The sequence below is a fragment of the Dermochelys coriacea genome, chromosome 2, assembly GCF_009764565.3.
Source record: "Dermochelys coriacea isolate rDerCor1 chromosome 2, rDerCor1.pri.v4, whole genome shotgun sequence".
Lineage (NCBI taxonomy): Eukaryota > Metazoa > Chordata > Testudines > Dermochelyidae > Dermochelys > Dermochelys coriacea.
The window spans coordinates 238,504,149-238,715,428 of record NC_050069.1 but is presented as its reverse complement, the minus strand read 5'-3'; the positions used below and the strand labels follow the sequence as shown (position 1 = coordinate 238,715,428).

Below are 211,280 nucleotides of genomic sequence, written 5' to 3'. Positions count from 1 at the left end.
CTTTTCTAGACCTTTTGCAGACGGCTCTTTCAATTATCACTGATTAACTAAACAATTTTTCACCTACTGTGTCTACACTGTAAATTCAAGTTATAGTGTGAAGTTTATTTCTTTTTGTCGTTGACTATCTATGAGATACCATATTTAGAAAGGTTTCAGAGTAGCAGCCTTGTTAGTCTGTATTCGCAAAAAGAAAAGGCGTACTTGTGGCACCTTAGAGACTAACAAATTTATTAGAGCATAAGCTTTCGTGAGCTACAGCTCACTTAGCTGTAGCTCACGAAAGCTTATGCTCTAATAAATCTGTTAATCTCTAAGGTGCCACAAGTACTCCTTTTCTTTTTTCATATTTAGAAAAAGATTTATATTAAAAACAAGATAACATACAGTGAAAGTAAAGAAATGAAAGCTGTCAGCATTATTAGAGGATCATCTGTCTGTCCCTTGATTAAGTTCATGGGCTAAATTTTCATTTAATACTTAACATATGCAATAGCAAATACATTGTCTTTCTTAAACTTCCTTTTTTTAATGTATGTCAAAACCTTCCTCAACAACCTTACACATTCATGTTTCACCTGTAAAACTAATATCTGTAGTCTATCCTAATACATGTGGAAGAAAAAAAGTGAAAACATACAGCTGTTTACACTACAGTTCCTGAGATTTAAAAAATAGGTTCCAAAAAGATTCTCCTACTTCATAAGCCAAGTCCCTATCACTCCATAAGCCAAGTCATTATTAATTCTTTGCTTCCCATTCTTTGCTCCAATAAACGATTAATTCATTTTTGATTAACTGTGGGTAGGCATTATACCTGTATTTGTTAAAAATCCAGCTACTAGTACATAGTTGTACCTAATACTAAGTAAAAAGGTCTAGACAACTACAATACATTTACTGCTTATTAACAGGCCCATCCTCTGTCTAAACTACTTTTTAAAAATACATTACAGGTTCACTGAGTTCCGTTCACTGAGTTCTATTCCCTGGATACCTCAAAATAAATACACACACTCTGGTTCTGAGTTAAGAATCTCCAAACACAGCTTTACTAGTTAACAAACAGATTTTCAACCAGCAAACCCAAACTGTTAACTTAAAACCCAAACTGTCAGACCTAACAGAAAGCTCTGTGTAGCTCAAAAGTTTGTTTCTGTCAACAACAGAAGTTGGTCCAATAAAAGATATTACCTCATGCACCGGGTCTCTATAATATCCTGGGACTGATATAGCTACAACAACACAATATATAAATATGGTTACTACTGTGCGTGACTTTGGGTGTGTGAAAGGGATCAGAAAGCTAGGAGAAAAGAAGTAGACAGAGGGAGAAGCCAAGACAGAAAAATTCCTTTGATCACAGTACGTTCTGAAAAGGAAGACTTTGATTTCTGAACGAGAAAACTGCCTCTTGTTTGTTTCTACTTTGTACAGGGAAACACAACTTTGAGTATAAATAAACAGACTTGCACCAAAGAAATACCTAGCCCTTATCAATTTCTACTCCTAATGGAACCAACGCACCAGCACCCTGAATACCGGCTATTTGGACTAAAAGGGACAACAATACATACGTATAGCATTCCTACAAGCACCTCCATGCCCTTAATACTGATAAGAGATACTGATAATTGTCTTTTTCTGTCTTATGCATCACCAACAATAATATAGATTCTACAGATAAAATTCTGCTTTTATTGACTCCTTCTCAAACCTTTGCATTGTTTGCAAATTCTATCAATGGTTCCACCTGTGCCACCCCCACTGTCTTTAACGAGGTTGCAATCATGTAACAACCAGTAAAATTTCGCCTGTTTATTGCATTTTGTTTTAGTTATTCTATTAACAATGAATTGGCTACAAAAGAAGAGAATCCAGATCTCTCTCACACACCTGTGTTGATTCTGTAGTATTAGGAGGAGTAAAAGCTCTTCTGTCACTGAAGTAAGCGGATATGACTGAACACACACAGAGTAGCAGAGGTCATTTTTACACAACCACTTTTCAAACTGTTTCAAGTATGTATGCCTGGACCCCCAGAGGGTATTTAGGCCTCTAGAAAATTACTGGAACAACCATACAAACCACAAAGCCTAAGTTAAGTGCCTATATTCCCTATACAATGCATAGGGAGAGTTACACACCTAAGTATCAGAGTAGCAGCTGTGTTAGTCTGTATTCGCAAAAAGAAAAGGAGTACTTGTGGCATCTTAGAGACTAACAAATTTATTTGAGCATAAGCTTTCGTGAGCTACAGCTCACTTCATCGGATGCATTTGGTGGAAAATGGAAAATTCCACCAAATGCATCCGATGAAGTGAGCTGTAGCTCACGAAAGCTTATGCTCAAATAAATTTGTTAGTCTCTAAGGTGCCACAAGTACTCCTTTTCTTTTTACACCTAAGTATGCAATCCATAAAAGCCTGCATTCTAGGTGGCTCCCTCATAAGTTAGCCAATATGAGATACAGAGAGTGGTGTACCTAAGCCCTATCCCTCTCATAGAGATAGGTACCTAAATCTGGACTGTAGGGAAGCGTCTATAATCCACAGCTGGGAACCCCTTTGTGGAGTTGGGCAACTAAGTTGTTTCTTATGTGAATGAGTTAGGCACTTGACTCACTCCACACAAAACAGCAGAAGGAAGAGGAGTTGGTGGTGCCATCCACCTTATAACATTTAGCTCAGTGGTTGGAGCACTCACTTGGGATGTGAGAAAGACACATTAAATTTCCCTTCTGCCTGATGGGGAATAAGTACTTGAACAGGGGACTCCACATCTCTCAGGAAAGTGCTCCAACCACTGAGCTATGGGATATACCAATGTGGGGAGGAGGGGGACTCCTTCCACCTCTCCTACAGATGCTATTCCACTTTCAAAGAGTCATTGGAGCCCATGGGTCTCCCACCTTCCGTGTGAGTGCCCTAGCCACCAGGCTATAGAGTCATTCTCAGTCTCTGTTGTAGGGATTCTAATTTCTACTCAGTGGAACAGCTTCAACAGGAGAGACTGCAGGAGCTTCTCATTAGAATATCACATAGCTTACTGGTTAGAGCACTCTCCTGAGAAGTGCAGAAGACCCCTCTTCAAATCCTTTCTCCTCTTCTGGCAGAGGGGGCAATAGAACCTCGGTCTCCTACATCCCAGGTGAATGCTTGAACCACTGGGCTAAAATTTATAAGGTAGGCAGCACCACTTCCATCCACCATTTGAATGGGACCTGGTCTAGTATGCAGTCTCTGAGTACACTTACTGGATCAGGCCCCACATGCGAGATAGGCAGAGGGTGTGACACTAGCAGACCAGGTGCCAGCTCCTGACAGAGCCCCAGACCAATTCACTTGTGTATTAGTATAGATCAAAGTGATTATTAAAGGTGTAAGAATGTATTTGGTGTTTAAACTTCATAAAAAGTTGGGATGTTACTTGCATTGTTTCCACTTATCTGTATCCCGTTATAATGTAGTAGCAAACATTTATATTGTGTATATGTAACTAAATAATGCATCAAATGAGAAAGAAGCCTTTTGGAATGCGAATGAAGGATTTTAACAGAAAAGTGCTAATTTCAAAAAAGTGGTCATTGTGTGCGATGATTGGCAGTCAAAGACTCAAAATGCATTATTCACTCTTCATCATCAAAGTAAAAGCCCACGTGGGTAGTAACACTGTCATCTTGCTTTGTGTGAGAAGAAGCTATAAGCATAGGTGCCGACTTTCCCTCTGCCCCATGGGTGCTCAACACCCTCCCTGCCCCTGCACCACCCTTGCTCCACCCCCTTTCCCCAAGTCCCCGCCTCTTTACCGCCTCCTCCCCCAAGCGCGCCACATCCCCACTCCTACCACTCCCTCCCAGAGAGTCCTAATTGCCGCCAAACACTGTTAAGCGGTGGGCGGGAAGTGCTGGGAGAGGAAGGAATGGGGATACTGCCTTTGGGGGAGGAGAAGGGGTGGGGGCAGGGACGGGGGGAACTTGGCTGCCGGTGGGTGTGGAGCACCAGCTATTTTTTCCCCTGTGGGTGCTCCAGCCCCGCAGCAGCCACAGAGTTGGCGCCTATGGCTATAACTATGAATTTAAGGAAAGATCCTGCATCTCTAGACTGTTTGAACACTTACAGGAAAGTGTACCAGATGCAAAGCAGAGATCCCCAGAGACAATCCAGGTACCCTGAAAAGACTTTTGGGAAACTGGCAGTTTACTACATCATTGCCACCATTTGGAATTCCAAATGGTGATATAACTGTGCATATATTTTTCCTGCTTTAACCTCTCAATAACTCGCATTTCCTTTTCTTAGCTAATAAACCTTTAGTTAGTTTATTATAGAACTGGCTGCAGCGTTGTCTTTGGTGTAAGATCTAGGATACCAGTTGATTTGGGGTAAGTGACTGGTCTTTTGGGACTGGAATGTAAATGTAACCTAAATGTAATGTGATTTTTGGTGCACGTGACCTTTTATCTTTAAGTCCAGTTTGTCTGGGTGGCAAGATAGACTAGAGAGCCCAAGGGGACTGTCTGTGACTCCATGGTAAGACTGATATAGTGATCCAAGAGTTCACATTTGTTACTGGCTTGGTGAAATCTAATTGTAGAACAAAGCATCAGTTTGGGGTGTCTGCCTTGTTTTCTGACCAGTTTGGGATGTCTGATCCGTGTTTTTGAGGTAAGCACTCACAGTCGTGAGCCACTCCAGACAGAATGCCTATCTTTCCACAGTTCATGGGTTGCTCTGAGGCTTCGGTGGGAGATAGGCATCCAGACACCTTGGGTATGTCTATGCTGCAATCAGACACTCATGGCTGGCTCATGCAGGTCTCGGGCTATGGGACTGTTTTGCAATGCTGGAGCACCCACGGGAAAAAATTGGTGGGTGCTCTGCACCCACTGGCAGCCAAGCGCCCCGCCCTGCCTCAGCTCACCTCTGCCTCCTCCCCTGAGCGCAACACATCCCTGCTTCTCCTCCCAGGCTTGCCACCACGAAACAGCTGTTTTGCAGTGTAACAAGCTCTGGGAAGGAGGGGCAGGAGTGGGAACGTGGCATGCTCAGGGTAAGAGGCGGGGCTGGGGTGGGAATTTGGGGAAGGGGTCCAATAGGGGCAGGGATGGGGCAGAGTTGGGGTGGGGACTTTGGGGAAGGGATTGGAATGGGGGTGGGACGGGTGGAGTCGGGGCGTGGGGGTATGAGTACCACCGGCGCCAGGAGAAGTTGGCGCCTATGGCTTGGCCTGCAGCCTGAACTTTGGGACTCTCCCACCTCGCAGGATCCTACAGCCTGGGCTCCAGCCTGAGCCCAAACATTTCCAGTGCAATTAAACAGCTCCTTAGTCCAAGCCCTATGAGTCCAAGTCAGCCAGCAGCAGGTTTTTAACTGCAGTGTAGACATACCTTAGAGCAGTGGTTTTCAACTATATACCATTGTGGGCTGCATATGTGGCCCACAATATGTTATGTGGGCAGCATCCAATAATACCTGTATGTCCTGAGGATGTCACATGGGCTGCAGCTGTGTGCTGATTGGGCTGCAAGTGGGCCACGGGTTGAGAACCAGTGCCCTAGAATGAGGCAGCAGTGAGATGCTCAGAGGCAGAATCTTAGGCACATAGGCAACTTTCACCCTGAATATATAGGCACTGAGTGAATTTAGGTCTATAGGGTTAGATGGAAGCTGAGTGGGGGTTTTGTAGATCACAGGGGAGCCCGAACTGATATTTAGGTGCCTAAGTATCTTTGTGAAGCTGGCTGTGATGACTAGAGGACCACATTATACCATCAGTTTTTAAGCAGAAATTCCCCCTGCTGTTATTGACAAATATGGCTTAAAACTCAAGGCACAATCTGGCTGAGAATGAAGGCAGTAATGAACAAGACTTTTGTGGTCCAAACAGAAACTCTGCTAAACTGCTCTTCACTCTTAAAATGTAACAGTTTTAATGCAAACGTGGATTTTCTTTTAAACTATTTATCATCATAATGTATGTAATCCACATCATAGCTCAAAAAAACTAGCAGAATATAAAGATGTCCCTAAGATCTTCTGAGTGGCCAATGGTTAGATATTGAAAAGTATATTAGAACATAAACGTTTTGGAATGTATTTTAATATGGAGAAATTAATACTTCATCTTTGTTGAAGGTGATAACCTGCTATTTCCCAGTATTCTTTAGAAACCAAATGAGTGACTGAAAGAGTTACTATATCTATTGGCAAAAAGAAAAGGAGTACTTGTGGCACCTTAGAGACTAACAAATTTATTAGAGCATAAGCTTTCGTGAGCTACAGCTCACTTCATCGGATGCATTTGGTGGAAAAATGCATCCGATGAAGTGAGCTGTAGCTCACGAAAGCTTATACTCTAATAAATTTGTTAGTCTCTAAGGTGCCACAAGTACTCCTTTTCTTTTTGCGAATACAGACTAACACGGCTGCTACTCTGAAATATATCTATTGGGTATCAGAGGGGTAGCCGTGTTAGTCTGTAGCCACAAAAACAACGAGGAGTCCAGTGGCACCTTAAAGACTAACAGTGCCCAAATAAATCTTTTAGACTTTAAGGTGCCACTGGACTCCTCGTTGTTTTTATATCTATTAGATTATTTGATTGTGTTGTTTATTTGTTAATAGTTTAATGCAACTATTCTGAATCTAAATGAAGGACTTTAATCACCAAGATTTGTCAATCTCCACCTCTTCTCACAAGCACTAATTTCACGATAGCTTTTTAAAAAAAGAAAAACATTTAAATATAAAATAAAAGTCTAATTGATAGTTATTTCAGTTTTAATAAGTCAACTTGATTAAAGATTAGTGTGACCAGACAGCAAAAGTGAAAAATCAGGACAGGGGCTGTGGGGTAATAGGAGCCTATATCAGAAAAAGACCCAAAAATCAGGACTGTCCCTATAAAACTGGGACATCTTGTCACCCTGTTAAAGATATTTTCTTATAGCAACCTCAAACTAGTGAATTACCACAGGCTAAAGTCCTCCAGGATATAAATGTCAGGTTTCAGAGTAGCAGCCGTGTTAGTCTGTATTCGCAAAAGGAAAAGGAGGACTTGTGGCATCCGATGAAGTGAGCTGTAGCTCACGAAAGCTTATGCTCTAATAAATTTGTTAGTCTCTAAGGTGCCACAAGTCCTCCTTTTCTTTTTTAGGAAATAAAGGTGGGGCTCCTCGTTCCGTCTGCAGGGGGCAGTACTTCAAATCAACGAACTGCTTAGTTTTTGGTGTGGGATTAAATAAAGGGTGAAGGTGGCCAAATACCTTTTCCTCTAACTCAAACCGTAGAAAGCACGGACAGAGGGCACTGGGTCATTCATTCATCACCCCCCCCACACACACACACACACACACTAAACGCCTCAATTACACCATATCAACTTCACCCACTTCGACTGCCCCCCCCCCCCCCGCAAACTTCCCACTATCCGCAGCCAGCACCCTCGTCAGGCTCCTCGGCACCCACAAAGCCCAACCTCCCCGTTCCCTGGCCCTCACACCAAGCACTCTCCTCACGCCCCATAGCCGCCCTCTCAGCCTTTCCATCGCCCCAGCCCCCCCAGTCACCGCAGCACCCACGGCAGCTAGCCGCCCCCCTGCCGCCCCCCCCGCGGGGCCGCAGCGCCTTGCCTTGCGGAGACGGCTGCGTTCCCGCCGCCGGGGCCGGGGCGCTGTGCGGAGGGCTGGGGAGAAAGCCTGGCGGCAGCGGCAGGGAGGGGCGGGACAGGGGCCGCGCTGGGTTTACCCGCCTCTCCTAGGAACCGGCGGCGGCGGGCCCGTCCCCATAGCAACTGCCGCCGGCCGAGCGGGCGGCCCCAGAGAGGCGAGAGAGCCGGAGCCGGGGCAAGGTACCGGGGCGGAAAGCGGGTGGAGGGGACGCGTGTGGGGTCCTGCCGCTGCCGCTGCTGCTGCTGCGAGCGGTGTGCAGGGGCTCAGCCCCCACGGGAGTGAGGGGGCCCGGCCAGGCTGGGTCTGACCCTGCCCCACAATGAGGGAGCCTCCCGCAACGAGTGAGAGGCCCAGGGAGGTCTGATCCCTGCCCCACACTAATGGAGCCTCCCACTAGTAAGTGAGGGTCTGATCCTCTGTCCCACAGTGAGGGACCCTCCCTCTAGTGAATGATGGGGGCCGGGGCGGGTCTGACCCCCGAATCCACAGTGCGGGTGGGGTCTCTCACCCAGCGAATGAGAGATCTTGGAAAGAAGCTTCTTCTCCATGCCCCAAAGCCTAGGAGCCTCCCTCTGCATCTCCCCAGAGAGTGAGGACACTTAGGCCTCTCTTTACTTATATGGCTCCCATCCCCCTGGTCCCCAGAGGGGGCTTGTGGCGCAGCAGCCACAGGCTTACATTGTCCTCTTATTTCTACACTTAAATTAAATGAAGAGTTGGCCATGTTTCCCTGTCCTCTGCGATCCTCCAGTTCTCATAAAGTTTCCTAGCATTAGCTGTAAGTAGCGTTGTCTCCTGCCTACATTTTCCCAGCATGGCTGTCCTGGGAAATTTCTGAGGGTTTTCAGTACACACTGCCAGCTGTCCAGTTTTATGGGCTCAGGATCATCCTGGATGTTCTGGGTTTTTATACCTGAGATGTGGCAACCCAAGTTGTAAAATGCCCCTGCATTTTCAGTTTAAACTGATTTTTACTGAAAAAAATCCAGGGTTTACAAAAAATAATTTTTTTTTCCGATTTTCACCCTACTTTTGTATCATTCAGATAGACAGAAAATAGTTTTATTAGGAAAATACAATATATTGCGTGAGATATGTGTTACAATAATACATGTTTGTTTTATACGCAAAGTTGCCAGTTGAAGTAAGGCTATGTATTAGTCTAGAACGGGGTGGACAAACTTTTTGGCCTGAGGGCCACATCGGGGTTCGAAAACTGTATGGAGGGCCGGGTAGGGAAGGCTGTGCCTCCCCAAACCCTAACTGCCCCCTCCCACTTCCCTCCCCCTGACTGCCCCCCTCAGAACCCCCAACCCATCCAATCCCCCCTACTTCTTGTCCCCTGACCGTCTCCTCCTGGGACCTCCTGCCCCTAACCATCCCCCCGGGACCTCACCCCCTATCCAACCCCCCCGCTCCCTGACTGTCCCACCCCCGACAGGCCCCCCGGACCCCACCTCCTATCCAACCCCCCCTCTAAAGCCCCTTTCAGAATGCAGCCCTGCAAACATGGGCAGAGGATGCAGGAGGAGCAGAGGCAGCCGCACAGCTGGAGAGAAGCATCTGTTTCCCCTTCAAAGCGCCGCTTCTGTCCAGCTGGCTACGCGGCCGCCTGGTGCTCCTCCTGAGTCCTCCGCCTGCGTTCGCTGTGCTCCAGCCACCTGCACCACCCGCCTGCTCCCCTGAGGCTGCAGGTGAGTCTCCCTTCCTGCTCTCCCCTGCCCCCACAGTGCAGCCCCCTCCTGCGCTGGCGGCACGGCGCACTGAGGCTGCGGGGGAGAGGGGACAGCGGGGGAGAGGCCGGGGACTAGCTTCCCCAACCGGGAGCTCAGGGGCTGGGCAAGATGGTCCTGTGGGCTGGATGTGGCCCGCGGGCTGTAGTTTGCCCACCTCTGGTCTGGAAGATACACACAATAAACAAATAGGCCCACACGCAAGCTCTGAAGTGCGTGCACATCTGAACTTAATGATGATAATCACGCCCACCATGTAGACATTTCAAGCTGTTAGCAGATAATGATTTAAAGATTTGACACACTAAAATGGGAAGAAAATGAAAATCTGTATCAGAATACATTTCAGAACAAAAAGTATTCAAAAGTTTAAAAAAAAAACAGGAGAAAAGGATGAAGTTGAGTTTATGCGCTGTACATAGTGTGGTAGCTAACAGTTCTAAGTCTACAACAGTAACCTGTTTATTCAAATGAAAAGTTTTATATGGGGATTAGACCTATATTGTTTTCTTGAACTCAGAGGTGGCGTGGTGTTTTGAGTTCTGTTTTAGTTCTGCAGCAAACCACATTGAATTCCAATCATCAAAGCATTAATCTACTGAATACTTTTTTCTACTGAATACTCTGTCCTTCCGTCCACCAAAATAAACCCTGATATTTACCGAGCAAAATTATTAATAGTTTTTTGCACTGATTTTCACCTGTTTTTGTTTTTGTAGTAATATCAACCAATAAATTCCCAGGCAAAATTAAAATAAAAACCGAAAACGAAGGACCCTAAAGATGACAAAAAAACATCTCTTAAGCCCATTGCAAACAGAACAGAACCTATTTGCTTTGCACTTTTTGAAATGTTATTAGTATGGGTAATTAACAGAAGTATAAATTGAATTTTCCCCAAGCAGCCTCATTCTTTTTAATATAACATTAGCAAGCCTATGCCCCGCATTGCTGGTGTAACTCCACTGAAATAAGTGAATCAGACCCAAAGATGCGTATTGCTAAATATTAAGTCTACAAATGTATTCTTTTAATAGTTTGGGATCTTAATCATATTTAAAGAATAAACTATTTATTTGCTAAGGCACACATCGTTGATATTAGCTGAAATCATGGGAGTGGCACTGACAAGAGCAGCTCAATGGACCTCGGCCGGTTCTGGAACTGGCACACTAGAAATCACCCCTTTGAATGAATCTCTTCTAAATGACATAATTAAGTTTGCAGAGAGCTTCAGCTCGAGACATCCTCAAGAAGCAGCATTTGTCTTCAGAGAACCACTTGAATGGAAAACACAATTGGATTATTCAGGATTTGAATTAGGTTATGAGATCAGGTAGGTCTGAATGGCAGTGGTTTATAAACATATTAAAGACAAACTGCAAAGAAAAAAAATTGTGCTCATTTTGTATAAGGAATGTTTGCTCTTTTCATTGTATTTGTTTTCTCCTAGTTTGTTACGTTGGACATTTTGTGTTCTGATTTATAACTTTTCCCCCAAAGGACTCTGAAAATATTTGTAGCACCTAGATTGTAACTTCACAGCTGTGTGTTGAAACCTATTCTCTTGTTTCTTACTGAAGTGGGGCAAATATATTTGCCTTTGTCTATTCTAGGAATTTTCACACCCTATGTCTAGTGCTGGTGCAGACCTGCCAGTGCCAGCAATAAAGGAGGCACTAGTGTAGACCAGGCACTGGTATTTTACCACTGTGGGTATGTCTACATAGCAACTAGACACCTGCAACTGGTCTAGGCCAGCTGACTTGGGCTTGCGGGGCTTGGGCTGCAGGGCTGTTTCATTGCTGTGTAGACTTCTGGGTTCAGGCTGGAGCCCGGGCTCTAACACGCTGTGATGTGGGAGGGCCCCAAAGCCCAAGCCCCATGAGTCTGAGTTGGAATCGCACAGGTCAGCCGCGGGTGTCTAATTGCTGTGTAGAAATACCCTCAGTCACCTTACGTTGAGGTGAGATGCAAAAAACAATTCAAAAAAGTCCTACGTAGTTGTACCCATAAGGTCCTGTCCGCACTATAATTATAGCTGTATTGGTGCACCCAGTTACAAGATAGTTGAGCCAAGCCATGTTAAAGGAACTGTGCTACAGCTTTGAAAAGAGAAGGGCAGTTACACTTTTTTAGATAAATTGATAAATTAAACAGTAATAAGTCACCATGACCAGATCTTATTCACCCAAGATTTCTGAAGGGACTCGGATATGAAATTGCAGCACTACTAGCTAATATGTAACCTACTGCTTAAATCAGCCTGTGTACCAGATAACTGAAGGTTAGCTAATGTAACGCCTATTTTTTAAAAAGGCTTCAGAGGCAATCCTGGCAATTACAGGCTGTTATACCTAACTTCAGCATGAGGCAAATTGGTTGAAACTATAGTAAAGAACAGAATTATCAGACACATAGATAAACATTCCTTGTATAAAGGAAAATCATGCCTCATCAATCTATGAGAATTCTCTGAGGGGGTCCACAAGCATGTGGACAAAGGTGATCTGGTGGATATAGTGTACTTGGACTTTCCGAAAGCTTTTGACAAGGTCCCTCACCAAAGGTTATTAAGCAAAGTAAGCAGTCATGGGATAAGAGGGAAGGTCCTCTCATGGATTGGTAACTGGTTAAAAGAGAGGAAACAAAGGGTAGGAATAAGTGGTCAGTTTACACAATTGAGAGAGGTAAATAGTGGGATCCCCCAAGGAGCAGTATTGAGACTTGTGCTGTTCAACATATTCATAAACAATCTTGAAAAGGGGGTGAACAATGAGGTGGCAAAGTTTGCAGATGTTACCCAAAATTACCCGAGATAGTTAAGTCCAAAGCTGACTGGAAAGAGTTACAAAGGAATTTCACAGAACTTAGTGAGTGGACAACAAAATGGCAGATGAAATTCAGTGTTGCTAAGTGCAAAGTTGTGCACATTGGAAAAAATAACCTCAACTATACATACAAAATGATGGGTCTAAATTAGCTGTTACCACTTGAGAAAGAGAGCTAGGAGTCACTGTGGATATTTTTTTTGAAAACATCCATTCAATGTCCAGTGGCAGACAGAATGTTAGGAACTATTAGGAAAGGGATAGATAATAAAGCAGAAATATCATAATACCACTATATAAATCCGTGGTATGCCCACACCTTGAATACTGCATGCAATTCAGGTTACCCCATCTGAAAAAAGGTATAGTAGAATTGGAAAAGGTGCCGAGAAGGGCAGTGAAAATGATGAGGGGCATGGAACAGCTTCCATGAGATGAGATTTTAAAAAGACTAGGACTCTTCAGGGTATAAAAGAGACTAGGGGGAATATGATAGTGGTCTATGAAATCATGAATGGTATGGAAAAAGTGAATAGGGAAGTGTTACTTACCCCTTCACATAACACCAAGGACTAGAGGTCACCTGATGAAATTAATGGGCAGAAGGTTTAAAATGAACAAAAGGAAATATTCACACAATACGCAATCAGCCTGTGGAACTCATTGCCAAAGGATGTTCTGAGGCCAAAAGTATAACTGGGTTCAAAAAAGAAATATGTACGTTCATGGAAGATAGAGGGACACAACACTATGCTCTGGGTGCCTGTCAACCTCCAACTGCCTGAAGATGGGACTTGATGACAGTTGTAATGACCCTATTCTGTTCATTCCCTCTGAAGCATCTGGCACTGGCCACTGTTGGAAGACTGGATATTAGGCTAGATGAACCATTGGTCTGACCCAGTATGGCCATTCTTATATTCTTATGGATATTTCTGTTGTCAGCTGTAATATATTAATATATATTTCATCGATAGACCTTAGTTTGGTAAGTAAGGTACAGCAGCCAAACATTTGTTTCTGTGAACTCTTTTGAGTTTGCAAGTCAACATGGTCTATTAGTAACTAGAAAGGGGGATGTAAATTAGGAGACAAGGTCTATTTTTTATTAAGAGCTTTGAGCAGCATTCTCAGAGTTGGACTCTACCTAAAATTTTCCTTTAATAAAAGTTCTTTCTTTATGAAGTATCATTTTATTCTTCTAGTGGAACAACCGTTCAGTCAGAAGAAAGAGACAAAGATGATCAACCATTGCTTCTCCTCAGTGCCTCAACTATCAGAGTACGCAGTTTTGGCCAACTCTCTCGTTTGCTACATGTAGCTATGGAAAAAAAGTTAAAGGAAGCACAGGCATGCCTTGAAGGTTGTTTTTTTTTCTCTCTTTTCCTTGAATTTTAATGTTTAAAAAAATAAGAGAAAGAAAGAAACACATACGTTACATTTTATTTAGTACAAATTTTGACTTATGAGGGATTGGTTGAAAACAGTGATGTGATGAACGAGGAAACTTCTATTTTTATTTTTTTTATCTTCGCTGAAGTCAGTAATATAGAGCTCTGGAATAATGTTAACATTGAATTATATATAAAGATACATGTATACTGACTGGTACCTCAAAAATTATAGCAGATCATATATTCAAATCTTGGCATACTAAATGTGTCCTCAGAAGCTAATAATAGTTTTTTTCTGTACTTTTAAGGTAATCTCCCTTTTATAATGTTAATTTATTAAAATAACCAACAAAAATATGTTATGCTTAGGAAGTTCATGGCTGTGAACATTTTCAGATCTTTCTGATCAGCACTTTTAGAAAATATGTAACAGTATAGTTATTGGGTCATATCCAGTTCCTTGTATACAAACTGAATAAAAAGCACCTAAGTGTGCTAAATTAGACACCTATGGGAGTGCAAAATCTGAGTAACATTTGTTTGTGAAATTGGTAGAAAACAAGTTAGCTATAATTCTGATGCAGTCACAGATGGATTGCGCCTGATTTGTAAAATGCCCACACAGCAAAGGCATACACGGGATCATGCTTCAGTATGAGCCAGCAACTGCTATGCATCTGTGTAAGAACACTGTCACTTATTGGGCCACTGAGAACAAGAGGAGTTTATAAAACCAGCTAACACACAGTTATGTCAGTGGTCACTGTATAGGACAGCTGGCAATCCTGAGCAAGTGATAGCTGGGCCTTTTATGAAATAATTGGGAGTGTTGCCAACAAATCTTTTAAGACATTGTTTTATACTAAATCAAACTTCTGTAATGATGGCTTTTCTGTGAATTGAGCCCATTGACTTGATGTTTGGGTCATCATCCAATTTATTATCCCTGAAGGTAAATACTGACCCAAAAGAGAGTTTGATATTTAGCTCTTGATTCAATAAATCTAAATGTTTATTCACCAGAAGACAGCTCCTGTTTGTTATTTGTTTGTTTTACCTGAATTTTGTTTTCATATTGTTAAAAACTGATATATTAATGTATTTCAAATCACAATAAAGTGATGTGAAATCATTTACTCCTACAAGATAAAACAGTAACATTTTAAACATGTTAAGGAACCTATTATCTATCTTTTAAAATTAAATATGTGTTTATATTATAAGTTACTATTGTTAAAAAGCTTTGGCAGTGAAGGATTTTAAAAATCCTTTAAGATCGGTTTTAAAGTACCATTATTTTTATATTGATAATGTTTCTCATTTACAGCCAATAGAGATCCTATAGTGAAAATTCTTGGCCCAGGATATGGGACCATTGAAGGAGAAGATATGTCTATGCTGCGCTTGCTGGACAGAATGAAAAAAGATGATGATCCTGATACAGAAATTAAAATGAAGATATCTCTTCTTCTTCAACAGCTGGATATGCAACTACTTAACAGTTCTTTAAAACGTATTTCACAGTAAGTACATTGCAAATGAAACTGTCCATTTTCAGCCAGTAATTTTTTTTGTTTTGTTTTTAAATTAAATTAATTTTAACCCAAAACATGTGCTTTTGGTGTGATATGAAGAAATCACTCAAAAAGGTATGAAAGTAATTATCTTTATTGATTTATGAAAACCAGGAAAACTTGCTGAAATGAAAGATGTTTTCTGGAGGTTTAACAATATGAGTATAAATGTGTGTGTGTGTCTATATGTGTGTGTGTGTGTGCGTATACATTTATATGCATGAAGGACATATGTGCTGTATTTGAAAGCAACTCAATATAATTTGTATAAATAAATAATACACTAGCAATTAAAACTTTTTAATAGAGTTGTTCATTTAGTTACGAAAGCACACAAAAGATACTGAATTTGTCGAAGAATTATACTAGTTTCATTTTAGTTGTGAAGCTAAAATTCCACTAAATAGCTATTTGCATATTTTTAGTTGTTTTTCCTACTACTCTGAAACTAGTGAAAGGAAAGGGCAAAATCCCTTTATACAATGTCTTGATTATTTTTTGAAAATTTATTTTTTATTATTAGATTTTAGACCATTTTCTATTAATTACAGAGAGGTGAGATTAACTCCAGCTGCTGTAAAAAATGAAGTGGATCTGCTCAAACATTTCTCTGGAAAAGGAGAAGATACTGTGCTGGAATCTCTTGAATATACATCAGGTTAAAATTCCACCTTTTATGTTTTTGTTTGATCATGTTTGACATTTACACTTATACATTAAATATAATAAATTTTATTTTTAATGTAGATATTAAAATAAATTTATTATCTCTTACTGATTTAAAATGTGTATTTCTATTTTTAAGTAATAATATAGAACAACATGTACCTACAGATGTGGAGCTGAATTCTTCAACCTTGATTTACATAAATAATCCCTATTCATGTCTCATTGAATTCAGTTGGACTAATTAAGGGCTTGATCCTGATAAGTGCTGCACATGTGTTTAAGTGGTTTGTTGGATCAGGCCGGAATGCTCACCACTTTGCAGGATCAAGTCCTAAATGAGTTTGGATTGTTGACATAAGTAAGAGTTGCAGGACTGGGACCTTAAATTTGTATGAATTTTATAATTAAAAATCCATTCAGGTCTTTTTATTAGAAATAGCAATATATTTTTAAAAATAACAAAAACACTATTGTTGCAGATTATGAATTCTCCAATGGATGTCGAGCCCCACCTTGGAGACAAGTCCATGGGGAAATTTGTTATTTGATTGTTAAACCACATGACACTGATCCTTTGTACATCACTTGCAGCACAGCAGGAGTGTTTTTAAATGGAGTAAGTAACAATAAAAACTCAAATCTGGGATAACAGAAACTTGAGTAGGTAAAAATGGGTGAGTCCTACTTGAGGATTTAGGGCAGTTGCATTCAACCAAGAGCTGAAGAGTTACTTTAGTGGCACTGCAGAAAGAGAGAAAATAATCATAGCATGATGCCATATATTTTTTATGTTTTGACTATAGGTCATTATTTCTTTTTCTTCTGTTGCCTGAACAGTGAATTCTAGTGGTTTACACTTCACTTGTAAATTTACTTTACCACATGTGTAAAGCAGCACATAAAATGCTTGTTTTGCACATTCTTTTCACTATATCTAGCTATTAGAGTAGTTGAGTATGAAACAGATCTGTTAATGAATCCTGAAGAATGGCAAGATGCATACCATTACATTCTTTCTGAATTATTTCATATTGTCCGTAATCTACATTTTCACTTTTAAAAAAACCTTTGTGTTAGCTAGGAAAGGCATCGTAATACAATCTGATGCATTGTTGTAATCATTCCAATAATAATCTTATCAAAAACATTAATCTAACTACCTGACAATATGGTTGGGGTGTTATCCTACTTGGGTTCATAATAATAATAATTAGAAGTGAAAGACCCAGTATAATGTCAACTTTTGGCTTTCCTCAAATTTTGTGTCTTCTCTGTCTTTTAGACCCAACCCTGCAAAAACACACATTTGTAATTTCATGCAAGTAGTCCCGTTGGGTTCAGTTCAATGATATTACTTTCATATGTAAACATCATCAATTAGCCATAAATAAACATCAGTCAAAATTAGCTCAGGATCTCTGTATGACTCATTCTGATGTTACTATTTTAAATTGTTAATAACCTTTAAAATTAGAGTCTAATAACTTAAACTTGAAAAATTACTCTTATGCACAATTCAGCAAACACTTATGAATGTGCTTATCTTTAAGCATGCGAGCACTTCCATTGAAGTGACTGGGGGCAAAGTGTCTACACGGTAGCAAAAAAAAGTTCGCTAACTCTTTGGACTCTGAGGAGCAGTGTTATATTTAAGGTGTCAGAATTCAGGAATTCCTTGTACAAACTTATTTATATCAGCCACAAACCCAACTCACTACTTTTGATTCTGATATTCCTTTGTTTGTGGATTTTAGAGGGGTGGGAAAAGTCAGACTTTTAACACTCGTAACACTCGTAAGTGTCTTGCCCAAATTCACATAGGAAGTCCATGAGAGAGCAGGGGTAGACCCACATTTCTTCTTCAAGTACTGTCCCTATGAGCGATCCACTTTGGGTGTGTGTTTTCCCCACACCTTCAATTGGAGATTTTCATTAGTAGTGTCCATTTGGCCCACGCATGTGCCCTGCAAGTCCTCATGCTCTGCACCAGGGCTATATAGTGCTACATGGGCGAACTGCCCTCAGTTCCTTCTCAGCTGCCTCAGCCTGAGATTGAGCTTTAGCATATCTGCCTTGAGCTTGCCTCTGCTAAAATTTTTTCCTAGTTGTTAGTTGAGTTTAGTTTAGTCCAGGGGTGGGCAAACTTTGTGGCCCAAGGACCACATCTGGGTATGGAGATTGTATGGTGGGCCATGAATGCTCAAAAAATTTGGGGCTGGGGTGAGGGCTTTGACTGGGGTTGTGGGCTTTGTGGTGGAGCCAGAAATGAGGAGTTCAAGGTGCAGGAGGGGGCTCAGGACTAGGGCACGGGGTTGGAGTGTGGGGAGGGGAGGGAAGGGGCTGGAGGTGGAGGGGCTGGGGATGAGGGATTTGGGGTGCAGGAGGGTGCTCCAGGCTGGGACCGAGGAATTCGGAGCGTGGGAGGGGGATTAGGGGTAGGGCAGGGGGTTGGGGTGTGGCAGGAGGTCAGGGGTGCAGGCTCCAGGTGGTGCTTACCTCAAGCAGCTTCCGGAAGCAGCGGCATGTCCCCCTTCTGGCTCCTACCCAGAGGCGCAGCTAAGCAGCTCTGCGCACTGTCTCATCTGCAGGCGCCACCCCTGCAGCTTCCATTGGCAGCGGTTCCCGGCTAATGGGAGCTGCGGGGGTGGCGCCTGGGGCATGGGCAGGATGTGGAGTCCCCTGGCTGCTCCTATGAGTAGGAGCCAGAGGCGGGACTTGCTGCTGCTTCTGGGAGCCGTGCAGAGCCACGGCACATGCGGAGCAGGGCAAGCCCCTGATCCTGCTCCCAAGCTGGAGCACTGGAGCGGGGCAAGCCCCAGACCCTGCTCCCTGGCAGGAAGTCAAGGGCCAGATAAAAACGTCTGACAGGCTGGATGCAGCCCATGGGCCGTAGTTTACCCACCCCGATCTATTCTGTTAGTTTTTTAGTTTAGCTTATTTTAGTAGTTGAGAGGTTTGTTTCATTCTCTTCCTTCCCTTTGGGAAGGCATGCTTTCCTGGCTCACCAGGGTTTAAATGCTGCCTTGCCAAGTGGCCATCCCAATTAGAGATGGCCACTCCAAGTGCTTTTAGTGCCTAGGAGAGTAACACACCCCACAGAAGTGTAACTTCTGTCTGGCCTTTAAGTCCAGGGCATGGAAGAATCAGGAGATGAAGCTGATGTTGTGAATGATCGAGGGTTCCCTTCATCCCAGTTGAGAGCCTGGTCAGGAGCATGCCCCTATGCAGTCTCCGGGTAGATCCAGTGCCCCATTGACCTTGGCTCAGCACTCCCCTACAAAGGGGAAAACTCCAGAGACTTCCTCAGAGGGTCCCAGGAAAAGGAGCTCTAATGTCCTTCATAAGGAATCTACTCCAAAAAGACCTCGATTTACCAGTAGATAGACCAACTCAGAAACTTTGACCTCTCAACCTGGTGCCTTAGAGGCGAAGGGCTATCCCCATACTGGCAGGACTGGAAAACCCCAAAGCTCTTCTAAGAGCAAACATGGCTCCGAGAGATCTTAGGTAGTATCTGGACGTGATAAAGATGGCAAGGAAAGACATTCCTCCAGTCTGGTACCATTGAATATGGCTCTACTTCCCAGTGCCTCCCCTAACAAGTTCCTTGGTACCATACAAGCCTAAGTATTTGATTTCCTCAGTGCCCACCATAACAGATCATGCAAGGTTATGCCTTTGTTGCTTCCAGAGATGCCTCAGAACAGTCTACTCACAAACAAAGCTCAGACAAACAGGTTTCATTTCCACTTTAGGTGACAGATTCCCTAGGCCAATGGAAAGATCATCAAACATTGGTGCAGGTATTCCTTTTCTCCAGCTGAATTTGACAGTCACCATACCAATGGATGCATCCCTGTTGAGAGAGAGGGCATGTTTCAATGCTCATACAATCCAGGAAGATGATCGCCTCATGAAAGCCGTCTTCACATCAACCTGTTGGAACTCAGGGCAATCAGAAATGCTTGCCTTAATTTTTTTATCTCTTGTCAAGGACCAGTCAATGAGGGTTATAATAGATAAATTCATGGAGCAGGTCCTCAAGGAATCAATTCTGAAGCACTTAGAGGAGAGGAAAGTGATCAGGAACAGTCAGCATGGATTCACCAAGGGCAAATCATGCTGACTAATCTAATTGCCTTCTAAGACGAGATAACTGGCTCTGTGGATGAGGGGAAAGCAGTGGACATGTTGTTCCTTGACTTTAGCAAAGCTTTTGACATGGTCTCCCACAGTATTGTTGCTAATAAATTAAAGAAGTATGGGCTGGATGAATGGATGATAAGGTGGACAGAAAGCTGGCTAGATTGTTGGGCTCAACAGGTAGTGATCAATGGCTCTATGTCTAGTTGGCAGCTGGTATCAAGTGGAGTGCCTCAAGGGTCGGTCCTCGGGCTGGTTTTGTTCAATATCTTTATTAATGATGTGGAGGATGGTGTGGATTGCACCCTCAGCAAGTTTGCAGATGACACTAAACTGGGAGGAGATGTAGATACACTGAAGGGTAGGGATAGGATACAGAGGGCCCTAGACAAATTAGAGGATTGGGCCAAAAGAAATCTGATGAGGTTCAACAAGGACAAGTGCAGAGTCCTGCACTTAGGACGGAAGAATCCCATGCACCGCTACAGATGAGGGACCGAATGGCTCAGCAGCAGTTCTGCAGAAAGGGACCTAGGGGTTACAGTGGACGAGAAGCTGGATATGAGTCAACAGTGTGCCGTTGTTGCCAAGAAGGCCAATGGAATTTTGGGATGTATAAGTAGGGGCATTGCCAGCAGATCAAGAGACGTGATCATTCCCCTCTATTCGACATTGATGAGGCCTCATCTAGAGTATTGTGTCCAGTTCTTGGTCCCACACTACAAGAAGGATGTGAAAAAATTGGAAAACGTCCAGCAGAGGGCAACAAAAATTATTAGGGGACTGGAACACATGACTTACGAGAAAAGGCTGAGGGAACTGGGATTGTTTAGTCTGCGGAAGAGAAGAATGAGGTGGGATTTGATAGCTACTTTCAACTACCTGAAAGGGGTTCCAAAGAGGATGGATCTAGACTGTTCTCAGTGGTAGCAGATGACAGAACGAGGAGTAATGGTCTCAAGTTGCAGTGGGGGAGGTTTAGGTTGGATATTAGGAAAAACTTTTTCACTAGAAGGATGGTGAAACACTGGAATGCGTTACCTAGGGAGGTGGTGGAATCTCCTTCCTTAGAAGTTTTTAAGGTCAGGCTTGACAAAGCCCTGGCTGGGATGATTTAGTTGGGGATTGGTCCTGCTTTCAGCAGGGGGTTGGACTAGATGACCTCCTGAGGTCCCTTCCAACCCTGATGTTCTATGATTCTATGATAATGTGGCCTGTAGGTTTTATATCAACCAGCAACAAGGAGCAAGGTCTCCCTCTCTGGTGCATAATCCATTGTATACACATTTCAGCAATGTACCTACCTGGCACTCAAAACACCCTGTCTGTTGCTCTCAGCGGGCATTCCTCCCATGACTACAAATGGGAGTTGGACTTTTAGACCCTCCATGGCATATTTCAAATTTGGGGATTTCCAGCAGTGGACCACTTCACCACTTTCACAAACTGGAAGTGTCATCTGTTCTGGTCAAGAGGGGATCTAGGATGCCATTCTCTGGGAGATGCCTTCCTCCTACCTTGGACAAAGAGACTATTCTACATATTTCCCTCAGTGCCTCTGATATTAAGGGTGCTGAACAAAATCAGACAGGACAAAGCTAGGGTTATTCTAGTACTTGCAACATGATTGAGACAAGCATAGTATCCTTACCTATTTCACCTGTCCCTCTGTCCAGCAATAAAGCTTCAGCTTACCCCTCATCTTCTTTCCCAAGACAGATAGATTGTTTCATCTGAACCTAGGAGTTCTCTGCCAGAAGACATGGCTCCTTGATAGTTCATGGGGCTAGAACAGTGGTGGGCAACTTGCGGCCCGTGGGCCGCATGTGGCCTGTCAGGGTAATCTGATGGCGGATTGTGAGACAGTTTGTTTACATTGACCGTCTGCAGGCACAGCCACCCGAATCTTCCAGTGGCTGCGGTTCCCCGTTCCCAGCCAATGGGAGCTGGAGGAAGTGGTGGCCAGCATGTCCCTGCAGCCCGTGCTGCTTCCCACAGCTCCCATTTGCCGGGAATGGCAAACTGTGGCCATTGGGAGCTGCAGGTGGCCGTGCCTGCCGATGGTCAATGTAAGCCAGGCCGCGTGTGGCCCATGGGCTGCAGGTTCCCCACCACTGGGCTAGAGTCTGCTTTTTCTGTGGAGGTAGTACAAGTGTTATTAAACAGTAGGAAAGAATCTACCCAAAATACTTACCTTCAATAGTGGAAGAAATTTAGCCATTGATGTGAACGTCCATGACTCGCATCCAAATCTTCCCCACTCTTGGTTATCCTGGATTGCCTGTTTTCTTCAGTTGCAGGAGGATTATCAACCAACTCTGTCAAGGTTTACTTGGCCGCCATAACAACCTTTCATTTTCCAGTGGAAGTGTTCTCTGTATTTGCTCACCCAGCAACTTGAAAAGTTCATCAAAGGATTGGGGAATGTTTTCCCTCAAGTGAAAGACCCCACTCCATCTTGGGATCTTAGTTGAGTTCTCAGATGTCTTAAAAGTTCTCTCTGTGAACCAATGGTGACCTGCTCCTTACTGAACCAGTGTGTGATGACAGGCCCTTTTGGTAGCCCTCACATCAACCCAAAAAGTCTGAGACATTTGGGCCTTAATGGCAGACCCTCCTTTCATGATTTTGTTCAAGGACAAACTATTCTTATGTCCACCCCCTAAATTCATACCAAGGTGTCATCTGAGTTTCATCTTAATCAAACCATTCTTTTACCCTTTTTTCTGCAAAACCACATAACTCCTAACAGCAGACTTCCTTCCATCCCTCAGGTGTCAGAAGAGCAATGGCCTTCTATATAGACAGGACCAAACCATTTCAGAGGTCTCCTAGATTATTTGTTTCCATTGCAGACAGATCTAAAGGATCCACACTCTCCTCCCAGAAGCAATCAAGGTGGATCTTTGGGTGTATTAATGCATGTTATATGTTGTCAGCTTTCAACCTCCTTTCGTGGTGTTAGCATTCTTTATTAGGTTGCAATCAACATCTGTGGCATTACTTAAAGATGTTCCAATATCTGCAGAGCCACTACATGGTCTTCAGTACATACTTTCTCCAAGCACTATGCCTTGGTCCATGCCTCTAGATTCGGTGTGGCAGTTGGCTATGCAACTCCGTCTTCATTTCTGGACCTGTTTCTGTAGCTCCCTCCTTCCTGTGGGTATATTGCTCTCGGGAGTCATCTGCAGTGGAGCAACCATAGGGACACTATTCAAAGAAGGAGAGCCTTGTGCAGTAACTGTAGTTCTTTGAGATGTATGTCCCTATGGGTGCTCCACTACCTGCCCTCCTTCCCCTGTACTTCAGAGTTTCCTTGTAGAACTTTGTGGTAGACTTTGTGGTAGAGGGTGGTTTGCCTGTGCAGTCCCATATAGCCCTGGTGTGGAACACAAGGACATGTAGGACACATGTGCAGGCTGAATGGACACTGCTAATGAAAAATCTCTGAATGAAGGCATACGGGGTGCATGTCCCCTAAAGTGGAGCCCCCATAGGGACACACATATTGAAGAACTACACTTACTGCACAAGGTTACTGCACCTTTTCCTTCCTGAGTCCCAGTCCCAAACTATTTTTCTCTCTTCTTATGATGATTGCTTGTATAAAAATGTAAAAGTTTGGGACAAGTATAATAAAGAATAAAACCTACACAAAATTTCACAGTTTTTTAAGGGAAAAAACCCATACATTTTTTACCCCAGCTATAAAAAAGGACATGATCATCTAAACACATTCTACTGGATGAAGTGCTTACTACTATGAATCCCATTGAAATAACAGATTAATAGATTTTGTGGGCCAAAAGGGGCCATTACCACCATCTAATCTGACCTGCATAACACAAACCATAAAATGTCACTCAGTAATTCCTTTATCAAGTCCATAACTTCTGATTGAGCTACAGCATATCTTTTAGAAAGACATCCATTCTTGATTTCAAAACTTCAAGTGATGAAGACTCAATCACATCCCTAATTAAGTTCTTCCAATGGTTAATTATCCTTACTATCAAAAATGTGTGCTTTATTTCTAGTTTGAAATTGTCTAGTTTTAGCTTCCAGCCATTAGTGCTTGTTATGCTTTTGACTGCTAAATTAAAGAGCACTCTACTGTCAGAAATCTTCTCCCCATGTAGGAAGTTATAGAACATTGTTAAGTCACCTCTTAATCTTCTTTATGATCAACTATAAACAGACTGAGCTTCTGTATTCTCTCACTGTAAGGCAGGCTTTCCAGATCTCAAATCAGTATTGTAGCTCTTTTCTATATCCTTTCCAATTTGTCACCATCCGTTTTAAAGTATGAACACCAGAACTGGACACAATATTCCAATAATGGTCTTGCTAATGCCATATACAGTGGTAATATCCCCTCCATAGTTCTACTTGCTATTTCCCTGATTATACATCTTAGCTTTCTTAGCCACTGCATCTGATGAAGTGAGCTGTAGCTCACGAAAGTTTATGCTCAAATAAATGTGTTAGTCTCTAAGGTGCCACAAATACTCCTTTTCTTTTTGTGAATACAGACTAACACGGCTGCTACTCTGAAACCTGCATCATACTAGAGGCTTATGTTTATTTGGTTTTCCCCCATGGTTCCTAAGTCCCTTTCCATGGGACTACTCACAAAGCACCACATGCAGTAGTAACTACTTGCAGGACTGGGTCTAAGATGCTGATCCTGCACTGAGCTCCATGTGAGTGAACCCTGGGGCCCCTGCTAATCCCCACTGGCATTCATTGGGGCTCTATGCTGGCACAGTGGTCAGTTGTGTGAAGATCATTGCAAGCTTGGGACCTATGTTTCTTAACAGTATTTACCTTACAGATGGAAATCTATTATGAAAGAGAATAATAATAATTTAAAATTGTGTTCTTTTTTAAGGGTAGAGAAAAGGAGAAAGATGATATTGACTATAAGAGAAAAAGTGACATATATAAAGATCTTATAACATTATTAAGGGAAAGATCACCAAAATTTGTAGAGAATATGGCTAAACAGGTATGTATATTCTGATATTATTTTACATACTGTACTGTGACATAGTCTACTCCCAGATCGGTAGTGGTGCCTAGCAGTGAGCTCACCCCGGTTATGTGGCATGGCCCTTTAAGATTTTGGGAGGCTTTGATGTATGCAAAAGATCTAGGAAATGAGATATTGGTGGAGAGGAAGCAGTCCCCAGAATATGTAATGATTTGGAGAAAGTCAGTTACTGTTTAAGGGGCTGGGACCAAAAGTCTTGCAGAGTGTGTGGAGCAAGTCTCTCCTCTCTTCCAATCAATTGGGAATGAGCTGGAAGTAGACGGCTGTGTATATTCAGAGAGACACCACCAGGAGAAGGTTATTAGTTGAATCCTCTGAATCTGGGGACTATTTGGAGAAAGGGGCCAGCTGAATGAGAAGCTGGTTGAAAGCCACAGCTGGCCTGAGGTAATGAGCACAGCTCAAAAAGGGGAGCAGCGGGCCTTCTGTACCAAGGAGGGAGTAGCTTGACTAAAACTCCCTATCTCTAAGAAACAGGGCTTTTAAGACTTGTGAACCTAAAGGAAGCTGTATGAACTAAATAAATTGAATCCTAGGAGAAGGGGAGTATTGTTTAAAGACTCTGGAGGCAAGTGGTTTATTTCTGAACACTAGTAGAGCAAGCTGAAGGCAGTGTGCATGCAGGGCCTTGCTTGGCCAACAGGGGGCATGTCCTTTGAGTCACTGTTACAAATAACTGCATTTGTAAGAATTACATGGGTTCTGATCAACTTGGTCTAAAACACAAACATTGCTATATAATGGACTTGCAAAGTTGCTAGATTTCTGCAGCAACGTTTCTAAAGAAAGTTAGTAAAAATCTACTGCATATTTCATGTTTTCTGTTGTAGCTACAATGTATATCCGTGATTAGATGTAGAATTTCCAAGAACTTGCAATGCCTTAATTTCTTTTGTATTTATGTAATACCCTATAGTAAATATATTCATATGCTATAACATCAAATCATGACAATGGGAGACTATTTTTATCTTCACTCGTCCATGAGTGACCTAGTAAGTGTAAAAAATATCTTTGTGATTACTGTATTTGTACTACCTTATTTTTCAGTGACACCTTTCTAATATTTCTACTTAAAATATTTTTAAAAGTTGAAATGTCAAGTTTTTAATTTATTTGTTTTTTCTTCCAAATATATGTTTCTTTTGATAAAACTTATCTAGAGAAAATTCTGTCAAGTATCATTATTGAAACAGTAATTGCTACAATTTTATGGATTAAACTACCAGTTTTATCAGTTATCTGCGGCTATAAGCCTCCTCCCAGAATAGCTGTGGTATGATACAGTGTTATAACATACAATGTATAGTTTTTATTACTATATATGCAAGATACAGCCCAAAGAGAAAATGAATAATGAAAATGGGTAAATGAATAAAAACACAATCAGATTTATATAATAGATTCCTAGGGACAATGGAAACCACAAGATGAAAAAAATTGGAATGGTATTGACAGTACAACTCACCAGACCGTTAGTATGTAATATAAAAACACAGCCTTATAATACATACCATTTACATTTAATTAATAATTTGGTATCATCATCAATTTCTTTTTCTAAAGTTGTGTTTCTAAAGATAAATAATGTATCTGAGTATTTCAAGAAATAATTTTGTTGTAATTTGGTATCCCATCTTGTATTCAAGATACAATTAACTTAGGCTTGAATAGAGACTGGGAATGGATAGGTCATTACATAAAGTAAAACTATTTCCCCATGTTATTTCTCCCCCCACCCCACCCCCCCACTGTTCCTCAGATGTTCTTGTTAACTGCTGGAAAGGGCCCACCTTGATTATCACCACAAAAGGTTTTCCTCCTTCCCCCCCTCCTTCCTGCTGGTAATAGCTCATCTTAAGTGATCACTCTCCTTACAGTGTGTATGATAAAACCCATTGTTTCATGTTCTGTGTGTGTGTGTGTGTGTGTGTGTGTGTGTGTAAATCTCCCCACTGTATTTTCCACCGAATGCATCCGATGAAGTGAGCTGTAGCTCACGAAAGCTTATGCTCAAATAAATTGGTTAGTCTCTCAGGTGCCACAAGTACTCCTTTTCTTTTTTATGTTTAGCTTATTGAGATATGGCTCCATATGAGAAAATCCTGCACCATAAGTATCATCCTTTCCTAGCTTTTCTCAGCAGAGATCTAGGATTTGAACTGATATAGAGATTGATCTACACACTCCTAATAACAAAAGGAGTACTTATTAGAGCATAAGACATTTGTTATTCTCTAAGGTGCCACAAGTACTCCTTTTCTTTTTACGGATACAGACTAACACGGCTGCTACTCTGAAACTCCTAATAACAGTTTCTCCATCTCATGGTTGAAATCATTTATGGAATAACATAGAGAAGCTTGCATTGCTACTGCCTTTGCTGTATCTGTTCTTTGGTTAATAGCTACAATTTCCTGTACAGTCAATCTGGCATATTTCACAAGCACTAAAAAACTTAAAAAGCATATTGCATATGCTGGGGGAGAGTTGTTAGAAAAGAAAATATTCTTGCTGCAGTGAGTAACTGTTCTTTTTTGTAACTGTGATTTTAAGTGGTTAGAAAGAAATACATGGCATTTATCAATACAGAAACAGAATGTACAGTATGTGAGGTCTGGAACAAGTTTGCTTTGTGACATACTGTGAGAGAACTTCCTCCAAACAGTCTCCTGCTAATGTTCCTTAGGAGAAAGAGGAAGAAGAGAGAACTTCTTTCAGCCTAAAATCTCACCCTCTTCTGTTGTTGATACTTCACACTCAGGGTATGGGTCAAGGATCTGAGTCTTCATGTTTGTTTGCATGCCAAGATGAGGAATACTGTACCTTCATCAAGGCCCTGGGCCTCAACTGCGATCCTTTCGAAAGTTCAACAGGACTCCTTTCAGAACTCATCAGCACTAATTTGTGATTGACTTGGAGAGCACAGTCCATTATTGAGCAGTGTTAAGCAGGGCCTGGGATTCCTTTCATTGACCTTTTAATGCTATTATACAGGAGAGTTGCACCGTACCTTGTTGAAGCTGATGGGTATAACAGCTGCCCTTCATTTGGGATAAATGTCAGAAGAGGTTAAGCTCCTTTTTGAATAAGGTAACTGAAACAATAGGAGCCACCACCCAAAATGAAGGCCACATGCAAGGCTGATCAGGAGCTGACCTCATAAGCACGGGAACTAAGGGTGTGGGGGGGTGTTGTAGCATCCCCGACCTGTGCCTAGGGTCCGGCTGCCAGCCCCATGCCTGAGGCTCCGCTCCTGGCCCATGCCTAGGGTCCTGGCTGCCGGTCCCATGCCTGCCACCGACTGTGGCCCCAGCCTCGGCCCCCTTACCCCTGTCTGTGTCTCTCCCACTCCCAAAGCCAAGGCCCTGGGGGGCAGGGGGCATGGACAGGGATAAGGGGGGTACGAGTTTGGGGACCACTGCTTTACGGTTTCCTTAACTGGCTTTCAGCACCCTCACTATGAAGTATTCCAGGGCCACTGGCTGAGCTATGTGGGTAGAGAGGTTTATTTGAGGCTGAATGCAAAGGCAGAGGGCTCGGTATTTTTTTGCTGGGCAGAGAGGGAGCAGAAAGCCAAGGACAGCTAGAGAAGCACAAGTATAATGTCACTTCGAGAAAAATCAAAGAGAGACAGATCAAGTGCTGGCTGGAAAAAAGGCTTGGAATATTGAGCAAGGAAACTGTCTCCCGTTGGATTCCTACTGTGTTCTGGGAAACAGGACTTTGTGTACATTCTTTGTAAATGAATAGGCTTTCACAAAAAACCCCAACAACTATCATTTTCTCCTCCTAACAGGTATTGCAATACCCTGAATGTTGGCTCACAAGGCAACAATACAGTATATATTTCCCCTACATGGAAGAGCTAAATTATTTATCAAAAAAATGTAATTAGCTCGAAGAAAATTCTTAGAGCTCATTCTCATGTTTATGGGACTCCATTTTATTTGGTGAAATGAGCAAATAATTAGGAGCCAAATTTTCAAGAATAGACACTGCTTTTGAGTACTTCATTTTTGTGTGTCCAACTTTGAGACACCTTGGGCCTGATTTTCAGAGGTGCTGAGCTCAGGTTTACTTTAACTGAAGTAGCACATTTTTGAAAGTCAGACCTAAGGTATTTCAAGTCGGGCACATAAAACCAGTGGCTAGTTTTGACAATTTTGGAATTAACCTTTAATATTTTGTTCTGTCTAAAAATAATACACTGTTTTAATAATACATTGCTTTAAAATTCATTCTACATCCTTGCTTAGACAAAAATAATTCTTCATAACTATATATAAATGTGAATTTACAGTTTAAGTATTGTGATGTATGAACATTTTTAGACATAATTATTGCAGTAAAGGTTTTAAAAAGGTTTGACTTCACTTGATCACCAAAGATAGAAAATGCTAGATTATTATAAATTATCCCCCATTGAAAATGGCACATATTTGAAGGTACTGTTTGTTAGATAACACATTTGCTTTTCTTAGTTTAATCATTTTTTGCTAGGGTAATAAATGTAGCTACTTAACAAATGTAAATATTGATTTCTTCAATTTTGTCAGATAAAATCACTTCTAACTCTGTATTCCCTACTGGTATAGAGTTACTGTTATACTGAACAATATAAAGTATATCAGCTTAGTGGCAGTAGCAAAATATTTTATTACCCCATGGAAGATCTAGGTTAGTAGATTCAATATTTAGAACATATAATGTAATAAAGGTTGGTATTGTCAAGGTGTAGTGTTCTTCGTTTTAGTGGCAAGTAAGCTAACTGTCTCTGCTTTAGAACTCTTGAAGGTAGAGTTAATATAGAATTTAAAAATACAGTAAGTGTTCCTGTTAGTATGGCAAAAATTCCCCAGAGATGTATATTTTTGAAAATATACAGTTTTTGAATTCATTATAAATTTTGTGTATAAAATATTAAATGTACTATTATTTCTGCCGATCTGGAATAAATGGGTATTCCCTTCCTCATAGCAAACTTCTAGGTAGCAACAACTAACAAAAAAGCTCCAAAGATGTTGGTGTCTCTTGACAGCTGCTGCATTTCTGACTCTGTCTAAATGTAATTAAGTTGCAGCTCAGTGGTTATGATTGTTTCTCTGAGATAAAATAATTGGTTCTTTAGAGGAAATGATAGTTCTTCTTCAAGTGATTGCTCATGTGTATTCCAATAGGGTGTGTGTGTGCATGCACGTGCGCTGCGTGCACAATCGTTGGAAGGTTTTTCCCCTAGTGGTACCTGTTGGGTCGACTGTGGAGCCCCCTGGAGTGGCGCCTTCATGGCGGTATATATGGGTCCCTGCCGACCTGCCACCTGTTCAGTTCCTCCTTACCGCCGGTGAAAGTCGTTGGAGCAGCTCAGTCCCTTGCATTTGCAGGTGGCTACCTAGTGGTTCCCTTTTTCTTATTTGTAAATAGATTAATTGAGTTGTAGTTATAATAGTTAGTTAAAGCTTACTTTGCCCCCCAGCCCCCCCCCCGGTTTTCCCCAGGGACCATGGCATGCCTCGGTTGCAGGGGTTTAAGGTGTGCGAGAGGTGTACGAAACCTATGCCCAGAGGCGATCTGCACACTGCTTAAGTGCCTAGGAAAAGATTTGTCAGACAAACAAATGCTCAGTTTGCAGGAGCTTTAGACCCAGGACTAAAAGAGAGTGGGACTATCGTTTAAAGCTCCTTCTGATGGTGCTGGCCCTTAGCCAGTACTGGAAACAGCACCAGCATCATCAGTGCACAGTGCCCTGGCCTCGGTGTGGGATACCCCGGCACCAAGAAAGGACTCCTCCAAGGAGCATCGGCACCACTCCCTGGCTTGTAAAGCCAGCTCTAGCGGGCGGCACCGCTCACAGTCCCTGGTGCTGCATAAGAAAAAGAAGACTGACAGGGATCGTTACCCTGTCAAGAAGCCCCAAGGGGATTCAAGCGGGGTGTGTCCTGTGGCGAGACACCCATGGCCTGGACTTCAAGACCCGGCACCGTTGCCTCCGGCCCCAACCGGAGCTCCCTTGAGTCCAGTGCCAGTGGATTCCCCAACTCGGGGGGAATTGGAAGAAGATCTCAATCTTCCCTCCACGCTGGATACCACGAGGCAGCGCAGGACCTTATTGCCATGATGGCACAGTCCCTGGCCCCAAAGACGCGAGCACCGGCACTGCTCCAGATGATGGCCCAAGTTCAGGCACCATCAGCGGCACTGATGATGGCACCATCTACGGCATCTATGGCAACATTTATGTGGCACCATCTCCAGCACTCTTCATGGCACCGATGGCAGCACTGCCCCCTGTTCACCATTGGGGCAAGCTCATGATGTTTTGGCGCCGCTCCCCATCACCTCAGTACCGCTCCCTGGCACCATTGGGCTCCGCCCCCCCATGGTCGGGCTCAGAGTACTCTTCTGACTCGGAGGTTGAGTCCTCTGTCTCCCAATACAGCTGGTACCATTCATGATCCCGGCACTGGTGCCGGCACCATAGAGTCATGGACTCGTCAGCACTGGCAGTATACTGGCCACCCCAGTGGCAGGGCCCAGTACAGTGGCCCTTTTGGACTCCTTGGGCCTATCATCAGACTCAGGGTCAGGGCTCCAGGGCCAAATTGGAGGCATCTGCACCCTGTGCTTCTCCCTCAGTGACATCGGTGTCACACTACACCGCCAGGGCTCCGGAGGACCCCACATGGGACAAGGATTCTGAGCCTTCACACTAGGGTGCAGCATCCGAGCCAGCGCCACCAGCGGTACTGGAGCCACCTCCAGTTGGGGGGGGGACTGATGCACCCGACTGAGCCTCTAGGGAGCCGGAAGGTCAGGAAGACCCGGTCCCACAGCCCTCCTCCTCGCCGGACAAGGTGGTGGCAGGCACCACCACCACTCTACCAGCAATGGACACCATGGGACACCAGGACCTTCTTAGGAGGGTGGCCCTAAACCTAAAGCTTCAGGTGGAGGAGGTCACAGAGGAGTTGGACCCAATGGTGGACATCCTTGCTCCAGAGGGTCCATCTAAGGTGGCCTTGCCCCTGATAAGAACTATCCAGAACACTACTAGGGTGCTCTGGCAAACCCCGGCCTCGATATCACCCACCACTAAAGGGGTGGAGTGACGGTATTTTGTGCCGCAGAAAGGGTATGAACACCTTTTCACCCACTCCCAACCAGGGACTCTAGTGGTCGACGCGGAAAATCATAAGAAGCAGCAGGGGCAGCCGGGTCCTGCTTCAAAGTCATGGGACACTAAGAAGCTGGACCTTTTCAGCCGGAAGGTCGACTCGACCGGGAGATTCCAGCTTCATGTTGCCAACCAGCAAGCGGTACTCAGCCACTATGCTTTCAATTCCTGGAGTGCATTAGCAGAGTTTCAGGAGTTGTTCCCAGCTGAATCACGTAAGGAGTTGAATGCGCTTCTAGAGGAGGGCAGGGTGGTCTCAAGAACCTCCCTCCAGACTGTGTTAGACGCGGCAGACGAGGCGGCTTGCACTATGACCATCTCCATTACAATGAGATGCAGCACGTGGCTGCAGGTGTCGGGTATACCACCAGAGGTCCAGAACACTATCCAGGACCTGCCCTTCGACTATGCAGGCTTGTTTGCCCAAAATACTGAATCTCACTTGCACAGTCTTAAGGACTCATGGGTGACTCGAAAGTCTTTGGTGATCCACACTTCTGCACCCCAAAGAAATTCATTCAAGCCTCAGCCCCCGTCCCACTTCTATTCAGGGCCCCCGAGGTGAGACTCGTCCAGGAGACGGGGCAGGAATAGTTGGAGGTGCTCAGACCAAGGCCAGGGTTCTTCGAAACAGCCTCCTGGCCCAATGCCAAACTTTTGAAGATGTGCTCAAGGACGGAGCAACAGTACCGAGCTCAGATCCTTACCCCTTCTGTGTGAATCAACTGTCCCACTTCTACCATGCTTGGTCCCAGATCACATCAGATGGCTGGGTTCTGAGCGCGGTTGACGTGGGATATTGTATCCAATTCTGTTCCCTCCTACCCCCCTTCCACGTCCCTCTTCAGGAACCCTTCTCACAAACAACTCCCTTCTGCAGGAGGTGCAATTGCTCCTCATTCTAGGGGCAATAGAGGAGGTTCCTCAGGAGTTCAGGGCAAGTTCAGGGTGCTCCCATTTGGGTTTTCGGCGGCCCCCCAGGTATTCACGAAATGTATGGCGGTCCTGGCAGCCTTCCTCCGCTAATGTCAGGTGCAAGTTTTTCCTGGAAATCAAGGCCATATCACAAGCACAGGCGGAGGAGCATGTGTTTGTGGCTCAGGCCACCTTCCTCAGGCTGGACCAAATCCACACTAGCTCCGACGCAGAGAATAGAATTCATAGGAGCTCTCTTGGACTCCATGTAAGCCAGGGCTTTCCTGCCCAAGCTGCATTTCCAAGCACTCGGACATAATCAAGAACCTTTGCCAGTCCCCACAACGATAGCCAGAAATTGCATGAAACTACTGGGTCATATGGCAGTTTCCTTATTGTGGTCCAGCACACCTGATTGCGCCTTTGGTCCCTCCAGGCGTGGTTGGCGCAGGTGCACAGGCCCAGCAGGGACCCACTGGACAGAATAGTTACCCTCCTTCCTTGCATTCTCGCGTCTATCTGCTGGTGGCTACAGCCACAAGTGGTCTGTGGGGAGTACCCTTTGCCAAACCCCAACCTATGTTATCGCTGGTCATGGATGCCTTGGCGCTCAGTTGGGGAGTGCACCTGGGCAATATCAGAACCCAAGTCCTACAGTCTCATGCAGAACTATCAATTTAAGGGAGCTGCACATCAATTTAAGGGAGCTGAGGGCAATTTGTCTGGCATGCCAAGTGTTCCAGGCCCACCTTCAGGGCACGCGTGTGTCGGTGATGGCGGACAACACCACAGCGATGTTCTATATAAACAAACAGGGTGGTGCTCGCTCCTCTCCCATGTGCCAGGAAGCCCTCAGGCTGTGGGACTTTTGCATCGTCCACTTGATACACCTAGAGGCGTCATACCTTCTGGGAGCACAAAATGAGCTAGCCGATAGCCTCAGCCGCTCGTTTCACAGTCAAGAATGGTCCCTCCAAGTGGACATCATGCTCTCGATTTCCCAGAGGTGGGGTTTTCCCCACATAGACCTGTTTGCAATGCAGAGCAACAGAAAGTGCCAGCGGTTCTGCTCCTTTCTGAACCACAGCCCAGGCTCCGTTGCAGAAGCCTTTCACCTTTCATGGACGAATCATCAGCTGTATGCATTCCCACCCTTCCCTCTCATACACAAAGTCCTCCTCAAGGCTCGCCGGGACAGGGCTTCCTTGATCCTCATAGCGCCAGTGTGGCCCCGCCAGCACTGGTTCACCATGCTGTTGAACCTTTCAGTGGACAGACCAGTAGCCCTTCCCATGTGCCCAGCCCTCATCACACAGGACCACGGCTGTCTATAACACCCCAACCTGGAGTCTCTCCTCCTTATTGCCTGGAAACTCCATGGTTGAACTTGCTAGATCTTCAGTGTTCTGACTCAGTTAGGGAAGTTCTGCTGGGAAGTAGGAAACCCTCCACTTGTGCCACGTATCTGGCAAAGTGGAAGCGATTTTCCGTCTGGTCTCTGCAGATGGGCAACCCTCGCAGCAAGCATCAATTCCCCTTATTTTGGAATACCTACTGTACCTCAAGCAGCAGGGGTTGGCAATATCTTCTCTCAAAGTACACCTGGCTGTCATTTCAGCCTTCCACCCAGGGGCAGCAGGTAGGTCAGTCTTCGGGGAATCCCATGGTGGATTCTCAAGGGCTTGGACAGGCTTTATCCCCAGGTGCGGCAGCTCATTCCCCAGTGGAACCTCAAGCTGGTCATAGAATCATAGAATATCAGGATTGGAAGGGACCTCAGGAGGTCATCTAGTCCAACCCCCTGCTCAAAGCAGGGCCAATCCCCAACTAAATCATCCCAGCCAGGGCTTTGTCAAGCCTGACCTTAAAAACCTCAAAGGAAGGAGATTCCACCACCTCCCCAGGTAACCCGTTCCAGTGCTTCACCACCCTCCTAGTAAAGTTTTTCCTAATATCCAACCTCCCCCACTGCAACTTGAAACCATTACTCCTTGTTCTGTCATCTGGTACCACTGAGAACAGTCTAGATCCATCCTCTTTGGAACCCCCTTTCAAGTAGTTGAAAGCAGCTATCAAATCCCCCCTCATTCTTCTTTTCTGTAGACTAAACAATCCCAGTTCCCTCAGCCTCTCCTCATAAGTCATGTGTTCCAGTCCCCTAATCATTTTTGTTGCCCTCCACTGGACGTTTTCCAATTTTTCCACATCCTTCTTGTAGTGTGGGGCCCAAAACTGTACACAGTTCTCCAGATGAGGCCTCACCAATGCCAAAGAGTCCCTCGATCTGCTGGCAATGATCCTACTTATACAGCCCAAAATGCCGTTAGCCTTCTTGGCAACAAGGGCACACTGTTGACTCATATCCAGCTTCTTGTCCACTGTAACCCCCTAGGTTCTTTTCTGCAGAACTGCTGCCTAGCCGCTTAGTCCCTAGTCTCTAGCAGTGCATGGGATTCTTCCGTCCTAAGTGCAGGACTCTGCACTTGTCCTTGTTGAAACTCATCAGATTTCTTTGGGCCCAATCCTCTAATTTGTCTAGGGCCCTCTGTATCCTATCCCTACCCTCCAGTGTATCTACATCTCCTCCCAGTTTAGTGTCATCTGCAAACTTGCTGAGGGTGCAATCCATGCCATTCTCCAGACCATTAATGAAGATATTGAACAAAACCGGCTCCAAGACCGACCGTTGGGGCACTCCACTTAATACCGGCTGCCAACCACACATGGAGCCATTGATCACTACTCTTTGAGCCCGATGATCTAGCCAGCTTTCCATCCACCTTATAGTCCATTCATCCAGCCCATACTTCTTTAACTTGTTGGCAAGAATACTGTGGGAGACCATATCAAAAGCTTTGCTAAAGTCAAGGAATACCATATCTACTGCTTTCCCCTCATCCACAGAGCCAGTTATCTCATCATAGAAGGTAATTAGGTTAGTCAGGCATGACTTGCCCTTGGTGAATCCATGCTGACTATTCCTGATCACTTTCCACTCCTCTAAGTTCTTCAGAATTGATTCCTTTTGAGAACCTGCTCCATGATTTTTCCAGGGACTGAGGTGAGGGTGACTGGCCTGCAGTTCCCCAGATCCTCCTCCTTCCCTTTTTTAAAAGATGGGCACTACATTAGCCTTTTTCCAGTCATCTGGGACCTCCTCTGATCGCCATGAGTTTTCAAAGATAATAACCAATTGCTCTGAAATCACATCCGCCAACTCCTTTAGCACCCTCAGATGCAGTGCATCTGGCCCCATGGAAAAGCTCGTCCTGCTTTTCTAAATAGTCCTGAACCACTTCTTTTTCCAGAGGGCTGGTCACCTCCTCCCCATGCTGTGCTGCCCAGTGCAGTAGTCTGGGAGCTGACCTTGTTCGTGAAGACAGAGGCAAAAAAAGTATTGAGTACTTTAGCTTTTTCCACATCCTTTGTCAGTAGGCTGGCTCATTCAGTAAGGAGCCCACACTTTCCTTGACCTTCTTCTTGTTGCTAACATACCTGAAGAAACCCTTCTTCTTCCTCTTAACATCCCTTGCTAGCTGTAACTCCATGTGTGGTTTGGCCTTCCTGATTTCACTCCTGCATGCCTGAGCAATATTTTTATATGCCTCCCTGGTCATTTGTCCAATTTTCCACTTCTTATAAGCTTCTTTTTTGTGTTTAAGATCAGCAAGGATTTTGCTGTTAAGCCAAGCTGATCAGCTGCCATATCTACTATTTTTTCTACACATCGGGATGGTTTGTTCCTGCAACCTCAATAAGGATTCTTTAAAATACAGCCAGCTTTCTTGGACTCCTTTTCCCCTCATGTTATTCTCCCAGGGATCCTGCCCATCAGTTCCCTGAGGGAGTCAGATCTGCTTTTCTGAAGTCCAGGGTTTGTATTCTGCTGCTCTCCTTTCTTCCTTGTGTCAGGATTCTGAACTCGATCATCTCATGGTCACTGCCTCCCAGGTTCCCATTTACTTTCGCTTCCCCTACTAATTCTTCCCTGTTTGTGAGCAGCAGGTCAAGAAGAGCTCTGCCCCTAGTTGGTTCCTCCAGCACTTTCACCAGGAAATTGTCCCCTACACTTTCCAAAAACTTCCTGGATTGACAGGATGGTCTTGTCCACGCTCATGAGGCCCCCTTTTGAGCCCAGGGCAACCTACTCTCTGGACTTCAGAAAAGCAGACTCTGACTCCCTCAGGGAAGTTTCCTGGAAGGTGGCCTTTCTGGTGGCCATAACCTCAGCCTGAAGGGTCTCTGAGCTCAGAGCGCTGACTTCCGAGCCCCCTTGTACAGTCATTTCTACCAAAGGTAGTGTTCCAGTTTCATGTGAACCGGGACATATTTTTACCTGTGTTCTTCCCTAAGCCACATGCCAGTAACAGAGTGAATGCTCCATTCCTGGGATGTCAGGCATGCCCTAGCCTTCTACATCAAGCGCACAAAGCCGTTTTGTAAGTCACCACAGCTCTTTATTCAATAGCAGAGAGAATGAAGGGGCTTCCCATTTCGTCCCAGCACATTTCATTGTGGATCATGTCCTGCATCAGAATGTGCTATGACCTAGCTAAGATTCCAGCTCCTCCGCTGACGGAGCACTCCACAAGAATGCAGGCTTTGTCTGCAGCATTCTTTGTGCAGGTCGCTATCCAGGACATATGCAAGATAGCAACATGGTCTTCCATCCACACCTTCACGTTGCACTATGCCATCACCCAATAGGCGAGGGACGATACAGCCTTTGGCAGGGCAGTCCTGCATTCAGCAACCAGGTGAACTCCGACCCCTCCTCCGGGGAAACTGCTTGGGAGTCACTTATTGGAATTCACATGAGCAATCACTCGAAGAAAAAACAGTTACCTACCTCTCATAACTGTTGTTCTTCGAGATGTGTTGCTCATATCCATTACAAATCCCACCTGCCTCCCCTCTGTCGGAGTATTCCGGCAAGAAGGAACTGAGCAGGCAGCGGGTTGGCAGGGACCTATATACTCCACCATGAAGGCACCACTCTAGGGGCTCCACAGCTGACCCGATGGGTACCGCTAAGGGAAAAACCTTCCAACAATCATGCATGCGGCACGCGCACACACAAACCTATCGGAATGGACATAAGCAACGCATCTCGAAGAACAACAGTTACGAGAGGAAGGTAACTTTTTTTTTAATGCATTTTCGACATTCGACATAGCTTCAAAGAGTTCATTACCTCACATATACTGCAAAGCTAATCAGCTTTTGTATTGCCTTATTGGCCTTGTCTAGACTAACATTTAAAGGTGTGATGTTAGAGTCAATGTTAGAGATGTTAGCACAGGGTAGCTGTAAGAAGCATACTGCCTTTAACATGTGCTAAAATGGTTAAGTTATGGCCTGACTAGGATTCCCCCCAGGCTTTAACTTGACCATTTTAGCATGTGTTAAAGGCAATCTACTTTGTCTAGATTACACTTTTAAAATGTGTTAGTTAACATGAGTTAGCTAAGTGTTAGACATTTGGGTCAGCATGCATGGGACAGTTAATTCCGATCACAGACTAATAGGAGGCAGGCCACACTTTGACAGTCTCTTTAAAACTGCCTTGGACCAGGTACATAAAATAATGTCACTGCTTGGATACATGCTAGTGACAGCTGGAATAATAATAATGGAAGATCATAAGTTATCTTTCCTGTCAAAGCTGAATAGTCCAGTAGGAAATAAGAGTTCACAAGAGGCAGGAGGTGTTCTGTTGTTGATGCTTAGAAAAACCCTGGTACTAGACAGAGCCAATTGTTGGTTTTGTAAGGCCATGCAGCTCCCTACATGAGATTGTACCGAAATACACTTCAAAGGCAAAACAGAAAAAATATAAAGAGAAAAAATTTATATTAATTTTACTTTAAAAAAATTAACATACTAACTTGAAACTAATCAGCATATTAATTAACTTATTTGTAACAATTTTTTGGGGGGTAGCATATTTTATAATGGCAACAAACACTCCACACCATGTGGTAGAGTTGGATGTATTCTTGAGATATGAGCCAGTGTTTCAAGCCTCACTGTCCAAGTAGGGAATGTGTTGATCAGCACTCATTCAAAGAGTGGATTATTTTATTTCTAATTAAAGATTAAAAACTAAGGACCTGATCCTGCAAATGCTTTACTCATGAAAATAGCCCTTATACAAGTAGTCTGTTGAAAGCAGAGTGAGAGAGTTTGCAAAATTGGACCATTACAACTGGTTTGAAATTGGATTCTGTAGTACTGCTCGTGTCACAGATTAGCAATGGGAAAAAATGCACCTTTAGAGTAAATTCAAGAATTTCTAAATTTAGCTAATAACTTTGTTTTTAAATACATTTCAGTTTGTATATGGTGGCAAATGTTTTCACCCTAGGAATTTTCAAATTAATATGGATACTGCATTCTTTGAAAGGCAATTTAAATGTACACAATGGAATGCATTCGAAGTTCTGCATATGCCATATATAATTGTTAAAGTAATGTATCCTGGGATTTCTTCTTATAACTTATTTTAATGTGTATTATTCATGTGGCAATATGATTGACAAACCATTTCTCCATTTTTTATAGGATTATACTTTTTCTGAAGAACCAACGTATGAAAAGCATTATCACCATATGGAAATAGTTGATGCTGAGGATTCAGGCCAATCCCAGAAGTTTTACGATTATTCCGAAAAGAATGTGTTTGAGAAAACCAAGAGTCCTCTTGTAAAAAGCAAACCCATTGACAAGAAATTAGAACCATCTCTGAAGTGGAAGAACGTTGGGCTCGCTGGTTCTCCGGAGTATGTAGTTATTTGAAAAACTGAGTTTTACAGTAGACTTTGCTAATTCAGACTAATGATTTGGAAACACAGTGTATGTCTGATTTTTTTTAAATTGAAAATAAACTAAACAAATACAAAATAAAATTCAGGGACCTGCTCCTATAAAACATTTTAAGGGAAGATTGCTCACTTGTAATCCAGTTTCTTATAGTCCTTTTCTGCCATCTTATCTGACAACAGCCTGGAATGTCATCATGATGGCGCTCCACCTGTCAGGAAGGAGGCAGCAAGATTTTGCAGTCATCTGCAGTACTTGAGCCTCAGTTCAACCATTTCCCTCAATTACAAGTTCCTTCTAAGGCAGGAAGGAATAGACAACCTATTCCAAGCAACACTTTCTGAGGAGAGAAGAGGACTATAACAAACCAGATTACCAGTAAGTAAGCTTCCCTTGTCCAACACACTTCTCCTAACCTGGCAATAATCTTGGCTAACAGTGGACATAGCAAGAGGTAGAAAACCCAGAAGAGAGTTTACTTACAGTAGAGATGCTGGGACTATGAAAAGTAGAAGAGGAATGGTGTTCCTTGATGCTTCTCTTTTCTTTATGAACTCTTTATTCTTTTTCCCCCACTTTTGTCTCTTTCATTCTTCCTTCAGTCTTTTTCTTCTTCTACATGGAAAGAAGAAAGGGAAAGGGCTAGTGGAACAGGAAGAAGAGGTAATTAGTGTTCCATGGTTCCAGCATGCAGGAAGCAAACCAATGAAAAAGTGGCTGGATGGGGCCTAAGTACAGCAACTGACAGATCTTGCTTTCTGCTTCCTGATTGGTTGAGCTGTAATGCTGATAGTCAAGGCTTTTGCTAGTTGGGATGGGACAAGGACAACACACAACAATCAGTTTTAACAGCTGTTTAGTTTTAATTATTTATTCTGCTACTGCATAGTATGAGAGTGATCCTGTAAAGAGGTCCACACTGGCAGACCCTAGCAACCTTTCAGGTATCTTTGCAGGATAGGGGCCTATTAGTATATATATACACATTTACCTTACTATATTTTATATAACTACTGAAGTCTTAATAATATGAGACTTCACTATAGCCCTCTGCTATTAAGGAGTTTTAAAAGAGCTAGTTGAGGAGGTCTCTGCACCGTTAATGTTACTTTTCAATAAGTTTTGGAATGCTGGGAAAGTTACAAAGACTGTAAGAAAGCTGATATTGTGCCAATATTTTAAAATATTTATGGACCTGTCAATCTGATATGGATCCTGGGCAAGACAATGGACTAGCTGATATAGGATTCAATTAATGAAGAATTAAAGGCAGAAATACACTTAATACCAATCTATATGGGTTTATGGAAAATAGAACCTATCAAACTAACTCAGGTTTGGTCGATAATAGTGTTGCTGTAATATACTTAAACTTCTATAAGGCATTTGACTTGGTACTGCATGATATTTTGATTAAAAACCTAGAACAATATACAATTAACAGGGTACACATTGACTGAATTAAAAGATGACTAACTGATAGGGCTCCAAATGTAACTGTAAATGGGGAATCATCATTGAGCATGTGTGTTTCTAGTGGGGTCCCACAGGGATCTGCTATTGGGGCTATGCTATTTAATATTTTTATCAAAGACCTGGAAGAAAACATAAAACCATGACTGATAAAATTTGCAGATCACACAAAAATTGTGGGAGTGGTAAATAATGAAGAGAACAGGTCACTGATATAGACTGATCTGGATGGCTTGGGAAATTGCGTGCAAGCAAACAATATGCCTTTAATATGGCTAAATGCAAATATATACATCCATGAATGAACAACATAGCCCATACTGATAGGATGGGGGTGTCTATCCTGGGAAGCAGTGAGTAAAAGAGATTTGGGAGTCATAGTTGATAATCAGCTGAACATGAGCTCCTAGTGCGACACTGTGGCCAAGAGAGCTAATGTGATCCTGGGATGCATAAAGAGGGGTATATCAAGTAGGAGTGGAGAGGTTATTTTACCTCTATATTTGGCACTAATGCAACTACTACTGGAACATTGTGTCCAGTTCTGGTGCGCACAACTCAAGAAGTATGTTGATAAATTGGAGAGGGTTCAGAGAAGAGCCATGAGAAGAATTATAAGATTAGAAAACATGTTTTATAGTGATGGACTCAAAGAGTTCAATCTATTTAGTTTAACAAAGAGAAGGTTAAGAGGTGACTTGATTACAGCCCGTAAGTGCCTATATGGGGAACAAATATTTAATAATGAGTTCTTTAGAGTAGTGGAGAAAGGTATCATAGAATATCAGGGTTGGAGAGGACCTCAGGAGGTCATCTAGTCCAACCCCTGCTCAAAGCAGGACCAATCCCCAACTAAATCATCCCAGCCAGGGCTTTGTCAAGCCTGACCTTAAAAACTTCTAAGGAAGGAGATTCCACCACCTCCCTAGGTAACGCATTCCAGTGTTCCATCACCCTCCTAGTAAAAAAGTTTTTCCTAATATCCACCCTAAACCTCCCCCACTGCACCTTGAGACTATTACTCCTTGTTCTGTCATCTGCTACCACTGAGAACAGTCTAGATCCATCCTCTTTGGAACCCTCTTTCAGGTAGTTGAAAGCAGCTATCAAATCCCCCCATTCTTCTCTTCTGCAGACTAAACAATCCCAGTTCCTTCAGCCTCTCCTCATAAGTTGTGTGTTCCAGTCCCCTAATAATTTTTGTTGCCCTCTGCTGGACTCTTTCCAATTTTTCCACGTCCTTCTTGTAGCGTGGGGCCCAAAACTGGACATAGTACTCCAGATGAGGCCTCACCACTGTCGAATAGAGGGGAACGATTGGTATAATGAGATCCAATGGCTGGAAGTTGAAGCTAGACAAATTCAGACTGGAAATAAGGTGTACATTTTTAACAGTGAGGGTAATTAACCATTGGAACAATTTACTAAGGGTTGTGGTGAATTTTCCATCACTGGCAATTTTTAAATCAAAATTTGATATTTTTTTAAAAAATATGTTCTAGTTCAAATGGAATGATTTTGGGGGAGTTGTGTGGCCTGTGTTATACAGCGGATCAGAATAAAGTATCAGAATGATCCCTTCTGGCCTTGGAACCTATGAATCTATAAAAAGGATAATCAGTGAGATCTTATTAACTTTGTTGAGAAAAAGAATGCTATGTTTTGTTTGGTTTTTGTCTTGATGAGATTATTGAACTACAGATTAGGAAACTGAGAAGGCTCCTACCCTCTTCTCATTCAAGTCTTCCTAAAGGACAACTTCTGTTGCAATACCTACACGCTGATTTACATAGGTGATTTATATATCTCACAAAATGAAAAAAAAAAGTGGTTTTAGAATTTTATTTGGCCAATTAAAACATTGACCGTTTTACTTATGTTGTCGCCAACATTTTCAACTCTGGATGCCTGAATTTAGGCACCTAAATCTTGATTTGCACACTTAAGTGTAAGTTGCCTGATTTTTTGGAAGTGTTGAGCACCCACAAATTCTCTCTGAATCAATGAAAACTGCAGGTCCACTGTACCTTGAAAATTAGGCCATTTTATTTAGATGCCTAAATTTGGATTTAGAAGCCTAACTTTAGGAAACCAGGTTTGAAAATGTTGATCCATACCTCCTTCCCTACTGATTGTCTTTTTTTCTGTTTTTTATGAGGTAAACTTTTTGGGGGCAAGGACTGAGCCTTGTGTGAGGAATCAGCAAGTATAAACTCGGCTCTACTAAAAACAAACAAATAATAATCAGTGAAGTTGTACTGTATCTTGTTTAGACAATTCTTGGTATGCTATGAATCCTCAAAACTGCCTGAATAGAAATTTAGGCACCTAAATAAAATCTTTACATTTCAAATCCAACAACTTCTGCTGCTAATTTTTATAATGCTCTCTTTCTATTTATTCCCACTAAAAACATACTGTGGAAAAAAATACTCCAATTATCATACTGTGCAGCAAAGTTGATCAATTTAAACAGAGTGTAACTTCTTAATGAAGATCATTACACAGATTAATTTACACACATTTGTATACTGATATTGTTGTGCAGATATTGAAGACCAGGTACAATATTTATAGAACTGTAAAATAAGATGTTTAACAAAAACAAATATTTTCAGTGACAAAGCTGCAAAAAAAGTTATCAAAGAAGAAAAAGAAAACAGAGCTATTGTTCCAGAAAGCAAGAAAAAAGCCAATATCCTTTCCCCTGGATCTATTAAAGGACAATCAGTTTCAAAATGGTATAGCATATTTATTTTTCTCCCTTTAATTCCATTCTTGTATTATTTTTTATTACGTACAGTAATTGTAACGTTGTTCAATAGCTGGTAAATCAAATTTGAGTGTTTTTTTTCTAATGAAGTTTAAAATGAGAAATCTTGTCCAATTTGTTATACCTGTGTCTGTTTACATTAGTCAATAAATACTTAAAGTAAGTGATTGTCTTTTTGTTGCTAGTAAAGTGTCAGAAAAATCTGATGAAATTAGTCAAAGTTCCTCTGAGAGTGAGGAAGATGAAGAACAGCCTGAACGTCACCAGGAAGGACACACTGATTTGCCATCCGAATACTGGCAAATTCAGAAACTAGTAAAATACATAAAGGTAAGAAAATCAATTTTAACAGTTCTTTTATTATAAAAAATGCTGAAGACTCAGGTATTGAAATTTAGCTAATTAACTCATATACTGAGATTCTGAAACTCTGGACATTCCTATCTCCCTCCCCTTTCTCAGACTTTTTAATTTGCTCTTTTTGGAGTATAAGTCCCCTGAATTAGTCTATCTATTTGATGTTGTTTAAAACTTAAATGATTTCTTTTTTATGAATTATTGTTGTTTGTTTTGAATTTGAGTTGCAGTATTCCAAGATATTTCTTTATGTGGATAACAACTTTCAAGAATTTTTATTAAATTAGAATACTTCGCCTAAAGTTTATCAACTGTGATTAATGCATTACTGAAGTAACCCTAATGTTGTCCTGTTTCATGTCAAATGTTTTTTAGCTAAAAAGAAATTGTCTGACAAATAGGAGTCTCCCAAAGCAAAAAAAAGATTATGACTGTTGTTGAAAATATATAGTAGCATATACATATTTATAATGCTGTTGATGTTTTACATAATAAAAATAACACCATTCAATGGCACTTTTAAGCCAATTATGTGTTTCCCTCAGGGAGAATTCCTTTAGAAGTTCATCATAGAATTTAAATAATATAATTTACTAATAATTGGCAGCCTCCCAGCCCCCTGCCCAGAGCAGCTCACATCAGGGGGCTGGAGGGGATATGCCCTGATTCCTGCCCCCTTCCCCAAGGCCCCGTCCCACCTCTTCTCCGCCTCCTCCCAGAGCAGCGAGCGCGGTGTGGCTCCGCTTCTCCTCCTCCCTCGCAAGGGCCATCAGCTGATCGGTGGCAGGAAGGGAGAGGAGGAGGGACAGGAACCCAGCATGATGGGGGTGGGGGGGAACCTTGCCTGCAGCAGCTGCCGGCAGGAACAAGCTTCTTCACCCTGCCCCTGCGGTTAGCGGGCGGTGGGGGTGTGGAGGAGAAGAGCAGGCCGGGGCGGGCAGGATTTTTAATGGCACGCTGCTGACTGCTGGGGTCCCGGCCTGGGTTCAGCAGTGGGCTGAGCGGGGCTGGCAACTGGGACCCAGCAGTCAGCAGCGTGCCATTAAAAATTGGCTCGCATGCCATCTTTGGCATGCATGCCATAGGTTGCCAACCTCTGCTATAAAAGTATACAACATTATCCACACTAGAAAATCATTGGACAGAATTCCCACTGGTGCCATCAGTTGTCAGCAACAGTGATACCACTAACGTAGTGTAATCAAAGCTTCAGCAGTTTCCAGTGTTTTAACCACTATCCTCAGCACGTTTCAGAGTAGCAGCCGTGTTAGTCTGTATTCACAAAAAGAAAAGAAGTACTTGTGGCACCTTAGAGACTAACAAATTTATTTGAGCATAAGCTTTCGTGAGCTACAGCTCACTTCATCGGATGCATTCGGTGGAAAATACAGTGGGGAGATTTATATACACACACAGAGAACATGAAACAATGGGTTTTATCATACACACTGTAAGGAGAGTGATCACTTAAGATGAGCTATTACCAGCAGGAAGGGGGTGGGGGAGGAGGAAAACCTTTTATGGTGATAATCAAGGTGGGCCATTTCCAGCAGTTAACAAGAACGTCTGAGGAACAGTGGGGAGTGGGAGAAATAACATGGGGAAATAGTTTTACTTTGTGTAATGACCCATCCACTCCCAGTCTCTATTCAAGCCTAAGTTCATTGTATCCAGTTTGCAAATTAATTCCAATTCAGCAGTGTCTCTTTGGAGTCTGTTTTTGAAGTTTTTTTTGTTGAAGGATAGCCACTCTCAGGTCTGTAATTGAGTGACCGGAGAGATTGAAGTGTTCTCCGACTGGTTTTTGAATGTTATAATTCTTGACGTCTGATTTGTGTCCATTCATTCTTTTACGTAGAGACTGTCCAGTTTGACCAATGTACATGGCAGAGGGGCATTGCTGGCACATGATGGCATATATCACATTGGTAGATGCGCAGGTAAACGAGCCTCTGATAGTGTGGCTGATGTGATTAGGCCCTATGATGGTGTCCCCTGAATAGATATGTGGACAGAGTTGGCAACGGGCTTTGTTGCAAGGATAGGTTCCTGGGTTAGTGGTTCTGTTGTGTGGTGTGTGTGCTGGTGAGTATTTGTTTCAGGTTGGGGGGCTGTCTGTGAGCAAGGACTGGCCTGTCTCCCAAGATCTGTGAGAGTGATGGGTCGTCCTTCAGGATAGGTTGCAGATCCTTGATGATGCGTTGGAGAGGTTTTAGTTGGGGCTGAAGGCGATGGCTAGTGGCGTTCTATTATTTTCTTTGTTGGGCCTGTCCTGTAGTAGGTGACTTCTGGGTACTCTTCTGGCTCTGTCAATCTGTTTCTTCGCTTCAGCAGGTGGGTACTGTAGTTGTAAGAATGCATGATAGAGATCTTGTAGGTGTTGGTCTCTGTCTGAGGGGTTGGAGCAAATGCGGTTATATCGTAGAGGTTAGCTGTAGACAATGGATCGTGTGGTGTGATCTGGATGAAAGCTAGAGGCATGTAGGTAGGAATAGCGGTCAGTAGGTTTCCGATATAGGGTGGTGTTTAAGTGACCATTGCTTATTAGCACAGTAGTGTCCAGGAAGTGGATCTCTTGTGTGGACTGGTCCAGGCTGAGGTTGATGGTTGGATGGAAATTGTTGAAATCATGGTGGAATTCCTCAAGGGCTTCTTTTCCATGGGTCCAGATGATGAAGATGTCATCAATGTAGCGCAAGTAGAGTAGGGGCATTAGAGGATGAAAGCTGAGGAAGCGTTGTTCTAAGTCAGCCATAAAAATGTTGGCATACTGTGGGGCCATGCGGGTATCCATCGCAGTGCCGCTGATTTGAAGGTATATATTGTCCCCAAATGTGAAATAGTTATGATTGAGGACAAAGTCAAAGTTCAGCCACCAGGTTTGACATGACATTATCGGGGATACTGTTCCTGATGGCTTGTAGTCCATCTTTGTGTGGAATGTTGGTGTAGAGGGCTTCTACATCCATAGTGGCTAGGATGGTGTTTTCAGGAAGATCACTGATGGACTGTAGTTTCCTCAGGAAGTCAGTGGTGTCTTGAAGATAGCTGGGAGTGCTGGTAGCGTAGGGCCTGAGGAGGGAGTCTACATAGCCGGACAATCCTGCTGTCAGGGTGCCAATGTCTGAGATGATGGGGCATCCAGGATTTCCAGGTTTATGAATCTTGGGTAGCAGATAGAATACCCCAGGTCGGGGTTCCAGGGGTGTGTCTGTGCGGATTTGTTCTTGTGCTTTTTCAGGGAGTTTCTTGAGCAAATGGTGTAGTTTCTTTTGGTAACCCTCAGTGGGATCAGAGGGTAATGGTTTGTAGAAAGTGATGTTGGAGAACTGCTTAGTAGCCTCTTGTTCATATTCCAATCTATTCATGATGACGACAGCACCTCCTTTGTCAGCCTTTTTGATTATGATGTCAGAGTTGTTTCTGAGGCTGTGGATGGCACTGTGTTCTACACGGCTGAGGTTATGAGGCAAGTGATGCTGCTTTTCCACAATTTCAGCACGTGCACGTCAGCGGAAGCATTCTGTGTAGAAGTCCAGTCTGTTGTTTCAACCTTCAGGAGGAGTCCACCCAGAATCCGTCTTTTTGTAGTGTTGGTAGGAAGGTCTGTGGGTTAATATGTTGGTCAGAGGTGTGTTGGAAATATTCCTTGAGTCGGAGACGTCGAAAATAGGATTCTAGTTCACCACAGAACTGTATCATGTTCGTGGGGGTGAAGGGGCAAAAAGAGAGGCCCCGAGATAGGACAGATTGTTCTGCTGGGCTAAGAGTATAGTTGGATAGATTAACAATATTGCTGGGTGGGTTAAGGGAACTACTGTTGTGGCCCCTTGTGGCATGTAGTAGTTTAGATAGTTTAGTGTCCTTTTTCTTTTGTAGAGAAGTAAAGTGTGTGTTGTAGATGGCTTGTCTAGTTTTTGTAAAGTCCAGCCACGAGGAAGTTTGTGTGGAAAGTTGGTTCTTTATGAGAGTATCCAGTTTTGAAAGCTCATTCTTAATCTTTCCGTTTGCTGTAGAGGATGTTGATCAGGTGGTTCCACAGTTTCTTTGAGAGTGTGTGGCACAAGCTGTCAGCATAGTTTGTGCGGTATGTAGATTGTAATGGATTTTTTACCTTCAGTCCTTTTGGTATGATGTCCATCTGTTTGCATTTGGAGAGGAAGATGATGTCTGTCTGTATCTGTACAAGTTTTTTCATGAAGATGATAGATTTCCACTCCGTACGGCTAAATTCAGTGCCTTGCATAGTGACAGGTTTCAGAGTAGCAGCCGTGTTAGTCTGTATTCACAAAAAGAAAAGGAGTACTTGTGGCACCTTTAGAGACTAACAAATTTATTTGAGCATAAGTTTTCGTGAGCTACAGCTCACTTCATCGGATGCATTCAGTGGAAAATACAGTGGGGAGATTTATATACACACACAGAGAACATAAAACAATGGGTTTTATCATATAAACTGTAAGGAGAGTGATCACTTAAGATGAGCTATTACCAGCAGGAAGGTTTAACTGACTCCTCTCTGTCTCTTAGCTAGTTTCTAATCCATCTCTCACTGACACTTTTTAATTTGTGTATTTAGAATCTACTATAGATGCTATAGTAATGGATGCATAAAAAATTCCACAGGTGTATACAGCCATTGCCATGGTTCTCTATGCCTTCCCCACCTCTAGATTGGACCTTTATATTGCCTGCTATTTGGAGCTATCCTAAAAGACCACCTGGAAGTTTAATCTTGTGCAGAATGTGGCATCTTGCTTGCTCAGTGGTGCTACTGGTGTTGAGCATATTACATTTGTCCTTGGCATGATGCACTTATTTCTATTTGCTTTTAAGTGTAGTTCAGGATGTTGATGTTAATGTATGGGCTGTGTCTACCTTAACAGACCACTTCTTTCTATGTATCTACACTGATGGATGCTGCTATCAGTTTTGCATTTGAACTTTGGGGTAACTGGGGCTGGCTCCTTGGCTTTGGAATTCATTACTATCATTGGTCTCCTATAAGCCCCACCCTTATCCAAACCTGTGAACCCACCTCCATACTGACAAGACTGCTATCTTTTCTCCTTGCAGTGTAACTCACAACTCATCCCTCCTCACAGGGCCCTGATATACATAATACAGCTGCTGCATAATACTCCTATTCTTTGAGTGGATGCAGCCATATATTTCCTTTAGGTAGGTACGGGTATGTGTGTGTGTGTGCGCATGCACACAGCGCACCCGAGCGAGAGAATTTTGACTACCAGTACCCATAGGAGGTAGCGCTCATACCTCGTTCTCACAGCCTCTCCCCAGCTACATGAGGCAGCACTGCCTCAATCCCTCTCAGTTCCTTCTTATCTCCTGTGGCTGGAGTCGGAGCTCTTTGTGGTTCCTAACCTCACAATCTCTCTTTCTTAATGGCTTTTTCTAGTTGTATATAGTGTGACAGGGTCAGGCCTGATGGTTACAGGAGAGTGTTAGAAGGCAGATATATTAGTCCCAGATTAAGCAGGTCCATTTTCCCTGGGTAAGGTAACAGGGGCAGTTCCAGAACAAGAAGGAACTTGCTGGAACAAATTCAGGCAGGCTAATTAGGACACCTGGAGCCAATTAAGAAGCTGCTAGAATCGATTAGGGCAGGCTGGCTAATCAGGGCACCTGAGTTTAAAAAGGAACTCACTTCAGTTCATGGTGTACATGCAAGGAGCTGGGAGCAAGAGGCACAAGGAGTTGAGAGTGCAAAGGCTTATTGCTGGAGGACTGAGGAGTACAAGCATTATCAGATACCAGGAGGAAGATCCTGTGGTGAGGATAAAGAAGGTGCTGGGAGGAGGCCATGGGGAAGTAGCCCAGGGAGTTGTAGCTGTCGCGCAGCTGTTCCAGGAGGCATTCTAGACAATACAGTCCATAGGGCCCTGGGCTAAAGCCTGGAGTAGAGGGTAGGCCCAGGTTCCCCCCCAAACCTCCCAACTCCTGATCAGACACAGGAGGAATTGACCTGGATTGTGGGTTCCACCAGAGGGGAAGGTCTCTGGGCTGTTCCCCAACTCACATGGTGGATCAGCAGAGATTGTTCTCCTTTCTTTTTCCCAGGCTGGCTAGTGATGAGGTTAGCTGAGTGAACGGCAGGTTTGAGCCACTAGCAAAAGTGGCCAAACTGAGGGCTGCTGTGAATCTCTGAGGCAAGCAAATCTGCCAATAAGCACAGGAGGAAGGAGGAGGAACTTTGTCACAATAGTTAATTAGTACCCTTAGTATAGTGTTAGTTTTAGATTAAGTATTTGCCCAGTGATGCCCTCACCAGGGTTTAAACATTGTCCATCGTAAGGGGGAGTGATTCCCCAATGACGATCCTCACACATGGGGGTTGCTGTGCTTAGGTGAAGCCCACATCAAGGAGCAGTATTCAATTTGCATGTCGTTCACAAAATGGACTGAGGTGATGAGGGATCTTCATCTAAAGCAGCACCTGCTCAAACAGGCCATGTGACCTATGTTGGATTGGTGGTTGCCCTGGGGTTCTGAGAATGTCGCTGTTTTGCACTCTGGAGCTGGTGCCTCTCTGAAGACAGGAGTTGCTCCCCATCAAGTATACTGAGGAAAAGGTCACACAAGACTGTTGCTCCAGCTCCTGTGGGGATTCATATGCCTCCTCTAGAAGGCGCATAAGCTGGTATGGTGTGAATGCTGGTGTGCAGGATGGAGCAGGTCCCATCTTCCACTCCCCAGTACTGCACAAGGAGGTCAGAGACCCCATACCATTGGCTTTGGTTCTGGACCCAGGCCATCTGTTGAGTCAGGTAATGACAAGGGTGATGCTGGCACTGGTGGTTTCCCTACCAGTGGCCTATCAGACGGCAGTGGACCTACTCTGCTTTTCTGTCTCTACTTCTCCCTTGATCCAGGACTTTGCCAGGGCTGTGGTATTTATAGCCTGAGCGGCTATGTGGGCTGCTGAACCTGTGGGCCTGTTAGCACCACACCCCCATGTTTCCCTTCCACAGTCAGTAGAAGTGGAACTGGTGCTAGGCTTGGCACAAGGGACCTTCTCGTCACCAGAAACTTCTTTGGCATCCCTGCTGTCGGTGCTGCCAGTGTTACTGTGGCAGCACTCACCACTCCTGCACTGCTGACAACTTCCAGGTTGACACTGCTTCCAGCAATGGAAATGGAGGTATACTAGGTGCCGGTGGTACCGTTCCCACCATCAGCACCAGTTCCCTCTTCATTCTGGGCTACAGCTGAGTCAGACACACAGCCCTCTCAACCTGAGGGCTGGCTCCACCTTTATCCCCTAAATCCTGGGATTCCTTGATGGCCAGGTTGGGATCTTTTTTCTCTCTCTCTCCCCACTGCACACCCCCATTGCTTGACCCACATTGGGGGCTATTCATAGAGTGCTATAGGTACAAGGATTGGTGCTTGTCTCATGGTTTGGATGAGGTCTCCACACCTACTGGCCACCAATGCCATATCCATACCAGTGACTGCCGTGAGATCTGTGGGATGCTCCTTAGTCATAAAGCTCCAACTCCTCATCTTTCCCTAAGGTGAGATTACTGGGCAAGTCTAAAGAAAAGGAGTACTTGTGGCACCTTAGAGACTAACAAACTTATTAGAGCATAAGCTTTCGTGAGCTACAGCTCACTTCATCTGATGAAGTGAGCTGTAGCTCACGAAAGCTTATGCTCTAATAAATTTGTTAGTCTCTAAGGTGCCACAAGTACTCCTTTTCTTTTTGCGAATACAGACTAACACGGCTGCTACTCTGAAACCTGGGCAAGTCTGTGGCAGACACCATCCATCTGCCACAGGCCCATGCACCAGTGAACCTTCCCCTCGTGGAGCCTCCAGAGTTGTCCCAATCAGGCTTGTCAGTCCTGGAGCAGGATCTGGCTCTAACACAGTTAACCCCATCATCTTTGTCCCTGGATGATTCCGCAATGCCTGGCTCTTCCTCCTCTTGGGTACTGAAGAATTTCAAGGTGTACCAGGAACTTGTGGCTCATGGGTGCTTCCGTGGATATTCAAGTGGAGTTCCTGCAGGACAATACCCATAAATTGTTGGATATCCTGAAGCCATCTGCCCCTGGGAGAGTTGCCTTGTCTATTAACAGTGCACTCCTAGAGCCTTCTAAGTTTCTCTGAAGCATGCTAGCTTTGTTACTCCTACTGCAAAGCACATGGAGAAACTACTTTGTTTTGGTGCAGGGATTTGAGGGTTTTTACTCCGATCTGACTGCAAATTCCCAGGTTGTAATCACAGTGAACAATAGAGCCCAGCAGGGCAGATTTAAGTCCACTCCCAAGGATACGAACTCTAAATGAATGGACCTGACGGGTAGGAAGATTTACACCTCGTCATCCTTGCAGATTTGCATTGCTAACCAGCAGTCACTACTGTCCAAATATGACTTTGTGAACTGCACGGCTATGTCTAAGTTTGTAGACCAGCTATCCAAAGCCTTGAGGGAGGAATTTGGGGCACTTTATCACTGAAGGCTGCTTGGTAGCTAAGACTTCATTGTAGTCCGCTCTGGATGTCTTGGATACTTCGACCAGAGTGATGGCATTAACAATGACCATTAGAAGGGCTTCCTGGCTGCAGAATTCGAGCATTGCAGCAGGCCATGGAGGATTTGCCCTTCGATGACCAAGTGCTTTTTTCGGACACAATGGAAGAGACTCTGGACTCCTTCAAGGGGTCTAGAGCTACCATATGGTCCTTGGGGCATATATGTTTGCAGTTCAAAGGTGCCACTACAGTGGTCAGCAGCAGAAGTATCATCTGCAGCACATATTTGGGCAGCCTTTCCCTCTCTCAAGACAGCAGGACTACCCCAGAAAGAGGCATAGATCCAGTAGGAGGAAGCTGTTGGGTCTGGGGTTTGGCCAGTCAACATGCCTTCCCCAGCACCCTGCACCCCCAACACCTACTTTGACTTCTTGGTCTGGAGCAATGTTCCAGTTGTTACTTTCTTCTACCCATCCCCTCTGTTGGGGACAGGCTGGCTCACTTTCACAATGCTTGGGGCGCGATCACCACTGACAGCTGGGTCTTAAGCACCGTCCGATCAGGCGATGCCATCCAATTCCTTTCTGTCCCTCCTCCCCACCCTTACTCCACATCGCTCTTCAGGGACCCCTTTCACAAGATACTTCCCCTCAAGCAGATTCACTCTGCTAGCTTTGGGAGCAGTGGTGGAGGTTCCACTGGAACACTGCAGTCAGGGCTTTGATTCCTGGTACTTTCTGGTGCCCAAATCTAACGGAGGGGTAAATCTATTCTCAACCTTCACAGCCTCAACAAATATATCAGATACATAAGGTTCTGAATGGTCACTCTATTGACTATCCTCCTAGTGTTATCTCAGAACAGCTGATTTGCTGCTCTGGACCTTTAGGACACTACTTTCATGTGGCAATTTTGCCAAGCCACAGAAAATTCCTTTGATTCATCATAGCGGAGTGCCATTTTCAGGATCTGGTGTTCCCTTTGGCTTCTCTTCTGCCCCTTGGGTTTCACCAAATGCATTGTTGTGGTGATGGCATACCTTAGGGAGAAAGGAATCCTTATCTTCCTATATCCAGATAACAGGTTTCTGAAGGGCAGGTCTAGAGAGAAAGTCCTTTCTTACAGCAACACTATATTGGTCTTGCTCGACTGGAGAATGTTTGTTTGTCAGGGTGTTCCCTTTGTTAGGCCCTTACCAACCATGTCTATTGTCACCAATGCCTCCCTGATGGGCTGGGGAGCACATCTGGGGTTGCTGAAAGTTCAAAGTCTGTGGCTGGAGCAGGAGTACTCACTGCATGTTAATGTGCTGGAGCTTTGGGCCATCTACAATGCATGTCACACTCTTCTGGACCATAGCAGGGACTCAGTGGTTCACATACTTAAGACATTGCAGTGGCATTGTCGGTATGTGAACAAGCAAGGGGGAGCACATTCCTGGATGCTCTGTCAAGAGGCAATCAGGTGTGGCAGTTTTACATCAAGAAGAGTATCACTCGATAGCTGACCAATTGCCCGGGGTCCAGAATCATCTCACGGACAATCTCAGCAGGAATTTTTCCCTGAGTCATGAGTGGTCCCTGAAGACAAGTATCCTCTGGGTCATCTTCACAGTTTGGGGTATTCAGATGATTGACCTCTTTGCTATGAGGGAAAACAGGAAATGTCATATGTTGTGCTCTTAAAGGGGACTCCCTATCCAACACTTTGCATCTCAGCTGGCAGTCAGCTCTCCTGTATGCTTTTCCCTTGATCCCAATCATCCCACAGGTCATCTTCAAGATGTAGATGGACCAAGCCAAGCTCATTCTTATTGTCCTGGCATGGCCAAGGCAGTGCTGGTTCTCTGTACTTCTCATGCTGTCAGTTCAACTCCCCATACCCCTTCCTCTCTGTATCAAGTCTGCATATGAAATAACTTCTGCTACACCTCCTCAGCAAGTGAGAGCTCATTCTGCAAGAGCACAAGCAACAGCAATAGTGTTCCTCAGTAACATCTCAATACTGGACATTTGCAGGGCTGAAATGTGGTCATCCATACATAAACCATTATGTCATTACTGTGTCTTCCAGAGCATGTTTTGGTAGGGCAGTCCTGCAATCCTTGTTTCAGTAGAGCCCAAGCCCTGCCTCACGGGGTGGGTACTGCTTCTGAGTCACCAAAATAGAATACAGTGCTACATCTACTCAAAGAAGAAGAAATTACTTACTGTAGCTATGGTTCTTTGAGATGTCCACAACCCACCCTCCATACCCTCTGCATCAGAGTCCAGTCTCTGGGTGTTCGGTGCTAAGAAACTGGGTGTGGGTGTCAAGGTGGTGCTGCCTCATATTACTCAGGGAGGGGCTATGAGCACGAGACATGAGTGCCACACTTTTGCCTAGGTACTGCTAGGCAAAATTCTCCGGCTCCTGTGAGCTGCGCACGCACACACACACACACACACACACACACACACACACACACACACACACACACCCCCTATGTGCAATACACATCTGCATCACATCTCGAACAGCCACAGTTACAGTAAGTAACTTTTTTTCAAATATGTGAGTAGTGAGGACCTCAGTGAGGACCTCATAGAAGAAATGGTTGTAGGGGACAACCTTGGTTCAAGTGATCATGAGCTAATTCAGTTCAAACTGAACGGAAGCATAAACAAATCTACAACTAGGGTTTTTGATTTCAAAAGGGCTGAGTTTCAAAAATTAAGGAAATTAGTTAGGAAGGTGGATTGGATTGAGGAATTTATGGCTCTAAAGGTAGGAGGCGTCCTGGGATTACATCAAGTCAAAGCTGCAGAAGCCTGCATCCCAAGAAAGGGGAAAAAATTCATAGGTAGGAGTTGTAGACCGAGCATCTCAGAGAGGTGATTAAGAAAAAGCAGAAAGCATACAGGGAGTGGAAGATGGGAGAGATCAGCAAGGAAAGCTACCTTATTGAGGTCAGAACATGTAGGGATAAAGTGAGAAAAGCTAAAAGTGAAGTAGAGTTGGACCTTGCAAAGGGAATTAAAACGAATAGTAAAAGGTTCTATAGCCATATAAATAAGAAGAAAACAAAGAAAGAAGAAGTGGGACCGCTAAACACTTAGGATGAAGTGGAGGTTAAGGATAATCTAGGCATGGCCCAATATCTAAACAAATACTTTGCCCCAGTCTTTAATGAGGAGCTTAGGGATAATGGTAACATGACAAATGGGAATGAGGATATGGAGGTAGATATTACCATATCTGAGGTAGAAGCGAAACTCGAACAGCTTAATGGGACTAAATTGGGGGGCCCAGATAATTTTCATCCAAGAATATTAAAGGAATTGGCACATGAAATTGCAAGCCCATTAGCAAGAATTTTTAATGAATCTGTAAACTCAGGGGTTGTACCATATGACTGGAGAATTGCTAACATAGTTCCTATTTTTAAGACGGGGGGAAAAAAGTGATCCAGGTAACTACAGGCCTGTTAGTTTGACATCTGTAGTATGCAAGGTCTTGGAAAAAATTTTGAAGGAGAAAGTAGTTAAGGACATTGAGGTCAATGGTAATTGGGACAAAAATACAACATGGTTTTACAAAAGGTAGATCGTGCCAAACCAACCTGATCTCCTTCTTTGAGAAAGTTACAGATTTTTTAGACAAAGGAAATGCAGTGGATCTAATTTACCTAGATTTCAGTAAGGAGTTTGATACGGTGCCACATGGGGAATTATTAGCTAAGTTGGAAAAGATGGGGATCAATATGAAAATTAAATGGTGGATAAGGAATTGATTAAAGGGGAGACTGCAGCGTGTCATACTGAAAGGTGAACTGTCAGGCTGGAGGGAGGTTACTAGTGGAGTTCCTCAGGGATCGGTTTTGGGACCAAGCTTATTTAATCTTTTTATTACTGACCTTGGCACAAAAAGTGGGAGTGTGCTAATAAAGTTTGCGGATGACACAAAGCTGGGAGGTATCAATTTACAGAAGGACCGGGATATCATACAGGAGGATCTGGATGACCTTGTAAACTGGAGTAATAGTAATAGATAAAATTTAATAGTGAGAAGTGTAAGGTCATGCATTTAGGGACTAACAACAAGAATTTTAGTTATAAACTGGGGACGCATCAATTAGAAGTAACGGAGGAGAAGGACCTTGGAGTATTGGTTAATCACAGGATGACTATGAGCCGCCAATGTGATATGGCCGTGAAAAAAGCTAATGCGTCTTGGGATGAATCAGGCGAGGTATTTCCAGTAGCGATAAGGAGGTGTTAGTACCGTTATACAAGGCACTGATGAGACCTCATCTGGAATACTGCGTGCAGTTCTGGTCTCCCATGTTTAAGAAGGACGAATTCAAACTGGAACAGGTACAGAGAAGGGCTACTAGGATGATCCAAGGAATGGAAAACCTATCTTATGAAAGGTTTCAGAGTAGCAGCCGTGTTAGTCTGTATTCGCAAAAAGAAAAGGAGTACTTGTGGCACCTTAGACTAACAAATTTATTAGAGCATAAGCTTTCGTGAGCTACAGCTAGCTCACGAAAGCTTATGCTCTAATAAATTTGTTAGTCTCTAAAGTGCCACAAGTACTCCCTATCTTATGAAAGGAGACTCAAGGAGCTTGGTTTGTTTAGGCTAAGCTAAAGAAGGTTGAGGGGAGATATGATTGCTTTCTATAAGTATATCAGAGGGATAAATACCACAGAGGGAGAGGAATTATTTAAGCTCTGTACCAATGTGGACACAAGAACAAATAGATATAAACTGGTCATTGGGAAGTTTAGACTTGAAATTAGATGAAGGTTTCTAACCAATAGCCTTCCAAGGGAAGCAGTGGGGGCAAAAGACCTATCTGGCTTCAAGATTAAACTCGATAAGTTTATGGAAGAGATGGTATGATGGGATAACATGATTTTGGCAATTAACTGATCTTTAACTATTCATAGTAAATAGGCCCAATGGCCTGTGATGGGATGTTAGATGGGGTGGGATCTGAGTTACTACAGAGAATTCTTTCCTAAGTATTTGGCTGGTGAATCTTGCCCACATGCTCAGGGTTCAGCTGATCGCCATATTTGGGGTCGGGAAGGAATTTTCCTCCAGGGCAGATTGGAAGAGGCCCTGGAGATTTTTCGCCTTCCTCTGTAGCATGGGGCATGGGTCACTTGCTGGAGGATTCTCTGCACCTTGAAGTCTTTAAACCATGATTTGAGGACTTCAATAGCTCAGACATAGGTGAGAGGTTTATTGCAGGACTGGGTGGGTGAGATTCTGTGGCCTGCATTGTATAGGAGGTCAGACTAGATGATCATAATGGTCCCTTCTGACCTTAATATCTATGAACTGGTCAAATACGTATGTATGTATGAAGCCATTTTGAATTACCAGAGTGCAAAAATGGTTTGAAAGTGGAAGACTATTTGACCAGTTCACATATTAAAAAAATTACTACTGTAACTGGTTTTTCATGCTCCTATATTTTAGAAATAGCCTGAACAGATCTTGTTTGACCTGTCAGCAACAATCACTGCAAAATTTAGAAATTATATCCCAAAGAAAGATCTCTCAAAAATTATTAATACTTGAAAGGAGGGATTTTAATATCCATGTCCATAAAACAGTATTGTTACCAAAATTCAGGATGCATACCTGTGTGGTTTTATATATAAAATATATATATGTGTGTGTATGTACACACACACACACACACACACACACACACACACACACACACACACACACCCCCCATCACACAGGTTTTTAAATTAATTAGAAAGTAGATATTCTTAAACAAAATTCTCTATTGGCTGTTGGGTACATTGAACAGCAAATATCCAAAGGTTCTGATAAAGCTGAAAAAGTGCAATATCACAGACAGTGGTGGAAACTCTTTATTGATGAAGTGTGACTTTAACTAGCACATGGAATTAATTTATAATTCAAGTGCAAATATTGTACTTCTGGCCAGACTGACTAGATTTTTTGGCATATTTGTTGTTCATGTGGGCAAGTGTTCATGACATATCCAGCACAAGAGAAGGTATATCTTCAGTTATATTTATATATGTTGAAATATTATATTTACATAGAAGCACAGGCATAGTTTTTCAGGACAGTGTGTGCGCGCGTGTGCGTCCAAGAGAGAGAAAGAGGTTAAATATATATTTTTGCACATCTTAAAGGGGAACTAAAATACTCTTTAAAAAAATGTTTGAGGTTCCCAAGTTAGAAAATATAATAATTGTGTAGAAGAAACGTTGGAAGGATAAAAATATAAACAAACAGTTGATAAGTTACATGAAGGAAGGATGTCCATATATAAAACCCCTACAAGACCTAAAACAGTGGTTCTCAACTCTGGTCCACTGCTTGTTCAGGGAAAGTCCCTGGCACGCCAGGCCGGTTTGTTTACCTGCCACGTCTGCAGTTTGGCCAATTGTGGCTCCCACTGGCTGCGGTTCATCACTCCAGGCCAATGGGGGCTTCAGGAAGCAGCGTGGGCCGAGGGATGTGCTGGCCACCCTTCCCGCAGCCACCATTGGCCTGGAGCAGCGAAACGCAGCCAGTGGGAGCCGCGATTGGCCGAATCTGTGGCAGGTAAACAAACCAGCCCGGCGCACCAGGGACTTTCCCTGAACAAGCAGTGGACCAGAGTTGAGAACCACTGACCTAAAAGATACACACTTTCACAACACTATTACTTCCAATACAAACCAGACCTGCCATTCTACAGGTTTTCCCGATAGGCTATGGATTTCCAGTCCCTTTTACAGGTTTCTGGAGAAAAATTCTAGCCTACAGGGAAATCCTCCTCTGACTGGCAGGCTGCCCTTCCCCATTTGCCCTGCCTTCTGCTCCATATCAGAACTGCTCCATGTGCTGAGAGAACGTCTGGTCCCCCAGCACATAGAGCAAGAAAACTTCCTGCTTCCCAGCTGAGCAGCTGGGAATCATCCTCTGTGCAGCAGACAACTGAGGAGCAGCTGCTCTTGCCAGCTTTACAGACCCTGCTCTGGCTCTTTGCACTGCTTCCAAACTTCCCAATTTGGAGCCTAAGTCTCCTTGAAAGTCAGGAGCTGGGGCTTTGAAAAGAAACACCAGTTATTGTGGGACTCATGCTCAGTCATGAGAATTCACAACACTGCGTCTCATTCAGTAGGATCCCACTGATGCTACTGTAATTTTGAACTGGAAATGAGGACTTTGTTCTCATTTACTCTAATCTACCACTCTGGCAGTGCTAAGGTGTTTTAAAGTGAGTATAAATTACATTCTACATCAAGTTGTAAGGCACTTTTACATTACCTGAGCAGTGTGTCAATGGCCTGTCAGAATCAGGCTCTGAATGTGTTAGAGAGAATACTGTGTTGATGTGGTGGAGTATCATGATGGTTGGTGCCCTCTGCATTTGAATTAGAGACCAAATAAGTTTATATTTTGTTTTTACAATTTATTCTTTTCAAAACCATGAAACAATTTGAATATTCAGTAGCAATAAAAAAAAATACTGTGCTCTATATAGCACTTTCCCTCTGTAGCAATAAAGAGCATGACAAAGGCAAGTCAGTGTCATCATCCCTATAGTCACCCAGTGGCAGAGCCAGGACCCTGGTCTCCTGAGTCTCAGTCCAGTGTTCAGGCCTCTAGGCCACACTGCCTCTCAGTTTAGGGTCCCTGCATTAGGGCTGTTGCAAAGCTATGCTTCTCCAAAGAGAGTTGTGGGTTGAATTCTATCTGAATATGTCAGGGAGACAGAAATCCTCCTAGAGCTCTTTGGGATGCAGGGAGAGTGGGCCTCCTAGTGTGCTTTTGGGGGTGCCCCAATGTGTTGGGACTAATCCATAGGCTGGTATGGAGAGTGGGCAGGGCAATCCCAGAACAGCATGCTGGGGGAAGTTGTTCTGTTCCTTCAGTGCAAGGCAGACATTGTGACTCTTCTTTGCATGGAGTGTATAAGGGGGTGGCTTTGTCATAGGGTGTTACTGGCCATTTGAGAGGAGAGAGCAATGCACCTATGACTCATTATCTACCTTAAAAGAGGGCCCCTGAGCCTTAGAGGGAAGAGAGATCTAGTAAGTTAGAGATGGCCGAGTCAGTCAGGAAAAGGGCTGGTGAGAGCTACCAGAGACCAGGAGACTGCAGTAGGTCCATAAAGAAAGCTGGGGGAAGCCTAAAGGAGGAGAGCAGCAAGAGGGGTTTGCCAGCTGATTTTCCCAAGCCAGAGAACCGGGGTTGGAGAGGGTTGAAGGGCAGAAAGCAGCAGGTGGAGTTGCCTGCTGACTTCTAATATGGAGAGCCAAAGACAAGGGCCAGAGGGGGCTGCAGACAGGGGCACGGCAGAGGGGCTTACTTGCTGACATCATCTTGCTGGAGAGCTGGACCCAGCAGAACAGTGAGAAGGCAGGGGAAGTGAGGGATGTTTCCCTGCTGAGGATGAACTCCCAGCAGATAGGCTGTGAGGGTTCCTGCTGGGAAGAGTGTGATTGCACTTCAAATGGAAGGGCTGGGTGGCTGTCCTGGTAGAAAGACAGGACAGGACTGAAGAGCCTGGGTGTGTTGGAAGAGGTGGGAGCATGGAATGTGCTGTGTCAGTGTGGTATTTAAGGACTACTTAACACTGGGTGTGAGAAATGAACTGTATTTGGGATTTTTGTTATGGACTATTTATACTATGTTTTGGTAATAAACCAGCCCCAAAGAGGAATATTACTGAAGCAAGAGAGCCTGACATGGAGTTACTGGGGACTCAGGGAGGGAAACTGAGGCAGATGCACTTGTTCTGCCGCAGCCTACCTCTGGAGGGTGCTTCAAGCAGGGCCGCCCTACAACTGGATCTCTATGTGCTATCCCCTGTGCATTAGTGTAAAGGCCAGGCACAATCTGGCCCTCAAAAAAAGAGACTGAAATCTGAAGACTTTGATATAAAAAAAAAACACTATAAAAATTCCTTAGAATTTGCTTTACTAAAAATATCTTCCCCTTAATATAAATGAAGACTCATGTTTATTTTCATGAAAGGTTAAAGAGTTTTATGTAGCTGCCTCAATCCCCTTCAGGTGGTGTGTACAGCAACTCTTATATATGAGCCATCTTTAAATTTATGGCATGTGAGGATGACATTGATGTTGCTTATAGATGTTGTATTCAAAACTGGCTCTGAAGCAAATAGAAAGGACTAAGTTTGTATTTTAACTACAAAATCGTAAAATTATAGCATTCTTAAGTTGTAATGGTGCTGGAAACATTCCAAATTAAGGGTAAAATAATAACAGTTTAAATCAATTTAAAAAAAGCCATGTGTAGATTAAAAATATTTCATATTTTGTGAGTAGCTGAAAGGTATTTCTAGTTACTTTTGAAAGCTTCACTTTAAAAGACAAGAGAATGTTAGCCTATTGAATAGGATGGTTCTTTAAGTGCTAATTAATATTCTGAGAAATATATTTTGAAAGGAAAAAGATTCAAAGTGTAACTTGTCTACTAAAATACAAAATAATTTGAAAACATTAATGATGTTTACCAACCTTGTGATAGTTGTGGAAATAGTTTAAAGCCTTTGGTGTCCCAGAATATTTCTGAACAACAAACTGTTTACAGAATTGAAAACTCAGATTGTAATGGGCAAATTTTGTAGACTATAACTATGCTCCACTTTTCCAGGCAATAGTATATAAAATAGTAGTGGATGAAAATTACACCCATAATTTGCTACTAGGATGGTTACATCTCTACACATACAGATTGTAGATTTAGATATCTGAGTTACCAATCACAGGCACAAGTTATTGTGGGGGCAGACTTGTGAAAGTAACTCAATTTGCTCCGACAAAAATAGAAACAGAATCTGGAAATCTGGTACTAGATACGTAACATTGGTGCATGCAAGAATCCAAAGAAGAGCAGAATAATTGTTTAATCCATAAAGTAACTAAGTCACACATAGTATTAATTTCCTACAGATTGTGGGGAAAAAAGTATGTATACTGTGTTTTTAAACTGATTACCCAATGTATTTTCATTATAGAGCTACATTATCTATGACTTGCTTATAATAACACCATAGTGTAATTTCTATTAAATAATAAAATGGACGGCATTTTATCTTCCATTTCTCTTCTGTAAGAGTCTGAAGAACAGTAGAGTATGTCTGTGCAGATAAACATAAAATTAAATCAGAACAATTTGCTGGAATATGACACAGGTTTTAAGAAACATAACAATATTGTCATGCTGAGAGGTACTGGTGACTGCTTGGATCACAAACCTCTTTGAGATTAGGTATGAAGCCACCCTTCAATTAACATAACTCTTAGGATAAATTAATCACAAACCCACCAAGTAAGACAAATGGGGGATGTGAACCTGCCCAAGAGTTTTTGGACTGAATGAAGAACTGTAGCTGTGGGGTTGTGTGCAGTGGTGCTGGAACACTTTTTTTGTAGTGAGGGTGCTGAAAGCCAGCTAACCAACCTGTAAAGCAGTGGTCCCCAAACTTTTTACCTCATACCCCACCTTACCCCCTGTCCACCCCTCCCCCCCCCCCAAGAGCTAGGGCCAGGAGTGGGGCTGTGGCTCCGGGGGGCAGGGGGTAATACCGACAGGGGTAAGGGGGCCAAGGCTGGGGTCATAGCTGGGGGCAGGCGCGGGGACAGCAGCTGAGACCTTGGGTGCAGGCCGACAGCTGGGTGGGTGGATGTGGGTGAGAGAGAGAGAGTGTGTGTGTGTGTCAGAAAAAGCAGCTGAAAGCATGGTGGCTGACCCTGGAACAAACCTGGGAAGAGATTTTTGGGTCAGGGATGTAGGCTGAAATGAGTGTTTTTGGTGTCATGAGAAAAACCAATCTGTTTCCTGCTATTTGTTTTCTTCTCTGTTCACAGAGACAGGACTTTGTACTTTCTTTGTACATAAACAGTTGTATAAAAGAAATACCTGACTATCACCAATTTCTGCTCCCAGCTAGAACATCTGCAGTGCCCCAAACTTTGACTTGGTTTGAAAGCTACTTGGTTTGAAAGGGGACAACAATATTGTTTGCTTGACACCTCTAACAATTATCCTCCACTCATATTGACCCTCCAGAACACTGTGCCAGAGCATTGTGCCTTTTTCAGCACTTAGAGCCATGCAGATAGTTTAACAGACATTTTTTGTGGTGTGCTTGGCAATGAGCACTTTTGCGGGGGGGTGGAGGGGGGTGGGCTGTAATTTAATGAAACTGAAAATCCAAAATGAACAAGTGAATATTGCTGCTCTTCAACTACCAGGGTGGACAGTTACTTGGCAGAAAGATGATTCTGTGCCATATTCCAAGAAAAGTATTTGGCTAACTGCAGCTCTGGCGACTAAATATCTGATCTATTTATACCCACTCTTCTCCATGACATCTAAATGCCTTTTGAACTCGCAGCTCCAGTATTTGGTCTGAATCTTTTTAGTTCTTTAGATGATGTGAGCAATAACAAAAGGAAAGAATAAAACATAAAAATGTAGACTTTTACAGTTTACCTGCCTATTTTATAACAATTACAATGGTTATCATGGAAAAAAGCCACCATTTAACAATAGATACTAGGGGTGGGAACTTTTGGCAAATGCTGATTTTTATATAAGAACTAAAAATAATTATTATTATTATTTTATTATAAGTAGAGGTGGGACAGGTGTTTTAGACAAATAGTTTATTTGCTGAAAAAAGCCATTTCAGTTTACCCGAAACTATTTGCCAGTTTGCCAATTTTTGGGACATTGGGCTTGTCCAAACACTGCAGCAATGTGCACCATGGGGGTGTGCTTTCTAACCCACACTAACATGTTTGCACTAATTGTTCCATGTAAAGCCTGCTTATGCTCATTAAAGGCTCCCTGATGGCCCTAGGGAACTTTTAGTGTGCACCACAAGAGTTTACATGGACCAATTAGTGTGCAGAATGTCTGTGCTTTAGAAATTACATCCCTGTAGTGTGTGTAGTGCATTGCTACACCATGTAGACAAGCTCTTTAGAAGATATTGGGGGGGGGACAACAAGGTGGGGCAGGAGATCTCTTTCTTAGAGCTTTTAGCCCTGTGGTTATGGGATTTAACTGGGATACAAGAGACCAAGTTTCAAATCCCCCGTCTCTACCTCTGTAGCACTTGTATAGCACTCATCTTCAAAATACTTTGCAAACAATTATTGATTTTTACAACAGCGTTGTGAAGTAGATAATTTTCAGTTGATTTTTGGCTACAAAAATCCAATTCAGATATGTTTCCACATTTTGAGGGGCCTTATCTGAATCTCCCTGAGATCCATACCTGTTTTGCAACATAAGAAAAACAGAGAAAAGGGCAAGGTAGAAGTAGTGTAAAGAAGAGCACTAGCCAGGAAAAGAAATTCAACAAAGTGATAGAGGAAACAGAGTTGGGAGGGAAAGAAGATCTGCCAAATATGAAAGGCACTGGCAGGGGAGAAGACATGCCCTTCCTATATAAAGGGAATGAAGAAAACAGGTTCCCCAGATATGAAAATAAATGATAGCAGCCATGTTGTATTGTATTCAGAAAGTTTTCATGCTAGTAATTAGACTGTAACTGCTTTAATCGAGATTCTAAAACACATGGCTAAATTTATTTTAAATTACCATCACTGAGTCAGTTGGAAGAAGAAATTTATAACTATGGAATGGAGAGCTGAATTGTTGTTTTTGCTTAAAGAATCAAAACTTGGTTGACTCTGGAACTTGCCATGAAATTTCAAAAATGATAAAGGTACTTTCATTGTGTGTTTATGGTTCTCTATGGGAATGATAATCGAAAAATATATACTATATTGCTGGACCAACTTAGCTACAAAGATATCAGCTGAAAGATGAGTTGTTAGAATAGTTTAAGAGGTTTTTTGCATTTTCCAGTGAGCTTAGATGGGAGTATAAGTAGAGCTGGCCAGAAAACAAAAGAATTCTGTTTCATTTTGTGAAAAAATTTGACATTTGTTTTCATTCTACATCAGAATGAAACCAAGAGTTTTTGAAATTTTTCATGAGAATGAGAAACCCCCATCTCAGAATAGCCAGTAGTCAGGGAATTCACCTGAGATGTGAGAGCACCAGGTTCAACTCTGCCTATTTCAGAGCAGAGACTTGAACCTGTCTCTTACACATCCCAGATGAGTGTTGTAACCACTGGCTATTCTGGGGTGGGTGGCTCTTTCTTTCTGCGGACCTGAGAAACTTTCATGACAAAAGTTTCATAGAAACCAATACATTCTGCAAAAATTTTCAGGTGCAATGAATTGGCATTTTACAGTGGGGGAAAAAAAAGTTTGTGCAAAAAAGATATAGAGAAGGAAAAGAAGAAACCTGTAAGACAAAGAAACTTTAAATGACCAAACTGGCCTTCTAAACACATTCGTTGTTAGCAAGAAAAAAAAAGTCTCAGCAATAGCCTCCAAAATGGAGAAACTGGGTCATAGGTAATTACTCTTATAAGAGAAAAAGGAATTAACAAATAGGGGGGGTAATGTAATGGGAAAGAAAGAAAAGGAAAGGCATAAATAAAATGCACTATCATAGCACAATACCAAGGCCTACCTTCCTTTTTAATGTATAAATGTTTTAAACCAGTCTAGTATTTTTATGTCACTACATTCAATTTAATAATTTGTGTGGGTGACTGTAATCCATTGGGGGGAGTGGCTTGTCCTACTCTGGGTCTGTGGGCGGCCAATACACCTCACTACGTCTCTGGGTGTCGCCTGACATGGGGAATCAGCAGGGCAATGGGAGATGTGAGATCGGGCCTGTCATCAGGGCCGAACAACAAACACAGTTACACAGCCCTAGTTGGGGTGGGGCAGCAAAGAGTCTATGGCTCAGGCCTGTACTCAGGCTGGGTAGCAAACAGTCAGTTAGCCCAGGCCCTTGATTAGGGTGGGGAAGTAGAGAGTCTAAGGGGCTCAGGCCTGCACTCAAGTGGAGCAGCATTCAGGCGCCTAGCTCTGACAAGCATAGGCTTCATGCCTAAGAGAGGGGGAGATTGCCACCCACAGATTGGGGTGGCAGGCGGGATGCAGACCCACCCACTCCACTGCATCCTGGCCCAAGGCCCTAGCAGTGGCAGAGCGGTCTGCCACTGGGTCAGCAGGGATCCTGACCGTAACACAGACTCGGTCGCCGTCAGCATTGCAGCCAGATAGGGTTGGCTACCCCGGGCCACTTCCCACCTCCCCCTCAGGGTGTACCTGGCTCTGTAGAGGGTCATCCTGGTTGTCGGGGAAGAAGAACTCTGTCAGTGCTTGCAGCTCCTCCGTGCTTGGGTCTGTAAATGACCTTGGCGGTCCTGGCCAGTCCTCAATTCCCTTGGAGTCTGCAGCAGCCTCCCAGCTCAGGAGCTCACAGGAGGCATCTGGCTCCTCCAGCAGCTGCCTCCCAACTGAGTTCTCCGGCACCCCTTTTCTATCTCCAGTCCCACCCACTTACTTCCGGTGAGGGGGTTGAGCATAGCATGGCTCCGCCCACCAGGGTTCAGTGAGGGGCTCCTCCCCCTCTGGGTCTGTGGGTGGCCAATCCGCCTCACTACAGTGACTCTATTGCTATTTGTGGAGATTTTGTTGTTTTGTTTTTGTTTACTAGGATCCTATATCATTTTATTTGGAGGGGTAAGTATAATTTAGAATATAACCAAAAATTTCAAACATTTCTGTTTTTTGTATTAGAAATAAGCTTCCTTTTTGTCTCCCCTCTCTTATATCACTTTTTTCCAAAGTGGTTCTTTGGTTATCCAGTTCTACAGACTTAAAGATGTCTGGGAAGAAGGATGAATGAAAATATGCCACCTCTTAATTTAAGAAAACAATATTTTTCTAATCCCCAAATAAAAACTTTTCAATTGAATGAACAATTTACTGTTGTAGACTTAGAACAATTAGCCTATACATATTTACATTTAATAATTGGGCCACACCATGTGCAAAGCATACATTCAACTTCATACTTTTCTCCTGTTTTTTTAAAACTTTCGAATACTTTCTTGTGTTCTGAAATGTATTCTGATATAGATTTTCATTTTCTTCCCATTTTAGTGTGTCAGATCCTTAAACCTTTATCTGCTAACAGCTTGAAATGTGTATGTGGTGGGCATGAGATTCATCAGTACATTCAGATGCGCACCTACTTCAGAGCTTGCGTGCATGCCTGTTTGTTTATTGTGTGTATATATACATTGTCTTCAACAGACAGCTTTGCATATACACACAAATATATTATCATAATACATATATCTCATGCAAAGTATTGTATTTTCCTAAGAAAATAAATTATATTCTATATATTTGAATGATACAAAAGTAGTGTGAAAATCGGGAAAAAAACAAATAATACTTTTTGTAAAACCTGAGATTTTTTTAAAAGATTGGTTTTAACTGAAAACAAAGGGGCTTATATACATATCATAATACTTAGTCTTTCATTACATTTTTATCAAAATATAAAATAAAAATATTTTCTGGTATTGCTTGGTAAAATACATGATCTATAATCTGAGAGGGTGAAGTTCAACACAAAATCAAAAAGTCACAATAGTATAAACAAAGGTTTCTATTTCAGCCTTCACTTCTAGTTGCTTTTTCTAGCTTTTTGTTGCTTTATTAAAACTGAAAATATTTAAATAATATGTTAGTGTTAAATTCCTTTAAAAAAAAAAAAGAGAATTAAAGGGATCTTCCATGACAGCACTGCTGGTGTAACACTAGGGTGTGTGACGTAGAAAGGAGTAATTTTAAACTGTTGGATGCCACAAATTTTGTATTTTAAAAATTACTAAATATATTTAGTTTAGAGAAACAAGAAATGGTAGGCCAGTTGTTTCTCTTATTGCCAAATCAGTGAAAACCAAAATCACGGGTGGTGTAGGAGTTGAAGCCCCAGCCTGGAGATCAGGAGGTGGCGGGAGGCTGAAATCCCTGCCTGGAGTTTTGCGGGGGGAGGGGCTGAAGCCCCAGGCAGGAGCAGGCAGCAGGGGGCTGAAGCCCGAGACTGAGCCCCCACCTAGGCAGGGCTTCAAACTTAGCAAAGTTTAGCTTTGCAGGGCTCCCTGTGGTGTGGGGCCCCTCAGTTGCCCTGTTTTCCATCCCCTGCAGGCCCTGTGCATCACTCCCTGTACTGAGGCACTTCTTGTACTCAGGCACCCATGTTTACTTGGCAGCGCACTCAGCACATGTGTTGAAACCAATTTGAAAAGCTGCTGAAAAACAATTTTAGCAATAGACCATTTTTTGAAGAAAAGTGGAGGAAAGGCAGGTACTGAAGGGGAGTCGATTGCCACTTGCAGCAAAAGAAGGGCTGACAACAAGGATCCAAACAGCAGTAAAAAAACCAAGCAAATATGATCCAAACTATTTGGAATATGGATTTACATGGACTGGTTTTCAGTGTGTGGTATGTGGCAAAGTTCTGGCAAAGGAGAAACCATTGAAAATGTTGTGGCACTTGCAGACATGGCACAGTTCTCTTCAAACAAAATCGCTTGATTTTTTTCCGTGAAAGCTGGCAGAGCTAAAAGGCAGAAAACAGTACTGAAAATGGCAACTACAGCAAATGAGAAAGCCATTAAGGCATTTTTTGCTGTCTCATACTGGATAGCTAAAATTGGGAAACTGCCCACTATTGGAAAAAACTTCTTTTCTGTCGTGCCAAGAAAGTGTTTTCAACTATGGTGGGGCAAGGCCCAGTGACTCAATTTCATTTGATTCCCCTGTCTAATGACACTATTGCCAGGCATCATCACAGTATGGCAAATTATGTGACTGATTACCAAAATCAAGCAAAGTCCTTTTTTTTCCTCTCATTCAACTTGATGAAATGACAGATGTATCGAGTGCTGCTCAAGTGCTGACATACATAAAATCTGAGAAGGACAAAAAACTGCAAGAGGCATTTCTGTTCTGCAGGCCATTACCACAGTGTGCTAGAGGGGAACAGCTCTTTGCACTTTTGGATGCTTTTGTTTCTGATTCTGGCTTGGAATGGCAGGGCTGTGCAGAAATTTGCAGTGATGGTGCTCGTGCAATGACTGGAAAAACAAGCAGGCTAGTCACCTGAGTGCGGGATGTTGCACTGCAAGCAGTTTGGACTCACTGTATTATACACAGGCAAGCCCTAGTTGCAAAATAATGCCACCCGTTCTAAAACAAGTTCTCAATGAAGCTGTTTGCACAGTCAGCTTTATCAAGAATAGCTCAACAAGTGTACATCTGTCTGGAGTTTTGTGTAATGAGATTAGAGCTGAGTACCATCAGTTACTTAACCACACAGAAGTTCAGTGGCTGTCTCTGAGGAAAGTTCTCAATCATTTGTTTGAGCTCAGAGAGGAAGTGCAAATTTTTCTTTCAGACAAAGATTCCCCACTGGCTGAAAAGTTTGCAGATAACAAGTGGCTTGCTTTGCTAGCTTACCTGGCAGACATTTTTGCATCTATATTGATGTCTCTCCCTCACAGATGAATTTGGCTTATTTTCTTCTCAAATCTCACATATTAGGTTTTTGATTATTGGACATCCGTGCTCTAATTACTTTAAAATATTTTCAGTTGCAAGGCAGATATATACATTCATACCCAGTACAGATGCAAACAAAGAGTATTAAACAAAAAAAATGAAAAATAATCAAATGTTTTACTTCCCAGTACATAGGCACAGATAACATTTCAAATCCCTCTAGGATAGATATACTCTGTTTGCTCAATAGGGGGCAAACAAAGTGACCATTGACTCTGTATCAGATGACTGGAGGGTAGCTATTGTAACACCGATTTTTAAAAAAGGCTCCTGAGGAGATCCTGGCAATTTCAGGCTGGTAAGTCTAACTTCAGAATGAAGCAAATTGGTTGAAACGATAGTAAAGAACAGAATTATCAGACACACATAGATGAACACAGTATTTTGGGAGTCAATATAGTTTTTGTAAAGGGAAATCATGCCTCACCAATATATTAGAATTCTTTCAGGGAGTCAACAAGCATGTGGACAAGGGTGATACAGTGTTCTTGGACTTTCAGAAAGCCTTTGATAAAGTCCCAAACCAAAGGCTCTTAATAAAGTAAGGATTCATGGGATAAGAGGGAAGGTCATTTCATGGATCAGTAACTAGCTAAAAGATAGGAAATAAAGGCTAGGAATAAATGGCCAGTTTTCATAATGGAGAGAGATAAATAGCAGGGTTTCAAGGATCTCTACTGGGACTTGTTCTGTGCAACATATTTATAAATGATCTGGAAAAGATGTGAACAGTGAGGTGCAACATTTGCAGATGATACAAAATTACTCAAGATAGTAAGTCCAAAGCAGACTGTGAAGAGTTACAAAGGGATCTCAAAAAATTGGGTGACTGAGCAAGAAAATGGCACGTGAAATTCAGTGTTAAGTGCAAAGTAATGCACATTGGAAAACAGAATCCCAACAATACATACAAAATGATAGGGTCTAAATTAGCTGTTACCACTCAAGAAAGAGATCTTGGACTCAGTGTAAACAGTTTTCTGAAAACATCTGCAGAATGTGTAGTAACAGTCAAAAAAGCTAATAGAATGGAATCTGTTGCCCACCCCAATCACCTTTGTTGCCCCTCTCTGCACAATTTAAATCAATGGTATGCCACACATTGTATATTGTGTGCAGTTCTGGTTGCCTCATCTCAAAAAAGACACATTAGAATTGGAAAAGGTGCAGAGAAGGGCAACAAAGGTGATGAGGGGTGGGCAACAGCTTCCATATGAGGAGGTATGAAAAAGATTGGGACTGTTCATCTTAGAATGAGATAACTAAGGGCCCCAACTTCAATTCTGATTACACTGATATTGTTTAACAATTCAACAGTTAACCATTTTCTAATATAGCTTTTTTAATTAAGTCCCAGTCTATTTCTGCCTCCTGCACTAAAGTAGCTTTGATACTTCAGAAGTAGTGTGTAGCCTTCCCTAACCACCTCTGCAGACCTGGAGATTAGTGAGCAGAGAGGCAGGTCCATACAGCCAGTGGAGATATACCTCTTTCACCTACCAACCACACAGAGGGCTAAAAAATTAGCACTCTACAGTGTCTATAAAGCACACATGTGGATTAAGAACTGGCCAACTGACAGATCTCAGAAATTAGTTGTCAGTGGGGAAATCATCAAATGGAAGTGTTTCTACTTACAATGAGAGACTTAAGGAGCTCAGTCTATTAAGCTTATCAAAAAGAAGACTGAGAAGAGACTTGATTACAGTGTATAAATATTTTCATGGGGAAAAATACCAGGTACTAAAGGGTCTTTAATAAAGCAGAAAAAACTCTCAGAAGAACCAGTAGCTGGAAGCTGAAGCTAGACATGTCAAATAACAATTTAGGCATACATTTTTAACAGTGAAAGTGATTAACCATTGGAACAAACTATCAAAGGAATCATAGAAGATTAGGGTTGGAAGAGACCTCAGGAGGTCATCTAGTCGACACACACCCTGCTCAAAGCATGACCAATCCTAACTAAATCATCCCAGCCAGGGCCATTACATTTCATTTTTATTGAACCAATAAATTTAAAAAGCAAAAAACAAAGGAAAGACAAACTTTGAAGTACATTTTATTTTAAGATAAGATTTTTTATGTGTGGCCATTTTTTATTGTTTTGTAATCCTCAACTGTGTGACATGTGCCTTAATACTGGACTTAAGAACTCTAATTACTAAACTGACATTGGCTAGAAAATGCTTTATTAGCATAGCACACATCCTGTTTTAGAATTTATATTTTATTTTCATCTAATTTGTGGATACTTATACTGAATCATTATATAAAAAGAGATACACATTTTAAACTAAATCTGCATTTAATCTAAAGTCTTAAACTTGATTGTTGAAGTGCCAGTGGAATTCAGTTTGCATACACACATGAAATTTCAAAGGATATAATATGATTTTGTTTAAGTTTAATGGGGAGCTAACTATTTCCATGCTTGTTAAAATCTATGCTGTATGACTTGGGTAATGATAACTACAACGAAGAGAATTCATTATTGTGGTCACAAGTATTATTTATGCTGTAGATCTAATGTTTTGGGACATATGAAAAATATTTTATAGTGGTTTTGCTTAAAAATGTATAGTAAGCTGTGTAAGCAATTTAGAAGCAGAAAAACAAAATACATTAATATTTTGCATGTTCTGTTTTATTTAATAAGGGAGAATATGATTTTTTTAAAATACTTGGAACATACCAAATATCATATGTCAACCGTTACATATGTAATAGATAACTATAACATGAATTATTGCATGATAAATTTAAAGTATAGTTAAAGTTTAGTGAGTATATTCCTTAAAGGAAAAGACATCACTTGGAGTGCTAGACACACATTCCTTACATATGCGTAAAGAAATGAAATGACATGGGTCTTTAAACACCTTGTTATTAAAGCAAAGCAAGTTTAAAATTTATCTATAGCCTGAGGTATGGTATTAAGATTATATATTTTGTGAAAGGACAACTGTTAGCCTTTTTGAACTCTCAGACCATAGTGTTTGCTGTAATTTTGGGCTTTTCTGTCATTTAGACAAGCCAGCTATATGATATGTTGGGGGAAAAAATCATTTCTCTAGGAAAGCTACTGAAAACATTACACAGTATTTTTGTATGGAATGTACTGTGTTCAATAGGTTTCAGAGTAGTAGCCGTGTTAGTCTGTATTCGCAAAAAGAAAGGATGATCCGATGAAGTGAGCTGTAGCTCACGAATGCTTATGCTCAAATAAATGTGTTAGTCTCTAAGGTGCCACAAGTACTCCTTTTCTTTTTGTGTTCAATTGGTTTACCTAATACTTACAGTTAGGCACATATTTAATTACCTTGTGGAATCAGAACCATAGTAATGATTAAACAAACAATCAGGCTTATTTTTAGAGAGACAAGGTGGGTGAGGTTGTTACACTGAAAAATAGATTTTGGGATGCCCCTCTAATAAACTGCCTATTGTCCCCTTAGTCTGTCCTTCCTGAGGTATAAATTCCCAGGGTTGTTAATAAAACACTAAAGGACACGGATATAACCTTCTGATAAGGTAATTGACACAGGCAGTATTCTTTCCAAAACAAAATATTTTTTATTAAAGTATAACTTTAGCACCCTCATGGCCAAGGTGGAGTCTGCTCTGCAGGCAGCTCCCACCAAGAGAAGGTGCGCGCAGGAATGCAGCAGGGAAAGTCTCTTCCACTCCAGCGGCCAACTCCTGGACCATTGACCCACCCCCACCCCATCTGTCGCCCCACCCAAAGCCCCTCCTGCTGCTTGCTCCTCTCCGCCCCTTCCCCTCCTCGCTCCCTGCTTGCTTCTTTCTGCCCCCTCACCCCTATGCGAGTGGTGTGTGGGGCCTTGGGGGGAAGAGGCAGAGTCGGGGGCAGGGCCTCAAGGTGGAGCATGGTGGGGTCTCAGGAGGGAAGAGGCCGAGCAGGGACGGAGCCTCGGTGGGGAGTGCAGGCGGAGCAGAGGTCGGGGCTTTGGTCCAGGTGCCGGGGCCCACAAAAGATTAATCCCGTCCTGAGCTTATTTTATAAATCAGTTGGTATCCCTTTAAAATCTCTATTGCTGCTTTGTAAATCTTAAATCACTATTGCTGTTCAGCTCCTGGTCAGCCAGCTTTGCTCCACTCTGGTTTTCTTCTCTCTCTCTGCAGCAGTTTTTCTGATTTCTTTCCAGCGGCTTTCTCTTTGCTGGCTTCCAGTTCCCATCTTTTCCTGATTGAATCTCTCTCTCCAGTGCAGATCTTCTTCTGCAATTCTGCCTGCTGTTAGCTGGCCTTTTATGTGGCACTCTAATGTTCTCCTAATATACCTGTCTAAGAAATGTACATGCCCGGTATCAACCATTACTTCAGTGTTCTGATTGACAGCTCTGACCTTTAAAACAAGTTGTGACCTGTATGAATGGGCTGTGGCCAGCTAGCTGCTCAGTTAACTGACCTCTCTGTCACCCCTTACTGCACATGCTCAGTAGCCACTAATCTTGCATATGCTGACCTAAGTTCCCTGTAAGCTGCGTGGCTGCACAGCAGGCTATCATGGCCCGCACAGGCAGGGAAAGGGGCCCTTCCCCTGCCCTGGTCCAGCCCAGCCTGAGCTGCAGGGAGGGAAACCCTTCCCCTGCCATGGCTGGGGAGAGGAGCCCTTCCCCTGGCCCGCCCCAGCCCCAACGGAGCTGCCGGGGAGAGGAGCCCTTCCCCCAGCCAAGCCCAGCCCCGCTGGAACCGCCAGGGAGAGGAGCCCCTCCCCTGGTCCAGTCCAGCCCTGCCGGAGTTGCTGGGGAGAGGAACCCTCCCCTGCCCTGGTCCAGTCCCGCTAGAACTGCCAGGGAGAGGCGCCCCTTGCCCCACCCAGCCCAGCCCCGCTGGAACTGCTGCAGCCCAGGAAATGCACTTCTCCCTCAGCCCACCCCTGTCGGAGTTGCCGTGGTTGGGGAGAGGCGCCTCGCACCCAGCCTTGAGCTGCTGTGTTGAGAGAGGGCTGGGGGGAGTCCTCTTTCCCTGCCACAATCCTGGGACAGTGTGAACCTCAAACCCTTGTCCCTGGCCCCACCCCAGAGCCTGCACCTCCAGCCAGAGCCCTCAGCCCTCCCACACCCCAACCCTTTGTCCCTCCCACACTCTGAACCCCTCAGCCCCACCCCCACCACACATCACCTCCATGTTGTGCACATAACAAAATTACGCACATGGACGTAAAAAATTAGAGGGAACACTGATGCTGACTGTTGTCGTTTACCTCAGAGCTGTGATTCTGCCAATCACCCCCGCCCCCCATGGCTATTTGTCATGGCACCATTTTAGAAATCCTGGGTTTTTGTTGAGCATGCTCAGTGTCCACAGCATTCATCTCAGGGTGGAGTGACTTTTGCTTATTCAGAATAAAAATCAAGCAGACAAAGTGAAGACTGGAGAATTCCTTTAGTAACACGGTAATATCTTTATTAAACTAACTTCTGTTGGTGAGAGAGACAAGCTTTCGAGCTTACAGAAGAGCTCTCTGTAAGCTTGAAAGTTTGTCTCTCTCACCAACAGAAGTTGGTCCAATAAAAGCTATTACCCCACAGATCTTGTCTCTCTAATGTCCTGGTACTGACATGTCTACAACAACACAGACTTACTTTTAGATACTTTCCCAGTAGAAGATAAATATCTCTGATATCAGAGTTCAGAGTAGCAGCCGTGTTAGTCTGTATTCACAAAAAGAAAAGGAGTACTTGTGGCACCTTAGAGACTAACAAAATACAGAGGGTCTCTGTATTTTCCACCAAATGCATCCGATGAAGTGAGCTGTAGCTCACGAAAGCTTATGCTCAAATAAATTTGTTAGTCTCTAAGGTGCCACAAGTACTCCTTTTCTTTTTGACATCAGAGTGTGTCCTTTGTAATTGAGCAGTTTTTGTAAGAGCGGATTCTTGTATCTGTGGATATTTGACTGCAGTCATATCAACTTTGTTGATTAACAGAACAAGCTTGTCAAATGTAGGGTTTCTGATTGGAAACCTTATCATATAGTTTTCTCACATTCATAGTTTGGTTTGCTTTCTCATGCATTCCCTAGCTAACTTTTGTGATAGCTGTTGTAGGCTACCTAGAGTTAGGTGTTTATCAGATTATATATAGTTGACCTACCATTTTGGTTATATTGTTTTAAGGAAAGTGCTGCATGCTATGAAGCTATAAAGTAAATTTCTCATAAAATCTACTCATTTCAGATTAGGAATCATAACCCATTTTTTCAGTGACTTTCCAAATTTCAGTGTGCCAGGCATGGATTAGGAAATTATCCTCCTTTGCAATATCAAATTCCTTTGCAATATCATCAACTTCAGTTAAGAGACATGGGCCCGAGCTGCAAAATTGAGATCTACATGTGGGCCCAACTTTCGTAGAGTTCAAAGGGATGTTTGGATATAGGGGTTTTATAGATTAGTAGATTTTAAGGCCACAAAGGATCACTGTGATCATCTGGTTTGACCTCTGATATAACACAGGCCATGGGCCTTCTCTGAATTAATTCCTGCTTCCATCTAATAGAACTAGACTAGAGCATATCTTTTAGAAAAACATCCAATCTTGATTTTAAAATTTCCAGTGATGAAGAACCCACCACAATCTTTGGTAAATTGTTCCAATGGTTAATTACCCTCACTGTTAAAATATATGCCTTATTTCTAGTCTGAATTTGTCTAGCTTCAACTTTCAGCCATTGGATTTTGTTGTACCTTTGTCTGCTAGACTGAAGAGCCTTCTATGATCAAATTTCTGTTCTCCAATGTAGATACTGACTAGACTGTGATCAATTCACCCCTCAACCTTCTCTTTGATAAGCTAAATAGATTGAGCTCCTGGAGTCTCTCTCTATATAAGGTATATTGTTTAATCATTTAATCATTCTCATGGCTCTTCTCTGAACCCTCTGCCATTTATCAACAGTATACAGTGGACACCAGAACTGGAGATGATATTCCAGTAATGGTAGCACCAGTGACATATCCAGAGATAATATAACCTCCCTACTACTACTCAATATTTCGCTGTATATACACTGAAGGATTGCATTAGCACTTTTAGCCACTGAATTGCACACTAAGCTCATGTTCAGCTGATTATTCACTTTGACCCTTCAGACTTTCAGTTTCAGTGCTTCCCAGATTGCAGTAGACCATTCTTTGGCGTAGATGTATGACCTTACATTTGACCATATTTAAACACACATTATTTGATTGTGCACATCTTACCAAGCAAGCCAGATTGTTCTGTATCAGTGAACTGTCTTTTTAATTATTTACTACTCCCTCAATTTTTGTATCATCTGCAAACTTTATTAGTAATAATTGTATGTTTTCTTCCATGTCACTGATACAAATGTTAAATAGTATAGGGCCAAGAACTGATACATAGGGTCAGTTTCAGTATGTTTATGTAATAATAAGGTTGTATTTTACCTATAGCTGTAATAATTTTTACATTATTTTAGGGAGGTAACCAGACAGCTACCGTAATTGCATTATGTTCAATGAGAGATTTTAACTTGGCTCAAGAAACTTGTCAACTGGCCATCAGAGATGTTGGGGGTCTTGAAGTATTAATTAATTTACTTGATACAGAAGAAATTAAATGTAAGGTAAGTAAATTTGTCTAAATAACTTGAGCTGTGTATATGCTAGCTAATATTAGAATGCGCTTCCCCCCCACATCCCATGGAATATATGGAATAAAGAAGTGTTGTTTAATGGGTTCCAGTTAAAAGAGAGAACATGTTAGATAACCTATTATTTTAAATGATTGCAAGCTAAAATGATTATATATTCTTAAATAATTCCTCACATTTAATATCTTCCTCTATGTAGATTGGTTCTTTAAAAATCCTGAAGGAAATTAGTCAGAATTCACAAATCAGACGTACAATTGCCGATTTTGGGGGCTTACAAATTATGGTGAAAATACTAGATTTCCCAGATAAGGATCTGAAATGTTTGGCAGCTGAAACGATTGCTAATGTTGCCAGGTTTAAACGAGCACGAAGGACAGTAAGACAGCATGGAGGAATCAAGAGACTAGTAAGTAGATATTAAAATCCTCACATTTACTGTATTTATGTATTTTTTTCCACTTTATAAGTCATTTGTTAGCCAGGAGAAAAAATTGTTGTATATTATTAAAATGCAATATAATTACATTCTTCCTGATTAACAGTAAATACACTAAGAATTCTTTGTTTTTTGTCAGGTTGGGCTACTGGACTGTATTCCATTGGGATCAGCCAATCTGACTCCACATCAGGAAAAAGATATTGAAGTAGCACGCTGTGGGGCTTTGGCGCTCTGGAGCTGTAGCAAAAGCACCAAAAATAAAGAAGCAATTCGTAGGGCTGGAGGCATTCCATTGCTGGCTCGGTTGCTAAAGTCCCCACATGCAAACATGTTAACACCTGTGGTGGGGACATTACAAGAGTGTGCATCTGAGGTAAGCCAAACAACTATTTAGGCTATCTGTACACTTATGGCAGCATGTAGAGTACAGGCACTACATGTGTAGGTACATGTAGGAAGCCTGTCTTAGCACACCCGCTGTGCCGCTGACCGGGAGCCTGCACTCCAACCCCCCCGCCCCAATCCCCTGTCCCAGCCCTGAGCCCCTCCAAACCTGGAGCCCCTTCCTGCACCCCAAGCTCCTCATCCCTGGCCCCACCCCTGAGTCTGCACCCCCAGCCTAGAACTGGGTCACCAGAAAAAAAGTTTGAAAACCACTGCTCTATTCTGTTTGCCTAAGCCATGCCTCATTGATACTGCTATTTACACCTGCTGGGTGTGTGAAGTGTAAGTGCAGTGTAGACATACCCATAGTTTAACTAGTCTACTTCTAACCTTTTTAAACTGATGCTTCAGACTATGATTTAAAATAAGTCAATCTGGGCAACATACCCTTTGGAAGAACGCTGTGGGACACTCTCTATTCCATCAAGTAGTTTGGTCCCATCTAAAGGGCACACTAGACCAAGAAGAGTGGGTAGTGTGGGTTTGCCTTATACAGGTTTTTTAATGAAGGTCATGTCTTATGAGGCTGTAAGGCCCAGTCATCACATAATATTTGTGCTGGAGGCCAAGAGTGATTTGTGAGAGAAATTATATGAAACTAGTATAATTCAAGATTTTCATTTTTGTAAATTTTTCATATTTGACAAAAATGTCTGTTTTTGATGCAAGAAATTTGAAAAGTGGATTTTCAAAAGTTGCCACAGCTACATCCTGGCCCGGTAATATACTTAAATGGCAGAAAGCTGAATTGGAAACACAATATTCTTAGGGAGGAAAATGTGGGAATTCAAAATATGTTTAAGACTAACAGTGGATCAATAGACAGGAGGATGATCCCATCACTACACAAGTTTTAAATAGTTTACATTATACATGTGCTTTGTACAAACGAGCATCTTATCAGTCTCAGGAGGAGTAAAGGAAAGTGTATGATTGGCTTCAAAATTTCCATTACAGATTGTACCGTCTTGGTGTATCCAGGTTTTAAAAACTGCCAAACTTTGAGCTGTTTTGGTGTGGGTTTAAAATATCTGTCTAAATAAAATATGGTCAGGAAGATTGCTCTAATGGTCAGAACTTAATAATATGCATTTTACAACTTTAAAATGACTTTTCTTTCTTTAAAAGAACAGAAAATAAATCAAAATAAAAATAATGGGCCAAATTCTGCTCTCAGGTACATTGGTGCAACCCCACTTAGTGTATTTCAGTGGCATTTTACTAGTGTACCTGAGAGCATAATTGGGTCTTGTGTTTAAGTAGAGTAAGTATCTTATTTAAACCAATGAAAGCCAGGAAATTCCTAACTTTGAATTTCCTGACTTTTGTCAATTTTCAGACCTTAAGATTTAAAAATAGTGGTTTATATTTAAAATGGACAAGGTATTTTAGCTCTATATAGTAATATGGAACTATATAGAGAATTGCTTTTATAATAAGCACAGAATTCTTACAAGCATATTATTAAAATTACACACAAAAACTACATTAGTAGATCATTAAAGTTGCAAAGTCATGAGCACATGATTTCTTACTATTTTTCCACAGGACCCTAGCCTCATTCAGTGCACAGTTGATGGAAAGTGCTCAATTACTCAGCAGCTATTCAATACACCTCTACCCCGATATAACGCGATCCTCAGGAGACAAAAAATCTCACCATGTTATAGGTGAGACCGCGTTATATCCAACTTGCTTTGGCTCCCCCCTCCCCCCGTTCCTTGTTCCCTGACTGCTCCGACACCTATCCACACCCCCTGCCCCCTGACAGGCATTCACCGGCAACGGTGGGAAGTGGAGCAATGTGGCCTCAGCCCGCTCCACTCCGCCAGCTCCCAGCCGCGGCACTCCGCTTCCCGCTGCTGGTGAGTGTGGGGAGGTTGGGGCCAGGCTGCTCTGCTTCCGCCGCTGCCGGTGAGTGCAGGGGCTCTCTTCCCCCAAGCCCCTTCCCCCAACTGACACAGCTGGGGCCGGGGCGAGGGAAGTGGAGCGGGCTGCTCCCAGCCCCCCGCTAATCCCCTGAGCCACTCTGGGACTGCGGGGCATCCAAAAGTGCCCCCCCACAGCTTCTGCCTCCCAGACCCTGGGGGGGAGCTCCTGACCACCCCTGAGACCCTCTGCCCCTTATCCAACCCCTCGGTCCCGGCTCGGCCCGGCACTTTTAACACGCTGTTCAGAGCAGCCTGTCGGAGCTTTACCACATTGTATGCGAACCCGCGTTATATCAGGTCGCCATTATAATGGGGTAAAGGTGGCCTTAGGCCTTATATACAGCACACTGTTCAAACCCTGCTGTGAAGGCAAAATTATTACTTTCCTCATGGTCTTAGAACTATAGTATCTGAGTGCTTCACAAATATTAATGAATTTTTCTTCATAAATTCCCTGTGAGATGAGCGAGTGGTATTATCACTATTTTACAAAGGGGAGCGGAGACACGGCAATATTAAAGTCAAAAGTAGCAACTAATTATGGGTGCCCGATTTGGGACACCTATGACCTGATTTTTCTGAGTACTTACCAATATATAGCACTTATATGTGCAAAGCATAGTTCTCACTGACTTCACTTTTCAGAGTAGCAGCCGTGTTAGTCTGTATTCGCAAAAAGAAAAGGAGTACCCGTGGCACCTTAGAGACTAACAAATTTATTAGAGCATAAGCTTTCGTGAGCTACAGCTCACTTCATCGGATGCATTTGGTGGAAAAAGCAGAGGAGAGATTTATATACACATACACACAGAGAACATGAAACTATGGGTTTATCATACACACTGTAAGGAGAGTGATCACTTAAGATAAGCCATCACCAGCAGCAGGGGGGGGAAAGGAGGAAAACCTTTCATGGTGACAAGCAAGGTAGGCTAATTCCAGCAGTTAACAAGAATATCAGAGGAACAGTGGGGGGGGGAGGGAGAAATACCATGGGGAAATAGTTTTACTTTGTGTAATGATTCATCCATTCCCAGTCTCTATTCAAGCCTAAGTTAATTGTATCCAGTTTGCAAATTAATTCCAATTCAGCAGTCTCTCGTTGGAGTCTGTTTTTGAAGCTTTTTTGTTGAAGTATAGCCACTCTTAGGTCTGTGATCGAGTGACCAGAGAGATTGAAGTGTTCTCCAACTGGTTTTTGAATGTTATAATTCTTGACGTCTGATTTGTGTCCATTCATTCTTTTACGTAGAGACTGTCCAGTTTGGCCAATGTACATGGCAGAGGGGCATTGCTGGCACATGATGGCATATATCACATTGGTAGATGCGCAGGTGAACGAGCCTCTGATAGTGTGGCTGATGTGATTAGGCCCTATGATGGTATCCCCTGAATAGATATGTGGACAGAGTTGGCAACGGGCTTTGTTGCAAGGATAGGTTCCTGGGTTAGTGGTTCTGTTGTGTGGTGTGTGGTTGCTGGTGAGTATTTGCTTCAGATTGGGGGGCTGTCTGTAAGCAAGGACTGGTCTGTCTCCCAAGATCTGTGAGAGTGATGGGACGTCCTTCAGGATAGGTTGTAGATCCTTGATGATGCGTTGGAGAGGTTTTAGTTGGGGGCTGAAGGTGATGGCTAGTGGCGTTCTGTTGTTTTCTTTGTTGGGCCTGTCCTGTAGTAGGTGACTTCTGGGTACTCTTCTGGCTCTGTCAATCTGTTTCTTCACTTCAGCAGGTGGGTATTGTAGTTGTAGGAATGCATGATAGAGATCTTGTAGGTGTTTGTCTCTGTCTGAGGGGTTGGAGCAAATGCGGTTATATCGTAGCGCTTGGCTGTAGACAATGGATCGAGTGGTATGATCTGGATGAAAGCTAGAGGCATGTAGGTAGGAATAGCGGTCAGTAGGTTTCCGATATAGGGTGGTGTTTATGTGACCATCGCTTATTAGCACCGTAGTGTCCAGGAAGTGGATCTCTTGTGTGGACTGGTCCAGGCTGAGGTTGATGGTGGGATGGAAATTGTTGAAATCATGGTGGAATTCCTCTGATCCCACTGAGAGTTACCAAAGAAACTACAGCATTTGCTCAAGAAACTCCCTGAAAAAGCACAAGAACAAATCCGCACAGACACACACCCCTGGAGCCCCGACCTGGGTTATTCTATCTGCTACCCAAGATCCATAAACCTGGAAATCCTGGACGCCCCATCATCTCAGGCATTGGCACCCTGACAGCAGGATTGTCTGGCTATGTAGACTCCCTCCTCAGGCCCTTCGTTACCAGCACTCCCAGCTATCTTCGAGACACCACTGACTTCCTGAGGAAACTACAGTCCATTGGTGATCTTCCTAAAAACACCATCCTAGCCACTATGGATGTAGAAGCCCTCTACACCAACATTCCACACAAAGATGGACTACAAGCCGTCAGGAACAGTATCCCCGATACTGTCACGGCTAACCTGGTGGCTGAACTTTGTGACTTTGTGACTTTGTCCTGACACATAACTATTTCACATTTGGTGACAATGTATACCTTCAAATCAGCGGCACTGCGATGGGTACCCGCATGGCCCCACAGTACGCCAACGTTTTTATGGCTGACTTAGAACAACGCTTCCTCAGCTCTCGTCCCCTAATGCCCCTACTCTATTTGCGCTACATTGATGACATCTTCATCATCTGGACCCATGGAAAAGAAGCTCTTGAGCAATTGTTCCCACTGTTCCTCTGATATTCTTGTTAACTGCTGGAATTAGCCTACCTTGCTTGTCACCATGAAAGGTTTTCCTCCTTTCCCCCCCTGCTGCTGGTGATGGCTTATCTTAAGTGATCACTCTCCTTACAGTGTGTATGATAAACCCATTGTTTCATGTTCTCTGTGTGTGTGTGTATATAAATCTCTCCTCTGCTTTTTCCACCAAATGCATCCGATGAAGTGAGCTGTAGCTCACAAAAGCTTATGCTCTAATAAATTTGTTAGTCTCTAAGGTGCCACGGGTACTCCTTTTCTTTTTGACTTCACTTTGCAATTGTGAGTGCTCTGTAAATCAGACCCAAAATTATTAAATTATATATATATATTTTTATATATATATATTTTATATATATATAAATAATAAATTATTAAATCAGACCCAGAAAATAAGGAATATACACAATTAGTGACCACCTCTGAAAAGTTTGGTTTCAGTGACGTGCTTAGCATCATATAAGAACTCTGTGGCAGAGGTAGGGATAGAATCCAATTCTCCAGGGCAGCAATCAGCTGTATTTACCATGAGAACCTCCTTTCTTTTTCTGCAATCCCGTTTCATTTTCTACATACTTTCAAAATTATGCAATAAATGTGGCAGAGGTCCTATGGAAAACAGCCTCCTTCACTATTCAACCCTGGTCCATTTTGTGCACTTCATGAGGCAAGGGTGCTGTGGACAAATAGTATATGACCTTGTAATTAAAGACTGTAGCATAATGCTAAGCACAAGGGGGCCAAATTAAGGAACATCTCCAAACAAAATTCAACGCTCTGCCACTTTTCAAGTCCCTGCTCTACAGCATGAGAGCACTAGAACTTTTCAAAGAAAAGGTTGTGAGACATTTTTAACATGGGCAAAACAGCATATTTTCCCCTAGCCTTGTTCTTGGGAATAGCTGAACCATTTTGGTTGAAATTTTCAAAAATAAATAAATAAATAAATAAAGCCAGAGGCTCCTTGCATCCAAACAGTTAAAGTTTGGCAAAGTTATAAGCAAGTGAAAACAGGGTCTTATATTGGGAAGTGTTGGGCAGCCTTCACATGGGCAGGGCAACCAGCCTTACTTATAACAAGGGAAGTAACAGTGGCTCTATTCTTATGTGATTTTGTTTCATAAAAAAAATCACATGGAAGAGAGCCTTGAAAAATATTTGACTCAAACAGGAATAAACTATTATGAAGTAAATCTCTTGAATGTCTTCCAGAGCCATAGAAGTTTGACACCATATATTTATGACTGGCGTGGGTCATGCATGCCCCATCCCCTTTTGGGATGGGGCAAGAGTCATTATAGCTCCATGGCCAAGTCTGCACGACCCCTCTGGATCTCAAAGTAGTACAGCCTAGTGGCCAGCATCAATAGAGCCACCCCTATGGTCAAGGCTGTGCAGCCTAACAGCCAGAGAGTTAGTCAGATTGGTTACTCGTGCTTAAACTCATATACTTAAAGTTAATCACATGCACAAATCTTTGCAGGATTAGGAGCTACATTAATAGTGCACTAGTTTTTAGGATGACAACAATCTTATTTATTTGCTAATATATGTAACTAAAAATTTAACTTGCATTCATAGCCAAGTTACAGACTTGCAATCAAGACAGAGAGGATGATTGAAAACCTTGTGAAAAATCTGAGTGGTGAAAATGAGGAACTTCAGATGCATTGTGCCAGTGCTATCTTTAAGGTAAATGTGTGATTTTAATTCTCATTTAATGCTAGTGTTTCTGTTTGTTTTCATGCAGTACATACTATAAAGATCTCTAATATATGTGGTATAGTAAAGTTCTACTTGAAGAAAATATGGGTGGTTCTGTGGTTTAAATTTTCGGAGTTTCTTCTATTGTACTTCAAAAGAGATTTATCTGTAATGTAATGATTACTTATTTTAATCCCTAAAAATAATCATAGTATGCTGATATGTCACAATTCTGCTCTGACATAGGGTTGCCAGGTGTCCGGTTTTCAACCAGAATGCCTGGTCGAAAAGGGACCCTGGCAGCTCCATTTGGCACTGCCAACCGGGCCATTAAAAGTCCGGTTGGTAGAGCAGCGGGGGCCCGGGGCTAAGGCAGGTTCCCTGCCTGCCCTAGCTCCACCCAGCTCCCTGGAAGCAGCCGCCAGGTCCTTGCAGCCCCTAGGCGCATGGGCAACCAGGGAGGTGCCGCGCACTGCCCCTTCCCCGAATGTCGGCTCCCCAGCTCCCATTTGGCAAGAACCATGGCCAATGGGAGCTGCGGTGGTGGAGCCTGCATGCGCAAGGGCAGTGTGCAGAGCCCCCCTGCCTGCCCATGTGCCTAGGGGCTGCAGGGACCTGGCAGCGGCTTCCTGGGAGTTGCGGTAAGTGCCATGGGGACCCCGCACCTCCCCACACAACACAGCCCCATGCCCAGTCCTGAGCCCTCTCCTGCACCCCAATCCTCTGCCCCAGACCGGAGTCCCATCCTGCACCCAAACTCCCTCCCAGATCACACACCCCCTCAACACTTCAACACCCTACCCAGCCTCGGAGCCCACTCCTGCACCCCAAACTCCTCATCCCCAGCCCCACCCAGAGCCCACACCCCCAGATGGAGCCTGCATCCCCTCCCACACTCCGAACCCTCTGCCCCAGCCTGGAGCCCTCTCCTGCACCCTGAACCCCTCATTTCTGACCCCACCTGGAGCCTGCACCCCCAGCCCAGAGCCCACCTACTGTTCTCGAACATCTGAGATTATGATTTCATGACCTGTTTGCATTTCAAAATTGTCACTTTGTAAAATAGTTGGATCTTCTAACAGCTGGCTGTTATTTTGTCATATTAAGTAAGATGGTGATGTAGCAGGAAACAGACCCAAATTCTGTAACTGGTTCTGAATGTGTGGACCCCTGTACCCCTGCAAAGCCCCCTGATATCAGTGTGGCTCTATGTGGGTGCTGGATTCAGCCTGTGCATAGCCAGTTGCAGTTTTGAGGCCTAAATAGATGTATCTTAATTATATCTGTGTGTTAACCTCAAGTTCTATAAATATCAGGTACAAAACCAACAGACAATGTTTGCATCCAGAATTTGAGCACTCAATACTGATTGACTTCAGTAAGAATTGTGTGCATTCAATGCCCTGTAGGATCAGATCCCGAGAAAGCAATTAAGATAGCAATGATGTAATTATGGCCGAGAAGGTAGTTTTCATTCTAAGCTTCTATTTTCAGTATTTTATATCTTCCCTGATAATGACTTTCTAGGCTGAAAGATTTTCTATTTGTCTTAAGATCAGTATTAATTTTTTGAGGGGAGGGTAAAGTAAAAAATATCCTTTCATCATTGGAAGGTTTTAAAAAAATGTTTTTCATCATTTATAAAACATTTTCAGATTTTGTTGCTGTTGTTCCTTGCCAGGCTTAAAATGGCTTAATGGTTTGGAATTAAAATTCCAAACTTTGCCTGTATTGTAATAAAAAATGTGTGGTATGTAGTAATGAGGAATAGATGCTTTTTAAGTATCAACAATTGATTAATGAAAAATAGCATATGTTCAGTGTTTTATTTTTGTTTGCAATTTAAGGGCCAATTTTTTAGAAATGGAGGCCTGAAATCCACAGCCAAAAATATACATAACAACATGCATTCATAATTGCACACACAGTAGCTCACTGCACTAGTCTTTTGTGTGCACACATACCCATTTGCAATTTGCTTGCACAATTGTGTTAATTGCACACGTTTTCTGTGTATGTGTTTTGTGCAAGGACCTGTGCCTTTGTTTTCTGAACATTTGTCTGAACTGTGCTCTATTGTTATATACACTTCTTAACCCTAATTTCTTTATTAATTTTGTAATATGAGTTAAATTAGAAAATATATTTTGAAAATATTTTAGTAAATAAAATAATTACATAAAGTTCCCTATTAGTTGGTAACAGTCACTGTGGTAATACACCAGACTTCCTGGGGTGTTGTTTTATTCACTTTAAATATTCTGTATGTTTAATTTGTTGTGTAGTGTGCAGAAGATGAGGAGACACGTGACCTAGTTAGGCATCATGGAGGCCTACAACCACTTGTTACTCTACTCAGTAACTCTGAAAATAAAGAACTGTTAGCAGCAGTGACAGGAGCAATCTGGAAGTGTGCAATCAGCAGAGAAAATGTGACCAAGTATGGGTAACAACTTAATTTTATCAAATATATGTATTCTGTTAGTATCTTCTGATTTTATGGGTTCATTTTGTCTTAAACATTGGTACATAAATAATACCACTAAAGCAACCTTTATTTGCCCCCATATTCTATCTGGTGTTGGCACAACTGTAACCACTTGGGAAGGTTATTACTGTTTGCAGCATAAATAATCTGTATTTGTGGGTGATATGCAATTGCCAGTGCCAGATCAGAAGGGTGTGCAAACAAATGCATTGGCCTATGCCCTGACTTCTAATGCATCTCCTCCCACCCTGAACCTAACAGCAGCAGTTCCCATCACAGGGGGTCTGTGAAGTGGCCTGTCCATGGGTTTTGTGGGTTCACCACATTTTATCCAAGCCTTTTGATTTTCTGTTATGCATCATTTATATCTTTCTTCTCTATTGATATTTTTGAAATTGTTTAGCTGTTTCATTATTGTCTTGTGCTGTTAATATGTTTTCTCTTGGAGAAACATTACCCTGTTCAAAAGGAACAGAGAACTAGGAAGATTTCTGTAGGAGGCTACCTATGCTAATTGCATTGTTATTGTAATACACACCAAGTTCTGAAGGTCATCTTTCAATAAAATACTCCTAACCCTTCTGCCTGAACTTCAAAGTTTCTGTTATTTTTCACAAACAAACAAACAAACAGATGCACAGCAAAATTCTTAATGTACCTAGTCCCTGGAAAGTCATGATCACCCTTCACTTGTATGGACTTCAGTGGAAGCCTTTTCAGCTATAGGGAAGGCAGAGAGAACAACTCTGGAGGAAAAAAACAGAATAACAATTGATATGAACAGATACACAGGTTACAATGTCAATCAAAGTAAGTACTGTAGTATAATTATCAGATAAGACACAGGTTAGATTCAGCCTGATGTATCTTGTTCTTGTTGCCATGCCATGCCATGCCATTTATTCTGGAAAGTTTATGAAAAAAAATTATGATTCTTCTTCGAGTGATTGCATGTGCCCATGCCACTGTAGGTGTGTGCGTGCCTCATTCACTGTTGCTGGAGATTTTTCCCATTAGGGCAGTGTGAGTGCCCTCTGGTGCTTTGTACCACTGCACTCAAGTCCTTTCTACGCCAGTGATGGTTATTGGAGCTGTGATCTTTGCATTTATAAATCTTCCATCCCTTCTTGTATATATGATACCTGTCATGTTAGTTAAGCCTAAAGTAGTGTATTTTGTAAATAGTTAGTGATTAAGTAAGTTTAATTTAGTTCTTAGTGAAGCTTGGTCTCTGGTGCCTGTTTGGGTAACAGGTCCAGTACCAGACTTGTGTTGCATTCTCCCAGTTTCAAGGCCTGTTAGTTCTGCGGCAAACTTATGCCAGTGAGCGACCCTCACCGCAGCTGCTTTAAATGTCTGGGGGAAGTGAACGTAGGTGACGAACATCAAATTTGTAGAGGATTCAAACTTTGTTCTAAAAAGAACAGAGCTGCCAGGCTCAAGTACTTACTTCTGGAGCCTGCACTTTTCCTTCCATTGGAACCGTGCCACTTGGAACAGGTACTGAGCATGTCTGAATCTGTCAGGAATGCTCTGCCTGTTCTAGCTGCGTCTATAGGCAGATGGTCTGCACTGTTACCAAAGAAAAGACTTCATAACTTCTCAAAGGACTCAATACTGTGGGCCTTTGAAATCTGCAGGCAAGGCACCAAGTGGAGGCAAGGACACTGAGGGCATGTGAAGAAGAGGAAACCGCCAGATAAAGCCCACATGCAAAGAAGGATTGTTGACTCTTGAGTCCAGGAAGGGCCCATTAAGACCAATTCCAGGACTGGTGCAGCTTGCAGTACCACAGAGTCAGGAGCCTTTGCTGGTGCTGTCTACATGTGAAGTGTTCAAGGCAGCTCAGGAACTACTGAACTTCTCAGCACTGGATTCACCCATGGTGCAAAATTCCTGCCTGGCACTAGGATCAGATGTGTTAGATCCTTCGGTGCCATCTCCAGTCCTGGTGCACCATTCAGTACTGGTAGCTGCTAGTGTTGCTGCGTCTCAGCGACTTCCAGCGATTTGAAGAGGAGGTTTTCAGTGATCTCGCTAGTGCCTCCATCACCAGACTTGCAACCAGTCTTCAACCCCCGATACTGATGGGGGTCAGCTCCCTTGTGGCCAGAGGAAATGGACTCACCTTGCTCATTGGACTCTGAGATTGTCTTCTACACTTCCAGAACTGAGCAACCCCAGCAGCTCCAGTGGGGTGCATATCCACCCTGGTTCAGATCCCAACCCAATGCCCAGTGCCTTTGTGGGTGCCACCTCCATATCAATGGCCCTTTTGGAGTCCTTGGGGCTTCACCCCATGCTCTATGACATCCCCACTCCCTTCCTGCCCTCCCACATTGAGTAGGCCCTGGGACACTTGCAACAGGGCTACCATTCTCACCGCTCTGGGTACTGGGACCATTACCAGAGAAGGAGAGTTGCTTACTTAGGACTTTCCTGTGCAAAAGTTGAATGAGGGACCTCCTCAACAGCCATTAGCCTCTTAGTCTTTGTTGCCATTATTTCTATCCTCCCTGCTTGTGCCCCTTCCCTCTCCCTCTTCAGGGACCACTCTCACGAGAATGTGCTACTACAGGAGGTCCAGTCTCTCTTTCTTATAGGGGCCATAGAGGAAGTTCCCGGGTCTTTCCAAGGAAATGGATTTTATTCCCAATACTTCCTAATCCCAAAGGCAAAGGGGGGCTTAAGGTCTATTTGAGATCTAAGACAAATAAACAATTTTCTGAAGAAAACCAAATTCTGAATGGTTATTCTTGCTTCTCTTATACCCTCTTGAAAGACTGGGGGCTGGTATGTTGCTCTTGTCTTAAGTGATACTTACTTGATGGTCAATGAATCCCACTATCAATTCACAATTCTGCCTTTCAGCCTCTCAGCAGCTCCTCGCATGTTCACACAATGCATGTTGGTAGTAGAGGCATTCCTGCAAAGGTCAGAAATCCATGTGTTCCCTTATTTGGATGACTGGCTAGTGAGAGGATGATCCAGGTCTCAGATATTCTCCAACATAGCCACTACCCAATCAGCCTTTCACACACTAGAGCACCTAACCAATACAGAAAAATCTATCCTGATCTGATTCAAATAGTAGAATTCATTGGGGTGATCTTGGATTCTATACTGACCAGAGCATTAGTGCCGCAGCATAGATTCCAAGCAATGTGGCTCAATGCACTAGCTCTAAAGATGCATCATCTCACTATGATTTGAAACTGTCTCAAACTTCTAGGGCACATGGGGGAGTGCATTTACATGGTCCAACATGCCAGACTGCATTTCAGATGACTGCAGGGTTGGCTCACCTCAGTCTATTCTTTGGCCCACCATCATATGGACAGAGTGATTCAGGTACCTGCTGGATTCTTGTCCTCCCTAAAATGGTGGATTGATCTATTGAATATTTGTGCAGGAGTCCCCTTTGCTTCTCCCCAGCAGACACTCAGCTTAGTCACGGATGCATAAGAGCTAGTTGAGGAGTTCACTTAGGTTCCCTTGAGACTTAGGGGCTTTCGTCTTCCCAAGATGTAGGTCTTCATATAAATATCTGGGAGCTGCAGGCCATCTGTTTGGTTTACATGGCATTCCTCCTGCATATCACAGGGCAAAATTTGTTAGTTCTCACAGACAACACAGCAGCTATGTTTTATTTAAACAAACAGGTGAGAGCCCGATAGACTAAGTTATGCCAAGAGGTGATCTCTCTTTGGAACTTCTACATAGCCAGGTCCATCAACCTGAAACTAGCTTACCTTCCAGAGGTTCAAAACACTCTGGCAGACTGCCTCAGAAGATAATCCGCAAGTCACCATGAGTGGTCACTTCATCCAGATGTGTCCAGGGCCATTTTCCAGTGCAGGGAACCGCTGCAGGTGGACCTGTTTACAACAAAAGAAAACAAAAAATGTCATATTTTTTGTTCCTGTGTGGGTCACAGCGCAGGATGTCTGGCAGATACTTTATTCCTAACATGGTCAAAAGGCCTACTGTAAGCCTTTACTAAAGTTCCTTCTCTGCACAAGGTCTTGTCCAAAATCAAGCAAGATTCTGCTCATGTTACAGTAATAGCCCTAGCATGGGCCCGTCATTGTTGGTTGCTGCTGAGATATATGGATGTGATCTCCCATGACAATGGCTTCCTCCTTCATCCCAACCTACAAGCCCTGCACCTGATGGCATGGATGCTTTATGGCTGACATCCTCAGAATGAGATTGCTCTAAAGGAGTACAAGAAATTCTATTAACAGTAGGAAGTCTTAAACTAGGTCTACTTATCTTGCTAAATAGAAGAGATTCTCCATTTTGCCTTGTTTTGAAATGGGATTAGCTTGATTTTTGGCTTATTGTGAAAGTTGGGGTGCTTATTTACCGTGTGAAAGTTGGCAACTGTGCCTCCTGTTTGAACTACTTGTGAATCACCTACAGTGAAATGGACATGTACAATAACTCAAAGAAAAAAGGGGTTACCTACCTTTCTGTAACTGTTATTTTGCATATATAGTTGGTATTGTTTTTCCAATATGTATTATTTTGCACTTATCAATGTTGAAGTTCATCTGTCATTTTGTCACCCAGTCACCTAGATTAGCGATATCCCTTTGCCTTCACAGGCAACTTTGGACTTAACTATCTTGAGTAATTTTGTATTTCCTGCAAATTTCACCACTTCTCTGTCCACCCCTTTTTCCAAATCATATATGAATATGTTGAACAGCACAGGTCCCAGTAGAGATTCTTGGGGGACCCAAGTATTTTCCTCTCTCTATTATGAAAACTGACCATTTATTCCTACCTGTTCTTTCCTGTTTTAACCAGTTACTGATCCATGAGAAAACCTTTCATCTTATCCCATGACTACTTAAATATGCTAATGAGTCTTTGGTGAGGGACCTTGTCAAAGGCTTTATGGCAGTCCAAGTACATTTATGGCCTGGTCTACTCTACAAAGTTAGGTCGACATAAGCCACCTTGCATTGACCTAGTTGTCTCCCACCAATGTAAGTTCTCGTTATGCTGACATACTAACACCACCTCCCAGAGTGATGTTGAACCATGGTCGACATAGTGAGGTCAACACAGCATGAATGTAGACACTGAGTTACCTATATCGACCCTAATAGTCCTCCAACAGCTGTCCCACAATGCCTGATGATGACCACTCTGGTCACATTTTGCGAACTGTACTGCCCAGGGGTCATGGAGACTGGAAGCCCCACTCCTCCCTCCCTTTAAAGCCCTATGAATTTTTGAAATGCCTTTTCCAAATTGTCAAGCTTGGTGAGTACACCTAGCAGCTCTCCACTGTTGTGTGCAACTGACCAGCTGACCAGAGTGGCTACATGCTCCAGATGTGCTCTGGCTGGGAGTAGACAGGAGATACAGGATCTCCTGGGCCTGTGGGGAGAAGAGCCTGTGCAAGCACAACTATGGACCAGCTGTAGAAATGTGGGCATCTATGAGCAGATTGCATGGGGAATGAAGGAGGAGAGGTATGACAAGGATCAGCAGTAGTGCAGTGTGAAAGCAAAGGAACTGTAGCTAGCATACCAGAAGGCCAGGGAGGCCAACAGTCAATCTGGAGCGAAGCCGCACACATGCTGCTTTTACAAGAGCTGCATGCCATACTTGGCGAATACTCCATCACCATCCTTCACACTACCATTGATACCTCTGAGGAGCCTGAGTCACAGGCTCCTGTCATAAACAGCTAGGGCAAGGAGGAGGTGGAGAAGGGTGGAGGACATGCTACTGGGGAATCCAGCTATCCCATAAGCCAGGACCTCTTTCAGATTCCACCACATTCCAGTCAGTCTCTGGAGCACGGATAAGCCGAATGAAGGGGAAGGAACCTTGAGTAAGTGATTTCCCATTACAGAGATGGCACACACAATTTAGCAGGACATAGCTATTGACTTTTCATTAATTTACTCGTACTACAAGAGATATCGGTACAACAGAGAGAGGTAGAGTTGTTATCTGATTTTCATTCCCTTGTAGAGTTAGGCAGGGCTGGCCATGTTTAGATACACAAGTATGTCCCTTGAATCTTCCTGAGAGGTTCTGATGAAATTTTAATGGAGATATTCTGCAATCCTTTCCCAAAGGTTTGTAGGGATTGCAATCTTATTTCCTCTGAAGAAGGACATTTTCCCACACTAGTCGATGATAACATTGGCAGTCACCATTACAGTAAATAAAATAGCAGCATATGGGTCCGGGCAGCTTCGGCATGCCAGCAGCACCAGTGCTTCTGTACTTTTGTTACCCTCAGGAGTAAGATATCAGATAAAATCATCCCTGCCTATGGAAAATGGTGCCAGTATTCAATGCTATTGCCCTATACTCATAACTTCATAAAACCAAGTGTTTCCCTCATCCCTGCCAGGCCACACTCATCAAGGATGGAACCGTGAGTGGCACTATGCACAAGCTCGCTGTAGCAGAAGTGACAATAAGCATGTCTTGTTTAAAACTTTAACGGCACAAGGGAAGGGAGTTATGAATCTTAACTTTCTCTTTCCATTGTGACTATACGGACAATGGTTCCTCTGTGTATTTAATCTGTAGCTGCTGCTGTTGCAGCCTTGAGGAGTTCCCTCAAGTAGTAGTAGGTGGTGTTGGAGACATGATGGTTGGCCTCATTAACACAGTCTTTATGGTTGCGGACTATGATAGTACCCGTTTGTCTGCTGGTTTGATCACTATCCTGTGGTTGCATTTCAGGAACTGTATAGCTGTACTCTCGGTAGTGGTGGATATGATGTTTGTTAAGGATTTCACAGTCAATTTTTTTCCTGAAGCAATCAATTTAATAATCAATTGTGTGGCTTCATCTGCTGTGGGGTATCCAGTCGGATGATTATTTTTTCTTCCAACTGTTGGTGGGGATGTGGTAGTTGTGGGGTGGCATAATCATTGTTTTGAAAGAATTCTGTAAGGACAAGTTGGCAAAATAATTCTTCTAGTTCTGCAAAAGTTGTATGGTATCAGCTTCTGTGCTGGGGTAGAAGTTCAGTCCCTCAGAGAGTACAGCCAATTAATTTCCCGTTCGGGATAGTCTTGATAAATCAATGATGTTGTGGTGTCATAAGTGACTTTGTGGTGAGTCCTAGTGTCATGGTTTCTCCCAGAGATGGTGTTCTGTGGGTTGTGGATCAACTTCAGCAATAGAACCCTACAACTATATACAAGAAACCCACAGATCACCACACTTATCTTCACAGATCCAGTAACCACCCCAAACACACCAAGAAATCTGTTATCTACAGTCAGGCACTCAGATACCACAGAATATGCTCCAAGCAAAAAGTCTGGGATACACACCTTAAACACCTTAAAATCACCTTCGCCAACAAGGACACTCCACCAGAGATGTAGCTTTCATTATGGAATGGGCCACCCAAATACCCCAAGAACATCTGCTTCAATAAAGCATAAAAAACCTTCTAACTGCACATCCCTAGTTGTCACCTGCCACTTCACACTGGAACCCATATGAGGTATCATTAATCATATTTACAAGCCATACTCGATGGGGACCAAATCCTGAAAGAAGTCTTTCCTGAACCCCTTCTTTTGGCCTTCAAACAACCTCCCAACCTCACCAAGCTCATCTTCAGAAGCTAGCTCCTCACAGACCAGGAAACAACCACTGAAAGCGACACCAAACCTGCCATAAGAACAGATACAAAACCTGTGGGTATATCTCCACTATTATGACAATTAATACCCCCCCACAACACACCTTTCAAGATCCATGGGTACTATACATTCCTATCACAACATGTGGTATACTTCATCCACTGCACTATATGCCCCAATAACAACTATGTAGATGAAACCAGATAATCACTATGTTCTTGAACGAACCCACACAGAAAAATGGTAAAAGAGAATATCACCTCTGGGTGAACGTTTTTCAAAAGTGATCATTTCATATCTGACCTCTCAGTCCTCATACTCAAAGGAAATCTGCACAACACCTTCAAAAGACAAGCCTGGGAGCTTCTGTTCATAACTTTGCTAGACACTAAAAATCAAGAACTTAATAAAGACACTGGATTTATGTTTTATTACAATAATCTGTAATCCACTAACCACCACCCCCTTTTTTGTTCTGTAGCTGCAGACATATTAACTGGTCACTTCACCTTGAATGGTCTCTTACAAAATGTGTTAACTACTTATACTAAACAATCTGTTCCAGCTTGTATTTAGCTGTGACACTCTGAGTATCTTTCCCAAACCTGAAGAAGAGCTCTGCATAAGCATGAAAGCTTGTCTCTTGCAGCAACTCTCATAAAAGATATTACCTTACGCACCTTATGTCTCTAACATTGTGGGACAACACAGCTACAACACTTTAAACTGCTGTATTAATGTCTTATGTTCGATACCTATCACTCTTCCTAACACTTTCATTATTTAAAAAATGAAAAAGCTTTTAAAAGTCTCAGAGACCTGTTCGGTTTTTTGCTGTACATCCTAACTTGCAAACAGATTCACATGGGACTCATGCAGTGCCTCACTGTAGTCAATGGAGTTATGTGCAAGTTCAACATTCAACCAGTTGGATTAGCCTGCAGGATCATGGCCTTACGTTGTAAACTCCTCGAGACAGCTTCATGTTCTGTATAATGTTTAGAGGCTTCTCAGCACTCAACAAATAATATACAATAAAAAATGGTTACCTACCTGTCTGTAACTGTTGTTCTTCAAGATGTGTTGCACATGTTCATTTTACTGTGTGTGCATGCCTTATGCACAGTTGTTGGAGATTTTTCCCTCAGCAGTACCCATCAAGGCACACACAGTAAAATGAACTGAGCACCCTCTGGAGCCTCGCATCACTGCACATGGGTATAAAGGGACGTGTTGCCCCCAACTCACGGTTCCTTCCTACCAGAAAGACTTATAGGGAAGAGAAAGTGGGTAGGTCATGGAATGGACATGTGCAATACATCGCAAAGAATTATGAGTTCAAAATTAGTTTTTCACTGAAGAAAGAGGTATTGGAGCCATTGTGCTGAAAATGTCTGCTGAATGTACAGCGGCAGTCAAAAAAGCTAACAATGTTAGAAACCATTAGAAAGGGATAGATAGTAAAACAGAAAATACCATGATGCCACTATATAGTGTGTTAGTGTGTAATACTGTGTGGAGTTGTGGTTGCCCCATCTCAAAAATATATATATTAAAATTGGAAAAGGTGCAGAGAAGGGCAAAGAAAATGATTAATGGGATGGAATAGCTTCCATATAAAGAAAGATTAAAAAGACTCGGATTGTTCATCTTGGAAAAGAGACTGATATAAGAAGGGGGGAGATAATAAAGGTCTATAAATCATGAATGGTGTGGAGAAAGTGTATAGGGAAGTGTTATTTACTTCTTCACATAACACAATAATCAGGGGTCACCCAATGAAATTAATAGATGGCTGGTTTAAAACAGAAGGAAGTACTTCTGACACAATGCACAGTGAACTTGTTACCATGTGATGTGAATGCCAAAAGTATAGCTGGGATAAAAAAAGAATTTGATAAGTTCCTGGAGGATAGGTTGGTCAATGATTATTAGCCAAGATGGTCTGGGATGCAACCCCATGCTCTGGGTGTCCCTAAATCTTCAACTGCCAGAAGCATCTGGCACTGGCCACTGTCAGATACAGGATACTGAGCTAGATGGATCATTGGTCTGACACAATATGGTCATTCTTCTGTTCTTACATAGGGAAATACAGATAAGTCCTTACAGAGACAAATAATATTCATATTCAGAGAACATATAACCTGGACCTGAGCTAGGAACAAACATTTCCAGGGCAGGCATACAAAATAATGACATTTGTTTCAGTGTAAATGAGATCCTTTGGTTGTGTAGAGCTGACACAGGGGCTCTTTTGGTATTTGCCCTCCCCGCTGCCTCCTCAGCCTCCTGTGGCCACTGCAGCTCAGTGTAAGTTATAGTAAGACCAGTCCGCAGGAGAATCATGAAATTAAACTTTAAGCCACCTTTGCATACATGCCCCGACCTATGTTTAGTGCAGTTTTATCTGTCTGCCCGGGTCTGGCCCAAGAATTTTAACTTCAACCGTGAAACTAAATTAACCAGTATAAAATAAATCAGTAGATAATGTGTGAACACATGCACTAGACTTATGTGATCATACTGTAGCAAAACCCAAAACCAATCATCTCCAGTGTTGTTAAAATAAAAATAAGCAAACTTTATTTTTGATGGTGAGTGGTTAAATTGGGAATAAATTGATATTTTTTTTCCTTTAAAAAAAACCCTAGTAATTGAAATAAGAGAAAAATATTAAAAAGTCATAGAATCATAGAAGATTAGGGTTGGAAGAGACCTCAGGAGGTCAACTAGTCCAACCCCTTGCTCAAAGCAGGACCAACCCCAAGTAAATCATCCCAGTCAGGGCTTTGTCAAGCCAGGCCTTACAAACCTCTAAAGGATGGAGATTCCACCACCTCCCTAGGTAACCCATTCCAGTGCTTCACAACCCTCCTTGTGAAATAGTTTTTCCTAAGATCCAACCTAGACCTCCCCCACTGCAACTTGAGACCATTGCTCCTTGTTCTGTCATCTGCCACCACCCAGAACAGCCTACTCCATCTTCTTTGGAACCTCCCTTCAGGTAGTTGAAGGCAGCTATCAAATCCCTCCTCACTCTTCTCTTCTGCAGACTAAATAAGACCAGTTCCCTCAGCCTCTCCTCACTGTACTGTTTCACTGTACATTACATTTCCATTAACTATTTTTGAATGAATAACACATGCAGTTGTTTCTTTAGCAAAGCAATTTGTTTATAAAATGAAAACATTATCTTGTAACCTTAATACAATGGAAATTATGTTTTTGTTTTTTTATTGTTAACATTTAGATTTCGGGAATACAAAGCCATTGAAACTTTGGTAGTACTGCTAACTGATCAACCTGAAGAAGTCCTTGTGAACGTGGTTGGAGCATTAGGAGAATGCTGCCAGGAGCCGGCAAATAGAGCTATTATCCGGAAATGTGGTGGCATCCCATCCCTAGTTAATTTACTTACTGGAACCAATAAAGCACTTCTTGTGAATGTCACCAAAGCAGTGGGAGCTTGTGCAACAGAACCTGAAAATATGATGTAAGTTGCTCATCTTCATTTTAAATGGTTCATGTAAATGAAAAATCCTGGCAGTTGTGTTGGCTAAACATTGGGCATTCTAACATGAATATAGTTAAGATTGTTATGCAAAATGAAAAAAAGGAGAGATTTATTTGCCATCAGATTCTGCATTTAAGTCACAGAGTCGTTATTTGGTATAATGGGACAAATAACTTATGTGATGTATTATTTTAATATCAACCAGCTCAGAATATTATTCATAACACACTAGTATGACCTCCTCTGCATTAAAACTTCAGTTAATTTTTCAGTTGTTTCACAGTGTAAGCACATTTATATTTATTTGCTTTTGTCAAGTTAGTGTTGGCTTTATTCAGAGACTGTTTTGAACAATACCTGTATTTTTTGCTTTCCACAGAATGTGTGTTTTTGTTATGTGTTACTGTAGATAATGCTATGTAGAAAGAAAAACATTTCAGCATAAAAATACTGTATCGGAAGAAAAAGCTTTTGTGTTCTTGAAAGATTAGGATAAACCTTTAAAATTATTGATTTTATCCAATCTGATTTAAACTTTCAGAACTAGTTTATAAATTCCTGTTTTCAAATGCTCACACCTAAGGACATATTTTTCCTCAACCTACCCCACATTGAGGCTCAAATTATAGAAAAGTTATAGTACCAGAAATGTGTTCAATTAGCACCATGAAAAAGGTTTTTTTGAAACTTTTAGAATAGGAATATTATTAGTATTTTGACTTGGAAACAAAAAATCCATGTTAATTCTCTTTATAAATAAACAGCCCCCCTTTTCTCTTTTTATGCAAGTATACAGCCCCCACTCCCACCTGCACACACACAGAACCAAAGAAAAAAGTTGGTGTTTTATTCAGAACGTTACTACTCTCTGACTTGTTTTCTAATGTCAGATTTGTACAGCTTGCGAAAATCAAACTTTAAATTTTGTGAGAAATGTTCCAATAAAATATCCAGGTCAGCATTTAGTATGTCTGCTGTGTTTAGAACAGGGACATTTTCCCCAAGGTTGTGGGCATAATTCCCTCCTCACACATGAGCATGGCCAGAAAGAGATAGTTGTCTTATTCTCCTGCTGTTCTGATTTGCATAATTCACTTGATATTCATATAGCACTGCAAGGATTTCTTTTGCTGAATAGAGCTTTTGTTTTCATGCTTTGGCTGTCACCCAGTGGCAAAAGCCTAGATAGTACACAACTATAAACATGGCATATATGAACAGTGTTAGTCATGTATTATAAAAGTATGCATAAATGAAATAAACTCCACAGCATATTTCATATGAAGAATTGTAAGCAATAGCCTTATACACTAATATATTAACCCAACAGAATGAACATCATAAATCAACGGAGAAATTCAAACACCAATAAATATTAATTGACACTCGTGAAACCTCAGACATACTCCAGTACTCAGGGCTATCACTTCAAATACCCAGTATGGATAGCTTCATTCTGAAATGTGGTCAATCTAAGCACCAAAAATAACATAAGTTATTGCTAAAATTGTGGTCAAACAAAGTCCATCTTGTGTTTGAGAAGGAGAGAGTACAGGTTGTTTGGGAGGAAATTTTAAAAAGGGTTGCCAAGATTGGGGGAAGGAATCAAATCTCAAATTAGAATCATATGAAAATTTTTCTCCATTGAAATTATTCTCAACACTAGATAACTAAGGAAGCAAATTTGTAGTCCGGGACTAAAATTTATTTTTTATTACTAGAAAAAAAGCAGGCATAGCTAACTACTTATTATGAGCTAGACTGTGCGACTCCCACGTAACTCTTTGCAGACTGCAGTGCAGATCTGCTCCATCCCTCAGCAGCACTGGGAGAGATTGTGCTACAATCTTTCCCAGGATTCAGTCCTGCAAGATGCAGACCACTCTGGTCCTGATCCAGAAAAGCAATTAAGTACATATTTAAGTCTAAGCATGTGATTTAATTCCATTGACTTCAGTGGAACTAATCACATGCCTAAAATTCAGCATATACTTAAATGATTTGCTGGATTTAGTGCTCAGCACCTTAAAGAAATTACAGGTTTCAGAGTAGCAGCCGTGTTAGTCTGTATTCGCAAAAAGAAAAGGAGTACTTGTGGCACCTTAGAGACTAACAAATTTATTTGAGCATAAGCTTTCATGAGCTACAGCTCACTTCATCGGATGCATTCAGTGGAAAATACAGTGGAGAGATTTATATACATAGAGAACATGAAACAATGGGTGTTACCATACACACAGTAACCAGAGTGATCACTTAAGGTGAGCTATTACCAGCAGGAGAGCGGGGGAAAAACACCTTTTGTAGTGATAATCAAGGTGGGCCATTTCCAACAGTTGACAAGAACATCTGAGGAACAGTGGGGGGGTGGATGGGGATAAACATGGGGAAATAGTTTTACTTTGTGTAATGACCCATCCACTCCCAGTCTCTATTCAAGCCTAAGTTAATTGTATCCAGTTTGCAAATTAATTCCAATTCAGCAGTCTCTCATTGGAGTCTGTTTCTGAAGTTTTTTTGTTGAAGTATTGCCACTTTTAGGTCTGTAATTGAGTGACCAGAGAGATTGAAGTGTTCTCCAACTGGTTTCTGAATGTTATAATTCTTGTCTGATTTGTGTCCATTTATTCTTTTACATAGAGACTGTCCAGTTTGACCAATGTACATGGCAGAGGGGCATTGCTGGCACATGATGGCATATATCACATTGGTAGATGTGCAGGTGAACGAGCGTCTGATAGTGTGGCTGATGTGATTAGGCCCTATGATGGTGTCCCCTGAATAGATATGTGGACAGAGTTGGCAACAAGCTTTGTTGCAAGGATAGGTTCCTGGGTTAGTGGTTCTGTTGTGTGGTGTGTGGTTGCTGGTGAGTATTTGCTTCAGATTGGGGGGCTGTCTGTAAGCAAGGACTGGCCTGTCTCCCAAGATCTGTGAGAGTGATGGGTCGTCCTTCAGGATAGGTTGTAGATCCTTGATGATGCATTGGAGAGATTTTAGTTGGGGGCGGAAGGTGATGGCTAATGGCGTTCTGTTATTTTCTTTGTTGGGCCTGTCCTGTAGTAGGTGACTTCTGGGTACTCTTCTGGCTCTGTCAGTCTGTTTCTTCACTTCAGCAGGTGGGTATTATAGTTGTAAGAATTTTTGATAGAAATCTTGTAGGTGTTTTTCTCTGTCTGTGGTGTTGGAGCAAATGCGGTTGTATTGTAAAGCTTGGCTGTAGACAATGGATTGTGTGGTGTGGTCTGAATGAAAGCAGGAGGCATGTAGGTAAGCATAGCGGTCAGTAGGTTTCCAGTATAGGGTGGTTTGTGTGACCATCACTTATTAGCACCCTAGTGTCCAGGACTACGTGTGGACTGGTCCAGGCTGAGGTTGATGGTGGGATGGAAATTGTTGAAATCATGGTGGAATTCCTCAAGGGCTTCTTTTCCATGGGTCCAGATGATGAAGATGTCATCAGTGTAGCGCAAGGAGAGTAGGGGCATTAGGGGACGAGAGCTGAGGAAGCGTTGTTCTAAGTCAGCCATAAAAATGGTGGCATATTGTGGGGTCATGCGGGTACCCATAGCAGTGCCGCTGATTTGAAGGTATACATTGTCCCCAAATGTGAAATAGTTATGGGTGAGGACAAAGTCATTAAGTCATCAGGTTTGCCGTGACATTATTGGGGACACTGTTCCTGACAGCTTGTAGTCCGTCAGCCACACCATCAGAGGCTCGTTCACCTGCACATCTACCAATGTGATATATGCCATCATGTGCCAGCAATGCCCTTCTGCCATGTACATTGGTCAAACTGGACAGTCTCTATGTAAAAGAATAAATGGACACAAATCAGACAAGAATTATAACATTCAGAAACCAGTTGGAGAACACTTCAATCTCTCTGGTCACTCAATTACAGACCTAAAAGTGGCAATACTTCAACAAAAAAACTTCAAAAACAGACTCCAATGAGAGATTGCTGAATTGGAATTAATTTGCAAACTGGATACAATTAATTTAGGCTTGAATAGAGACTGGGAGTGGATAGGTCATTACACAAAGTAAAACTATTTCCCCATGTTTATCCCCCTCCACCCCCCACTGTTCCTCAGATGTTCTTGTCAGCTGTTGGAAATGGCCCACCTTGATTATCACTACAAAGGTGTTTTTCCCCCCGCTCTCCTGCTGGTAATAGTTCACCTTAAGTTATCACTCTGGTTACAGTGTGTATGGCAACACCCATTGTTTCATGTTCTCTATGTATATAAATCTCCCCACTGTATTTTCCACTGAATGCATCTGATGAAGTGAACTGTAGCTCACAAAAGCTTATGCTCAAATAAATTTGTTAGTCTCTAAGGTGACACAAGTATTCCTTTTCTTTTAAAGGAATGAGACACTAGATTTCCCCATCATTCGTGGGGTGGGGGGTGCACACTCTTGGTCATCCATTGTTTTCCCTGGTGTACCAGTTCTGCTCCACAGACAGGCCAGTGAAGAGAGAACTGAAGCCATTGCCCCTCCACTTCCCCACACTATCCTTTTCTAGACAATTTGGCTAGCAAGGGAGATGAGGATAAACAATCACTACCATATCACTCAATGCCAAACACCAGATGTGGGACATAATGTGTGACAAAACCAAAATGTGAGACACAAAAAAACTATTCATGCAGGAAACTTAAAATGCTGTGGGGTTCAATCCTTTCATAAAAATATTTTTTTTCTGTAAGTGTCGACAAAAAAGTGAGGGGATACCTAATATGTGTGGAAAGTAGCTAATTTTGGGACTAAAATGAGTGACATTCCTTGTAATAAGGGACAGTTGAGAGGTATGCTCCCTGTTCACAGGGCCTGCCATTGTGATTGGCTCATTGACTTTATTGCGGCCAGGATTTCACCCCATATTTCAAATGCTTTACAGAGTTAATTAGTAAAATCCGATGCATCCGATGAAGTGAGCTGTAGCTCACGAAAGTTTATGCTCAAATAAATTTGTTAGTCTCTAAGGTGCCACAAGTACTCCTTTTCTTTTTGTGAATACAGACTAACACGGCTGCTACTCTGAAACTAGTAAAATCATAGAAATGTATGGCTGGAAGGGGCCTCAGGAGGTCATCTAGTCCAGTGTTTCCTAAACTGTAGGTCACAGAAAATTTCAAGATGGGTGCAGGCCTGGTGCAGAGAGGAGATTCTGGGGTGAGGGTGTTGAAAAGCGAGCCCACCCTGCAGTGGCAGCTCCTGTCCTGGCTCCCCACTCTGGACATTGCAACCTGGTGCACAAGATCACAGCACTTATCAGGTTTGACCTGGCTGCCCGTCTGTTATGACAGATGGGCAGCTGGACCAAATTTTAGTGAATAGTGTTGTGATCTGGCACACAGAAGGGCACTGGGCCAACTCTATATGGTGCTGCAACCCTGTGCGCCAGGTCATAACACTCAGAGCAGGGAGCCCGGCCCAGCCCTGAGGCACAGGAGCCACCACTGCGAGGTGAGTGTGGGCAAGATCACACTCCAACCGCTGCCCCAACCCAGACCTCCCTCGCAGGCTGGGATTAGGCTTGTAGTGCTGCGGCAGAGGGCACTGCTGTGGGTGGTCATTGCTCCCTTGGCAGGGCAAGGAGGAGGAGGTGATGGAGAAACAGGAGGACACTGGCCTGTGATTTTGGGGGGCCCTCCCCAAATTTGGAGCGTTGGTGGATCACAAAAAAGACAAAATGAAATTGGTTGGTCACCTTACTTAAAAGTTTGGGAACCACTGATCTAGTCTATCCTCTCCCACGCTGAGGCAGAACTAAATATACTTAGACCATCCATGATAGGTGTTTGTCTAACCTGTTCTTAAAAACCTCTAATGACAGGGATTCCACAGCCTCCCTTGGTAACCTGTTCTAGTACTTAACTATCTTTATAGTTAGAAAGTTTTCCCTACAATCTCCTTTGCTGCTGATTAAGCCCATTACTTCTTGTCCTGTCTTCATTGCACATATAGAACAATGGGTCACCATCCTTGCTATAACAGCCCTTAACTTATTTGAAGACTATTATCAGGTTCCTCCTCAGTCTACTTTTCTCTTGATTAAACAGTCTCAGTTTTTTTAACCTTTCCTCATAAGTCAGATTTTCTAAAGCTTTTATCATTTTTGCTGCTCTCCTCTGGAATGTCTATAATTTGTCCATATATTTCTTAAAGTGTGGCATCCAAAACTGTACACAGTACTCCATCTGAGGCTTCACGAGTGCCAAGTAGAGCAGAACAATTACCTCCCATGTTTCACATACGACATTCCTGTTAATATACTCGAAATTATTCCCCATCTTGTGTTTATGCATTTGATTTTTCCTTCCTAATGTAGTAGTTTGCATTTGTCTTTACTGAATGTCATCATGTTGATTTCAGACTTGTTGTCCAATTTGTCACAGTTGTTTTGAATTCTAATCCTGTCTTCCAAAGTGCTTGCAATCTCACCCAGTTTGGTGTCATCAGCAGATTTTATAAGACGACTCTCCACTCCATTATCCAAGTAATTAATTAAAATATTAAATAGTATTGGGACCAGAACAGACCGCTTAAGGACCCCACTAGATATGAACTCCCAGTTTGACAGCAAACCATTGTAACTACTGTTTGAGTATATTTTTTCAACCAGTTGTGCATCCATTTTATAGTAATTTCATCTAGACCACATTTCCCTAGTTTACTTATCATAGTGTCTTACGGGACTGTGTCAAAAGCCTTACTAAAATCAAGATGACAGTGGACTTCAAAAAAGCAGACTTTAACAAACTCAGAGAATTGGTAAGTAAGGTCCCCTGGGAAGAAAATCTATGGGAAAAAGTAGTTCAGGACAGCTGGCAGTTTTCTCTCAAAGAGACAGTATTAAAGGCCCAACAGTAAACTATCCCAGTACGGAGGAAAGAAAGATGGAAACATGGATGACTGCTTTTTTATTCCTTAGCAATCTGTCCCTGTTTCCACTTTTTCTAGGATTCCTTTTTAATTAACAGCTTATTAAAGCGCTCCTGATCTAGCCATATTGGCCTCTTACTATTCTTCTTCTATGTCCTCCACAATGGGATAGTTTATCATTGGGCCTTTTCCCTATAGATTTTCTTCCCATTGGATCTTACTAACCAGTAATCTGAGTTTGTGAATCTGAAGGTGGAAGGCAACTTGGGTGAAAGTGATCATAAAATTACAGATTTCATGACTCTAAGGAAAGTAAGGAGGGAGATGTTTCAGAGTAGCAGCTGTGTTAGTCTGTATTCGCAAGAAGAAAAGGAGTACTTGTGGCACCTTAGAGACTAACAAATTCATTTGAGCATAAGCTTTCGTGAGCTACAACTCACTTCATCAGATGCATCCGATGAAGTGAGTTGTAGCTCATGAAAGCTTATGCTCAAATAAATTTGTTAGTCTCTAAGGTGCCACAAGTACTCCTTTTCTTTTTAAGGAGGGAGAGCAACACAATGAGGACATGAAGTCTGTAATTTTATGGTCACTTTCATGCAAGTTGACTTCCACCTTCAGATTCACAACCAATTCCTCCCTGTTAGTCAGCATCAAGTGTAAAAAGTCTAAAATGGCTGCCACCCCAGTTACTTCTTCCAGCTTCTGAAACAAGATGCCACCCCAACACATTCTAAGAACTTTAATTAAAGATTTCCAACAGAAGTCTGGGTAGTTAAAGTCCCCCATTACTACCAGGTCTTGTGTTTTGGATATTTCTGTTGTTTGTTCTAGAAATGCCTCATTCACCTCCTCCTCTTGAGTTGGTGGTCTATAGTAGACTCCTGCCATGACACTGCTCCCTTTTCCCCCCTTCTATATTCACCCAGACACTTTCAATTGGTCTGCCTCTCACCCTCTTGTGTACCTCAGAACCAGGGCTGGATTAAAGAATTTGGGGCCCTTTGCAGTATAGTGTAGGAGGCCCTGGGGGGTTGGGTCCTGCCCTCAGGGTTAGCTGGCCCTGGAGGGGATTCTATTCTGAGGGGTGGGAGGCCTCGAGGGAAGGGTTAGACTTGCCCCCGGTGGGGTGGGAGGCCCAGGTGGGGTTAGAGAGCAAGCCTGCTCCATACTCACCCCACAGAGCCTCCTGTCTCATGGGACTGTTCTGTTTCTCTGCTCTGGCCCATTGGCTCTCACCTCAATGCAAGCATTGCTCTGCCCCAGTGATGCCTTGCCATGCTCTTTTCCTGGCCCTGGGTTGATTTTTGTGTGTGTGTGCAGACTGGTTTTCTTTTTCCAGTGGTTGGTAGCCCCCCAAAGATGGGGGCCTCATGCAAGTGCACCGAGTGCACAGTGGTTAATCCGAGCCTGCTTAGAAAAACCATATATATTCTTGATGTACGATGCAGCACCCACTCCCTTTTTTTCCTGCCTCTCCTTCTGAACAAACTATTCCCCTCCATGCCAATAGTGATAAGGATAGAGATAAAAAGGGAGAAAAATATGTTTTCAGATGTGGTCTGAAAAGAGATGGCCAGTCCATGAGGTGGAGCTGTACAGAAGAGTTTGCACAATAGTGGCGAGATATTGTGAGAATGGACAGAGAAACCTAGACAGGCAAGCAGAATCAGTGAAGAGAGCCATAGTGAGAATCCTAGTCCCATGTGGTTGCATCATGTTCTATGCATGTTCAGTGTATTCTTTGTTATTAGGCAAAATAATTAATGTTTAGTAGGGACGAATGGTATGCCTAATGTAAAGTTTCCGATGAAGTTGTTTATGAATAATATGCAAAACAAACCTTCAATTAAAAAGCTTAGCACCTGATATTCCCCCTTTTTCAGGTTTTTCTCACATAAAAGCTGGGAAATTCTTCCCTTGGTGAGGAAGGAGGCAGGTTGGCTTCCTCACTCACATAGAACCCGCCCGGAATTGGGCACCAAAACTCTGTGGATATTCTGTAGGCCATAGAAAGCAAAGAAAATTCTTTGGAAGCTGACTGCTGCTAGTGGAGCTCTGCTGCTACAGAGTCCTCTGCCAGTTGTTGCCCCTGAAAATCCCCCCTTTCCAAGGAAGAGGAGTTGTAGGCCAGGTAAATCTGATTCAATCAGCAGAGAGAAGTCTGTTAGCCCCATATCACTGCCCCTACCCTCTCCCAGCAAGATCAGTAGAGTTTGAACCACACAGAACACCTGCAGGAGAGCTTCCATGGGGAGAGGAATGGGGAAAATATTTTGCAGAACTCTCCTCTGCCTCGCACAGCTCTCCAGCCTGGATTTGAAAAATTGGAGCATATTTTTTTTGTGTTCTGTTACCTCACAATTGTCTACAACAGTTTTGTGAAACTTGTCAAAAATCATCTTTCTCTGACTAACAGCAAGCTTGGAAACAAGCATGGAAAGTCTTAGCTTCAAAGGAATATATTAACTAAAATTATGGCTAATTCAAAGTAAAGGCTTTATATAGACATTGTTCAACCTCTGTCACTTCAGTAGTTTGGTGCTGCGATAATAATCAAGGAAGGAAAATCAACTATAAACTTAATGATACTGAAATACTGAAAATAGAGTTTGGCAGTATCATGTTGAAACCCATTGCAAGGTTTATGGGGAATAGTAATAGCCTTGAATTTGCCAAAACTGATGAGCAATTTCCCTCAAGCTATTAATCACCGACACTACTGCTAGAACTGAAACTTCTGACATTATTACAAATAGTAAGAGACCACATTGGGAATATTGTATTCAGATCTGGACACCTCTGAATCAGAATGAGATTCACTGGAGAGATTTGAGAGAAGAATACAAAAAATAGGGCTGAAGGGATTAATTTGAGTGGAAAGGTTATAAGAACTAAATATAAGAACCTTGGCCAATCAAAAACTCTGTCTAATATATATGTTTTTCTAAATGTATCTAGAACTTATCATCACAGGGTGGCATCCAGCAGGAGCCAGAATTTCACCCTGGGTATTTTAAATGCTGTACAGAGATTAAAGGCAGTCAGTTCTCTGTCCTGGTCTAGGTATAATCATAGTCAGCTCTCCATTCTGCTCTACGTGTGCTCTCGGGCTGCTATTTTTTAAGCATACCATTGAGTTTTTATAGTTTTTTTTAGTAAGGTGAGGAACATTGGACCACCCGCTGTACAGTTTTTTAATGTAGAGATATGACCATTCCATGGTTTGGAATCTATTAGTACACTAAAGAGCTCAAGTACTAAGTATTTAGATTTGTTGATTTTAGATCCCCTCCTCATCCCAGAATATAAATACAGGATAATATATTATATTATATAATATTATAATATATATTTGTGAGTTCAATCCTTGAGGGGGCCCCTTAGGGATCTGGGGCAAAAATTGGGGATTGGTCCTGCTTTGAGCAGGGGGTTGGACTAGATGATCTCCTGAGGTCCCTTCCAACCCTGATATTCTATGATTCTATGATTCTATATTATCATGTTATAATAAATCAGATTTAGAAACATATACAAGTATGTACCTAAAAATAAATTGATATTGCAATTATATAAAATAAATCAGAAAAATAACACACAGAGCCCTTTCCCAAATCCTGCCCCACCCCATATCTTCTCATTTTTAAAAAAAAGCAGCTAAATGTAAATTTTTTGGTAAGTTACTCTCATTGTGAATTTCTCCCAGCCACAAGACTTTGAAACAGTAGGCTTTGTCTACACTATGGACCACAGCTCTCCTGCCGGCATAATTAAATCACACCCCAACGAGCGGCGGTAGCTATGTCGATGGGAAATGCTGTCCTGCCGACATAGCGCTGTCCACAACAGCACTTTTGTAGGTTAAACTTACATCGGTCAGGGGGGTGTTTTTTCACACCCTGACTGACAAACGTTTTGCTGACAAAAGTGCTACCATAGACAAAGTCTAAGTGTTCATCGTGTCAGCAGAAAGGACTACAGTGCCCCTATTCACTCCATCCCCGTTAATCTTTTCAGAGCGCTAGTGGGGCTGCATATTACCCTGATGAAAGACGATTGCCTGGAATCCTTTATCATCTCATTTTGTTAATGGTTTTTAATTTGATAGGAGTGCTGTGTAGGAAGCCTTGCCACCTCATTCCCTACTACACCTTTATATAGGAATGATGTCAGCAAGTAACTTCTTTTTGAGGGGTCTGCTCAAATGTGCCCAGAATAACTATCTGAACCTGGCAGACGAAATGCTCCTTTTTTGATCTCCTGGCAACCTCTTCATATACCCAACTTTCATTTTCAGTCTTTTCAAGGTGATGGGTATCCACAAATGTCTTCCTCCAGAAAAAAAAACAAAGCAAGCTCCCTTGGATACTGTATGTCTTTCAGGTGGTGAGAGATTCTGGCTGCAGTTTTTGTTCCCTCTCTGGTTCAGCTGACTGATCCCCTCTTATCTCCCACAATTCCTATTTGTTTTTTCCAGTGAGTGGCTTTAGATTTGTCCTAGTAGATCACCTGTTTGTACTGTTAGTTTTTGCCTTTGCAAACTAACTGGTAGGTTTTATAACCTCTATATACTTCCCCCTATACCTGGCAGGAAGGCAGGAGTAAGGAGGTTAGGAGCTGCAACTCCAGCTCTGCACCATGGGCGGATTCCCTTGCACTGAGGTGATCCTCCCATATCCAGCTGTTCTTGACCCAATATCCACCAGCAGCGCAGGGCAAAGTAGCCACATCACAGCCACCTTTGGACCTTAGTGTAGATTGAACATTTTCAAATGAAACTAGCATTGTGTTGTTTCCCTAGCTGCATTTGTTCAGCAAGCTATAGCTGAGCAATCCCTTATTATGTGGCATCTCTGTTTTTCCTGGAACCAGATCTCATGCATTACTAAAGTCATCATGTTAGCATAAGCAATTACTACCAGCTATCTGAGTCCATACACACTGTTTGACAGGGGAACTTACCTAGTACTTTGTGTAATTAATTAAAAAAATAAATACTCAAGTTCCTAAATTGAATATTGCAAATAATGAGGATGGAGAGAAATCATTTAGAATTGTTCAAGAGGGTATAATTAGGAGGATGGGATTAAGAAAATGAAAATTTAGGTTGAATGTCAGGAAAAGTTTCAATAGAGAAGTCTATTAGACTGTGAAATAATTTCCTAAGGGAAATGCTGGAATCCCCATAACATGGAATGATTAAGTTCTAGACTGCCAAAAGCACTAGAAAATATAGTGCAGAGAGCAAACCTGCATTGACAAGGGGGTAGGATTAGATGATTATACATTAATCCAGTTCCATCTCTTATGAAGATAGGTTTTCTGTAGATCTTTTCTCTTTGTTTTCTCTATGGTTCTTTTGGAGTGACACCTTAAATTTCTCTGCATACAGAGTGTCTGTGTTGGCACTTTCTGCTATGCTGCATCTAACCTTGATGATATTCTAAGACAACCCATAGAAATTAAATTGTTCGAAGTGTAGATCTGGGCATGGGGAGGGAAGAGATGGATCATGAAGTGTAGCTCTAATCTACCTCTTTATTCTGAAATTACATTTTTCTCCAAATTAGTCCACTCCCTCATTCTCAGGATGACAACACAGGATGAAGCCCTTGGAGGCTGGGTGAGTATGCAAGCTTCTTCATGGTGGTATGGTAGACACTTGTATAGCAAGAGATAATTTATCTTTCCCCAAAGCATAGCTATGTAAGCGAGCTTCACCAATCCAGGGTACAAAATTAAACTAGGAATTTGGGGGAGATGGTTGGGAGATGTCCAGGTAATCTCCACGCCAGATTTTAGCATTGAGAGGGAAGAAGATGAAGTAAGAAAGGATACAGCCGTGGGTAGGAGAATGTATATAAGGAGCGAGGGCAGTGTGGATACCAGTCTAATAGGTTATACTGGCTGTAGAATGACTGTGCCTAATAGGATACAAAATGTGAGTGAGGCCAAACAGCAAAAATTAAGATGTTTGTACACCAATGCGAGGAGCCTAGGTAACAAATGGAGGAACTAGAGCTACTGGTGCAGGAAGTGAAAACAGATATTATAGGGATAACAGAAACATGGTGGAATAGTAGTCATGACTGGACTACAGGTATTGAAGGGTATGTGCTGTTTAGGAAAGACAGAAATAAAGGTAAAGGTGGTGGAGTAGCATTGTATATCAATGATGAGGTAGAATGTAAAGAAATAAGTAGCGATGGAATGGATAAGACAGAGTCCGTCTGGGCAAAAATTACATTGGGGAAGATAACTAGTAAAGCCTCTCCTACAATAGTGCTTGGGGTCAGCTATAGACCTCTGGGATCTAATTTGGATATGGATAGAGCCCTTTTTAATGTTTTTAATAAAGTAAATACTAATGGAAATTGCATGATCATGGGAGACTTTAACTTCCCAGATATAGACTGGAGGACCAGTGCTAGTAATAATAATAGGGCTCAGATTTTCCTAGATGCAATAGCTGATGGATTCCTTCATCAAGTAGTTGCTGAACCGACTAGAGGGGATGCCATTTTAGATTTAATTTTGGAGAGTAGCGAGGACCTCATAGAAGAAATGGTTGTAGGGGATAATCTTGGCTCAAGTGATCAAGAGCTAATTCAGTTCAAACAGAACGGAAGGATTAACAAAAATAAATCTGCAACTAGGGTTTTTGATTTCAAAAGGGCTGACTTTCAAAAATTAAGGAAATTAGGGAAGTGGATTGGAGTGAAGAATTTATGGATCTAAAGGTAGAGGAGGCCTGGGATTACTTTAAATCAAAGCTGCAGAAGCTGTCGGAAGCCTGTATCCCAAGAAAGGGGAAAAAATTCATAGGCAGGAGTTGTAGACCAAGCTGGATGAGCAAGCATCTTAGAGAGGTGATTAAGAAGAAGCAGAAAGCATACAGGGAGTGGAAGATGGGAGGGATCAGCAAGGAAAGCTACCTTGTTGTGGTCAGAACATGTAGGGGTAAAGTGAGACAGGCTAAAAGTCGAGTAGAGTTGGACCTTGCAAAGGGAATTAAAACCAATAGTAAAAGGTTCTATAGCCATATAAATAAGAAGAAAACTAAGAAAGAAGAAGTGAGGCCGCTAAACACTGAGGATGGAGTGGAGGTTAAAGATAATCTAGGCATGGCCCAATATCTAAACAAATACTTTGCCTCAGTCTTTAATAAGGCTAAAGAGGATCTTAGGGATAATGGTAGCATGACAAATGGGAATGAGGATATGGAGGTAGATATTACCATATCTGAGGTAGAAGCGAAACTGAAACAGCTTAATGGGACTAAATCGGGGGGCCCAGATAATCTTCATCGAAGAATATTAAAGGAATTGGCACCTGAAATTGCAAGCCCATTAGCAAGAATTTTTAATGAATCTGTAAACTCAGGAGTTGTACCGAATGATTGGAGAATTGCTAATATAGTTCCTATTTTTAAGAAAGGAAAAAAAGTGATCCAGGTAACTACAAGCCAGTTAGTTTGACATCTATAGTATGCAAGGTCCTTGAAAAAATTTTGAAGGAGAAATTAGTTAAGGACATAGAAGTCAATGGTAAATGGGACAAAATACAACATGGTTTTACAAAAGGTAGATCGTGCCAAACCAACCTGATCTCCTTCTTTGAGAAGGTAACAGACTTTTTAGATAAAGGAAACACAGTGGATCTAATTTACCTAGATTTCAGTAAGGCGTTTGATACCGTGCCACATGGGGAATTATTAGTTAAATTGGAAAAGATGGGGATCAATATGAACATCAAAAGGTGGATAAGGAATTAGTTAAAGGGGAGACTACAACGGGTCCTACTGAAAGGCAAACTGTCAGGCTGGAGGGAGGTTACCAGTGGAGTTCCTCAGGGATCGGTTTTGGGACCAATCTTATTTAATCTTTTTATTACTGACTTTGGCACAAAAAGTGGGAGTGTGCTAATAAAGTTTGCAGATGATACTAAGCTGGGAGGTATTGCCAATTCAGAGAAGGATCAGGATATTATACAGGAGGATCTGGATGACCTTGTAAACTGGAGTAATAGTAATAGGATGAAATTTAATAGTGAGAAGTGTAAGGTTATGCATTTAGGGATTAATAACAAGAATTTTAGTTATAAACTGGGGATGCATCAATTAGAAGTAATGGAAGAGGAGAAGGACCTTGGAGTATTGGTTGATCATAGGATGACTCTGAGCTGCCAAAGTGATATGGCTGTGAAAAAACCTAATGCGGTTTTGGGATGCATCAGGAGAGGCATTTCCAGTAGGGATAAGGAGGTTTTAGTACCATTATACAAGGCACTGGTGAGACCTCATCTGGAATACTGTGTGCAGTTCTGGTCTCCCATGTTTAAAAAGGATGAATCCAAACTGGAGCAGGTATAGAGAAGGGCTACTAGGATGATCCGAGGAATGGAAAACTTGTCTTATGAAAGGAGACTTAAGGAGCTTGGCTTGTTTAGCCTAACTAAAAGAAGGTTGAGGGAAGATATGATTGCTCTCTATAAACATATCAGAGGGATAAATACAGGAGAGGGAATGGAATTATTTAAGCTCAGCACCAATGTGGACACAAGAAAAACGGGTATAAACTGGCCACCAGGAAGTTTAGACTTGAAATTAGACAAAGGTTTCTAACCCTCAGAGGAGTGAAGTTTTGGAATAGCCTTCCAAGAGAAGCAGTGGGGGCAAAAGATTTATCTGGCTTTAAGATTCTACTCGATAAGTTTATGGAGGAGATGGTATGATGGGATAATGTGATTTTGGTGATTAATTGATCTTTAAATATTCAGGGTAAATAGGCCTAATCCCCTGAGATGGGATATTAGATGGATGGGATCTGAAAAGAAAAGAATTTTCTGAAAAGGAAAGAATTTTCTGTCGTATCTGGCTGGTGAATCTTGCCCATATGCTCAGGGTTTAGCTGATCGCCATATTTGGGGTCGGGAAGGAATTTTCCTCCAGGGTAGATTGGAAGAGGGCCTGGAGGTTTTTCGCCTTCCTCTGTAGCATGGGGCATGGGTCACTTGAGGGAGGATTCTCTGCTCCTTGAAGTCTTTAAACCAAGATTTGAGGACTTCAATAGCTCAGACATAGGTGAGGTTTTTCGTAGGAGTGGGTGGGTGAGATTCTGTGGCCTGCGTTGTGCAGGAGGTCGGACTATATGATCATAACGGTCCCTTCTGACCTTAGTATCTATGAATCTATGAAAATGCTTTAAGTTATTTTTCATATCTGTTCTCCTGCACAACCTTATGTAGTGATGTGTCCCCACCAACTGCAATGTTCTTATTTTTTATTTTGAGGAAGTTCTTTTCCAGTCATTCTTTTTCTATTAATGATTCTACCTGCTTTTATTTCTTATTCCGTTTTTTAAATTTTACTACATTTTCACGAACCCTTTTGTTTAGAAAATCTATAGATTTTAAATCTAGTTTTCAATACTGAGGCATTAGAGTATTATGGACTAAAATATAAGAATATTTTAGCCAGATGGATTAGAGTCGCTGATATACAATTTATTAAAGCAGTTTGCAACAAATGTTGTGAAAGTTTTAAAAAACATATTAAATTGTGGTGTCAGAAAAGATGAGATTACACTCTACCAGAAGTAAACCCTGTAATTTTACCAGTGAGCACAAAATAGACTCAGTATAACAGTGTTTGTTTATGTTTGTATATGTGGTCTGAGTTGGCAGGAGATACTCCCAGACTTCTCAAAAGTGCTGGCAAATAGTAGAGTTTCAAGAAGATGATAGATATAACAAACAGATGTCTAGAGGGCATGCATGTTTGTTTGAGCAATCCATGTTAAAATTTACACTGGAAATATTCAATATCAAATTATTTAAATGTAAAATCAGTTTGTATAGATTACATTTTTATTAAAATGTAGGAATAGAAAATTGATTTGTATTCCTGGAACTGTTATCCTGGCCAGCAAACAAACTTAGCCATGATGACCTTGAAGGTCTTTAAAATAAATACAGTGAAACCTGTATGAAAGACAGTCTTTATTAAGCAACTAGTGATCCTAAGCAACAACCCCAAGGTCTTCCCAAGCATTTTATGATGTTAAATTATCTGTACTAAGTAACCACCTCTCCAATATGACCAAAGTCTGCTCAGAATTGATATAGAAACAGCAGCAGCATCTCATATTAGGAAACTGACTGAACTGTGTTGAAATTCAGTGCCCATAAGGCATGCATTCTATATGCATACAGTTGGTCACCTGTTTTGAGTGCCCCTGAAAATTTGTTTTGCTTAGCCTCCTGGGAATTCCCCTTTTGTAAGGGGAATCCGCAAATAGTGCAGAACTAACAGCAGCTCTATGCCACCCTCACTCTTGGTTCGTGGCATAGAGGTTGTGGCCAGTGGAAAAGGGCACAGATGGAATACAATCTGGTTATTTCCAGTTGCCAGAACAGCTGCTTGAGGCCATGGAAAACCTACAGGCTGCTCTAAATTGTGCCACTGAACAAGCCAGACCAGTCTCCAGCCAGAACTCTGGGCCTGAAAAGGTAGCATACAGCTACCTTTTCCCCAGCTCCGTGTCTCGGCTGCACTGAGCGCAGCTCAGTCACAGCTAAACCCTAGTTTACACTACAGACTTAAGTCAGTATAACTACGTTGCTCAGGAGTGTGGAAAATCCACACTCCTGAGCGACACAGTTATACCAACCAAACTTCCGGTGTAGTCAGCACTACATCAATGAGAGGGTTTCACCCGTCGACATAGCACCTATGTCCATTCTTTCTTATTATGCATTTTAAGTCTCTTTTAGCCCAGTACAGTTCCATTGTTGAAGAGAATGGCAGAACTTCCTTTAAGAGGAGCAGGATCGGGTCCATTGACTCCAATGCAAATTGCAAGTGCTCAGCACTTCACAGAATTTGGTCACCAGTGTTTCTTGTTCTGGTTATTCCATCTTGAATGGACTTTGTGAGCCAGAATCTGAGCATAGTTACACACTTGTAGCATTGACTTCACTGGGAATTTTGTGTGAGGGCCAATAAGTCATTTTCATATGAATCTGCATACTTCAGCTATAGTCAATATATACCTGATGAGGAAATATAATAAATTTAATATTTGCCTCCATTTTCCATTAGACATTTTTGAATGTATTATTCTGAAATAGTACATAGCTTACCAATACTTGACTTAGACTTTGCAGTTGTGCATGCAGCCATTTATGTAGCAAGAAGAAACTCATGGCAAAAGGAAATAAGCAATGGGGAATGTGTGAGAGAGCAGGAGAAGAGAAAAGAAAAACAGGAAAGACTAAGATGAGGTAAAGACAAAAAAAAACAGATGGAGAAAAAGCCATCTCACCAGACAATATGTATTTGTTAGATGTAGTAACCACCACATTAATGGTATTATGTGCATAGTATTAATATAATATACATTATATATATGGATGTTGGGAAGGTATATTAATTGAATGTATTATGCTCCTTCCACAATTCTGTTCCACCATGTCAAGTATCCCACAATGCTTTGCAAAGCTAAAGTCAGCTTTGGCATTAGAAAATAGGAAACTTGTCAAAGCAATAATACCTGAATAGTCTATACCAAGTACAGTAAGGAGGTACTATCATGGCTCATCATCACCTGGAATGTAGTATTCAAAACAAGATATGGGAAAGTACAGGGATGTACTAAGGACAAAGCTAGGGTTGCCAGGTGTCCATTTTTTGACTGGAAAACCTGTTTGAAAAGGTACCCAGGTGGCTCTGGTCAGTACCGCTGACTGGGCCATTAAAAGTCCGGTTGGCGGTGCAGTGGGACTGGCAGGCTCCCTGCCTGGCTCCACATGGCTCCTGGGAAGCAGCCAGCATGACCCTCCGGCTCCTAGGCAGAGAGGCGGCCATGGGGGCTCTGCACACTGCCCTGCCCCGAGGGCCGGCTCCACAGCTACCATCGGCCAGGAACTGTGGCTGATGGGAGCTGCGGGGATGGTGCCTGTGGGCAGGGTCATCATGCAAAGCCCCCTGGCCGCCCCTCCATCTAGGAGCCAAAGGGACAGGTTGCTACTTCCTGTGAGCTGCCTGAAGTCAGCGCTGCCCAGAGTTCACATCCTGAACCCCCTCCTACACCCCAACCCCCTGCCCATCTCGGAACTCCCTTCTACATCCAAACTCCCTCCCAGAGCCCACATCCCACACCCCCTCCTGCACCCCAACCCCCTATCCCAGCCTGGAGCCCCCTCCCACAACTTGAACCCCTCATTTCTGGTGCCACCCTAGAGCCCGCATAAGAGCCCCTACCCCCTTCCATACCCCAACCCCTCAGCGGGGATGGTGCCTCAGGCCGGAGCCCCCTCCCACACTCCGAACCCCTCAGCCCCACCCCCCAGCCCAGAGCCCCCTCCTGCACCCCAAATCCCTCATCCATGCCCCCACCCCAGAGCCCGCACTCACAACCGGAGCCCTCACCCCCTCACACAACCCAACCCCCTGCCCCAGCCCGGAGCCCCCTCCCACACTCTGATCCTCTTGGCCCCACCCCAGAGCCCTGAGCTCCCTCCTGCACCCCAAACCCCTCATCCCTATCCCCACCCCAGAGCCCACACCCCCAAGTGGAGCCCTCGCCCTCTCCCACACACTAACCTCTTGGAACAGCCTGGTGAAAATAAGTGAATGAGTGAGGTGGTGGGGAGCAAGCAATGGAGGGAGGGGGGATGGAGTGAGCAGGGGCAGGGCCTCGGGGAAGGTGTGAGGCATGGGCAGGACTGTGGGGAAGTGGGTGGGGCAAGGGTGTTTGATTTTCTGCGATTAGAATTTGGGAACCCCAGACAAAGCTGGCACAAACCAGTGGGTTAAACTTAAACTTCAAGTGATGTATAGGGGGCTTTTAACTTGTAAACAACCACAATATAAATAGAAGTACATTTAAGGGCGTATCTTTAAAGCACACCTTCTGTGTAAGATTAACATGCTGTGAGATAAGAATTGCTTCCTTGAAGGAGGGAATGTATGTCTTCTTTTCTTACTGTATTGCTTTATCTTTAGACAATAGATTTGACTAAATTTGGTTTATTGGTCTCTTAAACATTTTTAAGAACAAACCACTAGCGAAGTCAGTCAGTTGGTTATACGGTTAATCAATAGCCTCAACTTTAGTCACACACAATAAATGTTGCTTCCAGAAAAGCCAAGTCAGGCATTGGGAAGTGACAGATGCTTCAAGGAGGAAGGATAGTTTTGTGATAGTTTCAGTTCCACTGAACTGTGACTCAGGAAACGTGGTCAGTTTCTCGACTCTGCCACACAGAGTGTGACCCTGGGAAAATCACATAATCTCTGTGTGCCTCAGTAATGTCTGTAAAAAAGGATAATAATTTATTTCTTCTGCCTTTTTTCTGACTCTTCTGTTTTGTTTGCAAACTCTATGGGACAGAAACAATCTCTTATTAAATGTTTGTGCAGTACCTAGCGCAATGGTGTCCCAATCTTAATCGTGGCAACAGGTGCTACTGTCATTCAAATAAATAATAGTAATATGGGAGATAACCTAACTTGAGCCAAGACGCATTGTGGTGATGAGTGCAGTATGAGAAACTACAGACTAGATTAGCAGATAGGAATACTGAAAACAAAATGACAGTCAATTTGCAAGGGAAAGGAGGATTAAAGGAAAATACAAGAGAAAGCTGAACCAGCCTAGAAATTGTGCTCTATAGTGCAGTGCAGGAAACCTGAGCTCAATGCATAATTTCTGTCCCTTGATTCTAAGGCTGGTAGCAGTTAGGTGCTACCATATTTGCTTAGGTAATATATTTAGCCACTCAGGAGGAAATACCTCCTATTCAAAAGCAGTTTTGTTTGTTGCTGGTAGAAATGTGGCTATTACTGGAATCTATGTGATGGAATTGTAAATCAGGGCAAAATCAGGGGAATCTTTGGGGCTCCAGCAGAGATGCAGAGGAACCTCAAGAGATGAGGGAGAGAAAAGAATGATTACAGTAACAAGATATTCTTCTGAGTAGAAGACACCATATCTTCTATAGTTTACCAAGTTACTGTCATAATACTAGGGGAGAAAACAAACCAGAGCTACTTTTTGGGTCAGGTGATTTCTTGGGTAATCGATGGCTACCATGTCTACCAAGGCAAACTGCTAATCGTGATCGCATGCTTGTCTGGTTCTCCCACAAGCACTCTACTGTTAGGGACTTGTGTGGTTTTGAAAATCTCACTAGGCACCTATCTTCATCTTTAAGTGTCTAGATACCTTTAAATATCTGTCCCTTTGTACTTTCTCCCATGCTGCCCCTTACATGCAAGGGGAAAGTCATAATCTGTAAAGCCACCACCTTATCCTCCTCCTCAAAAATTCACCTCTTCCATTATGCTTATAGGAAACGCCATCTACTTCCCCCTAAAAAGTCCTTACCATATGATAATAGCAAGGCCAATAGCACATTGTGATTACTGCTACTAATGGTCTACAAATTGTGCACACATTTTAATTTTTCTCAGGAAAATTAACTGTTATTAAGGTGAGGGGTTTTTTTTTCTTTTCATTACTCTCATTATGGTTATGGTGAAAGATCAGAATTTGTGCTTGGGCTGGTACATTTTCATTACTGTTTTGGAAGACTGCTGTACATCTTCAGTCACTTTGGGCTTTCTTGTGCTCTCACACCGGTTGTGTTAACTACATTGGCTTCACTGAAGTAAACACCAGATATATGCTGTGCCCTTTATCAATTAAGTCCAACAGCAAAAAGTTTCCCGTTTGTGTTTTCACAGGAAAGCATTGCTGAACTACATGAGATTTTGAAAGTTGTCCTTCAGTCTTTGTTACTATGTGGACCAATGGTTTACATATTTATACATAGTTGTGTTCTGTGTCATTATGCTGTTATGGTTTGTTCTGCTACTGCCAATGTGCTCTGAAATCTGATTTCTTACTTTCTCAGTTGACTTTTCTTCTGGCAGTTGGTATATTTGGCACTGAATGTATAAATGAGACTGCCTTCAATTTAGCAGGTCTTACATTAAAAAGGGCTTTTTAAAACAGGTTCTCCTTAGTTCTGGAAAAAATCTAGATTTTGAAAGCAAAATAACCAGGTTGCATCAATTTGTTGTAAGTAATGCTCCACGTTACTTTAAACAGAGTTCATGTCATAAGTCATTTCTTCTGCATCAAATAATTGTATGATTACATACAGAACTGATTTTATACTTAGTTTTAAAAATCCTGGCAAACTTTTATATAGTGAACACAAATTATATGTTTTTGTGTGATATTTTATAAGATTCACAATATAAGATGTGCACTAGCAGTGTACAATTAAACTTTTACTTATGAAGTTAGAAATCAAAGTATGCCTGATTTTCTTTATCTTCATCTCATCTGTTTTGAGTTTAACATATCTTTCTGAACAAAGACATGTTTGTAAAGGATGTTAAGTTTTGTTTGGCCTTCCTCTCCATTTAAAGTACTCAGTGGACCCTAATGTGAAATTATGATCCCCTAAACTGATTGATATATACACATAAGACAGATGGTGTAGAGATGAATCTGATGATAATTCATTTTTCAGCTAGTCATGAAGATACTTTGATTACTGTGTGTTTAAGTAATTATAACACAGTGTTCAATGTTAGTCTTGTTAGTAGGGAACACATGGGAAACAAGTTACACGTTATTCATGCCCAACAAAGGATGCACTGTGGTGTGACCATTTTAATTCCTAATGCTAGATTAGAAACATAGGACTTTAAAATATGTCATACTGTGAAGTAAATAATTTAAACATAAACTCAATAAAGAGTTAAGTACATAGATTTTTGGCATAAATATTTGTTTTGGAAAATATTTGTTACTATATGAAAGAAACTAGTATGTTTGAATTAAGGTTTCACCTTCCATACAGCTCATTAAAATCTCACATGGCTTGTTTCTAGGTTTACATGAGTCCTAGATATAATGCAGTTTGTTTGGTTCTTTGAATAATGCATTTTAAGTGTAAATACTGAGGAAAAGATAAACAACACCCATAAACTTTAATTAGAAAACACGTTTTGGTCTAAAAAATTTGTGCACAACCATGTAGTGACAGTGAGTAATAAACCACTAGCACTTAACACAAGATTGTTTATTAAAAAAATCACACCAATATTTCTTGACATGACTTTTGAAACAAAATTACATCATTTCAATTTTACATTGTTTACTCCATAATTAATTATGATTTTATAATGTCTGTTTCTATAATAGGATAATTGACCGCTTAGATGGAGTTCGTTTGTTGTGGTCCTTGTTGAAAAATCCTCATCCAAATGTTCAAGCAAGTGCGGCATGGGCTATCTGTCCCTGCATTGAAAATGCTAAGGTGAGAATATATTTACTAAAATGTAATTGTTTATAGATAAGGCTAAGATTTAGTCACGGGTATTTTTAGTAAAAGTCACGGACAGGTCACAGGCAATAAACAAAAATTCATGGCTATGACCTGTCCATGACTTTTACTATATAAATATCCCTGACGAAAACTTAGCAGCTCCTGGGGCCCCAGGTGCTGCTGCTCTGGGGGGCCCCAGGACACCGCTGCACTGGCCACAGGGTCTGACTGCCCCCAGCAACCTGCTGCTCGAGACCCCGGGGACTGCTGCTTGGGCCCTTCCCAGGGCCAGCTACCCTGGGACTACTGCTTGGGTGCTCCCTGAGGCCAGCCGCCCATGCAGCAGCTGGAGCGGCTGGCCCCAAGGCAGACCCCAGGACCACAGCTCAGGTGCTCCCGGAGCCAGTCCCCTCCCCCACCTCCCCGGGACCATCCAAGCAACGGCCGGTGCGGCTGGCCCCAGGGCAGCCCCTAGGATTGCTGCTAAGATGCTCCCTGGGGCCAACTGTTTTGGGTCACCCAAGCAGCAGTCTGTGCAGCTGGCCACGGGGTGCTCCAGCTGCTGGTCCTAGGGCCAGCTGCTCTAGCAGCCCTGGGATCAGCTGCACCAGCCATTGCAGCTGCAAAAGTCACAGGGGTCGCAGAAAATCACGGAATCTGTGACCTCCATGACAGAATTGCAGCCTTATTTATAGATCGTAATTACATAGTCACATTTTCCTCATGATTTTCAACAATTAATGTTTACAGTCTTGCTAATTAGTCGCCTTTTACTTGTATTCTTTTAACTGCTTTAAATAATTTAATTTATTTATTTGAATATTTAAAACACAACTACAGAAACCCATCTACTGCTCATAGCAATCTGGTTGTCCTTAATTGTACTTTCTCTGTTTGTAAAATGTATTCTCTATAATAATATAACCAAACCTCTGCACACTGTTCCCAGTGAAAGGTGCTAGTCGAACAATAATGGAAATAAAAGTGTTCTATTAACAGGCTGTGAACAGCACAGGTAGTGGCTCTCCTCTACCCTACATACCTCAACCATGTTCTCAAGGGAGCACCTTTTGGCTTGAGAGCGTATTTTGGTCTCCATGCCAATGAAATCCTTAGATTCTCTGCTCAGACTGCCAATGAAAAGTGCCAGTTGTGAATGGTGGTTCTTGTGTTGTAGTCAGCTGTGCACAAAGAACTGGACTATTCATTTATTTTAAAAAGACTACCAAACAGAGATAAAAAGGTGACTATTTTCCTTTACTGGTCTAGAATGGATTAGACCCAATGATCTATGGTACAGTAAATATGAAAGGGTTTGTTTTTCTTAAGCATATCCCTAAAATATCTAGTAGTCTTGCATCACTAAGTCTTGTACAAGGCCGGAATGATTTCTTCCAATTTCTAATGAATGCCCCCATTAACACCAGTTTTGATTTTCCTTTGTACTCTGTCACTGATGTAAATCATTCTGCACAACATTTAAAGACCTGATCCTGTGAGGTGCTGGAACCCCCTGGGAAGTACTAAATAAGTGATATTCAGGACTGAGGCTCACAAGCCGCAAGTGGCTCTTTAATGTGTCTCCTTCAGCTCTTTACAGCACATGATATTAAAACACTGTGTGATTTGATTATTAACCAGGCTAAGTTATTAACCAATCTGGATGCTTTTATTAAGTTATTAACCAAGTGTAGTTGATAAAATAATAATACCTGGTCAGTCAATATGCTGTAAGAATTATATATATATATATAGTAAATGAAACAATGAATTTACACTACTGTGGCTCTTTTGAGTAATGACGATCGCTAATTTGGCTCCTGAACTACTGATGTCTGAGTATCACTCTTCTAAATGCTCTCAACTCCCACCGAAGTCAACATTTCCTGTGAAGAACTAATCAACTTAGAGGATCAACAATTTCTGTATATCTACCTTTCTTTTTAATGCTTTATAAACATCATGAAACAATTGAGGGACATTTCCTCCTGATTTTGATTCATAGGTTCAACATCTTACAGTTTTCCACACTGATTTCTATAGACTACTTACCTGCCCCTTTTCTAAACTAACCAAGTCATTCTGAATTGTATTTCCCTTTCTTTTTTATTGATATACTCTCCTCTAAGGTTTTATAGTAACAACTGATGTGTCACATGTATTTCCCTTTTGTCAAGAAACAGATGCACCTGCCTGTATCTTCGACTGTTGTTAACTATACATGTTGCCTGTATTTGATAGCTAAGACTTTTCATTATACAACTGAGTAGGTCCCCCATAACCTGTGCTTAGGGACTATACTGGGTACTTAGCTCACCTGGCTCTGAGAGTTGTATTGCCAGAACCCCCACCCCATCCTGAAATTCCTTTCAAAGGTGTTTTTCCTGGGGTATAGAGGGCAATGGAACAGATATTGTAGACTTAGGCTGAATTAACTTTCTGTTGGCTTTTTCACTGGTTTTGTGAAGAATGGGAAGCTATGTACATCATCATGCCAGCCCTCCTCCGACCTCTCTCTGCCTCCTACCTAACTTAAGATCTCTGACCCCACAAAAAGATCTGTGTGTGGCCTGGGAAATGGGGGCACAGTGACATAGAGGCAGTTACCATCCTTTCCCCCAAGCACCAAATGGGAGTAGATCCACATAAAGGGACAATTATAACAGCATAAGGGGGCTGCTTGCATGTAATCAGAATTATTTATTTAGTTACAGTTAATATTTACCTATTCAGATGATCTACCAAGAAATGTCATGCACTTGATTCTTCTCTATATATTGTGAGATAAAATGGAGTCTGTGACTTTAAAAGAAGCTTATGTACTGTGGCTTCCCCATCCCTATCTAGTTATGTGTAAGCTATGTGTGAGGTAGCTGTGGGCCTAGGATTTGGGTTTAACTTATTTTTGCTTCATTTTGAATGAGCTGCAGTGGTTATTGTATGCAGTGTGTGTGTTACGGAGGGTGAAGAAGAAAGGGAATGCCTATGTTGTAACCTATATTTTGAATATATTGATTTCTATAATTGTGCCATACGGCTGAGCAGCTATTTTCCTGCAAAGATACGTAACGTGCATGGAACTTAAAGATTATGTTCTATAATATTCATATTTATGTTTTGTGTTGCACATGTGAGTTGAATGTTCAGTGTACAACTGTAGTTCTTTCTATACTGAAATAAAATAAATTTCTATAACTTTTACAGAAACTAATTAAAAATACACTAGTTTAGATGTTGTAACAGAGTTACTCTGCTGGATCTAATCTATCTGTCTGTCTATCCCACTGAAATGGCCTCTATTACCATAATATCTAAGCACCTCACAATCTTTAATGTAGTTCTCCTCACAACTCCCCTGTGAGATAGGAAAATGCTATTATCTCCATTTTAAAGATGGGGAGCTCAACCGTACAGAAACTAAGTAACTTGCCCCAGGTCACACAGGAAGTCTATGGCACAGCAGGGAATTGAACCCAGGGGCCCTGAATCATAGGCTAGAAGAGGCCACATGTACACCATAGTGCCTGATTTGGGTCACTATGCTGTAGAAAATATATTGAATTAAAGTTAAAACTGCTGTTTGTTAATACCAATAAACCATTCTACCTCTGGAAGCTACAAATGATAGTTTGCTGGAGTTAGTCACAGTTTTTATACATCATTAAACCACTACACATGATGAATTCCAGAGTGGCCTAAGAATGACTTGGAGCAAGCAGTTGCGAGTTGGCATTGATGTGATTGAGGTAGTGGAGCTATGTGGGAAAATTTGCACAACAACTGCCAGTGCTACTAGTCACCCACTTTCATGAGCATTAAATTAATTTTCAAAGTTTATATATAAACTATAAATATATGAATACATGCCTCTTTTACAAAGCAAGAATAGAGGAGCTGTGCAGGTCATTAATTCAAAAGAATGATCTTAATGGAAACAGATTTAGATTAATTAGTTTCTTAATTCAAAACATAAAAACCACTACTGTAGTAATGTTGGTAATGACAGAATATCAGTGTACTGTCCAAGAAATGCAAATAATTATGAAAAAGTGCAAATAAAAGTATACTCAACTCTGTTGATATTGGAATGTTAAATTATGTGTTATGAATCATGCTACCTCAAAAACATTATTCATACCTTTGTTCCAAAGCACAGCAATCCAAACAGAAAAATGTAGCAAAACTCTACAAAAGTTTTATTAAAGGTATTGTGAAATTCACCTGTTGGGTAGGAGACAAAAGCTCTTGACACCACTGAAGGTGATACTGTCAATATGTTTTTTTAACTGATGCATTAAAAACAAAATCAGTTTCCTGGTAGAACAACCTTTGAATAGTAAATCCTGACATTTAAAAAATTGTTATAAGGGTTTTCTGCTCTTCTCTTTATGTTTAGAGAAATCTTTTGGATAGTTCTGAGAGCAGAACACTAAACATGCTCAGGCTCACCCTTCCTCTCCCCTACCTATTCTCTCTGGGCACACACCTGCTTGCTATATGTTCATAATTAATTTCAATTTCAGCTCTGATGCTGATGTTACTGGTACACATCCTTTTAAAGGGATTGGGAAAGGATGAGCACCATCAACAAAACTCACTATACCCTAAAGTGCTGTCAAGTCAATAAAGCAATAAAACTGAAAAAAAGGGCAAGATTCCCCCCACCCCCAATCTCTTAGGGGTTACTTGTAGCAATGTAGTTCAACATTTTCAGATGGAAGTGTGACTTTCAAGTTGATGGCTCCCCTTGAAGCCCTACATTAAAGCTTCATGGGGAAGCTGCAGGCTGAGCAGCCATGCAGACTGTGTATCCCCTGCCTGCCATGAAAGGGGATCTCTATATTGGCCCCACATAGGTCAGCACAGAAGGCTAGGGTGGAATTAATGGGTGGGGCCATGAGATTGGCATTTATGCAGATCCAGTGGCCTCCACACTCGCAGCCAATATCTAGAGTAGGGCCTTTGGTGGAACATGTGCTACTTTCTTCTTCATGCCACATGATTACTCAGGCTTTATGCAGGTGAAGTGCATTTCACCTGTTACAGAATCTTTTTAACATTGCCATATATGTAAACCTACAACGAACCTTTGTAACAAAGAAAGTTTGTTGAGTTTGTAAAGCTTTCTGATATTTATAAAATAAAAATATTGCCAGTTACTGTTTTAAATAAGTGATGATAGTTGGTTTCCACATTTCAGTAATAAAAAATGTTAGAATATCAATTTCAGTAGTTCCCAAACTTTTCTGAATCCTGCACATAAAGTTACGCTTTTTGTTCTATATGACTTTATAAATATTTGTTTCTGCACCATGTTTTGGTTAAACCCATGATGTCAAAATTCCCTGTATGAGCACATACAATGCTTTACAATTTTCTTGTTTTCTTCGATATGCTTCTTATATTTGTATACGGAAACCTTGGCAGTTTGAAGTTGATGATCTTATTACTCCCCTTCCATTTTCCTGTTTTTTTCCTGTAAACATTATACTTTTTTACACATCAGCTGGGTCTCTACTTCTTTATACTCTGCTAATTGTAAGGAATTTGATCTTACTTTGTGTAATTTTAAAGCCATGCAACTGAGAGCTAGAATTTCCTAATACTAAATGCTTATATAAAATGTATTCCTGTTTACTGAAGGAAGATCTGGGCCTATGTTATCAAGAAGACATTAATTATTAATTATCAATAAGAATTATTAATTCATTTTCCACAATGTGATAGGTTCGGTACCAACATAAAAGAACACATGGTACCTACCCTAACATGGCTTTCACTTGATAATAAAATGGTTTAAAGTTGTCTGATGTAGCAGTGATACTTTTCTGCAGCCCAGCATCTCCCGCAATTCTGGACATCTGGGCTGCTCTCCTCTCTCTGCAGCTCAAGGAAGTGGATCAACATTTTGGCACCAAATGGTCTGGCCATGCCCCTCTGTTTGAGTGCCAGATTCTTTGCCTCTGCAGCAGAAAACAGTGATAGTTTCTTTTGTTCCCACCCTTGCTCTTTCTATTAACCTTTCCTCCCAATTTTTTGGGCAGTGGGTAGCAATGCCTCTTTGGCATTCATCCTCTTTCCTAGATCAAAAAGAAAAGGAGTACTTGTGGCACCTTAGAGACTAACAAATTTATTTGAGCATAAGCGATGAAGTGAGCTGTAGCTCACGAAAGCTTATGCTCAAATAAATTTGTTAGTCTCTAAGGTGCCACAAGTACTCCTTTTCTTTTTGCGAATACAGACTAACACGGCTGCTACTCTGAAACCTTTCCTAGATCAGTTAACCCCTTTAGGGGTTTAACTATCACTGAGCCTCGGGTGCAATGTCTCCCTGCCGGCTCCTCTGACCCTTACAGGCATGACTGAACAGGCAAGAAAGCATCTGGTTAAATCCAAGCAGTGCTCTATATGTGAGGCAGCCTTCCCAGGCTCAGCAGACTCAGGTTGCAGGCAACGCAACTATGCCCCTTCCTGGGTGACATCCTGATCAGAGTTCCATTGCAGTCAGCAGCGCACAGGGCCATGTCTCGGACGTTGAATCTCCTCTAGGCACACATGTTCATCATCAGTGCCAAGAAAAGTTCTCTGGTTCCATCTACCAGAATAACCCACCTGGGGGTGTAACAGACACTTTGGTATTGAAGATCTACCCATCATTAGAAAGATCTACCCATCATTTCAGAAAATCTGGAAATTTATTTTCTTGCACCAGAGCTACAGAGGCCTGCCAAAGCACTGTGCCTCCAACTGCTAGGATTCCTTGTGTTGTGCATAGGGATCACTCCATGGGCACAATCATGAATCTGAAGTCTTCAAGCCTTCATATTAAAGGTCTGAGACCACTCCCTGGAATACATAAACAATCATGTACAGGTCCTGATTCAGATATTCAACTCCTTACAGTGGTGATCAGCCCACAACAATGTCTCCAAAGGCGTGTCCACTTGCCTTCCAGGCATTGGAAGTAATGAGGTGGGTTGAACAGTTCCAGAGCAATCCACATCAAAGGGGACCTGAACCAAAAGGCAGACTGGCTCAGCAAGCACCAAGTCAACAACTCTGAGTGGTGCCTAAGTCAGCAGATTTTCAACTTAATTGTTCTGATGTTCAGTATCTCTTCAACCTACCTGTTTGTGAATCATACAAATGCAAAGAAGCCAAAATACATCACAAGGCAGCTCCCAGGTCTGTGGGGACAGATACCTTATTGCATATTTGGTTGCAGGGCCTGTGTTATACGTATCCACCCTTTCCACTACTGGGGAAGGTGGTCCAGAAAATAAAATGAGAACATGATGCAGTAATACTGATAACTCCTCATTGACCAAGGAGATGTTGGTTCTCAGATCTGACAGAACTGAAAATGGAACCCTCCACTCCAGCTTTTCTGGAGACCAGACATCCTTTTGCAAGGACCTCTTCTTCCTCCACACCTGAAACACCTTCAACCAACATCCTGGCTATTGAGATGGAAGCACTAGAAGTCTCAGTCTGTCCTCCAGAGTCATGAAGACATTGTTTTCATCTAAGAGAGTATTGACTCTAAAAGTGTACACCTCTCTCTGGTCTGGATTCAACAACTGGTTCCAAAAGCACAAGGCAAATCTCAGAAATCCAGGAATTCTGACCATTCTGGACTTTTTCCATTTTGGAATAGACAGCGGCCTTCAGCCCAGTACTATTGCATGTCAGTTGTCAGCTCTTAGTAGCATGCTCTTCAAAGGATCCTCAGGCTTCCTGGCAGACAGTCCACAGGTAGCCAGATTCTTTCGAGCAGTCCGGTTAGCCATGCCAATGGTCAAGCCACTCTTCCCAAAACAGGACTTTCCACTAGTTTTGAAGGTCCTGACAACCCATCCCTTCAAGTCTCAAACTTTAATGTTAGCCTTTTATTTATCCATTAAGACTTGTTTCTTAGTAGCTGTCACATCTGCCAAGCAAGTGTCAGAGATGGCAGCCTTATCTATACAGGAACCTTACTGCATGTTCCACAAGGACAAGGTGGTGCTCAGAACACCAGAATCCTTTCTTTCTAAGGTAAATTCCTCCTTCCACACTTCCCAAAAGGTTGTGCTTCCTTTGTTCTGTCCAAAACCACAAAACTGAAAAAAGATGTGTCACAGCTTAGATGTCACAAGAGCATTGAAAATCTATCTCAAGTGTACAGAATCCACAAGAAGAATAGTGTGTCCTGCCAACCAAAATGCCAGAGACTCAGCACTTCCAACTCCTCCATTGCTACATGATTTAGACTTTGTATTATAAAAGCCTGTGAATTATCAGAGGTTGCTGTCGCAGAAGAGATCAAGGTGCAATCCATGAGATCCTTAGTGACCTCATGAGCAAGTGCGTCCTCTTCAGCAATTTGCAAAGTGGACACTTGATCTACAGCTTCATTAAGCACTACAAGGTGGATTTTCTGTCTTCTGCAGAGACCTCCTTTGGTAGGAGGATGCTTCAGGCAGAAATAGGAAGGGTACTTCTTTCCCAAATAACTTTTGTTTTATAACCCTCCCTACATAAAAACTCACAGCTCGCTGCTTCCCAGAAGTCCAGAATTGTGGGAGACGCTGGGCTGCAGAACAGAAAATTTCTTACTGATAATTTACTGTCTGCTAGCAGAGTTTTCCACAATTCCACCCACCCTGGATGGTTCATAAGCCAAGTGTCAGATATTAAGTGGAATCTTTTAAATCAAGATTGGATGTTTTTCTAAAAGATAAACTCTAGGAATTATTTTGGGGAAGTTCTATGGCCTGTGTTATACAGAAGATCAGGCACATATTATACAGGTCAGGTGATCACAATGGTTCCTTCTGACCTTGGAATCTATGAATTTATTAGTCTCCATTGGTCTAATGTATATAGCTATTTCATTATCACTGGAATATCCGTTAATAATGATGCTATTTAAAGTTTATAGTTTGGGAATAACTCATCTGTCTGTAAACGGGAGCAGAGAGGATGTGGCCAGACTGTGCAGCACCAAAATGCCTCCATGAGCTGCAGAGAGAAGAGCAGCTCAGATGTCCAGAATTATGGGAGATGCTGCTAGTAGACAGGAAATGATTGGTCAGATCTTTTCCATTATTTCTGTATCTCAATTTGTCAAATTGATTACATACTTTTCTTTTAGTTTTTAATGTCTAACAGAAGAAATAACTGCAATTGCCATCTACATCCTCTCTTCCCTAATTATCTCTTATGCTCTCGGTAGGACTGCTTCCCTCTGCCTTCATATAAAACTATACACGGTGTTCCACCTCGATTCATAACTGCTGCTGTTCAGAAAACAGAATGTAGATTCCATGAAAGAATTAAAAATTTTGGGGAAAAAAATCTCAAATCATCATCAAAAGTCAAATTTTTTTTAAAAAAATTGGGATGTAATTTCTCAAAAGAATCCATTCCAGAGTCACAGTGCCTGGCTCCTAACTCCCTGGCAACCTATCAGGCAAGTAGCTGGGAAACCCAGCAGCCCACCAGGGTCACTGTACAGTGACTCCAATTATACTTTTTGTCTCATGCTTCAAATACAAAGGTGCTTTACAAGATGCCCTAAAAGGCAAATTGTGACCTTTCCTCCATGGCCACAAAGGACCCTTATCTTAGTAGTTCTGCTGCTTTTGTGCAGGGGAAATCAGATTTGGGAGCTCACACAGGAATGTGCACTCCTGAGGGCCACAACACAGAGCACAGAAAGTGTCCTGGGAGATTGGAAAATTGGAGGAGGCAAATCTAATCCCATCTTTGGGGGCGGGGGAGAGGAATGCAACAGCCACAAAGGCTACTGTGGCCCTAATGTTGCAGTAGCAGCTATAAAATAGCCTGAGAAAGGGAAGATTCTTTCCCTCACTCCCACTGGCTCTCACAGAATGGCATTCTGGTTGCTAAGTGTCTGGTTTTCAACTGGAAAGTCTGGTTGAAAGGGAACCTGTGCAGTTAGGATGACCAGATAGCAAGTGTGAAAAATCGAGACAGAGGGTGGGGGATAATAGGAGCCCCAAATATGTACCTATAAAATTGGGACATCTGGTCACCCTATGTGCAGTGTCTGGTCAGTACTGCTGATCAGACACCAAAAGTCCAGTTACCGTAGTAACTGCAATCGGCCTATGCCACTGGGAGGGTGGGAAGAGCAGTTGCTGCTGGAGGAACTGGTTCCCAGCTCTGGCGGAGAGGAAGGTACTGGTGCTGCCCGGGGTAGGGATCCTGACAGCATGAGGTGTTTAAGGAGCAGCCCAACAGCTGGGCTTGCTGCCCATGATGGCCTGTCCCACCTTCTCAGCCTGCTGGGGCCCAGGCTGTCTCTGACCCCTCTTTCTGGGGACTGACCCTCCACCCCCACCTCGCTATGCCCCAGTTGCCCCCAGCTCCATACTCTGGGGACCTCTCTCCTCTGCCTTGTTATGCCCCAGTTGGGCAGGCAGGCAGGCTCTGCATTAGCTCTTCCCTGCCCAGTTCTTCAGGCGGCAAGTGAGTGGCGGGTGTGGGGGCCTGTAGTGTCTGGTTTTGAAAATTGGAAAGTTGGTAACCCAAAGAATGCCCTACTGAATAGCAGGCTTACTTGGCTAAGGATTTTGCCTTAATGCTTAAATATGGGCAGCAACAGATAGCCAAAGTATTTGCTTGTCTGATGATTGCTCCAGGAAGAGTTGGGGAAGTAATCTGCCGTCTCAGGCCAAAGAGCAGCAGTAAAGCCATTTCACCGCCCTTATTGCAACTCTGAGGCTGCAGTAGTCTTTGCAACCTCAGTGGGGTTAGAAGGACAGGAAAATCTGTGTAGAATCAATGCCATTACCCAGCCCTGCCCCCTCTCAATACCTTGTGCACTGCAGAGCTGGGCAACCTACTGGAAAGCTCACCCACCTTCTGAGATGGAAACTCATCAGTTCTGCAACCATGGGAACCTTCACAACTTCTGAGGCAGGGGCAGAATTTGGCTTACCAATTCTGCACTGGTGGAAACTTTCTCAGCTTTGGAGGAGGGGCAAGATTTGCTTGTAATATGAATAATGAATAGACATTTCCTTATGTAAATACCATGCTCCCTCTTCACTAAACAACAGAATTAGAGTACTGTGCTTGCTTTGTTAGTTACCTAAGAACATTCATAGATGGGAAATAATTTGTATTCTATTTTTTGAAACTAAGGTCAGAATTTTGAAGTTTATAAATTGTGTTGTGCTTTAATATGCTAAATTATGAAATTGGCAACAGAAAGTAAAAATGGACAGTTTCCATTAGAGGAAAGGTAGTCTAAAGATGACTTGATAATTAAAGTTTATTTGAACAACCATACCATCACATTTTTGGGCACAAGCAATCAGAGTTGACAAATTAGCTTTGACATCTTAAGCTTTGTAAGATGTTCTAAATGTAAAATAGTACTGATTTTAGCAGAGAAACTTTTATCTGTAAAATGAAGTATTTTTAAAGATAAACACAATGTGTTTTTGCAGTACAGTATTTAGTTTTCAAATAAGAAGAGCAATGGACTCTTTAGAAGAAATGAGAGAGGAATCTGGTTTCAAAAGAATTTTTTGTATTAATGCCTGGACAAGTACTTTGAGTCTCAATTTAGAGATGATGAGCTTTGTTTTTTCAATGGAAATCACTACCCCAAAATTAGGTGTAATATGGTAATAGGAAAACCTCAAAAGATGCCAGAGAACTTGGCATAAGAACCCCAACAGTCAGATGTTTTCTAAATCTGTATTTTCTGAAAATTAAGCTAGAAATATTGCAAGACTTCCGTAGTTGGTGTTCCCAATTAGGCAACATATTCTTCAAGATGAGGCTTTCTGACAGTATTTCTGCTCCTATCAGGAGCCAGAAGTGTAGAAGTATGTGAAAATAAAAATTAATGAAAGAAAAGTTCACTACATTTTGTTGAGGTGGTGTTTGAGAGGATCACTAAGATGTACAAATCAAATGTGTGATTAAAAGGCAACAGGCTGCAACTTCTCTTAGCATAATAAACAGGGCTCTTGTCCTCTGAAAACCTGCCAGATTTTTATTTTACCTGTTTGTTTATGATTGTAAATCTCTCACTATTCTGACGACACACGTTTTACTGCCCTGTAGCTAGGGGAAAAAATATATGAGAATGTACGGGTTATTTTGGCCTTCTCGTGTACTTCTTACAACTAAAAAAAAAAAGTTTAACAGTCTATCCTATTTTTATAGGTTTTCTCCTGTTTTTCATTTAAGATTTAAATGTTACATTGCAAATGTCAGTTTAATAATAATTTGAATGTACTTCTTGTTAACTTGGTAATAACTTTGTCCATTCTACGTTGTGATTTCTGCTATAGATACCTCAGCATTTGGCCCCTTGGTTTGTCCAGCCCAGTATACAATTTTTACCTTATAAACAGGAAGCATCCACAATTTATCAAAACATACCTGTAGGACTTTACGAGAAAAATACATTTATTTTATTTATTGTCAGTGAGAATGAATAATATTAATATTTTAATCTATGAAGTGTGTTGCTTAGAGTTATCCTTACAAGGCAGTATTCTTTCTGCCTTACCCTGAATGAATAATTCTTAATTCATGAGGACTATTCAAGAAGTGAAGTACCACTTGATGAGTAAAAGTTGTTGAATGAGTACCAGAATTAATGTGGTAAATTCACTCAAATACATTTTCCCTTTATCCAAATGCTGGTATTGTTTTGTAGTAGAATTATACAGTAAGATGCTTCCTAAGCTTTTCAAAACAACACTAAAAGTTTGTATTTTTTAATAATTCCATATGTAACTTATCAAAAAGAAAATAACAAGTCTAAATAGTGACCTAAATATGTTTAATACATTAGAATTTTGGCTTATTATAACTTATATGTACAAAGTTAGTAGTTTTGCCTTAGGCTTGAAAAGTAACACTCTCCTCTCCATGTTTAATGTCAGAATCTTATTATTCCCCAATAGCAAACTAACTGTTGAGCCAAGATTTAGAAACAATATCATTTACATTTCTATAGTAAGATTTTAGGATTACTAGAATATATTAAAGCTTCACACACTAGCATTTGGCAATGACAAACCTTTTGGGTTTGATTCACGAAAAGGTCATGTGTTGATTAGTTTAAAAGGTGCACTTTCATTATATAGCAGAAAAGTTGTATGTTTTATTCCTAATTCAGAAAGAAAATTGAGTACAAAGGAGATCTCTGAAGCCCTATATGATTGGGGGTTTTTTGTTTTGTTATGAAAGCAGTTTGTAGACATAACTGCCCAAGGCTACTTGAACATTAAATGAGAGTCTGAGAAGAACACAAACAACTGAAGACTTTGTTTGGTAAAAGAAATACTAATAGTATGAAGATCTATCTTATAAACACAAATATAAAAACATCTAAAATAAATGTGGTATTTGCATACAGTAGATACATATATGTGTCAATAAACACAAATTCAAGTTGAAACTTAATGTAGCAAGCAAGGTATATGGTTATGTTAAATGATACTAAAATATTGAATTTGAATTTAAATATCTTTGCAAGAAAATCTTTTCAAAAGGTCTTCTAAAGAGCACAGTATGACATACCAGATCTACAAAGTCTCAGTTCTACTTCATTCTTCTCATTATTATCCTGATTTCCTGCTTCTCTGCTTTTCTTTTTTTCTTTTACAGACCAGCAGACTACACCCACAATCACATATGGGAAACTTTCCTGACATGTGGTTTCTGCAGTTTCTCTCTGCTTTTCATTACTGATAGAAGGTTCTATGCCTATGTTTAGCTGGTTTCACAATCGAGTCCCAAGACTAAGCTCTCTTCCCTACCACTGGGTTGTTTATATACTAGCATATCACCAGTCTAATTTCACCTTACTCCTTTACAAAAGGCAGAATGTATATTCTTACCATAGTAGATATTGGACATATAGGGCTATAGTTTCCATGTATGGGCCTGGAAAATCTGAATTTTAACTTATTGAGATTTCTACACATCTTTACATCAGTGGGTGGGGCTGGGGCAGGTTACCTCATCTTCATAAAAGAGGCTTGCCCTTTAGAAGCATGCAGGGAAATCCTATAAAATTTGAACCATCCATAGAGACAGGGGCATTTGCAGGGAGACCCAGTCCTTCACTTCAAGGGGATAGAACTGTAGCAGGCAGAGCAGGAAGCAGGGTAGGATAATGTAGACATACTCCCACAGTATACTTTTTAAGAGGAAACATTTCACAAAGCTGTTACTCCTCCCTTCCATGCCCTACCCTAGATCTGTCCATTAGTACTAGTGGGGAACATAATAATCTTAGAGAATGAATTTCCAGATTGAAATATTCCATTGTGACCAGTCATCTGATGTCTTTGGGCAGTAATTTTAAAGTTTCCAGGGAGAGGAAGGATTTTCTATCAAGAAATCTTGCTGTTTCTTCAAGTGATAATCCCTATGTGTGTTCCACACATGGGTATGCATGTGCACCATGCACCTGAGTCTGTTTATGTTTAGTAAGTAGTCTGCAGTTGTTCTCCTCATACTCCGAACTAAGGATATAAAGGGCAGTGCAGACCAACACCTCTCCAGTTCTTAACTGCTGCATGGTCTGAGTCAGAATTATTTGTATCTGCCTCGATTTTCCTTTACTTTAATATCTTTAAATACAATTAGTAAATAGTTTTAGTAGTTTTTAGTAATATAAACTTAGTGTGCTAGTGTACTTTTATAATTAGTATAGTTAACTTAGTTCTCCCCACCCCCATGGAGCATCTCAGAGAGGGACAGTGCCAAGAGTTCCAGGGGTTCGAGAACTTTGTTTCCTGCCCCCATGCCTTCTCCATCCATGACAAACACCAGCGCAACCTTTATTGCCGTGAGAATGCTCACATTGCCACAAAGTGCAGTATCTCCTGTTTCTTCTGTCCCTGAACTTGCGAGGGGTGAGAGCTCCACCTACGGAAGCACCTCATGGAGCTGTCTATGAGGGCCCATTTGGATCCAGGCCAAGGAGACCCTCCGTATAATGGCCTCAGACTGTGAGCAGCACCCTTCCAAGCACAAACTCTGGAGCAGAGGCTAAAACTCTTAAGCCTTAGGGCATGTCTACAAACTTTTGCTGATGCAAGTTACATTGGCATAAAGCCGCTGCAATTAATATATTGCTTGTGCACATGCATACTTGGCTCCTTGCATTGGTGCTGCAGGTACTCACCAGGAGTGTTTTTTCAATGCACAGGGTGGTGCACCATGTGTAGGTATCCCAGTATGCAACTTACCACCATTCAGCACTCTGTCTTTTGGAAAGTTTTGGCAATGCACAATGGGGCAGAAACGAGTCACACAGGGGTGTCTGGGACTTCAGGGTCAAGTTTCCATCATGCAACTTTCTCCACCCCATAATCAAACTCTATTCCATTATTTTCACGCCTATTTTGAAAATCCTATGAACCCACACAGGACTTGTCACTGTCTGTCATCTCTGACAGAAGCATGGAGCCTGCACAGCTCTGCACTACTGTCATGAGCGTAGTAAGCACAAGACACACAATCATCCACTATTTGCAGAGTTGTGGGGAACATGACAGTTTGCTTGAGGACAGATTGCTGTTGGACATAGCGAGAACCAATTCAAGATGGTTGGCAGTGTTTACAGAGAAGCTGCAAACATTGGAGCACTGCTTCTGGGCCTGAGAAAACAAACACTGACTGTGCACTGAGCTTCCCCTCAGCCCTCCAGCTCAGGGACACCAAAATGAGAGCTGCACTGACAGGAGAAGCATGTAGCAATTGCACCATTGAAACTTGCAACACCAGATTGCTACCAGTCACTGGGAAATCTTTTTGGAGTTGGAAAATCCACTGTGGGGGCCATTATCATGCAAGCGTGCAGGGCCATTAATCATCTCCTTCTACACAGGACTCTCATCAATGTGCAGGACATAATAGATGGGTTTTCAGCAATGGCGTTCCTGAACTGCGGTGAAGCAATAGGCTGCATTCATATCCATATTTTATCACCAGACTACCTTGCTACAGAGTACATCAACAGAAAGGTTATGCAAACGTTGGTGGATAACCAGGAATACTTCACCAACATCAATGTTGGCTGATCAGGGAAGGTGCATGATGCTCTCAACTTTAAGAACATAGGACTGTTCAGAAAGCTACAGGCAGGAACTTTCTTTTCCAACAGGCAGATTAAGATAGGTGATGTTGAAATGCCAGTGGTGATCCTGGGAAACCCCTTGATCCCCTGGCTCATGATGCTGTACACCAGCCACCTTGACAGCATGAAGGAAAGATCAACTATTGGCTGAGCAGGTGCAGACTTATAGTTGCATGTGCTTTTGGTAGACTGAAGGGGCACTGGCATTGTTTACTCACAAGATTGGAGCTCAGTGAGAAAAATATCCCAATTGTTATAGCTGCCTGCTGTGTCCTGCATAATATCTCTGAAGCAAAAGGGGAAAAGTTGCTCTTGGATTGGTGGGCAGAGGTGACTGGCTTTTTGCTGAGTTTGAACAATCAGACACAAGGGCTATCAGAAGAGCTCAACATGAAACTACACGGCTGAGGGAGGCTTTGAAAGAGCACTTTAACAGCAAGCTACAGTTATGTGTTGTGGTTATGGGGCATTTCTGGAAGTGTTAAGGCAACAGCATGGATTTTCTATATCTGCCATGATTATTTCTTGCTCCTGAACTCCTTGCTTTGACCTCATCTTGATTTGGACTTTGGCTTCTGATTCAGATCCTGAAACCTGATTCAGACCCTTATCCCTGGCCTGGAACCAGATGTGCAATCCTCCGCTACTCCCTGTCTGAAGTTTTCCCCTGCTCTGACCCTTGGTTCTGACTGCCTCTGTTAGAACCTTGACAGTTTGCCTGGACCACCCTAGCCCGTGGTGAAGGCTTACCCTGGTGGAGCATGGAAGCAGCAGGTTGCACCCTGCTCAGCATGCTCTAGGGAGTATTGGAGATGCCTAAGTGGGTTGATCACTCCCAGCAGGCCATGTTTCAAGCCCAAATATTGCAGCTCACAACAGAGAACCAAGCTCAATGCAGGCCCAGCTGGCACAGCACACCATGGATAACCAGATGCTACAAGAACAGATGGCCTGACTGCAGGATGAGAATACTGTGCTGTAGCACAAATCGCACCAATGTACCCAGACTCAGGCCCCTCCAAATCCCCTCCCAAAATGTTTGATTGGGGACTGCCAAAAGTTCAGTTAAGTTTCTGCTCCACCCCAAGTCCTATCCCACTAACCAAGCAAAGGTAGGACTCGTTCTTAGCCTCCTGACAGAAGATGCATTGCCTGTGCCTCACCCTACTCAAACGAGCGAGCTAGACATTGTTGAACTGGGATGCCTTCCTCCAGGCATTTTCTGCCATATTTGACAATCCCCACAATGCTCACTTGGCAGAGACAGCCCTGCACAAACTCCAGTAGGGGCAGGGGCCAGCATCTTCTTATACCACCCACTTTCAGTGACTAGTCTCTGATACTGAGGGGAATGAAGCAGCCCAGCTCTACCAGATCCAGTGGGGACTACACAGAGATTAAGGATGAGCTAGCTCATGTGGAGGCCCTGACAGACCTAGACACCTTCATAGACCTTGTCATATGCATCTACAGTAGGCTCAGTGAACAAAGTGAGGAAAGGAAGGGGACTGTGTTACCACTTGGTCGTGCTCCTTGGTATCTGTCTCCAACCTAGGTGCTGAGCCCATGCAGCTGGATAATGCCAGTCGTCATGTGACTCCTGAGGAAAAAGATCATTGTTGCCACCATGGGCTTTGTTTCTACTGTGGAGGATCCAACCATACTCTTTCCAGCTTCCCATCCCAAACTCTAGCATGACTCAGTTCAGGAAACAACTACACCTTAGCTTGGTAGAAGGAGTTGGCCTAGGCAAGCCCCAAGATAATGCCCCCCCTACTCCTCACCAAGGCATGCCCCAGGCATGGTGAGCACTGGCTGCACCTTAAGGTCCAGGTCTGCCTTCATGTGTCAGGGGATCTAAACCAAATTCCGCCACAGTAGGCACTGGTAGACTCCTGGGCAGTGGACAACTAATCACTGATACTGATACAGCCCAAGCCCTAGGTATTTTGGTTCAATTAAAGACAGTCCGTGACCTATAGATGGCTCAATCCTGTCATTGGGGCCAGAGACACAGGAAATCGTGCCATTCAGGACCATCGAACGGTCTTTCAGTTCAGAATGATCTGCTCACCACTCTTCCCCATAATCTTTGGCATTTCATGGCTGGTGGCTCATGATCCAAACATCCTTTGGCATGAGCATCAGGTTAGCTACTGCTCCAAGTTTTGCCAGCAAGTCTGTCTGTGCACACTGTCTGGTGAACCCCCAGAACCAAGACATACGCCCCTGGGTTATGGCTATGGATCAGTTTCTATCACCCAGAATTGACTCCAGCAACTATGGTGACATCTTTGGAAAGAAGCCTGCTGACACCCTACCCCCACATTGTGATTGTGACTGCTTGATTGAGCTGCAACCGGGGGCCAAGGTGCCATTTGGCCCTATCTTTGAGATGTTGAAACCTGAGCTGGCTGCCCTGTGTTCCTACCTCCAGGAGAATCAGGTCAAGGGTTTCATATGGCCATCTATCTCTCTTTCTACGGCCCCAGTTCTATTTGTTAAAAAGAAAGATGGAAGCATGTGCCTATGTGTGGATTACCAGACCCTCAGTCAAGTTACTATCAGGAATTGATACCTGCTTCCATTCATCCCAAAGCTACTGGACCATGTATGATTGGCCCAGATATTCACAAAACTTGACCTGCGGGGAGCCTACAGTCTGGTTTGGATTTCAGCCAAGGATGAGTGGAAGATGGCTTTTCATACCCGTACAGCCATTACAAATACCTGGTAATGCCATTTGGCCTCACAAATGCCCATGCAACATTCCAGCACTTCATAAATGAAGTCTTCCATGACATTCTAGACCAGTACATTGTAATCTAACAAGATGATATCCTCATCTGTTCCAATGATCAGCACGTCTGGTTGGTCCTGGAATGGCTCCGCCAACACGGCCTGTATGCAAAACTTGAAAAGTGCAGCTTCGACCAGTGCTCCATGGAGTTCCTGGTTACAGCCTGTCACCCGGTGGCCTCCAAATGGACTCCAGGAAGATGGAGGTGGTACAGACCTGGGTGCCCCTCCCCCAAAAAATCAGGAGCTGCAATGTTTCCTGCAGTTCACTAATTTTTATGTATGCTTCATCTCTGGGTTTTCAGGCCAAAGTGCCCCATTGATAGTGCTTCTCTGCAAAAACTCTACCTTTATCTGGTCTCTGGAGACCAACAAATATTCAACCACCTCAAGATGACCTTTCCAAGCACCCCAATCCTGGTTCATCCTGACCAGGCGTGACTTTTTGTCATCAAGACCAATGCCCTAATGTGGCAATTTGGGCCATACTCTGTCAAAGGTGTGGTTCCCCAACAACTCCTCTGCCCTTGCACCTACTATTCACGGAAGTTCACTCCAGTCTAACAGAATTACAAAATTCTAAATAAAGAACTTCTAGCCATCAAAGCAGCATTTCAAGAGTGATGCCACTGTTTGGAGGGTGCTTGGTATCTAGAACAGGTATACACAGATCATAAAAATGTAGAATAGCTCTGCCAAGCCAAAGCCCTGAACCAGAGGCAGCTTCACTGGGACCCGTTCTTAACATGCTTCAATTTCACCATCATGTACCACCCAAAGGCCCAGAAGAAGACCACTGATGCCTTGTCCTGAAAAGGGGAATATCTCACCAGCCATGAGCCTCTCCCCTCCCCCACATGGAGTTCCCATGCATTCTTAAGCCCCGGAACTTCCTGTATGCCATAGTTGACCAAGACCTCCTGTCACTAATCCACTCAGATATAGAGAAGGATCCTTTCCCAAGGAACTCAAGACAGCGGGCCAGGAGCAACACCAGGGCTTACTCTATGTCAAGGGCCACTTGCATGTTCTGCTGTCCCCCACTCACCAGTTAGAGGCACTTTGGTTTTGTCATGACTTACCATAGGCAGGACATCAGGGGTGCCTCAAGATTCTCCATTTGGCCTCCTGTGCCTTCTGATGGTCATGAATGCGCATGACACTAGCCTGGAACAGGACTGCTCATTCCTCTGCTACTTCCTGCCTCAGGTTTGCCCCTGCTGTGACCCTTGGTCCTGAGTGCCTGTATTGGGATCCTGATAAATGGTGACTGTAAAGTTATCCCTGACTGTCATGGGAAAGAGTCCTACCACTGAGAAAGAAATAAGGCTACCAATCCTAGAAACCTTCAGAAGAGGATTGCAGACTACCTCCATGGAAGTTTCATTGAGATCTCTCAGAAAGATTCAGGGGATATCCCTGATACATAAACAAAGTGCTCCTCCTGCCCCCACCCAACTAACTCTCAGGAGAATGAAAAGCAGATAACAACTCTACTCTCTGTTGTATCGCTACCTCTTCTAGTATGAGTATATTAATAAAATGTGAGTAGTTGTGTCCTGCTAATTTGGGGGCACCATCAGTGTAATGGGAAATAAACATACCCACTTACCCAAGATTCCTTCCCCTGCATTGGGCTCGAACATGCTCGAATGCCAGGATGGATTGGAGTCTCAAACAGGTCCAGGCTCGTGGCATAGCTGGACACTTCCCCCCCACCCATGTCCCCCATCCCCTCCTCTTCCTCCTCCACCTCAAGAAAAGGCATTTAAAAAATTCACAGGGTTTTAAAGTGGTGGTGGGGGGTTAGGGGGGATCTTCTTGTCTCCATGATCCTTGAGCAATGGAACTCACAATAGTGACCAGCACTGTCAGTGTCAGGCATTGTGGGACAATTGCTGGAGGAATGTTAGTGCTGACATAGGTAACTCAATGTATACATTCATGCTGCGTCAACCTCAATACATTGACTATTGCTCAATGCCACTCGGAGAGGTGGTGTTAGTATGTTGATATAATGGAGAGCTTACATCAGTGGGAGACATGAACAACTAGATTGACGCAATAATTTCCCATATTATTCAAAATTTCTAGACTTTAAAGACAAACTTCCTCTAGAAGACAGGCCCTAGTTCTAACCCCTGATTGATGAAGGTTGGCTGATGGCCAAGACATCACTCCAAGCATCCAGTAGATGCAGATGACACTGCCTTTAGAGCTACAGCTCTAGACATGAGACATGAATCATGGTTGCAATCTTCAAGTTCCCCAGGGAGGTCCAGAATACAATCAAGAACCTTCCTTTTTATGAGTCTAAACTCTTTCCAATGAAAAGACAGTTGAGTCTCTACACTCTCCTAAAGACTCCAGGAGAGCCTTCTGCTTCCTGGGCATTTACACCCCAACCCTGAAGAGGAAACATCATAAGCAAACCTAGAAGCCCAGACACCCCCTCACGCATTCTATCACCATCATCCTTATGAATCTCCATGCAAAAGACAAAGGTTTCAAAGACCCAGATATGCAGCTTCTTCCACCTCTAAGACAGCTGCCCAACCCCTCGTCCAAGGAGTTCTTTTGATGGAACGCTCAAGGACCATGTACCAATATTGATGCCATCCCTTATTGCCCCCTGAATTTTGGTGGCGTCATTACGTACTTTGCTCAGAATTGGGGGACAATAACAACAGATAGGTGGGTACTAGGCATCATTCACCATGGCTACACTATCGAGTTTATCTGACCTCCCCACCACCAACCCTTTTCCAGGCCCCTTCTCAGGGACTGTACTCACAAGGAGATGTTTTGTTAAGAGGTAAATTCTGTATTCCAGAAAGGAGCAATAGAAGAGGTGCCACTCCAACATCAAAGGCCGGTGCATGAAGACTGATTCTCAATCTATGCCAACTACATGTATTCATCCAAAAACTAAAATTTTACATGGTCACACTGGCATTAATAATTACCTCTCTGGAGGAGGGCATATGGTTCATGGCTCTTGACATGAAAGATACTTTCACATACACATTCCCTTGTCCCACAGAAGGTTCTTCAGGTTCCTTATTGGGCATGACTGTTTCCAGTTCAGGTCTTCCTCTTCAGACTAACTACAGCACCCAGGGTCTTTACAAAAGTCCTTTCAGTAGTGGCTGCTTGGATGAGAAAACATAGCTTTACTATCTTTCCACATTGTGATGAATGGTTTCTGATGGGCAGATCCATCAGGGAAATCCAGTTAGTGACCCTACTCCTACTCCATCTACTCTCTTCCTTGGAAATCTGTGTCACCCATGAAAAGTCTACTTTGTCACCCACAAAGTCCATAGATTTCATAGGAGTGACTCTGGACTCAACTACAGCAAGAGCCTATCTCCCAATGCAGAGATTTCACTCCATGTGCAATTTTTTAAAACAGATCACTTTCAGACTGCAGTCAGGAGGACCTTTCTTTCCCTCTTCAGTCACATGACCTTATGCAACCACATAACATCATTCACCAGGCTTCATCCCCACTGACTACAAACCTGCCTTCACTCTTCTAGTCATGAGACAACATCAATGCCAGAGTAACAATTCTGGCCTGGTGGATAGATCTGGAGAAAGTCTGAGTGAGAGTTCCATTCCTCACACTTTTACTCAAGGTGATTATCATTACAGAGGCCTCCCTCTTAGGTTGGAAGCCCATATGGACAATTACACTGCAAAAGGCACTGGACTTCTCAGGAGGCCCGGATGTACATAAACTTAGTGGAACTAAAGACAATGTATCAGACCTGCAATACATTCCTTCCACTCATCTGATAGAGACATACGCAGGTTATGTTGACAAAATTATGACTGTCTTCTGCACAAACAAATATGGGAACAAGATCTCTCCTCCTGTTTGGAGACCATCAACCTCTGGAACTGTTGTATCAGAAACCACATAATCCTCTCCACAGTACACCTATCAGGCATGAAGAATTCATCCTCCAGTTGAGGACCATACAAATTTTACTCATCCTATGATGACTAGATGACTGAAAGGACTTTTTAGAACTTTCCCACTAGTAGTGAAACCAACGCAACAATGGGATCTCGATCTTGTCCTGTCATTTCTCACCAAACTCCCTTTGAACTATTAGCCACCTGTTCTATGTTTCATTTCTCTATGAAAGTTGCCTTCCTAGTTGTCACTGTAACCCACACACTTCCTGAGTGTGGTGTTCTGTCTCATCTAGTGGAGAAGGAAAGAGAAAGATAGAGAGAGAGATAGACAGACAGACAGCCTGCTCTGCAGCCGTAGCTAACAGACATAGCTTTCAGCTCATGCAGTAGAGGCTCATGCACTAAGCTCCAGAGGTCCCAAGTTCGATCTCTCCTGCCAATGACTGGGGTCTGATGGCATTACACCATCACATCAGCCAGAAGGATGACCCAGCTGGGAGAACTCATGGTAGATGCATTATGTACCATCTTTCATAAATAACATGTTGGGAATCATTAAGAAAGGGATAGATAATAAGACAGAAAATATCATATTGCCTCTATTAAATCCATGGTACACCCACATCTTGAATATTGCATGCAGATCTGGTTGCCCCATCTCAAAAAAGATACATTGGAATTGGGAAAAGTACAGAAAGGGCAACAAAAATGATTAGGGGTATGGAACAGCTTCCATATGAGAAGAAATTAATAAGACTGGGACTTTTCAGCTTGGAAAATAGATTACTAAGGGATGATATGATAGAGATCTATAAAATCATGACTGGTGATGTAAATAAGTGTTGTTTACTCCTTCTCATAACACAAGAACTAGGGGTCACCAAATGAAATTAATAGGTAGCATGTTTAAAACAAATAAAAGGAAGTATTTCTTCACACAGTGCACGGTCAACCTGTGGAACTCCTTGCCAGAGGATGTTGTGAAGACTAAGACTATAATAGGGTTAAAAAAAGAACTAGATAGATTTATGGAGGATAGGTCCATCAATGATGACCAAGGATGCAAAACCATGCACTGAAGTGTCCCTAGCCTCTGTTTGCCAGATGCTGGGAATGGGCGACAGAGGATGGATCACTTACCTGTTCTGTTCATTCGTTCTGAAGCAGCTGACATTGGCCATTGTAGAAAGACAGGGCTAGATGGACCTTTGGTCTGACCCAGTATGGCTGTTCTTAGATTGATCAAACCATCCATTTACTGGTATTGTTTCCAAAACCTCATGTGTCTGATGAGGACAGACTACTTCACTCTGTAGATGTCTGACAGGCACTGATGTTTTATCTACAGAGAACAAAAACAATTAGAAAAACACCTAAACTTTTCATCATTTTTGATCAAGGGGTCAAGATCTATCTGCACAAAGACTTTCTAAATAGATCTCTGGCTGCATCATCCTTTGTTACCGGCTATCTTACATCCCTCCCACAAAAGGGGTGAGATCCCATTCTACCAGAGTGCAAGGAACCTCTGCAGCATCTCTGTGAGACATACCCACTAGATATATGTAGGGTGGTTACCTGGAGCTCCATACACATCTTTACAAGACATTACACCCAGACTTCTGCAGGTACAACAGTGGGGAATGCAAACATCCAGACCATCACACCCATCTCCTGTTTGACTACTGCTTACTAATCTCAAATGTGTGGAATACACATAGGGACCATCACTTGAAGAAGAAATGGAGTTTACTTACCAGTAACTGGAGCTTCTCCAAGATGTGCAATCCCTATCTGTATTACGCTACCCACCCTCCATCACCTCTGCTGTGGACCGTGACCAGCTACATGGAACTGAAAGGGAACTGGAGTGGAGTTGGTCCATACTGCTCCTTTATACCCTTGGTTCGGAATACAAGGAGAACAACTGCACATGTGCAGACTGAGATACTAGTTACTAAAAGCTCTGGGGTCAAGCCGTTGTTGCACATGCAAACCCACTTGTGGAATACAAATAGGCACCACACATCTTGAAAAACCTCCAGTTACAGGAAAGTAACCTCAATTTTATATTCTAATGTCCCACCTATTTTTAGCATACTCACCCATATATTCTATATCAGCATTTTTCCATTTTTTTCATAATCTCTCTCTCTCGGGCTGTTTTTCTCACAAAATCAAGTCACATTTCTTTTCACAATTTAGGAATAATCAGTTAGCAAATACTCTCTTATCCTGGCATTGTTTCTGACCATAGATTGCTAGAAAAACTAAAAAATAGATTGTCTGAAGTGATCACATGCTTTATGGTGAGCATTGTACCAAAGAAAATATGGATATATTTTCTTTCAAACATTTCAGCTCAATGAAGTACAACACATCAACATGGTCTCTGGGATATAGCATTGGTCAGTGATTTTGTAGTTGTAAAGAATTTGTCTTTAAACAAGACTGTTAGATTTACATTATATGTGCTTTTAAGGGTCCATAAAGTATTCTACACCAACATTCCACACAAAGATGGACTACAAGCCATCAGGAACAGTATCCCCAATAATGTCACGGCTAACCTGGTGGCTGAACTTTGTGACTTTGTCCTCACCCATAACTATTTCACATTTGGGAACAATGCATACCTTCAAATGAGCGGCACTGCGATGGGTACCCGCATGGCCCCACAGTATGCCAACATTTTTATGGCTGACTTAGAACAACGCTTCCTCAGCTCTCGTCCCCTAATGCCCCTACTCTCCTTGCGCTACACTGATGACATCTTCATCATCTGGACCCATGGAAAAGAAGCCCTTGAGGAATTCCACCATGATTTCAACAATTTCCATCCCACCATCAACCTCAGCCTGGACCAGTCCACACGTAGTCCTGGACACTAGGGTGCTAATAAGTGATGGTCACACAAACCACCCTATACTGGAAACCTACTGACCGCTATACTTACCTAGATGTCTCCTGCTTTCATCCAGACCACACCACACAATCCATTGTCTACAGCCAAGCTTTACGATACAACCGCATTTGCTCCAACACCACAGACAGAGAAAAACACCTACAAGATTTCTATCAAAAATTCTTACAACTATAATACCCACCTGCTGAAGTGAAAAAACAGACTGACAGAGCCAGAAGAGTACCCAGAAGTCACCTACTACAGGACAGGCCCAACAAAGAAAATAACAAAACGCCACTAGCCATCACCTTCAGCCCCCAACTAAAACCTCTCCAACACATCATCAAGGATCTACAACCTATCCTGAAGGACGACCCATCACTCTCACAGATCTTGGGAGACAGGCAGGTCCTTGCTTACAGACAGCCCCCCAACCTGAAACAAATACTCACCAGCAACAACACACCACACAACAGAACCACTAACCCAAGAACCTATCCTTGCAGCAAAGCCCGTTGCCAACTGTGTCCACATATCTATTTAGGGGACACCATCATAGGGCCTAATCACATCAGCCACACTATCAGACACTCGTTCACCTGCGCATCTACCAATGTGATATATGCCATCATGTGCCAGCAATGCCTCTCTGCCATGTACATTGGTCAAACTGGACAGTCTCTATGTAAAAGAATAAATGGACACAAATCAGACGTCAAGAATTATAACATTCAAAAACCAGTCGGAGAACACTTCAATCTCTCCGTTCACTCGATTACAGACCTGAGAGTGGCTATTCTTCAACAAAAAAACTTCAAAAACAGACTCCAACGAGAGACTGCTGAATTGGAATTAATTTGCAAACCTGGATACAACTAACTTAGGCTTGAATAGAGACTGGGAGTGGATGGGTCATTACACAAAGTAAAACTATTTCCCCATGTTTCCCCCCCCCCCCACACACACACACACACTGTTCCTCAGACATTCTTGTCAACTGCTGGAAATGGCCCACCTTGATTATCACCACAAAAGGTTTTCTTCCTCCCTCCTCCCCCCTTCCTGCTGGTAATAGCTCATTTTAAGTGATCACTCTCCTTACAGTGTGTATGATAAAACCCATTGTTTCATGTTCTCTGTGTGTGTATATAAATCTCCCCACTGTATTTTTCACTGCATGCATCCGATGAAGTGAACTGTAGCTCATGAAAGCTTATGCTCAAATAAATTTGTTAGTCTCTAAGGTGCCACTAGTATTCCTTTTCTTTTTGCGAATACAGACTAACATGGCTGCTACTCTGAAACCTGTTATATGCTGCATGTCACATAACTGCCAGTTCCTTTTTGCCAGAGGCAAATTCCTAAGAAGAATTCCATATGCATTAATTTAATCACATTGCACCAAAACTGCTAGTTTTCTGTTTTACATATTAATATATAAATATTTGCTTGATAAACTGAATTGATTAATAAATAAATGATATTTTTCAGTTGTAGTTCTACCGAGTCACACTGTTAAATGACAGGTTTCAGAGTAGCAGCCATGTTAGTCTGTATTCGCAAAAAGAAAAGGAGTACTTGTGGCACCTTAGAGACAACTGGTATATCATTTAGTTTGATTTTGATTTTGCATTTTCATTCCAAGTCCTAGTTAGGACATCCCAGAAAACGTCCAGCTGCTTTATCAGGTGCTTCTAGTGCACCAGGATCATGTCTCACATTCACTATCATGGCTGGTATAATCTCTGTTGGAGAAGAACTGAATGTTCATTTACACTGTGTGAATGAATGGATAATAATGTCCCTTGTCTTGAGCTGTCAGGTCTAATGTGAAATATGAAAGTATTTTAGTAAAATAGTCTAGGCTTAATATGCCGTCAAGGAGACCCTGTGGATTCCGAATTAACTGTAACTCTTAGGAAAAGCAACCCAATGACTGTTGCAGTGTTTTGAATATCTAGATCATAATGTCAATTTTAATATATTTTAATATTTGTATCAAATGCAGATTGGTCATTTAAAAATAACGTTTCTTTTGATTTTCATGTAGGATGCTGGAGAAATGGTTCGCTCCTTTGTTGGTGGCTTGGAACTGATTGTCAATTTGCTAAAATCCGAGAATAAAGAAGTTTTAGCAAGTATATGTGCTGCTATTACCAACATAGCCAAAGATGAAGAGAATTTAGCTGTTATAACAGATCATGGAGTCGTCCCTCTGTTGTCTAAACTAGCAAACACAGTAAGTGACATCTTTCTGTATAATCCATCTATACAAATTTAATTAGCCATTCGATTCCAGTCCTTGTATCAAACCCAAAGTGAAAGAGCATGGCATGAGTGGTGAGTTCTACAGCAGTTGTGGAAAAGGGATATAGACTCTTTTCCCACTTCAGAATGTAGACTGGCTATGAAGTCACTCTGTGACTAATACTACAGCTGCTTTGGAGAGTGAACCCCTTTTTAGTATTCCTTGCAAGTAGTACAAAGGGGATAAGGGTGCCTCTCTATACAGCAGCTGTCCTCCGGGAGGAACAAGGAGGAAGAGAATGAGCAGTATATTTGAATGACACAGAGAAATCCTTTTCAGAATCTCAGTGATGGAGCCATATTCCAAGCTGTGGCTTTTCATACAGATTTTAACACTAATTTTGCCTAATTTCTAACCAGCCTATACACACACCTGAATCTTGAAAATATAGCATCCATTAAGCAGTATAAAGCTATCAGCTCCACTACACTCATGCAAGATTCTTCATAAATTGAGATCATATTACATTTTTCTTTCTTTCTTTCTTTCTTTCTTTCTTTCTTTTGAAATTGTGGATGCCTTTAAACTACTTGGAAATATGGTTCTCCTATTTATTTAAGAAAGATATTTAATGGCTTCTTTTTTCTTTGCCCAGAACAATGACAAATTAAGGCGTCATTTAGCAGAGGCCATTTCTCGCTGTTGTATGTGGGGAAATAACAGAATTGCCTTTGGAGAAACCAAAGCTGTGGCCCCTTTAGTACGTTACTTGAAATCAAATGACACATCAGTTCATCGAGCTACTGCTCAGGCCTTGTACCAACTTTCAGAGGATCCCAATAACTGCATCACCATGCATGAAAATGGAGTAGTGAAGGTAAGGTGCAAGATTTTTGTAACTCTGGGTTCAAGTTGTTAAATAGCATTGGCATGATAAGAAGAGTTCCAGCACATGAGGGAATTTCTGAATATACTTGCCCACCTGAGATCAACTCAGGTTTATTTCAGAGAACTTTGGGTAAACAATGAGCTAGAGAGTATTTATAGTCTAAAAAGAAGTCAGCTGACAGAAATGATAATATGACATGAGCCATTCACCTCGAGGTTATTCACTCAACCCAAGTCCAAGCTGGTTGTGATACAGAGTCATTATTGTCTTACTATTTCAACTAGTCTTTGCAAAATGAGTTAGATCATCTTAGTGGATGGTTGAATATTGTGCCACAGTAGCCACCTAGTAGTGAAAGAATCTGAGAGCAGCTGAATCCACTTATGTAATGAATCTTGTTGGGCCAAATTAAGGTAGCGAAGTACAAGCCTAGGAGCTCTTTGGGCTCTGCGTTCACTTATAAAAGCTTTATGACATGACAGCACGTTACCCAAAGGTTTTTATCTTTTAGGGGTATGTCTTCTTATTAGAAGCTTTTTCTAGCAAAGGTTTTGATTCCAGAGGTTAAAGCCAGAGGAACTGGACAGAACAGGATTATGGTGTTTGAGATGTGGGGAGAGGGTATGGGAATTGTGTTAAGCCAATTATGATAAATTTTCTTAAGGGCTTTACTATTTAGAATTCCTCTTTTTACTTTAGCATCCGTAATAAATGTGCTGGAAGTAAAAGGGATGCTTTATGGTGCAATATTATTGTGAGTTTTAAAGTCATATCTGGTATTTGTGTTAATGATGATGCATTTATTGCATGAATTGGTTAAGAGGCCAAGATTTGAACTGAGGTGACCAGATGTCCCTTTTTAAAGAGACAGTCCTGTATTTAAGCCCTCCTGCAGGTGTCCTGACTTTTTCTTAAAATGGGGCAAATTGTCCCATATTTTCTGTCTCCCCCCTCCCCCACTCAGTACTGGCAGGTCCTGGTGCTGGCCAGATTCCTGCTCACCAGCCATCTGCCCACTAGCGGTGAGTGGGGGGATCCGGTGGCTGATGATGGTGGTGGGTGGTGGGACAAAACTGCAGCATGCGGGCCGGCCACTCTCCCTGCTGGTCCATCAGCGCAGCCCCCACTACATGCAAACCCTCGGCCAGCAGGGCTCCGCCCCCCATCCCATTTCTGCCAGCACTGGCTGTGTGCTGCGAGCTGTGGTGTCTGGTGAGTGCAGGCGGGCACCAGGCAGAAACTGGTTATGTGTTGCCTCTGCTGCACGCCCTTCAGCCCTTTACATGCTCCCCCTCTCACTGTCCACTCCCTGCTTTGCCCCTTCACTGCCCCCCAGCCCTGCTGCTTCTCCGTATCTCCCCTGGTGGGGTGCATCCCACTCCCAGCACTGTGCGGAGAACCAGTCCCTGGTCAGAGTGCTCATCTCACCAACAGCCTGACCAGTAGGCTCCTTCCTTCCCCCACAGCCTATGGCTGGGCTGGTGCCCTGGGAAGGCCAAGACTCTCCGGCCTGGGGCACTGGCCAGGAGGAGCCAAGCCCTGCATGTGCCAAAGCCCTGCACAGCACTTGCACGGGGAAGCCTTTGCATCCCTCAGCTAAGCTCTCGAGTGGTGGGGAAGGAAGTGATTTCCAGCCTGATCGAACCCTGACTCAGCAGGCTCGACAGCAGTCCCCCGGGCAGGGGCTTAGAATCCTCTTCACCACCACCACCCTTTGTTCTTCCTCCAGGAAGTGTGGGGCTGCTCCGTCCACTAGGCACTCTCCCTTGCTGAGCTACCTCTCTGGCCAGGTTCCCTAAAGCCCCTGCAGTCAGGTTCTCTTGGTCCTGGTGCACAATGCATCCTTAGGGCTTTAACCCCTTCCTGCCCACGCTGCAGCCCGGGGACAGGAGGTGGCTGGGTTATATCAGGGTCCAGCAGTATCATGGAGGTGTTAGCTGCCTTTCAACACTGTGCGGGCAGGAAGGGACAAGTTGCTTCCAGCCACGGGGTGGGGGGGCGGGAATAGGGGGGTGAGGGGGTAAGAGATGAGCTCTGCAAAGACATGGGCCAGGTCATCCCTTCCCCGGCCCCTTCTTCTCCTACGGCTGGAAGCAGTTCCCATCCCTTCCCTCCCGCACAGTGCCGAAAGACTGCTGCTGGCCACCGTCTGGTGTGAACCCTGGCAGAAATCTGGGGAAGGGGGCATGTGACCCTGCATGCTCCCCCCCTTGACTTGTTGCCTCAGGAAGACACAGCACCAGGAACCAGGAGAGGCGGGTCCATCACAGTCAGTCAGCCATGGAGGGCAGAGAGCACCGGGCAGGGAAGGTCCAGTCAGTCGGTCACACACCCCCATGTGAGAGAGGTATATGGGAGTGTGTGTGTGTTACCTCTCCTCGTGTGAACCCTAAAGCAGTAAAGATAAGAAGGTAAATAAAAAGAATCCAACTACACAGTATTTCTTTTTAACACGGGCTCTGTCAAGTTGATATTAATTTGAACGTTTGTACTGCATAGTTCTGATTGATTGCCATTGAACTCGCTTGAACACGAATAATTTTACCAGGTGTCTTGTATTCAGTATAGGGAAATATGGTCAACCTAGAAGTGACTCAAGTTTGAACTACTCTCTTGCCCCTAGTATGTAGTCTCTGTAGGTCATAAATGAGGTATATTGGTAATGTGGTATGGGGAAGCTTTATACTACCATCACAGCCCATCTTGCACCTGTGCTATATGGATAGAGAGAATTCAGGGTTGTCTCTTCATTTTTGATGTCTTCTGTTGCTGTTTATCCTCCCTTTCTAGTCTGGACCCCTGACCAGATTCCCAGCATCCTTTTCCTGATTATTGCCCAACTACAGTTTGTTGTTCTCACTCATTGTATCGTCTAAAATTTGATTGCAAGTTCCTTAGTTAGAAGAAGGACCCTGCATTCCTTTTAATCTGTAAAGCTCATAGCACACTTCAAGCTGTATAGGGTGATGATAAAGCACTTTTATTTTATTAAGATTTCACCTCGATCTAGGTTCATTTTTAACTTTCAGTTCTAGCCATAGGAACTGGCTTGGCTGGTAAATTTGCCCAACATTTCCCATTATAAGATCCTATTTTCAGTTGCCTATAACTTTGCCAAACTTTAACCATTTGGGGGGAAATTTTCCATGCCAGATGCCCACCTTCCCCATACCCATTCCTCTGGGGATGGGGAATTTGGGCAGGGGGTCAGGTAGCTGGAGTCTGGGAGCGGGGAGAGAGAGAAATTGAGCAGTGTGTGAGAGAACTGGGATGGGCTGGACAAGGAGACTGGAGCAAGGTGCTGAGGAGTTGCAGTGAGGAGGGACTGGGAATAGTTGTTCAAAGAAACAGGGAATGACAGGGGGAGACTGGTAGTGGGGTTGGCGAGGGGACTGGGATAGGGAGTCTGGAAGGGTGAGACTTCAGACCTTAAGCTACAATGTAAAATTAAACATTTAAGCAGCATTGTAGTTTAAGGTCTGAAATCTGAGTTATTGTTAGGCATTCTTACCTTATGCATGGCTGGAACCTTTGAGCTAACAATGGTCATGACAGTTTGAATAGTTTCAAAACCATCCCAAACCACTGTCCCAAATTTTAAAAAAATAGTATACGAAAACAAGGCTTCTTGAGGGGGAGAGGTGATCTGATTGTTGTAAGTGAAATCCTGGGGAACATTTCCAATTAATATTTTAAAATCCAAAGAAGCAAGTTTTTAATATAATTTTGTCTAGGATCAAATATGTGTGTGATTGCCTTCAATGCGCTCCATGATTAGTTTTAAAAGCTACAAATTAACTAGTTAAGCTAAATTCCTTAATTTTATTAAACACCTGCATAAAATCCAACATTTAAATTCTCCATGTGTTAATTTTCATTTACATTTAAGTGAGTAATCATAGCAGTGTTTAATTACAGACATTTATTCTGAAGAATATGAAATAATTACATATGTCTAAACATACCAAAAAACTTCTTCACAAGTAATCATTTCTGGGCTTTAATTATCCAATTATTTTTAAAACAGTATTTTGAAAGTTTATAACTTATGAACTGAGGTATTATTAAAGGCCTCTTCCTTGAAATCCTGAGCTCTGACGAAGCCTTAATGTGAGTCCAGTTGATAGAAAGAGAATCCATGGTGTCAATTGTTTTAATGCATGGCTCAAGGAAGGATGTTGAGAAATGGAGAGAAACCTATGGCTTATCTAAATAAACTGTTAATGTTTGGCAAGCTGGATTGCAAATTGACTTTGTACTAGCCTGCTGCATACTAATTATCTGTGTGGACTCTGCTGCCATGCATAAGAAGTTTCCTAATGCAGCAAAAGGATCCACACAGACACTATGTAGCAGACTACTGCAAGGTACATTTATACCCCAGCTTGCTGTGCAGTAACTATTCATCTAGATAGTGTGAAACTTCTGTTCAGCTCCCTGTAGGCAATAAACTTGTATCGGAATTAGGGTGAGGCATGCCAACATACACTATAATATTTCTTTCACATCAAATTGAAAATTACCACGGTCTCCTGAGAAGCATTTTGCATTGCCTTACCTCAGTGTTTTTAAAAGACCCTCCCCTCCACTCCCAAAAAATCACCCATCCTCTAAAATTCCCAATCCAAAGTAATTTTTGTTATTAACTATGGGTGAAAACTTGAGACCTGTTCCCCTTCATGACACATAAAAGAGCCAGAGTGGTGCAAAAGAGCAAACAGCTGTGGCAAATGGAGTTTCAGAGAGAGTAGCTGCACATCCTGTTCTTGGAGGTAAAGGGACTTGGTGAGGGTTTCAGAGTAGCAGCCGTGTTAGTCTGTATTCGCAAAAAGAAAAGGAGGACTTGTGGCACAAATTTATTTGAGCATAAGCTTTCGTGAGCTACAGCTCACTTCATCGGATGCATTCAATGGAAAATACAGTGGAGAGATTTATATAAATAGAGAACATGAAACAATGGGTGTTACCATACACACTATAACGAGAGTGATTACTTAAGGTGAGCTATTACCAGCAAGAGAGTGGGGGGGGGAGAACCTTTTGTAGTGATAATCAAGGTGAGCCATTTCCAGCAGTTGACAAGAATGTCTGAGGAACAGTGGGGAGTGGAGGGGAGGAAATAAACATGGAGAAATAGTTTTACTTTGTGTAATGACCCATCCACTCCCAGTCTCTATTCAAGCCTAAGTTAATTGTATCCAGTTTGCAAATTAATTCCAATTCAGCAATCATTCGTTGGAGTCTGTTTTTTTGTTGTGCAACAGAAGTGCAACTTTTAGGTCTGTAATCAAATGACCAAAGAGATTGAAGTGTTCTCCAACTGATTTTTGAATGTTATAATTCTTGACGTCTGATTTGTGTCCATTTATTCTTTTACATAGAGACTGTCCAGTTTGACCAATGTACATGGCAGAGGGGCATTGCTGGCACATGATGGCATATATCACATTGGTAGATGTGCAGGTGAACGAGCGTCTGATAGTGTGGCTGATGTGATTAGGCCCTATGATGGTGTCCCCTGAATAGATATGTGGACACAGTTGGCAACGGGCTTTGCTGCAAGGATAGGTTCTTGGGTTAGTGGTTCTGTTGTGTGGTGTGTTGTTGCTGGTGAGTATTTGTTTCAGGTTGGGGGGCTGTCTGTAAGCAAGGACCTGCCTGTCTCCCAAGATCTGTGAGAGTGATGGGTCATCCTTCAGGATAGGTTGTAGATCCTTGATGATGTGTTGGAGAGATTTTAGTTGGGGGCTGAAGGTGATGGTTAGTGGCGTTCTGTTATTTTCTTTGTTGGGCCTGTCCTGTAGTAGGTGACTTCTGGGTAATCTTCTGGCTCTGTCAATCTGTTTCTTCACTTCAGCAGGTGGATATTGTAGTTGTAAGAATGCTTGATAGAGATCTTGTAGGTGTTTGTCTTGTTTGGTGTGTTTGTTCATTTATTTTCTGGGAGAGTCATGTGTCTTAACTGTGGGCCCCTGAACAGTCTGGGTGAGTCAGGTCTTTTTGTGTCTTAGTGAGGGAAGGGCTATGTGGCTGGGACCCTTGGGTCCTTGATCAGCTCCAGTGTTTGATCAGTCTCAGAGGGTAATTCCTTCTTGTTAATGAGGGAGTGGAGCTGAACAGCAAGGCTTGGTATATAAGTCATTTGCCTGGCTAACTCCTGAGTAGGAGAACAGGAGCAATCAGTAGAGTTTCAGAGGGAGTTTATAGAGGGAATGTGTAAGGTTTTCATTCTATGTACATTTCTACACTCAGTACCATGATGGCCAGTGATGGAACAGTGGTTGTGACCTGCAATGGCTTTTCCATGTGATTTTTCCTTCCTGAAGCCAGAAATCAAACCAGAGAGGGGGCTTGGTAGTTTATAATCACTAGAGGCAAGAGAACCGGGTGGCATTCTACATGGCTGGAGGTAGATGTGGATGGGTAGGCTGTGACCACCAGAGAGAAGAGGACCAGAAAGAATTCCACACAGCTAGAAGAATCCTATCATTATCATGTTCTTGGCATGGAAACTGAAGAAAATATCTCTGAAGATCCAGCTGGTCAAATGGAATGAAGAGGTGTACAGGATATAACTGTGGATGGATTCTCAGCCCAACCTACAAGACAATCAAGCATCCCACAAAAGAGGAAGACAGGTGATCCTTGTTGGGGATTCTGTTCTAAGAAGAATGGAAAGAACATTCTGCAAAGGACAGGTGGACAACAGGATGGTTGGTGTACACTCTTCCTGGAGCCAAGAAATGAGATGTAACTCTAAGATTGGATCGGTTTCTGAAGTTGGCAAATAATAATCCACTGGTGATAGTGCATATCAACACTAGTGACACGGCTTCACATGACATTTTACAGATTACAGATGACTTCAAGGAACTTAGAAGGGTGGTGAAGGAGAAGAATGTCCAAGTGATCACCTCTGAGATATTTCCTGCCTCGTAACTGAAGAAAGACAGAAGGCAGAAGCTTCTAGAAGTGAACACTGACTAAGTAAGTAATGTAAGGGCTTTGGTGTTGTGGAACATTTGTATACCTTCTATGGGTAGAGGGGCTGTGTAGTGTGGATGGCCTCCATCTCAGTAGAAAGGGAACCAGTCTTCTAGGGCCCAGGCTGTTTAGACTAGTCAAGAGAGTATTTAACTAACAAAAAGGGAGGGTGAAATGAGGGAACAAATGAGCATGATTTAGCACAAAATCAAGATGTTAAGAACAAAATTAATGAAGACACCATAGGACATGAAGAAAAGAAATTTGTATAATAGTCTATACACCAATGTTTGGAACCTGGATAATAAGCAAGAGGAATTGGAATAGTTCATTTATGAGCATAAATTCAACTGAGCTGATAGTACTGAAACCTGGTGGGAAGATTTGCATGATTGGAATGCGAAAATCAGTGATTGAAACTAAGGCTGCGAGTCTGTCAAAGAAGTCATGGATGCCGTGACCTTCTGGGACCTCCATGACTTCTGCAGCTGCAATGGACTGGCCCCAGGGTCAGCTGCACTGGCTGCTGCTGGGGTGGCCCTGGGTCAGCCACTGCTGGAGCGGCCCTGGGGCCAGCCACACCAGCCACTGTTGGGGCAGCCTGGGGTGGCTGGCCACAGGGGCCACCAGAACAGCAGTAGTCCAGGGGGTGGCCCCAGATCAGCAGTCCCTGAGCAGCTGCAGTCCTGAGGGCTGCCCTGGAGGCTGTTGGAGCAGTGGTCCCTGGAAGCCTTGGAGCAGCGGATGGCAGGGGGCAGTTAGCCCCCATCACTGGATAGGGGCCAGCTGTTGGCCCCCTGGGACCCCCAGAGCAGCAGTGTCTCAGGGCCACCCAGAGCAGCAGCACCCTGGGGCTCAAGGAGCAGCTAAGATTTAGTCAAGGGGTATTTTGGTAAAAGTCATGGATAGGTCACGGGCTGTGAATTTTTGTTTATTGCCCGTGACCTGTCCATGACTTTTACTAAAAAACCCATGACTAAATCTTAGCCTTAATTATAACATATTTAGGAAGGATTGAGTGGGCAAAAAGAATGGGAGAGTAAAATTCCATGTCAACATGTCACCTGTTTCCAAGTCACTGACAATTAAGAACATGATCTTGAATGTTTATGGATCAGTGTTCTAACGGTTAAAGCTCAAGATGGTATTCAGGTTGGTGTCTGCTACAGATTGCTAAATCACAGGAGAATAGGATGACTGATTCCTTCAGCACCTATCTAACTATAATGTGAGGGAAAAAACCTCCATTATCATGGGAGACTTCAATCGAGTGATATATGCTCAAGGTTTCATGCTGCCAGTACTAAAATGTCTTCAGAATTTCTAAAAATAGATGAGGAGTACTTGTGGCACCTTAGAGACTAACAAATTTATTTGAGCATAAGCTTTCATGAGCTACAGCTCACTTCATCAGATGGATTCAGTGGAAAATACAGTGGGGAGATGATTTATATCCATAGAGAACATGAAACAATGGGTATTACCATACGCACTGTAATGAGAGTGATCACTTAAGGTGAGCTATTACCAGCAGGAGAGCGGCGGGGGGGGCGACCTTTTGTGGTGATAATCAAGATGAGCCATTTCCAGCAGTTGACAAGAATGTCTAAGGAACAGTGGGGGGTGAGGCGGAAAAATAAACATGGGGAAATAGTTTTTCTTTGTGTAGTGACCCATCCACTCCCAGTCTCTATTCAAGCCTAAATTAATTGTATCCAATTTGCAAATTAATTCCAATTCAGTAATCTCTCATTGGAGTCTGTTTTTGAAGTTTTTTTCTTGAAGAATAGCCACTCTCAGGTCTGTAATCAAGTGACCAATGAGACTGAAGTGTTCTCCGACTGGTTTTTGAATGTTATAATTCTTGATGTCTGATTTGTGTCCATTTATTCTTTTACATAGAGACTGTCCAGTTTGACCAATGTACATGGCAGAGGGGCATTGCTGGCACATGATGGTATATATCACATTGGTTGATGTGCAGGTGAATGAGCCTCTGATAGTGTGTCTGATGTGATTAGGCCCTATGATGGTGTCCCCTGAATAGATATGTGGACACAGTTGGCAACAGGCTTTGTTGCAAGGATAAGTTCTTGGGTTAGCGGTTCTGTTGTGTGATTGCTGGTGAGTATTTGTTTCAGGTTGGGGGGCTGTCTGTAAGCAAGGACCTGCCTGTCTCCCAAGATCTGTGAGAGTGATGGGTCATCCTTCAGGATAGGTTGTAGATCCTTGATGATGCATTGGAGAGGTTTTAGTTGGGGGCTGAAGGTGATGGCTAGTGGTGTTCTGTTATTTTCTTTGTTGGGCCTGTCCTGTAGTAGGTGACTTCTGGGTACTCTCCTGGCTCTGTCAATCTGTTTTTCACTTCAGCAGGTGGGTATTGTAGTTGTAAGAATGCTTGATAGAGATCTTGTAGGTGTTTGTTTCTGTCTGAAGGGTTGGAGCAAATGCGGTTGTATCGTAGAGCTTGGCTATAGACAATGGATCGTGTGGTGTGATCTGGGTGAAAGCTGGAGGCATGTAGGTAGGAATAGTGGTCAGTAGGTTTCCGGTATAGGGTGGTGTTTATGTGACCATCGCTTATAGTGTCCAGGAAGTGGATCTCTTGTGTGGACTGATGACAGGCTGAGGTTGATGGTTGGATGGAAATTGTTGAAATCATGATGGAATTCCTCAAGAGCTTCTTTTCCATGGGTCCACATGATGAAGATGTCATTAATGTAGCGCAAGGATAGTAGGCGCATTAGGGGACAAGAGCTGAGGAAGCGTTATTCTAAGTCAGCCATAAAAATGGTGGCATACTGTGGGGCCATGCGGGTACCCATCGCAGTGCCGCTGATTTGAAGGTATACATTGTCCCCAAAAGTGAAATAGTTATGGGTGAGGACAAAGTCACAAAGTTCAGCCACCAAGTTTGCTGTGACATTCTCGGGGATATTGTTCCTGACATCTTGTAGTCCATCTTTGTGTGGAATGTTGGTGTAAAGGGCTTCTACATCCATAGTGGCCAGGATGGTGTTTTCAGGAAGATCACCGATGGATTGTAGTTTCCTCAGGAAGTCAGTGGAGTCTCGAAGATAGCTGGGAGTGCTGATAGGGTAGGGCCTGAGGAGGGAGTCTACATAGCCAGACAATCCTGCTGTCAGGGTGCCAATGCCTGAGATGATGGGGCATCCAGGATTTCCAGCTCTCGTCCCCTAATGCCCCTACTCTACTTGCGCTACATTGATGACATCTTCATCATCTGGACCCTTGTAAAGAAGCCCTTGAGGAATTCCACCATGATTTCAACAATTTCCATCCCACCATCAACCTCAGCCTGGACCAGTCCACATAAGAGATCCACTTCCTGGACACTATGGTGCTAATAAGCATAAGCACTGGTCACATAAACACCACAAGAGACTGCTGAATTGGAATTAATTTGCAAACTGGATACAATTAACTTAGGCTTGAATAGAGACTGGAAGTGGATGGGTCATTACACAAAGTAAAACTATTTCCCCATGTTTATTTCCCCCCCCCCCATCTCCTACTGTTCCTCAGAGGTTCTTTTCAACTGCTGGAAATGGCCCACCTTGATTATTACTACAAAAGGTTCCCCCCCCCAAACCCGCTCTCCTGCTGGTAATAGCTCACCTTAAGTGATCACTCTCGTTATAGTGTGTGTGGTAACACCCATTGTTTCATATTCTTTATGTATATAAATCTCCCCACTGTATTTTCCACTGAATGTATCCGATGAAGTGAGTGGTAGCTCACGAAAGCTTATGCTCAAATAAATTTGTTAGTCTCTAAGGTGCCACAAGTACTACTTTTCTTTTTGCGAACACAGACTAACACGGCTGCTACTCTGAAACCTAAAAATAGATGATAATTTCCTAACTCAAAAAGTGTTGCATACAACATGGGGGAATTCTGTATCAAACCTCATCTTGACTGATAAAAAGGAATTGATTCCAGAAGTAAAAATTTGTGGTTGCTTAGGTGCAAGTTATCATGGTTTAATTATATTTATGTCCAAACAGAATAAAGTTCAACCCAATAATATATACTTGGTCCCTTTAAAGGAGCCTCTTTCATAAAGATTAAAACTATTATGGGCCAAATCAGTTTGGGAAAAATTCAACAGAAAAATATAAATGATAATTGTGAACTATTTAAGAACATTTTACTAGATACCCAAAAGCCACAATCCCAAAATTCATTAAGAAGGCTACACTGGTTAAAAAACCAATCTGGCTTAGGGGGAAAATAAAGGAGCTATCAAAAATTATATATATACAGGGGGCCCCCGGTATACCTCTTCCCCATATCCGTTGTTTCGGATATCCGTCACTCATCAATAGCGGAATGTGTTCCGATTTACATTGGTCCTGATCCGCATAGCCATCATTTGCATGGATCGGGCCGGACGTGATTTGCAATACATTCCCATATTGTACAGTACAGTACTGTACTTGCCTCCACCAGCCATGTTCAAGGCTTATTACCTATGAAGGATGTTCTCCATGCTGATTAAGGAGATGGCAGGTGAAGGAAAGCCTAGTGAAAAGGAGTTTTGGAAGTCCTACAATATCTTGAATGGCGTGGAAAACATTGACGCATTGGGGGAAGAAGTCACTTCGCAATATATGAATGGCATTTGACGTCATGCATGGCCAGATGCTGTCCACAGCTTCGTGGGATTTGATGTCGTTCCTGCTCTCGAGCAAGAAATTGTCGAGTTGGCAAAGAATGTCGGCTTCGAGGAGGTGGAGGAGGATGATGTACAGAAGTTGTTGTAGTCTCATGCTCAGCAACTGACAAATGAGGAACTGATTGAGCTGGATTAACAAGGGATATCCAAAGAAAACAAGGACGATGATGACGTAGGGCAGGAAGCCAGGCGTCTGATGACAAAGAAACTCTCCTGTTTCTTTGGATTGTTGGATGAGTTGACATAAATCATACAGATCAGTGATCCTTTTCTTGAACCGTCTGCCAAAGTCTTCAAGGCTCTCAATGATGCAGTGGCTTGCTACAGGGAGATCTATCATTCAAAGATTAGTGCAGGAGAGCAGACGTTGACAAAATCAAAAAGCCAGCCACAGAAAAGCCAGCCCAAGAAAACCCAGCCACCACCCCTACGTAAGTTTAGCATAATTGACACTGTATTATACTATATTACTGTACTGTATTAAAATGTTCTTTGAGTTTGAATGTTATTAGTAGGGTTCTACGTTATTTTAGTCAATATTTTATGTATAAATGTATACTGTATAAACTGTCATTGTATAAAGGTACACTGTTTAGGCAAAAAGAGCATTGTCATAGGCAAGTGTGGTGAAGTTGTGAATGCATCCCCTGCCCCCCATTCCATTATTTCTTATCGGGAAAAATTCCCTGGTATACGTTGTTTCGGTATCCATTGTCCTTTTCACGAACGCAACCCCAATGTATACAGGGGACCCCCTGTATTTGGGAAAAAAAAGGGAAAAAGGGAAGTTGATAACTGTGAATATAAATCAGAAGCCAGGAATTGTAGAATATTGATAAGAGAAGCTAGAGGTCATAAGGAGAAATTTATGGCCAGCAGAGTTTTAAAAACAACCAGAAGGAGTTTTTAAATTATATTAGGAATAAAAAGAATCCCAATAATGATATTGGTCCACTACTAGATGGAAATGGTAGAATTCTCAATAACAATGCAGAAAAGCAGATGTATTCAATAAGTATTTCTGTTCTCTATTTGAGAGAATGCTGGATGATATATTCAAATTAGGGCTGTCAAGCGATTAAAAAAATTGTGATTAGTCACGTGATTAAACAAATTAATCTTGATTAATTGATAAATCACACTGTTAAACAATAATAGAATACCATTTATATAAATATTTGTGGATGTTTTTAAATATATTGATTTCAATTACAACACAGAATACGAAGTGTACAGTGCTCGCTTCATATTTATTTTTTATTATAAATATTTGCACTGTAAAAATAAAATAAATAGTATTTTTAATTCACCTAATATGAGTACTATAGTGCAATCTCTTTATCATGAAAGTTGAACTTACAAATGTAGAGTTATGTACAAAAAATAACTGCATTCAAAAATAAAACAATGTAAAACTTTAGAGCCTACAAGTCCACTCAGTCCTACTTCTTGTTGAGCCAATCACTCAGACAAAGAAGTTTGTTTACATTTTCAGGAGTTAATGCTGCCCACTTCTTGTTTACAGTGTCACCTAAAAGTGAGAACAGGTGTTCGTATGGCACTGTTGTAGCTGGCGTGGCATGATATTTACTTGCTGGAAGTACTAGATTCATATATCCCTTCATGTTTCAACCACCATTCCAGAGGACATGCGTTCATGCTGATGATGGGTTCTGCTCGATAACGATCCAAAGCGGTGCAGACCAACACACGTTTATTTTTATTATCTGAATCAGATGTCACCAGCAAAAGGTTGATTATATTGGTTGGTTGTTCAGGTTCTGTAGTTTCCGCATCAGAGTGTTGCTCTCTTAAGACTTCTGATAGCGTGCTCCACACCCCTTCCTTCTCAGATTTTGGAAGGCACTTCAGTTTCTTAAATCTTGGGTCAGGTGCTGTAGCTATCTTTAGAAATCTCACGTTGGTACCTTCTTTGCATTTTGTCAAATCTGCAGTGAAAGTGTTCTTAAAATGAACAACATACTAGGTCATCATCCAAGACTGCTATAACATGAAATATATGGCAGCATGTGGGTAAAACACAGAGCAGGAGGCATACAATTCTCCCCCAAGGAGTTCAGTCACAAATTTAATTAAGGCATTATTTTTTTAACAAGTGTCATCAGCATAGAAGCATGTTCTCTGGAATGGTGGCCAAAGCATGAAGGGGCATATGAATGTTTAGCATATCTGGCATGCAATGCCAGCTACAAAAGTGGCATGCGAACATCTGTTTTCACTTGCAGGTGACATTCTAAATAAGAAGCAGGCCGCATTAAGAACATAAGAATGGCCATAGTGGGTCACACCAAAGGTCCATCTAACCCAGTATCCTGTCTTCTGACAGTGGCCAATGCCAGGTGCCCCAGAGGGAATGAACAGGTAATCATCAAGTGATCATTCCCTGTCGCTCATTCTGAGCTTCTGGCAAACAGAGGCTAGGGACACCATCCCTGTCCATCCTGGCTAATAGCCATTGATGGATCTATCTTCCATGAATTTATTTTGTTCTTTTTTGAATCCTGTTATAGTCTTGGCCTTCACAACATCCTCTGGCAAAGAGTTCCATGGGTTGACTGTGCGTTGTTTGAAAAAATACTTCCTTTTGCTTTTTTTAAACCTGCTGCCTATTCATTTCATTTAGTGACCCCTAGTTCTTGTGTTATCAGAAGGAGTAAATAACACTTCCTTATTTACTTTCTCCACACCTGTCATGATTTTTTGACCTCTATCTTATCATTATCTCCACTAAATGTAAACAAACTTGTTTCTCTTAGCAATTGGTTGTACAAGAAGTAGGACTGAATGGACTTGCAGGCTCTAAAGTTTTACATTGTTTTGTTTTTGAGTGCAGTTATGTAACAAAAAAAAATCTACATTTGCGAGTTGCCCTTTCACAATAAAGAGATTGCACTACAGTACTTGAATGAGGTGAATTGAAAAATACTATTTCTTTTAATAATTTTTACAGTGTAAATATCTGTAATAAAAATAATATAAATTGAGCACTGTGCACTTTGTATTCTGTGTTGTAATTGAAATCAATATATTTGAAAATGTAGAAATACATCCAAAATACGTAATAAATTTCAATTGGTATTCTATTGTTTAACAGTGCGATTAAAACAGCAATTAATCATGATTAATTTTTTTTAATCACAATTAATTTTTTGAGTTAATCACGTCTGTTAATTGCGATTAATCGACAGCCCTAATTCAAATCATATAATCAAATACTTTTCCATCCAACATTAACTTAGGAAGATGTTAAACAACAGCTACTAAAGTTAGGCATTTTTAATTCAGCAGATCAAGATAACTTGCTTCCGGTAGTTTTAAAAGAGCTGGCTAAGGAGCTCTCTGGAGCTTTATTGTTGATTTTTCAATAAGACTTGGAACTGTGGGATGTTCCAGAGGATGAAAAGAAAGCTAATGTTATGCTAATTTTTAAAAAGGGTAAATGGGATGAGCTGGGTAATTAAAGGACTGTTAGCCTGATATCGATCCCAGGCAAAACAATAATAGATTAATAAGTTATAAGTCCCCCATCCTGAAAGTATGACCTTCATTCTTTGTTCCTATATATGTAACTTTACATTTGCTCATATTTAAACATTGTTTTTTTTAGAGTAGCAGCCATGTTAGTCTGTATCCTCAAAAAGAAAAGGAGTACTTGTGGCACCTTAGAAACTAACAAATTTATTTGAGCATAAGCTTTTGTGAGTTACAGCTCACTTCATCGGATGCATACAATGGAAAATACAGTGGGGAGATTTATATACACAGAGAACATGAAACAATGGGTGTTACCATACAGACTGTAACAAGAGTGATCAGGAAAGGTGAGCTATTACCAGCAGGAGAGCGGGTTGGGGGGGGACCTTTTGTAGTGATAATCAAGGTGGGCCATTTCCAGCAGTTGAAAAGAACGTCTGAGGAACAGTAGGGGGGGAAATAAACAAGGGAAAATTGTTTTACTTTGTGTAATGACACATCCATTCCCAGTCTTTATTCAAGGCTAAATTAATTGTATCCAGTTTGCAAATAAATTCCAATTCAGCAGTCTCTCATTGGAGTCTGTTTTTGAAGTTTTTTTGTTGAAGAATTGTCACTTTTAGGTCTGTAATCGAGTGACCAAAGAGATTGAAGTGTTCTCCGACTGGTATTTGAATGTTATATTTCTTGACGTCTGATTTATGTCCACTTACTCTTCTACGTAGCAATAAAAATAATTTTATATCAGTGATCTGTCTTCTTCATTGTTTACCGCACCCCCAATCTTTGTGTCACCTGTAAACTTTATCAGTAATAATTTTACGTTTTTTCCAGGTTACTGATAAAAATGTTAAATAGCAGAGGGCCAAGAATCAATCTCTGCAAGACCCCAGTAGAAACTAACCTGTTCTGTGATGGTTTCCCATTTTCAATTACATTTTGAGACCTATCAGTGAGCCAGATATAATGCATTTAATGTGTGCCATGTTGACTTTGTATTGTTCTAGTTTCTTAACTAAAATACCATGCAGTACCAAATCAAATGCCTTGCAGGAGTCTAAGTATATTACATCAGTGCTATTATCTTTATCAACCAAATTTGTAATCTCATCAAAAACAAGACATCAGGCACTGAATAAATTCAATGAAGTCAGCGGTAGCTCACAAAAGCTTATGCTCAAATAAATTTGTTAGTCTCTAAGGTGCCACAAGTACTCCTTTTCTTTTTATGGTTACATACGTTAGTTACTGAATAACTAGTTGATTCCAAATCATTTAAAGGTGTTTTTTTTAAATTTATGAATAAATAAGTAAAACTAGCTGTCCCTGATTGTTGTTCAAGTTAACTCTGTGACTCCAATAAGAGTGGATGCATATTAAACCCTTCCCGTAATTACCAACCTAAGGCCAGACAGTGATGCCCTAACTCATGTTGAGTAATTTTCTTTACAAGTCTTCCCATTGACTTCAGTGGGACTATTTATGTTGTAAATTACTACTCAGCATAAATAAAAGTGTCACAGACTGGTCCTAATGAGTCCTAATCTAGCACTAGCAGAAAACTCATCTCTATGGGAAAAGGGGGATTACTGTACCTGCCTGCTACTAAGGTTGGTCCTGGTGAATCAACAATAGATTAAATAGTCCCGTAAAGATATTATATCAACCTCCTTTCCTCAGGAACAAAACATAAGCCCCTCCTTTAACATATGAAGTCCCTCTTATCAATGACAGCAAAATATCAACATCCACAGGAAAAAAATACCCTTCTCTCTTTTATCTTTTTCCAAAATAAAATGTCTCTTGTTCTTACTCTTTAAATATTTACTCCTCCCTTCATTGCCACTGTAATCAAAATACTCTGCCTCACTCCAGATAGAGGTGATTTAAGAAGTTAACCCTCTACCCCCTCCCTGGATGCTAGTGTCCCAAGCAAAGAGGGGCCTGGCTGAGCAGCATTGTGATTTATATATGGCATTGGACTATTTTCTTTTTTCTTTGCTTTTTGATTTTTTCCTGTTTCTTTTGCCAGAAACTACATAAAAAGGTTGTTTAAATCCCCAATGATATTGACCTCTCCTTGGGTAAGGATCACTCACAACCTAACAGGTTTAACTGAATTTATCCAGGTATTTTTTTAGAAAATAAAATATTTTTAAGAGATCAAAATACGGAATCTCCTTATAGTGTCTTTGAAAGTGAAATATTCCATTATCGCAGTTGGAGATGACAGTTTTGGTAGCTGTATGGTATGTTAGAAAACAGGAATCTCATTGGTTAAAAATATGGTAATGATTTGTGAATTATACAGACATAGTGATGATGGATTCCCTTTGTGATAAGAATACAAGCAGCTTAGATAAGAAAACTGTAAAGCTGCAAACAAGATGATGATGTTCTCACATAAAAATATCTCTTAGGCTTGCAAGCAGCTGATCATAAAAATATTCTAAAATGTTCAGGGATATCCATCCAATCAGATCACTTTTACGGTCATTTTTACTATGTTGTGGAGGGTATGAGACACCTCTTGATTTTCCCAAAGGATATCATTTGATCTTAGGTTAGCTGTGTGCTAAAATTCTCAATTTAACTAAATGGTAATATGTTAATAATTAATTTGTCATTTATTTACATATTCATTTGTATTGTGATAGCAATTAGAGGCCCCAATCAAGGATCAAGGACTCATTTTGGCAGGCACTGTTGTATACACACATAATAAAAAGATGGTTCCTGCCTGCAAAGAACTTACAGTCTAAACATATGATGAGACACAACGATGGAGATGAACAACAAATGGGAAAGGGGATACCGTTAAAGGGGGTAACAATATTCGTAGTGATATATTTGGTAAAATGAGCAGTGTAAAAGTACCATCCACTTCTTAGCTTCCAGTTATTGCACAAGATGTCTTATTGTTTTGTATAAAACAATATTCTTTTAAAATATATATATTGTTCATTAAAAGGTAGATCTTTTCCTGGCACCCAGCCACGTAATCTGGCTGGGCAATGAGGTTTCTCATGGGAAAGGAATCCTTATACACATGCCACTGAGCAGCACTGATGTCTGCTCCATGTCTTCTTCTTAAGCCTCAGGTCTGGAGAAGCCTCCTCTCTTGTGCCCCTTCTCCACTGATAAGAGGGAGACAATTACCAGTGAATCTTCATAGTAGTGGACCCACGAATCCTCCCTCAAACTACTGTTGCACATGGCTGGGGTAGGAAACCAATAGAGCAAAGTTTTATGGTGTGGAAAGATCATGTAAACCCTGTGCAGGCTTCCAAAATCTTGTTCCCTCCCACTCTCATGCTCAGATGAACCACATCAGTCCCTGTACACACCCTTGAGGCATGAAGGTTAGCCACAGGACTTGCCCTTAAGTAAGAAAAGTCAAGTTCTGAGCCAAGACTGCAATCAGTATAATTCATGGAGTAGTGTGTCAAGTATTGAACTTTAATGATTAGTCATAAGACCCACTTCTTCATTCCAAAAATACACTTGTGCAATTCACATTGAAGTCAGTGGGACTTGCATGCATATCAAAGGGCAGAAGAGACCATAATTGGGTATGTTTATTAGCCAGTCTGACCCTTTCATTTTCCCTCATCAGATTTTAATTTAAAATGACATGATGCGTCTTATTTACAGTCTTCCTGTATTGTTTTGTCAAAGATGTAGTTACAGTTAACTGAATTTTCTAAAAGCTATTATGAATTAATATATAAATAACTGGTTGTGTACTTTGGAGTTATATTGCCATTTTTAAAGGGAGAAAGATTTATATCTATGGATCCTACCATTCTATTGTAATAATCTAATGTACAAAAGTGGCAAATTTCACCATGATCTATATAGATTTTAGTTTGACATGGAGATTTAATATTAGACATGTTGTGATACACTAATATTGTGACTGTCTTAAAAAGGTATATTCTGCATTTTTATCATACGCTGCTTTTGAAGAACTGGGGATTGTTTGCTAAGATCATAAATTCTTACAGACGGCTTTGGATAGATTTTTTAAATTAAAGAACTTCTTTCATAAAACACGCTTTGTGAAGTAAATTGAGGTAAATTACAAAATATAGAAGATAATTATTTGTAATTTCTACTGCAAATATTCCAGATATGACTATTGCCAGCTGCTGGTATGGGCTTGAAGTTTAGTATCTGAAATACTAAAGCATTTGGCTTTTATTTATGTATCAGGTTTTTAAGGTGTTTTGGTGAGAACATGACAGCACACAGTCTACTGTTCTACAGCATCAGCCATAGTTTAAGAAAAGATATTTTTAAAGTTGATGCAAAGTATTTCAATTTAAATATATGTAACTACACAGCACATATTTCTTTACAAGTGTGTGTATCTTTAGAGTTTTATTTTCAACTTAACATATTTAAGAACCTACTTTTGTAATTGTCATTGTTGGCTCCATGGTTTAGGCTGGAGGTGCAGTGCATGGCTGGCACATACACCAAGCTGATGCTGTTACTTGTTATAAATTAGTTGTTACAGTACTTGGACAAAAAATAAGGCACTAGATGGCAAAATTGCTGCATGTCTGTCAGCTGCAGAAAATCTGTCCAATTCCTTTGCTGTTTACAAGCCAGCAAACATGTCAATCAAATTGCACTCGAGAATTTCAGAAAAAAGAGGCTCCATAAACCAACCCCTGTACTTGCATATTTTGTTTTGTTTAGGAAGGACTACTGAAACTTGACAACTGTAAATCCCCGCAATCTGCATTCTGTTTAAAAGCAGCCAGGTTGTAACATTTTCCTTAAAGATCCAACTCCATTAAGGAAACAGCAGCCTCTGCCTTCAGATCAGGCATTCCTTTACCGCGATTTGCTATTGCATCATTGCCAGAGGTCATAAAGGTTTTGATTCAGTGTAAAGTAGACCTTGACTGGAATTAATTTCTCAAAATTATCACATTACTGATGTGTGCGATATCTAGAAAGTCTCTGTTAAAGTCTGTCTGACGCTAGATGGGAAAAAACAGCAGCAGCAAGGGAGATCAGCTTATCTTTGCCTGAACTGTGTGCTTCAGGAGACCTCTAATTTAGTAACGTTTGGATAACAAACCTTGAGGCTGTCATAAAGCTTCTCTTGGCACATTCTAAACAACTTTTAGTTTTATAAAAAGAAGCTTGTCCCACTAAGCTGTAGGTTTGTTGGAGCTGTTCAACAGTAGCTGTGCCCTGCAGCTCTTTTAGTGATAAATGAGCCGTTTCAAATAAGTGGAGCTACAGCCAACTTTGTAGAAGGAATCATTAAAAAAAATTTAAATAGACATTTTTGAAGGTTAAAAATGCACAAACAAAGTATGTTAGACCAAAATATATGATGCTTCTTTTAATGGAAAAGATTGCTACTGGCTCAGTCTGCCAGATTCAATAGGTGTGCCAAAAAGCCAAGGAATCTGGCAGAGTCCATAGATAGCAGTTCCATCTTTCATCTATATTTCTTTTCTGTATTTATCTTGCTTTAGAAAATGCAGGGAATGTCTTTTCCTTCCGACTTGGCACTTTCTCCAAACCACAGAAGTACACAGAGCAGCTTCTTGCAATTGTTTAGTTCCCTGCACAGTCTGGTCTTTGTGACTGTGTGAAATGTATCTTTTTAATTTGACAGAAATAAAAAGGAAAAATACTATATAATGCTGTTTATTTTTATGAATAATAGTATATATAATTAAATTTTAAAATGAATAAAATTAATTTTCTTAATTGGCTGATATTGGGCTTAATACAAGGGCAGAATGCCAGATAACTATTTTTGGCATTCAGCTGACCAAAAATAGTTTCCTTGTATAAGAAGCTATTCACAGAAGCTGAACATAAGAAATAATAATATTAACAACAATAATGGTGTTTCAGACTTCATGAATAACTTTTTTTTGGCATTCAATGAAAATATGATCTATTTTCCCTTGAATACAGCAACGCATATGTGCATAAGTAAATAGTACTTGAATTAGCACTCAGGAGTCTGAATGTACCAAAATATGCATTTATTAACATCATCTGCTGAAACTCCTTTTTTCTCTCTGGAGGATCAATCAGTTTTTAGTTAAAAATAGCTTTCAAAAACTTAGTCATCATTGTCTTTGGATGTGTCCACCTCAAACACCCCAAAGCAGTATTTTTATAGTAATACAGCATGTCTGATTGGTTCAAGTGTAAGGTGCAGGTGGTAAATAAAGGTACTTTTTGTACCTGTAGACTATCCATAGAAGAGTTCTAGTTTTAAAAATCTGTCTCCTAAAAGACTTCTCTCTCAGTCCCACGTATTTTAGGTAAAATGAGATATAAGGGCCTGATCAAGTTCTCATTGAAGTCAGTGAGATTTTTGTCATTTGACTTCAATAGGCACTGGATTAGACTCTGAATCACTGTTGCAATAGTTTTTTTTAACAATACATATTAAAAGGTATGCAAATATTTTATAACATTTTGTTTCTTTGATTATTGAAAGTCTGTCAAATTCCATTTTCTTTCATTTTGCTGTTGTTTCCAAGGATAACCATTTGGTCATACTTACTAATTGCTAATCACTGTAAGAATTCAAAGTTTGTGTTAGTTCTATTTGTGAAGTGGGGAGCGTGGTCATTTAAAGGAAAAAGTAATGTTAAATGAATAGAACACTGGCCAGTATTGTGTCCTCCTGGGTTAACTTCTAAATGTAGGGCCCAATACAGCAAAAAATATCCATAGTCCAAAACTGGAAAACCAGAAGGCTGAGTGGAAGCTGACTTTATGGAGAAACCATTCTATCCCTGGGGAAGATTAAGTCAAAAAAGGGTGGGGGAAAGTCTGCATGGGATGAAACTACAAATCAGCTTGAGGAAGAGGGCTCACATAAATGTGCTCCCACACTGCCTTGCAGGTACTGCAGCTCAATAAACTGGATTTATCTCTGTTTTCTCTTTTCTATCTATGTATTGCACCTGTGCAGCTTGCAGGAATTCCTGCAACCATAGGGTTGGAGTAACTCCTTTGCATGAACCCCAGGATAAACGATAAATGGGTCCCAGCCAGGTTCAACGGGCATCATCATCTAGTGGAATATGTACAGACCTGGAAACCAGGAATACTTGACTTCTAATTTTGGCTTTGCCCACTGACAGTTTAATCTCTTTCTTTTAACCTTTCTGGTCCTGAATTTCCTCATCTGAAAAACAGAACCTCTCTTTATTTTCTGTCCTCCCAAAGAATTAACAATTAAGAACAAAAATTGTCTTAATACCCTTTGTCCTCAAATGGGTCTTGACTTCCCAAGGGGAAAAAGCCTGATATTCTGTTCAGTTTTCCAGTAAGTTAGAGGCATACTCAAGAACAATCAATCCTGACAGATGCCTCAATTCAGAAAAGCCCATAAGCACATGCTTAAATCCCATTGACTTCACTAAGGCTAAGTATGTCCTTAAGTGTTTTCCTTAAAAGAACTGCTTATTTGAGCCAGGAAAAAAAGAGACTGTATTCACACTTGGGAGAGCTGCTCTGCCTTAGGCCTGGCTTTCCATGTTGCAAAAGACCACAGAGGTGCCCCAGGCACACCTCATTTCACCTGAAAATGCCCACTATGCTGGCAACAATGCCCCTACACCAGCTGGGAAGTTTCAGTATGCAAACGGAATTTTCAGGTAGCCATTTAAGCCAGATTCCCAGTTGTTTTGTGCTGTTGGAATGGTACTAAGTAGTTAGAGCAGAGATCACAATGTTGACACTGAATCTTTTAGCTTCTGTAGATGCATCCTTCAGCCAGAGGGTCCTCATGCATTGGTCTCTCTCTGTTTTTCTCTTTTTCTCTGCATACGTGGGTGTGGGGGGTGTCTACAGTGCACACTTCTGTAATCTATCTGCCAGGTGCCAGGCAGCAACAAGGACCAGATTCAATATCTAGGGGATCTTCTTAACAGTGCAAAACAGAACCAGCTCGAGCCTCCAAACACTAATCTGGGAAAACTAAACACCACCCCTGGGCACCTCTAAGAGGCAATACTTCCCCACTCGCAAGCACTGAGACGGTCTTTAACAAAAGAAAACTTTTATTAACAGAAGGAAACACAGCACTAATTTGGGAAAATGCTGGAACAATGACTTGAAAGTATGCAAACAATAAGTAAAACAGCCACCCTATCTATCTTGGGCAGTGTCATTTTTCTTGGTTTCCCATCCTGCAGGGTGAAAATCCAAGGGAGCAATGTTTCTTTAACATGCCACTCCCTTTTTCCCTCCACTGCACCCCACTCACAGTTTGTTGTCTGAGGTCAGCAATGTCTCCAGAATCCAGGGATGTTTGCGTGGGTTCGCCTCCCACCCTGAAGAGAGGGTGGTTGAGTGATGCGTCTGCCAGCATTTGTTGCTGTTTCTGCTGCTGTCACTGCCACTGCCTATCACTGTCCCTGCTGCTGCTTGTCACTGCCACTGTCATTGGCACCATCATTGCCACTGCTCACAGCTGCCACCATAACTGCCAACTCTTGCTGTGATGTTGTGTTCTGAGAGTCCACCACTTAGTCTAGTTCTCAGTCATTTGAGCTCTTTAGTGATTTCACTGGGTAGTGGGGAACCTCTCTGCTACTGCCCCTTCTGCATTGTCTTTTCACTGCAACACTGTACCTGAACCAGGTCTAAGGGTCAACACCCTTAGATCAGCTTATTAGTGAGCTCAGCTCTAATGATCACTGAGAAAGAACCAGGACTCTCAAATAAGTCTAGTCAATTCTCTCATCAAACACTGGAGAAGGGGGATGGTCATGTGGCTTCCTAGACACCTTTAATGAGGTTAAATTGGGTGAACCCCTCAATCAAGGCATGCTAAGCACAGTCCTGCAATCCTTTACTCATACAATAAGGATAATGTTTCATTACTTCTGCACTCAATACTTAACCCAAACCAGCCAAAATTGATCACTTTGCATAGCAGCTCTGTCTGCTGAACACCTACACATAGTAGGTGTGATGATGCAAATAGCCACATGACTCCTGAAGTCTTTCTCCCCTGTTCATCACTAGATGTCAGAGGAGAGCTCATTCAGACCCTGCTTACACATCTTTTGTTAGCATGTTTAGCGTATATACCTATGTAGCCCTCTTAGGGTATGTCTACACTACAAAATTAGGTTGAATTTGTAGCAATCAGTTTTGTAGAAAGAGTTTTTATACAGTCGATTGTGTGTGTCCCCACCGAGGCAACCATCGACTTCCGGAGCGTTGCACTGTGGGTAGCTATCCCACAGTTCCCGCAGTCTCCACCGCCCATTTGAATTCTGGGTAGAAATCCCAGTGCCTGATGGGGCTAAAACATTGTTGCGGGTGGTTCTGGGTACATATTGTCAGGCCCCCCTTCCCTCCCTCCTTCCGTGAAAGCAAGGGCAGACAATTGTTTTGCGCCTTTTTTCTTGAGTTACCTGTGCAGACGCCATACCACAGGAAGCATGGAGCCCGCTCAGCTAACTGTCACCGTATGTCTCCTGGGTGCTGGCAGACACGGTACTGCATTGCTACACAGCAGCAGTTTATTGCCTTTTGGCAGCAGACAGTGCAATATGACTGGTAGCCGTCATCAATGTAGTCCTGCGTGCTCTTTTAACCGACCTCACCACATGTGCTTTCGTTCCAAGGTTGCATTTTGACTCCCCTCAGTGCGTGGCTAGCCCCTCCACTCTCCACCCTCCCCGTGGCTAACAGCGGGGAACATTTCTGTTCAGCCACAGGCAAACAGCCCAGCAGGAACGGGCACCTCTGAATGTCCCCTTAAGAAAATCAGGTGTGATATCATGGCTGATATCACTCTCCTGAGGATAACACAGAGATAAAGAAGGGATGTTGTTTGAACGCCAGCAAACATACACTGCAATGCTTTGTTCTACAATGATTATGTGCTACTGGCCTGGAGTGGTAAAGGGTCCTACCATGGTGGGTGGAATAAGACTACCCTCCCCAGAAACCTTTTGCAAAGGCTTTGGGAGTACATCCAGGAGAGCCGCGAATGCCAGGGCAAATGAATCATTAACATGCTTGCTTTTAAACCATGTATAGTATTTTAAAAGGTACACTCACCAGAGGTCCCTTCTCCGCCTGTCGGGTCCAGGAGACAGCCTTGGATGGGTTCGAGGGGTACTGGCTCCAGGTCCAGGGTGAGCCAGGTCCCTGGCTGTTGGGAATACCGGTTTCTCCGCTTGCTTGTTGTGAGCTATCTACAACCTCATCATCATCATCTTCCTCGTCCCCAAAACCTGCTTCCATGTTGCCTCCATCTCCATTGAAGGAGTCAAACAACACGGCTGTGGTAGTGGTGGCTGAACCCCCTAAAATGGCATGCAGCTCATGATAGAAGCGGCATGTTTTGGGCTCTGACCCAGAGCAGCCGTTCACCTCTCTGGTTTTCTGAGTTTCTCTGGTTTGCCTCAGCTCCTTAAGTTTCATGCGGCACTGCTTCGGGACCCTGTTATGGCCTCTGTCCTTCATGCCCTGGGAGATTTTGACAAATGTTTTGGCATTTCAAAAACTGGAACGTAGTTCTGATAGCACGGATTCCTCTCCCCATACAGCAATCAGATCCCGTACCTCCCGTTTGGTCCATGCTGGAGCTCTTTTGTGATTCTGGGACTCCATCATGGTCACCTCTGCTGATGAACTCTGCATGGTCACCTCTGCTGATGAGCTCTGCATGATCATCTGCAGCTTGCCACTCTGGCCAAAAAGGAAATTGAAATTCAAAAGTTCACGGGCCTTTTCCTGTCTACCTGGCCAGTGCATCTGAGTTGAGAGTGCTGTCCAGAGCAGTCACAGTGGAGCACTCTGGGATAGGTCACGGAGGCCAATACCATCTAATTGTGTCCACAGTACCCCAAATTTGACCCAGCAAGGCTGATTTCAGCGCTAATCCCCTTGTCAGGGGTGGAGTAAGGAATCGATTTTAAGATCCCTTTAAGTCGAAAAAAAGGGCTTCGTCATTTAACGCTGCTAAATTCGACCTCAACTCCTAGTGTAGACCAGGGCTTAGAAAGGGTGTAAATAGTGGTGGTGAGACACAGCTTAGGCGAGTAAAGACACACCTGAAGAGTGTGGGTATGTACTCAAAGGCACATGGCCTTACATGTTACATACCCTACATGGCCCTCTACTTGTTGAATTATTTTTATAACATAACCTTATGTTATAAGTTTCTAACACTCCCAAGTACAGTTTATGTTCATTAAAACATTAAACTCTTTCACGTACAGTTTGTATTCACTAAATCACAACATTCTGAAGGTTACAATGAGCACATTAGACTAATGCTGATGCTTCTCGATTTATTAACAGTTGAACGACACCTAAAAATTAGATTCACCTAGATACATCTCCAAGGACTGTGAAAAATTTCATGCCCTATGTGGCATAGTCAGATCAACCTAACTCCCACTGTAGATAAAGATCAATGGAGGAATTATTTCACTGAGCTAGCTACCACTTCTTGGATGGGTGGATCAACTACAGTGATGGAAAACCCCCTTCTATTAATGAAATAGAAGAAATATCTACACTATGGTGCTACAGTAGCAAAGCTGCAGTGCCACTGTGACTACTGTAGCATAGACAATACATTGACACTTGGATTGAGTTGGAGAGAGTGTTGAATCACCAACAAAGAGAAAATGTACTTCTTCTGCTTTAGTTAATAGATACTAGACAGTATGAAATAAATCATTTACTCTCTCAGTTCTTGATTTCACTTGTTTGTTTGTTTGTTTGTCTGCTGTCATAGACTTAGTTTTCCAGCCATCCATGAACTCTTTAAGAGTAGGCAGAACCTGAATTTCTAATGTTCAAAACAAGCAATGAATAAATAAATAAAATAAAACCAAATCCTACTTTCAAAGTATTAGTTTATGGATCAAAAGGAAGCAAAAAGACTGTAAACCCATTTTTTTCCTTTGGAGGCCACCTTTGAAAGAAAAACATTTTGTATGCCCTTTCATTCAATCTGACCTTCAAAAATGTCAAAAGAGTTGTATATTTAATTTTTCTTTTGTTCTTTTTTTCTTGGCACATTGATCTCTTTGGTATTATAAGATTGTAATGTGCTCTAAACAGTGTATTTTACCAAATGAATTCCAATTACAGGATGTCTGACTTTTATTTATCCATAAAGGTTAAAAAGAAAAAAAACAAAAATAACAATTCCAACAAAAATCCTTCAGCCAAAATGTAGACTGTGAATGAGCAATTTTTGATTGACTTAGCAACTAAGATATATTCTCTGAAGTTCCAGTCTGACTATATTTTTAATAAAAGTTCACTGAGCAATTGTCAGTTTCTTAAATCAAAATATTTCAATTTCAAATTCTGTTTATTTTTAACCATTTGATAGCAACAGAATGTTGTCTTGAATAAAAATAAATGTCTGGGACTAGAATTATTTCTGGTGTAACTCAGCTGACCTCAGTGGAGTTAAACTAAAAATGAATTGGCTCCATGGACTTTGCATTTACATTTATTTTCAACAAATGCCTCATTTTTCCTTAGTATTCATCTGTGAAAAGGAGGCTATTATTAGATACCAGTCAGTACCCATGGAAAAGTTTAACTCTGATCACTGGATCACTTTGAATCATAAAATTGTAGGACTGGGAGGGTCCTCTAGAGGGCTTCTAGTCCAGTCCCCTGTACTCAAGGCGGGACTAAGTACTATCTTGACCATCTCTGACAAGTATTAGAAGTCTCCAGTTACAGAAATTTCACAACCTCTCTAGGCAAGTTATTACAGTGCTTAACCACCCTGACAGTTAGGAATTTTTTTTTTTTCCTAATTTCTAACCAAAAATTCTCTTGCTGCAATTTAAGCCCATTGTTTCTTGTCCTATCCTCAGAGGTTAAAGAGAACAATTTTTCTCCTCTTCCTTGTAACAATATTTTATGTACTTGACAACTGTTATCATGTCCCCCCCTCAGTCTTCTCTTCTCCAGACTAAACAAACCCAATTTTTTCAATCTTCCCTCATGGGTCATGTTTTCTAGACCTTTAATAATTTTCGTTACTCTTCTCTAGACTTTCTCCAATTTGTCCACATCTTTCCTGAAATGTGGTGCCCAGAACTGGACACAGTACTCTAGTTGAGGCCTAATCAGCGTGGAGTGGAACGGAAGAATTACTTCTTGTGTCTTGCTTACAATACTCCTGCTAATAAATCCCAGAATGATGTTTGCTTTTTTTGTAACAGCATTACACTATTGACTCATATTTAACTTGCAATCCACTATAACTCCCAGGTCTCTTTCTGCAGTACTCCTTCCCATTTTGTATGTGTGCAACTTCTTGTTCCCTCCTAAGTGGAGTGCTTTGCATTTGTCCTTATTGAATTTCATCCTATTTACTTCAGACAATTTCTCCAGTTTGTCCAGATCATTTTGAATTTTAATCCTATCCTCCAAAGCACTTGCAAACCCTCCCAACTTGGTATCCTCTGCAAACTTTATAGATGTACTCTCTATGCAATTATCTAAATCATTGATGAAGATATTGAAAAGAACCAGACCCAGAACTGATCCCTGTTGGACCCCACTTAATATGTCCTTCCAGTTTGACTATGAACCACTGATAACTATTCTCTGGGAATGGTTTTCCAACAGTTATGCACCCACCTTATAGTAGCTCCATTAGGTTGTATTTCCCTAGTTTGTTTATGAGAAGGTCATGTGAGACAGCATCAAAAGCCGTACTAAAGTCAAGATATACCACATCTACCACTTTCCCCCTATCCACAAGGCTTGTTACCCTGTCAAAGAAAGCTATTAAGTTGGGGTCTTTGGGGAGCTGTATAATCACATGCATGGTGGTGACTCCTTGTCCTGGGTTCCACCTGCTAATCCACATTATAAGACACCTAAAATATGTTAAGTGCTTTCCCAATTGATTTTCTTTGGAAAGCCGTGGAGATGTTAATTGATCCCAAATGTGAGTGTGGTGGTCTCTTCAATTGCGAATAGGTAGGAAAGTGAGAGATTTTTTCTATTAAGATGTTGTCCATGCTATAAAAAATGTGGGAACTCCTGTTATGCATAATTTATTTTCTCTTCCTGCCTAACCCCCATTTTTTCATTACTAGGGAAATTTAGAAGAGAACAAGATGCTTGGTTTTAACAGTTCTTCGCTCTTGCTCCTTTATTCCTTCACAGCAACCAGTTGTAATAGACTATGACGTATTAAGGAATAAGAACAAGATCAGATGGACCCTTAAAATCAAGCATCATGTCTCATGTTCATGTCCCTATTAATTAAAAAGGGGGAAAGATGATACATAACCAGAAATGTCCTTAATTGATTTACATAAATTATCTGCAGTTTTTTAAAAGACCTCGAATTACAGATTTCTTAGCCAATCATGTTCTGTTTTTGCCACAATAGCTTCATTTATGGATAGGCAATATGGGTCAAACACATTTCTTGTTGTAACTCTGTTGAAGTTAATGGAGTTACACAAATAACCAGTGTAGCTGTGTGTGTCATACAAGATACCAGTTTGCAGTAACCTTGGAGGTTTTGCTTTCTGGTCTGGTGACAGCTGCAGTAGACACACTATAGAAGTGATTTCTTGGCATGAGAAAATTTGCTGTACTGTTTATTAGTTTTATCGGTTTTATTTAATGGGATGCTTACCTGGGAATAATGTCTAATAAATTATACTGTGTAGAATATACATGGAAAATTAAAAATCTCTGAATATGGGAACTGTTTCTTACACCATGGCCCCCTGACAAACTGAAAGTAATTTTGAAATAATGGTTAATTTAGACTTTTGAATCTCAGGTGATACCCAGAATTATTCAGATACAAATGATAAGATTTCTCACTCTAAAAAAGAAATTGGTGAATTAGAAAACTATAGGGTCAGCTATAATTGTATTCATCCTAATATATTCAGAGCCTTATTTACAGCTTTCATGGAAAAAGGTAGTCAAGGCATAAGATCCTTATTTATGCTTGATTATATTCCATTAAAAAAATTAAAGTATTTTTGCTCTATTAAAAAGCAATTGAGGAATAAAGATGAGGTGTAAAGTCTGATTATGCTTTGTTTTATTCATCAAAATTTTGGATTAGTTAGGCAGGGAAGACTCATATTTTACCACACTGTGACAATAAAAAGTGAAAAGAAAAGGAGTACTTGTGGCACCTTAGAGACTAACAAATTTATTAGAGCATAAGCTTTCGTGAGCTACAGCTCACTCACGAAAGCTTATGCTCTAATAAATTTGTTAGTCTCTAAGGTGCCACAAGTACTCCTTTTCTTTTTGCGAATACAGACTAACATGGCTGCTACTATGAAACCAATAAAAAGTGAGTGAATCATCAGACCGGTAAAGCAGACAGAATCAGAACTTGGGCCAGCTGAGCAGAGCACTTAAGCACTGAGGTCAGTGGGACTTAAACATGTGTTTGGAGCTAAGCACATACATAAGTGCCTTTCCAAATTACTCATGTACTTACAGCTAAGGAAGTACATGAAGTGCTTTATAGAATCTGGGCCCTTCATACTTTGAGCCTGATTTTGTTCTTACTTATACTAGTGTAAATCGGCAGTAACTTGGTTGATGTCAGTGGAGCTGAAATGGTGTAAATGTTAGTATAAAAAATTCAATACTGTGGAATCAGAATTGAGTGTGTACCTGTTGTTTCATAAATTTTATATTTTTGTTTATATTATTTGTCACTGCTTTTGTGAAGTTCTGTATTGTGCCATATAATATTTTCTCTTTTTCTCTTTTTTGATGTAATTGCTGTTAGCAAAATCTCTTTGGTAGTCCCTGAAACAAAGGAGAATATTAATATGGGAAAGAGAACAACTAACTGATTACTTTAAATGACCCTCTCATGTTTGGGTCCTAGGCAAATTAGTAGTTTTCTAGATTGGAGGAGCTGTTGATTGTATCCACAGGGATAGTGAGCTTACATGTGATCACAGAGGTGAAACTGTGGTTCATGCTGCTTTTATATTTAATGGTTGTTTGGTTAAAATGTTGGCTTTGGCTTACTGGGTATACAAATATTGAGAGCCAAATGTGACGCATCTCTGGGTTGATATTAGTTAATAGATATATTCTTCTTGTCTTGAAATAGGCTTCCTTCATTAAAAGATTCTAGAGTTCATATATTGATTTTATAATGTAATTATTATTAATTTTACACAATGCACCAAACATTCTCTAGAACATTTACTTAATTTAAAAACAGAAGATGTGCAGAGCAATATCAGTCCTAAATAGACTTGTCTGGGATTAATCAGATGTATACACCACTGCCATCCATAAACAAAAACCTGAGAATATACGTGAGCCTTTTATTCTGCCCTGAAGGCCAACAGATTTAAGATTTCTTGGATCAATGTAGTAAAATCTAGAGTATGGGGCTCTCCAATAAGAACATCCTGCTTCTAATCCCCAGGCATTCAGATCTGAGAACTACTAGCAAAAGCATGCTACTGGTTTAAGCTTTCGTGATCGAGTACATAGAAAGGGGACATATCCTTAGATATCCCGGACCCAAATCTAGTAGAGCTTTAGAGATCAAAATCTTGTTGAATTAAACTCAAAAGAAAATGTGAATTCAGTTCAGACTTTGAAGATTGATTAAATATACTCCTTAAAACTAGCTCTACTAAGTAACAATCAGATTCTGCCACCTTGAAACAATCGGAATCCTTACAGAGTAAGGTACTACTTGATGGAAGGATGGCAGAATCTGACCCTAATCTGGAAGCTGTATAGTGTTTTCTTGCTGTAGTTCAAAGTAGTATTCAAGGACAACACTATGTAGAGTAAATTTCAAGAATCCAGGAACAACTGGGAATCCAGAAGCACACTCAACCAAGGATCTTACTGACAAGTCATGCATAACCCTTCAGTAATGAAGACAGACACTACCAGTGTCTTTTCTACAGTAAATGAGTTATTTGTGGCCAGTGTATATACTACATTACTCTTAGGACTTCTGTTATTTCTGTGACTCCAATAAGAGTAGGAACTTTGTGAGTCCACAGCAACTGGTTGTTGTTTATTTACAGTTGTCCTGTTTTTGTGCTCTGTTATCTTTAGATAACTACCATAGATAGAATGGCTGACAAAACATTTCAAATTAATAGCAAATTAACAAAAATTAGGAAAAGTTGGAGGCCACTTGGCAATCTCTCCCCAGATTTCCTATGCTACTCCCACAGTAATCCATGTAGAGGAAGGCAAGGTAAAATTCATGCTCACAAAAATAGAAAGGAATAGACATTGTTTTTAAAAAAAGAAAAGTATAACAAAATGTGAAATAGCAAAAGGAATCGAAAGAAGAAAGATGGGTGAGGATAACTGCAACAAACGGAAAAGAGGGTACTCGGGATGTCACAGAAGCAAACCTAAATTACAATAAATAAATAAATAAATAAATAAATAATGCAACATCTCTGGCAAAGGGCTGTCTGTTCTAAATGTCTATTACATACAGTAACTAATTCAGCTCCTGTTGTAATCTTTATAAAAGGAATTTCCAATCATTTGTAAAAAATATTTTGTCTGTGTTCTCTCTCTCTCTTTCTCCAAGTGCCTTCTGTATATGTTAATCTTCTCTTGAAAACTATAGTGAAATAAAAATAAAATTGAGATAATGGTCCAAACAAAAATATGCTATAAAATATTGGCTTCATCATTTCTGGATTATCAGCTCTGCTATTGCTTTTTGTGGGATGAATTTCAAATCCCATAAGACTCTTAGTACATGGGAATGTTCTTGATGATAGAATTCTTTCTAAATATTGCACCAAACCTCTTACAGCCAAATATAGACCCAAATTATCTGACATCTAAGAGTCTAGACCTGTTACATGTATTCATATATGCTAAACAAAGATTAATAATGTGTTTTAGTATTAGTTATATTTAGGTACAGTTCATACTTGTGTGCTGTATGAGTATATCCAATAAGATCCCCATTTTACATTTGTAAAAATGTTCCTTGAAAACATATGAATTATAACGTAAAATGGGAGAATCTTAAAAGTTCCTATAGTTTACAGTATTCAAGAAGTTTACAAACTTTTAGTATTTTATATTTTGTTTTACATTTGCTCCCCACCTCTCTGCACTGTCAATGATTCTTCAGCCTATTTGTCAGATTCTGAAACAAGCATCTTGCTACTTCATTTCATCCTGCCCATCATCCCTGAACTGTCCCATAATGCCATAAGAAATTAGCCAATTGATAATGGGTAGGGAGAGTGGAGGATAGATTACTGTTACTTGGTCCATTTACAACATTAAAAACATGAAAGTATATATAGGTCTATAAATACTTTATATATTTGACAGTATCTCCCCCATAGACCCTGGGTATATCGCTTCTTTGATTTTAAAGCTCATCAGGTCAGGGACCATGTGTATGTTTGTGCAGTACTTAAAACAATGGAATCTTGAACCTGATTGGGGATTCTGGATACTGCTTCAATATTAATCATTAATTATTATTATTATTGTTGTTGTTAATTTATTTATGGTATTTCCAAGGAGAACTCCAGTCCCATTGTACTAGGCACAGTACAGACAAATAACAAAAAAGACAGTCCTTGTCCCAGAGATCTTACATCTGAGGTATCAGACAGGATGCGACAGATGGATGAAATAAACAGGGATGAAGATGGGGAGGTTGGGAAAATGATAGTGATGAAATTTCACAGTTTCTATCCATGAAAATGTGTATTGTAATAAATAGATCACATCTTATTGTCAGACACAGCTTACTTGGCTTCCAGTGTTGGATCCCTCAGGAGTGCTATTTCTTTCTCTCCTCCCTTGTGTCCAGTTATTTCTCTTTATCTCATAGTCTTTCTCATATTCCCTTCCGCTGTCCCATTTTCAGGCTCCTTTGTCTCCAGGTTTCTCTTTTATGTTTTAGTCTTTCCTTATTTCTTTCCTTCTTGCTTTTGACTAGCCATTTAGAACCTAATGCTATAGCTCCCCAACTCAACCTAGGCCTGGTCTGGTCAGGGCATTAGTTAGAGCGCCCCAGGGACTGCCCTAATTTACACCACTAGATAAGATGCCTAAGAGAAGGGACCTTATGCCAGTGGAGAATCATCATAATGGAGCTCCGTTCTGCCCATCCCCTGCCAGGCTCCCTGCCTTCCCTGTCACACCCTCTGTGCTGGAATGGGAGGGTGGCTCAACAAGAACTGGCTTCTCTCCAGCTGCCAGATTTACACCAGCAAGGAGTTCCCCTCCACAAAGGGAATTTTTTACAGCTGGAATCCATCCACTTTGTGCCACCTGAGCAGAGCAAAATGAGCATACAGTACTGCAGAATCTGGGCCAATGTCTTTTTCAGCAGTATGGGTATGGCCAACATTGTCTTATCCTTTTGCTCAGTTGGAGATGGAAATCAGCTTGGATTTTAGTAAAATTGAAACAGTGACTGAGCTTAACCTCATGTTTTGATTGTACAGTATGTTGTATTATTTATAATTTAATTGTATGAGAAATATTTTCATAAGGATAAATTATATGTGTAACATAACACTCAAAGCTAGGTGCTTTAAAATTTTCCAGTGTGCAGTATATTGTTGAAAGTTACAAAATGTTGGCTGGATCCAGATTGATACTTTTTTGGATAAGTTTCTCCCATATGCTTTTATTTAAAGTATTTTTTTCTTTTAGGTTAGATTTAGCAAAAGCATGTAAAATATCTTTTTTTGGAATGGGAGAGTTTTACAATTAAAAGATCATAGTGCAAGAAACTCAGCATCTTCTAGGAACTGTAGCATATGAAAGAACTGAAATACTAAATCTGAAAAAAAAATGGCAAGGCCCAACACCAATTGGAAACACTGGCAATCTAAAATATGTCATCGCTAAAGTGTTAGACAGAAGCAGCAATCTTATCAAAACAAACATTTTTGGTCTCAAGGACTCTAAGCTCCATCTGATCTCTCCCTGACTTCCCATTCTTTCTCTGTCAAGTAATAGATTTAAGTGAAAGAGGTAGCTCATATTTTCTTCTGATTAGAAGAAGTTGAATACGTTTGTTCAAAAAGGATGAGAAAAACAGAAAAGGAATGATGTTGAATGTTCTGTGTGTAGAGACTTCTTCATTCTGTTGTTAGAGGGTCTATTTGTCTTCCACATTCTCAGGATGCTGAACTGTTGGTGGTCTCTAAAGTATCTGCTTTACCTTACCTGTTACCTGAAACCCTTGTCCAGTATGGTTGTTGTGCCCTTGCATGCTCTTTTGGATCAGCTGAAGAATGTATGGCAAACACTTCTCAGCTACCCTTTCTGAAAGGTGACCACAAGATAAAGTGTATTCTCCCTGAAAATGTTGCCTCCTGTGTCTCCCACTGCCCACACAAGACTATGGTAGCTGAGATGGCCGTGGCCAGAGCAAAGAAGGTGACTATACACTACTGTGCTCCAGAACCTTGATCTTAGGCACCAAGATATTTTTGGATGAATGGTTTACTAGTGTATCAGTGCTGATGTTTGCATTTTTCTGTTTTGACATCCCCTGAGCTACTTAGTCTCCAGGGGGGAGAATCCTGTCAAGGTGGTATCTTCAGAGAAAGGAGAATTACTTGAGCTTTGTAACTGCTTCACTGAAGATATCACCTCTGCAGAGTTCTCATTCACAAGCACATCTCTCCTCAGAGTTTGGAGGGCAATTTTCAGAGGTGGTGTATATCTTTACAATTTGATGTTTGTATTGTTCTATTTGAGGAAATAATTTCTCAATCAGTTTTGTGATTGGGTAAGATTTTCTTTGAGGAGCTTTTCTTTTCGCTTGAGGGCAATTGGAGTCCTTGGTGATGCACAACTACCAACAGAGATGCTGTGGCTTACACCCTGACCCCCCATTACTGTCACACTATGGACTAAAAACCTTAGAGCTTTGTACCTGTCTTGTGCTAGAGAGTACAAGACTCAGCAGTCAGAATCCTGTAAGAATATCTTCAGATTAGCAGGATTACAAGGCAAGTAATTTCCAGTTATGCAGCCTTGGAATCTTGTATTATTTTAACGCTGGGTTAGCAATAGCAAAATCTTCTCTATTGTCATGACCATCTGGATAATTGAGGCTGTGAATTATTCTTGCTTTTAGAGCTCATGTGCACACTCTGTATGATCTTCAAACATCTTATGTTTGTGCTTATTTGCTGGTATGAAATGCTACCTGTGCCAAATTTGCTTGGACCTTTGCCTTAGAATATAAATACCAGCCAACAAAAATGGAATCTATATAATATTGAAATTGCCTTCTCTTTTTGTGGAAATTGCCTCTTACATGCCAGACAGACGCATTTATACCACCTGCCTCTTTGCAGCCTCTGACATCTGTTAACATTTACATGTGTCAGAAAACAATACCTGAACAGTAAAGAGAAAGGATGCATGAAGTTCAAGGGCATTGCATCTGAAAAAAAAGAGAAGTTATGGTGCATTGGTGCCTTGGAAGCTCAAAAAGTCTTCTTGGACTTGTCAAAATGTGTGCAATATTGTGACTAGAACACCCCAAATCACAAGTGAATTGAATTAAACCTGTGAAACATTTTACTCTTCCACAGAAAAATGGCAGGTGGCACAGCAATGACTTATGATTCTACCATGCAACAAAGGGATACATTTTTTTTCACGAGGCAAAGATAATAACAACTCCTCTTAGCTAAAATCGTCAAACTTAAGTGCCAAATTATGTCATTAGATACCTAAATTGAAACATTCTGGGTTGTGTGCTGCTCACCTCTGCAGTGACCTTGTGAGAGGAGGGTGAGGGAGAGAAAGAACAAGAGGTTCTGCTGCTATGTGTCCTCCACCCCCACAGAGGGCTACCATAGTGGCCTGTGGTGGGAGAATTACTTCTCCCTACACACTATGAAGTTATGCAGAGCACAGCCTGGTATATAGGGTTTATCTATACAGTGGCAGTTCTGCACATATGTCACCATTTGTTGATGATTTGGAAGAACAGCAAATTGGGAAGTGATTGATCCTTGCCCTGCCAAAGTCAGAAGAAAAATTCCCATTGACTTCAGTAGAACCAGTCAAATGTTTTTATGGACAGTATCATTGAATAGGTTTATAAAAATTGATGTTTATATTATTTATTACTGATCTTCTAATCAAGTAACAAAATAGCGTGCATTTTAAAAAATCTTGTGTACTCAGAAACAAGTGACAGAGTAGCAGCCGTGTTAGTCTGTATTCGCAAAAAGAAAAGGAGTACTTGTGGCACCTTAGAGACTAACAAATTTATTAGAGCATAAGCTTTCGTGAGCTACAGCTCACTTCATCCGATGAATGCATCCGATGAAGTGAGCTGTAGCTCACGAAAGCTTATGCTCTAATAAATTTGTTAGTCTCTAAGGTGCCACAAGTACTCCTTTTCTTTTTTAGAAACAAGTGAGTGGCTGAAGGAAAAAATAAATAGCATGGAGCTCAGGGCTACAGGCAGACAGTGGAGAAGTACATTTTTGTTATTTGCTACTAAATAATGTACCTCCAATAACAGTAATTCCATCATAACATCTGGTGACATGAACTAATCACAATTCCAACAATGGAATTATTATGAAAAGTTGGGGTTCAACCTTCATTAAATTAAAAAAGGACTTGCACTAGGTCTGTGAACATACGGACTGTAATTACATAAAGTATATGGTTTCCTTGTTCCAAAATTTCAAACTATGGTTTTACCAAAATCACCATATGTACTGTTCATACATGCATATTTTTGGTTTGGAATCAGACACATGAAATACATATACCTTTACTCTATAAGTTTCACAAGAAAGTTGTGGCATGACCAAGGGAACCCTTTTTATTTTGACAATTAAAGTTGATCAGAATTATGACTTACTGAAGAAACAAAATTAATGGGTGACATCATTAGTTAGGAAAACATTTATTTATCAATACCATTTTTTAAAAAACTGCCTCATTTAAGCTGTTTTATAAGAAATGCATTCTGTGTTTGTACTATAGAATGCAGTTTTATTACCACACACACACACACAGAGCCTGATCTTGCTCCCATTGAAATAAATGGGAAAGCGTCAATTGACCTTACCTACAGCTGGATTAGGCCCATAGTTTGGGAATAGGTAAAAATAAGAGTGTATGATATAGATGCAAAGCTTTCTCCTACAATTTTTCCATAAATTTTAACTGTTTTTGAGCAAATAACATATATATCTTTCTGAAGTGTTCACACTTTAAGAATTCTGATCTACTGTTAATACATATGTAAATTCCATTAAAATTGATAGGAGTTATGTGAAAACTTTGACATAAGAATTGACCCCTACTGACACTTAATTGACATAAAGCTTTTTTTAAACATAATTCAAGCATATTCACGGCAGCCTTTCATAAGTTACTTATAGGGGTCGAGGGGTGAAAAGTGACTGGCAAGAATCTTATTTTGTACATTAGTCTAACACAAATACTTCCTTAAGTATAAAATGCTTTGATCTTCATAAGCAAATGCCATATGTGTGCAGCTGTAATGCATGCCTTACAACTGCTGGAAGGTTAGAGAAAGGTAGCATATGAATTCGATATCTGCATTCAATTTATGCTTTTATATGTAGCAGTTCATAATTTTATGTAATATTTTAGCTGTATGAAAAATATGCACTGGAGTTGAGTGATAACAGATTTCTTTGTGGTTTGACTCAACATTGTTTGGGTGAATACAGAATCCTAAGTATTGCAGTCTGAAAGTAGGGGTTTTAATTAGAGCTGTCTGTGCTTCAAAATACCTGAACTCACATTAAGATTGGCAGATTTCCAGAAATCTGAAGATTATATGGAGCTAATTTGAGCTAAGCAATAGTCTTCTGTTTTCCAGTGTATATGGGTTATTCAGTTGCATCACTGACTTGCAATACATTAAAAATAAGGAAATAGAACTATGATCAGTCATTTGCTGATGTGTAACAATGTTTATCTGTAAAGATCCAATTTTATCACTCTTATTTTGAGTAGTGCCTTATTCAAAGAGAATTTCCATTGAAAACAAGTGGACTACACAGAGTAAAGTTCTACTCAACTTGAGCAAAGGACAAAATCTGCCCCTAAATTGTTTTCTTTTTGAAATGTAAATGTCTAAAGAATTACATCTTAAGATTTAGATCCCTCAACTAGATGAATGTGGGTGGACTGTTAGTGTGGTTCTTCTTGGGCAGAAGGGTTCATCCACATGGATCCAATCACAGGAGGAAGATCTAAAACAGAGCACATGGCTACTTTCATAAAAAAATCTCACATATGATTTGTTGTCATAATTTAGCAAAAAAAATTTAGTAATTTCAATGAAAATTGTTCTGCAAAAAAGAAAAACAATCCAAGAGAGAACTCAACAGGTAAGTGTATAAGATGAACAAATATAAGATGAGAAAAAGCAGTATCACTGTCACGAGTGTGACAGAAAATATGTCAGGATTCCTTATATGAATTGAACTAACAAAATTTGTATTATTTCTTAATTTAAAATTCAAAAAGTCTTCTTATTTGCATATATGAATGTGTTAATCTGAGGGTATGTATACATATGAATATGTGTTTATATATGATTTTAAATTGAATTCAATAATTTAATTTCAGTGTATTCATTTTATTTTTTCCATCTGATTTTATTTTACTAGCTTCTACTGGGTATGGTGGGCTCTACAGATGAAACCCTACAGGAAGCAGCAGCTGGTTGCATAGCAAACATCCGCAGATTGGCTCTAGCTACAGAGAAGGCAAAATATGGTTGATGCCTCAACCACTTTTACTGGCTCCCATGTTTTACACACTGCAAGACAATTGAATATGTAACTACATGGACTACCTAAGTTTGAGAAACATTTATTTGAGGATATTTTTAAAGCCTACTATCTAATTAAAATACATGTGTTTAAAAATGGAAATGTACTTGATAGTGTATTCATTCCATATGCTTTTAAAAAGCTTTTCAGTTATTTTATCATCTAAAAAGTACTTAAAACACATGAAAATAATTGTATGAGTTCCAGGTTAACATCATTAACTCTCAAATTTAAGATACAGTTTTGCATTTGATGAAATTGTAATAAATACATTTTTCTTCACTGTGTGGGGCTTACAGTAATTCATGAATGTCTTGAGCAATTCCCTTTCTGCTAAACCTGTCTAATCATCCTGTCATTATGGTTTTGCCTGTTTGATCACTTGCAATCCACAAGAGAGGACTGACAACAGATGCACCAATTTCACATCTGGTATTATATAAGTACTGCAAACAGCTGGAGCTGTAGACATTATTCCAAGATTATCCCAAATTTCCTCTTACTAGCACCAACATCAGACAAGATAATATTTAATTATACAAAAAGAAAAGGAGTACTTGTGGCACCTTAGAGACTAACAAATTTATTAGAGCATAAGCTTTCGTGAGCTACAGCTCACTTCATCGGCTCACGGCTGCTACTCTGAAACCTTTAATTATACAAGTAATAGATAATATATGTGATTAACTCAATAGTTAAAATTCACAGCAGTAAATTAAGAAAAAATAAAGATGAGCGAGCATTTTATACTAATATTCTTATATGTATATATTAGAAATATAATCTCTCCGGGATTTACCTATTCTTTTAAATTTAGAATAACAATGTTTGAAACACATTATTTTACATAAAACTATCTTCAGAATTATTGACTTTCCTTTCAGTAATCAAGGTCTTTATTAATGTTTTAATGACATATCACTGGTACTGTAGATTATAGAACAATTGTTGAAACACATTCAGGCAATTAGTTAACTCACAAGTAGTCCAGGTTTATGCATGTACTGTGCCCAGCAACCTTTGTAAGCAGTAGTATGAGACTGAGACCCTGAATTATAAGAGCAGACAATTCTGTTATACCTGAAAAAAAATCTTAAAATATTTGCATTTACTGTCAAACATTTACTTCTGAATGAATTGTATTACTATACTTTTCTATGGTGATGATTTAAAGTACAGCACATCCTAGTCTAGAAGCTGCAGTGTCTATTAAATTTAAATAATTTCCCCTGAGTCTTGTGATATAAAATTGCAAATACTGAATGAGGTTGGCTTCTAATGGAGACTTTCTTACAAACCCCAACTTTTTCATATGTATTACTTTCTTTTACATGTATCCACAGACTCATTAGCTATAGCTAGATTGGTGTAATACAATTGTTTCTCATTTTATTAATTAAAAGGAACAATCAACATCTATTGCCTGAAACAAACAAAATGTCTTGCATCTTGAGCTGATTTTAGGTTTTTGAAGGCTTCTGTGAGTTTAATCGGTGGATCCTGATTCAGGCAAGCATTAAGCATGTGCTTACGTCCAGATAGTGCTTAAATAAGCGCTCAACTTTAGACATATAGTCAAGTACTTTCCTGATTTGGGATCTAGAAACTTTAAAATGATATTCTTGTTCATATTTTAATGCAGGCACCACCAAATTTGCCAACAAAATTATACATGAACTAGAAACTCAGCGTGATAATTCACTGAAACCCAACAACCCAAACCTGCTCCCCTATAGGAAAGACAAGTCTCATACCTAACCCGGAGATATAATGTGAAGCATCTGTGCAGTTGCACTACTTTCCCCTCTACAGCCAAAATGAATCTACTAGCAGTTTTGGTCCCTACACCTCCCCTATGTAGATGGTTTTCATCTGTGGATTTGCATAGTGGAGGATCTACATTCTGTTCCTCCACCACACATATAAACTCTATGGTGCATTGCGGTGCTGAGGGGAGGGGGGAGGGAAGGGGAGTACAGAGTTCCCTCTGCATAAGTCCATGCTCTGCCTTCCCAATGCAGAGGAGTCAGCATTTCCACATCACTCAGAGCAGGGGACAGCATTTACCCTTTAGTAAGGTATAAGGAGTTTTAATAAAATATCTGGGGACAGATTCTGAGTTCCATGACAGTGGTTTAAATCTGGAGTAACTCCACCGTGTTAAAAGAGATCAGAATGTGAGTCCGCTAATCAACAGTTTTACATACATATAAACCTTTGCGTGGCATCATGAACTTCCAAATTCTGTTGGTGACTTCTTCTAAATCAATGGCCTCGTTGAGTACTTTTAAATAGATGTGTCTCTATCTTGCTTCTGGTAGTACAATGAAGTCTTTATTAAACACAGAATATATCTAGCCAATAAATATTTTTTGCAAATATGTTTTAGTCATGTGAGGGGGAGGTTGGGAGAGAATAGTTTGAGACTAATTTCATTTTCTTGTTTATGAAAAGTATAACAAGTGGATATTTTACTGTAAAAAGGAAAACAAACCTTTCTGTCAAGAATAGTTGACCTTGATATGACTTATCTTTTCAGTTTTTAATGTTTTATATCAAATTTTAAAGGGTGTAAAATCTAATTGTAAATTTAATTTTACGAACTAGTTATTTTGAAAATAAATGTAATTCTCATTGTTACAGGGCTTGAACCTGAAGCTCTTACTCACATGAGTAGCCCTTACACATGGGAGTAGCTGCGTTGAAGTCATTCATTTAAATCACTGTCTCGTAATCCGAGCCTTGAGCTGTATTATTTGTGATGTTTCCTTTAGCATTCTTGCAGCTGTTCTGTTCTATCTAGGGAGAAGAAGCCTTTTGAAATGGAGGCAGAACAGCTACATAGTTACAGTAACTGTATTAAAAATACAGCTCTCATTTGTGTAAACTGCTGGATTCTACATAATTAGTTTAAACAGATTAGAATTGAATTCTGGCTTCTCTGACGTGCTGTGCAGTGTAGGCACATACATTTTCAAAGGCTTCCACATCCTTCATTGAACTGAGCAGACAGCACAACAGAACAGCTCTTTGAAAAGGAACGACACAAAGGTGGTTCTCAAGCACTTTTACTTCCCCCAAGCATGTGGGGGGGGGGGGCATCGAGGGGCCAGAACAGCCCCCAGTGCAAATTAGAGCAGCCACAAGGATTTAGCCTGAGCTAAAGATTTGGCCCCACATGTTGAACACCTCCGATGATCAGACCTAAGTTAGCTCTAGCTCTGTATATCACTAAGCACAGGGACTGCAATTCTGTGGGCCATGCAAAGGTTAGGAAGGCACCTTAATCTCTCCCCTAGCAGTCCTCACCCATGTAAGAATCTAGTCCTTTGAAACTTTAGGTCATATTGATTGACAAATGCAGACTCTTGTCTCGAGTTATTAGACAAGAAATGGTTATTTTAATTATAACAATGGAATGATTGTTAGAAAAATGCCCCTCTCTTTTACATGCATCTGCTCACCTTGCTCTTGAACTCCCCAGCTTGCTTTTTAATTTTTCAATCCTTTTTTCAGCAGCAGCTTCTAATATCTCTTCCTTGCCTACTATCTATTTACATTTGTTTTCCTGTAAGAGCAAGGCTGTCCCAGTGCAGAAACTACCTTTTCAAATATTTGGGGCCATGTCCTCAGTTAGTGTAGATCAGCATAGTGCCACCACAGTAAAGCTGTGCCTGATTTACACCAGCTAAAGGTCTAGACTTTTGCTCTTCATTTTCATTAAAATGTTCCGAAAATTTGAAATTCCAAAAACAGTAAAACTGCCAGGAAGACAGCATTGTTTCTAATGCAGAAATACTATAGCTGACCAGCGAGAATATAATGAAAGTTGGGGGGTTGAAGATCACAAGGCTCTGTCATGAGATTTAAATTTGTTGTAGGCCAGCTGATCACTTCTTCTGAAAGCAGTTGATTTGCTCTTTTGTTTCACATGTCATAAGATACCTGAGATGAGCTGCTGACGCTGGGTATCTGTGATGGGGCAGAGCGGCTCTGCACTGGTACCGCAGGGATTAACCCTTCCTTCCTATCAGAGGAAGCCAGGCTCCTGAGGCTCTGCTGGGCATGCTCCAACTGGAGAACAGGTATAAAAGCCTGCAGAGTTGCTCAATCTGGGCTGACCGCTGGAGGGGAAGGAGGCAGGCTGCCAACTCCCGAGGTGGGACAGCCTGCACTCCAGGATCTGGAAGCCAGCTAAGCTGGGACATGCCCCGACCCTCAGACGGAGTATGTCGGAGAAGGGGAACAAACCAGAGGACCCCCGTGAAATGGAGGACCCGGAGGTTATGGTAGGAAGTGACCCAGGGGAACTTTAGAGGAAAATAGCGTTAGAGCCACACAGAAGCTTGACATCTTTTGGGCAGATCCCTGCCAAGCCGGTGGCAAGGGAAACTTGCCACTACCAGGGTCCTGGGTCGAGACTCAGTGGAGAGGGCTGGCCCGGGTCCTCCTACCTACCTGTCCTCCCTACTCCCCAGTCGGGGGGGTGGCCTAGTATGGGAATCATACAGACTCTGCCTGCTAGGCCGCACTATCTCACTAACATGGGGGATTATATGAACTCTGGCCATTAGGTTGCATTGCTCCAACGCTAGAAGCGATTTATATGGACCCTGGCCATTGGGCCACACTGCCCTGACGTTTGGGGCAAGTTACACGGACTCCCGCCGCTAGGCCACACTATCCCGCCTGCAAGGGGAGGGGATATATAGACTCTGGCCATTAGGACACACTACCCCGACTAAGGGGTGATTGGGTGGAGGGAGGCCATTAGGCCACATTGGGCCACCCACAGAGAGGTGAGCATGCGAACTTGGGAGTGGCAAGGTTCCAACACCCCATCCCCCCTGCCCCAAAGGGGCAGTGAGATGCCAGGCCCGCCACAGTGGCAAAGAAATGAGTCTTTCCAGTAGGTTGAACTATTAAGAATTTCATCTCATAATAAATTAAGTGGCTGCTCCTTGTACATTTATTTCTACCAAAGTTATCTTTGTTATTCTTCTTCTGTTTATAAGGCAAAGGTAAACAAGTTACGTGTCTCTATAATGATGATATTCAACTTTCCATATAGACTGTATGCGTACAGAGTATATTTCTGAATTCATAAGCAAACTCTTCCTCTGTAAGCTGTGGTTTTCATCTTTGTAGCCGTTCAAGCTTTGCCACATACTCCTCAGGCTGCATGAAAACTGTGAGAGGCAATCTTGTGTGGCTCAGCCACATTGAAACAAACTAGTCCTCTGAGTTTCAATGACATAGTTATCTTTAAAGGGCCAAAAATCTCTGGTGATGTAATACCACTGAGGTTAGTGGACCTATGTAGGCAGAGGATGTGGCCCAAAAGTCTGCATTCTAAAGGGAACCATTATGTTATGGTGACTATTAGACTATATGGTGTTCTCACAAAAAAAAAAAAAGCGTACCAATTATGCTTTACTACCCTGCTTAAACTGTAACGTGCCACACTTTTCAGTACTTCGCTCTCCCAACCAGGATGCTGAAACTAGCAAAGTGCTGCTCCAGTTTTATGAATCTTTTCTATTTTATTAGATGAGTCCTAATATGCTGTTTTGTATTTCTGTAACTGGATTTTAAACATTGTCTTCTAGATCAGTGGTCTCCAAACTTTTTGGCTCGCACACCCCCAGGGTGAAAACCAGAAGACCTGCCACAGACGCGCCGTCGATGGAACAGGGCTGGAAGACCTGCTGCAGGCAGGCTGCCAGAGTGGAACACCAGCCATGGACGTACAGAGTGGCCGCTGAAGATAAAAAAAGGTGGAGTGCCATCTGGCGGCACTCCTGCTGCCGCGCACCCCTTAGGATCATCTTGTGCGCCCCCTGCGGAGCACGCACCCCAGTTTGGAGACCACTGTTCTAGATAATTCAGAGGTGTTCCTATTTTATATTAAAGATTTTTATGGACAAGATTGCCTTGATTTGTGTTAGTTTTCTAGTCTTATTTCTGTGGTCTATGTATGGCACCATTTGGCTGGCAAGTTCCTCTCCTATTCCTGCTATTTTTACTGGCATATTACATGTTTTATCCAAATTTATATGGTGCATAGTGTTATTCATCTGTTTGATCTTTTCTTACAAAGAGTGGTCAGTTGTATTATGGTTACAAATCTGGTTCCCCTTCAACAAATTCATAAACCATGTGTGGAAAGCTCTGCACTGGATATCAAATGACACTATATGGGCCCGATCCTGTCATCATTAAGGATTCTTTGCATTTCTCTAATGGCAGAAAGACACCTTACATTGGCTCCAGTTACAGTGCATAGCATAGTCACCTAGCTCCGTTGCTTTATTCCTGCCACTGATGTACTGTAAGGAGATTTCCCAGAACTTGTTCAAAGAATATTCATGGTTTTTCACACATCATTAAATCTTCCAGTGAATGCACAGGAGGACCCACATGTTGGGACAAACTGTGAAAAAAATAAATCAGACAAAGAGAATGAAGATTGATAATAGATGGTCAGCCGTTTGATAAGGGATAGCTATGCATTTGAGGGTGATAGCAACCAAACGTCATCGCTATGGGGTGGTTGTTTGATAACCTATATGAAATTACCTGGGTTTCACCACCCAGTTCATAGAGAACAGTTGGAAGAAATTAGCTCCATTGTTAGGCCAGCGATTGCCTGGGTCCAGTAACTATAGTAACACTGACCCTTTGGAACAGAGTTGTGACAAATTACTGTGATCATTGCCAGCAAATTGAGGGAAATTATTATTCCCCTCTATTTGGCATTGCTGAGACCATACCTGGAGTATTGCGTCCAATTTTGGTCCCCCCAAGACAGAAGGGATGTGGACAAATTGGAGAGAATCCAGTGGAGATCAATGAAAATGATTAGGGGCACATGACTTACGAGGAGAGGCTGAGGGAACTGGGCTTATTTAGTCTGCACAAGAGAACAGTGATATATCAGCCTCTTGAGTTCTATCTGAGTAGCTCAGCTATGCATCGGACATATGAGCACAGTTGTATCAAAAAGATGGTGGTCTTGCCATGGCTCATTATATTATTGCAAGTACTTCAAATTACTTTGAAGCTCTCTTCTGTGTCAAGATGGAAAATGTTTCACACATCATATGATGACTATTTCATTTACATTTGGCTTTGCCACTAAGAAGTTCAAATGGTCCTTCCAAAGGGAAAGCAATATCATTTAACCCACATCAAACAAAAACTACTACGTGACTGGCACGTTGCTACAATTGTGCTTCATTGAACAATCTGGGGGGAAATAAAATGTCACATCATTACAAACATTTGAGGGAGGGGGGCAATTCTGTCCTTAAATACACAGGAACCTATATATCCCATATATCTGAAAGCAGTTATGTATCTCCTATATATATATAAACAACAGCAGGTATGGACTGAGATCTGAGCAGGTTTAGTTGCCAATCCTAGTAAATAGTGATTCCTAATATCCAACCTAGACCTCCCCCACTGCAACTTGAGACGATTGCTCCTTGTTCTGCCACCAGATGACAGAAACAGCCAAGCTCCATTCCGTTTGGAACCCCCCTTCAGGTAGTTGAAGGCCACTATCAAATCCCGCCTCACTCCTCTCTTGTGCAGATGAAATAAGCCCAATTCCCTCAGCCTCTTCTCATAACTCATGTGCCCCAACCCCCGATCATATTTGTTGCCCTCTGCTGGACTCTCTCCAATTTGTTCACATCCTTTCTGTAGTAGGGGAGCTCAAAGCTGGATGCAATACTCCAGATGTGGCCTCACCAGTGCCAAATAGAGGAGAATAATCACTTCCCTCAATCTGCTGGCAATGCTCCTACTAATGCAGCCCAATATGCGGTTAGTCTTCTTGGCAACAAGGGCATACTGTTGACTCATATCCAGCTTCTTGTCCACTGTAATCGCCAGGTCCTTTTCTGAAGAACTGCCCCTTAGCCAGTCAGTCCCCAGCCTGTAGTGGTGCATGGGATTCTTCCGTCCTAAATTCAGAACTCTGCACTTGTCCTTGTTGAACCTCAGATTTCTTTTAGCCTAATCCTCCAATTTGTCTAGATCACTCTGGACCTTATGCCTACCATCCAGCGTTTCTACCTTTTCCCCCAGTTTAGTGTCAGCTGCGAACTTGCTGAAGGTGCAATTAATCCCATCATCCAGATTATTAATAAAGATGTTGAACAAAACTGACCCCTGGACAAACCCCTGGGGCACTCTGCTTGATACCTGCTGCCAACTAGACATTGAACTGTTGATCACTACTGACTGAGCCCGACAATCTAGCCAGCTTTCTATCCACCTTATAGTCCATTTTTTTTAAACTTGCTGGCAAGAATACTGTGGGAGACTGTATCACAAGCTTTGCTAAAGTCAAGCTATATCATGTCCATCGCTTTCCCCATATCCAGAGACTGTTCTCTCATCATAGAAGGCAATCACATTGGTCAGGTATGATTTGCCCTTGGTGAATCCATGTTGACTGTTCCAGATGACCATCCTCTCCTCCAAGTGCTTCAAAATGGATTCCTTGAGGACCTTCCCCATGATTTTGCCAAGGACTGAAGTGAGGCTGTCCTGTCTGTAGTTCCCCAGATTCTCCTTCTTCCGTTTTTTAAACATTGGCACTATATTTGCCCTTTTCCAGTCATCCGGGACCTCCCCTGATTGCCATGAGTTTTCAAAGATAATGGCCAATGGCTCTGCAATCACATCAGCCAACTCCCTCAGCACCCTTGGATGCATTAGATCCAGCCCCATAGACTTCTGCATGTCCAGCTTTTCTAAATAGTCTTTAATCTGTTCTTTCACCACTGAGGGCTGCTCACCTTCTCCCCATACTGTGCTGCCCAGTGCAGCAGTCTGGGCGCTGACCTTGTCTGTGAAGACCAAGGCAAAAAAAAAAAAGCATTGAGTACTTCAGCTTTTTCCACATCATCGGTCACTAGGTTGCCTCCCTCATTCAGCAAGGGTCATAAACTATCCCTGACCACTTTCTTGTTGCTAACGTACCTGTAGAAACCCTTCTTGTTACCCTTCACAGCCCTTGCTAGCTGCAATTCCAATTGTGCTTTGGTCTTCCTGATTACACCCCTGCATGCTCGAGCAATATTTTTATATTCCTCCCTAATCAACTCTCCAAGTTTCCACTTCTTGTAAGCTTCCTTTTTGTGTTTAAGCTCACCAAAGATTTCTCTGTTAAACCAAGCTGGTCGCTTGCCATATTTGATATTCTTTCTGCACATCGGGATGGTTTGTTCCTGCACCCACAATAAGGCTTCTTTAAAATACAGCCAGCTCTCCTGGACTCCTTTCTCCTTCATATTAGCCTCCCAGTGGATCCTGCCCATCCGTTCCGTGAGGGAGTCAAAGTCTGCTTTTCTGAAGTTCAGGGTCCATATTCTGCTGCTCTCCTTTCTTCCTTTTGGCAGGATCCTGAACTCAACCATCTCATGGTCACTGCTGCCCAGATTGCCACCCACTTCTACTTCCCCTACCAATTCTTCCCAGTTTGTGAGCAGCAGGTCAAGAGAAGCATGGCCTCTAGCTGGTTCCTCCAGCACTTGCACCAGGAAGTTTTCCCCAACACTCTCCAAAAACTTCCTGGATTGTCTGTGCACTGTTGTATTGCTGTCCCAGCAGATGACAGGGTGATTGAAGTCCCCCATGAGAACCAGGGCCTGTGATCTGGAAACTTCTTTAGTTGTCCGAAGAAAGCCTCATCCACCTCATCCCCCCGGTCTGGTGGTCTATAGAAGACGCCCACCACGGCGTCACCCTTGTTGCTCTCGCCTATAAACTTAACCCAAAGTCTCTCAAGAGGCTTTTCTCCAGTTTCATACTGGAGCTCTGAGCAATGATACTGCTCCCATACATATAGTGCAACTCCTCCAGTCATGTGAGTTACCCCACCGAGTCTCTGTTATTCCAATCACATCATAGTTCCTTGACTGTGCCAGGACTTCCAATTCTTCCCGTTTGTTTCCCAGGCTTCTTGCATTTGTGTACAGGCACCTAAGATAACTAGCCGATTGCCTTACTTTCTCAGTAAGGATCAAGAGGCCTCACCTGTTGCACCCTCCTCCTTGTGTTTCCTCCCGGTATCCCACTTACATACGGGCTTAGATCACCATCCCCTGGCGAACCTAGTTTAAAGCCCTCCTCACTAGGTTAGCAAACCTGCCTCTAAAGATGCTCTTCCATCTCTTTGTTCATGAATCCCATCTTTTCCTAGCAATCCTTCTTCCTGGAAGAGCATCCCATGGTCGAAGAATCCAAAGCCCTCTCTCCAACACCACCTGTGCAACCATGCATTTATCTCCTCAATTCAATGGTCCCTATCCTGAGCCTTTTCCTTCAACAGAGAGGATGGATGAGAACATGACTTGTGCTTCAAACTCCTTTATCCTTCTTCCCAGAGCCATGTAGTCTGCAGTGACCCGCTCAAGGTCATTCTTGGCACTGGTGCCCACATGCAGAAGTAGGAAGGGATAGCGGTCTGAGGGCTTGATTATCAGAATGCTACCATAAACACATGTCTCTGAAAAGACCTACTAGGAAACAGAGGGGAAAAAATGCCTTGTGATTAAGCTGCCATTCTCTTAGCTCATATGGCTCACAAATATTTTGTTATAAGAGATAGCGTTTGAATGTAAAAGCATTTCAGTTAAAGTCTGTTAGTAGGTGACATCTTGTTCTGGCACTGTGCCACCCACCTTTAAGAGAGTTCTGGACTTCATTCACAGTGTGGATACATTTGGGATTTGGCCTAAAGTTCTGGGGGGGATGTGGAAAAGTGGCCTGGGGGATGGTGGATGTATGGCTCTAACTTGCTTAACGCCATTTTTATAAACATGTTAAGGATCTTATAGAGTTCTTGCATGAGACAACTACTTTGGGATCATAAAAGGGAGTCATGAGGACTCCCCAACTGTTCACGCTGATCTTGCATTCACCTGCAGTTCCCATTTTCACCAACAGGTTGTCATAGCATTTTCTGCATTAGTCATACTGCTATTTCTATCATTTTGCAACCTACACAATACACATATATGATCTGTAAACAAAAGGGATAAGCACTAGACTATGTGATCATTACAGCTTGTTGGGTATCATTCCAAGAAGAATATGTCTTGATCATTGGCAATAGCTTTAAGAAACAACCAGCATTTTGTATCTCTGAATTTAACATCTGTTTTAGAATGGTGCATGTGACTTGTCAACTGTTTGAATGGCACATTAATTCAGTTATATTAAAAATGAGACAGTACAACCATTAGCACAACAGATTAATTAGCTACGCCTGTCATTCCATTTATTTGTTTAGCTATTTCTATTCAACTTCTCTCAAATGCCAAGAAATCATCTGCTTCAACTCGAGATTGTAAATAATCAAGATCATATGTAAACCAGAAGGTAGAGCTACCTAGGACACACTTTGCATGACTGCAAGTCATGTGGAAGAGACTTTTCACATGCGCGCCCTGTGGTTTTCATAGTTAGAGACATTTAGAAAAAGCTTTCCATAAATCTACACAATCTCAGAACTATCAGGATTGGTCTTCTTATACCGGAAAAAGGTCTGACTTCAGGATTGACCCAGGGAGAATAGGGTCTTTCCATGGTTCCAAACAATCCAGATTAGCCTTCCCAAAACAAGTTTTCCAGACCTGGAAACAACTGGGGATTCTTTTTTCAGGTCACAAAACAATAATACAGCATGGTGTCTAGAATGAAGATTGACTTGACTCATGCTTTCCAGGACCAGAAATCCATTGAATGGAGTTTCTTAAGACAAAGGTTTATTCAGAATAAACTTTTACATTTTTCAAACCAAAGCATTGACAAAGCAGCTTATTGATTACAATAATCAAGGAATTTAAGAAGTGGGGGGGCTGGGAGGGAGGTTTCTTCTGATTATATTATTCAGTGACTGGGAGACAAGCATGCCTAAGTATATTACGACCCTTTTTATCCATTTTAAGCCCTCAAAGTCCACATGAAATGTATTTATACACATAGAAGCTGGGAGAATTTCTGACTTAGTCCAGTATCAGAGGGGTAGCTGTGTTAGTCTGTATCCACAAAAACAACAAGGAGTCTGGTGGCACCTTAAAGACTAACAATTTTATTTGGGCGTAAGCTTTCGTGGGTAAAAAACCCACTTCTTGCATGGGTTTTTTACCCATGAAAGCTTATGCTCAAATAAATTTGTTAGTCTTTAAGGTGCCTCTAGACTCCTCATTGTTTTTGACTCAGTCCAGTTTACTTTGTAACCAGACAACTGCCTGTAACAAGTTGTGCTCACCACTGTGGAGAGTCCTGCTAATTGCTCTGGGAATTAGCTCTGTCGATCAGCAGGGCGCCCCCCTCTTGTGGTGTCTCACTATCCGTCACTGCTTCTCCACTGCCTCCGCTGTCTGTGGAGACCCACTTTGCTCCCGGACCATAACATCCTCTTCAGGGCACAGCCCTCCAACTGTGCCCCAATTCCATTGTCTCCCCACTTCCAGGGGAACTGTCAGTCCTTCACTTGGCATTTTGCCATAGTGGCAAACTGCAGCCCCTCTCTCAGGGGCAAACTGTAGTCATTTGGCAGGCCACTTACCTCAGCGGCCAGTGGGGTAAGGGAGGGGGCCAGGCCCACCTGCCTGCTACTCTGGGCCCTGACCCAGGGACCCTACAGCTGGCAGTTACTCACTGCCTCTCCTTCCCCTCTGCCGCTACCTGCTTTCCCTGGGCCACTCTCCCATAGCCCCAGCACCTACTTGGCCCCTGTATCAAGGCCTCCATCTTGGAGCCAGCCAGGCTGGAGCTCCACTTACTCCCCGACCCGACCCGACCCGACCCGACCCGACCCGACCCGACCCGACCCTGCCCTGCCCTGCCCTGCCCTGCCCTGCCCTGCCCTGCCCTGCCCTGCCCTGCCTCTACAGGCAGTCAGTCCTTCTCCCTCAAGCTCCAGGGAAAGACTGAGCTCTTCTCTGTCCTGCAGCCACTCTTATAGGGCCCAGTCTGATCCTGATTGGCTGCTTCTAAGCCTGCCTCTGCTTGGCTGGATTCTGCGCAGCCACTCCAAGGGCTGCTATTAACCCTTTGCCACCAATGAGGGGCAGCTGCCCCATCACACTGCCCAAACTTTTGGATGCAGGTAAGTAAATTGAGACATTGTGGGCAGATACCAGGAGAGGAACATTGTCAGTATAAAGTAAGAAGGAGGAAACATTTATCTGTCAGTATTATTAATGTTACAGTAGCACTTAGGTTCTCCACCCATGCTCTGGCACATACTGTGTTAGGCACTGTCAAAGCATAGTACAAAACAACTATTATCCTCTTGTAGTAGATGAAGAGCTAAGGCACTGAGATTGCAATTTGTCCAAGATCAAACACAAATTTGTGGTAGAGTTGGGAATTGAACCAAGACCTCATGAATTCCACTCCCATATCTTTACCACGAGCCTATCAGTACTCTTGTAAGCCATCCACCTATTACAGGTTTTGGTTTGGTTCTATTATAAATATGGCAGCTATTTAAAGATGCTAAAGAGCTTGGAATGGTAGACTAAGTCCCACGAAGATGGAGGACAGACGAGGTGTCAAGCATGTAGACTAAAATAGCTATAAAGACCATCTCAGACTAGCCAGGTGGTTAGGGCACTTCCCTTGGATGTGGGAGACGTGAATCAGGCAGAGCAGGAATTTAGAATTGCATCTCCCACATCCCAGGCTCAGGCCTTATTGGTTTTGTGTCACAAAATTTCCCAAAAGGTCCCGGTCCACATTGGAATGAAAAATACTGAAACCTTGATTTTTTTTTGCTAACTGGAATTGCTGTTTTCTGGCCAGCCCTAACATATATGTTTCTCCCTGTGTATAAAAGACAGGCTTGAACAAAAGTCCCTCACAACTTGAACCGTATTATAATGCTTTTGATGATTAAAAATGCTAGTTTGGCAACTGTATTATTATATTGGTGAAGTCGTGCCAGTGGTATAGGTTACCCTACAAATATCTGATTTTATCCCTTTCAGTAAAACTAGATTGGGAACCAGAATAAATATTAGTGAATTTAATAAAATGATGTGTGATATTTATTTTTTGCACAGATGTCTGAAATGAAGCAAATGAATTTTTATTGTTATAGACTGTTAAACATTTAACCTTAAGTTTTCAAAGTAGCAGTAGGTAATTTTAGCATTGTGGCACATACCAATTAATGGTGAATCCCCAGTAAATCCTCAATCACTTTGGAAATGTCTGGCAGTAATCTGTCATTTGAGATGCTGGATTAGTTGGAACTGAATTATTCCGTAACTTGTCAAATGTAACTGTACAGTGAATTCCAGTAGAAGAATATGAAATATACAATCATTGTATCATCATGTATTATCATTGCACAGAATCGCTTGCCAATCTGATTTTCTCCATAATTACACACTTGTTATACCACTGTCACTGCCTGTGTTCATTCCAAGTAAAACACTAGCAAACATTTAGTAAAAGCATGGATTTTATTTGCCTGCATGGCTGTCCTCAAAAAAAAACACATCCACAACATAATGTCCATATCAGAAGAAGAGAGAATAGATCTTGCAATAGCACAGTGCATCTCACACAAGGTCTGCCCCATGTCCATAGAAGTCAGTACCAAGAAAACACTGGCTTCAGTGGAGTAGAATCAGATCCACATAGGATATGCTTTGTTATAATTTGTCCAGGGAATGGGAACTTTGAGGAATGCAATGAATAAAAGAAGTGTCCAAAATGTAGAGAAAAAGTAAGCACTAAGCCCATCACCAAGTGATTGGCCATTGTCCTGAGACAATGAGGCAGTTGGGTTCAGGGTACCATGCTGGGCGTCAGCAGACCAAGGTCCTCTTTCTAGATCTACCATTGATTTGTTACATGACCTTGATCAAGTCTCTGAGTCTTCTTGCTTTAATCTATTATTCTAAATGGGGATAATAATGCTTACCCACCTTTCAGATCTATGGATGAAAAGGACTATGTATTTTGCAAGAGTTATCTTTATTTATTGTCCATTATTGTCTGTGGGGAAGTGATGGCCACCTTGGAATAAATTACTGGATAAAGTGAGAGGAAAAACAGTGCTGGAATGCATCAGAGGTCCATGCTATCCGTGACAGAAAGGGCAATAAACTGGAGGCATCACATTGCTGTTATTACAATATTCTAAATTAACAGCCTTAGATTGTCATTTTTCCAAGTAATCCAGGGAGCCTACCATTCTCTTCTTAGGTGTAGAGTGAATGTTAATGCTGGATCACAAGGAAGCAGGATCTTCCAGAGTCCTTTTCTGATATGTTGAACATCTGAAACCACTCACACAAAGTTTTCAGTTAATACCATTTTAACACAAAGTGGTCTCCTGCATTTTAAAAGACTCTGGGGCAGCTCTTCTTTTCAGCTTTCATTTCTGACATTGTTTATTTCTTCCAGATTTAATTTTGCAGCATCTTACTTTCAGTTGTTTTCATACTCAAGGTCATCTTTTTGAAATTAATGTCTTTCCTGGTAGGAAATAATTATGTGCGTTATTCTGAGAGCAAGTCTCTGCTAGGTATATAATCTTTGTCTCTCAATGAATTTAGTCTGACTAAAATTGGACAACACAGGATATTGTTTTACAATTAATTCTGCCAGTCTTCACAATGTCATAGATTGACAATCTTGTCTTTTTGCCTTTTCATTTTTCTTTGAGCTGTACATTCCCTTATCCAGCAGCTTAACAATATCATCTGGCCACTGAGTCAGCAGGAAAGTTAATTTAAAAACAGTCATGCATTATATTGGTTTATTCACTTTTCAAATATAGTTTCCCACTTAACATCCTCCTCTTACTAATTCCTTTAGTCCAATATCTGTACAAAGAAAAATGCAAGGTTTTGTTTTATTTTTCAGATGGATCCTTCACATCCCTCATGAAACTGCAGAGATCCCCCATTTCCCTGCTAATATCCCTTTAACTCTTCGAGGCTCTGAACATATTTTTCCAAGGATTTGGTCATATCCACAGAGTCAGACTTAGCATTTTCGAATGGACCTATAAAACAGTTGTTCTCCTTGTGTATTAGACTTCTGTCCACCATGATCACATCAGGAAAAAAGTTTTTGTTGAGATCATTTGTGACAACCTACTAGGCTAAGTTAGTTTGGTTATGTGGCCTATTTCCCTACCAAAGCAAGCTTGCTCCCTTTGTTTGGTACAGTTTACATAGGCGCAGACTCCGTGGGTGCTCCAGCCCTGGAGCACCCACGGGAAAAAAATAGTGGATGCTCAGCACCCACTGGCAGCCCCCCTCACCCCTCTGATTAGCTCTTACCCCTCCCCCCAGCACTTCCTGCCTGTTGGTGATCAGCTGTTCAGTAGTGTGCAGGAGGTGCTGTGGGGGGAGAGGGAGGAGTGAGGGAGGGGGTGCGCTCAGGGGAGGGGGTGGAATGGGACGGGGAGAGGCGAGATAGGGGTTTGGGGGAAGGGGTGGAGTGGGGGCATGGCCTGGGGTGGAGTAGGGAGTCAAGCACCCCCCCCCCAGCAACTTGGAAAAATGGTGCCTGTGACAGTATATTTTCTAGAACTTGATCCAGTCTGATTTCAGGTGTCTCAAGAGATGAGGCTTCCACCAGTTCCTTTGGGAGGAGATGTTTCAGAGTAGCAGCCATGTTAGTCTGTATTCGCAAAAAGAAAAGGAGGACTTGTGGCATCTTAGAGACTAACAAATTTATTTGAGCATAAGCTTTCGTGAGCAACAGCTCACTTCATCGGATGCAGAGAGAGTATTTCACAATCTAATGAGGCCTTACTATTAGGAAACATATTCTAAATTTACCTTTACTTAGTGTCATCCCTTTGCTCTTGAGCCCTTGTCTAGACTACGAAACAGTAGCAGTGGGAGTGATTGTAACTGAAGCGTTAAACGTGGGTCACACAAGGGCAAAGCCAGTTTCTCACCATTTCAGTTAATTTGGTTAACTAGGTTTTCTCTTCTCTACATTTACACTGAAACATGTTCAGTGCTAGTTCATTGGCAATCATTGTTAACAACAGTTGTCAACACCTGTTCTGTGTAGGAGAGTAAATAAGGATTCTGGTTATATTATCCGAAACAATCCCTCACCTACATGAGGGCTTTACGCTCTTTAAATACAGGTAGATAGTTATTAGCCACCCAGAATCATGTAGCACAGTGTGTGAATGAGACAGGGAAATTCTTTGAATTTTAAACCTATATGTTAACTGTGTAGGAATCTGCAGCTGACAGGAAATTGTACATAAAGAGGAGCCCAGATTCTTAAAGGTATTCAGATGCTGAACTTCCATTGAAATCAATGGGAATTAGGTGCCCAAATACCTTTCAGGATCTTGTCCAAGGTGATTTTTTGAAATATAACATTTTAAAAATTGTAACTCAAAGTGAGGAATATGAGTGAAATTTTGTGGAAGAGGAAGGATCATTGAAATCAGCTTTTTATTTTAAGTATATATAAATTGCTAGACTAAAAATGGACCTTGGATTGGATTATATGGTTGAAAGTGAAAGAATTGGTGGAAAACTGTATTTGAGACCCACCACTTGGAAATTTCAGCATGACCTCAGCTTGCCACAGCACTGAAAAAGAAGGTTCTCAAAGCAGCACTAAAGAGAAAAGGAGAAAGGCTCAGTAATTTTCTCCAAGATTTCAATGTGCTCAGGAGCTTGCTCAGTAGGTGGGGTTTCCCATGGTCTTGGCTCACCATTTCCTGTTCAGTGCCATTGGTATCACATCAGGGCTTGTGATTTGGAGGTTTCTATTATTTCAGCCTTTAAAGCAAACCACCTTCTGAACTCTAGCCTGCACTTACTGGTGCATCCAATGGGAAATATCATTAGGCCCATGGTGCCTTTTTTAGGCCCTATGGAGCCCATTCTGAGTAACACATGTCTGAAAAATGCCCTCCTGACACTTCTCTGGGTTCCAGCTAAGAGTTCTAGTCACCAAAAGGGTCATTCCTGAGTCATGAATGAAAATTTCCAATTACATTAAATATAGAATCAACTTCTCAGTGGGACTCCAGGTAACAGATGCCCATTTTGAGTTCAAAACTATTGTTCAGGTTTTGACCTAAATCCTAAAACACCCAGTCATTCCACCCTGTTATGAATTTCTGTCCTTAGATACAGTTAATATTTCACTGCTGGTATTGTTTGTGTAATCTTTTATAGTTTCTGAGACAGAATATCACTGTTGCCATCCCTCTGTGGACATTCTGAAGTGTGAGTGAACTGAGCGGTGAGCTTGCTGCCCAGCTAACAGCTATGGACTTACTGTTCCATGCAGTGTTGGGTAAGTAACTCTTAATTAAAAACATAAAGCCTACATTTTGTATCACATTCTAAATGTTATGCTCTGAAAATTGAAATCTTGTTTTCATTAAAGCTTTTCAAATGTGATCTAAGAAATAAAATATGGAGGGTGAGAGTGTATGTGAAATTTACATGTGATTATTTGGTAGATCTCACTACTTTAAAGGCTTGTAAGGTATTTTGGTGCCAACTGCTCCTGCAGTTCCTTCACACTGTTTGGCAGATTTTTCCCTACAGGGCCTGTTGGTATTTTTCCAGCACTGCTTTCCAAATGTTGATTTTTTAAAAATATTTTTTATTGCGATCAGCCATACTGGCTGTTCTCTGTTAAACTACTCTCCATGTATCGATTAATATGACCAATTGGGAGAACAGCACTCGGTCTCCAGACTCTGTCATCTGTGTGTTTCTGGAAGACTTGCTGATGACTGGGGATGTGGCCTAAATGACAGGAATTTCTTCTGAAAGCACTAATGGAAAAAATGATTCCACTAGAAAGAATTTTGCCTTTAGTAAAACAGCATCTTTACAAAACACAAGGAAGTGAGTCTTTAACTTAGAAGTAAATATTTTGCTTAGTTTTATAATCATGCTTTAAAAATGTTTTAGAACTTTGTTACAAGTAGAATTAAAGTGTCACTTGTGGGGGTTCTCTTCACTTTGATTTAATAACCTCAATGATAATACAGGATAAGAAGTCTTGAGAACCTATCACAACTTCACTATGGAGCTCCTGCAGAATGAACTAGGTATCAGTATATCCAAATCTCTATTTTACAGCTCTTAATAATGGATCAAATGTGCATAGACTTTATTTACAATTAAAGTGTGGCAAAAGCTCCTTGGTAGGGTGACCAGATGTCCCGTTTTTATAGGGACAATCCTGATTTTTGGGTCTTTTTCTTATATAGGCTCCTATTACCCCCTACTCCCTGTCCCGATTTTTCACATTTGCTGTCTGGTCACCCTACTCCTTGGTGCCATTTGTAGATAAAGGCTACATTACAAAATTGGTTTTTCATTTCGCTATTATATGAAATTCAAGGTTTGTAGAAAAAGAATAAAAATATGATTATTATAAAGTCTAGTCCTGCTTCTTGGTGATCTTTCACCCCTTATATGTGCAAATCATAGTCAAGTGAATAATTATAAGTCATAAATCAAATAATAAATCTATATTCCAGTGAGTTTACATGAGTAGTTAAGGTGCACAATATGCCTCTAGTACAGACCTGAAAATAGAAGGTGATTCACTAGCAAGATTAACAACATATTTACATTTTTAAAAATTGAGAAAACAAGCAACCTCTCCAAAAGCGGATCAAAGATAATGAGATTTCCTAAAATCCAAACCACATTATTAAACACTATTCTTAGTATTATGTAATATGCAGGCACACATGTGTTTATGAACATGCATTTGTTAATTGTGACAATAATATTAGTGTTACTAAACAACTGATAAATGAATTGCATAATTATTTGGTAAACCATGTCAGATCCCCTGAAATAAATGGGTCTACTCCTTGGGAATAAAACGAGCACGGATTGTTAACGTTTTAGCATTGACATCAGTATGAAAGAATCCACAAAAATGTTACCAGAT

At 41.8% G+C, this 211,280-nt stretch overlaps 1 protein-coding gene and 1 long non-coding RNA gene across 2 annotated transcripts; both read left to right on the top strand.

Moving 5' to 3' along the window:
• Positions 1 to 7,730: 7,730 nt before the first annotated feature.
• On the top strand, positions 7,731 to 191,828 carry ODAD2 (outer dynein arm docking complex subunit 2). The gene is made up of 20 exons (XM_038391298.2): positions 7,731 to 7,851; positions 10,490 to 10,741; positions 13,442 to 13,599; positions 14,958 to 15,153; positions 15,756 to 15,862; positions 16,353 to 16,489; positions 24,911 to 25,027; positions 39,726 to 39,943; positions 44,075 to 44,197; positions 44,415 to 44,559; positions 78,079 to 78,225; positions 78,452 to 78,661; positions 78,831 to 79,067; positions 85,398 to 85,508; positions 87,806 to 87,960; positions 98,903 to 99,145; positions 122,290 to 122,404; positions 150,221 to 150,409; positions 151,074 to 151,295; positions 191,160 to 191,828. Exons 2-20 carry the CDS (start codon positions 10,518 to 10,520, stop codon positions 191,271 to 191,273), a joined length of 3,168 nt encoding a protein of 1,055 aa, XP_038247226.1. The 5' UTR covers positions 7,731 to 7,851; positions 10,490 to 10,517; the 3' UTR covers positions 191,274 to 191,828.
• A 3,622-nt stretch (positions 191,829 to 195,450) lies between these two features.
• LOC119852064 lies at positions 195,451 to 197,253 on the top strand. The gene is made up of 2 exons (XR_005291513.2): positions 195,451 to 195,613; positions 196,934 to 197,253. It is a non-coding gene; the product is annotated as an uncharacterized LOC119852064 (long non-coding RNA).
• Positions 197,254 to 211,280: the final 14,027 nt, after the last annotated feature.

Bases quoted from the DNA above. Each gene is read 5' to 3' on its own strand.
- ODAD2 (XM_038391298.2), top strand. From the start codon at position 10,518: ATGGGAGTGGCACTGACAAGAGCAGCTCAATGGACCTCGGCCGGTTCT. The intron at 25,028-39,725 runs GTATGTATATTC...CATTTTTTATAG, and splicing joins TAGAGAATATGGCTAAACAG to GATTATACTTTTTCTGAAGA. The intron at 150,410-151,073 runs GTAAGTGACATC...TTCTTTGCCCAG, and splicing joins TGTCTAAACTAGCAAACACA to AACAATGACAAATTAAGGCG.